The sequence below is a fragment of the Rhinolophus ferrumequinum genome, chromosome 11 (genome assembly GCF_004115265.2).
Source record: "Rhinolophus ferrumequinum isolate MPI-CBG mRhiFer1 chromosome 11, mRhiFer1_v1.p, whole genome shotgun sequence".
In the NCBI taxonomy this organism is placed as follows: Eukaryota; Metazoa; Chordata; class Mammalia; order Chiroptera; family Rhinolophidae; genus Rhinolophus; species Rhinolophus ferrumequinum.
Genome location: NC_046294.1, coordinates 6,986,325 through 7,223,956, shown reverse-complemented (window position 1 = coordinate 7,223,956; position 237,632 = coordinate 6,986,325). Strand labels below are relative to the sequence as shown.

The following is a 237,632-nucleotide window of genomic DNA, read 5'->3' as shown; positions in this document are numbered from 1 at the left end:
GAGGAGGAGTGAATCCTCCGCAGGACCACAGCAGATGAAAGAGAGAAGCAGTCGACCGCCCCGCAGCCGCGGGAGCAAACTGTGCAGCGGGTGATCGTGGCCTCGAACTCCCATAAACCCCACACTGCCCTTTGAAGGGCAGTGATTTACACCTATCAGCGCAGAGTGTTGGCAAATCTCCGCCCAATTGAAATTTTTCTTATCTGAAGGAGTTTCCGTCATAGAGTCCGCCAGCCCAATGGGAAAAGTGGAAATTTCCAGAAAGAACAGGACCAATGGGCGCAGCCAGCACGGCCACGACTGGCGGAGCAAGCAACCAATTCCTGTCTCAGATCTCCGCCCCTCCCTCCAATCGTAGAGCCTGGGATGGGCGGGGCCTGTCGGAAAGCGCCCAATCCCGAGGCGCAGCTGCCCAATGAGAGAGAAGCAAAGATGATGGACTAGACTTAAAGCCAATAGTAGAGAAGCACAGAAAGCCCCTAGAAGAGCCCGACCAGTGAGCAGGCGAGGAAGGGGCGGGATCCGGGGGTCCCGGCAGCTTCTAGTAGGTTCCAGAAGGCGGCGTGTGCAGTTGGGAACGCGTAGCGGACGGAGTCTATTCAACGGAGTACCGGGCCGGCTATGGAGCAGGTGAAGGGGGAGGGGCAGGCTGAGGACCCAGGGCCGCTCGCTGACCGGCCAAGGCCAGGCGATGGTTGGAGGGGCGGGGCGGGTGCCCGATTGGGACTGGGAGCTCGGACGGGCGGAGCAGCGACGGAGGCGAGGGTGCGAGGGCCGTGACTGGCCGGCGGGTGAGCGGTGGAGCGAGGCCCGGCCGCCGGGAACGTCGGGTTCACTCCACGCCGTTCACCTCTCGACTCGGCCCCGGGTTAGACGACAGTTGGGCGTGAGTCCGGCCCTCGGCGGGAAGAGGCGCGGTGGCTGGGTCCCGCAGGCCTCCCGGAAGGTGGCTCCGGGCTAAGTCGGGGGGAAGGAGGTAGGCGAGGGACCTCAGAAGAGGCGCGAGTGATCGGGTGCACGTCAAGGAATTCGCTTTCTGGGAGATAGATGAGACTGCCGACGTAGAAGCCACCCAGGACTTGGCCACAGTTAACTTGGAGGAATGCAGGCAGCGGGGACGGGAATACACTGGAAGTAGCTGAGGCACTTAGCCAGTTGGGGGAAATACTATTTTGCTGCTTCTGAAAACCGGCATGGAAGAGTGTTGAGTGAAGGTGTGAAGAGTAGCAGGCCGACGACTTTGCCTGATGCCGGAAAGGAGAGGGTGCAGCAAAAGTCTTTGGAATCTATTCCCTCCACCAGTGTTTCACAAATTTATTTGCAACCTTCTCCCTCTTTTTTTTCTCCTTGTGTGTGTGTGTTTCTAGAGTAACTGAGGACAGACACTTCTGAAAGGTCGGTTTCTAATTACACAAGGAGGACTTAGTCGCTGTAGAAAATTTAGACTATAGATGAACAGCAAGAAGTCAGTTATTTGCCTTTGCTCAGTATTTTAGAGGGGCCGAGTTTGAAGCTGCTGCTGCTGGTTGCTTTGAATGACTTAATTATACCTCAGTGGCTCGAAGGTTGTGAAAGGCTTAGAGTGGTTTGATTCAGTTGGAAGCTGTCATTGAACTGTAATGATCGATCTGGGGTGGGGGAGAGAAAAAGGCTCATTTTGGGGGGATAAAGCTGAACCTTTTACTGTTAGGATAGCCATTGTTCTTTTGGTCAAATTTGGAGCCTCTGCTAAATTAAAAAAACATGAGAGTGGAATGGAGAAGTTCAATTTTTTTGAGCCCTTGTAATTTAAATTGTATCTGGGATTAAATAGGCTGTAGTATAGATGAGAAAAAGATTTATGGAACAAGAAACACATCGTTAAATTTAAGAATGCTTTTTTCCTGCAGTTAACAAAATACCAGAAAAACTTTTTTTGAAAGAAGAAATCACACACCCATTATGGAAGTGTGTTTACAGGTAGACTTTAAATGAATGTCAAAACTAAACCCAGGACTGCAGCTTTACCATGGCAGTTGTACAGATGACCTGGCATTTGTACAGATGACCAGGTGTGAGAATATACTGTCTTAAACCCGTTCCTGAAAAGAAACGTGTGATTTCTTTACATTTTGTTTTCATTTTCAACTCTGAGATTCACATTTCAGCTTTAGGGAATATTCAAATTGGACAAATTAGAGTGTCCAAAACTGTATTTTTTTGTTAAACAAGTGCAGTACCTTTAAGATAAATCCCACAGTGATTCACTTCTTACATTTGACCCAGTACATATGTACAAGTGTATGACATGTTTTTAACAAAAGGATACTGTTACGTGTATTACACACTGATATTTTTCTATTCCATTTGATCTTCTGAAGTGCTGGTCATAATCTACAAACTTGATTTCCTGACTTACTGTACTCAGTTTGGAAAATGATGTTCTATAGGACAGGCAGGAACTTTACTGAGTTGTTCTCAACTGTCTCTTGTTACTAGTTGAGTTTTTACACTTCTTGCCTTCTGACTTCCATCCTGAACTCTTAAGATTTTTATCCCTTATTTGCTTGAATTTGGCAATCTCCTGCCGTTTTTGACTTCGAGGGTTCTTTTCAAGATCTCTCTGATGGAGGTTCCCGATTGGTGTGCCTCAGGGCTCCAAAATAATTTTCTCTTAAGAGTTCTTTCTTGCATCAGTATACTGGGTCATGGGTGGCTGATAAAAAAAAAAGAATGATGCAGTAACTTGAATGGCATAGCTTGATCTCTGGATGTGTTTGCATTTGAGGTGTGGCCCTCCCTCTCATAGGGCATCCCTGATTAGAAACCCCTTTAATTAGGACCCTATTCTGATGGCCAAGGCCCGCGTCACTTTTCTAAATGCTTTGGTGTGTTCCTGCTTCTTGCATTCTGAATGTTGGAAAGGATAAGGGATTAAACTGCAAATAGTATTTTTTCATTCTTCATTTCCTTTGCAATATATTAACACTTAAGCACGTCAGAACCTGATTTGGGGTGGGGGGGCCAGCTTTCCTTTACCATTAAGGAGCAGGGCACTAATCTGCTATGTTGTGACATATTACCACACCTGTAAATGAAAATACATAGATTCTTTTTTGACCGTGTAAGAACATCCTGATGGCTTTTTCCTGTAGGGAGTGATCAGGTCTGTGCTCAGTTTATCATTTGGACTCTTTGGAAACCTATGTCAAATGAATTTATTTTGCTATGACAGGAACTCATGAGTGTGCTCTAGAGGTTTCATCAACTCAAAGTGGACATTTGGAAGAGTGGCTGGGGCTCCTAGTAATCCACACGAGAGCCAGGGGAAAGGAGAGTATCAGGCTTCTTCTGCCTGGTGATTTTACTTGTTCCTTGCTGGTTCCCAAAGGTGTGGGAAATGTAAATGAATTAATCTATGATTTCTCTCTTCTGATCTGTAAAGTAACCTATTTGTCGATAACTGCAGCAAAGAATGAGCATCACCTAAAAAGCTGGGACTAAATAAGCATGTTGTGGAAGTAAACTAGATTGGCTCCTTTTTTCCTCAGGTAAATGAGCTAAAAGAGAAGGGCAATAAGGCCCTGAGCGCTGGCAACATCGACGATGCGTTACAGTGCTACTCTGAAGCAATTAAGTTAGATCCCCAGAACCATGTCCTCTACAGCAATCGCTCAGCGGCCTATGCCAAGAAAGGAGACTACCAAAAGGCTTATGAGGATGGTTGCAAAACGGTTGACTTAAAGCCTGACTGGGGCAAGGTAAGCTGGGGCTAAGTTGGGGCTCTTCAGACTTGCCAGAAATGCCTTTTGGTGTGCAGTTCTTAAGGATTAGGCCCTCCTGACCTGGCTGGTTGCCCATTCCAGTAGACTAATAGTTTATGGTCCACCAAGTCCTCTTCCCTGTTTGAGTAGATTCCTCAAAATAATAGCATATTTCATCAAATCTGAGGAGCCATCAGTTGTTAAGATGTATCTAATTTTTTTACTACTGAGAAAGAAAATGCTGCTCAAGAAACTGGCAGTAGTTGATCATAAAATGAATTGGGGTGAGGAGAGTATACCTCTTTGATAGTTAATTGGATTCTTAAAATGTCGATTTTGGCATTATATCCTGCTCCTCTTCCTGTTTTTTTCTTTGGCCTTCACATTGAGTTCATCTTCTGGATTGACCCCTAGGTACCCTAGGCCTAACGTGGCCTAACGATGGGGTACATTCTGAGAAATTCACTGTTAGGTGGTCTTGTCATCGTGCAAACATCACAGAGCGAGCGCACTTACACAAACCGAGGCGGTACCGCCTGCTACACACCTGGGCTTATGGGATAGCCTACTGCTCCTGGGCTACTAACCTGTACGGCACGTTCTTGTACTAAGGACTGTAGGCAGTTGTAACACAATGGTAAGTATTTGTGTATCGAAACATAGAAAACGCTAACAGCAGTATACGGTATAAAAGATGAAAAACAGTACCATCCGTATAGGGCACTTACTATGAATGGAGCTTGCAGGACTGGTGGTTGCTCTGGGTGCTTCAGTGGATATGAAGGCCCAGGACCTTACTGTAAACTGCTGGAGACTTTATAAACACTGTACACTTAGGCTACACTAAATTTATTTAAGAAATAGCATAGCATTGCCCTACAACGGCACCAGGTGATAGGAATTTTTCAGCTTCATTATAATTTTAATGGGACCATTGTCATATGTGCAGTTTGTTGTTGACCAAAATGTTGATGCAGTGCATGACTTCATTGTGTTTTGTGTTTTTCATTGCTGATAAAAGGGCTATTCGCGAAAAGCAGCAGCTCTTGAGTTCTTAAACCGATTTGAAGAAGCCAAGCAAACCTATGAGGAGGGTCTAAAACATGAAGCAAATAATCCTCAGCTCAAAGAGGGTTTTCAGAATATGGAGGCCCGATTGGCAGGTGGGTACCATGTGCATTGTTGTTTTTCTTTTTTTTTCTTTCTTTTTTTTTTTTTTAATTGTTATCTTTTACATGGGATTAATTTTGAGGCTTTTTTCCCCCTAGAAGTACCAGTTTGGTAGGCTCTGGGGGCATAGTAATGTGAGTGAGCCTACTTCCTAGTAATACACTTTTCTTTCTTTGGAACAGAGAGGAAATTCATGAACCCTTTCAACATGCCCAATCTGTACCAGAAGTTGGAGAGTGATCCCAGGACAAGGGCGCTGCTGAGTGATCCTACCTACCAGGAACTGATAGAGCAACTACGAAATAAGCCATCTGACCTGGGCACGTAAGTCTCGGGGCAGCACAGCTTATCTCTGGAAATGGACGTGAACATTGTGCTTTCTTCCTGGGATCCTATGGCACGGCGTTCCCTCGGTCAGACTGCAGGGTTTCTGCCTTTGCTTTTTCTCCAGAGAGTAGTAGGAGTTTGTTGATTTGTTTGTATTTCTAGAAAGGGTCCAGGAGAGTAATCGGGAAGGTTTATTCTAACCCTCACATGGCTCTTCACTGTTCTCCATTCTGATCTGGCACCAATCCTACTCTGCATACACGCACGCCCTGCTGTCTCCAGGGGTATATGGGTGTGGAAAGGTTAAAAAGAAGGTCAGGTGTAAAGAGGTGTCTCTAAATCTTGTATTGGTGTCTGTGTCTATCTGAATCCCTCTAGCTCCTGAGAGCAGATGAAATACACATATAATTCATTTTTCTGTATATCTAGTGGCTTCAAGAAATAAATCTGACCTCTGGTACCTCATTTTAGGTGGATTTTTGAAGGGTTGAGTATTCCCCAGTGGGAACTCATGAGTAAGTGCAGAATCTAGTATTGTTTTGATGGGTGAGAAGCTTTTATATACAGTGGTCTGAGCTTTAGCAATAATGGGGGTTTAAGATCGGTTGTGGGGAAAAATGATTCTATTTTTCTTTTTTTATACCAGAAAACTGCAAGATCCCCGGGTCATGACGACTCTCAGTGTCCTCCTCGGAGTCGATCTGGGCAGTATGGATGAGGAGGAGGAAGTCGCAACACCACCGCCACCTCCTCCTCCCAAAAAGGAGACCAAGCCAGAGCCAATGGAAGAGGATCTTCCAGAGAATAAGAAACAGGTATTGATTTTTTTCTGTCCTTACTATCTCATGTAGTAAAACAATCCAGTCAACTAGAAATAGGTATATCAGGTGGGAACACTTATAGTCCTTAGATGCCTGTAATTATTTTTGAGTGCTTAGTATGTGCTAAGTTTATTATTAATTGAAATGATCAATATGTTAAGAAGTCTACGTGACAAGCAATATCATAGGAATCACGTATCTCAGACACTTCTGTCAATGGGACATACCTTTCCATCGTCCCACAGCCACTGTGGTTCTGCCAGCAAGGATATTGTCCAGGCCAAGCCAGTAAAGTTGTGAGTGGGCCCTGTCCTGGCCGACCCATAAGAATGTTCTCTATCTCAGTCTTTAGGCCTCTGCTGCTGTGTTCCGCTTAGACATGGTGTGTAATTCAAAGTTAGTTGTCCACTTAGCAACACTGTCTTCCAGAGCAGAAGGCAAGTGCCTAAATGGTTTTATTTCCCTTCTTGTAAATGAGAACAGCAGATTGTTGCCAGATTTAGCACCTTTCAATGTGTAAGCGTTGGTTGGTTGGTTGGGGTGTCTCAAAACTTGAAAACGGCCCAATGGTGTGGGTGGTAATGAGCTGTGCTGAAGACTTGTGCCACCAGTACAGCCCCTTCTCCTAACCTCACACCACCCCCTTTGCTGCTGTTCCCTGACAGTTGAGACCCTGTGACCGCCATACAACAGAAACGGCTAGGTACAGCCTCTCAGAATAAAACCTAGTACAAAATTCTGCTGTCCCCTTTGAAGTTGATTCAAGTGGAAGGGCTTTCTTTTCCCCCGCAGAAACCCTCTATTTTCTGACAAAGATCCAGGAGAGTAGGTGTAAAAGGGAGTTTCAGAGGAAGCAGAAACTAACTTTTCATTCTCTAAGTTGGTACTTCCCTAGGGATGTGAAGAACCTGCTTCCATATGGTGTTAGTTGCCGGTGCTATTCGGTGTCTGTGCCAGGTCACAGGCTCTTGCTCTCTGTCATCTGGGTTAGAATTGCTCAGCACTCACTTCTTCCAAACCTCGTCTAGGCACTGAAAGAAAAAGAGTTGGGAAATGATGCCTACAAGAAGAAAGACTTTGACACAGCTTTGAAGCACTATGACAGAGCCAGGGACCTGGACCCCACTAACATGACTTACATGACCAATCAAGCAGGTGAGCACAGTACAAGGGGCAAGTGAGTTGTTGGGCGGTCCTGGGGGAGAGGCATGGGCTAACTCTTCCTTCTTAACCACCCTGCCTGGCAGCTGTGTACTTCGAAAAGGGCGACTACAGTAAATGCCGGGAGCTTTGTGAGAAGGCCATTGAAGTGGGGCGAGAAAACCGGGAAGACTATCGACAGATTGCCAAGTACGCTCTACCTTGTGGAGTACCTTAAGTGGTGTGGAGGGGTCAATGTCCTAGACTTAAATTTCCCTGCATGGGGAGGAGGGTTGCTGGCTGCAGAACCTGTTCTGTTAACAACAGGCTGGAAAGGAGGCTGCAGGAGTCGAGACAAAGGTGTGGGAAGGTTGCAGTGCCCGAGTGCTGATGGGGCCTTGTCTCTTGCTGCAGATGTTTTTCTCGGCAGGGTCTGGCCTTCATGTCTGCTCTGCCCTTAGCAAACGCTTGTTCTTCTTGTCTTTGTCAGAGCTTACGCTCGAATTGGCAACTCCTACTTCAAAGAAGAAAAGTATAAGGATGCCATCCATTTCTACAACAAATCTCTGGCAGAGCACCGAACGCCAGATGTGCTCAAGAAATGCCAACAGGTAGGGAAAGAATAAGGGATGTTTTATTACCTCTTAATTTATTATTTATCATAGTCATTATTTAATGATGAACCTTAAATTTTTTAAAGTAGTATCTTTGGTCATTTTACGTGATGCTGCCCCTGTCACTTACTTACTGATGACATGTAGGGAGTAACCCAGTTTGTTTTGTTTTGCCGTCCTTTTTTTATCAGCCAAGACTTCAACCTTAGATGTTTTAATATTGAGGGTCAATGTGCGAACAGTGTTAATGCTTCTTACTGTCACTTAAGATTTTTATTTTATCGCCAAAATGTTGTGTATTTTGCCAGTTGTCAAATTATGTAGGGGGGTGATTGTATTCACAAAAATATTGGTCAGAAAATTACTTAGTGCTGTTGACACGTATCATTTTCCTATAGGGCATATGTTTGTACCAACTGTATGTCAGTGCTATTCTGTTTCACAGTGTACCTTGAGAATGAGGAATATAAAATTCTTAAAAATGAAATCTTGCAGTATTCTTTGAAAATTAAAATCTTAATCAGGCGTTTTAAGCCTGATACTTGTGTTTCTGAGAGTTTAAATGACCATTCCAAGATAATTTTTCCTTAGGCAGAGAAAATCCTGAAGGAACAAGAGCGGCTGGCCTACATAAACCCCGACCTGGCTTTGGAGGAGAAGAACAAAGGCAATGAATGTTTTCAGAAAGGTACCTGCAGCCTGGACAGGGGCACTTTGGGATGAGAGTGGTGCAGACGTGCCGTCTGGGCTTTGGCTGACTGCAGGGTAGATACGCCCTGGTCGGAGAGGGTGGCTTTTTACTTTCTAAGAAACGATCCTCTTTCCCTTATCCAGGGGACTATCCCCAGGCCATGAAGCATTATACCGAAGCCATCAAACGGAACCCCAGAGATGCCAAACTGTACAGCAACCGAGCTGCCTGCTACACCAAACTCCTGGAGTTTCAGCTGGCACTCAAGGTGGGCGGATCCGGGAACGTGGAGCAGCCTTTATTGTAACTTGTACCTAGAGAATGTGTGTTTTCTCTTTCCACATTTCCATTAACATCAGCTTGATGTTTGTCCTTTGATTGTAGGTATAAGGTGGTGGTACCTGTGTGAGGTTTGGAAAATGCAGGGCCTATTGCTACCCGGTCCTGGCCCATGGAGTTGTTAGTGGTTGGCAGTATTGGGGAAAGTGGATCCTTTTCCAAAACCTTCCCCAAAGGCTCTGATCTTTTTTCTCCCTGTTACCCTTCCAGATGTTTTTTATTTTGTTTTGTTTTGCTTTTTTAACACTTTAAATGTACAATTCGTAGCATCAAGTATATTCACACTGTTGTACGACCATCGCCACTATCCATCTCTAGAACTTTTTACCGTCCCAGACTGAAACTGCATCTTCCCCATTTCCTCTCCCTCAGCCCCTGGCAATCAGTTCTCTACTTTCTGTCGGTATGAATTTGATCACTCAAGGTACCTCATATAACTGGAACCATACTATATTTTTTCTTTTGTGTCTGGCTTATTTCACTTAGTACAATGTCTTCAAGGTTCACGTTATAGAACGTGTCAGCATTTCCTTTTTAAGTACGTCTAAATACTATTAAGTGAAATGTACGTACCGCTTTTTGTTTATACATTTATCCATTGATACATTGGGTTTCCACCTTTTGGCTATTCTGAGTCATGCTGCTGTGAACATGAGTGTACTGTATCTGCTCAAGTCCCTAGTTTCAATTCTTTTGGGTATTAGATTCAACAGTGGAAGTGCTGGATCATAGGGTAATTCTGTGTTTAAATTTTTTTTTTAAGAACTGCCATATTTTCCACAGCAGCTTTACTGTTCTTCCTCACTTTTTGATGTTTAGCTTGGCTAGACAAGCCTGCTATTCTCAGTCACATCAAGTGTGGTTAAATATGATTGTGTTCGACATTGTGGAGATATTCCCCATTGTTCTTTTGAGCATGAGCCCTGTGTTCCTCTGTTGGCTTTGTTTAAAAAACGGTTCGTTAGGAGACAAACCTGGACCATTTTGTGGGAAGGTGACAAAATTATCTAGAGACACCAGTACCTGAGTCCATGATGGTTTTGTTTTTGATGCCATTATCTTCTGGGTCTGGTCTGGCCTAGAGACATCACTGCTGTTGGTAGGACTGTACAGTTGGTTTGCAAAGCAGAGAGTAGCATCGTCAGTCACCTGTGACAGGGAGCAATACTTTTCCCAATCATGCAAACACGAGGAAAGAATGAATGTGTTTGCTTCTGGTCTTAGGGATTCTTGGTGGAAGAGTTGAAATTAGGCTTAGCTGTGCAAAATTCACTGTTGTATTTTCCACATAATTTTATATTTTGAAGATATTTCAAAAATACACAGAATACCTGTGTATTCTCTCATCTCTATTTAGCAGTAAGTATTGACACATTTTTCTGAACCATTTGTGGAAGAAAATTGTATACATTTTGGCCCTCGACTTCTATCAATTCTTGAGCATGCATCTCTTGAAATGACTCTCCATCCGGTCACAATATTATTAGCACCTGCTAATAGCAAAACTAAGGCTGTAATGCCATCTGCTATATGTCTATATTCGGATTTCTCCATTTGTCTGAAAATATGTTTTAAAGCTGTCAGTGTCTGAGGCTCATGCATTTCGTCTGGTTGTCATGTCCTCTTTAGCTTCTCAAGCTACAAGTTTCCTCACCTTTGGTGACTTTTTCATAACATCAGCCTGTGAAGAATCCCGGCCACTTGGATGGGATGGCCCCTAATCTGGATTTGTTGTCCTTCATGGTGGTGTCTAACTTGCCCATCTGCCCTCCTTGTGTTGTACCTGCTATTAAATCACCCAGATGCTGGAATTGACAGGAGCACTAGAGCAAAAGTAGAATACTCTGCACTGGCTCTGGGTCAGGGTTCCAGTTGTCGTTCCAGGCGAGCAACCTGCCCTGAAGTAGCTCATGGACAGGAGTGAACCTAATTCTTTTTTGCCTCCTCTTTCTAGGACTGCGAGGAATGTATCCAGCTAGAGCCAACCTTCAGTAAGTGCCTTTCCACTGCTTCTCCCCACCCCTTAATTCTGGTCAAAAGATTGAGAGAAGGAGAGGACAAGCTCTGTGTCCTTGAAACCTGTAGCATTTAGCAACTGGCGTCAGCAGGCGTGAGGGTGTGGTGTTCACGCAAAGGTGGAAGCAGCAGCCCTGGGAGCAGTGTTTCGGATAGTGCCTCACCTTTCCATTTCTGTCTGCAGTCAAGGGGTATACACGGAAAGCAGCTGCTCTAGAAGCGATGAAGGACTACACAAAAGCCATGGATGTCTACCAGAAGGCACTAGAGCTGGACTCCAACTGTAAGGTGGGGCTGCTTCCGGCCTTCAGGGAGCTCTCCCCCGCCTCCACTTCTCCTTTGGGTCTTTTCAGTGTTTGTTCACTGGCCCTTCGCTGTCACCTGTTTCTCTATGTCTGTCTCAGCCCTTCTCAATTACCTCCGTTATCTTGGACCTGCTGAAACAAGGAGGCGAGTTGTGCTAATGCCCTCCTCTTTTGCCTTTGCTGGAATGCAGGAGGCAGCAGATGGTTACCAACGCTGTATGATGGCCCAGTACAACCGACACGACAGCCCCGAAGATGTGAAGCGACGGGCCATGGCTGACCCTGAGGTGCAGCAGATCATGAGCGACCCGGCTATGCGGCTCATTCTGGAGCAGATGCAGAAGGACCCCCAGGCACTGAGCGAGTGAGTGGGGCTGGGGGGATGGCCTTGAAGGAAAAGGCCATGAGAATGCACAAGGTTGGTGGGGGTGTGCTCAGTCTGGGGGAGTATGTCTTGTGGAGTATTTTTACTTAAAAGGGTGTCAGTTGGTGGTGAACAGGAAGGGCTTGCTTTATCTTAGTCAGAGGGCTCCAGTGGTCAGTTAGCAAGGCCATTCGCTGGGAGAATGGTCTCGGTTTAAAGTTGTGTCCAGGGATCTGCACAGTGGAGCTGGTTCAGGTTATGACCTCATGGCAGTGCAGGCCTTTGCGGTTCTTCCGCCAGGACTTATCCTTAACCTTAGGGGTTTGCTCTGAGAGGTTAAGTCTCATTTCAAATAACTTTGCCTCTTCTTCATTAGACACTTAAAGAATCCTGTAATAGCGCAGAAGATCCAGAAGCTGATGGATGTGGGTCTGATCGCAATTCGGTGATGACTTGCTCATCATCCGCCTTCCTTTTGCCCTCATGTGGAAAGAGGAGCTGGGACCGCGGCAAGCAGAAGGGAGAGAAGGGGGAAAGCAAACAACTTAATCCCCATATATTTATACAGACCTGTGTGGAAGATACAGAGACTCGTACCTGCATTACTCTACAGCCGCTGCCTCTGGGCCTGCCCAGCACATGCATGGTCTCTTCAGCTGCCCTTGAGTTACGTCTCCGTCCCCTGTCCCGTGCCCCCAGTTGCTGTCTCAGCTGCTCTCCCATAGTTGGTTATTTTTTATTTGGGGCAGTGGGCATGTATGGGGAGGGGAGGGTGTTCTTCCCAGCCTCATGTCCCAATTGTCTTCACATTGGTAACTCCACATCCTCTTCTCCAATAAAACAAGCCAGATGGGCGTGGTTATACGTTGTGATGTCCTCGAGTCATTTTTTTGCCAGAAGGCCTTAAAGTGGATGTCCTCCAGGGTCACAACCTGGATTGGGACAGGTATATATGTGAATCAACTAAGGACCAGGGCCTCCTGCGTTCGAGTGGGTGGGTCTGTGGGAGTTTGGTTTGGTTCCATTGGCTTCCCCGAGGTGGTCACTAGGTGGTGCTGTCACTCACACACACACACACACACACACACACAACAGCCGAAAGGGAACCTGGAGGCTCTAGAGCTTCCCAGAGTGGCCAGGTTCAAGCATTCAGGTGACTCCCATGCTGTCAGTTCTCCACACTCTAATCTCAAAACTAGAAGCCAGCCGGACCCAGAGAACACTGGGTTCCACCCAAGAACCCAGGCTTATTTTCATTGCACGAGATGCTTTGGACCTTCCTTTAGGAGAGATCAAATCTGTCAGCTACTATATGTTGTGGTTTTTAAAGAATCACTGCCCTCAACTGGGCTTAAAGTAGTAGATTTTGATTATACCTTTCACGGTCACAAACTATTTCTAAAACCCTCTTCTTGGACTGGGATGGCCTCTAGGGCAGGAGTAAAACTTCCTCTTTTGCTCCAAGAGTGTAGCTTTCTGGGCTAGCAAGCTGCTGAGGCCAGCAGCTGGCTGCACTTCCTGCTGCCTTGACTTTGCATAAACTTCCCCCCCCCAATCCCCACAGGCCCTCTCACCCGCCTGGGTGGCACAGTTCAGAAAGCCTGGCCACCACAGGGATTCTGGTACTACTGTCTCTTCAGGCTCAGTTTCCTTCAGCCCCAAACTGCGTTTCTGGAAGGCCAAGTTCCTACTGGGAACCAGGGGCGAGCGCAAGGCCTGGCTTTCCCGAAGCTTACATCCCAATGCAGGGATGGACGGGAAAAGATTGGGCTGCCAGGGGCCGTCTAAGGTCACGTTTGAGCAGGGACTTGACTTAGGGAGCCTAGCGTACTGGGGGTGGGGGTGGGGGGGAGCATGTTGCAGGTGGGACAGTGGAGGTGGCAGGTTTGAAGTACTACCTGGAGGGGTAGGGCAGGGAGGTTGTTTCATTCAGTTGTTTCCCAGGCACCTCTAAGGTTGACAACTTTGGAAGTAGAGGCCCTTATTGGGGGCAGGAAAGACAAGGAAGTATTCTCTCGGGGCCTTCTGGTTTCTACTTTGTGGTGGTAAGGGACACCTGGTCTTGAGCTTGCTTGACCTACGGAGTCCTAAATAACCTGGATCCAAGCCTTTCAACTCCATGGCTCTCCTTGGCAGCCCAGTGATATTTCATGGCCCAGAGGTGCCCACCTCATGACAGGTTGGAGATGGGAGATGGCTTCCTACCTAGCCCTGAACACAACTTGGCTTCTCTAATTTGAACCAAGCTACCCTCCAAATGAGGGGACCCTTTTTTGTTGTGTTAGGTCCACCAGCCCTGCTCCTCCCTTGCTTTCTGTGCTCACTGGGAACCAAGGCGGGGCCACCCTGGAGTCCTCAGCAGCGGCTGGCAGTGTGTTTCCTGCACCCAAAACCACCAGCCCGCCCTGGGGAGGGGCTGAACAGCCCTGCGCCCTGCTTGAGACAAGCTACAAGTGCTCCTCTCTGAAGGAAGCACCAAAGAGAAAGCAGGGAGAAGGAAGCACTCAGTGGTCTGCAGGTGTTCAGGCTGAAGCCAGGAGTGGCTGACACTCCAACCCCCCACCTGCAGCCCCAACGCCTTACAGGCAAGGTAAGCTGGGGCCCTTCTCTTCCTCACCCTCCTGCGCCTCTGGCCATGCCCTGACCCATGCAGCAGCCTGGTCTTGCCAGTGCCCTAGAGAGGTCTCAGTTGCTCTGGGATGTTTAGGTCTCAGCTTTGGGCCAGAACTGGAATTGTTATTTTCTGACCTACGTTCACAACCATTTCCAGAGTAGGAAGCTTCCAGCGTGGGCTTGGGGTGAGCTGTGGGCTGGAAAGCAGACGGGTTGTGCTCAGCTCTGCCATCAAGCTGGATGATCTTCAGCAAGCCCCTTCTCATGCTTACTGGGCGTCAGTGCTCCCCTCTGTCAGATGGGAGTGGGTTGATCAACATGGTCTCTGAGGGTCCTTTCCCCTTAATCCCCAGTGACGGTGAGAGGGGCTGAGGTTTGCCTGGAACAGCTCAGCACCCGGTGTCTTGCTCGGGCTTCTGTGGCACACTGGCCTGCTGGCTTGCTCTGCCCTCCCACCCATCAGGGCACCATGGGGCCTCTTTTACCTGACTATGGGCAGCCTAGCAGGCCCAGCACCCTCTTCACTTTGCTTCCTCCCCACCCCCGCTGTAGAGCCGCCACAGCCATGGCGGGCATGAAGACGGCCACTGGGGACTACATCGACTCGTCCTGGGAGCTGCGGGTTTTCGTGGGAGAGGAGAATCCTGAAGCTGAGTCGGTCACCCTCCGGGTCACGGGGGAGTCACACATCGGCGGGGTGCTCCTAAAGATCGTGGAGGAGATCAGTGAGTGCCCCTGGGCCCTACTGCTGATCTCAACAGCACGGGGTGGCTACAACTGGAGTCCCTTGGCACTTCCGGGCCACCCCGGCTGCACAGCGCTCGATAACAGTGTCACAGTGACTAAGGCACCAGCTTAATCATTTGGTTCCAAAAAAGACATTTCCCCAACTTCCCCTCCCTCCCACTGTCTTCCCTCCCTTCCTCCCACTCCAGCTGCTTTTGTGAAGTCCTCAAAGAGCAGGCCTGGCCACAGTCCTCCGTTTACTCACTTCTAGGGGCCGGGGGGGCCCTGCCTAGGCTGAGGAATAGGTCACGTTCCAGGGATCTGAGGGGTGATCAGAGGGGGTTCTAGGGAACTGGGGTTCTACTTCCATATCTCCTCCCCCAGGCGGAAGCCCTCAGCAGGCTGGTGACAGGCCCAGCCTGGGTGGGAAGACCCTGCCCCCACAGGAAGTTACAGCAGAGGAGCCTGTGGTATCAGCCATTGAGAGCAGTAGGGCCAGTGACATGGGGGCTTCTCATAGCCTTTCCCTGCCGGGGGTGCGGGCTGCCCCCTTCCTGGGAGGGCAGTAGGCACACCCTGATAGCCAGAGCCGGAAGGCAGGCCCATGAGAATCCCAGCCAGGAGCCTGGGTGGCCTGTGGGTGGGGGTGGGTGGACTTCCTCAGACCCAGCCAACCTACCACGTGCCTCCTGGGAAGGAGATCAGAGGCTGTGGACAGGCCGGCGCCCCACGGCAGCCTGGCCAAAAGGCTGAGGTTGTGAGGGGAGCATCCAGAAGGCAGGGCCCAAGGAGGCTGTGAAAGCAGAAGTGGGGAACAGAGGGTCCCTCAGGAGACTGCGCGTCAGACCAAGACTTTGGCAGGGCCTGGCCGAGCCGGGGCAGAGCGGGTGAAGACCTCGTTGGCCCCAGGGCACAGCAATGCAAAAGGCCTAAACAGGGAGTCATAAACTTCACTCCTCCACTTACTGCAGCGCTCTCCAGGACAAGTCCCTTCCGCACCTGTCCCCTGCGATGGGGACATTGTCCCCACCCCTCTCACCGAGCTCATTCCTTAGTGCATCAGATGTCTCCGGGGGGTCAGCTAAGTTGGGCCCACGAATCCCCTGGCCTCCTGGAGCACAGCTGGGCAGGGGAGACCAGCCTTTCTGCTGCCAGCGCAGGGCTGAGTACTGGTATAGCACAGGGGCCCCTGTGGGGGCTGGAGCCAGAAGAGGGTCACCCCTAGCCTGGGAAGGGGACACTTCCCACAACAAGCCAGTTAATGAGTCTTGAGACGGGGCCATAGCAGGAAGGAGCCAGGTATGAAGTGGGGGCAGGGTGTGTTCTGAACTGGAGCTGCTAGGCCAGATGGGGGGACGGCTGGAGCGTGACAAGAAATGAGGCTAGGAAGGCCGTCGTAAGGACTTTGGACTCCCCTGGAAGTGGAGGGCACCTCAGGGAGACTGTCAGGCAAGGGCTTACATTAGGCAGGCCCCTTGAGTGATGGTGGGCTGGAGACAGGGAGACACGGCCTCCTACAATGGGTCAGCAGTGAGGATGCACAGGACGGAGGGTTTTGGAGGTGGGATTGACATCAATTAAACATGGTGGCTAAACGTGGAAGGCATGACACCCTGACTTGAGGGGAGAATCTTTGTCACCAGCACCCAGATACGGCACAAATTTGCCAGGGGCGTCCCTGTCCATGCCGGACAGACCGAGAGTAAGATGAACGTCTTGGCTGGGAGTAGGAGTCATTGCATTTATAGTCCAAGAGCGAGGCACATGGCCTGTGAACAAGGTTTCTGGAAAGATTAAAGCCAGTGAACGTGCCCCTTGGCCAGTGGCTTGCAGGTTCAGGCCACAGGAAGATGAAGCCATAGACTAGGTGCGACCCCCCCCACACTCCCAGGAGGAAGCCATGGCAGAGGAGGAAGAAGAGGGTCCCAAACTGAACCGGGACAGGCCAGGGGCAGGCCAGGAGAGGGGCCAAGAAGAACAAAACAGGAGTAACGGGTCAAGAGGAGAGGGGTGTGGGTGCCAGAAAGCCAAAAACAGAGTGTGAGGGGTGGGGCTTAGGGCTCAAATGCCCCCAAGGTGACCGACAGATCCAGGTGGTTTTCTTCACTAGCAGCACTGGTGACATTAGGGAGGTGTCAGGAGACGGGGAATTGGTCCCCTCGCAAGGAAGAGCTTTGCACACTCTGGAGGGCTGGGCTGATTCGGGGTCTTTGTGCTCACCTTGTACCAGTGCGTGCTCCTAAAGGGAGCAGGAAAGCACACCATGCGTCACCCATCACTAGTTGCGTGACAAGTGAAGTTTTCACACTTCTAACTGAATGTTCACTTGCGTGTTACTGTGCCAGCATGAGTGTGTCACAGACCCTGTCACTTACGACGTCGTAGACATCATCAGTGCCCATGGGGCCAGAGTCATTACTAGTCACATCTCATGAATTAGAAAACTAAGGCACAGAGAGGTTAAGGGCTTGGCCAAGGTTACAAAACTAGAAACCACTAAATATTTACAGAGCGTCTGCTGCTGCCTGCCAGGCACAACCCCAGGCCCTGCCGTGGCCTTTGTCCCGAGCTCTCCAAATGCCAAGGAAAGGCCAGAAATGGTGGGAGGACACAGGAGGGGCTGTATGGGGGAGCCCGATGGGCTGGAGTGCATGAGGTGGGGACACTAAGATTGGGGCACCTGGACTCTGGGTTGGGGGCTCCCTAGGAAGTGATGTATGAACCGAGCCCAGAAGGATGATCAAGGTTAGCCAGCAAAGAGCCGTTCTGCCATGACCGTGGTCCTAGACCTCAAGCCAACCCAGCCTGTCCCTGCCCTGGGTTTGGGCAGGGGAGGGGAAGTCACCGCAGGCCTCTGAATCCTAGGCTTGTGCTCAGCGTTGGGGGCAGGGCCTTTGAAAGCTCATGTGCACCCACCCCCTTTTCCATGGCCCCGCAGAGCGCAAGCAGGACTGGTCAGACCATGCCATTTGGTGGGAACAGAAAAGACAATGGCTGTTGCAGACCCACTGGACGCTGGATAAGTACGGTATCCTGGCTGACGCCCGCCTCTTCTTCGGGCCCCAGCACCGGCCGGTCATCCTGAGGCTGCCTAATCGCCGCGCCCTGCGTCTCCGAGCCAACTTCTCCCAGCCTCTCTTCCAGGCTGTGGCTGCCATCTGCCGCCTCCTTAGTGAGTCCCCAGATATCCCTATTCTGCCCCCTGCAAGGGGCCTGCAAGGGGCCTGATCCCCTGGGTTTACAGGTCCGGCTATTGTCATGTTGTCCTTGCTACCCTCTTCCCCATCCTGCCTGCAGGGCTGTGACCTGCCCCAAAGCACTCATGGGTGGGGCAGGAGGTCACAGGGCAGGATCTGGCCCCCACTGAGGCCCAGCTCCCCTCAGGTATCCGGCACCCTGAGGAGCTGTCTCTGCTCCGGGCTCCTGAGAAGAAGGAGAAGAAGAAGAAGGAGAAGGAGCCAGAGGAGGAGGTGTATGACATGACCAAGGTCGTCCTGGCTGGCGGTGAGTACAGGCTGGCAGCCAGGGGCTGGGCACAGGGGCCGGGCCCATGAAGCTGGGGGCTGGGGGGCCAGGCATGGTTGACGCTGACCTGCACTCCAGGCGTGGCACCTGCGTTGTTCCGGGGGATGCCGGCCCACTTCTCAGACAGCGCCCAGACTGAGGCCTGCTACCACATGCTGAGCCGGCCACAGCCACCACCGGACCCCCTCCTGCTCCAGCGCCTGCCTCGGCCCAGCTCCCTCATGGACAAGACCCAGCTCCATAGCAGGTACAATGCCTGCGGGTCTGCGCCCGGGGCCATATCCCCTTGTGTGTGGGCCCCCACTCCCAGTGCTCTTGCTGTCCCGTGTCCTGCTCACCCCAATCTACGTCTCCTGTTTCCAGGCCTTTCCTATGTGTGTGTGCTTGCCCCCAAACCCCCTGCCCAGCCCCACCCCTCCCCCGCGCTAGACCTGGCTCAGCCCTGACCCCTGCCTGTGCTGTGGCCCAGGTGGCTGGACTCCTCGCGATGCCTCATGCAGCAGGGCATCAAGGCTGGCGACACGCTCTGGCTGCGCTTCAAGTACTACAGCTTCTTCGACCTGGATCCCAAGGTGGGCAGGGTCAGGGCAAGGTGGGGGTCTGGGTCAACGGGACATGGGGACCTAGGGTCAGGGATCTGGGCTCGGGGAATGTTAGGGACTTGTGGGGATCTGTGTCTCTGTCCACATCTGTTTATTAACTCCACAAACAGTGCTGGGCTCAGGCTGATGCCAAGGGCGTCAGGGAGATAATGACCACAGTTCAGTGTAGACAGTGGTGAGTGCCTGTGGGAAGCCTGCTCAGGTGGGCAATACCCAGCACCTGGGCTCAAGGAAGGCTTCCTGGAGGGGGTGGCACTGGGACCTGCAGGGAGTAGGGGTGGGCAAGGGACCAGGCTTCACAGGCAGGCACCAATGTTCATCTCTCCCTCCCAACCTACTATCCCCACTAGCAACCAACAGGTTCCATGCATCCCTCTGAAAGACTACCAGAACCCCACGCGCACTCCCTCTGGCCCCCTTCACTGCAAAACTTCTAACTGCTGCCATTGTCTACAGAACACTTGGGGTCTAGTGTCCTTTCTCCTCAAATTCCAGCCTCCTCTTTACCAGCCTTTCCTGGGTGCTCCCTAATTCCTCTCTCCTCAGCTAAATCTCTCCTGGTGTCTTCTGTCCCATCCTCATGAGGAAGTACACCTGCTCAGGTGACCGTGCCCTCCGTGCTATCTGTCCCCTGTTCACTTTCTGCTCACTTCTTACTCAGCTGCTTTTGACCCCCACACACAGTGTCTCCAGCTGCCCGGTAGGCTCCTCGGCTCTCTCTCCTGTCTCCTGGCCTCTGGGCATTGGCAAGCCCCAGGGCTCCATCCCAGCCTCCTCCTTTTCACCCTTTGTCCCAGAAATCTCGTCTGGTGGATTTAGATATCATCTCTGTGCTCTTTGTAGCTCCCATGTTTATAATCTCCAGCCCAGACATCTCTCCCCTGAGCTCTAGACTTGCATGTCCAACTGTCTCTTCTGAGGTATCTAATAAACACCTCAAGCTTCTGCCAGCAGCGGGACTCTGGGTTCCCAGGCTGCCCAGCGCCTCCTCCCATGATGGGTTCATTGCAAAGTCCCAGACTTACAGCTGTCTGGGTCCGTCCCTTTCCCGCCCACCCCATCCTCATTGTGTCCTGTTGAGCCTCCCTCGAACTAAAATCCCAAGCCACCCGCTCTTCTCTGTCCAGACTTCAACCTCTGTCGTTCGAGAAGGTTACTGCAGCCCCTCCTAATGGACCTTTCTTCTCTCTGGGACTCCCCCTCCTCCACACAGCTCTGGAATGAACATTTGCAAGCGCACATTAGGTCATGTCACTCCTGCTTAAAAGGCTTCTGTGGCTGCCTGTGGCCCCCGGTGCCATTCTCTGAGGCCCAGCCTGATCTGACTCTGAACACTTCTCTGCATCCTGCCCACTCCTTTCCACCCACACCCACCTCCTTTCCATTCCTTCCACATCCCCTTCCTCTCCTGGGGACTTTCTTGTTCCTTTCTCTTGCCTTTTCTGCCTTCTTTTGGATTGAATAGTTGTCATGATTCCATTTTATCTCCTTTGTATTAGCTTAGTAGCTATGCTGTTGTTTTTTTAAGTCGTCGTTTTGGGGGTTATAGCACACATATTCTGTTACCGTCCAGTAATGTTATACCGCTTCACATAGAGTCTAAGAACATCAGGGTACTTGCATTCCCCTCTTGTTATTGCACATTTCACTTCTCCGTATGTGAAAGGCCACAATACATTGTCATACTTCTTGTTGTTGTTATTATTATTATGACGCTGCATTGAGAAATAATTTCTATGACATATAATTTGCCCATTTGAAGTGTACAACGCAGTGGTTTTTAGTATGTTCACAGAGTTGTGCAACCATCACCCCAATCAATTTTAGAATTTTTTTTCACCCCCCCAAAAAAATCTCAGATCCATTAGCAGTCAGTCCCCATTTATCCCCCACTCCCCTCAGCCCCAGGCAACTACTAATCTCCTTTCTGTCTCTATAGCTTTGCCTATTCTGAACATTTCATGTGAATGGAATCATACAATATGTGGCTTTTTGTGATTGGCTTATTTCACGTAGCATCATGTTTTCAAGGTTTGTTCATGTTGTAGCATGGTTCACTGCTTCCTTCCTTTTTGTGGCTGACTAATATTCCATTGTATAGATATGCCGTATTTCATTTATATCAGTTAATAGACATTTGGTTTTAGACACTTGTTGACTATTATGAATAATGCTGCTATGAATATTCATGGACATATTTTTTCATTTCTCTTGGGTATATACCTAGGAGTAAAATTGTGAAGTTGTCATTGTTATTTCTGCTTTAACCAGTCAGTTATTTTCTCTTAGACTTTTTGTTTTGAGATAACTATAGATTCACAGACAGTTGTAAAAATTAACACAGAAAGAGAAAAAAAGAACAAACAAAAAACGAATTACCACACCGAGGTCCTAGAGACCTGGGTATCCTTTATGTATTTTCCCTGACCAGAATCCCAACCAGGATGTGGACACTGACAAGTCAAGATACAGAACAGTTCCATCCGTCAAGTGTCCTGTTAAGACACTGAAAACATGAAAAAAAACTCTCCTATACATTCCCACACACTCACCATTCCCTGTGCTCTTTGTTCCTGTGTATAGATCCAGAGTTCCAGCTGATATCCTTTTCTGTCTGCCTGAAGGACTTTTTTAACATTTCTGGTGATGAATTCTTTCAGCTTTTGAGTGTCTGTGTGAGTCATTATTTTGCCTGTAATTCTGAAAGGTATTTTTATTTGGTGTAGAGTTCTCTGTTGACAGGTTTTTTGTTTGTTTGGTTTTTTTCGGTACCTTAACTTCACAGTCTTGTGGCTTGCCCTGCTTCCAACTTTGAGTCTGCTGTCATTCTTCGTTCACCTGTATGTAATGTGTCTTGTTTTGTGACTGCTTTTACGATTTTCTTTTTATCACTGGTTGTAAACAATTTGATTATCATGTGCCTTGGTTCACTTCAGGTTTCTCATGCTTGGAGTTCATTGAGCTGTTTTCATTAAATTTGGAAGTTTTCTGGCTATTATTTTTTCAGTTTTTTTTTTCTGCTGCCCTCCTTTTATGGCATTTCAATTACATGAGTATTAGACTGCTATAAATCATCCCATAGCTCACTGATGTCAGTTAGCCGTTTATTTTTTTTTCAGTCTTATTTTTCTTTGTTTCATTCCAGATAGTTCTATATTTTTAAGTTTACTAATATTTTCTTCTGCCATGTCCAATCTGCTGTTAATCCCATGTCTAGAAGTTAAATTTTGATTTTTTTCAATATTTTCCATATCTCTCCTTAGTGTATACCTGCTTTTCTCTACTTTCTTGAACATACAGGATATACTTAAAATAACTTTTAGTGTTTTTATCTACTAATTCTATGATCCATGTCATTTCTGGATCTATTTCTACTGACTATTTATCTCCTCATTATGACTTGTATTTTTCTGCTTGTTTTCATGGCTGCTTATTTTTTATTTGATGCCAGACATTACAAATTGTATGTTCTTGGGTGCTGATTTTTTTTTTTTTTGTAGTCTTTCAATTATTTGTAAACCTTGTTTGGGGATGAAGTGAAGATACTTCAGAGCAGTTTGATCCTTCCAAGACTTGAACATTAATTAGACAGGATAAAAGCATCCTTTAATCTAGGGCTAATCTACTCCCTTACTAAGAGAATAGCCTTCCGAGTACTGTATCTGATGCGCCATGTATGATGAAGTTTCTCTAACCTGGTGGGGAGTGTGAACTATTTCCACCGTATGTGAGGTCTGGTACATGTTCCCCCTGCTCCTTTCCAGAGTTTTCTTCCACCTGCCTTGGGTAGTTTCGTTACACACACACACACACACACACGCACGCACGCACGCACGCACGCACACACACTGATGAGTACCCAGCTAAAGACTCGAGAGGCGCCCTCCGCTGATCTCCAGAGCTTCCTCTCTGTGCAGCCACCTTCTCTTCAGTACTTTGTGCTGTGAACTCTAGCTGCCTTGGACTCCCCAGATTCTCAACTACATCTCCACTCAAGGGATAGGCTGGGCTCTGTTTGGGGTCCTCCGCCCTGAGCCACAGACTGGAAGCTCTCTTCAGGCAGTCAGCCAGGGCAATCTTAGGAGTCACCGTGTTTCCCTTCTGTGTTCTGTGTGGCTTGTTTTCTAGTATCTAAAAGCCATTTGCTCTTTGTTCTTATTTGTTTCTTAAATTTTTTTTTTGTCAAAGTAATATACAATGGCTTAAAGAGTTAAATAGTCCTAGCAGGTTTATAACAACAACAACAAAGCAGTTCCCTGCTGCACCTCTCCTTATCCCAGATCTCGGATCCCTAGAGACTGTAGATTTTAACTCTGTAGCTTTTTATTCTAGTATTTACGTCTGTATCACATGCTTATATATTTCTGTTCCTTGTGTTTTTATTTCACTCATTATCTACTGACTTTGTATGGAAGATGTGGATTTAGCTGTCTTACACCCTCCTCCCCCACCCACACACACAATACAAACATTTCTTTGTACCTTTCCAATTGAATTGTGCAATAGTTTTGGTGAAAACAACGTCATTATGGCTGTAAATAGTAACACATATAAATAGTATTCTTAGCTAAGCCACAGAGTAGTGATAGTTCCTTTCTTGGTCAAGTTTTTCTTATAGCTCATAATTGCTATATTTTTATTAACTTCTTTTTCTATTAATTGTCTCTATACAATTAGAAGAGAGACCCCAAAAGGCTATCTGGACACTCTTGATGTGTCTGTGGCTTACCACTGGGGGTCTTCACAGTGATGAAGTGGGGTGTTCCATAGCCAAGCTCCTCCAACACAGCAACCGAGCCACAGTACTCCTTTCAAAAGGGTTGATCACTTTAGGACATCAGTCAGTGTGATTTCCTTTTTGGGACCACAGAATGGTGGCATTCTACAACCACTGCACGACTGTTGTCTTTAGACTTCCCTTCACTGCTTCCTGGGAATTCCTATATGGGACTTCTTGGTTCCTGGATCACTTGTGTTCCTCTTTCTTGACTGACTCCCTCATTTCGATGGAGCATATACTTCAACAGCTTCCCTTAAAAGGGTATGTGAGACTTCATTCCATACCTGCATGTCTGAAAAAGTCACTATTCTACCCTTACCCACATTATAGTTTGGCTAGGTATAGAATTCTAGGTTGGAATCATTTTCCTGATAATTTTTGAAGCCACCTTCCCACTGTCTTCTAGTTTCCAATGTTGCTGTTGAAAAGTCTGATGCCATTTTTATTTCCAGTCCTTCCAAATGTGACACACACTTTTATTTGTTCTTGGAGGTAGGGGGCAGGGACAAGAAACTTTAAAAATCTCCCCCTTATCTCTTGGTGTTCTAAATCTCTCAATAGTATGGATCTTTCTTCATCGATTGGCCTGCACACTTGCTGAGCCCTTTCAAATTAGAACCAGGGCCCTCCAGTTCTGGAAAAATGCCCTTTATAATTTCTTGATTAATTTCCTCCCCTCCATTTTTCTGTTGCTTTTCCTTTTTCTGGAACTTAGTAGATATTAAACCTTCTAGATTGATTCTTCAAAGAAACAAATTAGACATTCATCTTTTCTTTCTTGTTTTTAAGCTCATTCTCTTTCTGTTCTACTTTCTGGAGGGTTCCTTGATTTATCTTCCAAATGAACTATACAATTGTTAATTTCTACAGCTTCATTTCTAAGTTGTAAGAACTCTTATTTTATGAGTGTTCCTTTTTAAAGCTTATAGCACTTTACCGGCCCCCAGTAGCCCCCATAATTACCCCCTACCACACACTGTCTCCCACAGCGGCAACCACTAATGTTACCTCTAACACCATAGATGAGTTTTCCCTGCATTTGAAATCTACATAAATGAAATCACACAGTCTATACTCTTTTGTGTCTGGCTTCTTTCACTCAGCATTATGTTTGTATGATTCACCCATGTGGCATATAGTTGTAGTTTATTCTTTCTCAGTGTTGTGTAACATTCCGTTCTGTCAATACACCACAATTAATTTCCATTGATGAGCATTGTGTTATTTCCAGATTGGGGCTATTATGAACAGAGATGCTATGAACATTTCAGTATATGTCTTTTGGTGAACATAGGTACACATTTCTGTAGGGTATATACCCAGAGTGGAATTGCTGGGTTCTAGGACAGACTCTGGGGCCTGTAGTAAATAACTGTTAAACAGCTTTCCAAAGTAGTTGTTCCAATTGACACCCCATCAGCAGTGTATGAGAGTTTCGGTTGTTCCACAGCTTCACCACACTTGATATTTCCTATCTCTTCCAAGGTAGCCATTCTGGTAGGTGTGTAAATGTATCTCATATGGGTTTTTTTTTATTATTATTTGTTTTTTAAAACAACTTTACTGAGATATAATTTACATACTATATTAGGTTGGTGCAAAAGTAATTGCTGTTTAAAAGGTTAAAAATAATTGCAAAAACAGCAATAACTTTTGCACCAACCTAATATAAAAATCACCCATTGTGAGCAGTTTGGTTATTTTTAGTAAATGTATACAGTTGTGCAATCATTACCACAGTCCAGTTTTAGAACATTTCCATCACCCCAGAAAGTTCCCTAGTGCCCGTTTGCAGTCATTCCTCCTCCCACACCCAGCCCCAGACAACCACTGACATACTTTTTATGTGGCATTAATTTACATTTCCCTGATGACTAATCAAGTTGAGCCCTTTTTCATATGGCGATTAGCCATTTGGATATCCTTTTTGTCAAGTTTCTGTTCAAGTTTTTTACCAATTTTTATATTGACTTGCTTGTCTTTTTCATACTGCTTTGGAGGAGTCCTTTATTTTGGCATATGAGTACTTTGTCAGATAAATATATTGTGAATATATTTTCCCACTCTGTGCTTTGCCTTTTCATTCTCTTAGTGGTTTATTTTGATAAACAGAAGTTACTAATTTTAATACAATGCAATTTATATTTCTTCTTTTATGATTAACATCTTTTGTGTCCTGTTTAAGAAATCTTTTTTATTCCAAAATCACAAAGATGTAGTCCTATTTTTCTCAAAAATCCTTATTGTTTCCACTGTCACATTTGGATCTGCAGCCCATCTGGAATTCATATTTGTATGTGGTGTGAGGTAGGGGCACATATAATTTTTTTTGACACATGGGTATCCAATTGACCCAGTGTCATTTACTAAAAAGAGCATCGTTTCCCCAGTGACTGCAGGATCACCTTCGTCCTAAGTCAGGTGTGTGTCTACCTCTGACTCTCTTTGGTTCCATTGGCCAATTTGTTTCTTGTTGCCCATGTCACAGTCTTAATTACTATATCTTTAACTTTACAATTGTTCCTTTTAAAACTAGCATCCTGTTCGCGTTTTATGAACGCAGTATTTTGTCTTTATAAGGATTTTGACTCGAGTTGGAAGTTTTCTTCTGCTCCCTACATTGTCTTTATTTCCTCCAAGCTCTTTTTTTGGTCTTGCTCTCTGTAGTTCATGCTAATAGCATTCCTTAAATGTGGGTAATCCTTGACTAACCTTTTGTATTTACAAGTAAGGCTCTGAGAAGCCAATTGAAAACCCTGAGTGAATGAATTGGGCTTAGCATTTTGGGGGCCTCCTGGGGTGCTAGGGCAGAGATGTCACTCTCTTGAGGGGATTTCTCTTTGGTTCATCAGTTTCTCAGCAGTGAAACTTCTGATCTCCTGATTGGGCCTAGAAGGCTCACTGACAATGTCTTGGGTGGCAAGTGAATGCCCAAGTGTCTCAGAATGCCTTCTCTTAATTCATCTGTTCTCAGCATCTTGCACCCCCTCACACATCCAGCTGTGCCTAGAGTACCAAATGCGGAGGTAACTCCAGCTCAGCATCTCAGTAAATCTCTGGCTTCTGCCAGGAGCTAACTGACTGTCATTTGGTTGCAGGAGTAGGGAAGGACCTGCTTCTTTTATAGACTTTCTACAGTCCTCATTTCAGCCCACCCTCACCTCTCAGCCAAGGGATCCCAGACCGGAGCCTGTCTAGGGGTTCGCATGTGAACTGGATGCCTTTATCCAGATTTTTGTTCTTATTATTGTTTGCTTTCTGCCTATTTTCAAAACTCATTAGTGCCTTTACCAGAGAACAGAGAGAGAACAGTGTGAGATCTCAACTCTCTCTCCCTGCAACTCCATTCCCATTCACGTTTTTGCTTTCCATCTTCCAAAGTGTATCTGGCATCTCTCACTTCCCTCTTCCTTGTCCTTTCGGGTTTACCTTTTTTATGCCTTTGCGATCAATTTTAGTGGGTTTCAGAGGGAGCACAGGCTTGGTCTTCTGTGGGTAACTAGGATCCCCCTTTGAGATTTGCACTCCCTATTCAGACTCTCTGGAATGTTCTTCCTGTCACTCTTCCTTTTAGTGGTCCATTGTCATCCTTCAGGTCTCAACACAGCATGCCACCTCCTCAGGGAAGCCTTCCCTGAATCTTCCTCATGCAGAGTAGCCCCCTGCAACCCAGTTCCATTCTCTGTCATCACCATCAAACTTGTGGTATCTTTGCCTGAGGGCCTGAGTGAGTTGCCCCGCAGCAGCTATTTCCTTAATAGCTTTTATTGCACTCTTGAATCACTTTATTTATTTGTCGATTGGTTCCCTCAGTCCTCCTTTTGCCCTCAGCAGCATGCGGTGTGCACAATAGACATATAGTCAATATCTGTACACATAGGCTTAGAGAGAAAAAGGTGCCACTTCCCTGGACAGATTGGGTTAGCAGGCTGTAAGGCTGGGATTGGCGTCTTCTGCCCATGTGGGGCCACAAAACCATCTTGCCACAGTATGAAGGACAGGGCCGAGGGCTGAGGCTCGCAGGAGCTGGGCACATGGGGTGCTCAGGACAGGTGGCACCTGACCAACCCAGTCTTCCCCGCCCACCACTCCAGACAGACCCAGTGCGGCTGACGCAGCTGTACGAGCAGGCTCGGTGGGACCTGCTGCTGGAGGAGATTGACTGCACTGAGGAGGAGATGATGGTGTTTGCAGCCCTGCAGGTGCCAGACAGGCCTGGGGAGCCGGGGGGCTGGGGTGCAGGCCTGTCCCGGGGCAGGAAGGCTCTTCCAGAGTGGGGCCCATCTCTGGGGAAGCCCTGCTCAGGGCATGGCGGGGCCGTTGGACTGCCCGCTGAGCCCTCGCATGTACCCCACCCAGTACCACATCAACAAGCTGTCCCAGAGCGGGGAGGTGGGTGAACCAGCCGGCACAGACCCGGGGCTGGAGGACCTGGATGCAGCCCTAAGCAACCTGGAGGTGAAGCTGGAGGGGTCAGCACCCACGGACGTGCTGGTAAGGAGGGGCTCGTCAGGGGGGCTCCAGCACAGGGCCCGGGCCCCCCGTCTGACTCCTCTCCTCCCCAGGACAGCCTCACCGCCATCCCGGAACTCAAGGACCATCTCCGGATCTTCCGGTAAGTTTGGGCCCTGAGATAGGGGCCCGTGTGGAGAGGGAGCAGAGGAGGGAAAGGTGGCCTGTCACCACCTCCCGCCTCACCCTCAGGCCCCGGAAGCTGACCCTGAAGGGGTACCGCCAGCACTGGGTGGTGTTCAAGGAGACCACGCTGTCCTACTACAAGAGCCAGGATGAGGCCCCTGGTGACCCCATTCAGCAGCTCAACCTCAAGGGTGAGTGAGGGCGGTCCGGGCAGAACAGGGACAAGGGCAGGGCTGTGGGTTGGTCAAGTGATGGTCTCACCTCAGTTTTGTCCTGGGGGCCAGGGAAGATGCCCTGTGTCCTGAGCCAGCTGTGCAGGGCTGTCATTTACCCAGGGGCCTCTCAGGCGGCCTCCCCCTCTGCAGCCTTCTAGCCCACGCCTTCTCCCTCCAGGCTGTGAGGTGGTCCCTGATGTCAACGTCTCAGGCCAGAAATTCTGCATCAAACTCCTGGTGCCCTCCCCTGAGGGCATGAGTGAGCTCTACCTGCGGTGCCAGGATGTAAGGGCTGGGCAGGGGCCGGGGCCGGGCTGAGGCTGGAGTGGGGGCGGGGACAGGGGCAGGGGCTGAATCAGAATTTGGCTAGCCCCTCACCACCCTCACCGGTCCTCTCACCACAGGAGCAGCAGTATGCCCACTGGATGGCCGGCTGCCGGCTGGCCTCCAAGGGCCGCACCATGGCGGACAGCAGCTACGCCAGTGAGGTGCAGGCCATTCTGGCCTTCCTGAGCCTGCAGCGGACAGGCGGTGGGGGCTCGGCCAACCACGCCCAGGGCCCTGATGCCTCCCCTGAGGGCCTCAACCCCTATGGCCTTGTTGCCCCCCGCTTCCAGCGAAAATTCAAGGCCAAACAGGTACCAGAAGGAGTGGGTGGAAGGAACGACCACAGCATTTACCTGGCCAACCTTGGCCCCTGGATTTCCACAGAGCCTTCTTCTGGAAAGCCATGTGCTGACTTGTTTCTTCTCCCACCATGTCCCTGAGACTGAGGGTGCTGGTCCCCTCCCTCTGGGGACCAGCTGCCATGTCCACCTCAGGGCCTGGCTCAGCTCATAGTTGCTGACTGGTGAGAGGGTGCACTCTGGTGGCCCCACAGTGGGCACTGGCCCTGCCCCAGGCTTAGTATCCTGTCTCCCTGATGGGGACAGGCATCGGGTCCCAGGGACTTTGGCAGCCCCTCACCAGTGTGATCCCACAGCTCACCCCACGGATCCTGGAAGCCCACCAGAACGTGGCCCAACTCTCACTGTCGGAGGCCCACCTGCGTTTCATCCAGGCCTGGCAGTCTCTGCCCGACTTTGGCATCTCCTATGTCTTGGTCAGGTATGAACACCACCCCGGTCTGTTCTGCCCTCACTGCTGCCTGTGGGTGGCACCCTAAAGCCTCTCTTCCTGTTTGCTGTCAGCAGACCTTACTGAGGGCACCCCATGTGCCCCCCTCCCTACACCCCCACAGCAAACACAAAAGGGAGCGAGATCAGGCCAGGAGAGCAGGAGACCCAGCTCTCTGCCATGGACCACGTCTGGGCCTCGGTTAGCTGGTCTGTAGGACAGGGCCAACATTGGCTACTGTGACAGGGAGTGCCCCCACTTGCCCATTTTCCAAGCCTGCAAGGATATGAGTGAGGCAATGGATGAAGATGGTACCAAAAAAAAAGTTGTTATTTAAAGGCATGGACTATTTGCCTGATGCTTCTAAACACTATTATAATGATTATATCAGTTAAGCCCCATTTTCCAGATGAGGGACTTGAGGCCCAGAGAACCTAAATAACTTACTTGTACAACTTGCTCCTGAGCACCACACCAGGCTGTCTGGGTGGGCTCCAGGGCCACGCAGGGTGGGGCCCTTGCTCACACTCTGTCCCTCTGGGGACCAGGTTCAAGGGCAGCAGGAAAGACGAGATTCTGGGCATCGCCAACAACCGACTCATCCGCATTGACCTGGCCGTGGGTGACGTGGTCAAGACCTGGCGCTTCAGCAACATGCGCCAGTGGAATGTCAACTGGGACATCCGGCAGGTGGGCCCAGAGTGAGGGTGGGGGTAGGGTCAGGAGCCAGGGCCAGGGCCAGGCCCAGCCAGGACAGCGCAGGGGCTGCGCCCTTATCCCACCCCCACCAGTCCCTCTGACTGCCCGCCCTGCAGGTGGCCATCGAGTTCGACGAGCATATCAACGTGGCTTTCAGCTGCGTGTCTGCCAGTTGCCGCATTGTGCACGAGTACATCGGGGGTTACATATTCCTGTCAACACGGGAGCGGTCTCATGGGGAGGAGCTGGACGAGGACCTCTTCCTGCAGCTCACGGGAGGCCACGAGGCCTTCTGAGGCCTGTCCTACTGCCCCCGTCCCGCTCACCACCTGCCATGGCCACTCGTAAGCCCACACCCACTGGGACTCACTGCCCACACCCTCTCCAAACATGCACCGAGCTGGGCACATTCACCCACTGACACTGGCTTTGTGCAGACCAGGGACCTGGCTGGGCCCAACCCTGCCGTCCCACAAGCTGGGGAGGGTGGGTCCTGAGTTCTACAGGGCCCGCCCTTCCCTTGTCTGGTTGGCCAAGACCAACACCCCTGACCTACTTGTAGTCCCTGAGCATATGAGGAAGATCAGCTGTAGCTACAAGGTGATTCATGGTACAAACTGGAGTCCTGTTTTTGTTGTCTTTTTTTAAAATAAATATTTTATTGTTGGATCATCCTTCCTCTGGAACTGTGCTTGGGGCCACTCTGACACTCTGTCTCTTCATTACCAGACAAGGAGAGGGGTTTTCCTGAGATAGAGATGAGTTAATTAAAGAAAGGGAGACCTAAGTCAGCCTGGGATTGGGAGCTGGGAAAGAGGTGAAGGGCAGAGGGCCAGGCTTCAGGCACAAAGAATGGGGGTGGGGTGGGGTGGTGGTTCTCACGGGTAGGGCGTAACTGCAGGGCCTCCTTGAAGTACTTGGGAAGCAGGAAGCCATCAGCATTCCCTGGAGTCAGGATCACTCCATTGGCAGAGCGGAAGAATGGGATTCCATCTATAGACAGAGCCAGAGATGTGACTTGTGCCCTTTCTGCAGGCCTAGGGCAGTCCCTGCTATGTCCAGACTCACCTGCCAGGGCCAAGGGCCCATTGATGAACACGGCCACTTCACAATTTGGCCGCATGCCTGCGGAGACAACTGGAGCTGGGGCCTGGGGCATCTGGGATTGCAGATATCAAACCTGGGGAGGCTGACATCCTGAGCTCAGTGGGGAAAAGGGGGTGCTGTTGCATGCATCGTATGGGGTGGTCTTGGACAAAAGAGGCTAGGACCCTTGGAGGGGTCCCTGGGAGGACAGAGTGGGTGGGAATAGCTGGAGGGGAGAACTGACCACTGATGACACCAGGGTCCCCAGGCAGTCCTGGGGCCAGGTGGATGTGCGTCCTTCCCTGGCAAGACAGGCCTTTGAGCAGGATGGAGGGCCAGTGCTGCCAGAATGTGCCATGGACAAGCATCAAAGGCAGGGCCTGTGGGGTCTCCAGGGGTATCAGCTCTAACTCAGGTACCTAGCATGGATTGGGGAATGGGCAGTGAGACCTACCTCACAGGCAGGGGTCCCACCTGGCTCTCCCATTTGTCTCCTGAGCCCCACCTGCAGGGAGTGACCCTGATTGGCCCGGATGAGAAGGCCAGTGCTGGGGTCCCCCGGCTTCAGGGCAAACCGCTGCTTCCCACTGGTGTCCACCACACGCTGCACATCTTCAGCTGAGAAGCTGCGGAACTGGGGTAGCTGCAGGAGGGTGCCCAGGGGCACGAAGCCATCTGTGGGCAGGCAGGGTGCTGAGGAGCTTAATTTGCTCTGGCCTCGGCCAGAGTTAACAAGGTGAGCCACAGGCAACCGGAACAGAGCCTGGGCTTATGGGTCACAAGGGTTCATCTGTGTGACCTTTAAAAATTCTCCCCTTTCTGGGCCTCAGTTTCCTCAACTGACAATGAGAATAGGATCTGCTTTGTGTAGGGTCACAAAGATAAAATGACCCTTTTTAGCACAGTACTCGGCCCAAAGTGGACACTCAGTAAGCTTCATTTGCATCAACACCCACAACCCCCAGTGCCCATTCTTGGGATAAGTGTTTATTTGTCCACTGGGCTGGAAGTATCACTAAGCCTGGCTCAGACACAGGCTCCTCTCCCAGTTTGCCCCGGACATGATATTGGGTTTGGGGCCTTGGTCTTCCCTGTACATGAAGGGATGTGCCCTCTGAGTAGTCCCCATAGGGAGTGGTAGGAGCCATAGGTGAAGGCAGTCAGAAAGGCTCACACTGCTCCTTGCACTTGAGCTTCTCCTCCCCCCAACCTCCAAGAACTTCACTTACCGGCCCCCATGGGAAGCCCCAGCTTCAGGGCCCCGTGGCGCAGAGCATAGGACAGAGCCTTGGACAGTCGCACATCTCCATCCTGCAAGATCCCAGAGGTGGCCCCTGGTCCCCGCGGTGATCCTGCCCTACTACTAACCCTGAACTCGGAGGGACCTGATGCAGGGGATGACCAGTGAGAGAGGAGTCCCTGTGCTCTCTGGGAAGAGTATGACCCATCAGCCCCCACTCCCACTTCACCCGCATTTCCCAGGGAGCCAGGGCTCAGAGTCCCCTTACCCCTGCCCTCCCACCACGGGGTGGGGCATACCTGTTCCTGGGGTCTGTGAGCCCTTCTCCCCCTGGGCCGCGCGCCTGCCTGCTTCCTTCCTCCAGAGGAGTTCATAGCCAAAACTGTGGGGAGCAGTGACATATGGGGACTGTTAAGGGCCCTTCCATGTCTCCACCTAACCCAGCAAGTCACAAGCCTCAAGATGCGAGAGCTGGGATGGGAACAGCAAGCTCATTAAATTCACTTCCCAGTCCAACTCCCTAGTGCAGATAGGGAAACTGAGGCCCAGCAAGCAAGACTTGCCCAAGGTCATACTGTCAGCCACGGAGCCCAGGGAAGCCGAGCCTCCGCGCTTCAGGCTCGCGGGTCTGTCCCGCGACGTGGGCCTGAGGAGGCGGGGCCGGCGTCCAGGCTAACGGGGCGGAAGATCAGGGTCGGCGAGGACAGACCTAGCAGGAACGCGGAGGACAAACGGGTAGGCTCACCAATTCCTGCTGTTCGGCAGCTAATACCGCGGGCTCCTGAGCGCCGGGACCAATGAGAAGCCTAGGAAGGAGGGGCGGGCACTTCCGCTCTGATAAAAGGGGCGGAGTCTGAGGGCTGAATTCGCGGTAAGTGACAGCTGGAGGCTGGAGCTTCCGGACCCTGGTAGGGGTCCCTGCGCGTCCGGGGTTGGAAGCAGGACCCCTGGGTTTGGGAGACATGGGCATTAGGGGGTACCTCTGGGTGGTAGGCGTGCTCTGGAATCCCAGGGATGTCTGGCCCCAGGAGTCTACGGCTCTTGCTGGATAAGACACTTTACTGCCCACCGGGGTGCAGAAGGGCTGGGGATATCCTCAGGAGGTCTGTGGGTGGCTGTGTGTCCCCTAGCGTGACAGGCCTGGCTGTGACCTCCCCCAGAGCTGCCCTGTCCAGACCATGGACCCTGAGGTGTACCTGCTGCTGCATTGCCCTCCCGGTGGGCTGCCCAAGGAGCAGGTACGGGCTGAGCTGAGCCCAGCCCACGACCGTCGCCCACTGCCAGAAGGGGACAAGGCCATTGCTGCTGTCTGGCAGAGCCGGCTACAGGCCCAGCCCTGGCTCTTTGATGCCCCCAAGTTCCGCCTGCATTCTGCCATCCTAGTGCCCACTGGCTCACCAGGGCCGCAGCTGCTCTTGCGCCTGGGCCTTACTTCTTACCGAGACTTCCTGGGCACCAACTGGGCCAGCTCAGCTGCCTGGCTGCGACAGCAGGGAGCCACCGACTGGGGTGACAAGCAAGCTTACCTGGCAGACCCACTGGGGGTGGGCGCTGCACTGGCCACCGCCGATGACTTCCTTGTCTTCCTGCGCCGCTCTCGGCAGGTGGCTGAAGCACCTGGGTTGGTGGATGTGCCTGGTGGGCACCCGGAGCCTCAGGTGAGATGCTAGACTGGGCGCAAAGGCACAAAGACCCAGACAGCTCAGCTTTGTTTTCCTCATCCCTCAAAGGAGGAATTGGCCTGGGACTTTTCTGAAAGTCTCTGCTCTTCAGCCTTCCTACTGCCCCCTGCCCCGGGATCTGTGGGAAGCTAGGGAATGGGGGTGAGGACCTAACTGGACATCTGTTTGTCCATCTGGAAAAAGAGGGCCTGGGTCAGGGGAACACCAACACTCTTACACTGTGCCCAAACAGGCCCTCAGGGACAGCAAGTATGGAGGAAGGCAGGGCGGGAATAGGTGGGGAGCAGGGGCTGAGCCTGACCTCTCACAGGCCCTGTGCCCTGGTGACAGCCCCCTGCACAAGGACCTCCCTGGGGAGCTGGTGGTGCATGAGCTCTTCTCCAGTGTCCTCCGGGAGATCTGTGATGAGGTGAGTGAGGGGTGGCCAGGACAGTGTGGTGGGCCGGGAGGGAGGTGATAGAACATGCCAGAATTCCACAACCTCATTTTGGGCTGCTGGGAGAGTCTGCAGGCATGTGGCATTGAGGGAAGAACTTGGCTTTGCAGCTGGGCACACTTGGAGTGGAATTCTAGCTCTCATTTCTGTATACTTCAGGTTCTTCCTCTTTACAATGGGAACAATGATAAATGTCTTGCCTATTCCCCCCAGGTTTGTTGAAAAGAGGAGTCATTGGGAATCAATTTATTGACTCCCTTTGGGTGTCTCTGGGCAAATTGCTCAATCTCTCTGGTTTTGATTTTTCCATTTATAAAATGAACATGCCCAAGATCTGACATCCTGTGATTCTGGGCATTTGAGCTACAAACTGTAAAATGATGTACAAGGGTAATGCATGCTCTGTTCTCCATTGAGAGGCGCGGAGATGTGGGCAGTGGGCACTGACAAGTGGAATCTCTGGCCCCAGGTGAACCTGCCACTGCTCACCCTGAGCCAGCCGCTGTTATTGGGCATTGCTCGCAATGAGACCAGTGCCGGCCGTGCCAGTGCTGAGTTCTATGTCCAGTGAGTGAGCGCTGAGGGACAGGGTCCTGGTTCCTGCGGTAGGTGGGTGGTTGAGGGGGATGGTTGAGGAAGATGGGGCTCCACAAGGACCCTCCAGGGGCTGGGCACCCACCAGCCACTCTCATGTTGTTGTCCAGATGCAGCCTGACTTCTGAGCAGGTGAGGAAACACTACACGAGTGGGGGACCTGAGGCCCATGAGTCCACGGGAATCATCTTTGTGGAGACACAGGTGCGAGGTGGTCAAGTCTTGCTTAGAAAAGGAACTAAGGTTGGGACTTGCAGAGGCCTAGTGATACGTGTTTGTCTCTGAGGGCTGAGTCAGACAGGGCCCCCAAATCTCTGAGCTTTTCTCTGGAGCCACAAGGCCTCATTGGGGAAGCCCAGGACTTGCTCAGCCCCCTTAGCGTGTATCCCTAGGGACCATGCAGTGCAGAGGGCTCTGAGGCTCAGGAACTCTGGGCACAGCTCCTGCAAGAGACCTGAGGGCTGGATGTCTGGATCTCACTGTCTCCCCACAGAGCATACCGAGGTTGCAGGAGACCGAAATGTGGGCCGAGCTCTGCCCTTCGGCCAAAGGCGCCATCTTCCTCTACAACCAGGTCCAGGGAAGCCCTCCCTGAGTCGCTCTAGGGTCCCCAGCCCAATCACCACAGCCTCAGAGATAATAAAGGACTTTATTCTTGGATACGGCTGGCATCTGCTGTTTCTGTGAGACAGAGTGGGGCCGCTGGGGGAACCCGGGGTGAGTGAGAGACACAGGACTTGGGAAAAAAAGCCCAGCCTCAGTTTTCCCCTGTGCAAGCTGGGATGAGAGCCGTGCCCCCTTGCCAGGCTCTGGTGAGGGTCCGGGTCGACTATGGGGTGGAAGTGGTGTAACAGCGGTGTAACAGCCATGTTCGCGGGACAGAGCGACGGCAGCTGCTCCATAAACCTCACTGAAAGTCAGCCTGGGGGCCGCCCGCTTACCCGGTGGACACGCTCGCCTTACGGCGCTTGCCTTACCAAGAGACTCGGCTTCAGTGGGCGGGCCCGAGGCGTCAAAAGCCAATGAGCTACGGACAGGGCCTTCATCGCACTTTCTGGCTAGGTGGGCGTGGCCTGAGTTTCTAAGCCAATGAGAATGTGCGGGTGGACCTGAGTCGGCGTAGGAAATGGTGGCAACCGCGGAGTCCGTGAGTGCAGCGGGGGCGGGGCTTGGTGTGGCTCCTCCTTTGCCCGCCACCCTAGCTCCCAGAGTGGGGCAGGGGGTCTCCCGGCCGGGGGCTGGGTGTCCAGACACAGACGCCAGCGTGAAGAAGGGCCTGGGTCAGGGGTAGGACAGGTCCAAGATACTGGGGTCTGGTTTTGAGCAAGGAGGCCCCACCTGCCCCTCTGTCCCCTGGGCCTGCTTCAATTTTCTTTCGCAAGTAAATGGCCCCTTCGCTCTGCCCCCGGAGTGCTTGAAGTTTGGTCCCAATGCATTCTTTGTGGCCTTTCACCAGCTGCCCGCCTGCCGCCATGCTGCCCCTGCGCCTATGCCGGCTGTGGCCCCGCAGCCCTCCCACCCGGCTCTTCGCAGAGGCCACTCGGCAGCGGTGAGTTCGGTCTTTGGGGGCCCGGTGTCGGCCCTGTAGTTCAGCGGGTTTTTGTTGAGGGCGTGCTCAGCTCTAGGCCCTGCCCTAGGTACTGAGGTAGTTGTGATCTCTCTATTCTGTGTCAGGTGCCTTACAGGCTTGTCTCAGGTAAACTTCACCTTCACTGCTGAGGACAGGATCAGAGATGAAGGGACAACCACCAAGGTTATACAGTGAGTTAAGTGGCAAACCTGGAGTTTGAGCCCAAGCCAAACCCAGTGTGTTTTCCACAACTCCTGTGGTTGTCCAACATCACTGTGCATAACCCACGGGGTGGGGTGGTCCTTACAAAAATGCAGATTCCTGGGCCCTGCTCTGGAGCTTCTGAGCTGCAGCTATGAGGTTGGACTCAGGAATCTGTTTTTTTTAAACAAGCTTTTTAGGTGTTTCTGACACAAGGAGTCTGATGAGGACTACACTTTGAGATGTTCTGATCTGCACCATTCCCAAAACACTCCGAAAGGAGGGATGATTTGGAGATAGATCTCCCTTGGTACCTGCCTCAGTCCCCTCAGCTACTGGTTGCTGAGTTGAAGGGTGTAGCCCAGGGGGGCTAGGAAGGGTAGGGAAGTGGTATCCTCTGTTTCCTTAGTCCCTGCAAGTTCCAGCCTCTCTCCACAGGTCTGGCCCCAGTAACTACTATGAACTGTTGGGGGTGCATCCTGGTGCCAGCCCTGAACAAATTAAACGAGCTTTCTTCTCCAAGTCCAAAGAGGTACCAGTGGTCCTAGGAAGGGAAGTGGGAGGGGAAGTCTGAGCCAGACGGGATGCACTCCAAATTCCCAGGAATGGAGCTGAGTAGTTCACTCTAGCTGGTGCCACATTCCATCAGCACGCATGTGGAAGGGGAGCACCCCAAGAGCAGATGTCTGGCCCGGCCAGAGGAAAGCCAGGGGTGTGCTGTCTGATGGGCTGGGCTTGGTTCTCTTGACCTATCGGCTCTTGAGAAAGCATGGACCAGCGCAAACAGTGAGAGCCAAGCAGCCACCCCTTTGGAGGGGTGGCTGGCCCGAGGGTGAGGGTCGCTGCCCAGACAGGGCCTCTGGGAATGATTTGAGCCCTTGTGGGTGGACATTATCAAGATGGGTCCTGGGAAGAGACATGGGAAAGGAGATGAGGGGAGTCCTGCCCCACCCCAGCTGCACCCTGACCGGGACCCTGGGAACCCGGCCCTGCACAGCCGCTTTGTGGAGCTGAGTGAAGCGTATCAAGTGCTTAGCCGGGAGCAGAGTCGCCGCAACTATGACCACCAGCTTCGCTGCACAACTCCCCCAAAGTCTCCAGGAACCACAGCCCATCCCAGGTCTGCTCATCAAACACACAGGTACTGTATCTTGCTGCTAGCTTGCCCCCCACCAAATCTTTTAGGGAGCCTCATCCCCACACTGCCCCTTCTCCCTCCCAGCAGCTCCTGGACAGCCCCCAATGCACAATACTGGGCCCAGTTTCATGGCGTGAGGCCTCAGGGACCAGAATCGAGGCAGCAGCAGCACAGACACAACCAGCGGGTGATGGGGTACTGCCTCCTGATCATGTTGGCAGGCATGGGCCTGCACTATGTTGCTTTCAGGTGCATCCCTGCTGGGGGGAGAGGGGCAGGGGGGTAAAGCCCAGTGTGGTCAGCCAGCCATCCCACCACCCCTGTCGCTTGCACTTGTGTCTCTCCAGCTAAGAATTGCATGAAATACATCTCCGGAGCATTTGCTCATTTAGCAAAGACAGCGCTGCTCTAAGGGCTAGTGTCGTTTTCAGGGTTTTTTAAAATAATTTGAAAGTAAATCTTTGGTGCTGGCTGCCATGGAGTGGCAGAGCCAACCAAAATCATGCAAAAGAAAGAAATGCTTTGTAACAAGGCCTCACCAGCAACTGTTTTCACTTGTTTGGCAGCCAACTGTCACCCCGCCCCTCTCTCATGCATGTCATAACAGGTTCTACAGCAAAGATACTTAAAGGCAGTGCAATGCCCACTGCTAGCAGCCTGCCTAGTTCAGTGATGGAGTTGTACGCACAACTCTTTCAAATCTGTGAGGACCATCCTGATGTTCAGTGCTGAACAGCTGGGGGATTTGGGTCGCCATTGGACCCTCTATGTGTCCCTCTCCCTGCCTAGCACAGGCAGTTAGGCTGAGGTCCTTGCAGATGTAAAGCTGTGAGACCCTAGAGTAGGGTGCAGGGGGTGAGACTTGGAGGACAGCAGGGTTTGGGGGACCCAGGGTTAATTGTAACCCCCATGCAGGAAGCTGGAGCAGATGCACCGTAGCTTCATGGATGAAAAGGATCGGATCATCACAGCCATCTACAATGATACACGGGCCCGGGCCAGGTCTGTCCCTGCTCTACCCTGCCCTCTCTTCACTGTCCCAGCACCACCTTCCAGGATCCCTGTCCCAGCCACCCCGATGCTCTCTCCTGCAGGGCCAACAGAGCCAGGCTCCAGCAGGAGCAAAAGCAGAGGCAGCAGCTGCAGCCACCACCGGGGCCTCCCCCAGGCCCAGGGACAGTGCCCCCAGGCACCAGCCCGTGAGCAGCTCACCTGAATGGGGCCTGCTGTGTTTCCTCCCGGGACTCTCCACTCCCCAAAATGCATGCAATAAAGTGGTTCTCTGCGCTCGTGTCCGCTTCACTCCTTCAGCCCCAGCACCCCCCTCTCCCCCACCCCTCCATCCCCGGCCTCGCCGTGGGACAGCGCCCCGCCCTCCGGGTTCTGGCGGCAGCGACCCAGGAGCCCGGCCCCTTGGGCGGTGCGTCCCCTTTCCCCTGCTGCGGAGGGAGGGGGTGTGTGGAGGGGGCGGGCCCGCCGGCGGCCTCGCCCCCCCCTCCGGCCCCCGCCCCGCCTCTGCCCCACGGCCCGGTGGGGAGCCCGTGTCTGGGTCACATGAGCCGCCCGCCCGCCAGCCCGGGCCCGGCCCCCTGCCGCCCCCGCCGTCCCCGCTGCCTCCACCGCCCGCCGCTCGCCGCCGCCACGGGCCGCCCGGCTCCAACGGCCGCCGCCGCTGCGCTGCGCTGCCTGCGCCCAGGGCTCGGGAGGGGGCTGCGGAGAAGCCGCCCCCCGCGCCCGGCCCCCGACCGCCGCGCCCGGGCCCGCGCCATGGGGCTCTGGCTGCCACCGCCCCCGGCGCCGCCGGGCTAGGGCGATGCGGGCGCCCCCGGCGCGCGGCCCCCGCGGGCACCATGAGCCCCCTGCTCCGCCGCCTGCTGCTCGCCGCGCTCCTGCAGCTGGCCCCCGCCCAGGTACGTGCGTCCCCGACATCCCGCCCGCCTGCCGTGCCCTCTCTCAAGGTTGGCGGAAGTGGGGAGGCGCTGAGAGGCCTCCGCGGAGGGGATCTGCGGGTCGGACCGCGGACGGTGGTGTTGCAGGAGTCTGACCAGGGCATCCCCCGGGAGATGTCCCTCCCCACTGGCCCGCCAACCCAGTCCCGGGGCCACTCCCCCGCCCCACCCCATCCCCTGGGCGCAGCCAGGGGCGGAGCCTCCTGAGTGCCCGAAGGACCTAGTTCGGCTCCCACTGTGCTCCCTTCTGACCTGTGGCCACTGGAACAAGCCTGGTCCCCAGGCTTAGAGGTTCCATGACGCCGACAGAGCTCAGCTGGAGGGTCCTGGCCGGGGGCAGGTCCCTGGTGGCCAGGAGAGGACAGGTAAAGCTAGAGTGGACCCAGAAATAGAGCAATCTGGAAAAATGTCAGAGAGGAGTTGAAACCTTCTAACTGCAAGGTTAGACAGAGCCTTGGGAATAGTGACAGGGCTAGCCCTAACTAGAGTGCACCTTGGGTCCAGCTCTCTTCTCTCCTACAGGTTCCTGTCTCCCAGCCTGATGTCCCTGGCCACCAGAAGAAAGGTAATAGTAACAATAACTTCTCTAGCCAGCACTGAGAAGGTATGTTATGTGTCCATCATCTTGTGTAACCACAACTGCTCTGTAAGATGCAAACTCTTAATAATCTGCCCATTTCCCAGAAGTGGAGATTGAGGCAGTGGGGTTCCCGGGTTCTAGATGAAGAGGGTAGGGGAAGGCAGGGTGGGAGGGCAGAAGGTGGGGCTAGTGGAGGGTGGCCGTGACACAGGAACTAGGGAAAACAGCTGCTGGGCACAGGGGTAGGGGAGCCAGGGAACAGCTGCAGGACACCCAGTGGGGACTTAACCCTTATACATGTGTCCTCAGTGGTGTCATGGATAGATGTGTATGCTCGTGCCACCTGCCAGCCGCGAGAGGTGGTGGTGCCCCTGACTGTGGAGCTCATGGGCACCGTGGCCAAGCAACTGGTGCCCAGCTGTGTGACTGTGCAGCGCTGCGGTGGCTGCTGCCCTGACGACGGCCTAGAGTGCGTGCCTACTGGGCAGCACCAAGTCCGAATGCAGGTACTGGGGCAAGTCGTGCATGCCTGGCTGGGGTGGACGGATGCTGGCGCTCTGGGGGCTGCAGGGGTGATGGCCAGGGCCCTGGCTGGTGGGCGAGCTGTCCTCCCTCCAGCCCATGGAGTGTCCCCTTCTCTTCCCCCCTCTCTCTCTCTCATTGTCTTTCTCCATTTTTCTGAGTGCAGATCCTTATGATCCGGTACCCGAGCAGTCAGCTGGGGGAAATGTCCCTGGAAGAACACAGCCAGTGTGAATGCAGGTGCCAGCCAGGCCCCACGTCTGAGCTCGCAGAGACCAGGCTTCGGGGGTGCTGGGCGTGGTGGGATACCGCAGTGGGGACCAGGATTTTGAGGGTGGAGCCAGAGTAGGCCTGGGATCTGGGGCAACAGAGTAGGATGCTGGGCCTTCCTGATCCTCCTCCTCTTTGTCTCTGTCGGTCTCTCTTACTTTTCAGACCAAAAAAAAAAGAGAGTGCTGTGAAGCCGGACAGGTGAGTCTCTTGGCCTCCTGCTGAGGTGGGGTTGGAGACCAGGCCCAGTGCCCAGGATGTAACCTGTGGGTGGGGTGGGGGCTGTACGAGTGTGTCAGGTGTGGTCCCCTCCCCTTTGTCCTCCCACTTGTGCCCCCCTCTGCCTTTTTCTTTGCTCTCCAGTCTGTATGCTCTGACCTGACCTCAGCTCCTTCCGGGGAAGACTTCCTTCCCGCCCCAGACATGTTGCTTCTCCTCCTAGGGCTGCCACTCCCCACCACCGTCCCCAGCCCCGCTCTGTTCCGGGCTGGGACTCTTCCCCCGGAGCACCCTCCCCAGCTGACATCACTCATCCCACTCCAGCCCCAGGCCCCTCTGCCCACGCTGCACCCAGCGCCGCCAGCGCCCTGACCCCAGGACCTGCCGCTGCCGCTGCCGACGCCGCAGCTTCCTCCGTTGCCAAGGGCGGGGCTTAGAGCTCAACCCAGACACCTGCAGGTGAGTAGTTGTGGGATGGCAGTTGTTTGGGAAGGCAGCAAGTCCTGGAGCATGTCCAGGGTAAGTCTACCAGTGGGAGAAGAGCCAGGGTAGGGGAAACTGTTGAATGTGTTGAACAAATATTTACCAAGTGTCTGTGGGCACTGGGATTGGCATACACAAGGCACACGTTCTATCAAATGCGGAAGTCAGACACAAGGACACATGATGCTGGCAGAGGCTATTGAGGCCTATGGTACGGGGCACTTGACATCGTCTTTACGAGGTCAGAGATGTCCTGGAGGAGGTGACATGTGCCTGGAGTAGAAACAAGAGAGACAACTTTCCAATTTGCAAAGCTCTGGGCCTTCCGAGAAGCCCCTGTGGTAGACATTTGTCCTACCTTGTGGGCTCTGAGAGGCTAGGGGACATAGTGTAACCTGTCCACTCTTGTCCAAGGGCTTCTCACCACCCCTCCCTTCCACAACGAGGCCATGGGTGCATCACGTGGGCCAGGCCAGTTGGGGCTTCCCAGGAATGTTAGGAGAGAATGGGGTTCACAGGAGGTAAAGGGGTGAGTCCAGAGGAGCAGGTGCTGAGCTGTGGCAGCATAACCAGACCCCCTTCCTCCTCCCCTCCTTAGGTGCCGGAAGCTGCGAAGGTGACACATTGCTTTTCAGACTCAGCAGGGCCACTTGCCTCATAGGCCACACCCCAGAGGGGGACTAGAGGGCAGCCTGGTGAGAGCATCCCAGCCCCTCAAGACCTCAGCCCAGGCGGAAGCTGCTCCAGGACCTGGGCTTCTCAGGGCTTTCTGGCCATCCCTTGTCTCTGCAAGGCTGCCATCCAACAGGAAGGGCAGAGTTGGATGAGGAGACTTGCAGGCAGCAAGAAGGGTCGCATACCAACTTGGGAGAGAATGGGGTCCTGTCTCATTGTTTAACCACCCTGTGCAAGGGAGCATCTTACGAGTGGCCCCTCCCTCCCCTAAGAAGACCCTGATCCTCTGCAAATAATGGGAGTTGGGCCTCGGTGTGACAACTGTGACCCTCCCCCCAACCCTGATAAAAGAGATGGAAGGAGCTGTCCCTGCCTGTGTCCCTGTTTGTCATTGTCCAGGTTGGCTGATTTAGGCATGAATGTCTGCATCACACTGCCTCCTAGACCCAGAGCTTCTTACTCCATTCATTGTGCAGATGCAGGGAAATGAGGCCCAAGGTCCACGTCAGGTCAGACAGAGCCAGAATCATGTATTCTTCACATTCATGTTAATGCCAGGCCCTGGGGAGTTGCTGTCCTCCTGCTTATCACAAGGGTTTCTTTCTGGAAGGAGATGGCGTTATGGCTGGTGAGCTTGAGACCAGGACCCGGATTGCTAGACTTTGGGTGTCATTGCCCTCTCTTTCTGAGCCTCAGGTTTCCACATGTGCACATGGAGGGAACGGATGATTGCTGTGGTCTGGGCCCTTGGGCTTCAGGCAAGTTTGAGTGTGTTTTCACGTAATAGAAAAGAACCCGTCTTCCCTGCTGGGTAGCACTCTGCGTTTGCTGCTTTTCCTCCCTGTAGCTTAACTCTAAAGCCGTGCGCCTGGCCTGTCTCCACTCCCAGCTCCCTGAATGCGAAGAACCAAAGGTCTGTGGCTGGTGGGCTTGGTTTGGGAGACAGGCTTGCCTCACCCCAGCCACACAGCCTTCTCCACCTTCACCTCCCTTGTACCTTGGGTGCCCCTCACCAGCTCCTGCTTGGGACCCTCCTGACCTTTGTCTGACCCAGCCCAAGCTCAGTGCCCAGCCTTCTGCCTGCAGACTCCAGTGCCCGTAGGGCTGAGTGGTGAGGGGTGTGTTCCATAGGCCAGCTCTGGACACAATGGCTTTGCCCTGCCGAGGCAGGACATTCAGGGACAGAGGTTAACCCAAAGCAGCCAACCTCATGGAGGCCTCTGCAGTGTTAGATTAGAGGATGTGGTAGTGATCTTGCTAGGCCCAAGGCAAAAGTGGGGTTAAACCAGAAGAGAATTCCTGAGTGATTAATATTTTCATATCATGACAGCCATACTGTCAGTGAAAATGACATAGCCCAATTAGTGAGACAGATGCGGGTTAGGGACCTAGGGCTACCACCTTCCACATAGACCCACTGGAAATGCGCAATACTTCATATGCCCCTCCTTGTTCAGTCCTCAATTCTGAGGTCAGTGCTGGGACTATCTTCCTTTTTCAATTGAGGAAATAGTCTCAGAAAGGCTGATTGACCTGGGGATTTGACCAAATCAGCTGTCTCCCTAACACTCAACTCAGGTTTAGCTAACTCCCAATGGCAGGTTCATTACTTCAATTGAGATGTTTACTGGGCCCTGCTGCGGGCTGGGGCGCCTCAAAGTAAGTCTGGTTGGGGACCTGGCCCAGCCAGACCAACCATTAGTCTGACTCAGTGGTCTGTGCGGCAAGTAAAGTTAGGCCTGGATGCTGGGGGAGAGAAAAAGGAAGAGCATTCGCTGTGGGCCAGGGCCCGGCGGTGACCGCCGCAATCCTACAGGGACCCTGCAAGGAGGGTGTTATCAAGTCCGCGTTACGGGGACACCATAACCTACCATGCGAAGGAACTTGCACTAGGTCACAGAGCCAATCAATGAGAGGCAGACCCTGAATTCAAACTCGTCTCACTCTGAAGCCCTGGCTCTTTTCATAGCAACTAAGGGTTGTGGATTCTGAAGAGAGCGGGGGCAAACAGGAGCGCTGGGGGGTGACATAAAATGGCGTCTCAAGACCCCCTCCGCGCCAGCCTGACCTTAATTTTACCTCAACCGGAAGTGCCTTCGGCCCTTTCGGAAGTCACTTTCACCTAACCTTACCGACCACCGCTCTACAGGAAGTGACGGAAGTCACGTGGTGTCGTAGGGGCGGAGCTAAAGAAGAAGCTGCCCCAGCGGGCGTGTGGCCGCGGCTTTTGTACCGTCCAATAAGGGCGGGCGGCGTGGCCCGGCCTGGTAGCGACGATGACGCGCCTGCGCAGAGGCTGCAGCACGACTGGGTTGACTCCGGGGGCGCGGTGAGGAGGTGAGCGGGGGCCACAGCCCGGGCTGGGGGGAGCCGGGGTGTAAGGGGGCAGGCTGGATCAGGCCGGGGCGCCGGGTGTCAACCAGGTATAGGTTACGAGGAAATTGGGGGTTGGGGTCGGAGCTGTCTGGGGATGCCGCAGGGGGAGGGTTCTCATGCCGCACGGGGCGGAGCCCCGGGACTTGGGGCGGGACGTGGAATAGACACGGGTGGGACCTCTGAGCTGGTACCAGTTGGAGGCGGGGCTCTAGGGCTGGAGGCGGAGCTTGGACTGGTGGGGGACGGAGTCTGGTCCTTGGAGGAGGAGCTGGAACAGGCGGAAGGCGGAGCCTCGGATTTGGAGACCAAAGGGGACGGGGCGCAGGCGCTGGGGGCGGGGTTTCAGCCGGTGAGTGGCGTGGGTACAGTTCAGGAAAAGAGGTCTAGTTCTATCGAGGGTGGGGCTTCAGGGCCAGGGGCGGAATTACGCCCTCTAAAGGGTGGGGCCAAGGAACCAAGCGCAGGGGTAGGCCCAGGTAATGGCCCGGGGCGTCCACGCGGGGGCGGTCTCCGTGGTGGCCGGGCCTGGGGACGTGGTAGGCCGCGAACTCCCCCAGGAGAGGTGGTGTGGGTGGAGCGGGCTCGGCGGCCACCGGACACGGGGCCAGTCTGGGTGCCCCGCAGACCCCCGAGGGCTCAGAGCTGGGGCGGCGCCCCCGGCGGAGGCACAGGGTCAGCCTGGGGGGTATCCCCAGAGGACCGGGGCTCCCCGGAGCCACCCAGCGGCGATGTGTGGGTGCCTCGAGGCCGGCCGCCTGCAGCGGCTGCAGAGGTGTGGGTGTGCTGGGCGGGAGGCAACTGGGTGTGGCGTGAGTGGGATCGCCGGGTCGGGGCAACTGCTGTGCAGTCAGATAGGGTCTGGACTTTGCGTAAAGGGACGGGTGGGAATTGAACGAAGCTGGGGACCAGGAGAGAAGGAAGGGCTGGGGGTGAGCAAATGGGCGGGGCCCTGGCTGCTGTGGCCTCCCCTGACCCTCTCCCCTCGCTGCTGGGGTCCTCGGGCCAGCCCCCTTCTCACTGGACTGGTAAGTGTAGCCGCGGAGCCCGGGGGAGGGGGGCGGTGACCTGGGACAAGGGGATTCCCCAGGGGCAGGCAAGGTCTGGTGAGGGTGGAATCCGCCCGCTCCCTGCTGGTATTCCATGCCCTTCCCACCCTCCCGGTCGGTTGGTCGGTCGGGGTCTGTCCCCGCAGAGACATGAGGCTGAACTGGGTCCTGACAGTACTGTCCATCTGCCTGAGCGCCCTGGTCACGGCCGCGGGGGCCGAGGGCAAAAGGAAGCTGCAGATCGGGGTCAAGAAGCGAGTAGATCACTGTCCCATCAAATCGCGCAAGGGGGACGTCCTGCACATGCACTACACGGTGGGTGAGGGAGGCGGAGCTTTGGGGTGTGGGTGGGGCTTCTGGGGACCAGAAAGAACTTGGGAGCGTTTCCTCTGCCAACAAGGTGGGTGACCTTGGGCAAGTCCCCTCTTCCCTCTATGCCAGTTTCCATCATTCGACCCTGCTCTTCACCATTCCCCAGTTTGACACCAGCAAGCAGTTACAATGTACTGTGAGCTGCCTAAGGCTCTGTCCCCTTCTAGGACAATGGCCACCAATGTTGTGGGAGGCCAGCTTGATGAGGAGAGCAGCTGGGGTAGCTATCAGAGTGGACCCTCCTCCTCACTGGCCTTCCCATGGTCCCACAGGGGAAGCTGGAAGATGGGACGGAGTTTGACAGCAGCCTGCCCCAGAACCAGCCCTTTGTCTTCTCCCTGGGCACGGGCCAGGTCATCAAGGGCTGGGACCAGGGGCTGCTGGGGTGAGTCAAGGGGCCATAGCTGTGGTCCAGGAGGTGAACTGTGGGAGGCAAGCCCCAGGGATGGGGTGGGGGGCAGGGAGCCTGAGTGCTGCCATGTGCTGAACATGTGTTGTCCTGCAGGATGTGTGAGGGGGAAAAGCGGAAGCTGGTGATCCCATCAGAGCTGGGTAAGAGGTCCTTCTTGAGCCAGGATAGGGTTCGGGGTATATGTCTGGGGAAGGGTGAAGGCTGGTTCAGCCTCTGCATTTGTCTCCCCCCCTTCATTCATTACAGTTCATACCTCTTCCAAGTCTGGCAGTGTCCAGCAATGAGGAAAGGACAAGACCCTTAGGGCCTTCAGCCCTGATACCCACCCTCTGCCTGGCCTTTCACAGCCCATCCCCATTCATTCTACCTCTCAACTTCTGGCCTCATTTAAGACGGGCAGAGGCCTGGCTGTGGCCTGGATGTCTGCAGAACCTCTTCCTGGCCACAGCTCACTTTGTTTCTTTGCATCTTGACAGGGTATGGAGAGCGGGGAGCCCCCCCAAAGATTCCAGGTAATATACATTTTTGCCCCCTATCTCTTACACCCCTCCCATCTCCCTGTGGCCCTGGTTCTCATTCTGACCCCACTTCTCCCCTGCAGGTGGTGCAACCCTGGTGTTCGAGGTGGAACTGCTCAAAATCGAGCGACGTTCAGAACTGTAGCCAAGCTGGGGAGGGGCAGCGGAGAGGCCATCAGGGACCAGACTGTTTAAAAACAAAACAAAACAAAACAAAAAACTTAAAGCTCATGAAGTGAGCCTGTGTTTGTTTGTGGGCCCCGAGAGACTTAGAAACCATAGTCCCAGCCACCTCTCTCTTTTTTGGCTTTAGAGCTTTGGGTTCTAGGCTCAATAGCCTGGGGGTCAAGATGGCCAGTCCCTGGGTGGCATGGTGGCCCGTGCCCAGAGGGAAAAAAGTGTTCGTTCTTGCCTGCCAACAGCAACACTGCCCCCCCCCACCCCACAGTTCCCCAGCCACTTCCAGCTCCTGGTCTGGGGAGCCAGCATTGGGCTATCACCATGGCTACATGGCCCTCAGGAAGGCCTGTGGTCACCTGGGAAGAAGCTGAGCTGGCAGCAGTTGTAGAGCAGTGTGTCCCCCCTAAAAGACACCAGCCAAGCCTGTTAGCTGCACCAAAGGCATATCCTAGCTTTATTAAAGGGCCCGCGCCGCAGAGTCAATATAAAAACACAAAAAGTCCCATCAGTTTAATAACAATAAAAAACCCCAAAAATGGAAAACAGGGGGCAGGGAAGAGGCCCCTGGGCCAGGGGTACGGGGAGCCCTGCTCATGGCACCAGGCCTGGCAGCAGAGTCCCCTGGTATTGCTGTTGCTACGAGGTCAGGGGGCAGCGATTGTCCTGTGGGAGCCACCGTTCACCTGGGTTGAGGACCCTTACTTCTTCTGGGGTGTGCTCAGCTTCTGCATGCCCCGGATCTTGTCCAGCAGGCCAGAGATGAAGGCCTGGACAGGAGGGAGGACATTAGGGAGACCAGATCCCAAGATGACAGGAGCCTAGGCTCTTACTCCTCCCTCTGGGGAAACCACTTACTTACCTCAGTGGGTTTGTAACAGTCAACCAGCAGCTCCTAGTGGGACATGGGGGAAGTATAATTGTGAGCTCTCAGGAACGAGGGCCTTGAGTTCACCCATACCCACTTCCAAGGGACTGGGGCCACCCTGAGGCAGAGGAGATGCCATAGCTAGGCAAGTTACCATTAGCCCCATTTGATGGAGGCAGACTCTGAGGCCCAGCCTCACAAAGCTGGCTGACTCAGACCAAAGAAGGCAGGGCTCCTGTGTCTCGCTTCCCCAAAGGGCAGTGCCTCCAGGCAGCCCTCTACTCCCAGCTCCCCTGACCTGACCCTGCTGCCCTCCAACCCCTCTCTCACCTTGACCCTGGCAGCCCGGGTATCATCACTCTCCATGTCCAGGAGTTCATCCACATCGATCTCCAGCTCTGGGATCTCCTCTTCCTGGGGTGGGGATGGGGGAGGAGGGAGAGACAAGGGCCTGAGTTGGGAGAGAGGGTGTGAGAGGGGCTTGCTGGCTGAGGCCCCTGCCCTACTGCAGGACGAGCCAGCCCTCTGACCAGCAGACAGCGGCAGCTGCTCCAAGGAACAAAACAGATCAGGCTCCTGCCAAGGCAAACTGCCCGATGGTGGGGGGGAGCTTCCTGTTTCTGCCAGTTGGGCACCCTGGGTGCCAGACAGGGCCAGACAGAGCTGGGGACCCTCGGCTGGGAACCCTGCAGATGTGTCTCCCCAACTTCCGGGGCCCCCCACTTCAACTGGAGCAGGTGGGGCCAGCTGTCCCAGCTCATCACAGCCCCTTCCCCTCCCCCAAACACCTGTCACAGCTTCCTGGGAGTGAAGAGGAAATGAAGGGTGAGGGGTCAGTGGGAAGGACCCAAGCCTGGTAAAGGGGAAACAAAGAGCCCATGCTTTGCTGAGGGAGGGGTGCCCTCCATACCCCCCCAGGAAGCGCCTATCTAGTTTAGAGCCAGCTGCATTCCAGGGCAGGGTTAGGGTAGGCAGCATAGGGCAAGCCCACTCCTCCACCCTGCCCCCCGGGGACTGAGTCACCATTTGAGTAAGGAAGGAGTCATGGGGTGGAGAACCAGAACCCACAGAGCAGGCTGGCCTGTCCCCATGCCAAGATGGAGCTCCAGGGTAGCCCATTAGAATAACTCAGACACTTTATGGTCCCCCCACCAACTAGGCTAGCGTCTTTTAACCAGTCTAGGTTAGCAGGTACTAAGTAGACCTCCTTCCACGGCCAGCCCAGGCTATCCCCATGCCTCTTGCCCAAAGCCCAGGCTACCCCTTGAGGCTTCTAGAGGACCCCAGGCTTGACCAGGGTGGGGGCATGAGGGAAGCAGCGGAGAAAACTGGGGTGACTGAAGTCAGACAAGAAAGCGTATATTGGGGACGAGGAATAGATAGGAGAGGCAAGCGCAGAAGCGGAGCGCCCATTGACTCGAGGTGACAAGCAGGCTCAAGGTGGGTTTCCCAGGCGGCCCGACTCGGAACCGACTTTAGGGTTTCGGTGCAGGGCGGAGGACACACCTGACAGTCGTAGAGGCGAGTGAGCTGCTCCAGGATCCACTCCTCCAGGTTGAGGCGCTTCCGTAGCTCCTTGCGGTCGTACTTGACCGTGACCTTCCCTTGGCGCCTCACTGGGCCCTCGTCGTCCGCGCCGCCCGGGCCCTCACCTGCAGCCCCAGGGGGACTCTGAAAGTAGACGCGGGGCCCTGGGCCACCACTGCCAGGCCCGGGTGCCGGGGCTGCCAACGCCGCGCCCCCCGCGGGGCCGCTGTCCGCCATGGCGGCCGCCGGGGCCACGTGCGCGCGTCCGGCCCCTCCCTGCGCCGCCGCCTCCGGGACGCCCGCCGGCTGGCTGCGGGCCGCTGGCTCGGATTAGCTGGTGGGCTCGGCTCCGCGCGGCTCCGCGGCAAGGGCGGCGGCGGGGGCGCCCGGGGGCAGCTGCAGCATGCGGAGCCCCCGGGCCAGACTTGGCCGCGCCCCGCCCCCTACCCACCGATCCGCCCGCCCTTTGTCCCCCGCGGCCGCCGCCCGAGCCGCCGCCGCCGAAGCCGCTTTCTCTGTCTCGCTGGCTTCCCCCGCCCCCCGACCACACCCCCTTAAAGGGCCAGTCTTCTGCAGTTCCTCACCCCCACCCCGCCCCCGAGCTGGGACTAGGGGAGGATCTTCTCTTCAGGGGTTTGGGCCTGGCTGTCCTCTATCCCTATTAACTTTCCTGCCCCAAACTCAGATGTTCTAAGCGCTGGGTACCAGCATTTGCTCTTTCGCTGGAACCCTAGTGTTCTGTCATCACTGAAGCAAAAACGGGACGTCCGGAAAGGGAGGGGAGTGGGCACTGTGTGCAGGGTGGGTGTCCGGCGAGGAGATGTGGGAGCCCCTGACGTCTGGGTCCTTCGGCCCTTGGCCAGCGGGGGACGAGCAGGCTTCTCCGCACGGACCGACACGTGGACCGGGGTCCCAAGTGTGGAGGAGTGGAAAACGCGGGCAGGAGTTGCCCACGTCCCCTGACGCCCTACTCTGAGGAACCCGCACCACCCCATGGTGGAGGCCCAGAATTGGGATGAGCAGAACCGGCCGGGCGGCCTGAACGGCCAGACCCCAGGCAGCCACCACCCACCCGCCAAGGTGGCGGCGGTGAACGGAATTATGGGAAATGTAGTTCGCAGGATCCCACCCCACATGGCCGCTCCTCCCCCGCAGCAAAGCCGGGACCAGGAAGCACAGAACTTGTTTGGGGCGCCCCCTCGTAGGGCTGGCCGCCACGGGACACGGCCCTCCGCATCCCGCAACGTCTGTGTGTACAAACGAGGAGGCTCAGGCATAGGGAGCTGGGAAGTGGGGGAGCCGGAACTCACGACAATAAAGACAATAATAACTGACCCATAATAAGCGTTCCTGGAGACTGTTTTACACAGTCGGCCCCAGCTTGAAGGCACCTCACTCACTGTCCCGCAGATCCTGGCCCTGAGGCTCCTTCTGTCCTTCAGATCTGACAGGCGCTGTACCTGCCCCACCTCTCTTAAGCAGACTGTGCATCTCATGCCCCCAACCTCATTTGATTTTCTGTATCTCTGAATACGCTTTCTCATTCATTTGTTCATTGTCTGTCTCCCACTTCTATTCTGTGAGCTCCATGGTGCGGAGACCTGTCTTGCCTTTGTTTATTGCTGATGCTCTGGTTGAGTGGGCCTGCTCCTGCTTCAAACCCACATGTATCTAGCAAATTACCTGGTTCTTGCTGAACTCTCAGCCCTTATGTGAGACTCAGTAGTAGGTGCCCGATAACTATTGGTTTGAACAAATGACTGAATGAAAGAATGAATGGCTTCATTTGAGCCTCCATTTCCTCCTGAGGTTGGGGTGAAGATTAAATAGGAAAATGCTTGGAATGTTCAATGACTGTACCACAGAAGTTCATTAAGTCACACAGCTAGATAGAGATGCAGTTCAGCTTGTGAACCCAGGCCCCTGAAACAAAGTCTGTATTCATCCCCCTACCTCCCCTTAGATACCACCCAATAAAGTTGTGCTGCTCCTCTGGGATGCTTCCACAGATGGCAGGCTCACCCTCTGAAGTGACAAGCAGAGTCTCAGGGTCTGAGAGGCAGTAAGTGATTCTGTCGCAGCCCTTCACAGACACCCTCTCTTTGGATGCCAGGAAAGCCCTCTGCAGCAGGTGGGGTTCAGAGAGAGGTTGAGACTAGCCCAGGGTCACAGAGCTGGTGCTGTAGCCGAACTCAAACCCAGGACTTTAGGCTTACCCTGTAATTGGGGCAAAGAGACAACAAGAAGGCAGAGGCTGCTAGCAATGGTGAACGGAGGTGCAGAGGGGGGTCGAGGTGGGCCTCTTGCTGCGGGGCCTGAGTTGGACGCAGGCTCTCCAGGCTTAGCCTGGGGTAGGTAGAGTGAGCTAATGCCTCCTCCCTCCTCAGCCTTCTTCCTGGTCTTAGCCTCCCTTCACCCAGCCTGGGGGGCTAGGGAAGGGCTGACCTTTGCTCTTATAGATTAGAGAGGACTCACCCTTTCCACCAGAGGCCTCTGGCTCTAAGCCTGGCCTGGAGCAATTTACCCAAGTCCAAATTACCCACCACACCCCACCTCACCCCACCAGAGCTTGTCTGCTCTTTCGGAACAGTGCTGAATAGGGACTTGGAAGTGCTCATGGTTAAGAGGGGGGGATATACCATGGCTTGCTGTGGGAGTGGGGCCTACAGGCTATGAAAACCTGGGTACCAGCCCCAGCTCTGCCCCCAAGATGCTGTGACCCAGATTGTTAACCTTCCTGTCCATTATCCCTTCAGGGCTGGTGTGAAGGCCTGCTGTCATGTCAAAAGTTAAGGGGGGTACCCCCTGGGGATTCTCTGGGCAGAATAGGGAGGAACCTGGATGCTCTTTCTGTCTCTCCCTCTCTCTACCTCCTATGCTACCCCCAGAGCACTCCCAGATTCCTGGGGCTGACTCTCTGGTCCATGCAGTCCCTACCCATGGCCACCCACCTTGAGAAGAATTAGTGCAGAAGGCCATGCTGGCTTGCAGCCTCTTGGAGGCTGGGCTGCCCTGTACAGAACTTGGAGTGCAAGAACTGGGTTCACATCCTGGCTCTGCCCAGTAGGGTACGAAGCCTCAGGCAAGTCACTTACCTGCCTTTAGTCTCTTCAAGGGGCTGATTCTGTAGACCTCCAGTGGTTGGAGGTCTAGAGCTCAGTGCTCCATGCCCACATCCCAGCCCTTGACTTCCTGCCTGAACACCCCCTCTCCCTGAACACCCCCTCTCCCCCACTGGAGTGCACTGCCAGGATGGAGTGCGCCCCATCCTTCCAGCTGGGGTCCTCTCCAGCCCCACCCCTACTAGGGTCCTAGCCCCGCCTCCACCAGAGCACAGCTAAGGCTGTTTTCAGCACCTCCTTGAAACACAGACCCTGGGGAGGGTCCTGTGGGCCATGACCGCTCCCTTAATCGAGGGTAGAGGCCGGAAAGGCGGCCTTCCTTCCACCATTACTGCTTGCTGAGAAACCCTATTACCATTACCAAGCCAGGAAAAAAGTGTCCGAGGAGGAAGGAGCCCTTTAATGAGGGCTGCTCTGGCCTCCGGAGACATGAGGTGGGGGGAGAGGCTCAGGCCCAGGAAAAAGTCTCCCATCCTGTTTTTGAAGGAGCTGCGGCCCAGTGCTTTTATGAAGTATACCTGTCCAAGGCCTAGGGCCCACAGCTCAGACCCTGGCTCCCCTGCCCTTTCCTCCTTCCTCCCTGATGCCCCCACAGGCTGTTGGCCCCTCCTTAGATATCCAGCTGCCTGTAGCCAGGGTTGTCTGGTACCCAGTTGCTTATTTCATCCTCTGACAACCTCCGGCTTCTGGACAACGTGACTGAGGCACACAGAGACTAGGTTCTACGGGAGCAGAGGCCAATCTCCACTCTGCATGGCTCTACCCAATGAGACCTGGTGGTCCCTGGGTCTCAGGGGTACGGACTCTGCTGATCTGCTGGGACCAGGAAGACAAGTCCCGTTCCCTTTCTTTTTCTCCTCAAGCACAAGGAGCTGAGGCAGGACGAGGTGGCCTTCAAGTCAGAGGACTGAAATCCTCCTGTGAAGCTGTGTGACCTTGGGCAAGTCCCTTCCCCTCTCTGGGCCTCAAGTGGAGATAATAATCACACCCCACGGGGCCTCGGCCAAAGACAAAGAGATTCCTTAGGTTAGAGTTGGTGTTCAACATAGTGGGGATTTTGAGGACCGTCAGTACCAGGCTGCGCTCCCCTTGGGGGTCTGAGAGCCTGGGGCAAAGAGGCCTGCAGGGCCAGCTCCTCCTTGACTGATCTCTCCTCCCCCAGAACCAGCTCCCTCTCTTTCTGGGTTTCTAGGTGACTTGGCTGGCCCCTCTGGATGAGTTCTACTTTAAACTTGCTGCTGCTACTGCCTCTGTATTGGGGGGGGCTCCCACAGGGGCCCCCAGGCAGGAGCCCCCCCGGCCAAGCCCTGCGGGAGGGGCTGTAGCCCCCACCCAATCCAGTGCCCATGGGCCTTCCCCCTCCCATTCATGGATCGCAGATTTCAGGGCACCTGCTGTAGGCCTGGCATTGCAGAGCCCCTCCTCAACTCCCCTGTTTATGGACAACCCCAAGGCTTCTGACTCCTCTGGGCAAATGACCAGCTGTCCCTTTCCCAGTTTTCAGTCAGGAGCCCCCCCCAGGGACAGGCTGTAGGTTGGATCGTGGGGGTCTCCGGCACAAGAAAGGGCTGTTCATGGACTCGCTCTGAAAGGCCAGGATGCTTGGGTCCTCAAAGGAGGTGGCAGGCGCCCAATCTCCCCAGGCTGGAACGGAGGAGGGGCGCCTGCCAGCAGGAGGCCCATTAGCTGGCTAAGTGCTCCCAGGGAGGGGGGACCTCGCTGCTGCAGGAGGGGTGAGGGAAAGTGAGGGCAGAGAAGGGGGTGGGAGTGGCTTTTCCTGCACTCAGCTAAATGCTGCAGGAGTGAGGTGGGGGCAGGGCTCTGCGTCCCCCGGCCCAAGTCTGGCCCTCCAGTGATACTCCCACCCCCGTCCCCGCTCCTCAAAAACCTTAGCGGGCTGACCCCGGCCGGTCGTCAGCAACGCCCTCTATACCCAGTCCCTCCAGCTGCACCCACAATAGCCCCCCTGTCCCCAAGCACCCTTCCCTTACCCCGGGCTTGTCCAGCTGAGCCCCCTAGCGAAGTGCCCAGGTTCAAGTATGCCCCTGCCCCAATCCCTACTCTGGCTGCAGTCGCCACCCCGGCCACCAGGGGGAGCCGACGCGGGGCGGGCGGGCCCGACGTGGTGGGAGGGGGCGGTGCTGTTGTGGCCCCGCCCCCGCCCCGCCCCGCCCGGGCCCCGCCGCCTCTCTGGTCTGTCCGGGACAGACTGGCGGGCAGGCGGACGCTGACGCCGCGGGCCCGGAGCGGGCCGAGTGGAGGGAGCAGTGGCACCGCTGGTCCCCGTCGGGGCTCCGTGGGTCCCCGGCCCACCCCCGGCACGGCCATGGCGGGCGCCAGGCCCGGCGTCCACGCGCTGCAGCTGGAGCCGCCCACCGTGGTGGAGACCCTGCGGCGCGGGAGTAAGTTCATCAAATGGGACGAGGTAAGTGCGGGGAAGTCCTGCTCCGCGCAGATCCGGAGACTACCTCACTCAAACTCAGCCAGATGCCGGGGACCCCCATCCCAGCCTGGCTGCGCTCCGGAAACATGAGTCCCCAATCGTTCCCGTAATGAAGACTTTGTCCCCCACCCCTCACTCCAGTCCCTCAGCTGCGGAAAATTTGGCTTTCCACTCTTTGGCCCGGAGACTTCGAACCCCAATAAATCCCGGCCCCCCTTTTCACTCGTCCCTCCTACCCCTCCCTGACGGTCTAATTCCGGTTCCTCCAACCCTGGTCTAGTCCCCAGACCCTTGCCCGGTACTGGACTATTTGGCTCGAGGACCCTGGCCCCCAATCTGGCCCGGTGCACCTCCCTTCGGGGGGGGGGGGTGCCGCTGGGACCCTACTCTTCCCGGTGCCCTAGTCTGAACGTTCTTCTCCATTCATCACTTTTTCACCCTATTTTGTCTGGCACCACTTTGCCTTGCTTTGGATCCCAGCCCAGCTTCCTGCTCAGGTGGGAGCACCAAGTCACCCCCTCTTGGAGACAGCCCCCTAAGTTTCTCCACCCCTGGGGAACTTTGCGCTCCACTCCTTAGCATGGGGACTTTGAACTACAATAAATCCGGGCCCCCTTTCTACCCACCTTGCCCGGGCCCTCACCTGCGGCTGCTGGGCCCATTCCTGTGCCCCACCCTCATTTCCTACTGCCCCCTCCTCTGCCCTTTGGGCCCCTCGTTCCCCAGGGCCTCCACCCGGCCTGCCTCAGCTTCCTTTCTGCTCCTTCCCACTCAGGCCAGAGGCCTGGAAGTCTCTGGGCTCCTTTCCGGCTGGGTGGGGCTGGTAGGCGTGGGAGCTGGGGGGAGGGGCTGGGGGCGTGGCCTGAAGCAGCAGGTGTGCCTTAGAGGGTGCCTGGACGTCCCAGGGGCCCGGAGAGACCCCTTCTCCCAGACCCGCCTAAAGGGAAAAGTTTCTCCTTTTCCTCCCAGTGTGATAAACCCAAATAAGGAAGTGGGAACAGGGAGAGGGCCCTGCGGGTGGGGTAGGGGGGTGCTGACCAGGACTTGGGCCAGAGAGCAGGGGCCTGGGCTGCCTTTGAAGGCCAGACTTCTGGGGAGGGGCAGGGGGAGACCTGGGGGCATCACTACAGAACTCCCCCCTCCTCACACTGTTGGGGGTCCTGAGCACTAGGGCAGGGTTGGGAATCCCAGAGAGGGACTAAGGACGTTTGTCAGCACAGTGAGGTGGGGAGGTTCAAGTTCCATAGCCCCCTGTCCCCTCTGCCCCCAGATCAGTCAGCTTCCTGTCCCTTGTAAGCAAAGCCTGAGATGGGCGGGGCTGCTGCAGTCCCATCATCCAGAAGAGGAAACTGAGTCTGGAGAGTGGAGACTAATCCTAGGCCCCACATTAGGGTTACTGCTGAGGCTAGGAGCCTGGCAAGCGTCCTGGTTCTCTGCTCCCCAGGCCACCAGACTCTGGAGCCATCCTGCCTGCATGCAAATCCTGGCTCCTCTTTTTGACCTTCCACAAACTACATAGCCTCCCCGTGCCTCTGACTGCTCATTTGTGAAATGGGAAGAGCAATAGTGCATAGCTTGTAGGGCTGTTAGGAGGACTAAGTGAGATCCTAGATATCAAGTGCTTAGAACTGGACCTGGCACACAGTAGGGGCAGCATGAGGGGAGCTGTTGTACTGATGATCAGATTGTCTGCCAGACAGCAAGCAGCAGTTTGAGGGTGACACCAAGGTGAGGTGCGGTTATGTCCTGAGGCAGGAGAGTTCTAGCTGTGGCCCCTTGGCCCCTTGGGCCCTGGTCAAGTTTAAGCCCTGCACGAACCCCCTCTGGCTGCTGGTCCTTAGTTGCCAGGGGTAGCCCTGGGAGTGTGCCAAGGACTAGGCCCTCCTCAGCAAATGGGGCCAGCATATGCTTTCCTGCCCTCTGCGGGACTGTTTGAGGGAGAACAGAGTTCACTCTGATTCCGAGGGCAGGGGTTCCTTTTCTGGAGGGACTCAGTCTATGCTGCGTGAGATGGAGTGAGCTGGGCGGTGCAAAGTGGAGTTAATGGGCTTTGAGGCAGATGTAAGGGATGGCTGGTCGTCATGGGGCTCCTAGGGCCACAGAAAGGCTTTGGGGTCACACTTCTGAACCCTCTGCTTTCATTCCATAAATATTCCCAACGGGGCTGAGTGTGTGTGTGGGGCGGGGGGGCGGGCTCCAGGCGTCAGGGAGCTAGCTCTCCGACCTTATGGGGAAACCGAGCCTGCGGTTGGGGTTCAGGGAGTCCTCCCCAGGGAGGTGGGTCAGATTTCATGTCTAGAGAAGAAAGGAAAGGATATCTTAGCACAGGAACAATAATGTACAAACTGCAAGTGGGGAAAGGGTAGTTAATGGTCCATGTGACAGAGTCTTTAGGGTGAGAGAGAGGTGACACTGGGAGGAGTGTCGGGACCTCAGGACCTCAGCTATGTCCTGAGGACTGTAGGGGGCCACAAAGACCTTTGGGCTGGGTGAAGCTTTGTCTTTGCTCACTGTTAGAAACACTGTGCTGGATGGCCCCAGGGGGTTCAAGGACCATAGCCGTCATTCCCTGACCCCTGCCATCCCATCCCATCCCCAGGAGGCCTCCAGTCGGAACTTGGTGACTCTGCGCGTGGACTCCAATGGCTTCTTCCTGTATTGGACAGGACCCAACATGGTGAGGGTGGGCGCTGGTGCAGCTCACTCAGGTCTTGGGCCCCTGCCCCAGACCCCTACCCCCACCCGCTTCCATGGGGGTGGGGCCCAGCTGCTGGCTGACCTGTTCCACAGCTTGCTGGACAGGAAATGCTAAGAACAGGGGCTGCTGCTGGGGTGACAGCAGGGGGTGGTTATTCTTTGGCCTGGGTGGAGAGCTTGGAGGCTCCCAGCTCTCACCCTGTAGCCTCTGACCCACCTTGGTATCTGGTTTCCCCAGGAGGTGGACACTCTGGACATCAGTTCCATCAGGGACACGCGGACAGGCCGTTATGCCCGCCTGCCCAAAGTGAGTGATGGGGCCTCGGACTAAGCATGGGCGTGAGACACTGGGGACACCTCTCCTCACTCTTGGCTCTCTCGCCTACTCAGGACCCCAAGATCCGCGAGGTGCTGGGTTTTGGAGGCCCTGATGCCCGGCTGGAGGAGAAGCTGATGACAGTGGTAGCTGGGCCAGACCCGGTGAACACAACGTTCTTGAACTTCATGGCTGTGCAGGACGACACAGCCAAGGTGGGCTGGGGCCGAGGGTCATCCTGGGAAGCCACCACCTCACTTGCTGAGTCAGCCATCACTTAGTGAGAGCCTGTTGTATAGTAGGCTGTTCTCTGCCCCTAATTCTAATCATCCTCTAACAGAACAGTACTTAAGCACTTACTGTGTACCACAGGCGGTTCTGGGTGTGGGCTGTGGCTGGGCCAACTCCTCTGTCCCCCACTTACCCCCTCCCCCTGCATCTTGATCCCTCAGGTCTGGACTGAGGAGCTGTTCAAGCTGGCTATGAACATCCTGGCTCAGAACGCCTCCAGGAACACCTTCCTGCGCAAAGCGTGAGCCCCGGGCTTGCCTGGGGGACATTGTGGGTGCAGGTGGCCTTTCCCAGGGTGTGACCCTTTTGCCTATCTCCCCAGATACACAAAGCTGAAGCTGCAGGTGAACCAGGATGGACGAATCCCAGTCAAGAAGTGAGTGCCCCTTCCCCTCTGCACCTTCTCTCCTGTCCCGACCTTGGTGACCTTTGCCCCACTGACCTTGACCCCTCCCACTCATTCAGCATCCTGAAGATGTTCTCAGCAGACAAGAAACGGGTGGAGACTGCACTAGAATCATGTGGCCTCAATTTTAACCGGGTGAGGGATCTGGGGGCAGGGGACAGGCTGGATGGGTGTCATGGTGAGTACCTGCTCTTTTGGGGTTGGCTGCCCCTGGGTTCTCACCCCACACTCCTCGGCCCCCAGAGCGAGTCCATCCGGCCTGATGAGTTTTCCTTGGAAATCTTTGAGCGGTTCCTGAACAAGTTGTGTCTGCGGCCGGACATTGACAAGATCCTGCTGGAGATGTAAGCAGGGTTGGGTCTGCCTACCCGCTCCTGGTGCTCTGTGCCGGCCTAGCTCTGCTCGGGGGTTCCTTTCAGCCCAGGAGGGAAGTGGAGCGGTTGGGGGTTCCAGTGCATGGGGCTATGGCTGAGCTCAGAACCACTTTGTCTGCAGCTGTGTAGTGGACAGCTCTCTGCCACCCCTTTGCCGGGGTTACTTTCATCGGCCCATGCTGGGGATGAGAACTGAGTGGCTCAGACGGTTGTGGGACTTGCCTGAGCTTACACAGCAATTGAAGGCTGGAGCTGAGATTGGGCCCAGGGTCTAGAGGTATGGCACAGCAGGCCAAGCACTTGGTGGCTTCCACAGCCTTTGCTAGTGCCAATATCAGTGCCAAGTGGTCAGGAGAGCAGATGGGGAAACTGAGGCTCAGAGGGGCAGTGACTTGCCCAAGTCCCAGTCAGTGGGTGCTAACGCCCTCTGCTAGGGTGTGGACTTGGAGCAGGGGCTGGTGAGGCTTCAGCTTGACCTGGCTTTCCACGCCCGTCAGAGGTGCCAAGGGCAAGCCATACCTCACACTAGAACAGCTCATGGACTTCATCAACCAGAAGCAAAGGGACCCAAGACTCAATGAAGTGCTCTACCCGCCCCTGGGGCCCTCCCAGGCCCGGCTGCTCATCGAGAAGTATGAGCCCAACAAGCAGTTCCTGGAGCGAGGTGAGCTGGTGAGGGGGCGGCGGGCGGTGGAAGGGATGGCGTAGCTGCCCCTGACCCTGCTGACCCTACCTACCCCCAGACCAGATGTCCATGGAGGGCTTCAGCCGCTACCTAGGAGGCGAGGAGAACGGCATTCTGCCCCTGGAGGCCCTGGATCTGAGCGCAGACATGACCCAGCCGTTAAGCGCCTACTTCATCAACTCCTCACACAATACCTATCTCACGGGTGAGCGAGCTGCCCTTTGCCCTCGGCTGGCAGGGAGGGAGGGATGGCATCCACAGCTTCTGCCCTCTGGCCCTTATGCTGCCTCCCTCCTTTTGGGGTGGCCAGTGCGAGGGATGCAAGCATGGAATAACCCCAGGGGAGCAGGGCTTCTCTGCATGGGTGTGTGTCATGGGTGGTCCAGAAGGCTTTCCGGGGGAAGGGCTGAGGCCTCCATCAGCTGGCTTTGGGAAGGAATAGCCTGTGCAAAGGCCCAGAACAGGAGACTGCTTGGTGCTTTTAAGAAGCAGAAAGGAGGCCAGAGGGGTGGGGTGGGGGCTGGGGCAGGTAGAAGCAGAAGGCAGGCCGGCCAGCAAGAAGGAGGCAGCAGGGAAGGAATTCGGATTTATCCTAAGTGGTCAGGAAAGGCTTTTTGGAGGGTGTTAAGCAGGGGGAGGTGATGTGGGCTGGTATGTTTTTAGAAGAATGACACCAGGTGCTCTGCAGAGATTAGATGGGAGGCAGGGAGGGGCCTGCTGTCTCCAGGCAGGAGGTGATGGAAGCTGTTCCAGGGCAGTGATGGTGGAGGGAGAAAAGCAAAATGAGGGGCCATGGAGGTGTTGGAGATGACTCCCCATTCAGGCTGGTGGGATGCAAGGCAATGGTGGGTGTTTATGTGAGAGAGAGTGAGCCCTGGCGAAGGAACCAACCCGTCAGCCGCGACGGGTAGACACCAACTGCCCGGACTGGGTAGGCTCCCGGGGCTGGTGGTGGGGCCTGGGCCCTGCCCTGGAGATGTGGTACTGATTCCATCGTCAGTTAAAGAGTGATCGAGGGCTGGCCAGACAGCGTGTGCCAGAGCTGCGCCTGGCCACCGTGGGGGCTTCTGTGTCCCCAGCCTGGCCTGGTTCAGCACAGGCCTGGGGAGGAGGGGGAGGAGCCAGGTTGGCAGAGCAACTGTGGTGATGGAGCCTTGCCTCCAGCGGGACAGCTGGCTGGGACCTCGTCCGTGGAGATGTACCGGCAGGCACTGCTGTGGGGCTGCCGCTGCGTGGAGCTGGACGTGTGGAAAGGACGGCCACCCGAGGAGGAGCCCTTTATCACCCACGGCTTCACTATGACCACGGAGGTGCCACTGCGGGATGTGCTCGAGGCCATTGCTGAGACTGCCTTCAAAACTTCACCTTACCCCGTCATCCTCTCCTTCGAGAACCACGTGGACTCGTGAGTGGGCCCCTGACCCTAGATATCCCAGCAGCCTCTAATCTGGAGGTCTCTGACCTGGGGACCCCTGATAAACCCAGAGACAGCCTCCCATTGTGTCCTGTTGGTCTGCTCTTATGACCTCCGACCCTGGGGATCTCAGCTTTATCACCGGGACCTCTGACCTCTGACCTTGGCCCCACAGGGCGAAGCAGCAGGCCAAGATGGCTGAGTACTGCCGCTCCATCTTTGGGGATGCGCTGGTCATTGACCCACTGGACAAGTACCCGGTAGGTATGGGGACTTGGAGCTGCAGCAGGGCGGGGGGGGAGGGCGCCCCAGCAGGCCCTGACCTGTCTGTGCCCACCAGCTGGCCCCAGGGGTCCCCCTGCCCAGCCCCCAGGACCTGATGGGCCGCATCCTGGTGAAGAATAAGAAGCGGCACCGGCCCAGCACTGGCGTCCCTAACAGCTCCGTGCGCAAACGACCCCTGGAACAGAGCAACTCGGCCCTGAGCGAGAGCTCCGCTGCCACTGAGCCCTCCTCACCCCAGCTCGGTATGGCCCTGGCCTGACCTCTGATCCCAGTCCTGACCTTAGCTTCCCACCTCACTGAGCCCAACCCTGCCTTCTCTCAACATGACCTCCCTCGTCACCAAGCCACTCACCACCTCTTAGCTGAGGATGGGACCTCTGACCCCTGGCCCCAGGCACTCACCTCACACTGAACTGTGCCCCAGTTAGATTTGGCTCCATCCAACTTCTGACCCCTCAACCTCAACCTCCCCCCTCCCAGGGCCTTTTCTTCAACCAGGTTATGACTCTGACCTCTGACCTCCGTCACCCACATCCCCATGCTCCGGCTGTGATCCTCAGACCTCTGACTTCTGTCCTGTGACCCCCACTGAGTCTGCCCACATAGCTGGTTATAATTTCAGCTAACCCTTGACTTCTCACTTTAGCGAAGTCCTCCTGGTAGCTGACCCCTGACTGCTCACCTCACTGAGCCCTCTCATTGGGGTGTCTCTGACCCCTGACTTAGAATCCCACCGTATCATCCCTTACCCGCACTGTCAAGGCTGTTGTACCCCCATTCCTGGCTTCTCACCCTTCTAAGCCACACTACCTCCCTCCCTCCCTGATGGCTACAACTTTGGACCCTGATCTTTAACCTTTCTGCATCCTCCTGCATCCAACTCCTGACCTCTGCCCTCTCCCCGAGCCACACTGCCCTGCCATGAGAATCCCCTTGACTTCACCATTGAGTCACCTCCACACACACTGGGCACAACCCCTCCCAGCTCCTTGTGTCTATGCGTGTGCCTTGACCCCCCCTCGGTGGCCCCATCCTCTGCAGGGTCCCCCAGCTCCGACAGCTGCCCAGGCCTGAGCAATGGGGAGGAGGCAGGACTTGAGAAGCCCGGTCTAGAGCCTCAGAAGTCTCTGGGTGAGGAGGGGCCGCAGCGGGGCCCTGATCTTGGCCCTGCCGACCGTGAGGATGAGGAAGAGGATGAAGAAGAGGAGGAGCAGACGGACCTTAAAAAGCCTACCACAGATGAGGTCAGGCCTGCCGGTGGGAATGGGGGCAGGCACCATGTGTCCGTTTCCCAAGTGTTGGCTGAGCACTGATTGTGTGCTGGGCATGGCACTGGGGGCTGGCTCCAGCCATGGTTAGGCTTTCTCTGTTCTTCTGGGGTTCAAGGGGGAGGGGCATGTGGAGTGGGGGGGAGGGGTCTTACATAAACAGGCATGGAAGCAAGTGTGAAATTGTGCTCCTGACATTGGCTGGGAAGGGGTGAGTTAGGGTGCAGAATGGTGGGAGGAAGGGGAGTCTGAGCTGGGCAGGGAGGTTGGACGAACAGATGCGAGGAAGAGGGAACACCTGTGGTAGGGCTGGAGCGTGTGGGCGCAGGGCAGGGGGCAGGGGGGTGGGGGAGGCGCGGTGCTGTGTAGATGGGGCAGTACTGAGGAGTTCTGAGGAGGGAGGTGACAGAAAAGTCACTCATGAGGTCAAACTTGGGAGGGACCCAGAACAGGAAAGGGTGTGGGCAGGAGTGGCTGAGCTCAGCATCACAGGGGTTGAGTTTGAGTTTTGTGAGCCCCCTGAGAGGAGATGGCAAGGTGGTGGTTGGAAATAATGGCGAGGGTTGGAAACTGGGGGCCTCTCTGCATGTGGATAATTGAACTCCTGGGGTCGGGTGAGGAGTTCCAGCTTCCAGTATCAGGGAGGCAGGAGGCAAAGCAAAAGGGTGGGGTCCAGAGCACGTTGGCCAGGACCCAGGGAGAAGGCTGCATGACAGACGGGCCCGGGCCTGACACAGGCCATAACGGGGCTGGGACCTTGCTGAGGCTACACTGCAGGGTGCTGTGATTGCCAGGGGGGGAAAAGGGTCAGCTCCTCCTTCACGGTGTGGGGGCAGGTGAGGGAACTTCTACCTGATGGCTGGGGGGCATGGCACTGCTGACCCTGTGTTTGGGGGCCACAGGGCACCGCCAGCAGTGAGGTCAATGCCACTGAAGAAATGTCAACACTTGTTAACTACATCGAGCCTGTCAAGTTCAAGTCCTTTGAGGCTGCTCGAAGTGAGTGGGGTGGGAGATGGTGGGATTGGGAGCCAGCTTGGCCCAGGCAGGACTGACGCCCTCCCACTGCTCACCCCTCAGAGAGGAACAAGTGCTTCGAGATGTCATCCTTCGTGGAGACCAAAGCCATGGAGCAGCTGACCAAGAGCCCCATGGAGTTTGTGGAGTATCCTTTGGTGGTGCTGGGGCAAGTGGGCCTGGCCAGGGGCACAGAGGCCTGCTTATGCCGCCCAGACAGGTCCTGACCCTCCAGCACCTGTCTGGGTTTGGGGTGGGCCTGGGAGACTGCACAGGGGCTAGGCCAAGAAGCGGGGGGTCAAAGGGAAAGCTTGAGCCCAAGCTGGGAGGCAGGCTCAGAGGATTTGAGGCCGGGCCTGGAGGAAGGCGGCGGGCGAGTGCACGGCATGGCCCCTGACTGCCAACCTCAGATACAACAAGCAGCAGCTCAGCCGTATCTACCCCAAGGGCACCCGTGTGGATTCGTCCAACTACATGCCACAGCTCTTCTGGAACGTGGGCTGCCAGCTTGTGGCGCTCAACTTCCAGACCCTGGGTGAGCACTGCCCTGCTTCAACCATGATCCCTGGTCCCCAACCTCACCGACTTCTGCCCCATGATCCTGTTAATCTTGTTTGAACAGACCTCTGACTCTGCTAATGCTAGATTCGCAAACTGAACCGAGACTTGGTTAACCCCAGCTCCTGACCTCGGTGGACCCTAAACCCTTCCCCCGTCCGATCTTTCTTGAGTCGGGACCCCTGATGCCATTTGATCTGCCCCTAATGATCCCTGGTCCCCCCTCTGCATGGCACTGTCCTTCCTGACTCCTCACCCTTCCCATGTCGCCCCCAGATGTGGCGATGCAGCTCAATGCAGGCGTGTTCGAGTACAATGGGCGCAGTGGCTACCTGCTTAAGCCTGAGTTCATGCGGCGGCCCGACAAGTCCTTTGACCCGTTCACCGAGGTCATCGTGGACGGCATTGTGGCCAATGCCTTGCGGGTCAAGGTGTGGCCGAGGAGGGCTCGGGCCAGGGTGTCCTGGGGACGGGAGTGTCAGCAGCCGCCTCACCCTCTTGGCTTCCCCCAGGTGATCTCCGGGCAGTTCCTGTCCGACAGGAAGGTGAGCATCTATGTGGAGGTGGATATGTTTGGCCTCCCTGTCGACACGCGGCGCAAGTACCGCACGCGGACCTCTCAGGGGAACTCGTTCAACCCTGTGTGGGATGAGGAGCCCTTTGACTTCCCCAAGGTGAGCCTGGCGCCGCCCAGACCTACTGAGCTGTACTGTGGGGGACAGGAACCAGGTACACTAGTGGCAGTTGGGCGTGGGAAGGTGGGGGTGCCGAGGGACCTCAAGGCTGGGCCTGTCACCTCCAGGCCCCACCCCAGGTCCTGCATGTCCCAGGGTCAAGTCTCGGGCTCCCTGCCCTCTGTAAGGTGAGAGAAGAGAATAGGAAGGTAAGACTGCAGGAAGTCCCATGGTCCCCCATGAAGAGTGGGCACATCGCGCCCCATCTCCCAGGCAGGAAGAAGTGGCCTGAGGTCACAGCCACCAGCTCATACCGGCACAAATGGACTGGACCTCTGTGCCCAGCCAGGGTGGAGTGTGGCCTCAGTCTCAGACTCCTGGCTCATTCTGCAGTTTCTAAGCTGGCTATGACCAGACCTATCGCACTATAGCAGTGCCTGGAGGGGTAGGTCTGCCTGTTCTCTCGGCTTAAGGCTCTGATGGCTGCTGTCCATCCATTTTGCCATGCCATGGAGGTGTGGGTCCACCATTGACTCGGTGGTGATGGTGACCGATGGTCCCCTCTGTTGGCCTTGGTGGCTGTGGTCAGCTGTGGCTCAGTGGCCACCTTGGCTGTGGGTCTGCTCCATGGCTCAACACCGTCTGGGCCCTCAGGTGGTGCTGCCCACGCTGGCTTCGCTGCGTATCGCGGCTTTTGAGGAGGGAGGCAAGTTTGTGGGGCACCGGATCCTGCCCGTCTCTGCCATCCGCTCAGGTGAGGCCATTTGGACTCTGGGCAGCACAGGGGCAGTGTGTGAGGGGACCTAGTGGGGCCCATTCACCTTGTCCTCCCACCCTCCCAGGGTACCACTACATCTGCCTGCGAAATGAGGCCAACCAACCGCTGTGCCTGCCAGCTTTGCTCATCTACACCGAGGCCTCTGACTACATCCCCGACGACCACCAGGGTGAGCTGCAGGGGCAGGCTGGGCAGGGTGGGGGACACGGGTGCCCCCAGGGCCTGGGAACGACTGAGCCAGGTGGCCCCAATGGAGGGTGGGTTCTGCGGTCCCTCCTTGAGACTAGAGCTGGTGGGGAGGGTGTGGCTCTGGGGGTTCTGTCTCCAAGGCCCTTGCGCTCTGCCCCCACCCAGACTATGCAGAGGCCCTGATCAACCCCATCAAGCACGTCAGCCTGATGGACCAGAGGGCCAAGCAGCTGGCTGCCCTTATTGGGGAGAGGGAGGTGAGCCAGGGCAGGTTGGGGGCAGGTGGGTGGGAGGCAGCACGGCTCCGACTCATCTGAAGCCTGGGGACTGCTGGGAGTGTGGGTGGGTGGGGTGGTGAGGCTGACCTCACAGGCCCTGGTGGAGAAGCACCCTATAGCCTTCCCCCTCTCTTCCACCTGCACTAGCCCGGCCCACGCCCAGCGGGTGGTCTGGTTCCTCTCCCTGAGAGGGGCTATTCACTGCCTTACATCAAAGGCCAACAGCTGCCTTTACCCACCCCCCCCTCCTCGGCCTGGAGGGTCTGCTCCCCTTTCTGAATTCTTCTCTCACCCATACCAGAAAAGAAAGCCAAGTGAATGCTGAGCGGCAGCTCTCTGCCTGGCCCGGTGCGAGCTCTTTCACCAACTTGGCTCATATAATCCTCCCACCACCTGAGTTTGCTACCCCCAGGGTAGAGATGGGGACATTGAGGGTCTGAGTCAAAAAGATCCAACCTTCGGCCTTTCGGCCACGCTGCACGATGTGGGGCTTCTGGCCTCTTGCCTCTCTCATCTGGTAGTCTCAGTGGCCCTGGGTTACTCTCCACATTGTAAGGAGGTAGAAACCACTCCTTTTGCATGGGAGAGGCCTTCAGAACAGACCTGGGCTAGAGTTCTTGCAGCTGCACGTAGGATCAAAGCTGGGGTGCAGCATTTGCCATTTTATTAGGGCAGTTGGAAGCCACAGAAGCTTTTAAAATGGGTCCTGGGAGTCATGAGATGGCAGTGGCTTCTGTGGGGAGGGGTCAGGAGCAGAGGCTTGCCCGCACATCTAGACCCAGTCCCAGCGGGCCTGCGGCAGGCAGGGGAGAGGCGACTGCTTGAAGCTGTTAGTTAGAGAAGCTGGTGCCCACTCTGCGGTCACTTCCTTCGTTGATTTAATCAGGAGCTAAGAAACAAGGAAGATGAGCAGCTGTGGGCAAGGGTGGAGGTGGACTCAGAGAGAGGAGGAGACTTGGGGTTAGGCCAAGGCTTACCAGAACAATCTGGAAGTTCCTGAGCATTTGCAGCGGGGCCTGGCATCCTAGAGACACCATCTCACATTATCTTCACCACACCCCGTGTAGAAAAGTGGTTTAGCCATGCTTGTTTTGTACCTCTTATTTCTGATGTAGTTCTCTTAACGGCCCCATGTTACAGATGAGGAGTCCAGGGCCAGACGGGTGGACGGAGGCAGACCAGGGGCATTGGGCAGCCCTGGGAGGTTGGGAAGGACAAAAGGGCCTGTAGACATCAGCATTTCTGGAAAGAACATTCTGCTTTCTCCCCCACAGGCTCAGGCTGGCCCGGAGACATGCCAGGAGACCCAGTCTCAGCAGCTGGGGTCCCAGCCAACCCCAAACCCCACACCCAGCCCACTGGACACCTCCCCCCGCCGGCCCCCAGGTCCTGTCACCTCCCCCACCAGTCCCTCCCTCAGCAGCCCAGGTAAGCGGCAGGACTGAGGAGTGTAGCTTCGCTGTCCTCTCCTCCAGCGTTTCATAGCCCTGCCTCTGCTTTCCAGGTCAGCGGGATGATCTCATTGCCAGTATCCTCTCAGGTAGGGGCAGGGCTGTTATGGGGGTGGTACCTGTTCTGGGCTGGATCTACCCAAGGGGACGGGGCCACTCCTGGAGGGTGTGTGGTGCTCCTGCTGGGTTGCCTTGCCCCAGTCCAGCTCACCTGTGTTCTGCTGCTCTCAGAAGTGGCCGTGGCCCCACTGGATGAGTACCGAAGCCACAAGGCTCTGGTGAAGCTCAAGAGCCGGCAAGAGCGAGACCTGCGGGAGCTGCACAAGAAGCATCAACGGAAGGCAGTTGCCCTCACTCGCCGATTGCTGGACAGCCTGGCCCAGGCCCGGGCTGAGGGCAGGTGCCGGCACCAGCCAGGTGTCCTGTGAGTGTCCAGCCTGCCTGTGTGCTGCATGCATCGATATGAAATGGGGGGTAGACTGCATGTAGGTTTCTGCTTCTGCGCTATGTGGGCATGGAGGGTGGCCAAGGATTGCTCCTTGACCCCCAGGGAGGAAGGTTTAGTGCAAGGAAGAGAGAAGAGGCTTCCCACACTTGGTCGCACTCTTCCCACCTGGAGGCGATACCTCATTAGAAGACCCCTAGGAGGAGCATGTGTTTCAAGAGACTGTTGCTCAGACTGACTCCCATTATTTGGGTGGAGCGAACTGGCCTCTTCATTGGCATAACAAACCCCGCCCCCGACCTGGTGTCTGCTGTTGCCAGCCGGGATATGCCCTGCCCCCCGCCCCCCTGCCAGTCTGTCCCTGTGATGACAGAGCATCACCCCGAGGGGTTCTTCCCACAGAGGCAGGGAGGACAAGAAGGAGGAAGAGGAAGAACTGAAACGGTATCAAGAGTTCCAGAAGAGACAGGTGCAGAGTCTGTTGGAGCTGCGGGAGGCCCAGGCAGATGCAGAGGCTGAGCGGAGGCTGGAGTACCTGAGACAGGTGGGCTGTGGGGTATGGGGGCTTGGTATGTGGTGGTGAGGAAGAGCCTGCCTCCTGCACAGACCTGTCATCAACCTGTCTCACCTCTTGGCTACCTGTGTCCACAGGCTCAGCAACGGCTCAAGGAGATTGTCCTGGATGCTCACACAACTCAGTGCAAGAGGCTGAAGGAGATGAATGACAGGTGAAGGCAGAGGATCTCGTGTGGGTGGGGCAGGGAACTCCCTGGTGCCCAGATGAGGGCAGAGCCCCCGGTCCTGCCACTCACCCTTCCTCTTCTCTCACCTGCTCTTCCAGAGAGAAGAAGGAACTGCAGAAGATACTGGACAGGAAACGCCACAACAGTATCTCAGAGGCCAAGACAAGGGAGAAACATAAGAAGGAAGCGTAAGGGCATCAGGGCCAGGAGCCATTTGGGTGTTGGGCAGGCAGGGCTGGGCACATGACACTGAGCCCATCCTGCCTTGCTCCTGTGCAGGGAACTGACGGAGATTAACCGTCGGCACATCACTGAGTCGGTCAACTCCATCCGTCGGGTGAGTAAGGCTCAGGTGCCACCCTAGCCCACCCTCTTCCCTCGGGGCTGACCTGGTGTGATGTCACCGTAGAGGGGCTTCTAGAGCCTTTCCTTCCAAGCCCCAAACCCCCTCACCCACATTATCTCCAAAGCCAACTGTCTGCAACAGTGCCCATGACTTTGGAGTCAGGCTGGAGCATTACTATAAAGGTCATCTCAGAACCCTGGCCACACAACTCTGGGAGCCCGGCCCCTCCCTTCGAGACCCTTGGCTGAGCCCCTGTCCCCTCCACTGACAGCTGGAGGAGGCCCAGAAGCAGCGGCATGAACGCCTTGTGGCTAGCCAGCAGCAGGTCCAACAGCAGCTGGCAGAAGAGGAGCCCACGGTGAGGCCTTGGGTGTGGTGGCCTGGTGGGTGGCAGGCAGAGTGCTGGGTGGCCTGTGCTGTGATACGCCTCCTCCCGTAGCTGCTGGCCCAGCTGGCCCAGGAGTGTCAGGAGCAGCGGGCAAGGCTGCCCCAGGAGATCCGCCGGAGCCTGCTAGGCGAGATGCCGGAGGGGCTGGGGGACGGGCATCTGGTGGCCTGTGCCAGCAACGGTCACGCGCCTGGGAGCAGCGGGCACCTGTCTGGCGCTGACTCGGAGAGCCAAGAGGAGAATACGAAGCTCTGAACTGGCTGAGCAAGAGGTGGCCACAGGGCCAGGGTGGGCACTGGGAGGAGGGCTGGAGGCTAAGACACTAATGCTCTCTCTTTTTTTTTTTTTTTTTAACTTTTTATCTTTAGAAATTTTATTTTTTTAAACTGAGGCGAGCATCCCACACTAACTCCCTTTCTTCACCCTCCTGGGATCCCATTAGTCCCCAACCCCTCCTTCCTGCCCTCAGTCCTAGGGAAGGTGCTGGGTCACTCCTGGCCAAAGAGGCCTGGGTGGGGGCCTTATCCCCCATGACACCCACACCCCAGAGTCGGAGCAGTCTCCCTCACTTCCCCAGGGAACACTGGGTGGAGACTTCGAGCTCTGGGAAGTAGGGGTCACATTCTTTCTCTATTCTCTGGGGATTTTTTTACATGAATAAAAGTGGATTTCAGGGACCCTGTGTGCAGCGTGGTTTGGAGTGGCACAGTGCTGGAGAGGACCCAGGTCCCTAGGCTTGCTCTTCCATTTCTTCTGGGGCCTCAGTTTCCTCATCTATAAAATGGGCTTGTAGGCACTGTGGGGTTGAGGTCAGGCCCCCAGCAGAGTTACTGGGTTTGAACCTTGAGATCTCCTTGCGAGGGGCCTGCAGATCTTCTCAGTGACATGACATGAGAGACCCTCTGGCCTCCCCCTCTATGTTCTCTGCCTCTGGACCTTACTTTTCTCCCTCCTGCGCTCTTCTTGTCCTCTCTTCACAGAGACTTAGGCCTCTGCTTCAGGAAGCCTTCCCTGCCCACCCCCTTCCTGTTGCCTGATATGACCTGAGTGCCCAGCATCTTCCGCTGAGGCTGCTCTGGGCTCCTCACAGGCAGTTGACTCTGCATGGGGAGGTGGACTAGGGAGTGGAGCTGGGCAGCTCATGACCTGCCTGGCATCAGAGGAGCCGGGCTCTCAGTGATAGGTGGGAAGTGGGTGGGCCTGGCAGTGACCCTTGGGAGAAGGGAAGCTGACCGTCATAGACACGGGCTGGGAGTCCCAGCATCCTCTCATCCCTATGAGGGAGATGTTATGCCTGTTTTACAGATGAGGAAACTGAGGCCCAAAGCAGAAGTCACGTGCCAGGCCAAGTCAAGACGTCCTGACCTGGAGGCAGGGCAGGCCTGGACTCTATGGCACACAGTCTGCAGCCAGCCTGGAGGACCTGCTCCATGCCTTCCCCTCCTGCCTCAGGACAGCGTGGAGTGGCAGAGACCCCGCAGCGAGGGTGTGGCTGGGTTCTGCTGCAGGGTCAGGCTGGCGTTCCTTCAAGGCCTCTCCCAGCTTCCTGGCAGAGCTTCCCGGGCTGACTGCCTCCCTCCTCCAGAGGAAGGCAGCCTCTTATCTGGGCTTATCTCCTGCCAATTGAGTGTTTTCTTTCTTTGTTTTTGCTGCAGCCTCAGGCAAACAGATGAGGTGGGGTAGTCAGAAACTGGACTTCCAGAGTGGGGTTCTCCCAAGGAAGGCAACCTTTACCCTGGGCCCTGCTCCCTTAGGGTCAGTACCATCGCCCAGGCCTTCCCTGCTTCTGTGGTCAGGCCTTGTCCTATTCCCTAATCTGCCCACTGCATTGCGTGTCCAGGGCCCTCAGCAGCCAACTCCTATCTTCTTGGCTGGCCTCCACTTATTAAAACACTACACGTCAGTCCCCCGGTCCTCAACGACCAAACTCAACTCCTGGGTATGATATTAAAGCCCCTCAGAAGGCTGGCCTCTGCTGCTACCCCTATTTTTCCATGGATCCACTCTGCCCAGAACAGTCCCTCACCCATCTCCCCCTCAAGTCCCAGCTCTAACTCACGTCCCTGACTTTCCCCTGGCAGAGGGAGCCGCCCTCACCCTGGTTCCAGCCCCTTAGAGCTGGCAGTAACTTCACTCTGAGAAGCTGAATCTCTTGCCAGGAAGCTTCGGAAGGCAAGAGCTGTGTATTAATTCATCTCTGTATACCCAGTACAAATCACTGGCTGGTCTATAGGGGGCGCCAATAAATCTTTCTGGAATTGAGCTAGCTCTGCTCCCAGGTCCTGATGAAGCTTCTCTGGTTCCCTAGTGATCACTCTATTCACAGTCCTTGGCCGAGCCTTCCGCCGCCCCCTCCCCCGCCTGCGCGCCCTGCCAGTTCCCTGAGCAGCGCTGGCCCCAGGCCGGCCACACAGTAGCTGCTCTGAAGGACTGACCCAAATAGGAACAAATGACCCTCCCTGGAGGACGGCGGCACGGTTTGCAGAGCGCGGAATTCCGGCGGCCGGCCGGCGGTTCCCAATTACCAGATTAGAGATAAGGACCTGGAGGTCTCTGGGGCCGGGCCGCGCTCCGTTTCCCGGGAGCCAAGAAACCCTGGCTCTGCTCGCCGCCTCTTGGTCTCGGTCCCAGGATAAGTCACTCAGAGCCTGTTTTCCTTATGTGTAAAACGGGGCCATCTTCTAAAACAAAGTTCTAGCGCTCCCCCTGCCCGCAAAGCCCCTAGCGACCGACAGAAGAGACTCGGCGGCACAGACGCGGGTTTTATTAGCACATTTTGTGGCCAGCGTCGGCCCGCAGGGTCATCGCGGAGGAAAAGGTTCTGGAGAAGTTATTCTGATTCGCAACTTGGTGCAGGCGCCTGGGTCAGCCCAGAACCGGGGTCAGGGGCTATTTCCGGGGGCTACGGGCGGAAAATCTTCAAAACTTCCGATGGGGCCGAAGCCTCGGAGGTCCCCGCACACACCGGAAGGGAATCGGTTCTGGGTCAGACCACCTCCTTCCGAAAGGGACAGACCTGATCTTTTGTATAGGCCCGCGGAAACGACTTCCGCCCATACCCAAGATGGCCGCCAACGGCGGCGCGCGCTGGGGGGAAGCTTCGGGCTGTGGGACCGAAGGTCATTGGGAGGAGGCGGAGCCTCCTCTCCACAAGGACTGGAAGATGCGTGTCCAGCTGGAGTTTTGCCGCATCTGCGTCGCTGTGCCCGCGCTCTTCGGGCGAGGAAGTCCCTTCGGGGTGGGAGGAAGAAACGGATAAATGAGTTAGCTTATCCTGGCAGCCCGAGACAGGGCCCTCCACTTCCGGAATCCCATCTCTAATAGAGAACCTGGGGAAGGTACATGCTCTGTACCGAGGGGTCTTCTAACTTTCATAAACCCGAGAGATGGCTTGCTTGGGCCCTTAGGAATGGGAGGAGTTCGACCTCAGACTCTCGGTGTCGGGGGCGAGGAGGGAGGACGCCTAGGACCCTGTATGTTAGGGCCAGAGCCGGAGATCTACCACCGGACGGGTGGTACCGCAATTCAAAAATTAAAGAAGTGGTTCCGAAGTGGAAGGCAAAAACCCGGACACCCGAAATGGCTGACTGGGAGCACAGATGTCCGCAAGCTTCGCGCTCCACGGATTTAGGGACCCCAGAAGCTTTGGCCTGGAGCGGGGGGTCTGGACTACATATCCCGACACGCCGTGGGTTTCGGAACGGGACTGCCCAGTGGGAGGTGACCTGGAAGTATAGAACCCGGCAGGCTCGGAGTAGTCCTCACTTCACCGGGACCGGCGCTCACCTTAAAGGAACCCTCGAACTCATCGCTCATCCTCCGGAGCTCTCGGCCATAGCGCTGTGCAGCCCAGAGGTTGGGGGGCGCTGAGCGCGAGCGGCCCCGGAAGGGGCTGGGCTCCTCCTCCTCCATCTCTTCATCTTCCTCGGTCCCCGCGGGGTACGAGCTGTGGCGACTCCGGGGCTCCACAGACCCAGCGCCTGGAGAGAGGGGTGGGGGTGGGGAGCGACGTGAATCTCAACTCCTCTGCGCCCCCAGCGTTAGCTTCACTGGGCCGCTGATGTACTTGTGTGCTCATCAGAGTATACCTTTCAGAGCTCCAGTTCCTTCGTATGTAAATCAAGGGAAGCTCATGGGGCTTTTGTGAAGATTCGAATTAACTTCTCATTAATCCCACAAATCTTAATTGAGCCCCAATAATGGGCCAGGGCCTTAGTGTATAAAAGGACCTACCTCTGTGCCAGGCACAAAATAAGGGCATAATAAATAGTAGTTGTAGTTACTAGTGCAAGACCATGGGCCCTCGCAGCAAGCCCCTGGGTTTTCAGCTCTTTAATCATCTCCATTCTCCAGCAGGGGAGACCAGTCCCCTGGGTGAGGAGGTGCCCTGCCCCAGCCAGGCAGGGCTGAACTCCAGCTCTGCAAGTGACCTGCTGGTGCTCGTTTGTTTCACTCTTGTGGCCTAAGAGAGACCCTGGAGAGCCAGAACCTGTGAGCAGCATGTCTGCACCTCCCACAGCAGCTGCTTTGGAGAAAATGTTCGGTTGGGTGTGTTGCCTTTTTAAGGTAATATTTGTGGGGCACTTACTATGTGCTAGGCCCTGGGCATTACCTCATTATCCTCCTAACCATCCTGGGAGGTGAGCACTAACATTGCCTCCATTTTACAGATGAGAAGACAGACAGGCTTAGAGAGGTTAAGAAGCATCCAGGGTCACACAGCTGTGAAGTTCTGAAGTCCCTAGAGGTTTGTTGGTGTCCAGAGTCCAGTGGTGATTCCTTGAGCTTCACCTCTTCCCTTGTCCAAGCACCCTTCAGCTCTCTGAGCCTGTGTCTTCACCTCTGGGGATGAACCTAGCTCTTACTATCAGTGACTGTGTAAAGGTCACAAAAACAGAGCATGAAAGTGCTTTGTAAGCTGAAAGTGCACGATGGGTCATTATTCAACAAGGCGCCTCTTCTGTGTTTGGAGTTTGTCTGACTTGTGTACTGTGTGTCATCCCCTTACTCCTGCCAACCCCACCCCCATATCTAGACCATCAAGGACCTAGAACCACTCCCAGGAGCAAAATCCCAGAGCTATATAATAGAGCAGAAGACAAGCGTGGAGCAAGTGCTGAGAATGGGCTCAGTGTCCACGGCAAGGCCCACTGTCAGGGAAGACATTTTAGAGGAAGCACGATTTAGGCCAGGTTTTGAAGCCAGGGTGATAACGGTGTCTTGTCCTCCCCACAGAGGACCTTCCACAGAGCCCTGTAGGTCAGCTCCAGGGACTGCAGGGCCTCCAAGGATCCCAGCTCCAGATATAATGGCTGAGAAAGCCCAGAAGGGAAGAGGGCTGAATTCAGAAAGTCCTACGCTAAGAGGATGCGGTCAGAACACCTAAAGCCCAGGCCCGAGGTCAGGTAGGGACACCATAAAGCCTTTGAGGAGTCAGGTAGCTAATTCAGGAGTGGGGGTTGGGGATTGGGGCCGAAGGAGCCGGGGGTTAAAAAAGACCCCTGATAGGATCAGCCCATCTGCAGAGCACTTGCCAGTTCTGTGGGGTGTGGGCAGTGAGGCCGGGCTCAGTAGCTAGGTGGGCCCCACCTCATCCAGCTCATTACTGCTTTCACATCCTAAAGCCTCCCAGCTTCCCAGTGAGGTGGACGCCACGTTCTCCCTGTTTTACAGATGAGGAAATAGAGGCAGCTAGAGGTTAGGAACTTGCCTGAGGTCACACAGCTAGCCATTTAAGTGCTCAGGAAACGTCAGCTATTACTCTTTTACTAGCTCTAAGAACCCACACAACCACCACATTTGACAGAGTTGGAAGGTGAGTGATTTGCAGATGGGCACTTGGTCTGGGCACTACCCTCTCGGCAAGGAATCACAAGCAGAAGAGCACTTGCTGTGTCACCTTGAAAGTACATCATGCGTATTACTTCATTATGTCCTCCTTATACCCTAGGAGGGAGTTTACTCATTGTCCCCATGGACAGAGAAAACTAAGGCACAGGGAGGGTGAGTAACTTGCCCAAAGTCACTCAGCCACTAGGTAGCAGAGCAGGAATCCAACCCTAAATAGTCTGGCCTCAGGGCCTGCATCCTTAATTCTTATGCCTCAGGCTCCCCTTGCGGGCCCAGGTTGGGAAATGTGCCCCAGGCTTTCTGCTAGTGCAGCTCTACCTGGAGCCTCGCCTATGGGGTGTGGGTTTTCCACCAAAGCCATGGATTTAGCAATGCCAAGCCAGCTGTTGTCAAAATGGAACCCATTTGTGTCAACTGAATTTTTAAAAAGTGTCCTATTTACTGGAAAAAACCTGAGGGATTTTTGTGAACTCCCTGGGGGAAGGAGGCATGCCAACTGAACCATCTCACCCTCAATCAGCTCTCACCACTACACGCCCCTAGGCAGGGCAGAGGCGGCCTCTCCCCACTCTGGGGAAAGTAAGGGAGAGGGCTGGGCTGTGGCTCCTCTCTGGGTGTGAGAATGGGTGGGTGCCCAGGCCTGCCCACTCATGCCATCTTCCCAGAGAGCAGGCCTAGGGCTGGGGTGGGGAAGTGGGAGGGGTGGCTGCGGCTGGAGGTGCCCCACACCCCAGCAAAGCTTGTTCTTTACCCGCTGGGCTTGCGGGCACGTGGATGGGGCTGAACACGTCCATGGTCGTGCTTCCATGAGCACCCTTGCACACCTCATTAAAACGGTGGTGGTCCACACATTTCGAGGCAGTGACGCTTTGTCACCAGGCAGAACCGTTTGGCTCCTGCTCTTCCACTGGCAGATGCTCTCACACTGCCTGCCCCCAGCAGGCAGAGCAGCAGGCAGCCTGTGTGGCTTCTGGTACCTGCAGGCCCCAGCCCGGACTCCCTGTGTACCCTAAAGCCATTTGGGGTACAAAAGCCCCTTACTAGGCTGCAAAGAACATGCTCAGAGCTGAGGAAATCAGAAAGCTGGCAAGTGTTTTCTGTAAGAGTCAGAAAGTAAATATTTGGGGCATGGCAGACCACACAATCTCTGTCACAAGTACTCAGCTTTGTGGTCATGGCTTGAAAGAGCCATAAACTATGTAAATGACTGCATTGCTGTATACCATGAACATTTTATTTAGGGACACGCAAACTCGAATTTCATATGATTTTCACATGTTATGAAATATTGTTCTTGGATTGTCAACTATTTAAAAATGTAAAAACCATTCTTAGCTCACATTCTGTATAAAAAGGGGGGTGGGGAATTCAGCCTGTGGCTGTGGTTTGCCAACCCCTCCTCTAAACCCAACTGTCTGTCCTCTACCTGAAATCTACAATGGCTCCCTATTGCTTATGAGATATAGTCTGAACTCCTTGGCATGGCCGTCAAGGCCCTTACATCCTGGTCCTAACCTGTAATTCACTTGTCCGCCATCAGGCGGGTATTGGTTATTCATGTATTACTCTCCGCTGAATGAATGGCAACCCCAGGTCTGTTCAGAGCCTGCGCCAACTTGTAGTAACAATAACAATGATCACAGTAATAGTAACACCAAACGCTCCTCTGCACTAGGCTCTGGTTCTAAGCACTTTTCCTATATTAGCTCATCAGATCCTCACTATAACCCTATGAGGTGGGACTGGTTCTATTCCCATTGAACGGATAAGGAGACTGAGGCAGAGTGAGATAACTAAACCTGCTTAAACTCAACTTGCTAATGAAGTGTAAAGCTGTGTTAATCCTTGAGTCTGGCTCGGAGCCCAGTGCTGGACTGCTGCTCCCACTGGCTGTCCTTCCTTCCCTCGCCACCATCAGCTCGCACCCACAGCTTGCCACACAACTGTCCGTCCCAGCACTGGCAGTGCTGGCTTATGTGCCTGGCTGTCACAGCACACAAGGTGGCCGCAGTCCCTGCCCTGGGTACACTAACAGTCCAGCAGGGGCCAGGAGGCAAGAAGTATGAAGAGCAAAGGGACCCTGCTCATCTAGAGGAGGGCAGTGGCTCTGGCAGGTTATTGATATTTGGGGATCTTTTATAGAAAAATCACTTGTTTTTTAGACACTGAAAACTAAGTAAAAAATTTAAGAAATGCTGTGCAGTCCTCCCCAGTGGTTTCTGTCCCCACCCCACCGCCACAGCTCTTCACGGTTGGGTCTGGGGTCCCCTTGGTGCGCATTGCTGCTTCAGACCACTGTCATGCCCACCTCCCTAAATCTAGTTTCTCAGGTTGTGCCACCCTCCCCTCCATACCTCAGGCACCCCCAGCCCCAGGTCGAACCCCTAGCTTGTGCAGGAGATTACTCAAGCTCCCTACCACTGTCTCCTTTGCCATTCCTGTCTTCATTCGTTCATAGGACAGAAGTGGTCCTTTCCTACCTCCTAGCCTTTCCTTTCCTTGACATCCGTCTCCACCCCTCCCCTCACTCTCATCCCATGGCAAGAACTTAGACCCCGTCACCATCAATAATTCCATCACAAGCTTCCCACAGGCTCACCACCACCTCCTCCCTGTCCGCTCACTCCCTTGGTACCCCAACTCTAATGATGCGAGAACTCCAGGGTTGGCTCCTCTCCTCACCACCCAGCCAGCTTACACCCACACCAACTATTCCCTCCCTTGCACACAGCCTCAAGGCCCTGCCTCTCTCGCTGGGCTGAGATGAACATAGCTCTGGTGAACATCAACCCCCTGCCAGCTCCCACCGGCACCTGAGCGGCCATTGTGGCTGGAGCCATGTACCAGCTTGGTTTACATTCACGGCCATGAAACCCAGCGGCCCCCTTGACATTGCCTGGCACACCCAGCTCCACGCTCCAGGATGACTCCAAACCTGCTCCTCTCTCCCCTCAACCCCCACCCCTTGCCTACCCTCACTTTTGGGTGGCTCCCTGTGCCTCACAGAACACTATATCAGTGACTGACAACTCCCACATGCAGATATCCTGCCTGGACCCTTCCCTTCTAGAAATCGCCAGCTGGATGCTCAAAAGACACCTCTAACTGGACCTGGCCCACACTGGGCTCCTGATCTTACCTGTCCCCATCTCAGTTAAGAGCAACTCCATCCTTCTAGATGCCCCGGCCAGATTCCTCTTGCAGCCATCCTTGACTCCTCTCTTTCCCTGGAACTCTACATCCAATCTGCCAGCAAATCCTGCCAGCTCTACCTTCAAAATAAACCCGGAGTCCAGCTGCTTACCACCTGCACTGTCACCACCCTCGCACAAGCCACTGTCCTCCCTTGGGACTCTTGAGGCAGACTCCCCTGCAGTCCCAGCACTGCTTTTGCCCATTGCATACCAGTCTCAACACAAGCCCTGGTGATTCTCTTGATGCCCAAATCAGATCACTCCACTCTGCTCAAAGCCCTCCCATGTTTTCAAAGGAAGAGCCAAAGCCACTAAGGCCCTGTTCAGCTCCCCCTCCCCCTCCATTAACTCCAGCATCTCCAGCTCCCGCCGCCACCCCTGTCCCCTTGGGCCACAGTGGCCTCAGGACCTTTGCATTAGCCTTTCCCTTGTCAGGATCTCTCCCCACGGATATCTGAGTGGTTCCCGCCTCATCCCCTTCAGCCTGTGGTCAAATGTTGCTTCTCACCAAGGCTGACCCTGGCCACCTCCATTCACATTGCTCCCCTGGCCCCCAGTACATCAGATCCAGAGAAAGTAGACTTTCTCACACTGCTGCCCAGTGTGTGCCATCTTCTAGCACGTTATATCATTTACTCGTTTGTTTCTTTATGGCCCGTCTCTCCCCACCGACTGGAATATAGGCACCATAAGGGCAAGGACTTTTATCTCTTCTGTTCACTGATGTGCCCCTGGCAGCTGGGACAGCTGGGGCACAGATTAAGCACTTGATATAGAGCAGGAACAGCCAGGTGAGGGTGGAAAGCTGTTGTGAGCAGAAAAACAGCAAGTACAAAGATCTGGAAGTTAAAGTCTGGAGTTTAGTCTGACAGAGTGTGTGTGAATGGGCCAAGAGGAGGCCTTACTAAGCCTTCTTGGTCCTAAAAATAGGGAGGAAGTCATTTGGGCTTCAGCAGGCAAGGGACGTGGTTTTTGTTTTCAGAAGATCTCTGAGGTGGTTCCTGTGCCAAGGCCTGTGCTGGGCCCTGGGGAGTGGAGACTACTGAGAAATGGCCACTGTCCTCCAGTGCCCATCCGTCTGTCTGGGCGCTGGGCCCCCTTCTGTGGGTGTGGAAGACAGCCTATGCTTCCTCACCGCCACACAGACTCTTGGTAGGGCTATCTGCCTCTTGAGGTCAGCTGCCCCTGGCAACTGGCAAGGATAGCCCTGGAGTGGGCATGAGAACAGGGTGGATTGAAAACAGACCTGGGGGCTGGCAGCCTCTGGCAGGTACCTCAGAGACTTCAGCCCTGCCTCCTACCAAAGGAACCGCTAAACAAGTGTGACCTTAGGCAAGTCACTTCCCTTTTCTGGCTCATTGCCTGCCTTTCAGTGATTTGTTCTGGTCCTACACTAACAACTACATTCTTTGAGTATTTTGTAAGTGCCAACACTGTAATTAAGTACTTCTTATATGTTCTGCTAATCATCCTAACAGCCCGACAATGGTGGTGACTAATTGCTCTGTTTTACAGAAGAGGAAACTAAGGCGCAGAGAGGTTAGGGACTCACTCAAAGCTACCCAGTGAGTATGGATACAGCTGAGATGCTGAGGAGCTCCCGGGCTGGGGGCAAAAGTGGACAGGCAGGTTGTTGTGGGGCGGTGCCTACCTCCATGGTGGCTGCTGCTGGCTGGCTGTCCCTGTTGGTGACCAGCTTCCCCCAGGAGGCCCGGGGCCGTACACAGGTGCTTGCCTGGGCCTGGGGGCTGGTCTCCTGTGGGGCTGGGGCCCAGGCCCCTATCTGCAGGGCTGGAGTCTTCCTGCTCACTCTGCTCAAACTCTGGGATCTGGAACATGCTCTGGGCTGTGGGGGCAAGATGGCAGGTAGTTAGGGCACAACTGGAACAAACGGTGGCCAGCGGCGGCCGGGGAGCAGGCGTCCCTGGTTCCCTCTCCCACCTTAGAACCCCAGGTCCGCCCTGCCTCCCAGGCCCCCATCTGTACACTGAGTCTGGCTGGGCAGGGAGCTCAGCCTGTCCACCCAGGACTTAAATCTCCTTTCGGAGCCCTGGTGCTGTGGAGCCCCACGACCCGGCCCGACCCGCCGGTGGTGACCGCAAGCCAGTCTCACCCCAAGCCCGATCTCGAGGCCCCGGACCGGGGCCTGCGCCTCCCTCCACAGCACTGGGGGAGCCCTGCCCTAGTTGCCTGGGCAACGGGAACTGTCATCGACCCAGCCCAATCAGCTACTGAAATGTCACTAGGGCTGGCTAGGAGGCGGAGCCACTCTCGGCCTGGGCCCCGCCCCTGCCTGAGGACCTGCTCCCCTCCCAACGCCTTCCTCCTGAGTTCCTTCGCCTCCGGATGCTCTTCTACCGGCTTCCTCGTGCCTGGGGCGTGTGTGGGAGCAGATAAGGGATTCTCTGGGGTCGCCAGAGAATTTGGAACCTGGGGACTAGCTTCTGCTGACAAGTCCTTCAGCCCCTCTGGACCTTAGTTTCCACCCCTGTAAAGTGGAGATAATGACACCTCCCTCGGGAGCCAGTGAACTTTGTAAACCGAGTGATTACAGTTGGTGAAAGCACTCTGCAAAGCCGTAACTGAAGCTCAGCCGTTGGATGCATTGTTGTTGTTGTTGTCACTGCTCCGTCTAGACTGGGTGACTGAATCCCTCCTCCCCACTGTGGAAACCTCGCAGTGCCCGCATCAGGGGCACCACTGCCCGCGCCATCTGAGGAACACTCGAGATGAGAGAGGGAGCCTCCTCTCTGGCAGGATGACTGTCCCGGCTCAGGAGAAGGGATAGGGACCCCTGTGAAGGTGGCCGTAGGACTCGCGGGGGCTTCGCGCCTGGCAGGCGGCCCGCCAGGTGAGCGGGAACTACGGGCTTTGCGGGTTCAGGGCCAGAGGGCGGGGCCCGGGGGCCATCTTGGCTGTGGGCGGAAGTTTCCTTCAGAGACCGGGCGAGGGGAAGTCATTGCGGCCCTCCGCCTGACGGCGCGATCTCGGTTTGGGAATGGGGAAGAAACGCGTAGGAATTGGCGGCCCCGCAAATAAGCAAAGGCCGGTGGGCCCACGGGCAGCCCCGCAAACAAGCAAGGGCCGCTGGCCCCGGGAACGGCCTATCCCGGCGCCGGCCGGATCTACCGCCGCCCCGGCTCCTCGACCGCGCGCCGCCTCTTGTAACCCTTGGCGCCCGCTAGCGGCGTAGCTCGCGCCCATTCTCGAACGACTGCACGCCGGGCGCGGCGCAGGGTTCAGAGCCGGGGGTTGGATCCTGCGCAATTTGCGTAGTGAACGGTATCCGCGCAGGCGCAGGAGGGGGCGGAGCCGGGGAGCCGGAGTCCCGGGTCCCAGCGGCCGGATCCGGCTCCCCCAGGGGCGGTCTAAGGGCTTGGTGTCGACCTCCTCCCGACTCCCGCGGTTGGGGAGTGGACGCAGTGGGGGGTGGGTTGGGGGCAGCGTCCGGAGTCCCGAAGACAGAAGGCAGAGACCCCCCTATCCTATCCGGATTATTGGAGGAGAGAGAGCCCCCCCCAGTTTGAGGAAGGGGAGAGCTGGGTGTTGAACGCCCCCTGCGGCGGCCGCTGTCCTGAGCTACCGGCATCGGCCGGCTCTCCCCCTCCTGCCAGGACTACATGAGTGAGAGGCCAAGGACCTCTGTCCTTCAGCCTCTGCACCCCTCAGCTCCTGGCTCAAGACTGACCCAGGGAGGGGACACTCCCCACCTTCCCCCTCAGCCCTGGAGAAGAGACTGCCTTTCCACTCTGCTGAGTGAGGGGCCCAGGGCCAAGTGCCAGGCTGCCTCTGCCCCACCACAAGGGCGAACACTCGCAACCTCTTGCTGGTGAGAGCCTGGCCCGCCACAACTTCTTTCCTCCTGAGCTCCCCCATTGCTGTCTCTGCACCCTGCAACTCCCACCGCCACCCCCTATTTATTTTTATTTCCTGGCCTCCTGCCAGCCCTTCCATCTCTGTCTCAGGATTCAGGCCGCCCTCCCTGACATGGAGAGTAACCTGTCTGGCCTGGTGCCTGCTGCTGGGCTGGTGCCTGCGCTGCCACCGGCAGTGACCCTGGGGCTGACTGCGGCCTATACGATTCTGTATGCCCTGCTCTTCTTCTCCGTCTATGCCCAGCTCTGGCTGGTACTCCTGTATGGGCACAAGCGACTCAGCTATCAGACGGTGTTTCTGGCACTCTGTCTGCTCTGGGCTGCCTTGCGTACCACCCTCTTTTCCTTCTACTTCCGAGATACCCCTCGAGCCAATCGCCTGGGGCCCCTGCCCTTTTGGCTTCTCTACTGCTGCCCTGTCTGCCTGCAGTTCTTCACACTGACGCTTATGAATCTCTACTTTGCCCAGGTAACTGTGGTAATGAGTGGGGGTGGGCTGTAGGGTGGCAAGCCCCAAGGACCGAAAGGAATGATGGGCATCTCTGCTCCCAGGTGGTGTTCAAGGCCAAGGCGAAGCGTCGGCCAGAGATGAGCCGAGGCTTGTAAGTACTTGGGACACTGGTGGCTCAGTCTCCAGGCCAGGGGCAGGGGACAGCCTGGTGTCCATTCCTTCCCCCGTAGCAGGGCTAAAGCAAGGACAACCCAGGGAATGTTTGTGAAAGAACTTGGAAAAGTGAAGCACCTGTCACAGATGGCTCAGCAGAGACATTGCATATGTGAAGGGCAACAATAATAGAAACTGGGAGGGGAATGGGTACCAGTGTCATCCATAATGGAGGCAGAGCTGGAGGCCCTAGCCTTTGAAAGCTCCAAAGCCAAAGCAATTCTGGGTGACCTGGGATGGCAATACTCCTGTCATTTGTATAATATCTTACAGTTTATTAAGAACTTTCACAAACAGCTTTAATTTTTACAATTTATGTGTGAGGCTATTATTATCCCCATTTGAGAGATGAAGAAACCGAGGCCCATAAAGGTAAAGCAATATGTTCAAGGTCATAGACCTGGCTGGAGGCAGAGCCAGGGCTTAAACTCAGATTTCTGACTCCCATCTGCTGCTCCTTCCACTGTACCACAGGTATCAGTCCCCTTCTTACTTCCTTGGGCCTCAGTTTCCCCATCTATAAAACTGAAGGAGTAGGGTTCAGATTGGATGCCCTGAGATTCTGGTTGGCAGTGGGTCTCCTGGGGGAGGTTGGGTGGTGGGTGAGCATCAAGGGTGGTAGGCTGGCGCTGACTGTGCTGTGGGCTGCAGGCTGGCCGTTCGAGGGGCCTTCGTGGGGGCCTCGCTGCTCTTTCTGCTGGTGAATGTGCTGTGTGCTGTGCTGTCCCGCCAGCGCCGGGCACAGCCCTGGGCCCTCCTGCTGGTTCGAGTCCTAGTGAGTGACTCCCTCTTTGTTATCTGCGCGCTCTCTCTTGCCGCCTGCCTCTGCCTTGTCGCCCGGCGGGCTCCTTCCACCAGCATCTACCTGGAGGCCAAGGTAGGGTCACAAGCCCTGATGCCTGGTGTCCTTTGGGGTCTTTGGACATTGATCTTCAGGGTAGAGGGGAAGCTGGAGCCTCCCCTCCCTGAGGGTCCCCTGTTGTCATCTGTGCCAGGGGACCAGTGTGTGCCAGGCTGCTGCAATGGGTGGTGCCATGGTCCTACTCTATGCCAGTCGAGCCTGCTACAACCTGGCAGCCCTGGCCTTGGCCCCTCGGAGCCGACTGGATGCCTTCGATTATGACTGGTACAACGTCTCTGACCAGGTGGGTGTTGGGCACATCTGCTGCCTCCTTACCGTGTTTCCCCAAAAACAAGCGCTCGCATGATTTTTAAGGATGACATCCCCTGACCATAAGCCCCAATGCGTCTTTTGGAGCAAAAATTAATATAAGACCCAGTCTTATTTTCGGGGAAACACGGTAGTAGCCATGGCTCCTGGCCCCCAGCTGGCCTGGGCCCTGGCCAGGTGCCCCGCCGGCTCAGTTGCAGATTGCCACAAGCCTCTGATTTCCCACAGGCGGACCTGGTGAATGACCTGGGGAACAAAGGCTACCTGGTGTTTGGCCTGATCCTCTTTGTGTGGGAGCTGCTACCCACTACACTGCTGGTGGGCTTCTTCCGGGTGCACCGGCCTCCACAGGACCTGGTGAGGGCCAGCGGAGAGGGGTGGCACTGGGACTCCCTGGGCTGGGGCCTGGAGTTGGTGGGTTATGGGAGGTCAGTGGTGGATAGGAGAGAATATCAATGGCAGTTTCCTTCCCTAGAGCACCAGCCGCATCCTCAATGGGCAGGTCTTTGGCTCCCGTTCCTACTTCTTCGACCGGGCTGGGCACTGCGAGGACGAGGGCTGCTCCTGGGAGCATAGCCGGGGCGAGAGCACCAGGTAGGAGCCCGGACCCCATCTCAGGATCCATGGGCTCCCGGCTTGCTCCATGGAGCCATGGGGACCTAGAGCCAGGTCTTGTCACCCAGCTCCCAGCTCCGGCCGTGGTCTTTGTTTCCATCTGTCCTGGGGGGGCCTCTCTGGTTTCCACCTCTCGCCCTGAGGATGCAGTTTGTCATAGTCTGCAGGGCTAAAGCCCTGGGTCTTGGAGGTCTGGATCACTGGGCTCCGTTCTAAGCCTCTCTCCCCCAACTCTTAGGAATATGGCCCTGGTCACTGCCTTGGGACTGACCCTATTTCTCTGCCTATAGCATGTCTGGTAGCCTAGGCTCCAGCAACTGGTACGGCGCCATCGGGCGGGAGCCAGGCTGGTGCGGGGGCAGCCAGACGCGGACCACTCCTCTGCTCTTCTCCCAGGTGCTGGGACCAAGCAGCCACCACCACAGCCTCTACTCTACCCCACAGACGTGATCTTCCTCCACCTCTCCCCAGAACACCCAGACCCCAGTCCCTCCCACCCCAGGCCCCTGTGCCAAGTTCATCTGCTGCTTCTTGCCTAGGATCCCGGGGGGGAGGGGGGCAGGCTGCCTCCTCCCCTGGCCAGCTCCTTGCTACTTCTATTGTAGTGAGTTTATGCTGTCCCCTAGGATGGGGGAGCATGGCTCTGGCTGCCAGATGCCCACAGCACCCTGGCATGACCTGCCACCTCCACATCTACGGCTGGAGCCAGCTCCCCATCCTGCACCTGCCACTCAATAAAAGTGTCTGTGCCCCACGTCTCACCACTGTCTGTCAGTTGTCCTCTTTGAACCGTCATCTGTTTGGCTGAAGGCTGATCAGACACGGCCCTTGAGGGGGGCTGCTGGGCTGGCAGGGACCACTTACCTCCCCCAGGCTGGTGGGCAGGAAGAGGGAGGAGCCTTGAGTCTGGGGAAGAGCCCTGCTCCTACTCTAGTCCCGTCCCTACTTAAATAATTTCTACTCTTACCTCAAGACCTGCTTCAAATGTCACCTCCTTTATGAAGCCTTCCTTCTTCAGGTCAGGGAACCCTCCTGGGTCTCCTGGTACTGTGATTATGTGGCTATTATGCCTCTCATCCCCTAGTGGACTGGGATTTCTGGAGACCCTGCTTCCCTGTCATCACACCCAACCTGGCCGTTAGTCCAGGGCCTAGAGGAGGAGTTGGTCCATGACTGAGCAGTCCCCATCTCCCTACTAGGTGTGGATTTGGCTGGTAGGGGGTGCTGCCCCCACACAGTCTGCCTGGTAGTCCTGGGGCCCCCTTCTTTGGCCACCTCTAGTAGCACAGTCACTGCCCTTTGCTGCCCTCGATCTGTTGTGTGGCTGGGTGTTGTTTATTGGAGGGTCTGCCTCCTACACGTGGACCTGGCCTTCCCAGCTCCCTGGGGTCCCTGGGGCCTAGCACTGAGCCTGTCTTGAAACCCTTCACTTGGGACTGTGGTGGGCAGCAGGCCTTGAGGGCCTTCCAGAGAGGGCGTCTTAGACTTGGAGAATCAAATCAGCTGGAAGCTGGACAATCACTTTTCGTTGAAAGGAAAATTGCTAACATTTGTAGGGCACTTTATTGTGTGTGTGCCAGGCTCTGACGTGAACATTTACAAATACTGACCTCTTTAAGGCTCGCACAGCACCCTGAGGTGAGAATTTACCATCCCTTTTCTGTAAGTGGGGACTGGCAGGCTCCTTTAGTAACCTGTCTAGGCCCCCTACTGGTAGAAGGTGCTCAGCCTTCCAGCTCACGCTTACACCACTCACCCTGAGGGCTGAGGGACCCCAAGGAAGAGGGGGTCTTTGGAGAGATGGAGTTTGTAAAGTGGCTAAGAGCAGAGAGGTGGAGTTCCAGGACCTGCCAAGGCCCTGGCTGTTCAGGCAGTAGGGGCAGGGAGTGCTGGCACTCCATGTTGGGATGGGCACGGGATGAGGACCAAGGGATGGAGATACAGGAGCAGGGTCAGGAAGTGCCCCAGCATGACTTTCCAGAACTGGGCCCCACCCCACCTGGGCCAACTCCAGCTTGCCTCAGTGGATCCCCTACCTTTGTCTAGTGGGATCCCCTTCCTCATAAGTGTTGAGCTCAAGAGCCAGGATGTCCCCAAGAGCGGAGAGTTGAAAGCCATTCAGATCTGCCTGTGGGTCTAGGAGATGCTGGGAGATTAGTGTGGCGCCTGTCCAGAGAGGTGAGCTGGCTGATGTCCAGACCCGGGCCGTGCTGCCGGCCACACTGGCTGGCCGGAGGGGCAGTACCAGGCCTTTGGTCTGAGACTCGAGGCCGGTCCCAGCGGCAACCCCTTCTGGATTCCTCTGCCACTCACCTTTCGGGACCCGCCGGGATTAGTGCACTGAGCTGCCGCAGGTTAGGGGCTGCGGGGGGCGGCGCCTGCAGCGAGGGCGCGGCGTTGGAGGGGTTAAACGCGGGAGGAGGGGGGCTTCTGGCGGCGGGAGGGGGTCCCAGCCCCGGCGGCCGCCCGCTCCGCCTCTGCTGCCGCTGCCGCCTCCGCGGCCCAGCCGGCAGCGGCGAGGCCGCGCGGGAGCCCGGGCCGCAGTCGCAGCCTCAGCCGCAGCGGGGCCAACAGTAAGTGCGGGCGGACGGCCGCGGGAGGCAGTACGGACCGGACTCCCGGGCAGGGCGCGCAGCGGGAGACCGTCCGGGCGGGGCGCCACCTCCCCCTCTTGGGCGCCTCGGGGACTTGTACCGCCGCGTGTCCAGCCGCCCGTCACGCTCCGAGGCGTCGGCGTGAAGACGCGGGAGGCAGTGGGAGCGAGCCGCCGGAGTACAGGGTGTCTGGGCGGCGGGCGCTGCGTGGTGGCCCCGCGGTCTGGGTGTGCGTACGCGAGTGTGTGCACACGTGTGCGTGGACCTCGGGGTACCGCGGCCCCGCGCGCCTGCCCCTGAGGGTCCACGTATGCCCGTGAGTCTGGGCGGAGTGCAGGTGGAGCGTGAGCGTGCAGCCGGGTGGCTGGGCGGCTGGAGCCGCAGGGCGGAGCGTGGGCTCGCGGGGCTTTGTGCGGCATGTATGCGCGTGGGCGCCGCCGCCCGCTGTCCCCAGGGCTGACAGCTTCCCTGGGGGATGCTGCACTGGTCCGGCCTTTGTCGCCCCCACCCCGCTCCTTCCCGGAACCCGGCATCCTCCCTTTTTCCCCACCACCCCGCCCTGCCTCGCCTCTGCGCAGCGACCGGGACCCATCCCTGGGTTCCTCGAAAGCCCGGCGGGGCGCTGGGGCACCCTGGAGGCTTCCCGCCCGGCCCATCGTGGCCAGCAGCGTTGCAGGAGGAGGCAGGAGGGGAGGGCGAAGTCACTAAGATGCTGCCGCAGCAGCAGCGGCGGATGAACCGGGACCCGCCATCCTCGTCCCCACCCTGTGCGGTCCGGCCTTTCCTCCCGCTTTCCCTTCTCGAACCGCGGCGCCCGCTCTGCCTCCCCCTCCTGGGAGGCTGGTTCCGCTCGCCTCCGCCCGGTCCCCAGCTTTTTCTCGCTCGCCCTGCCTCTCCCTCAGCAGGCTCAGTCTCTCCTTCTTCCACTCTCCTTCCTTTCCCTTCCTGGTGCCCTCTTCACTTCTCATACCCTGGAGTCCCCGGACAGGGGCTGAGGGCCCGGCAGTAGAGGTAAGGGGGAGGACCCAAGTGGGGGGAGGACTGGGTGTGTCCTGGTACCAAGTGTCCAGCCAGAGGGCTGTGAGGAGAGGACATGTGTGGACAGCAGGGCTGGGGGCTCCAAGGCCCTTTGAGTGTGTAGGGGTTGGAGGAGGGTGTAGGGGTGTCAGGCTAGGTTACTGATCCAAGCATCCCTGCTTCTGTCCACAGTGACCGCAGCCCTCCAGGAGCCTCCTGCCCGGCCTCCCCAGGTGGGCAGTGGAATTGGCCAGGCCCCTGGGCGCGCCATGCGCAGCACCACACTGCTGGCACTGCTGGCGCTTGTCCTTCTCTACCTGGTGTCCGGTGCCCTGGTGTTCCAGGCCCTGGAGCAGCCCAGCGAGCAGCACGCCCAGAGGGAGCTCGGGGAGGTCCGAGAGAAGTTCCTGAGTAACCATCCCTGTGTCAGCGACTGGGACCTCAGGGTCTTCATCAAGGTGCGTGGGTGGGTGAGAGCCCCTTCAGCAGTCACCCATGACCCCCTGGCATGAGCTGCATGCCAGTAGGGCCATGTGCTGGGTGCTGCTTTCAGACCAACACCCCTGAGAGCTGGGGGCAGCTGGAGGGTGCATGGCGGAGGCTGGGATCCAGGTCTCTGTGTTCTTAATATGGAGGCCATAGGGGCACTTGTTTTCCTTGCTGTGCCTGGCATTGGCCTGTGCTCCTGGAAGGTGTCCTTCCATGTGTGAGAGTGGTTGAATGAAGGAACGAATGAAGGAAGAAATGAATAAATGGCTGTAGCACATGAGATATATTTTCGCAGGTCTAACTCACTGGTTTCGGGTTGCCAGATAAAACTCCAGGACACCAGTTTAATGTGAATTTCAGCTAAACATATTAATTTAATTTATTTCACAACGAATAGTTTTAAAATATAAGAGTATGTCCCGTGCAGTATTTGTATTTGCTAAATCTGGCAACCCTACACTGGTTCCTATACTTCTTGGGAGTCACAGATGCCTTAGAGAAGCCCAAGAATCGTGTGAATATCCCCCTCTCCCCGAAAGGTGCACATAGAAACATGTATAGACAATTTCGGAAGATTCCAGGATCCCCTAAGCCACTATGCCACCATGGATGCCAGGGTGAGCACCCCTTTGCCCCAGGACACAAGTGTATGGTGTGGAGGCTAGAGGGAGGGTAAGTCAGGGACAAGGTCAGCTTTGGCCCCTTGAGTAAAGTGCTGGGCTTCAGTCCTCTTGGGTACTGTCAGGCAAGACCTCTGTGACTTTCTCTGACTTCTGAGTCACTATCATATTCAACACCCCAAATTTAACTTTAATAAATAAATGTTTAATACTTTAGCAAAGAGTACCCCTCTTTCCCTGCCTGTGCTTTTGGAAGGAGGAGCCATTGGCATAGAAGCCTCCATCTTCCAGCTGAGTCCCAATGTGGCAGGACCCAGAGCAGAGATGAGAGTGGGGTGGGGCTAGGGCATAAAGCAGCCTGACGTTATTTCTGACCCTTCTAGAATGCTGAGCAAGGCTCAGAGAGGCCTGGGCAGGAGAATGTGTCTGGCCAGACCATAGGGCAGAGGGAGGGAATCTGACCTATTTTATCTCCACAATGGAATCGCTTTTTTCCTGGATAAAAAAAAAGAAGAAGAAACGGAAGGGCAGAACCTAGATGGGTGGGCAACAGCTGCTCTATTTCTCTTCCACAATTAGTTGTGCAGCAATTATGCACCTACTGTGTGCTAGGAACTGTGCTACACACCAGAGAGTGAGCAGGGAGATTGACATTGGGGTGGAGCAGATTCAGGCTGTACCCTAGAGGATGTCACAGCTGGATGAGGGGACAGATTCATGGATAGATCACTGGAGAATTCAGTGGAAAAGGAGCTTTGCTTACTTCCTTCTTTGTTAACCTAGTGTTGTGTGCTGGGCTTTGGGCTAGTTGCTGGAGGCAAGGAGGGAGATACCAGGGGCCTTTGGAAAGAGCTGATAATTGAAAGGAGGTAGGTGAGATGGGTGGTATTTAGAGACGTGTGCTTGGGTTGCAAAGGACTGCAGGCAGAGGAACAGCATAGACAAAGGCGTGGAAGCTGGGAAGCTCAGAGTGTTTTGCAGAACTCAGATTTAGCAGATGCCTAGTCATTTGAAGCAAAAATTAGAACACACAGGATGACAAAGGATTTTTTTCCCCCTAAGTAGTGAATTTACCGGAAAGATGTTGCAAAATAAAAATTAAATCACTTTTAATCATACATTTCACTTCTTGGCTTTATTCAAAAATAGTATAGGAAATGGGATTGTCTCATAAATCTGGGGGTAAGGTCACTGTAACTTGGGTTCCCAAATGGGAGTCTCAGGAGAGAGGACTGGGGAAGGGGAGGTTGGGACCACATTGAAAAGGGGCTTAAACACTGGACTGGGGAGGTTGGACTCCATTCTGCAGACAGCAGGGAGGTATGGAGGATTTGGGGCAGTCACATTAGGACAATTCATTTGGAAAGGGTCTCGCTAATGAGGACTGCACAGAGAGATGTGGCTTATGATCTCCCCCAGGCTCAGTGCCTTTGTGTCTTGGCATCGCTAGTTGCTCGGTGGGGAAGGGCCCCTCTGCAACCCCTCCTCATTACTCTCTGACCTCTATCACTTAGGGCAGGCACGCTCAAAACACAGACCCTGCCGCAAGCTACCTGCAGGCTGGCAAGAGGGGCAGGCACATGGCCATTTCATTAATTTAACTATATCTATTGAACACCAACTATGTAGCACAGGACTTCAGCAGGGGTTTGTGTATCTGTGAAACTCCTAAAATTGGATGTAAAATTTGATGGTATATGAACCTTCCTGGAGGGAGGGTCCCTAAATTTCATCAGATTTTCTAAGGCAAAGGACTCAAATCCAGCTTCCATAGGGCCAGCGGGAGTGGTGGGGTCTGTGGGAAGATGGAAATCACTGGGCATGATCACTGCATAGGGGTGGGGACTCATTTAACAAACACAAAGTGCTCACTTTGCTGTGAGTGCTTTAACTCTTCAGAACAACCTGTACAGTAGGTGCTAGTATCATTTCCACTTGGTAGATGCAGAAACTGAGGCACAGAGAGTTAACTTGCCCGAAGTCACATAGCACCAAGATTTGAACTCAGGAAGTCAGGTCCCAGAGTCTGTACTCCTGACCGCTGTAAAATTGGAAATCCTTTGTGTGAAATTAGGGGGCAGATAACTCAAGTGTTTCTAAAACAATGTGGAGGTCAAACCAAATTGGGCCCCCCATTTTGCAATGTCTGCTCTAAGGCACTGCCTCAGGGAGACCAGAGGAAAAGGGAGACCTGGGCGGGGTAGGAAGGGAACCACTCTGGAGACTGGAGCCAAGGGGGTTGGGCAGGACAGGAGGGAAGGACTGAGGTTCCTCCTTCTGCGCCTTGTCCTGCAGGAGGTGGCTGATGCCCTGGGAGGGGGTGCGAACCCTGACACCAACTCAACCAGCCACAGCAACTACTCAGCCTGGGACCTGGGCAGCGCCTTCTTTTTCTCGGGCACCATCATCACCACCATCGGTGGGGGAGGGGACTGAGCATGCAGAGGGGGGCAAGGGGCAGCTGGCTTTCTCATGGGGGAAGGTGCAAGGGGAGGTAGGGAGGTACTAGGCAGTCCCTAGACCTCCTGCATGGCCCCTCTACCCAGGCTACGGCAATGTGGCCCTGCGCACAGATGCTGGGCGCCTCTTCTGCATCTTTTATGCGCTGGTGGGGATTCCACTGTTCGGGATCCTACTGGCAGGGGTCGGGGACCGGCTGGGCTCCTCCCTGCGTCGCGGCATCGGTCACATCGAAGCCATCTTCCTGGTGAGCTGCTCCTCGCCCTGGTGTTGGGCTTGGGATACCCTTCCCTACGTCCCCTCCGGGCAGGGCACGGGGGCATGGGCCCTGAGATCACAGGAGCCTCCCCCCACCCCCACCCCCCGCAGGCTCCCAGAGGAGGGGGTATGGGGTGTGAGGATGGAAGTTTTGGCAGCTCCTGGGTCCTGCCTACTGCCCCTCCCTGCAGAAGTGGCACGTGGCCCCGGAGCTGGTGCGAATTCTATCGGCGGTGCTCTTCCTGCTGATCGGCTGCCTGCTCTTTGTCCTCACCCCTGCAATCGTGTTCTACTGTGTGGAGGACTGGAGCAAGCTTGAGGCCATCTACTTCGTCGTAGTGACACTCACCACGGTGGGGTTCGGGGACTATGTGGCCGGTGAGGCCACCTTTCTTGTGCTGTCCTTCCCTAGTCACTTTATCTCTGCCCAGGGGCTCTGCATTCTTGCTTCTCCCTCCAATTTCCACGTGGCATTTGTGCCCTCACATGGGATCACTCCAACCCCTACATCTGCTCACTGAACATACTGTCACATTTTTACATGGATGCAACACCTCATGCACACTTACATTCTTGCATGCCTGTGCCTCCGTGCATGTTCACACATATAAGGTGCACCTCTCACACATGCTCACCTTCTTGCACGTGAGCACCCCCACTCACATGCTCTTATCTTGCATACCTTCAAGTCGTGCACACTCATCTTCTTGCATGCATTCAGACACTCTGGCACTTACCCATTGCCCTGGGAAAGGCGGATCCTCTTAAAGAGCTGGAAAGAGGGGCAGTGAGACAGAGGCTCACAGTGCTTGTCCCACAATCAACTTCTTTCTGCCCTCCCCGGTGGTATCCCAGGCGCCAGCCTCAACCAGAAATCTGCAGCCTACCAGCCGCTGGTGTGGTTCTGGATCCTGCTGGGCCTGGCCTACTTCGCCTCAGTGCTCACCACCATCGGGAACTGGCTGCGAGTAGTGTCCCGCCGCACTCGGGCAGAGGTAGGCGCCGCGCCTGCGCCTTGGCGCTGACGCGCTGGGCCCGGGCCGGCCCGTTGTTTGGCCAGCCTGCCTCCCTTCCAGCGTGGGGGCTCCTCCAGGCAGGGACTGAGTGAGTCCCTGTGTGCACCAGCCTGGGGACAAAAGGATAAACTCAGACAGGTTTTCAATCTGGAGACAGGTGACTCCATCTCTGCTCCTATGGATAGGGTTGCCAGATATACCAAATAAAAAAGCAGGAAGCCCCGTTAAATGTGAATTTCAGATAAATAGCAAATAACACTTTAGCATAAGTTATGTACCAAATGTTGCGTGGGACATAGTTACACTGAAATTTATTTGCTGTTTATCTGAAATTCAAATTTAATTGGGCGACCTGTATTTTGTCACCCCTCTCATCGTGCCTGGTGGCGGAGGCGCAAAGGTCTCTGAGGCCGCGGGAGGGAGAACTGAAATGAAATGGGTTTTCTAGGAAAGTTCCCGGAGAAGAGGGCGCTTCAGTGCGATGGAGGGGAGAGCGTGGGACCGGTGTGATGAGCCTTTCCCTCCTTAGGAGGGTTGAGGCAGGAGGACCAGGGGAAAAGTAGGGCAATGGCTGATTTGCGAAGGGCAGGCTCCCGGGGTTGCCGAGGTGTTCGAGAACCCCCGGTCGAGGACTGCCTTTCCTCCCCGCGCAGATGGGCGGCTTCACGGCGCAGGCTGCCAGCTGGACCGGCACGATGACGGCGCGGGTGACCCAGCGAAGCGGGCCCACAGCACCACCACCGCCGGAGAAGGAGCGGCCTCTCCTGCCTCCACCGCCCTGTTCAGCGCAGCCCGCGGGCAGGCCCCCATCCCCTGCACCCCCTGAGAAGGCCGAGCCGCCCTCCCCGCCCACGGCTTCCGCGCTGGATTACCCCAGCGAGAATCTGGCCTTCATCGACGAGTCTTCGGACACGCAGAGCGAGCGCGGCTGCGCGCTGCCCCGCGCGCCACGGGGTCGCCGCCGCCCTCCCAACCCTTCCAAGAAGCCTGAGAGGCCCCGGCGCCCGGGGCGCCCCCGGGATAAAGACGTGCCGGTGTAGGGGCAAGACCCCGACCCCGGCTTCTCAAATGGCTTGGTTCTGGCTCTCTCCCCAGCATGCTTTGCTTAGTTAACCAAAGAGCCCTCTTTTGACCAGACGGGAGCCTGGGGAGCAGGCTACGGGTTGCTTGCCTGCCACCCTGGCCCCTGGCCCTCTCCTCACTTCATCCATTTCCAGACCCCCAAGCCTTTCTGTCTCGTCCCGGCTGGGCCCGTCCTTCACAAAACCTCACAACTGTGCCTCAAAGCCTGCATCAATAAACGAAAAAGTCTGTATCGCTACGGACGTGCGCACTCCGGGGACGCTAGTGAGGTGGGGGTGCTTGCGTTGGGCCACCTCCGGGCATGTCAGGCCTTCCGTGACTCCTCCTGCATACATGTCGGTCAAAGCGCGGCCCTCTTGGCTGTGACCCGGCCCACGTATCTGCTTGGAGGCTACCGGGTAGGGTCCAGGAGAGGAATCTGCCAAGATGGGCTGTGCGTCTCCAAGCCCAACACACCTATTAGGCGGGAGATGGGGGAGAAATAACGTTATCTAGTGTGGAGGGCTGTGGCTTGAACTCTTCCAGCGCGAGACCCCCATCGCCATTCCGAAACCAGACACTGCCCCTCCCCCATGCTGGAGCGTGACCCCCTCTTCCTCGCCGGAGGCCTGTGGCAACTGGGTCCGTTGGGAGAGAACCATGGAGGAAAAGCCTTTCAAAGTAAGAACTCTTCCTGGGCCTCTCATCCAGTCAGTCCCCAGACTCATCTAATCTGGGCCCCTGGCTATCCTCTCACTCACCCTTGGCTGGGGACAGCTCCCAACAGGCCCCATGCCCTCCAGAGTGGAGTGCTGGCTCTGGCGGGGCCCAGGATCCCAGCCCCAGCCTGCTCTTCCTCCCCTCCCCAACTCCCCGCGACCCTTGGCTTTCCTCCTCGTTTGTGGCCCACAGGCGTCGGCCAAGTCTTCAGTGAAGTCGAACCCGCATAAAGACATCCGGAATCTGTGGACCACAGCCACATTGTCGCAACCGAAGATGAACGTGCAGCTGTCCAATGTCTACAGGGACTCCGAACTGAAGAGCAGCAGCGTAGGCAGCAAGACTCGCGGGTGGTACAACCAGAAAAATGCCAGCCACCACTCGGACGGCGGCTGGGAAGAATGGGATGATGGAGATGACAACGTCAGCTTCAAGCAAGAGGAGCTGGACGACCACACCTTGTTGGAGCTGCACCCCGGCAGCTCCTTTGGAAGCCATTTAGAAGAGGAGGACGATTCCAGCACTGAGATGGGTCAGTGTGGACTCACCAGGTTGTGGGCGCCCCCAGGGCAAGGGGCTGGCCAGGGTCTCAGTTTCTGTTGGTGTAAAACCGGGAGAAGCTGTAGGATCCAAGTTTCCAGGATTCCCTGGGAGGGGAGGCCAGCGCTAAACTACCAAGCTTTAAATCGACCAGGCATTCTTGGAGCGCCCCCTACCGGGAAGGCGTCTTACAAAGTCCAGTGGCCCAAACACTCCAGTTCTGGGAGAGGCACGCACGAAAATGCGCAAAGGCCGCGGGGGTAGGACCGTGCTTTGAATGGAATCATCAGGATAGTTGAGAGGAGGGAGTTAATTTTTTGTCGGTGGATTTGCGCTGGTTGAGGAGGTGCCTACCTGTCATTCATTCAGTCATTGGTTACAATTTTTAAGTACCTACTTCATTCTGGACACTGTTTGGGCCTTTCCTCCCCACCCTTCCCCTTCCCCCAGCCCTTCATCAGGGAATTGGAACCGATAACAGTATAATAACTGCCACTTATTGAGCGCTTACTGTGTGCTAGGCACTGGGCTTCTCTTGCATGATCACCTTTAAACTTCACAAGCTCCATAAAGAGCTATTCTTATTACTCCATTTTACAGATGAAGAACTTGAAGGTCAGAAAGTGTCAGTCACTGGCCTTAAGTCTCACACAGTGTGGCAGTCAGAACTGGAACCTTGGGGAATGGGACAATAAAGCCCAGGGTTGTAAATCACTGTCTCATACTGTTTCCCACGAAGGCAGCACCTGGAACTGTTCTCTGAGGGCCACTCCCCCTGCCAGATGCCACCTCATACATCTTTTCTGCTCCAGGGAAGACCCCTGCCATTTGCAGATAACTGACCTCTCTTTTCTCTTCTGCCAGAAATAACTTCCTCAATGCCATCACTCAGTATCTTGAAGCACACACCCCATCAAGCCTACTGGGTGGAGCAGCAGACCAGGGTTGGAGGCATCCAGGGAGACGGGATTTTAGTGGGGTGGGGGATGGGCATGTTGGAGGTTGCAGGGGTGGGCGTGGTTTGTGGGTGGAGGGGCAGGCAGGTTGGTTGGGGTCTTGGGGCTGGAGGCAGCAGGTGGGCCATTTCAGCTGTGGGCGGAGCTGGGGTCCCTTGGACATCTGTGCCTCTTGCTGCCTCTCCAGCTGCCGCTGCCCCTGATGGAACTCATGGAAAATGAAGCTCTGGAAATCCTCACCAAAGCCCTCCGGAGTGAGCCTCTCCCCAGCTCCCATAAGAGACCTTGGGGAATTTTGCAGGGCTTGGCCCCCTGGGAGTGGGGTTTCAAGGTGTCTGCCTTGTCAGATTCCACTCACAAATATTCCAGAAGCCCCACAAAAAATAAAAAGTTGGGGGACTGGGCACAGAGACACCAAGTGGGGAGGTCATGGGGTGACTGCCAGGGGCCTGGACTTCAACCCCTCTAGCTGATGTGGCTTTTTAAAGGCTGTTTCTCCACCTTCCCAATGGGGATGACAGCCTTTGTGTGGCCTTGGCTCCTTCCCTGGGTAAGGTGTAGAGCTTTTGGACAGATTATTTGGGTAAACTTCCCCTGGTTTGCCCTGCTTATGATGTGAAGGGGGGTAGGGCTGGCTAACGGTTTAGGGTGGGAGGTCCAGGAATTCTCCGAAAAGCTGCCTGCTGCCCCTGCCCTAGTTCAGGCCTGCAACATCTTCTCTAACCTTGCCTTCATTCATCCTGCACCTCAGCACCCCATCCTACTCTGCATCCCCCATCTATTTTGAGCACAGATCTATGACTTGAAACAAAAAAGCCCGGCAGGGCCCAGCACCATGGAGATCCAAAGTTCCCCAAACTAACACAGAACAGAGCGCCCAGTGCTCCTGCCAACCCAAGTCACTCGCTGTTCATCAAATCACACATGCGGCATCTGCTGCTAACTGCCCTGAGTGGAGCTCTGCCCTCCAGGTTACCAGTCAGGGATCGGCAGGAATCACTTCCTGACCAAGCAGCTGCAGAGGTACATCGAGGGGCTCAAGAGGCGCCGGAACAAGAGGCTGAACGTCTCTGTGTATTGAGAACACCGCTTCAGGCTCAAGTGAATGCCCTACTCTAGCCCCGGTCCCTGTCCTGCCCCCAGACCCAAGCACGACCCTGTCCACGTGGAGTGTGAACCCTAGAGAAATAAAAGAGTCTGTGCACGGTCCGTGAGTCAGTGCCGTGGCTGCCCGTGGGAGGCCGACGCACATGGCCCCGCCTTTCCCCATGACCTTCACTCGGTCACCGCAGTGACCTTGAGCGTTCTCCGTTCGGGCCCTATCGACTCCGCCTTCCCGGGACTCGAAATCTAAGAGCTGTTGCATGTTTTAGGTCTGCTTCTCCCATCCAGGATTCCGCAGCTTTGTGGGAATATTGGGTCTGCGGTCTAAGAGACCCGATGGTGTTACCTTGGGAGAAGGGGGAAAAGGGAAAGGGGCAGCGCATGCCCTCCAGCTTGGGCAGGCTAGGCTCCGCCTCTCATGCATATGCAGATACACCAGCCTCTCTGCCCGTCCGGCCCTCTCATTTACATATGTATGTCGTTTCCCGGTCCCGAGCGATTTCGCCCACTCCTCTCGCGCACAGTACGCCCCGCCTCCTTCGTTACGTAAGAGCGTTCTTGGCCTCAACCCCTCCCGGAGCCTTTCCGCGTCTCCTCTGATCACGCCCCCTCGGCGGCCGCAGACGCAAGTGCGCCGCTGTGGTTCGCAGCGGCGGGGCTGGACCTTCCTGAAAGCGCGCCCGCTGGCTCCGCCGGCTCCGCCCCTACTCGTCCCGTCACGCAGGCGCTGCCAGCCCCAAGTGTCTGATTAGCATAGGGCGTCAAGCCCCGCCCCCTGCTTTGCATGCGCACCGCCGGCCCCGCCCCCGCTGTCAGCTGGAGGAAGCCGAGTAGGAAGCGGCCGCGATGTCCTTTTGTGTCCTACAAGCCGCCAGCGGCGCCGCGGAGTGAGGGGACGCGGCGCGGCAGGGCGGCACGGCCCGAGGAGGCGGCGGAGGAGGGGCTGCCAGCGGCCCCTGGCTCACCCCGGCGCTCCGGGCCGCTCGGCCCCCATGCCTGCCCGCCCGCCCAGTCGAAGCCCCAGGTCTGGGGGCGGAGGGGAGCGCCGCTTGGGGGAGTGGGCGGGCGGGGCGCGGGGGCCATGTGCGAGCGCGGCAGGGAGGCAGGCGGGGGCGGGCTCCAGGCGGGGTCCGGCTCCGGGACCCGACAGGGTCACGGTCGGGACCTGGTTGAGAGCCGGACGAGGTCAGGGTCTGGGGAGGATCCGGCGTCCAGGTTCTGGTGCGCCGGTCTGGGGCAGGGGCCGGCTCTGACTTGGGCTGCAAGTCCCGGCCAGGGTCGAGCTTGGGCCTCGGATCCAGTCCTAGGGCAAGGTTCAGTCCAGCACCTGGAGCATGCTGAAGTCCCAGGGGCGGGCCGGGGTGGAACATGGGGAGGGTCCCTGTCGGGGAAGGGGCGTTGAAGACCACGTGGGGGCGCTCGAAGGGGCCTTGGGCCACCCTCCTCTCTGGGTCAAAGGTCATCTCACCGGCAGGGGAGAACTTCCTCCTTCTTGGCACTCCCCTTTTACTTCCTGATAACCTGATAGAGGTCCCCCGCGGGCGGAGGGGGAGGGAAGGCGCGGCAACTTTAGGCAACTTCCCGTAGGTGTACGCAGGTTGTGGGGGCGGGGCGCCCCGGAGGTAGAGGACTCAGCGGCAGCGGGAGTGTAAGAGTGAATGTGCTGGTGGGTGGGGTGAGGGGGTGTGCATGGAGGTGGAGCCACGCCTGTCGGTGTGCCTGGGGTTGGGCTTGCTGGGACAGGAGGGGGCATTGTGTCAGGTGTGAAAGCTCTGAATGTGTTTCCACAAGGGTCACTGCCTGTGAGTGTGGGAGCATAGTGAGAGTGTGTATTTGTGAGTGAGTGTGATTATGAGTCTTGAGTGTGACTTTGTTTATGGGTATGCACTTGGGGAGGATTGTGGGAAGACAAATCTGAGCAAGGGTGAGAACTGGGCTTGGGAAAGGCCAAGTGTGAGAGTGAGCATGTGTGAACATGTGAGGAGGACACCTGAGAATCCAGGTGAGTGGGAATGTATGAGGGTGTGAATACATCAACTGCCCTTGGGTTTGTGTGCCTCTGTTTACACTCTTGAATGGAGGATACCCAGGTGATGGGGAGATCACTGAGGTCCCCAATATCTGGAGAAAATTGAGAGATATCCTGCTTCTGGCTGGGTATTCCAGATGGGGTTGAAGGTCGCCTGGGGCCAAGGTTACCCTGCTCCCTGGCCTGGGTGGGAGTAGGGTGTTTCCAAGCTTCCTGCAGGTTCCCAAGTGGCAGACTTGCTGTCAGTTACTGGCCCTGGGGGCTCTGGAGACTCTGTTCCCATAGCAACAGCTGGGGGCACTCTCTTCATGGGCAGCCCTTCCTTGGACTCTGCCCCCCACTTCCTCCCCCTGGCTGAGCCTGGAAGCCTGGCCCCAAGTCTGGGGTTGGACAACCAAGGTGGCAAGGTGTCTCTTCAGCCCCCATCCCAGCACCTCCCTGTGACCTGACAGGTCTCTCCCCACAGGTGACCAGCGCCATGTCCAGCCAGGTGGTGGGCATTGAGCCTCTCTACATCAAGGCAGAGCCAGCCAGCCCCGACAGCCCAAAGGGTTCCTCGGAGACTGAGACCGAGCCCCCTGTGGCCCTGGCCCCTGGCCCAGCTCCCACTCGCCACCTCCCAGGCCACAAGGAAGAGGAAGATGGGGAGGGGGCTGGGCCTGGTGAGCAGGGTGGTGGGAAGCTGGTGCTCAGCTCCCTGCCCAAACGCCTCTGTCTGGTCTGTGGGGATGTGGCCTCCGGCTACCACTATGGTGTGGCATCCTGTGAGGCCTGCAAAGCCTTCTTCAAGAGGACCATCCAGGGTGAGCCCCCAACCCACCCCTGTGCCCTTTGCCTTCTGGGCCTAGAGCTACCCAATTGGTGCAATGCTGGGTGGCACTAGACCCCCAGACTGCCGTAGTACCACTGGGGGTTGGCAGCCTGCTGTTCCTAGGCCCTCTTATCTCCCAGGAATGCTCTTTCCCTAAAAGTTAAATAAAGCCACCGGCATGTGTTGATGGTTTGGATATGGGATGTGAGAGGGGACTCGGGATGCCTTCTAGGTTTCTGGGTACAATAGGCCCAGCACTTTCCACAGTGGCTCTGAAAAATTTGAGACAGCCTCTGCCTCCTCCTAAGCTTTGCTCTTGCTTCTGGCAGCTGCTGGCCTCTCACCAGCATAGAACATGACCCCCTTTATGTTGATTTCCCCAAAGCAACACCAGCACAAGGCAGGTTTGTTTGGCTAACAGAGAAGCTGCATCCTAGTTCAGTATCTAACTTTAAAAAGACTCGTAGGCACCCCTGCTAATAGTACTCAGGGATTTTTCTCACTCAGGAGAGCATATCAAAATATGAGTGAACAAGATGGTGATGTAATAGGCATTACTTGGAATGTGCCTGTTACTTATATTTTTATGTTACTTTTGGTTACTTTGGGGTTATAACGTGTAATTTTTGAGAACAGTTCTTGAGTACTTACCAGGCACTGTGCCCCTTTATGGTCATGATCCGTTATTCTCATAGCAACCATAAGGTGCCAGCACTTGTTATCATAACTGAGGCCCAGGAAGGTTTTTAAAACTTTGTTCAAGTCCCAAAGGTAGAAAATGGCAGAACCAGGATTTGAACTTGGGTCAATTTAGGTCCAGAGCTGAACTCTTACACGCCAGACTGCTGTCTCTGCTTATTACTAATAACCGAACTTTGGACAGGTGCCTCACGAATGATTGTGACATTCCAGCGAGTTTTGACTTGGCCTAGACTCACTAGTCTAAAACTTCTGTGTTCTTCTGGCTCTGAAGCCCAGTGAGCCAGCAGGTCCACGTCCAGGTGTCTCCTATGCACCTTGGAACCGTTCATTCTCTGTTGACTCAGTTGACAAATATTTATTGAGTACTAACTATAAATAGTAATCACTCATTGAATATTTAGGTGTTGTGAACCAAGCCAAATGTGTTAACCTCAATTACCCCCTTGAATTCTCACAACCCACCTTTGTAAGTACTGTTTTTATCACTCCAGTTTCATAGATGGGAAAACTGAAGGTTTGAGGGCTTAGATAATGGCACTTGCTCAAGGTCACACATTTGGTTGGTGCAAGTGTCAGGATGGGCCCCTGCCAGCTTCCAGAGCCTTCACAAACCTGTGCTTTGTTGCCCTGGCCACTGTTCCAGGCATGGGGACATAGCTGGGACTAAGGCAGGACTGCCCTGCCTTCAAACAGTTGACATTCTAATAGAGGCGGAATAGAGAAAATGATGAATTGCACGCAATTGTTATAGTATGCATAGCTGTTATAGAATAGCTGTAGTATAGTATAGCCGTTATAGTATAGTAAATGCTGGAGGGCTAGGAGCAGGATATGTGCGAGGAACCTGGCTGGATCTGGGGCTCTGGGGGGCTTCCTTGAGGAGGCGTCTTGAACTGAGTGTGGAAGTCTGGGTAGGGTATAGGAGAAAGTGTGCTATGAGGAGAAAGGCGTCAAGGGCATGCTGGCTGGTTGTGTCATTCAGTCTTGGCGGGAGCCTTGTGCGGTTGGGAGGGCTGCCGTATATTCATTCATCCGGTTATTATGAGAGCCCACTATGTGCCAGGCCCTGTTTCTAGCGCTGGGGCCAGTCCTAGCCCTTGTGAAGCTGATAGTAAAGGGGGGAGACAGATAATATAGAAGATAAATATGTACGTATGTGGCATATTAGGTGGTGCTGAGAGCTGATGAGAAACTATAAAGCAGGGACTGGTGGCTGGAGGTGTCTACAGAGGGCATTTGGCATTCTCACAAAGTGACCAGGGAAGGCGTCCCTGAGGTGACAACAGGCAGAGATCTGAAGAAGGGAAGGGGGCTGCAGGCTCTGAGGCAGGGGCCTGGAGCCAGAGCAGAGTGCAAGAGGGGGGAGGTCAGAAAGGGGGTGAGGACCAGGGGTATAGGCCTCAGGCTGCGGGGTTTCCGTGGGCTTTTACTGGGAAGGGAGCTCAGTGGAGGGTTTTGAGCAGGGGAGGGACAGGATCTGACTTAGGTTCAGTACAATGCCTCTGGCTGCTGTGCGGAGAGTAAATGAAGGCGGCAAGGACGGCGGGAGGCCAGGGAGCAGGTGAAGTGACTGACGGGTCAAGGGTAGAAGCAGTTGCCGGGGGCAGAAGAGGTTGGCTTCTGGACGTATTAGGAGGTAAAGCCCGCCAGGATCAGCTGATGGGTTGGATTTGAGGTGTGAGAGAATCAAAGGCGTATCCTAGATTTCTGCTTGGGCACCTGGGCAGGTGGAGTTACAGGTTTTGGAGGTTAGATCGCGGGCTCCATATAGGGCAGGTTCGGTTTTTGAAGCCTTATAGACATGCAACATGTCAAGGAAGCAGTGGGATATGAGTCTAGAGTTCAGGTAGGTCTAGGCAGAGAGAAACTTGAAAGCCCACGACTAGGTAGGATCACCATGGGAGTGAGTCAGTGGAAATAAAGTCCGAGGACAGCCGGGGGTTCTTCAATGGAAGGAGCCAGGGAAATGCAAAACTACAAGGTGGCCAGTGAGGTGGGAAGAAAACCAGCAGTGTGTCCTAGAAGCAAAAGAAGTGTTTCCAGTAGGATGCGACCAACGACCAACGATGTCAGATGCTCCTTTAGGCCATTTAAGATGAGGATGAGAATTGACCATCTCGTGTAGCTATGGAGAGGTCATTGTGCCCTTGAGGAGAACAGATGAGGGTAGCAGAGCTGGGAGACATGGCTTGACAAGAGGCTTGGGACAGATGCAGCCTGATTCCCCTGGTCCCAACCTTTCTCTTGCCCAGACAGGGGCCCCCAGTGCAGCAGCCATTCCCCTCATTGCCCCGGGCTTCCCTGCCCCACTCACGGCACTCCTGCTCTCCCCAGACCTGTGCTTGCCCGGGGCGAGTCAGGGCTCTCCTGTCTGCTGGGCCCCCTCCAGGCCCTGGGAGGCCGCCACTGGAGCCCTGCCTCTTCCTGGCAGGGAGCATCGAGTACAGCTGTCCGGCCTCCAACGAGTGTGAGATCACCAAGCGGAGACGCAAGGCCTGCCAGGCCTGTCGCTTCACCAAGTGCCTGCGGGTGGGCATGCTCAAGGAGGGTGAGCACTGGGCAGGGGCCTTGGCGAGGGCTGGGCGAGTTGGGCGCAGGGGGCCCGAGAGGGCAAGGCCTGAGAAGTTCGGGTGGAATGGACTGGGCAGGAGGCTCCGCAGAGCAAGCCGCCTCCAGCTTCATGGACATAGCCCTGTCCTACAATTCAAGGGGTACGTCTGGACCGTGTACGGGGTGGGCGACAGAAGTACAAGCGGCGGCCAGAGGTGGACCCACTGCCGTTCCCAGGCGCCTTCCCTGCTGGACCCCTGGCAGTAGCTGGAGGCCCTCGGAAGACAGGTGAGTGCTGTGGGTCCTTGGAGCTCTAGGGTCGGGTGGGGCTGGGACACAAGAGACCTATCTGGTGTCATTCATCTAGGGTAGTAATCTTGGGCACTGGAACCCAAATTTTCCCTTCATTTATTCACTTATTCATTCCCTCCAAGAAATATTTTTGAAAATACCTTTTTCTGTGTCAGTCCCTGAGTAGTACCACTGGGGATGGGGACAGGTTTACTAACACTCTGAACCTGTCCACAAACAGACTGGCTTCCCCTGGGAGATAGGGAGAGCCCTTCCCCGAGGTGTCTGACCCTGCAGGCCAGTGGCTGCTGAGGAAGGCCACAGGGGGACTGACTGGGAAGATGCTTGATCCCGAAGAGCCTGCTGGTTGATGAATTCCAGTTCCTCTTCCAACTGTCACTGTAGCCCCGGTGAATGCACTGGTGTCCCATCTGCTGGTGGTGGAGCCTGAGAAGCTGTACGCCATGCCTGACCCAGCGGGCCCTGATGGACACCTCCCAGCTGTGGCTACCCTCTGTGACCTCTTTGACCGAGAGATTGTGGTTACCATCAGCTGGGCCAAAAGTATCCCAGGTAAAAGGCCAGGTGATGTGAGGCTTCCCCCAGTGGGCCAGGCCACGCCTGGCCATGGTGCACCTGCTCAGCCAGGTCTGCTCCCCACTGCCCTCCAGGCTTCTCGTCACTGTCGCTGTCTGACCAGATGTCAGTACTGCAGAGTGTATGGATGGAGGTACTGGTGTTGGGCGTGGCCCAGCGCTCACTGCCGCTGCAGGATGAACTGGCCTTCGCTGAGGACCTGGTCTTGGATGAAGAGGGGGCGCGAGCAGCTGGCCTGGGGGAACTTGGGGCCGCCCTGCTGCAGTTGGTGCGGCGACTACAGGCTCTGCGGCTGGAGCGGGAGGAGTATGTTCTGCTGAAGGCCCTGGCCCTTGCCAATTCAGGTGAATCTGGGTAGGCACTGACAGGTCTCCTTTAGGCCCTCCATAACTTTGATGGTGGCACAGCCCCACTTTGTGGACAGGGAAAACTGAGGCATAGGGAACAGTGACTTGCTGAAAGCCACAAAGCAAGGCAAAGGCAGGCCTAAGGAACTGCACATAGGATTTTGAACCCTAGTGCCACCATACTTACGTGGAAAGGTGAATGATTTAGTGGAAAGGAAGGTAGGGAGGACAAAAGGGAGCCATAGCTAAGAGAAAAGGTGGGCCCTGGCTCAGGGGTAGGAGCCATGAGTGGTGCCTCAGTCAGCCAATCAGCAAATCCGTGTCTGGCTCCTCTGTAGGCCCTTCCAGCAGTACCCAAGCAGATGGGGGCTCTGCCCTTCCTGGAGATGGCCCATGCCAACAGCGCTCTCCCTCTCCTTGCAGACTCTGTGCACATTGAAGATGCTGAAGCGGTGGAACAGCTGCGAGAAGCTCTCCACGAGGCCCTGCTGGAGTATGAAGCTGGCCGGGCAGGCCCTGGAGGGGGTGCTGAGCGGCGGCGGGCAGGCAGGCTGCTGCTCACGCTACCACTCCTTCGCCAGACAGCTGGCAAAGTGCTGGCCCATTTCTATGGGGTGAAGCTGGAAGGCAAGGTGCCCATGCACAAGCTGTTCTTGGAGATGCTCGAGGCCATGATGGACTGAGGCAAGGGGTGGGGGCGCTGGCAGGACCCGCCCAGCATGGGGTCAGCCCCAAGGGGGCAGAGCTGGGGTCTGGGCAGTGCCACAGCCTGCTGGTAGGGCCAGGGCAATACCATCAGCCCCTGGGAGCAGGCCCTACACCCTCCCCTCCCCCTTCCTCGGGGGTGTTAGAAGCTGGGAATGTGTGCGCCCAGGCTCTGGGCATAGTGCTGCCCCTTGCAAGCCATAACATGCCCCCAGAGTGTAGGGGGCCTTGCGGAAGCCATAGGGGGCTGCAGGGGATGTGGGGAGGGGGCAGAAGCCTGATCTCAGGGAGGGAAGGGAGTGGAGGCCACAGTCTCCCAGTGGGTGATGCTTTTGCTGCTGCTTAATCCAACCCCCTCTCTAGAGCAGAGGGGTATTTGGAGAGCAAAGGCCCCTGCCCCCTTCGCTCCTCTCATCATTTGCATTGGGCATTACTGCCCACCCCTTGAAGCAATAACTCCAAGCAGGCTCCAGCCCCTGGACCCCTGGGGTGGCCAGGGCCCCCCATCAGCTCCCACCCAGCCTCCTCAGGGGGTAGGGAGAGCACTGCCTCTATGCCCTGCAGAGCAATAACACTATATTTATTTTTGGGTTTGGCCAGAGAGGCGCAGGGACATGGGGCAAGCCAGGGCCCAGAGCCCTTGGCTGTACAGAGACTCTATTTTAATGTATATTTGTTGCAAAAAGAAACCGCTTTTGGTTTTGAACCTTTAATGAGAAAAAAATATATCGAGCTCAAGAACACTGTGTGTGGTGTGTCACTGGGTCAAGAATTGGGGATACACGCGACATAACTAACAGGAAATACACAAACAAAGCTACACATGGTCACAGAATGAAAAACTGGTGTCTGGCTCGATTAAGTCTCTGTTTCCTCGGAACTCAGCAGCATGTTGGGGATCCCGCGGCTGATGGGGAACATACGACCAGACTCCGGGCATTGCAGGGTGCCCTCCAACACTTCCACCTTTGGGGAAGAGGGGAACAGAGCTGAGCACCGGCAGCCTGTGGGGGTGGCTGGCTGCGTGGAAGGGGAAGCAAGTGATGGGCCAGTTCTCACCTCCAGCAGCACGTGGTGCATTTTCCTCAGGAATGTCTCATCTTGCTCATACCCCTGAATCGGCCCTTTGGGCACCTCGATCAGACGCAACTGTAGGCAAGAGGCCTAAATCATCTCTGGGGATCCCAGACCCTGGCCTGGTGCAGGGGGCTGCGGTGTGACCACCCCTACCCGCCACCCCACGCCAGAGTGTGCACGGGCAGGGGGAGGGTCCTCACGTGATCAGCCGCTTCCAGAAGCACCTCCCACTCAACCTTGGGTATCATACGCGCCACGAAGTCCGGGTTGAACTCCACATTGTTGATGCGGACCTCGGTGGCCTGCGGGGCGGAGGGGTTTAGTTAGGCAGGAACCAGAGCCTGGTTTCCCTCTCCATTCCAGAAGAGGGGCGCGACACCGTCCCCGGGCGGGTACCTGGAGGCGCAGGGGTAAGCCACGGGGTCCCACCCCTCGCACATGCGAGCTCAGCAAGTTGTGGGTAAGCAGCTTCATGTCGCCACAGCGCTCTCGCCAGGCCGGAACCGGAAGAACGTCGACACTCCTATTCGTCACTTCCGGGGCCGCTCCGCTCTCTATCCTATTAGACGGCTGGGAGGAGCGGAAGCAGCGAACTTGCTGGAACTTCTGGTGCGCGCCGGAGCCCAGATATAGCGTAAAGGCCTGGTCGGGTCGTGGGTAGCCACCGGAAGCATCCCTGCAGGAGGTTGCTAGGGCGCAGGCCCAGTAATTTTGGCGGAGGCAAACCTCCACTCGCTACAAATCATGTACAATGCAAATCATATGTAAGATAGCCGCAATGCAGGGGCTTTCGTTGAATGCAAAATAAATATGTTTTACTCTTACACAGGCGCCTGATACCGTCGTTTCCCGCCCCCGCTTTCGGTTAAGGAACGGAAACACTGCCCCAATCTGTCAATTAGGCCCATCCCCCATCCTTGCATGCAAAGAAGCTGCGCGGCTGCCGAAAGCTCCGCCCATTTATAACTGCGCCAGTGGCCCAGCCCCAAATGCGAATAAGCCCAACGTCCTGGAAGCTCCGCCCCTGACGCGCCCCCCGCCGTAGTGGAGGCGGCCGGCCCGGCCAGTTGGCTGAGGCCCCGCCCTTTGCAGGGTTCTGCTGCGGTTTGGCGCTCCAGGCCCCGCCTCCTGGCGTTGTCACTTGGTGGGGGCGGGGCAGTTGCGGCCACGGAGCTGGGCGTGTGATAGACGGGGATGTACGTCCTGGGCCACCGAACCGGCTCGCTACTCGCCCGGGCAGCCGCCGTCCAGTGTGCGGCAGCGGCGGGAGCTAGAGCGTACCTGGAAGGAGGCCTAGAGTGGACACGTGGCAGGGTCCGCTGTTTCAGAAGCGCTGCTGCAGCTATGGCCCGGATCAAGGTGACCGCGGGCCTGGCCTGACCCCCTACCCCCGCCCATCCCTCCAAGGCCCTTTGTGCCACTGAAGGCAGTGGCCCCCAGCCCCATACCCTGCTGGCCTCTCTCTTTCTTGCCTTACGCACCTTTCCCTGACGTCCTAGAGTCTCCTTCCGCCACCTGTCCCCCTTATCCCCTCAACAAGACCCCGTAGCTGCCCGACTGTTCTCGCCAATTTTAAGGGCCTCGTGCACCATCTCTTGGGACGGTCCCCGAGGCTCTCCAGGCTTCTCTTCCACATCTAGTTTGCGTTTGCGACATCCTGTGCGGGTTTCCACCATTTTCAAGCGATTGAATACCATGGCTTCCCCCACCTTCTCCTTTGCCCCAGGGTCCCTCTTCTGCCCCAATACATAACCCCCCTCCCAGCCATACTCTCCCGCATGCTTTTGTCGGGTTATTGGGCATCACTCTGATCCCATTTTCTGAAACAAGTGTCTCATAGAACCCCCACTGTATCTCTCCCGTTCCACTCCACCCACAGCTAATTCCCACCCTTCTGCTTAGTCCTTCACGCCTCATCTTGAACCATTCCCAAGCTCCTTAGAATTGCCTTCTCCACCACCTCACTCTTCTGAGACCCCCTCCTCCCTCTGTTTCATTCTACTCTCAACCTTTGGGCGTCTCAGAGACTCTCCCCAACCCCTGCCTTTCCCTTTTGTCTCCCTCCTGCCTAGAAGTCCTCACATGCTCCCAGGTAGACCGGTGCTTCCCCCTTCAAGAGATTCCTTCTTTCATTCTATACCCCCTGGATGTAGGGAACTGCACCACCATCCCTTCCCCGCCTGCTGCCGCCCCCTCCCTTTTTCTCTTCACGACGGTGGGACACTCAGACCTGGCCAGGGTCCTCTCCCTGCCTTCCCGGTCTCCTCCTCTCCTCCAAAATACCTGCCTGCCCCTCCTCCATCTGCTCAATTATCCCACTTCTTTCCAGTAACACAGCTTGTTTACTCAACTCCTTGCGACACCCTGGAGGCCTTCTTTCCCTTTTACTGTTGTCACCAATAGGTCCGCAAAAGGAATTGGGCCACCTTGAAATCTGGAGGATGTGGGGTAACCAGGCAGCCAGGGGAGAGGGGAGGGTAACAGGGAGGGGCCTCTGGAAACTCTGACAGGATTTTCCTGACTTGTGTCAACCCTGGCTCCACCAGGCACTGCTACCAGGTCCTCCTACCAGGCCCTCTGTCCCCCTGGCTCTGATTTGCTGCCCTTCCCTTGCCCTCCCTACCTGCCCCCCACTCCCTGACCCTTACCTTGGAGTCCTTCTCTCTAGGTGGGAGATGCCATCCCGTCTGTGGTGGTTTTTGAAGGACAGCCTGGGAACAAAGTGAACCTGGCAGAGCTGTTCAAGGGCAAGAAAGGGGTGCTGTTTGGAGTCCCTGGGGCCTTTACCCCTGGTTGTTCCAAGGTGAGATCCTGCCCTTCTGGGGCTCCGCAGTTGGGATCTTGTATACCTCTTTGTATTGTTCATAAGTCTTCCACTTCATCCTGAGGCAGCTTGCAACAATAGTATGTAGATGACGTGACAGTTAAAAAGCTATCAATAGTGTTCAGAAAATAAGTGAAGGCTCTGAAAAGATAGTGGTACCAGGAATACAGGAGAAAGGGACCTGCTGTGAAATCCAGCAGCTCTTATTAACCCTGCTGGGTGGCAGGCACTATAGAAGGTACTTGGGACTCGGGTAAATAAGACATAATTATGCCTATGGCAAGTTCATGGTCTTGACCACAGAACACTTAAGTGTGGATCTGAGCTTCCTACTGGCCAAGGCAAAAAGGAACTGTGGTTTCCACAGTCTCATTGTCTGATGAAAGGTATCAGAGAGGCAGTTTCCCGTTTCCTGAACCTTTGTTTCCCCTCTCCAGACCCACTTGCCAGGGTTTGTGGAACAGGCTGGGGCTCTGAAAGCCAAGGGGGCCCAGGTGGTGGCATGTCTGAGTGTGAACGACGTCTTTGTGACTGAAGAGTGGGGAAAAGCCCACAACGCAGAAGGCAAGGTGAGGTGTGGGTCCTGCTTGGCTCAGGGGCCAGGCAGGAGATTTTTCTTGTGACCTTTACTTTCTCATTAGGTTCGGCTCCTGGCTGACCCCACAGGGGCCTTTGGGAAGGTGAGTGTACCCCCAACCCCCACCCTACCAAGTAGTCCCTGTGCCAGGCCTTAGAAACAGGGACTTGGAGGGACACGGCCAATGTAGGGAGCTGGGCAGCTTGGCCTGTTCTGGGGGTTTCTGACCCTTTTCTCTGCCTCTCCTCTTAGGAGACAGATATGTTACTAGATGACTCGTTGGTGTCCCTCTTTGGGAATAGACGGCTCAAAAGGTAAAAGTGAGAGGGTTCTCTGTGGGGTTCCCCTGCCACCCCCCCATCTCCATTCCCAGCCTCAGGTTGTTGTAACTGTCCCTGCCCTTTTTCTGGCAGATTCTCCATGGTGATAGACGATGGTGTAGTGAAGTCCCTGAATGTGGAGCCTGATGGCACAGGCCTCACCTGCAGCCTGGCCCCCAACATCCTGTCACAGCTCTGAGGCCCTGGGCCAACATACTCCTGAAACGCTTTCCTATTTTCATCTGCCCAGTCAAGGGCAGAGGGCCCAAGCTCAACCTCAGCTGGGCCACCCAATTGGAACCTTGGCCAGATTTCTGCAATAAACACTTCTGGTTCACGTCTGTCTCCTTGATTTTTGAATCGATCATTTGCTAAGTCCAAGGCCTAATGACACTCATAGCTGTGGGGGTTGTGGGGTTGTGGGGGTAACGGGCAGGCAGGGGCTGAAAGGGGGATTAATATAGGAGACCTTGATTTAATTTAGGAGGTAATGAGGTAAGGCATCTTTTTTTTTGTTTGTTTAAGATTTTTATTGGGGAAGGGGAACAGGGATTTTATTGGGAAACAGTGTTTTTCCCAGGGCCCATCAGCTCCAAGTCAAGTTGTCCTTCAATCTTAGTTGTGGAGGGCGCAGCTCAGCTCCAAGTCCAGTCGCTGTTTTCAATGTTGGTTGCAGGGGGCACAGCCCATCATCCCTTGTGGGAACTGAACCAGCAACCTTGTTGTTAAGAGCTCTGTTCTAACCAACTGAGCCATCCAGCCACCCACCGGGAGCTTCAACGGCAGCTCAGCTCAAGTTGTTGTCTTCAGTCTAGTTGCGGAGGGTGCAACTCACCGGCCCAGGCGGGAACCGAACTGGCAGCCCCCCTGCTCAGGGCTCTTGCTCTAACCAACTGAGCCATCATGCCACCCCAGGAAGGCCTCTTGAAGGTAGTGTTATGAAGCATCAGTGTACAAATGGAGAAAGGACTAGTGGTCTGAAGAGCAAGGGAAGGAGCGTCCATGCAGAGGGAGCACATCGGGAAAGGCCCTAGGCAGACAAGAGCTTGGCTCAAACCCAGAACTTTTGCATTTGATCTCTGGGTACTGGTTGATCTCACTTAGACCATAAATCCTAGGGTAGGAACTTTGACTCTAAACACCACCCCCCTCTCCCCTGGCCAACCCCCAGCCCCACCATTTTTTCAGACTGTTGAACCCCTCCCCAGAGCACCCACATCCCAGGAAGGATCTTTGGTCCTTGGGACCATCTGACTGGCAGAAAGAGCTTCATTAATAGAGGCAGTGCTGGTTAAGTCCAGGAGAACTCCCTGGAAGAAGAGACAAGGTGAGCTGTGGACAGGAGAAGATGGTGAAGCCCTAAGCAGTGGTTGGTGTACCGTGAGGGGCTGGGGGACGTTGCTTTCTGCAGGCCCTGCTTTTGGGCCTTTGCCTTTTGTCCCTGGGAAGCCATGTGCTTGGCAGTAAGCAGCGATTATCAGGCCCCTGCTGTGTTTAGAGCTCACAGCCTAAGGGGGCAAGTGCATCAGGTGTAGTAAAAATCCTCACTGACTATCCTGTGGGATGTGTCAAATGGAGCGCAAATGAAATCAGGCGGCTTTGGCTAGAAATAAATGATAAAGACTTATTCAAGGGTCTTAGGGTTTATAGACCGGAACCACAACTAGGCAATACCCAGAGTGTTCCGAAGAAGAAAGAAAAGCTGAGGGTTCTGAGAGTAAAAAGTACATTCTTGAGGAGAATGGATCCTGCATTCTTAACTTCTCGTTTGTCTGAGATAGTAATCTGTGTGACTGGCGTCTGGATAATGGATGTCAGGTGGTCGGGATAGTGAACATTCTTTCCTTAGTCGTTTAGGGGGTAATCAGAGGGTTATCTGGAGGTTTGATGTGTAGGCATGCCTCGGAGAGATGGTGGGAGATATGGTGGGTTTGGTTCCAAACCAGAACCGCAACAAAGTGAGTCCTAATCTTTTTGCTGGTGGAAGGCCTTATCGTCAACTTGTAAAAAATGCAACACCTATGAAGTGCAATGAAGCGAGGTGCGATAAAGTGAGGTATGCGTGTATATCCAGGCACAGAGGCAGGTCTGGAAAGTTCATTTTCCCAGGTTAGTTAGAACAAGAATAGAATTGTTTCCTGGTACTTCAACCTACTTGATTTTAGGAATTTAGCCACTTAACTATAGTGACTTCATTTTAGTTCTTCACTCTATTCCTCAGGTGTGAACTCGTGCCATCCTGTTATAGCACAGAGAGGTTAAGGCCTGGCTCATTCAGCCACTGAAGAGGAGTTCGGATTTGAACCAGTCAGCCAGCTTCTGGGGAGCTTTATTCACTGTGGTGCTGCCCTGCTGTGGTCCTGCCAGCACCAGGCTCCCTGGCCTGCCTGGCTGTCTGCGGGGGCTCAGCACCCAGAGATGTCTAGGGCAGGCCACACTCACTGTGAGGTCAGGGAGAAGGTCAAGGAAAGGCCTTTTGGAGGCAGTGTGATTGGTGCCCCCGGCAGAGGGAACAGTGTGGCCATAGGTACAGAGGGTGGAACAGCCGCACGTTTCTGCTACACACAGAACAGCTAAGGGAGAGAGGGTGCTGGGAGGGAGGGGGACTTTTAAGACCTAGTAAGCCGCTCAGCTTTCCTCCTGTGGGCACCTCAGGCCAGGGAAGGATATCTGCAGGGCAGTGTTGGGTTAGCTTCATACCTGGGCTTCTGTGTGGAGGTAGAGCTGGAGTGGGGGCGAGTGGGAGGAAGTGAGACTCCAGGTGGGCAGTGCAGGGAAGAACTGATGACTGAGTGACGTCCCACAGGTGGGGACTGATACCTGGGTACCTGTTGGGTGTTGGGAGGTAGGGGGTCTGGGGGCCACTGGCTGGAGGTGAAAGGGCTGGGTGTTGGGCGAGTGTCCATGTGGATGGGGCACTCAGCAGGGGGGACCACCCACCCACCTTTAGTTCTCTCCCACAACCTGCCATCCCTCGGGGTCCTGGCCTGGGGCAGGACAGGGGGCTGACCACTCCTTTGGGTCACAGCACTGTCCTCGACTTGATGGTGGAAAGGCCCTCTCTTTTCTCTCTTTTGTGGACACCGTGTCTCTTTTTTTTTTTTTTTTATAGATTTTATTGGGGAAGGGGAACAGGACTTTATTGGGGAACAGTGTGTACTTCCAGGACTTTTTTCCAAGTCAAGTTGTTGTCCTTTCAGTCTTAGTTGTGGAGGGCGCAGCTCAGCTCCAGGTCCAGTTGCCATTGCTAGTTGCAGGGGGCACAGCCCACCATCCCTTGCGGGAGTCGAAACCGGCAACCTTGTGGTTGACAGGACGTGCTCCAACCAACTGAGCAATCCGGAAGGCAGCTCAGCTCAAGGTGCCGTGTTCAATCTTAGTTGCACCATCCCTTGCAGGACTTGAGGAATTGAACCGGCAACCTTGTGGTTGAGAGCCCACTGGCCCATGTGGGAATTGAACCGGCAGCCTTCGGAGTTAGGAGCATGGAGCTCTAACCGCCTGAGCCACTGGGCCGGCCGACACCGTGTCTCTTAATCCTCCCGTCACACAAATGAGGAAACTGAGGCATAGCATTTCCCACAGTCACCTGTGTGCACACCAGTGAGTGGTCTCGAGCACCTGAAAGCCCAGGGTGGAGAGAGCGTCTGAGTGGGCGGCTGCACTCCTGCCCCCTTTTTCCTCTTCACTGCGGCAGACCTCACGCCACTCGGGCAGATCTTTGCCATCAGAGCAAGTCCAGTGTCTACACTGCCACTCAGCTGCCTCTGTTTCCTCTCCTCCTGGCTTCTTACCTGGCTGGCTGAGGCCCAGCAAGGCCTCTGAGAGGCAGTGTCCCCTCCAGGGTCCTGTTGCCGCTGGCTGGGCCTTTAGGCCAGGATGAGGGGCTTCCAGGGCTCGGGTGGCCCCTTCAGCCAGCATGAGAGTTGGGTGGGTGGAGGTGGGGCTTCGGCCTCGGTGGCCCTGGCTGCTGTCCACATGGCTCAGCTTGATGGGGTGAGTGTGGGGGAGCCCTGTGAGCTGCTCCGGTGCTGGAAGGCCCCAGATCGAATGGCAAAAGAACGTGGCAGAGCTCCTGGCGGACAGGCCAGGTTTCAGGCCTATAAATAAGGGACGCCAGGCCCTGGTGGCCTGGACCAGTGGATTCTGGAGGCTGTGGCTGTGACTGGCAGAGCAGTGGGCATGACCTTCATGGGCTGCTTGGTGGCCAAAGGGCCAATGTTAAAACCAACCAAACAGCCCACCCACCCACGCACCCTGAAACAGCCTACCAACACATCCCCAAATAAAACACCTGCCTGTCCTGACCTGCCCAAGGCCACAGCAACCCTACCCGGAAGGCCAAGGGTTTTACTCAGCATCCATGGTTCTGGGCCTTTTCTGGGCCAAGAGTTCCTTTGAAGCACTAAGAGCATGCCCTCTTCCTTAGAAAATGCATGTTTGTACATGTGTGTGCACATATGCTCACATGGATACCTAATGTTCTTGAACGGTTTCAAGGAACCCCTGAAGTCCTTCAGAAGTTCTAGGGGGGCCTCCTATCCCCGCCTGAAGGCCTCATAGCAGAGCAGGGTCACTGGGCTTTGGGCTGAGACCCCCAGACTGTGAATTTGACCTGCTACTGAGAAGCTGGTGACCTTGGGCAGGCGATTTAGTTTTTCCGACCCCACTTCCCTCATCTGTAAGATGAGGATGATGTGGGGGAATAAACGAGACGATTGACACAGAGCATTTGGCACAGTGCCCAGCACACAGTAAATGCCCAATAAATGGTTATAGAAAGAAAAATAAAAAGAAGCCCTGCTCTCCACCATGCAGCCTGCATGTCCATAGGGAAAAGCTAGGAGTGTGGAGAGAGGTCCAAACCCAGTCCTGTCACTGAGGATTCCTGTGGCTGTGGCTCCCTTGGTCTCAGTCTCCTCATCAGTATCAGGGGGCTAGTGACTCTCTTATTGTCCATTGTCTCTAGGCCCCCGGGACCCGCCAGATGTTATCTGGTGCCTGAAGTCTCACCCTAAGAAGCTGGGAGGATGCCTCCAGGGGCATCTTTGCCAGGCCGTAGAGAATCAAATCTGAGCTTCCGAGAGAAAAAGAGGGTCGGAGGGGTCCCAGCCTAGACCAGGCTTGGGTACAGCCACACAGGTGCCATGATCAGGAGCCGTGGAGGCTACTGGCCCCAAGGGAACACACCCTGCTGGTGGAGGTTGGGGTTTGGCCACACAGGCACTGAGAAGTAATAGTGGAGAGAGAAAAATGTGAGTATGTGTTTATGTCACTTAGGGAAACACTGTGGGAACGCACATTCGTGGTGGTAATGAGCGTGCATATCAATCTGCCATGTTATTTATATTTATATCAACTCTCCGCTTGATCTGGCAATCATATCTTTTTACTTAACACAGGTAAGTTGCCCTGCTCAGGATGGGGAACACAGGAAATACTCAACACATGTTTTGGGAAAGAGTAAAAAAGTGATGGAAGGGAGGGAGAGAGAAAGCTGTCCTTTTCCCTGCTTCGCTCACAGATACGGAATAGGAAGGTTGATAATCTCGGGCCAGTCTGGCAGCTCCGTAATTACTAGGGACCCACGTTCCTTCCATCTTGCTGCTCTGTCATATGGCTTCTGCTTCACCGTCCGTTGTGGCTACTTGAGTTCCAGCCATTCCAGCCATAGTCCAGCCAGCAAGAAGGGGGAAATGGGGAACAGGAGATCAAAGACTGTCTTTTAAAAAGGGTTTCTGGAAGCTGCCACCTATCATTTCCACTTATATCTCATTGGCCTTATATCTCCAAGTCTCTGTCCCTGCAATCTTGGTGTCCACAGTCACTCCAGTTTCTTAATTTGGGGTCCTCCAAGCTCCTGCCTCTTCAGCATCCCCCTGACAATGTTTATCACCCGGGACGCCCCTCCCTTTCCTTCTTCTGCCCAAATCGCTCTAATCTTCAAAGCCTCAGGTCAGTCCTGTTTGCGGAGGATGACAGCCTGTTCCTGGTCCCTTCCCTGAACTGGTCCATATGACTCACACCCTCAGCTTGATTAAAGATGGAGTTTTTTGACATATGACACATGTATCATAAAACTCACCCTTTAAAAGCATACAATTCAGTGGTTTTCAGTCTTTGCACCAAGTTGTGTAACCACCACCACTATAAAGGTGGATTTATAATCTCAGGGATTTCTCCTAACATGAAGCTGCTTGTCTCTTCTGAGCGTTGCGATTATGTAGTTACGAAAGGCACATTCAGACCTTTGGGGGTTCCACTTGCCCTGTGTACCTCCACAGTCACATCAGGTGTCTGGCATCCAGGGGCTATTTGCTGAGAGTCATCAGGGGACAAAGTGGTGAGAACAGGTCAGGCATGGGCCCCACTGGCAGCACTGCAGGACCAACTCCAGGTCCCCAGCATGTGTTCTAATGGAGTTGCAGTGCCATGAAGCGCAGGTTCCCACCTCAATGTGCTCACCGTTAGTGGGGGCGCCAGCCCCTGGATGAGTGTTTGCAGTCAGCACAGTGGAGCTGTAGCCCAGGTCCGGGAGCTTGGGGCATTACAGAGAAAGGACCCTGCCCACAACTCTACCCTCCTTGGAAGTAAGGGAGGGACAAAATGACTTCTAGCTGTGTGACTGAAAAATGAAAACAGAGGTGGGGAGGGTGTTCCAGGTGGCAAGAACAGCCTGTGCTAAGTCCTAAAAGTAAAGATGATCGAAGTCTGGACTGAGCAGAGCAGGTGAAGGCGGTGATGGGATTTTGTCCACAAGCTGTGGCTCAGTTGGGTTTTCTTGGTGGACGTCTGGGTGTCTCCAGTGTTTGGCAAGGGGCAGCTTCAGACACATTTCTATTTTTGTTTCCTCTTGGGCTCCTTCCTCAGTGCATGTTCCCAAATGCCAGTGTTCTGGGTCAAAGGGCTGTGGCAGTTTTATTGGTCTCTGGAAACTCTGAGGCCATTTTGAGGGCTGTCAGCGATGAGTGCATATGCTTCTCTCTCCACCTGCAACACGAGTTTTACTGTCTGGATTTGTTTTTGCTAGCTTAATGGATGTTTAATGGTACCTTGGAGCTGTCTTTAATGTGTGTCTTTAATTACGAGGGAGGCCGGCAACCCCGGGTCTTGGAGCTGGGTCTCCCCAGGCTTGCTAACTGGGTGCTAGGTTCCAGCCTTGCTCTCCTGCCAGACAGCAACAAGGCAGTGGGAGGGAAGACGATACAGCTTTCAGAGTCTGAGGACTTCGTTTTCCCTCAGAAACCCTACTTACCCCATCCCTGTTTGAGCCTCACTTTCCTTGTCTCTGAAATCGGAATTCATTTGTTCAAAACCATTAATTTGGCTGCTTTCTGTATCTTGGCTCCACCACTTCCTGGTCGTAGGGTCTTACGTAAGTGACTTATCCTCTCTGTGTGTCAGTTTCTTCATCATAAAAGGGGGATAATAATAATAGTACCTGTATTTTACAGCTATGGAGGGGATTAAGTGATTAATACATGCACAGAACAGAGCTGGCACAGGTAAGTGGTCAGTAAATGTTGGCACTCTCATGGTTTCTGTGGCTTGTGTCCAGACGGTAGCCGTGAATGACCCGACAACGTCCCGCCCTCAGGGAGCTTCCACTCCAATGGGGAACAGGCAAAGCAAACAAGGGAAGATACAGAGTGGAATAAGGCGGCGTTGAATAAACTCAAAAAGTTGGGAGGCTTTGGCTAGAAATAAATGATAAAGATTTATTCAAGGGTCTTAGGGTTTATAAACTGGAAACACAACTAGGCAATACCTAGAGTGTTCCAAAGAAGAGAGAAGAGCTGAGTTCTTAGAGTAAAAAGTACATTCTTGAGAAGAATCAGTCCTGCCTTCTTAGCCTCTGGATTGGACCGAGATGGTTCCTCTAGATGACCGGTGGTCTGGATACTGGGTGTCAGGTGGTCTGGATAGTGAATACTCTTTCCTTAGCCCTTCGGGGGTAATCAGAGGGTTATCTGAAGGTCTGATGTACATCCAGTCATTGACTCAGGACCGAAAAGTTCAAAAGTTTAAGCTCCCAGGTTGGTTAAAGCAAAACCAGAATCGTTTCCTTGTGCCTCCACCTACTTGAGTTTAGTAATTTAGCAGCTTGACTATAGCGACCCCATTTTATTTCTTCAGTGTTTCCCTTTTGATCAAGATTTTTTCTCTCTCAGAAAACACCATAGATTAAACAAAACATTTTAAAGTTCCTCGATGCCAAGGTGGCAATGCCTTTCTTGGGTCTATCGTGTCCCCTGTAGAGAGAATATGGGCCAGAGACATGTACGGGTCTTATAACCAGCTCAATATTTGTGCCAATTTTTAGGTTGAAGTATTAGGAAAAGGACCCAGTAAGACATTAGAGTTATATATTGTTTCTGAAACCAGTCTCAATCTTGAGAATAGGTCAGTTCAGTTAGACAGTGGTCTCTCATTTCAGGTGGTGCTGTTGAAGGTGGCTGGCTCCCAAAGTTAGGCCTGTGGTACCAGCAGTCAGGTATTTAACAGGAGGAAACAAAAGAAAAACAATAGTTAATAATTATAATTAACAATGGTTAACTATAATCCTAGTGTCTGAGTTCTGAAGGCAGCTAGTCGAGAAGATTTCTAGGTATCTGGCTTGAAGTATCTTCAGATGGAGTGAAGGCAGGCAGTGACAATTTGATAGATTCTTCTGGTTTGCTGTTCGAATGTCTCTGGTGACTTTTCTGCCACAGGCGTGAAGATTGTCTGTGTGTGAGCTCTTGTGGTGATTTCCCTGAAGTTTATATCGAAGGTGAGAGGCTGGAACTTGATTCAAAGTACAGGGAGAAGCCACTGGAGGGTTTAAGGAGGGAAGGGTCATAAGCCAGTTAATATTTTTAAACGACACCTTGGGTGCTGGGTGGAGGCTGCCTGGAGGAGGACTGGTGCCAGCATCCCAGCTTTGGTAAGAGGCTTAGGGTGAGGCAGGGTGGGGACACCCTGGGGAGGGCAGGAAGGGAGAGCTGGCTGAGAGTCAGGTAGTGGGGGTTGGGCTCGTCAACTGCTGGAGCCCTGGCCTTGCAGGTTGCACCCTGTGTCCCTGGGCACCTGGCCTGGCACTGGGCAGATGGTCCTGGTCCCCACCCTCCCAGGCCCTGGCTTCGCACTACCTCCTCTTACCTGTGCAGCTCATTTGGGCCACTACCAGGAATTTTTGCTTTTTTCCAACTCTGGCTCCACTATTTCTACCCCCAAATGGTGGGTGGGACAGCCCACCCCATCTCAAACACTTGGGTGGGGAGGAGAGGGTCTCTCAGACCCAACACCAGAGGGCCAGGAGGCCAGAAGGCCTTGGAGCCTGTTTTTGTTTTCAGTTCTTGAGCTTAGGGCCCTGTACCAACTGGTTAGGGAGCTGGGCCCCAGCCAGGCTGCTGGGGTGCCAGGCAGGGTTCTGGGCCCATCACAGATGGGGAGAAAAAGCTGCTCTCTGACTCGGCCCTGGTTGGTCCCGGTCTCTGGCTGGACCTGGCCACCACCTACCCTGGATTCCCTGAGCCCCAGTGCCCTCCTGCTCTGGCCTTTGGGGTCAAACCAGGGCTTTCCAGAAGTCACAACCAGAAGGGAACTGGGAGGTGGAGTCCTTTTACCCCCGCGCTGTGCAGATGGGAAGCTGAGCCCCAGAGGGAGGACACTGCAGGGAGACAGCGGCAATTGACTACATTGTCTGTTTGTCTGCTGTCTTTCTCTGCTTCTTGCCCACCTTGTGGGTCCCCATGCCGGCCTCAGTGGGCACTGAACTCCCTTTAAAAACGGCCAGAAAAAGCCATCTGAGCAGGGCAATCGTTATGGCACTGTTAGTAATAGCAAAAGATGTAAATATTTTAAATATTTGTCAACAAGACAGTTTAAATGATGATGGGATAGCAACATGGTAGAATATACTACACAGCCATTAAAAAGGCCAAGGCCAATGGTTCCGAACAGAAATGAAACAAATTGCAAAATATATTGAGAAGCAAGGAGGTGCACGGCTGTGGGTGTGGTTGCAACCACCCATTCTAGATGGACACAGGCAGCTGAATCTCAGAGGGACACCAAATGCTAAGGGGGGATCAGGGCCTGGGGGATAAGAGTGATGACAGGGAGACTTGATTTTTTTCTCTATACCCTTATGCACTCTTTTTTTTTAATTCAAGTTTATTGGGGTGACAATTGTTAGTAAAGTTACATAGATTTCAGGTGTACAATTCTGTAATCCATTATCTATATCTCACATTGTGTGTTCACCACCCAGAGTCACTTCTCTTTCCATCACCATACATTAGATCCCGTTTACCCTCTTCTAGAGCCACCCCTCTCACCCTGAGGCACTCTTGATATTTCCTTTTTCTTTCTTCTATTTTTTAAGGAGGGAGCAGCTCACAGTGGCCCATGTGGAGATCGAACCGGCAACCTTGGTGTTATTGGCACCACACTCTAACCAACTGAGCTAACTGCCCACCCCACTCTTGACATTTTTTATCACGTATCTGAAAAATCATATGAAGGAAAAATCTATCCAAAGGAGAGGGACCACTGCCAGCCTCTGATGAACGCCCTCCACAGCTAACGGAGCATCAAAATCCCCGGATCTCTGTGTCAGTGGATGAGGGAACCCTTCTGAAGCCTCCTCCCCACCCCCATGCCCCCAACCACCCCAACTGCCCGACTCAGCTGAACCAAGTCAGAGAACCAGACTGATGTGCAGCCAGGCGTGTCTGGAGTGGCGGATGTGAGAGCAATTGGCGACACGGCCCCTGCCTCTGCGGAAGGGTGTGCAAGACTCGGAGATGTTGAGCAAGGCAGGGGCCGTCAGTGGCCAGGAGATAAGGCCCAGTCATCAGGCTCCTCCAGCAGGTGCTCTGGAGGACTTCCTGGGCTGGAATCCCCAGGGAATGCAAACAGAAGATTCACAGATGGTCAAATCAGGAGGAATCCTTGATATCATTAATACTAAACATAATAACTACCCCAGGGACCATTCAATGAATGCTCCTGGAATCCTCATAACAACGTTCTAAGAGGATAATACTCATTTCAGATGCATCTCGGGAGGGTTAAACAAGGGGGCTCCTACTATTTAGGGGTTAAAGAGTGCTTTGCTGGGGGGTGGGGGGGACGTCCGGTTAGGTCAGTTGGTTAGAGCGCGGCGCTCTTAACAAGGTTGACGGTTTGATTCCCACATGGGCCACTGTGAGCTGCACCCTCCACAACTAGATTGAAATAACTACTTGACTTGGAGCAAATGGGTCCTGGAAAAACACACTTAAATAAGTAAAAAAAGTTTTTTAAAAAAGAAAAAAAGAAAGGCCTTTGTACACCTGAAACTAATTAAAAAAAAAAAAGAGTGCTCCACTGTTGCCTCTGGGGTTTTCCTCTAGGCTGCTGACGCCCTTTCTGCAGGGTTTGATGCTTTTGAAGTGTGGGCACGTGCTGGCAATGACAACTATGTCAGCACTGCAGCCAGCCAGTAGTTACTCTACCATGTAACCTGACTTCAGAGATTTAAATGTGAGAAATGAAGTGTCTTAGAATCAACGAAGCACAAATAATTTCTGAACTTTACACTGGCCATGCTTCCAGCTGCCAAAGAGCCCTTGCACATTCTGTTCCTGCTGCCTGGAATGCCCTTCCTTCCTTCTCACTTTGCCTAATTAACCCCGTCATCCCTGATCTCAGCTCCGTCATCTAGCCCCCTCCAGATGCCTTTCCTCACCATCCCCTTAAGTCAAATCCCTGCCCCACCGATGCACGTAGTACCATTGCAACGTTAGACTTGGAGCGTGAGCGTGATTGTTTTGGGTAGCTGTCTCCCTGGTGTACTGTGCGTCTCACAGGGACAGGGACTATGTGGCTTATTATTATATCCCAGTAACCAACACTGGAGTGAGCCGGTGAATGAAAGAACGAACAGAGGACCCATAGTCAGCAGTGGAGACTGCTTTCCTCAGAGGCCGGAGTTCTACCCACTTCTTTTACAGACAAGAAACTGAGGCCAGATGTCCTGTCTCAGTCCAGTGTGCATAGAATATGGGGGAGGGTGGCATTCTGAGGTGGCTTGCTGGGGGAGGTGGCATCTGAGCCAGGCTTCACAGGTTGGGCAGCAGTTTGGGAAAGTCGGAGAAATATAAAGGAGAAAGAAAGCCGGCAAATGAGAAGATGCAGGTGTGGACCCTCAGACTTACCCTGCAAAGCTTGGAGCTTGCTCAGAGGCCCTGGAAGGTACAAAGCCAAGGTCCCTCTTTTGGGTTTCAAGTTGGGAAATGGAGGCCTCTCTCCAGAGAGACGGAGGACTCACCTGCCATTGTCCATCGAGTCCGGAGAGCTGTGGGCATTGCTCCTGGGGGGGCCCCCAGCCCCACCATCCCCTGTTAATCTCCAGCCCTGCCAGAGATGCTGGGAGAATACAGCGTGGCAAGGTGGGGGCTGAGGCAGGACTCTGGGGGTGCACAGGCCGGCACACACCCGGAAGGAGGAAGCTGCAAGAGTGTCTGTGGCTGGGCCCTGGGATCTCCCACTCGGGGACTTCCTCTTCCTTTCAGGGCAGGTATTACTGCCGCAGTGGGGCCAACACCCTGACCCAGCATGGATGGGGGCAAGGGGCCCAGACTCAGAGACTTTCTGAGTGGGAGCCTGGCCACCTGGGTGAGGTAGCAGGTGGAAAGGGGCTGGGGAGGGGAAGTGAACAGTAGTGAGGGACTGGTGTTGGGGTGGGGGGAGAGTGGGGCAGAGTTGGGGTCTGAGAGGGGTGGACTCAAATGTGACGCTAAAGTCCAGGCAGCTTTGGGGCAGGAAAAGGGGTGCAGCCCTCGAAGGCCAAAGACATTCAGGAATTTGGTGAGGGGTGCTGTGTGGGCTCAGGGGGCATGTCAAAGGGGTTTAGAATTCACTCTGTTGTTGGGGGGCTCCCTTCTGGGCCAGTTGACCTGTCTCTGCTTCCCACAGGCACTGGGACTGGCTGGGCTGGTGGGCGAGGCGGAGGAGCCAGAAGGGGAAGAGGAGGAGGAAGGAGAGGGGCCTCTTTGTCCCGAGAAGAGGTTCTTGCGTCTCAGCGATGGGGCCCTGCTCCTCCGGGTGCTGGGTATCATGTAAGGGGCCGGACTAGTGGTCTGCGGGGAGGGGGCCGGGACAAGTTGATGGGCAGAGCCTGGCGGAGGGGAGGCAGATCCTCATTACCCCTCCTACCCATCAACCCCTGTGTTCACAGTGCCCCCAGCTCCCGAGGGGGCCCTCGGGTGATCAGGGGCCATGATGGTCCTGAAGCCTGGCGGGTGCGTAACCTGAACCACCTGTGGGGCCGACTGAGGGACTTCTACCAGGTGAGGCGTCAGGAGGGGAGGCTGAACCTGCGAGCCTCCCCGCAGAAAGGCCCCTCTCATACCTTTCAACCCCTCTGCCCCCAGGAGGAGCTGCAGCTGCTGATCCTGTCACCAGCCCCAGACCTCCAGACTTTGGGGTTTGATCCCTTTTCAGGTGCTGTCTCCCACCACCCCTTCCTGCATCTACCCCCCCGCCACTCCCCGTTAACCCCTTGTGGCTTGTGCCCTGCAGAGGAGGCAGTGGAGGAGCTGGAAGTCATCCTTCGGCTGTTGCTTGGGGCATCAGTGCAGGTGAGCAGGGGCTGGAAGGACAGCGTCCAGCTTTGGCTGCAGACGTAGGAGACTCCTGCGCCAGCCTTCCCCTTCCTTGTCTCGCTGCAGTGTGAGCACCGGGAACTCTTCATCCGGCACATCCAGAGCCTCAGCCTGGAGCTCCAGAGTGAGTTGGCTGCTGCCATCCAGGAGGTACGGCTTTGGACTGGCGTCACCTCCTGGGGACACTGTGCTTCCCCAACTTCTTAGGCTGAAGTGCTCTCCCTACTCACCCAGGTGACCCAGCCCGGGGCAGGCATGGTGCTGTCATTGGCTGGGCCCGAGCCTGGGGAGCTGGCACCTCCAGAGCTGGAGATGTTGTCCCAGAACCTGATGGGGACACTATTGAGACTGGCACGGGAGCGTGATGTGGCGGCCCAGGTAGGAGCCATCAGGGGCATCGAGGCCCAGGTGGAGGAATGGAAGGACCACCCCAGATGTGTGTGGGAGATAGGGGTTGAAGCCCAGGTCTGGGGTTGGAATTGGAGGTCTTGGGCCAGCAGGGCTACAAGAACCAGATTCAGCTTGTGGTGCTTGGCGGCAGATGTGTGGGGCATAGGATCATAGGATGGGTTACTTCTGACCTCTCACCCTTGACCTCTCCCAGCGGCTGGCTGAACTGCTGCTAGAGCGAGAGCCAGTCCCCTTGTTGCCTGAGGCTCCTGCTAGAACTCCTCTGGAGGGCCCCTCGCACCACTTGGCCCTGCAGCTGGCCAACACCAAGGCCCAGCTACGGCGCCTGCGTCAGGAGCTGTGAGTATGGCAGGAGGGAGGGAGACCTGGGGGAGAGGGGCAGATTAGGCCTGGATGGGGGGCCCAGCCCCATGGAAATGGGTGGGATGAGGCCTGGGAAGGGCTGCTGTTTGCCAGTCCCCAGGCCCCTCCAGCGACTTTCTTCCAGGGAGGAGAAGGCCGAACTGCTGTTAGACTCTCAGGCGGAGATGCAGGGCTTAGAGGCTGAAATTCGAAGGATCCGCCAGGAGGTGCGCTCAGATGCTCCCCACCAGTGCCCTCTTCCCTAACCCTCTCCCCGCAACTCCAGCGTCCCATTGCCTCCCTGAACCGGCTCCTTCGCATCCCCAATCCCTGCGGCCTGCGGTTGGCCGTTCCCAGCTCCGCAACATCTGGCCCAGGCTCAAGCGCTGTCGGGACAAGCCAAGCGGGCCGAGCTGTATCGCGAGGAGGCAGAGATGCTGAGGGAGCGGGCCTGCCGCCTGCCCCGCTTGCAAGAGGAGCTGCGACGCTGCCGAGAACGGTTGCAGGCGGTGGAGGCCTGCAAGGGCCAGCTGGAGGTGAGCGGGCAGGCGGGGCTGTGAGAGGTGGGGTTTGGGGAGGGGCGGGGTCTGGTGGCGGGCGTGCAGGGGATGGGGTGGTCCCTGAGGAGCGAGAAGGGAGAGTCAGGCCTTATGGAGGGAGCAGTCATGGCTAGGAGAAATGGGTGCGGTAGTGTCCGGGGAAAGGGCCTCTGGAGGATGGGGCAGATGGAAGGGAAAGGTGGGGGTTGTAGGTTAGGTAAGTCCTGGGTAGGAGGGTGGGGCCAAGTGTAGGGGAGGTGGTGTCTGGAGAGAGCTCCTAACAGTGGGGGCTGATAAGTGGGCCTAGAAGGATGCCACCTTAGAAGGCAGTTCCTGGGGAGAAGGGGCAAGGCCCACATAGGAGAAGCGCGGGGCCAGGTTCTAGGGACGTAGTACCTGGAGAGACCCTAGAGACTGGCAGGGCATATGGAGGGGAGAGGTGGGGTCAGATGGGGGAAGGAGGCAGGGTTTGTGGCCCTGGAGTGCTGGGGTCAGCATCACACCACTGGCTCTCTGCTCCACGCCCCCCCCACACACCCCCAGGAGGAGCGGGCACTCTCAGGGACTCTGGAGGCTTCGAAGGCACTGCTGGAGGAGCAGCTGGAGGCTGCTCAAGAGCGTTGTGCTCGGCTTCATGAGACCCAGCGCGAGAACCTGCTGCTGCGGACCCGGTTGGGCGAGGCCCATGCTGTGAGCTTCCCAGACTGCCCCCTGGTGAACCCACTGGTCTTTAGGATTCCCTGGTGATCCCTGTGACCCCTACTCCTGGTTTCCACTAATGACCCTCTAGCCCACATGCTTGGTCTGGCCATGGTGGAGAGGGCTTGTCTGACCCTGCCCTCCCCCCAGGAACTGGACTCTCTGCGGCATCAGGTGGACCAGCTGACAGAGGAGAATGTGGAGCTGGAACTGGAGCTTCAGCAGAGCCTGGAGCCATCCCCGGACTCTCCTGGGGAGGGTGAGTGGGGCCCCAGTGGAGGGGCTGGGGCTGGGGGCCTGCCTGTGTTTTCCTGCAGCTGTGGTAGGGATGGCTTCTGACTTCACCCCCTTCTTCCAGGTCTCTGGGGGTGTAGGGGGATAGGTGAGGAGCCAGGGAACATGCAGGCCTAAGGGTGGGAAGGAGTCCTGACCTCATCTCACACACTCCAGCACCCCTACCAGGAGCGGCCCCCTCACTACATGATGAAGTGAGGGAGGCAGAGGCGGGGCGGCTGCGGACCCTGGAGCGGGAGAATCAGGAGCTTCGAGCCCTACTACAGATGTTGCACAGGCAGCCAGGTGGTCAGGTGAGTCCCCTCCCCCAACAATCCTAGTGGGTCTTTCCTGGTGGCTTTCTCTGGGCTTGACCATCCTTCTCGTGTGCCGTCAGCACCCCCTGCTGGAGGAGCAGAACGAGGACTCCATGGTTCCAGAGCTGGCTGTGGCTCTTCAGACTTGCCTGGTCTCAGACCATGGTCCCCAGGGCTTGGTTGGCCAAGCAGGGGATGAAGGCCCCCAGGCCTTGGACCTGGCTTCCTCGGCATCAGGCTCAGCTCTCGAGGGGTTAGCTGAGTGTTCCCAGACATCTGATTCAGACCCTCAGGTGACGGAGAGGCCCCTCCAGACAGCTGCCATGGTTCCCCACACCTCAGACTTGATGCCCCAGGAGTCAGGCCTCACTGTAGAGACACAGGAGTCCCCGGAGAAGGCTGTGCATGGAGCCCCTCTCCAGACCTCGGCCCATGTGACCCCAGTTCAGTGTCCAGAGATCAAAATTCAGGCCCAGCTGTTGCTAGGAGGAGAGACTGGGGAGTCAGAGCCCGAGGCCCAGGGGCTAAGACAGGAGGTTCCTGAGAGCAAGCCTGGACCCACGGAGCCCAGCCTCTGTGTGCAGTTGGAGGAGCAAGACACCCTAGGCCAGAGGCTGGACCTACCCAAGGGGCAAACAGAGGCCGGAGAGCATGAACAAAGGCTGGAGGGGATGGTTGGGGACCCAGCCCAGCAAAAACCACAGCAGAAGCCTGAAGGGACTCCCAAGGCCCAGGTCTTGGAGGGGACAAGCCCAGGGGAGATCCTGGCCAGTGGTGCCCCAGAGCAGGAGGCCCTCAGGGAGGAGGTAGTGCGGCTGAGGAGAGAGGCTGAGGCCTTTCGAGCTGAGCTGGAGGCCCAGGCCCGGAGGCTGGAGGTCCGAGGCCTGGAGGTTGCTCGCCTCTCCGAGGAGCTGGCTCAGGCTCAGAGGGCAGAGGCTGAGGCCCACCAGGAGGTGGAGGCCCAGGTCCAGGAGCAGGCCCGGCTACAGGAGGCAGTGGAGGCAACTGGACGGGAGCTGGAGGCTGTGTCGCGGGAGCGGGAGGCACTGGCAGAGGCACTGGCAGCCACAGGCCGAGAGCGGAGACAGTGGGAGCGTGAGGGACTCAGGCTACGAGCCCGAGCTGAGGCAGCTGAGGAGCGTCTGCAAGTGCTGGAGAGCGAGGGCCGCCAGCACCTGGAGGAGGCCGAGAGGGAGCGCCGGGAGAGGCAGGCCCTCAAGGAGGTATGTGGGTGCTCACAGCCAGGGTCAGAAAACGGGGCTCGAGGCTAGTGGCTGGAGTTTGGGGTTATTCATTCCATCAGCAGCCCCTGAGTGCCCAGCACTGAACTGGGACTGGAGATAAAAAGGCAAAGTCCATTCCTGTCTTCCAAAGGCACACCTGGTTTGGGACAGGCAGATGTCCTCTGCCTCTGATGGGGTATCTGTAGGATGGAACAAGGTGTGGGCATGGAGCCAGAGTGCTGGGGTATGAATCCTGGCTCTCTGACCACAGCAGTTCACTCACCTGCACCCCAATACTTCCTTCTGTAAAATGTGGTTATTCTTCTTAGCTGGCTCGGCAGGTCTTCCAGAAGGCCAAGTGAGATACTGGTGTAAGAGCCCAGTTCGTACTGGGCAAAGGCTCAAGCCACACTGGTTATGAAGAACAAAGTGCTGTGGGAGCCCGCAGGAGAGGGAGCTGATGCCAGGGTGGTGACAAGGAGGTTGGAGGGAGCGTTCTGAGGAATGGTCAAGATTTCACTAGATGAGGAAGGATTTTTCATCCTGAGGGAACAGTCTGTGCAAAGACTGAAGGCATTAAAGATGCTCGGGCCCAGGAGGAGTGTGGGGGTGGGGGCCAGAGAGGTGTGTTAGGCCAGCTTTTTAGTGTTAATACTCCATCCCCAGGCAGGGAGAGCCACCCAAGGGTGTGGCAGACCTTTGTGAATCTGGGTTTCAGGAAGGTTACCTTGGTGTGCAGGGGCCTGGGGCCATTAGGAGGCAGTGTCCATGGGCGAGGTGGCAGATGAAACTGGCTGGATTGGAACCAGAGATAGAGGAGAGAGAAGGCCTGGAAACCCCATTATTCATTCATATAAGCCTGTTCCTGGGCATCTCCTTGGCTCCAGGCCCTGTACCAGGCAGGGAAGCTTTCCCAGTTTGGGGTGGAGACAGGACCATGCAAAGAGCCACGGGGGTCCAGAAAGCACACTGGACTCAGGCTGGGGCATGTCAGGGAAGGTTTCCTGGAGGAAGGGAGAGAATGGCAGTGAGCCAGGAGGAGGCGCAGGCATGAGTTTTAGGGGTGGAGTGTGAGGTGGGGAGTGGAGGGAGGTGAGAATGCATTAAACAGGGTTTCTCTTGGGCAGGGCTTTGTCCTCCAAGTGAAGGAAGGAGGTGTGGCTTTTTTCATGAGGGCAGTGGGAGCCACTGGAGGGTTTAAAGTGAGCAGAGAGGTCAGGGCCACGTGTCGAGAGGCTCCTCAGGGGAAGTGGAGATGATGATGAGGCAATGGGAAGGGTTTTGGGGCCAGCGGGGCCCAGTGCTTCAGGGAACGGAGCATGTGCTACACACAGGAATCGAATCTTCCTGCTGAGCAGTTTCCAGTTTCATCCCTGTTGTACTGACCAGATTACTGAGGTTCAGAAAGGAGGAGGAATTGGCTCCAAGACTCCTACCAAGGGAGTGAAGTGGGGAGCACACTGTTGGGTTGACCCAGGGTTAGGCATTGTGCACAGCAGGCCAGGGGAATGTGGGGTTTGGGGGTGCGGGTGAGCGGGCAAGGCTGAGAGGCTGTCTCTGTAGGATGTAACTTTGATGCTGTCGGGCAGACCTGGGTTATAGCCTGGATCCCCTATTAATCAGCTGTGTGGCTTGGGGCAAGTTACTTAACCTCTCTGAGTCAGTTCACCTGTAAAACCGGAATAAAACTACCTGCCCCACAGGATGCTGTAAGATAATGAATGTGGAGAGATTGGGGCAGTATGGAGAGGCAATGCCAACAGGTGGGCAGTGAAGGTGAGGGTGGGGCTGGCCAGCTGGAAGAGCCGGCTCTGAGGACTGAGAGGGTGGAAGAGGCTGAGGACAGAGTGGGGAATTTTGTGAGATTTCCTGGTGGGAGCAGTTCCTGGTGATAATTGGGTGTGACACAGGAGGTGGTGGCCATCCAGGGGGAGGTCAGGGAACCAAGGGCTGAGGGCGTTGTCCACATGGGCCTTCTGGGTTAGGAGGGCAGGAGATGCAGTGGAGGGGGCACTGACAGTTGTGGCCAGGGCCTGGAGGAGGGCAGGGCAGGGATCTGGCCTGAGCTTCAAGTCTCCTTCATTGTACTATTCTTCATACCCCTCAGCCCATGGGCTCTAGTGGCTGCTGGCAGCAGGGCATCATGGGACTTGTAGTTTTTTCAGTGACAGGTGGTGGCCAAGAGTGTCTGGAAGTGCATTGACCCTGGGGGGAGGCCCTGGTGGGGTTGCTAAGCCAGGAAGATCAGAGAAAAGGCTGTAGACTTGGTTTCCAGAGGCAGGATTTGGCAGGGAACTGGTCAGAATTGGCCCTTCCCTGTGGTTTCATCCTGCCAGGGCCCCCACATTTCACAGTGGTTTGGCCTACCTCCCCTCAGGGCCCACAGGTCAAAGTGGGCCCCCTTTCCACATGGTGTGACCCAACTGCCAGAGGCTGCCTGGCCCCAGCATCTCTGCCTTCTCCCTCCCAGGCCCCACTGTGGTCAGGCCTGGTGTTCATCAAGTTCCTGTCTTCTGTTATCCTCCCCTGTGGACAAGGGTGCTTTCCAGACCTGCCCCCACTGAGCCTGTCTTTCCCTCACATGGCCAGTGTGGCCTCAGCACATAGGCCGCTTTCAGCTGTCACTGGGCACCTGAGGAAGCATGGGCTTAGAAAGGTGAAGACACTTGCCCAGCAAATGTCTCTCACCCCTAGCCCAGGGGCGTCCATCACACCCTGCCAGGCTTATAATCCCCAGTTCTTTCATATCCACTCTGAAAGGTGACCATTTTACAGATGGGGGAGTAGAGGCCCAAAGGGTTAAAGATGTTTGTCTAGTGTGACAGACCAAGGACTGAAAGCCAGGTTTCCTGACTCTTAGACCTCTGTATCCGGCCCTCCCCTGCCTCCGGGCGAGGGTGGTGGTTTGTTCTGGCCCTGAGCCTGCTCTGCCTGCCCTTAGGAACTAGAGAAGGCCGTGGTACGGGGCCAAGAACTGGGGGCCCGGCTGGAGCATCTGCAGAGGGAGCTGGAGCAGGCGGCTCTGGAGCGCCAAGAATTTCTTCGGGAACAAGAGTTCCAGCACCAGAGGTGGGGATGTTGCCTAAGGGTCAGAGAGGGCCAGGCAAGGGCTTAGGGAGGGGTATATGCCAAAGCTTCTTCTGGCAGGTACCAGAGCCTGGAGCAGCTGCTGGAAGCTGAGCTGCAGGCAGCAGCCACCAGCAAGGAGGAAGCTCTGATGGAGCTTAAGACGAAGGCCCTGCAGCTGGAAGAGGAGCTGTTCCAGGTGACGCTGGAGCCCTGGGAACTGGGGGCCTTGCCCCACTCCTCCCTCCAGCTTGCGTGCAGACGTCCAGGACCGCATGGGCTCCGGTTCCTCCAGTGCCTCCTCTGGTCTTGTCCCTTGATTCTTGGCCAGTTGCTCACCGTGTGCCTCCTTACGGGGCCTGTTGGAGGGAGCACCGTGCTGAGAGTTAGGCTGACTCTGCCCAGACCAGGTGGTCTTCTGGGGGCTTTGTCTCCCCATTCCTCAAATGGACAGAACCCGGCTTTGCTCTGAGGTGACTGCTGTGTCTCTTGCTTAGGCCCCACCACTTCCTACCGTGCTTACCCGAAAATAAGACCTAGCCAGACCATCAGCTCTAATGCGCCTTTTGGAGCAAAAATTAATATAAGATCCAGTCTTGTATTATATTATATTATACCTGGTATTATATTATATTATATTACACCCGGTATTATATTATATTATATTATATTATATTATATTATATTATATTAACCCAGTCTTATATTATTTTAAAATAAGACCTGGTCTTATATTAATTTTTGCTCCAAAAGACGCATTGGAGCTGATGGTCCGGCCAGGTATTATTTTTGGGGAAGCACAGTAGTGTGCCCAATTACTGTTGTTGTTTCTGACACCCCTGCAATGTGTGGGCTCAGTGCTCAGCACTGGGGTGTGGTGGGGCCCAATACCAGACCTCCACCCTCAGGGAGCTCACAGTCCACCTGGGACAGAGGCAAGAAAACAGGCAACCGTCACACGGTGCCAGGGGCCAGGGGGCACCCAGCAGACCTCCTTGCTGGCATGTGTGGTGTTGGTCAGGGAAGGTTTCCTGGAGAAAGCAGTGTGGAAACTGGGTCCCAGAGGAAGAGTAGGGTGTGCAGGAGAAGCAGCATGGGCAAGGGCTCCTGCTGCCGAATGAAGAGGAGGTAACAAGGGCAGGATGGAGAGGGACAGAACTGCGGGAGCCAGGAGTGCAAGGTTGTGGGTTAAGGGTCCGCGGGTTCAGGTCCCTGTGCCATCCCCAAGTGCTGCCACTCCCCTGCGTGACCTCCCACGGCCTCTCCTTGCAGCTGCGCCAGGGCCCTGTGGGGCTAGGGCCCAAGGAGCACGCTGAGCCTAGGATCACGGAGGCCCAGAGTGGGCGGCTCATTGAGGTGGAACGCAGTGTGAGTGGCCGACCGTGGTGGGCATGGGGTGGGGGGTGAGGGGGGCAGTGGCCTGGCCCTTCCTAAACCCCCTCCCTGCTGGGCAGAATGCGACACTGGTGGCTGAGAAGGCGGCTCTGCAGGGGCAGCTGCAGCTCCTGGAGGGGCAGCTGGGAAGCCTGCAGGGGCGTGCCCAGGAGCTGCTGCTACAGAGCCAGCGGGCACAGGAGCAGAGCAGTCGCCTGCAGGTGTGTGGCAGCCGGGTACCCTGCCCACTTACCACTGCCCCCTGACCCTAGCCACCCCATTCTGCACCCCTCTTTCCCACCCCTGCCCACTTCCACTTGCCCCTTCTTTCTTCCCTTGTTTTTACCATCTACCTGCCTCCAGCTCCCACATCTGTGCCCATGTTGCCCAATCTCCAGCCCTCTTCTCCACAGCTAGCCATTAGATCCTACTGCTTTCCCTGCCGCCCCAGCCCCATCTGTCCCATCTCGGCCTTATGTCTCCTGCCCTTGCCTCCACGGCCTGGAACCAGCACCCGTCTCCGTGACACCGCTCCCCTCTCCTTGTCTATTAACCTCTGCCTCTGCCTCTGGCTCCATCCAGGCTGCCCCCACCCAGCTGTCTGCCTCCTCCATAGTTTTCTCTCCTCCTCTGCCCTGCCCCCTCTCCCTTACCCTGTTTCTGGCCTGGGGTTCCACCCCCGTGGTCCCTGCCCCCTCCTCTGCCCTAGGCCGAAAAGTCTATACTGGAGATACAAGGCCAAGAGCTGCACAGGAAGCTGGGGGCGTTGGAGGAGGAGGTGCTGGCAGCGCGGCGGTCTCAGGAGGAGACCCGAGGGCAGCAGCAGGCCTTGCTGCGGGACCACGAGGCCCTGGCTCAGCTGCAGCGGCGGCAGGAGGCCGAGCTAGAGGGACTGCTGGCCCGGCACCGTGACCTCAAGGCCAACATGCGGGCGCTGGAGCTGGCCCACAGGGAGCTGCAGGGCCGGTGAGTTTCCCCCAAACAAGCTCCTCTCCCCCCCTGGGAAGCCACCACCTAAACCTAAAGCCCCACCTCCGTTGCTGTACCCTCGTCAAGAGTGGTGGGCCCCTGGCACAGTGTTCTGCCCTGTAGCTTTGCTGGGGACCTATGCTTAGGAGATGGCAGATCTCCAGGTCCAGACAGTACAGCCGCCTGCTTGCCCCTGCCCCAGGCCCCTGCAGCTCTCTCAGCCCCTGTTCATCCCAGGCACGATCAGCTGCAGGCCCAGAAGGCCAGTGTGGAGGCGCAGGAGCTGGCCCTGCTGGCCGAGCGCGAACGCCTGATGCAGGATGGCCATCGGCAGCGGGGCCTGGAGGAGGAGCTTCGGAGGCTGCAGAGTGAGCATGACAGGTACCATCTGTGGCGCAGCCTGTTCCCTCTTGGGCCAGTTCTCAGTGTTTCCCTCTGTGAAGTGGGTTCACTAAGGCGAGTCAGTCTCTGTCCTTGTGTGTGGGTGTCCTGCTTACCCTCCTCTCCCCAGTGTGGCTCCTCTGGCCCTCATGAGGGCCCTGGGGGGTGGTGAGCCCCCTTAGAGAGCAGCTCTCCTTGCCTCTGCAGGGCTCAGACGCTGCTGGCAGAGGTGTCCCGGGAGCGAGGTGAGCTGCAGGGTGAGCGTGGGGAGCTGCGAGGCCGGCTGGCACGGCTGGAGCTGGAGCGGGCACAGCTGGAGGTGCAGAGCCAGCGACTGCGCGAGTCCAACCAGCAGCTGGACCTGAGCGCCTGCCGGCTGACCACGCAGTGCGAGGTGTGGTGAGGGGTGGGCAGCAGCCAGGGTGGGGTTGGAGGAGGTTGGGGGTGTAAGGTGGCCACCTTGAGCCCCGCTAAACTCCCACCTGTCCTACCGCCTACCCTGATAGCTGTTAACAGAGCTGCGGAGCGCCCAGGAAGAGGAGAACCGGCAGTTGCTGGCCGAGGTGCAGGCCCTGAGCCGGGAGAACCGTGAGCTCCTGGAGCGCAGCCTGGAGAGCCGGGACCACCTGCACCGTGAACAGCGCGAGTACCTGTGAGCAGGCTGGCGGCGGGGGGTGGATGGTGGTGGTGGGGGGTGGGTGGGCACAGCATGCTGCAGGGAGCTGGAGCGGGTCCTGGAGACCCCTTTGGTGGTTCAGGGCGAGATGCCTGGGGAGGTCCTGGGTAAAAGGCTGGGGTTGACCCCAGGGGGTTGGGGCAGTGGCAGTGTATTACCCCATATAGGAGTGTGTCAGCGTGCTACCAACCAGCAGGGCTATACCTGCTAGAACCTGAGCCTTGCTCTTGCCGGGGCCTCATGCCACCTCCTCCCTCCCATCCCCCCAGCGACCAGCTTAATGCCCTGCGTCGAGAGAAACAGAAACTGGTAGAGAAGATCATGGACCAGTACCGTGTGTTGGAGCCTGGGCCCCTGCCCCGGATCAAGTGAGTGGCCCCTCCACCTCTGGGCTGGGGTCCTCCCGACCTGGCCCCTGCCTGCCCTCTGACCCTGGCCCAGCTTAGGTGCAGGATCAGTGAGGGTTTGCCTGGCCTTTGCATCCCCAACAATGGCCTTTTGTCCCTCCTTCCTCCCTGGCCTTACCCACTCTTGTGCCCTCTTGCCCCCAGGAAGGGCAGCTGGCTGGCAGACAAGGTGAAGAGGCTGATGCGGCCCCGGCGGGAGGGAGGCCTCCATGGGGGGCCACGCCTGTGGGCCGATGGGGCTGGCAGCACCGAGAGCCTGGGGGGCCCCCCAGAGATGGAGTTCTCCGAGGGCAGGGAGGCGGATGGGACAGGTGGGTCTGGGGGCCAGGTGACAAGGATGGTCCCTACCCCATGTCCTCTGTTCCCGCTCTGGCGCCTATCAATGTCTCTGGTCTCTACCTTCCTGCATGGCTTACACAAATGCCCCCTCTGGCCTTCCTTGCTGCACCCTCCCCCCCCAGATGGTTCCAGTGGCGCTTTGCTCTGCGTCCCTGCTGTGTCCCTTTCTTCTGGCACCTTCCTCCTGTCTGCGCTGCCACCTACCCAGTCCTACCCATCCACAGCAGTGCCTAGGACCTCAGAGCAGCAGGGGCCTTTAGTGAGAGGTCATTTATTCCAGTCAGCAGATGAGGAAACCGAGGCCCAGGGAGGGGAAGTGCCTTGCCCAAGGTCACACAGTGAGTTAGTGTCAGAACCAGCACAAGGTCTAGCCTCCTATTGCCACCCTCATTCACCCAGACTCTCCCCCACCTCTGCAGCCTCCTTTCCCTGCCTTTGCTTCATCCTTCTACCCCTCTACTCTGCCCTGCCCCTCCTGTACTGCTCGGGCACTCCCCAATGCCTATGCGTCTTGCAGGGTCCCCCTCACCGGCACCTATGCGCCGGGCCCAGAGCTCTCTCTGCCTACGGGATGAGACCCTGGCAGGTGGGCAGCGGCGAAAACTCAGCTCCCGATTCCCAGTGGGGCGAAGCTCTGAGTCATTCAGCCCCGGGGACACCCCCCGGCAGCGATTCCGACAGCGCCGTCCAGGCCCCATGGCAAGTTCCCATGGCAAAGGTGAGGGGTCCCTGCCTCTATGAGCCCCCAACTTCCTGTGGACCTACCAACTCCTGGGGGAGGGGGCTTCCCTCCTGTCCCCTGTGTCTCTCCACAAGCCCTGCCTGCCTCTGCCCTGGTCCCTGTGGCCCAGCAGCTGCCTTGTGGCCCCCTAGGATCTGGCATGGGATGGGATGGCTCCGTTGAGACCCTGGAGGAACATGAAGCAGATGCCAGCCGAGAGGGTGAGTGGGGTATTTGCCCTGCGTGGGGCCCTGGCAGCGCTCATCCATCCATTCATTCATTTGACAATGAGCCTTTACTAAGTGCCAGGTGATGTGCTAGCAGGGGCCACACAGCAGGGAACATTCTGGTGTGGGAGGCAGACAGTAAACAATATGCATAAAAATAACAATCATCTATAACAGCGCTTGTTCAATAGAAGTAAGATATGAGCTACGTGTATAATTTAAAATTTTCTAGTGGCCTCATCAGAAAAAGTAAAAAGAGACAGGTAAAATTAATTTTAATAACATAGTTTATATAACTCAATAGGCCTGAACTATTACCATGTCAATATGTAGTAAGTGTAAAAAATCATTAGTGAGATATTTTACGGTATTATTATTTTTTCATACTAAGTCGTTCAGGTCTAGAGGTATTTTACACTCAAGCACGTTACGGTTCAGAGCACCCACCTCTCATTCGCTCAGCCGCGTACTGGGCAGCTGGGCCCTAGAATGCTGGGAGGTGACAATGTTCTGGAAAAAGAGAGCAGGGTGAGGGGGGTCAGGAGCTCGGGGTGGGTGGGTTGTAGTTTTAATCAGGGTGCTCAAGATAGGCCTCAGAGGGGACGGGAAGTTGGAGCAGAGACTAAGAGGCGAGTGTGTCGTGTGACATATCTGGGGAACAGCAATGCAGGCAGAGGGAGCAGCTGAGGCAAAGCGTGCCATGTTGGAGGCGGCCAGGCAGCCAGTGCAGCTGGGGTGAGGCAGGAAAGCTGAGAAGAGGATAGAGGGGTGGAGGGTGGGTACAAGGTGTAGGGCCCTGCGGGCCACCACCAATGCTGGGAGTCCCCCAGGGGAGTGGGCTTGAGCTGAGCCTTTCCCTCCAGGCCTCGAGGTGCAGGAACCGGAGAAGCGTCCTCTCGCCCCTTCCCTCAGCCAGTGACACCGTGTGGATGGGGAGCGTGGAAGTGCAGGCACCTCGCCACTGGACTCTCAGTGGGGGCCCCAGACAGCCCAAGAATTCTGGGAGCCAGGGCCCCTGGGGCAAGTCCTTGGACAAGGAGGCTTGGGCCCCCAGGTCCTCCATGGCTGGCACTGGGGCCCTGAGATGGAGCTGGGACAAGCTTGTGGGCAGGGGGGATGGCCGGTCCCCAGGAGCAGCTCCTTGCCAGGGCTCTGGTTCTGCCATGTGGCCCTCGCTGAGGAGGCGGTTTCTGGGGGACCCCCAAGATGAAGAAGGCAGGCAAGAGTGGACAAGAGAGACCCCTGCCCGGTCCAGGTGGGGAGCCAAGGAGCATTCCCTGGGGGCAGTGGCCTGGGCCTATTTCTAAGCCTTAGCTGGGACATGAGGGACATGAAAATAAAGCTGGGATACAATCACCTGAATCTGCGCTCTGTGTGTACTGGCTGCATCCAGAGCCACAAGCCACCAGGGACACCTGCGGCCTGGAGTCTTTCTCTGCCAGTGGGGTCTATGGCTACTGGCTTCCTCACCTGGCACAGGGCAACGAAGGGCTTTCTTCAGGGGAGTGGCCTGTCAGGCTTCCCTGGGTGTCCCAGAGGGGTGGGGGGTTCTGGGTAGCCAGCAGTGGGTGGGGCCTTAGTCTGGGTTCAGCCTTTGCTTAAAAGGTGGGCTTTGGGCTCTGGAGTGGGGGCAGTGAACCCCAGAGGCCCTGCCCTCCCTCTCTGGCACCCTCTTCTCTCCTTTCACTTCTTTCTATCTCCTCATTTCTCCCCCACCCCTTTGGGGTTGAGCCCCTCCCCAGGGAGGTCACAGCCTGGTGGGTATCACCTAGTGCCAGGGGCTGTCATGGAGGAACACAAGAAGTGGGAGGGACAGGACGGTCTTTGACCAGGGCCTCTAGGATGACACTCAGGGAGGGGGCAATTAGGCTGGGTGGCAGGACGTGACTCAAGGCACTGGGGCCTCCCAAGATAGGGAGGGGCTGCCCCGGGCTGAGGTGAGGCAGCCTGAATCTGGGGGTAGGCAGAGCTGGGAGGGGTGGTCAGACCAGCCTCCCCAGGGTGACCTGTAGTAGCTCGACTCATGGGGCTTCCACAACCCCCTTAGAAATAACCCATTGCTCTGCCTGCTTCCTCTTAGCCCCGGCTTCAGAGGCTGATAGCCTCTGTGGGAGTGGAACCCCAGGCCTCCAGCTGGAAGCCCTCTCCCATAGGCCTCAGGGTGGGGGCTTTGATGGCTGCCCTACCCTGTTGGTGGCCCCTGTCAGTTGTCCGGGAGGGGGACGAGGCTCTGGAGGACAGACCAGTCAGGGCGCCAGGCTTGGTGGAGAGCAGGCCATCCCTGTGAGGCTCATGTTCCTTCACGTTCCTCCATGTTCCTTTTTGAGGCCTACTCTGGGCTCTGCATGGGCACTGTGCCAGGCTTGGGGATGACAGGGCAGAACCATGGGAGGGTGCGTGGCACTGGGTGGGATGTGGAGGGTGGCTGAGGCCTGAGGTGCTTTTACAGGTTGGTCTAAAGAGATTCGGTCACCCCTCCCTGTCATGGGGTGGGGCTTGGCTCCAGCACCCTCCCAGTGTCCCCTGTAGGTGCTCCCTGGGTAGGGGGAGCCCAGAGACAGGGCTTTGGTCCTCAGGGCACCTGAGTCCCCAGACCCTCCCCTGCAAAGGCAAGTCCACAGGGGAGAGGGTCTCAGCTGGCCGCTGAGGTGTGGACCGTGAGCTGAGCTGAGCTGAGTGGCTTCCAGGACCCAAACACCTCCTTAGGGCTGCCCAGCGCCAAGAGCAGTGGGCCACACTGAGTGAGAGGTGCTGGGCCAGCCCTGTGCTGGCAGCAGCTGGATAAAGGCAGCTGTGTGGCTTCCGGCTGCTCATCTGTCAAGGGGACCTACAGACCCCTTCCTATTTGCTGACTTCGAGGAGTGATCCCAAACGAGGTGGTGGGTTGTGAATTTTATGAAATTCCTCACTTTCACTGTGGCTAAGAATTAGAGATGTTGGGCTGACATTTTTACCCTGGAGGGGAAACTCTGAAGTGCCAGCGTGCACTCCTCTGCGGCACAGGCTCCAGGGTCTCAGCACCACTGGCTTCACCAGGCACCCCAGGGCAGACACCTGGCTTGGGAGTGTTTGCGCAATTGGAACTCCAGGTAATCCGCAGATCCCAGGCATGGCTCCCAAGGGGTTGTTCCGAGGTCACCAGGAGGGTCGCAAGCGGTCCGGGTGCGCGCAGCCCTGATGCCCTCCCTGTGCGCCCGCAGAAGACTGGCCGCTCCCGCCCGCCCACCCGCAGCCCAGAGCTGTCACGTTCCTGCGCCTGACTCAGGCCGCTCGGGGCGGGGAGATGGGAGGCGGTGCCGGCGCCCAACTCGGCCTGGAGGCGGCACCAGGAAGCGCCCGCCCCGGCCGGAGCCGCCATGTAACCGGCGCCGCCCGGAGCCGAGCTGTGCGGGCCCCAGTGACCGGCCCGCCATGGGGGACGAGGACGAGGAGGAGGGCTGCGCTGTGGAGCTGCGGATCACGGAAGGTGGGGCAGGGGCGGCCAGGGGCTGCGGGGCTGCGTGATGACTGCCTGGGCCACAGGGAGGGGTCATGTACTGGCTGGGCTCATTCGCCCCCTATGCCCACAGCCAACCTGACTGGGCATAAGGAGAAGGTGAGCGTGGAGAACTTCGAGCTGCTCAAGGTGCTGGGCACGGGAGGTGAGGACCCCTACCCACCAGGCAGATGTCCCAGGCACGGTGCCCTGGGCCTCCTGCCTCCTGCCGGCACACCCGCCTGGGCCTGGGCCAGGCCACCAGCAATGCCCCCCACCCTTTCTTGGAACAGCCCGCCTTGCCTGCCCTGCCCTGCCAGGGTTTGCATGCCCTTTGCAAGGTCCTCCTGGATTTGCCAACACCTTTGGGGGCTTGCAGCCTTCCCAAGTGATTTGCACAGTTCCTCTCCTTGCGCTGATATTAGAGTCCTCTCCCCCACTTTGCAAACTCCCCAGCTTGGGTTTGCACATCCCTCCCAAATCTGCACGTACCTCTGCCTCCCTTGCTTGGATTTGCATGTCCTCAAATCTGTCTGATCTTCCCCAGGTTTGCACAGGCCCCGCCCCCACCTTGCCCTGCAGGCCTCCTGGAGTTGCATAGCCCCCAGCTGGTTTGCACACCCCTCCCGGCTTTTGCTGAGCACCCTCCCAGTGCTGTGCACACCTTTCCCTTAGAAGCCTCTGCCGGCTTTTTGCACACCTGCCTCTCACCCCAGTTCCTTCCCCCAATTGCACACCCTCCTGGGTTGGCATCACTCCTACCCCCACCAGTCTGCACCACCCTCCTGCTCACCGCCTACCCTCTGCCTACTCGCTGCTCCCACAGCCTACGGGAAGGTGTTCCTGGTACGGAAGGCGGGTGGGCACGACGCAGGGAAGCTGTATGCCATGAAGGTGCTGCGCAAGGCTGCGCTGGTGCAGCGCGCCAAGACGCAGGAGCACACTCGCACTGAGCGGTCAGTGTTGGAGCTGGTGCGCCAGGCGCCCTTCCTGGTCACGCTGCACTACGCCTTCCAGACCGATGCCAAGCTGCACCTCATCCTGGGTAAAGGCAGGCACCTGCCAACTTTGGGGGCTATGGAGGCAGGTGGGGCCACCCATGGGGACTGCTTCCAACATCTAACCTATCCCCCAGACTATGTGAATGGTGGTGAGATGTTCACCCACCTCTACCAGCGCCAGCACTTCAAGGAGGCTGAGGTGCGCGTGTATGGGGGCGAGATTGTGCTGGCTCTCGAACACCTCCACAAGGTGGGTGAGGACCTGGCCACATGCCTGTTGCCATGGACACTGGGTCTGGGCCTTATTAGGGGCTTCCAAACATGGCAGCCTCCGATCTCTCTCTCTTCCTGGGGGGTGGTGGAGACCAGAGCTGCTTCCTCAGGCCTCCTGGAAGGAAGGCCTCTGCACTGCCTGGTGGGGTCTCTTCCCCTGACGTCCCCTCGAAGGTGCTTTCCTCTCACAGGGAACTCGGGACTGCCTCTTGGGGCCGTGTTTATAGAACTTCCTCAAATGGAGACCTCATGCCTTGGCTCCCAAAGCCTTCTTGCCATGGAGCTCTTCACACAGGCTTTCTTCTCTCTGGGACCTTGGGGCCTGCTTCTCTGGGCCCCTACCATGGGGCGGTCCTCCTTGCTAGCTTTTGCATCTTAAATGGCCTTTCCTCTTCAGTGGCTCAGTCCTACCCCAGGCCCACTCCTGCACTGAAGATCCCCTTCTCCAGGGGGTCCCCTTCTTCTGGGCATTGACTTGGTGCAGGGACATGAGCTGTAGGAGCTGGGGCTGTTAGGGGAAGGGTCCTCAGTATCCCTCTTGCTCCTGCCAGCTGGGCATCATCTACCGAGACCTGAAGCTGGAGAATGTGCTGCTTGACTCCGAGGGCCACATCGTCCTTACGGACTTTGGGCTAAGCAAGGAGTTCCTGACAGAGGAGGTGAGTGAAAGCAGTCTCTCCGCCTACCCCAGTGTAAGCCATCTCCTTCCTGTCTCCTGCTCCATGCTTGGCACTGCTTGTTTCTTGGAGGTACAGAGGTAAATCGCCCTAGGCCCTGCCTTCAGGAAGTTCTCACTGCTCCAACCCTCGCAAGTCCAGTGAGTTCTCCTCTGAACCTTGAGGGTTGCTGGTTGTCCAAAGTGGGTCTTCTTGCCCTTCCAGAAAGAGCGAACCTTCTCCTTTTGTGGCACTATCGAGTACATGGCCCCAGAAATCATCCGCAGCAAGTCGGGGCATGGCAAGGTGGGTTGGCAGGGGAGTGGGGGTGGTGGTGGGGTGAGGCCGGGGTGGCTGCAGGCCCTCACTTTGGCTCGGCCCTGGCAGGCTGTGGACTGGTGGAGCCTGGGCATCCTGCTCTTTGAGTTGCTGACTGGGGCCTCACCCTTCACTCTGGAGGGTGAGAGGAATACGCAGGCAGAGGTGTCTCGGTGAGTGGGGCTGGATGTGGAGGGCAGCTGAGGGGCCTGGGCAGGGAGGGGGGGCTCGCTGCCCCTGACGCCCCCCCCAATCCTCCCAGACGGATCCTGAAGTGCTCCCCTCCCTTCCCCCCTCGGATCGGGCCTGTGGCGCAGGATCTGCTTCAGCGGTTACTTTGCAAGGACCCCAAGAAGCGGCTGGGTGCGGGGCCCCAGGGGGCACAGGAAGTCAAGAATCATCCCTTTTTCCAGGTGAGGCTCCTGAGCCGCCCCCACACCTTTCTGCACATACCTAAGCTGGGCTGCTGCTCTGGGTTTGGGGACACTGGAGGGATGGTCGGAGACAGGCCAGTTTCACTTGATTTAGAAAAGTCTCCAGATAAAGAAAGCAGACTTATCTTCTCATCCATCTCTATTGAATCTCAGAAGATGCGTTCCTGGGCAAAGAATTCTAGGTTCGTCGATTGTCAGGGCTGGCAGGGACTTGAGGCTGCATTTGTCAGTCCTTTCATTGGACAGGTTCAGAGAAGGGAGGTGACCTGCTCAAGGTCACATAGTAAATGTGTAGAGCTGGGAACCCCAGGTCCTCTGTTATTCCAGATCAGTGCTAACCACCACCCTTGTGGCTCTTAGTGTCCATCTAGGCATTTTTTCTTCGTTTCTGTACAGTCCATGTGCATGCCATTCAGATGGATGGTCAACCAGCCACGTGGGTTTTGTTTGCTTGCTAAGAGCTCATATAGGTTAGAGTGCAGTGCAGAGTGAATTCTATTTCCTTGTAAGACCTCGCTGACTTGGGTGTGTCATTGCCTAGTAGGACCTGTGACAGTGAATACCTACCGTGTGTTGGCCCTTTGCTTGCATTATTTCATGTAACCCTGAGAACCATCTTGATTATCCCCATCTTTATAGAGGAGGAAACTGAGGTTCAGAGAAGTTAAGTAATTTGCCCAAGATCACCCAGCCTGGAAATGGTAGAGCTCAGATTCAAACCCTGGTCTGGGAGACTTGAAGGCTCATACTCTTCACTGCTTGTTCTGTTTACATGTGGGTATCAGATGTGCCACTTGTCTGACATTGTAGCAAAAGCACCCACTTATGGGCATTTATTGTGGGCCAGGCACTCAGTTACCCTGTTACGAGTGCCATCTCCTTGAATCTTTCCTGCAAGTACCTGCCTAGAAGGGCCCTCAGAGCTGCTTTCTCAGACAGCAACCTAAGTCTCTGTGGTGAAGATGTCCCTTTGTGGGGGAAGTGGCTGAACAGTGTCGGTTTCCTTAAGTGAAGTCCTCAAGCCCACCCTGAACACAAGCTGGGCCATGCCTGCTGGGAGTGCGTTGGCCAATAGTCAGACCGGGCAGGCCCCACGGTCTTCAAAGCCTCAGGCTCAGAAGGGGTGTTCCCCTCATTTCCCGTTCTCTGGAGACAGCCTCTTTGGTGATAGCAATTCTGAGGTCTCTGTGGCAGAAGTGGGACCTTCAAGTCTAGTCAGGCTTCTTAGCTGCAAGTGACAAAAAGTCCGACTTAAAATGGTGATATCCATGGAACAGCATTTGGCTGCTAACAGAGATTGGAATAAACAATAGTCCAAGCAAATTAGAGGGTTATTTATTTTTTACAAAAACAAAGTCCAGAGTTTGACAGGCCAGGGCTGCTATGAATCCCGGCAACTGTTTTTTTTTTTTTTTTTTAAATGCTCCTCCATTCTTAGCATTTAGCCTACATCCCCAGGGTTGCCTCATGGTCCAAGATAACTGCTGGAGCACTTGCCATCTAGGCTGATGTCCAGGCAGGAAGCAGGAGAGGAAGGGCAAAAAGGGCATTTGCTAACTGTCTACCCTCCTCTTGAGAATCTTTTCCTGGATTCCTACCTCACAATATTTGCTCACAGATTATTGCTCACCTCTAACTACAAGGAAGTTGTAAAATATTGTCTTAATTGTGCCCATTGCTTCCTGGAATAAAATTGGGGCAATAGAACTGAGGAAGACAGGGAAAGTGGATGTTGGGCAGGCAATGATCACGCCCTGGCACTAGCTTAAACATAAAGGGGCATATTTACTTCCCATCAGCGAAAAGTCCAAGGAAAAGTTTTCTGACTTCAGGCAAGCCTGCATCCAGGTGTTGAACTGATGTCATTAAGAATCTCTTTGCCACTTGGTTCTGCTTTTCTATACAGACTTCATCATTAGACACCAAGGGGGTCCCCAGCAGTCACAGGCCCACATTCTCCAAGATTTAAGTCTAGTAGGAGGAACATATTTGTTTGTTTTGCAAGTGAATTCTATTAAACGTTCCAGAATGGACTGAATGTGGGGAAGGGTGATTCTCCAAGGGAAATAGGGATTGTGTTATCCCAGGGAGGGAAGTAGAGGCTCGGGAAGCAAGAAGAACACCTTCCTCCCAAATGCAAGATAGACCCTTGCCTCCCTAAGGAGCTGCCCAGTGAGGGTGGCCTGAGTAGAGAGGGGTTTCTACATTTTGCCCTTTGACCCCCCAGTCTCTCATTCCTTTTTTCCAGGGCCTGGATTGGGCTGCTCTGGCTGCCAGGAAGATTCCAGCTCCATTCCGACCCCAGATCCGCTCAGAGCTGGATGTGGGCAACTTTGCAGAGGAGTTTACTCGGCTAGAGCCTGTCTACTCACCTCCTGGCAGCCCCCCCTCTGGGGACCCTCGTGTCTTCCAGGTGAGTGAGAGCTCGTAGAACTCCAGATGTGGGGCAGGCAGGATGCTGCTGCCAGCCTCCGCCCTGGCTGACACATGGGCACTGCGTAGGCCCTGTGCCCTGATCTGGCAGGACTCAGTGTTTCGCTCCAGACCTCTCCACTCATGGGGTACCTGGAGCTGTCAGTCAGAGACTGCCACGGCAGGGCGTGTCTTTGAACTTCATGGTTTATCTGTAAATTTCATGTTAATTTCCCTTCTATTCCATCATATCTCCTTATTGTTCTGTAAAAATACTGTTTTAAATTATTCACTTACTTATGTGGACACTTAGGAAGAGATACATCATGTTTATACTATGGCTTTGCATGCCCTTTGGCACACCATATCAGATTCCTGGGGGCACAGACCCCCTCCACTTGTTTTCGAAGCTTAAGCCTGTTGGACAAGTCCTACCCCTTTGCTCAGCATTCAAGTCCCTTGGTGTGACTTTGGTGTGGCCCTTGCTCAGCTCCGTGGCCTCAGCGCTATTATCACACTTGGTGCTCCAGCAGCAATGAACTGCTCAGAGGTTTCAGAACACATCTCTGTACTTTTGCACATGCAGTTCCCTCCACCTGGAGAGCCCTCCCCACAGTTGCCCACCTGGCAGTGTCTGTCATCTTTCAAGCCTTGTTGTCCTGGGCTGGCTGCCCCCGTGTGAAGTCTCCCCCACTCCTGTGGCCCTGGGCTGCCGTTTCCTTCACGCACTAACCCTCTGCAGACAGCATCTCCTTCTGAGCAGTTTGTCAGGTTTTTCCTGAGATCCCCACTGAGACCGCCTCCCCTGGTCCAACGCTCCCAGAGGGCAGAGACAATGTTTAATTTCTGTGTTCCTATGCCCAGTGTGGGGGCCTGACCTGTAGGATATGGTCCATAAGCATTAAATAAGAATAGACCAATATCAAGTATGAATGAATCAGTCCCTTCTGTGAAGCTCTTACAAGTGACAGCTCTGTGCTTGAACATCTCTTAATCCATTGTCTCATAGTCCTGAGAAAGTTCTTTCTTATGAATTGATGGTTATACTCATTAATTCATTTCATGATACGAAACTTTGTATTGAGTGCCCATAATGTGCCAGGCAGAGAGCTGGGCACTGGGGATGTATCAACAAACCTAACAGACAAAAATCCCACCCAGCGGAGCTTGCACGCTAGTGCACAGCGAGGCTACATTTTTAGGAGAAAACACATTGTTAAAATTACCCCTGAGAATCCCTTGAATTGACAGGACATGGATCCTTAGGAAAGGCAAAGAATCAACTTTGGTTTCTCTTTACATTTCCTCAGTAGCGCCCCCCTTGCAGAGAGGCGAAAAGTTGATTTGAAAGGAAGGAATAAGGATTTTTTTTGTCCTCAGTGGGTATAGTTGAATTCTCATAAGCGAAGCAGGTGTGATGCTAGGGTACAGTCCTTTCATGCCTTTGCCCATCACTTTTTGGGCCACTATATTGTGCCAGGTGATGCCCTTGGCACTTGGGGGGTGTCACTGTGATGAGAAAGGAGGGGTCACAGACTGGTGGGGGACAGACATGGCCCCAAGTGAGCATAGAACAAGGTGGAATAAAGTGTCTACACATTCTATGTCTACCAGAATGCAAAGGCCACATCCCCCACTACCCCCTGGTCTGGGGTCTTCCCTCTGCCTGTTCTCCTCCTCGCCAGGTCTGGGCCTTCTAGGGACTCCACTTGCACTCCAGCCCCCAGATACCCATCTGCCCCTGACCCACCACCCCTGCCCTCCGCAGGGATACTCTTTTGTGGCCCCATCCATCCTGTTTGACCACAACAACGCGGTGATGACTGATGTGCTGGAAGTGCCTGGTGCTGGAGACCGGCCCGGCCGGGCAGCTGTGGCCAGGAGTGCCATGATGCAGGTGGGTTGGGCCAGGGTTGGGAGAAGTTGACTTGGGGGTTCCAGGCCTGGACCTGGTTCCACCAGGCGCCCACAATGTGACCTTGGTGAGGTCTGGAGCCTCTCTGAGGTGGGGCATAGCATGGCCACAAGCCTCCCAGGTAGGACGTCTGATACATTCCATTTGTCCCCAGGACTCCCCGTTCTTCCAGCAGTATGAGCTGGACCTGCGGGAACCCGCATTGGGCCAGGGCAGCTTCTCTGTGTGTCGCCGCTGCCGCCAGCGCCAGGGAGGCCTGGAGTTCGCCGTCAAGATCCTCAGCCGTAGGTGGGTGGGCCCGGGGTGGGCTGGGCCTGGCAGAGGGCTCGGGAGGGCAGTGCCAGAGGTCGGCCATCCTGACCCCTGTCTGCCCGGCCCCCAGGCTGGAGGCGAATACGCAGCGCGAAGTGGCTGCCCTGCGTCTGTGCCAGTCGCACCCCAACGTGGTGAAACTGCACGAGGTGCATCATGACCAGGTGACGGGCCGAACGCTGGGCCACAAGGGCAGCTGGTGGAGGGCTGGGAGGCGGACTGGTGGCGGAGTCTGAAGGCGCCATGGGAGGGTTCTGAGGGGACCTGGGAGGCCAGGAAGGTGGGATTTGAGGGAGTAAGGCCAGAGGACTGGAAGGCGGAGCTGAAGATGTCCAAGGGAACGGAGTTTGAGGAGAGTATGGAGAGGAGTAGGATTTAAGGTGGGTAAAGGGGCGGGGCCTGTAAGGCTGGGGGGCCTAAGAGTGTTCCTTGGGTTGGGGCATAGAACATGGGCGGGGCCTGAGGCTGGAGGCAGGGCTTGTCAGTGATGGAGGGGCGGGGCCTGGCTAATGGTTGGGGCCCGGCTGGTGTCCGTCGTGGTGACCATGGCCGGCTGCGCCGCCTGCAGCTGCACACGTACGTGGTCCTGGAGCTGCTGCGGGGCGGGGAGCTGCTGGAGCACATCCGCAAGAAGCGGCATTTCAGCGAGTCTGAGGCGAGCCAGATCCTGCGCAGCCTAGTGTCGGCCGTGAGCTTCATGCACGAGGAGGCGGGCGTGGTGCATCGTGACCTCAAGCCTGAGGTGGGTTCAGGGCCTCGGCGGCGGTGGGGGAGGGTTGTGGTCCGGAGGGCCAGTCTCTGATGGCCGCCTGCCTGCCCTCACAGAACATTCTGTACGCCGATGACACGCCTGGAGCCCCGGTGAAGATCATCGACTTTGGGTTCGCGCGGCTGCGCCCGGCAGGGCCCATGCAGACGCCCTGCTTCACCCTTCAGTACGCAGCCCCTGAGCTGCTAGCGCAGCAGGGCTACGATGAGTCCTGCGATCTCTGGAGCCTCGGCGTCATTCTGGTATGGGACGCCTGAGCTTGGGGTCAGAGGTCTTCCTGATGAGGGGCAACAGGGGAACCAGAGGCAGGGGACAGGGGTCATCTTGGTGGGCATGGCAGGGTTTGGTCTGAGGCTATCGTAGGGGCATCTGGGTATTCCGGGTGGAGGTCAGGGGCATCGCGTGTGGGCCTCAGGAGTTACCCTCGCGCAGAGGTTGAATGGTCCTGAGAGTGAGCTGAGAATTCAGCCTTCTGGCCTCTCTTGGCCCGAAGCCTGAACCCGGCTCACTTTTCCTCCCACCCCCTAGTACATGATGCTGTCGGGGCAGGTCCCCTTCCAGGGGGTCTCAGGCCAGGGCGGGCAGAGCCAGGCGGCGGAGATCATGTGCAAGATCCGCGAGGGGCGCTTCTCCCTAGACGGGGAGGCCTGGCAAGGCGTTTCTGAGGAAGCGAAGGAGCTGGTCCGAGGTGCGGAGCTGGTGTCACAGATCCTGGTGGGGGATGGGAGGCCATGGGATCATGATGGGACAGGGATCGTCACTGGGTGAGGTGTCCTGGTTCAGGGACTGGTGTGGGAGGAGAGTGGGGCTGTTAGAATTTCTCTGGGGGCAGCCGCTACACACGACCCCGCCCTAATACTTTCCTGCCCTGCCTCTAGGGCTCCTAACTGTGGATCCTGCCAAGCGGCTGAAGCTTGAGGGGCTGCGAGGCAGCTCGTGGCTGCAGGACGGCAGCGCGCGCTCCTCGCCCCCGCTCCGGACGCCTGATGTGCTGGAGTCCTCAGGGCCGGCTGTGCGCTCAGGACTCAACGCCACCTTCATGGTGAGGGGCGGGGCCTGTGGGCAGGGTGTGTGTGTGTGTGTGTGTGTGTGTGTGTGTGTGTGTGTGTGTGTACACACAGAGCCTGGAGAGGCGGGGTCTCCCAGAAGGGAGGTCCTCAGAGTCTAGAAAGGTGAAGTGACCCGAGTCCTGGCCGAGTCGGGGTCTGATCTTTCGGCACCCCGGGGAGCCAAAGCTAGGGTCTGGAAGTTGAGGCCTGGCTCGTGGTGTGTGGGGAGTCACTTCTTCTTTTCTGCCAGGCGTTCAACCGGGGCAAGCGCGAAGGCTTCTTTCTGAAGAGCGTGGAGAACGCGCCACTGGCCAAGCGGCGGAAACAGAAGCTGCGGAGTGCTGCCACCTCCCGCCGAGTCTCCCCTGTGCCCGCTGCCCCAGGCCGGGCCCCTGCCCCCAAGGGAGCCCCCCGCCGAGCCAACGGTCCCCTGCCCCCCTCCTAGCCCCCTCCCTCGCCACTGTGACCCTCCCTTCCCCCTTAGAGGCTGTGTGTGACCTGGCCTCCGGCATCATCCGCTCTCTCCTTCTCCAGAGATTGCCCTCCCCTCCCCACTCCCAGACAGAGCAGAGGTATTTTTATAAGAGAATTTTTTATGTCTTACCAGATAGAGTTAGAGATGCAGGGAGGGAGAGAGCCTGCTGGGGAGTGGGGTGTGAGGGCCCCTCTGCCAAGACCTTATCTGGCAGAAGGTGCTGCTCCCCCAGGGGGCTGCCCCAGCAGGGAAGGGCTCCTCCCCCATTTCTAAGCACTGAGTTGCCAAGGGGAGAAACTGAGACCTCTCCCCTGCCCTCCCCTGAGGCCCTGCTCTTGGGAAGTAGCACCCCTCAAGCTGTCACTTTATGAACTGTCTGTGCAATTGTGTCCACCAAAGACTTGTGTTGGGGGTTCAGGGAAAGGCCCTGGGGACTCCGTGGAGCATTTCTGCTTCACTTTATGTCACCTGCTTCTCCCCTATTGGGGCTAAGGAAGGAGGTAGGCGACCCCTTAAAAGAGGAGGTCCCCTTCTCATCCACCCCTCCCCTTTGGCACAGCTGCTCCTGCCTTGGGGACGGGGCCTTGGGGGTCTGGGCTGGGCATCCCCTCACTGCCTTGGCCCATCTGGGCTGACATTAATAAAAATCCACCCAGTGCTGTCTGTGGCGTCTGCGTGTGTGTGGGTGGGGGTGGGGGTGGGGATGGGGCCAGGGTCTTGGGGCAGGCAAGCTGACAGCCAATGGGGCCTGGGGCCTCAGAGAGGAGGGATGGGCTGACGCTTCTGGGTAAAACGTTACCCTTTGTCCTTGGCTTTTGACATGAGCAGTAGGAGGGCCAATCATGTTGGGTATGTATGTGGACAGCTCTGCCATGTCTCATTTACAACTCTTTTGGTTGTAAGTAACAGAAAACCTAACCTGAACTTGCTTCAGCAGAACAGGAACTTTAGGTTCTTGTAACTGCAGAGTCCAGGTGTAGCTTCTGGAAAGGCCCGATCTAGGCGCAAACCTATGATCAGGACTCAGCTTCCCAGTCAGCTTTTTATTCCGTTTTCTTGGTGTTGCAGTCTGGAGGACTCTCCTTTTGGCCCAAAGATGGGTGCCAGGTGCTCCATGAGCTAGTGGGATGGCTTGTTTAAAACTTTATTTCTATCATAAGTGATGCAGAAACAAACAAGTTGGTACATAAATCTATGCATTTAGAAAAGCTCTATTGAGATGGAATTCATATACCATATTATTCACCCATTTAAGAACACAAGTCAATGATTTATTTTTTATTTTTTTATTTTTCAATGATTTTTAGTATATTCAGTGTTGTACAAACATCACCACGATCTAATTTTAGAACACTTTTCACCCCTAAAAGAAACTGTACTTTTGGCAGTAACTCTCCATTTCCCCTCAACCCTCCAGCCCTGGGCAACCATTCATCTAAGTTCTGTCTCTGTAGATTTGCCTAGAGACTTTGACATACACTTTAGAATATACTTTCAAATAACCCCTCATAAATATTGCACTGACATACAGTCTCGGAAGCAGGATATGAAAATGCCCCGTTTCGTCATATGCTCCCCAGCACCGAGTTTTACCATTTTAAAACCTTTGCTAATTTGATGCAGGAAAAGTGGTCTCTCATCTTTAATTTCCCCACCCTTCCTCCTATGTAAGTCACAGCCACCCGGAGAAAGGTGTTTTTGGCTTCATTTCATGGGTTAAGGAACTGGGGCTCAAAGGATGGGAGTTACCTCGAGGAGGGAGCCTGTTGGGATGGGAAGGGCCGGGGCGCAGAGGAATGAGCCAGCTCGGGGTTGAATCCCACCTCTGCCTTGTGAGTCAGGGAGCATGGAGGGAGAGACAGATGTGACTTGGGCTGATGGCTCCCAGCAGAGTGGGCAGGGGGAGGGCCACAGTCAGGGAGGTGGGGAGGCCGGAGGAAGTGATGAGGATCTGTAGTCTGGCAGCCTGTTTCTACATCTTGACTTTGGCTTCTGACCAGCCCAGCCTTACATGGGGCTGTCTTTTTCAGGGGAGCTGGGAGGACTCATCCTTCTGCACAGGGCCTCTAATTCTACTCTTAAAAAGACTTTGGTGAGCAGGCTGGGACTCTTGGCTCTGTTAAAATACCACAGCCCCTGAGAGGGCCTGATAACCCTGTCAACGTTCACCTCCCTTCAAGTCACTGTTAACTAACTTCTGTTAGAACCGAAGTCGGGGTGCTGGCTTTAGCCTTTGCCTTGTGCAACCGCTGCTCGACTCTGGGCAAGTTGCCCCTCCCTAACATTCCCTGGGGCTCTCAATGAGAATATTTCATAGTAATGCAGTAGGAATTACAAACTAGCTGCCTCTGCCTGGCCACAGAGACTTGTTTTTTGGGGGGCAGCACATATTTTAAAATGAGAAAATGTTTTTGAAATTCTGAATGTTTGACTTTTACTGATAAATCAGAAGGGCTGGCAGCCCTGGGGCAGTCTTCCTGCATGGCCTAATCAGCTGGAGCAGAATCACATTGGCACAGAGACAGGGCCTCTGCTTTCCAGTTTGCCACAGTCCCCACCACTCCCTATCGCTCACACCAGCTGTGTTCCTCATTTATTTCCCTGGCCTTTCTAGGTATTTGAGTTTGCAACTCTGATGTAAACCATTTCCTTCCACATTTACTGCTGCATAAAAATGGAGTTTGTGAAATGTCAAAGATGCTCCTTAAATCTGTTTTGTTTCAACATTTAAATTAGGTTTTATTTATAAAAAGATAGAAACTCATATGAATTCAAAATTCGAAGGATACAAAAGAGTACGTGGTGAAAAATTTCCTTCCATGTGCTCTGACCCTTAGCTACCCATCTTCTGTTAGCAGAGGCACTAGTTCTTGGGTACTCTCTCAGGCATATTTTATGCGTAGTCAACCAATATAATAAAATGTATATATAACTGAAAAAAATTCACCTTCATTGAATGTTAATTTTAGGAAAAATCAGAAAATAAAAAGGAAAAAAATGAAAAATCTCCTGTGGCATTACTCTCCATAGGTGATCTGTGTTAACATTCACTTCCAGATTTTTCTTTTTGATAGAGAATTGTAATGGAAATGGCCTCAACGTGTCAACACTAGCTTTTTATAGCCTGTCTTAAACTCAGAAATGGATTATGAATATGTATGTCATTGATGACACTAAAAATTATTTGTAGCTGCATAGTATTTCATTGTATGGATTTCATTAGGATGTATTTAGATTGTTCTCTATTTTTGGTTACTTGGGCTGTTTTCAATTCTTTGCTGTTTTAAATAGCACTGTCAGTGAACATCCTTGTACCTACACCTTTGCTCACCTGTCTAAATATTTCCTTAGGATACATTTCCTAGAAGTGGAATTAATGGACTACAGGATATGCCCATGCAGGCACATTTTAAAGGCTTGCTCTATATGATCAAATTGTCCTTCAGAACGATCTTATTATTTTATATGACTTGCAGCAGCATGGGGAAGATCCAAGACATGCTGTCTCCTTGAAAATGAAATGACGCGTCTCACCAGCCGAGTGTGTCCTTGCTCACCCTCCTCCTGCCTGCGTTTTTCTTGGCAGAACTCCTGGAGGTCACCAGCGGGCCTTCTTCCTCCTGCCTGGAGTCTGGCTGGGCGTGACGGTGGGGGGTGTGTGTGGCCAATGAACAGGGTCATGGGAAGGAAGCCTCTCTCTCTCTCCCCTCTGTGCTGGCCTGGGCTGGGGTGTCTGTGTAGAGAAAGTGGAGGGTGAACCCCATGGAGTTCCCAGGGAGTGGCGTGTGGTGAGGGCAGGCAGGGCATGGCCAGGAGCACCTGAGCCCAGTAGAACCTGGGAGCCAAGCTGCAGTGGGGTCCAAACTCTGGCACTGTCCCTCCCAGCTGGACAACTGGGACTGAGCCACTCGGTCTGGGTCTCCGCTGCCTCTTGAGTGAAAGGGGGATAGAACACTACCCACCTCGGAGAGCTGGAGAGTGAGGCAGGGCCCCTGGCACGGTACCTGGCACACTGTGAGCCCTCTACAAATGCCAGCTTAAATTAAAAAAACCCAAAAAAACAACAACTGGGGAAATCTGGATCAACTCAGGCATGCAGTGACAGCGACCCATGTCTGGACAAGAGAGAGGGGTGCTTTTCCAATTCTCCAGCCCTCTGAACCCCCTTGCTTGGAAGCCTAGCTGAGTGTCCCGCCTCCCTGGGGTGTGAGGACCAGATGGGCGCCCCTGCCCTGCCGCTCCCCATCCAGTGTGAATCTGTCTCTCAGCTTTCCAGGCCTGATGCTGTATCAGCAGCTTGGAACAAATCTCCTGGGAGTGGGTGGTGGTGGGAAGACATTCTTGTCTGTGTGAGTACACGAATGTGTGTGCATATGAGTAAATATATGTGTGAGTGTGAGGATGTGTGTGCACTGAAGTGTGTGAATATGTGCAAGTGTGTGGGCACGAATGTGTGGCTGTGTATGAGAGTGTTTTGTGAGAATGTGTTTGAGGATGAGGATGTGTGAGTTTGTGTGTGAGAGAGGGAATGTGTATGTTTGTGTGAGCAAAGCATGTGTGTTGTGTGAGTGTGTGAGTATATGTGAGTGTGCATAGATGAGTGTGTGAGCACGCTTTCACCAGCACGCTGAGGGAGGCCCAGAGCACAGGATAGAAGCTTTGCAGCAAACACTTTGTTCTTCCAGTTTATCCTCCCCCACCCCAGGACCAGCTGCGCTTTATTGACCGCAGGGATTTGTGGGACTCAGCCCTGAACCAGGAGGGATGGCCCAGGAGGGATGGCCCAGGAGGGATGGCCCGAGGCTGCACAGGTGAGCAGGAAGACAAGCGGTCAGAGCGCAGCCTCTGGGGACCCCTCTATCTGAGTGCAAAGCCCGTCTCCTGCAATTCTTAGCTGGGACAAATAATCCTTTCGGATTTCTGCAAACTTCAAGGTAAGAGCGTCTAAGCAGGGAAAACAAGGAGACCAGTTTCCACAAGGTGCATCTCCCAACAGCGCCTGTATTTGGCAGCTGCTCTGCTGGTGCCGGGGAAGGTGGGCGAGGGCTCCCAGCCAGGCTGTGCGGGTTTACTGCGGGTGATGTGCACACAGCAGCCACCAGGCCAGGGCCTTTGGGGGCCCCTGTCTCCCTCCTGTTCCCCTCTGGGATCCCCCACTCCATTTGACTTCTTGGGGCCTGGGAGACAGTCATGTTCAGAGTGAGCTGTGGGACTACGGGATGCCTGAAACCACCATAAATGCCAGCCTGGGAAGAGGCGCGGTGGGTTCCTGAGCTCTCTGTGTCCACCTGAACCCGAATTTCTGGGGTTGGGGTCTGGGAATCTGCCTTTGTAACAAGCTTCCCTGATTCACAGTTTAGAGCCACGTATCTCACCCACCCCCTGGACTTTCCTAATAGGGAGACCAAGGCCCACAGAGGAAAGGAGACTTACCCATAGTCCCAGGGCTGCAGAATGGCAAAGCCAGGTCTCCTGATGCCCCGCTCATCCTTTCCTGCTCATCGGGCCATGCTTTATGCAATGTGGAATTTTCCACAGGGACACAGATCCAATTTTCTGGTAGGAGCTCACAGAAACCAGCATCTCGGCCAGAAATTCAGGCCATCGCCACTTGACCGGAGGGGGGGTATTCTGTGGAGTAAGGGGTGTCTGCCATGCTCCTCCCCCATACCCAGCTGCTCTATGTGTAATTTTCCTGCCTAGCTAGCCAACAGGTGCCTGGCAGGGCCTGCTAACTGGCAGATGTCCTCACAAACCTGTCACGAGGAGGACTGCTGGAAGGACACTGGACACAGAGGGAGCGGGAGACGCTGCTTCCGAGCCGCTGAACCCAGATGGGCACTGACGGGTCAGCGGGGGAGGCATTTCTTTCCTGAAGGGGTCAGAGATGCCACGTAGACTCTGCAGCTCAGTGCTCTTTGAGTTTCTTTAGGGGCTTCCATGTCTTGCTTCTCTCCTGCCTGAGGCTTGGAGGCTCACATTGGAAGTCTAAGGGAGCCTGACCCAGAGGAAGTGTCTGTTGCCTACAGAAAGAGGAAACACTTTCTGGGTATTTCCTTCCCCAACAACAAGGATAATAATAACGTTGAAGTTAGTTATCGAGCCTTATTATGTGCCAGGCCCTGTGCTAACCCCCTTCTATGCCATCCAGATACAAGTCAAACCATTATTATCACTAGACAAATAATAGTAATTGCTAATATTATTGGGCACTTGCCCTGTGCCAGAAGCCAGGTACAGGGCCAAGTGCTGTCCACAGATGATTTCATTTCATGAATAGGTTCTACAGTATAATATTTGTTAGTGTTCCATTTTATGGATGGGAAATGAGCTCAGAGAGGTAAATTGTTCAAGGTCACATGATGACACCCAGGGATGTTGGTTCTGGAACCCAGGTTTCTCTATTCCGGATCATAAGCTCATAATCACAATGTTATTCTGTCCCTTAGAGTTATCTCTTACCTTTAAGACATCTCTCCCCAGCAGATGTGTGGTTATTTGATTTCCTCTGCTACGTATACGTTGTAGCTTTCTTTGCACCTAGGGTCTGGTTCTCGCCTCAGCTTGTACCGCCTGAAGCACCATAAATGCGAGCTCTAGGCTTTCTCTATTAGAGGCAGACATGCCAGCTCAAAAAGGCAAACCTGTCAGTGGCCTTTGTGGAAATAAATCATGCCAGTCATCATGTGACATTGCGGTGTCCCTCATCTGAGATCGGGTTCCATTCTGATCAACAACTTGGTGCCACAATGTGAAGGACTGTGGTCCAGAAACACTAGAAACATGGTTTTAGAGTAAATCATTTCAAGGAGAAAAGCAAACATCACAAACAAAAGATGGATGAGGAGGAACAAACTCTGAAAACTCAGGAGACAAAGACCCTGAGGTCCCAGTAGACCACCAGCTTGAACATTAGTCAGTCAGCTACTGTTTTAAATAACTACGTAGCACTGGAATATGGCAGTGGGCTTGTTAAGGTGAGCACCACAGATTAGTGTTGCATCTCAGGTGTAGAATGAGCTGAGAATATCTGGCACTCTGCCCCTTTTTCTGATGCCATAATCATTGTTTCAGCCCTTGTATCATTCTTATCTTGTGACCCCCTCCAAGAAACTAGGTGAGAAATTAATGTGAGGCTCTCTTCCCTTACTTTTGTTTAGCTCTCAAGAAAATATATCTGAGGCTGCTATTTTCTTACCCAACATCCACACCCTTATTTCCCTTAGCAACAGAAAGCCTATAGTGTTGGGTGTGTCAATGGGCTTTTTATAAGACCACATTTCTTAGCCTTTCAGAAAGAGACCTATAAGATGTAAGCAAAAGTTAGTGGGTGGGGTTCTTCGGAAAGCTCTTGGAATGAGGCTGACTCAGCAGGGAGGCATGCCATTTTGCCCTTGTCCCTTTTTGCCCCTACTGCCTGGAATGTGGATGTGATATCAGGAGCTATAGTAACTATTTTGGGATCATGAGGTGACCTCAAGCATGGAACCCTCATGTTAATGATGGCAGAAGGTGGGATAGAGGAATCTGGTCACTGATGGTTATGGAGCTGCTATATTAACCCTGGACTGGCTGCCTCTAGACTTCTTTTAACATGAGACAAAAAGTTAACCTTTATTTTATTCTAGCCACTATTATTTCAGTTTTCTGTTACTTGTAGGTGAAATTCTTCACTGATACCAAAGGTTTTGAGCACAGCTTTTTCCACCTGTATTCGTGAATAAAGAGGAATTTGATGTAGTAGGGTGTCTCTGAGGTGGCCATACCAGGAGGCAGATCTGCTGTTTGCAGGCCTGAGACCAGGTGTTGGCCTGGTCCGATTTGCAGGAGTGGATACACATGAGGAGAATGAAAGCTTTTGGTGGAGAACTGCCCATGGAGAGGAAGGGAGGCAAGAATGGTGGAATGGAGAGAGAGGGTTTGGGGCTAGAGACCTGCAGAGCTGTTTCTGTGAAAGGTGGGATCAGGCAGTGTCCCTTCCAGGCCTGGGTGACAAAGGACAGCATAGCTATGGGGTAGGCACGGAACCTTGCATTTCTGCCCCAATCCCAGCCTGACCCCGATTGTCTAGGACCAGCAGCCTGGGGACACCCGGGGCAGCCCTGATGGCCCAGGATGACGTGGGGGGAGGGGAGTGAAGGGTGGGAGTGGGGGCCTGTTTCCCTAGAGGGCGGGTCAGTAGAACATGGAGGGAACAGGGAACATGGACAGGGCGAGGCCAGGGAAGACAGGTGTAGGCTTGTCCGAACGCATGTGAAACATCCCAGAGGGTGCTGAGGTGGGCCGTGGCCCTCGGAAGTGCAGCTCGGTGCTGGGAAGCTGGGCAGTTTAGACGTGGATGTGGGCAAGACCTCATCGGTAGCGCCAGGCAGCTGAGCAGGTGATACAGGGAGTGAGAGTCTGATGAACTTAACTAACGTCATCAATGCTGCCTGGCTTCCCGTGCTGTAGCTTTTTTATTACCTGGTGCGAGTTCCCCTTTCGCAAAGCTGGTTTCAGCTACTTCTCCATAAACATCCTGGAAGTTCACAACCCTCTTTGTTGTCTTGGAGCTCACACCAAATTTTCTGTCTGTTCAGTATTTGCTTTTTGAATCAGCAATTCAGCCAAATGGATATAAAGGCACACACAACTTTTTTTTTAAAAAAACAAAAACCAAAAACTTTTAACTCCATCTAAGCAGCTCTGTCTAGCCTACCATTTGCCAAAGGACTCTGTTCCCAGAAACATCCCTTTGCCAATCGATACTCATGATAAAGATGCAAAACACGCAGGCAAGATCTGAAGTGCAACAGCCAACATCTCTGCAGTTTATAAAGCATAGTCTCTCCTGTGTGTTTGGTGGAGAGATACTTTAACCTTCATTTTACAGGCAGAGAATCTCAGGTGGGGTCTTGCTTATATTGATGTGGCCGGTAATTGGTGGAGCATCTAAGGGCTTATAAAAGATGTTGTTTCACCACCCTCCAAACGATTAGCACCAAGAAGAGGGGTTCATTATTAGCCAAAATATTTGTTTAAGTGGAATAAAAGTGCTAGCTGATATGTGAGCATCTGCTCTGAGCCTGGCCCAGTTCCAAGTGCCTTCAACTTGTGGTTTCATTTCACATGTGCAGCTTCTCAGCATCTGTCCCTCCCACTTATACCTTCTCCAAAACTCCTGGTTTTCTTGCAGGTGTCCACTCTGTCCCTCTATGACCCAAGCATGTTCTGGGTCACACTTTGGCCAAAGTCACTGGAATACGTGGACTGCACTCTCCCTTGTTTCCACCAGCTATGGACAGCCTCAAACTCACCTGCCTGTCACTCAGGACAGTGTCATGTCAATCAACTAAAAGTGCCCTCTGGGCAAATGTGTGTAGCTGGTAGAGGGAGTGGTTTCAGCGATGGCTGGGCTTCCAGGGACTTCTGGCCCGGCTGTGGGATAGACATAGGCACTGGATGGCAGACAGGCGCAGAGCTCTGGCAGAGGGGACACAGATTTAGCTGACCTGCTCAGAGGGGGCTGTATTCCTTCCACAAGCCTCACCTGTCCTCAGGTGCCATGAGAAGGTCTGGAGCAGGTGTTGGGATTTCCGAGGGGACAGAGGTTCTTCATTTACCAGCTTCAGTGGGTGCTGCCAGAGGGCCTTCCAGTATCCGGCAGGGGCAGGGCAAGGATGCGACTGTGAACTTGGCTGGGAAACGGGGCCACATCTGTGGGTGGCCAGCGAGCCTGGGGCTCTGTGCCTCACTGGCCTGGCTGGAGATAACGCAGTGTCAAGGAGCGATACCAGGAGCAGGCAGAGGCTCAGCCACTTCACAGCCCAGGTGTGCATTCTGGCTCAGAGGCCTCAGAAATTCCATGCCACGGAGAGCCACAGCATGGAACAAACAGGCTGCTCCCAACAGGAGGTGGGACCTCAGTGTCCTCAGCTGGAAAGGTGGTAGGGAACTGCCCTTAAATGAGCATTTTTCTAAAATAAGTTTCTTGGAGCGGAAGGTGTTTGTAAGCTATAATAGATGCTCTGTAAATATTTTGTAATCAGCTGTCGGCTTTGTCACCTCTTGGAAAGTCTTATAGTCCATTAGTATATTAAAGGCTCTGAGAAGTCCTGCATCATGATGCCTGATGCTCAGGAACTCTGTGAAGTACCAGGGTTCCCTGGAATGGGGTTTGGGAAACTACACCAGATGTGGCCCACTCTGAAGTTTGTCACGGGATTTATCCATTGGAGAGCCAATTCATTAATTTGCAGGGACACCAGCTCTGCCCACCTAATCGGGGATAGAAGCAATTTGCCCCAGGCGGGCCCTCCTGGTGGAGACTTGAGAGCAGAAGCCAGCAATGGCTTGGAGGTTGACTGCAGGAGCCCAAGGAGAGAAGGGGTGGATGTTCTTGGTAAAGTCCCTTTCTCCCAGGTAGGTAGAAACTAAGACTCTTCATGGCAGGATTTTCCTATATCTCTTTTTTCATGTGACACCATTCAGGAACTTCATGGTAACCTGCTGGCAAAAAGCAGTAAGAGCACCTACGGTGAGCAGCACCTTCTTTAAGCCTGTGGTGGGTCTCACGGGAGCCCCATTTACAGATGAGAAAACTGAGGACAAGGAGATTTGGTCTTGCAGCGTGAGTTAGGGCTGGGGCTCAAGCCAGGTCTGTTGGAGCCCAGGGCCCGTATGCACAACCATCCTGTGCTCCCCCAGCAAACCCAGGAGAACAGCTTTCCTTTTAAAGCAGTTGCCACAGTCCTACTTCTTAGATTTCTTTTCAGGAGAGAGACTGTTGTCCCAGAACTTTGCTTCTGTGTGGTTCTTGCAGGTCATTGGATGATAGGGAGGGGACAGAGGGTCCCAAATCTCGGGCATATCTTGGAAACTCCATCCTTGATCTGGTTCCTGATTTCCTTTCGGGGCCATTTCCCAAGCTGGCTTCTGTAGTGCTGGTGAGGGGACAAAGACATCAGCTGAGAAGGCAGGGAAGTAGGTGGTACCAGGGAGCATGAAGAGGCAACCACCTGACTTCATGCATGGCCTGGAAGGGAGTCTTCTGGGTATAAATACCCGGGAGGCTGGAGAACCAGGCTCAGAAATGGGCAGAAATGAGGGCATGGCCCCCAGGACCCCAAATCATGCACAGGACCCATCTGTCACTGCCACCACTGAACATTAGGTCCCAGGTATGGCTCTGCTGCAGCCTCTGGCTCTGTGACCCAGATGCCACTCTGATCCTCCACCCCTACTGTCCCTGAAGTTGGACACAGTGGCTATAATTGGCTCTCCACTGTCCCTGACTCTTGGTTCAGTCTGGGGTATGTGCACTGGTCAAGGCTGGGCCAGGTGTCCTCTCTTGTGTGGCAAGAAAGGCTGGGAAAGTGAGGGGCTGCCGCTTCTTTGCTTCTAGAGAAGGAGGAGGTCTCTGCCTCTTACCAAACCTTTATGGTAAGTGATGCCACAAAGATTGGAGGGGGCTGGCCAAAGTGACCAAACTGTCGTTTCGCTGCTCCCAGCGTGACTCAGCAGGAATGCCTCTTGGTGTGAACTCCAGATGTACCTCTCGAGCAGGGAGAAATCCAGGAAGCTGCATTCCCTTGCGGCCTTACAATGGAGCCTCAGACATCCTCTTGGATACAGCGTCACCTTGACACTGATGCTGCCTCAGTCTGTATCTCCAGCCCAGTCCTATAAATGGACCGCAATCTGGGTGTCCACCTTCCTACTGGCCATCTTCTCTGGGATGTCCCACAGGCGTCTCTGCCTCATCTTACCTAAAGCAGAATCAGCACCTCCACCAGCCCCTCATCTCTGTCTTCATGAATGACACCGACCTCCCCTGAGTTGTCCAGGCAGAAAGGCAAGAGTCATTCCCACCCCCTTTAAAAAGTTGCCAAGATGTGGCTACAGCTTTAACTGTGTGTGTGTTTAGGGCAAGAAGAAGAGGGAAGGGTCAACAACAGAAGAAGCAGTACCAAGGCTGAGATTCAGCAAGCACCTTCTGGATGGCCCATCTGGTTGTTACGCTATTGAAATACCTCTGACCAGTTGGTAAAGAACTGCTGCTCCCATGCTCCTTTTCTTCTCCTGTCCTCCCCTGGGACCACCCACCCATTTCCCTACTATCCAGCAATGGTAGGGTTAATGCTGGGCACAGCCGGGACCAGTGATTGATCCACGGCTGGACCCTATATATTACCCCTGGATGGCTCTTGGACAAAGAAAGCAAAGGTTTTCTCAGAAATCCCTTGTGGACCTGTACGTATCATGGTCCATTCACTTGGGCCACGTGGCCACCTTAGCTGCAAGGGAATCTGTGAAGGCCAACGTTTAGCTTTGCAGGCTCTCTAGTAGAGGAAGTTGGGAAAAGGAGGTTTGAGCAAGCCAACTACACTATCTGTCTCCTTTCCTTGACAGACTGATCTCTTGTCACTCACCCACTCATTCCTTACTCTTTCTCACTCCTCTCCACCTTCTGACCAGTGGAGACCACACAGGAGGCACCAGATGGGGATCAGAGTTTTATTAAAATAATTCCCAAGAACAGGACCTCCTGGTAAATCTCATTAGGAGATCCCACCTCAAGGCCAGAAAGAAGCTTTGTAGTTGCTTCTGCTCTTTTGTGGAGCTTTCTGTGACTCATCGTGGTGGTTCAGCTTTTGTCTTCGTAAGTATTATTTTTCAAATGAGATATAATTCGCACGCCATAAAATTCATCCTCTTAACATATACAAGTAAGTAGTTTTACTTAGCAGAATGTTTTCAAGGTTTTTCTAGGTTGTAGCATGTATCAGCACTTCATTCCTCTTTATGGCTGAATAGTATTTCATTGTATGGATGTACCGCCGTTTGTTTTATCTACTCATTAGTTGATGGACATTTTGGGTTGTTTCCACTGTTTGACTATTATGAATAATGCCGCTATGAACATTCTTGTACAAGTTTTTGTGTGTCTTATGTTCTCTTGGGATATACCTATGAGTGGAATTGCTGGGTCATATGGTAATTCTATACATAATTTTTTATAGAACTGTCAAACCGTTTTCTACAGCGGCAGAGCTTTTCCATCCCCACCAGCAATATTATGAGGTTTCCACTTTCTCCACATCCTTGCCAATACTTGCTATTGCCTGTTTTTTGTTTTCTGAACTATAGCCACAGTAGTGGGCGTGAAGTGCCATCTTACGATGGTCTTGATTAGCATTTCCTTGATGCTTGAGCATCTTTTCATGTGCTTGTTGGCCATTTGCAGAGCCAAGGTGTTTGGCAGAGAATGGAGTTGTCAGTAATTGAGAGGGGGAAGGTGGTGGGAGAGGAACTCAGTTTGACCTGTCAAGTGTGATGTACTGGTTTGACTGCCCACTGGCAGTTGGCTGTGAGTCAGGGGTGCAGAGGGAGGCTTGGGCTGAAGTGTAAACTTAGATGTCATCGGCATCTGGTGACATTTAAACCCACGAGGTGTAAGGAGTGCCGGGCACACCCCCAGCAGAGGCTGGGCCTGAGGAGGGAGGGAGGAAGAAAACCAGGTGAGCAGTGACTGGAGGTCCAGGGGAGGGAGTGTCTCAGGAAGGGAGAGTGAGCGCCTGTGGTGGCTGCTGCTGGAGGTGAAGCACACAGGGCTGACAATGGACTTGCTAATACAGAATCCAGGCGACCTTGACAAGAGCAGTTTTGTTTGCAAGCCTGTCTGGAGTGGGTTTGCAAGAGAACGGGGGTGTAAGTGGAAAGAGGGTAGAAGCCACTCTTCAGAGGGACTTTGAGGGGTTTTCCTTCAAAGGAAAGGAGAGAAATAAGATGATGTTTGAAGGGGGAGTGAGATCAAGAGTTTTTAAAATTTATGGTAGGAAAATGAGGAGCTTATGGGACTGCTTGAACAGAACGGAAAAACATCATGATGCAGGAGGAGGGGGAGACTTACCAGAAGGATGTCCTTGAGCCCCAGAGAGAGGGGAGGGGTTCCTGCAGCGGAGCTGGGGGGTGACTTGGGTAGCAGCCAGGACGTCCTGTGAGGATCAGGAGAGAAGGCTGCCGAGGGTGGTTGGGCTGGTGGGTGCTGAGGAAGTTCTCAGTGAAAGAGGAAGCAAGGACGCGGGTTGAGAGGGAGGTGGAGGAGGAAGGTAGGTAGGGCGTGTTGCAGTGGGGAAGGTATGAAGTAGCTTCTGGGGAGTAGGGGAGGGTACCCCACCAAGTGTCCGAGATCTGCTTGCGAGATAGCACTAACAGCCCACTTGAGGTTAGCCCAGGAATCCAGATTTAGAAAAGACACATTTGTCCAAAGCATAATTTACATTAACAGAAAACTCTGCCCACCGTAAAGTCAATTGTTTACATCTGTAAACTGAACCTTTGAATGCCTTCGAAAAGCCGTTGTAAACTTGCCCATTCTAGAAGGACTTTGGGCTACATCTACCTAACCCAGGGTCTCTAATCTGAGGTCCATGTACTCCCTGGGGTCCTCAGACATATTTTCAAGATTCACAAGTTCTTTATAGGAGTTCTTTAGTGGAGGTTTCATGTCAACAATAACCCAATTCTGGCCCACCTGGATGACCATGTGTGAAGGAACATTGCCGTGTGGTTTCATGCTCACTGTGTGTGTGTGTGTGTGTGTGTGTGTGTGTGTGTGAGTGTGAGCACATTGGAGTCTTAATAGTCTCAGCTAATGGGAACAGAACAGAGGCGGACTAATAAGAGACAGGTATTCAGACAGCAGTTCCAATGGAGAGCCGTGGTGGGACAACCCATGAAACTTGCTATGGTACCACTGAGCAATGGGCCATTTCATTTTAGCAAAATAACATCATTTTTTATGTTAATTTAGTGCTGTTTGAATTTTGCTGGTCATTTGTTTTGTTTGTGTTTAATTTGTATATTCATTTTGGCTTACAGTTCTGTAAGAACTATAAACAGCTTTTGTGTTTGTCCATATAAAAAATAATTTGTTCAACAAGTCATGCTGGGAAAACTGGATATTCACACGCAAAAGAATGAAGTTGGACCCTTACCTTACACCACATACAAAAATTAACTCAAAATGGACCAACATAAGAGCTGAAACGATAAAATCCTTAGAAGGAAACATAGGGGAAAAGCTTCATGTCATTGGATTTGGCAATGATTTCTTGGATGTAACATCAAAAGCATAGGCAACTACCGTGTTTCCCCCAAAATAAGACCGGGTCTTACGTTAATTTTTGCTCCATTAGGGCTTATTTTCAGGGGATGTCTTATTTTTTCATGTACAACCATCTACATTTATTCAATTACAGTCATGTCATCTTCTTCTGGAACATCGTCATGACATACTAAATGTGTCCACCTGGCTGAGATCTTAACTGGGGCTTATTTTTGGGGTAGGTCTTACTTTCGGGGAAACACGATAAGAAAAAAGTAGATGAATTGGCTACATCAGAATTGAAAACTGTCAACAGAGTGAAAAGGCAACACATAAGATGGAAGAAAACATTTGTAAACCATAGCTCTGATAAGGGGGTACTATCCAGAATACGCAAAGAATTCCTGGGTGGGCAGCCAGTTGGCTTAGGTGGTTAGAGTGCAGTGCTCATAATATGCAGGTCACTGGTTCGATTCCCATGTGGGCCAGTGAGCTGAGCCCTCCACAACTAGACTGAAAAACAACGACTTGACTTGGAGCTGAGGGGTACTGTTCCCCATTATTCCCCAATAAAAATTTTAAAAAAAGAATTCCTACAACTCAACAACAACAAAAACAAACAACCCAATTAAAAACTGGGCAAAGGACTTGGACAGACGTTTCTCTGAAGAAGATACACAAGTGGCTAAGAAGCACATGAAAAGATGCTCACCATCTCTAGTCATTAGGAAAATGCAAATGAAAACCACAATCAATTACCACTTCACACCCATTAGGATGCCGATTACTAAAAGAAGAAAAAAACAACAGAAAATACTCCTTTGGTGAGGGATGTGGAGAAATTGACTGGAACGCTTGTGCACTGCTGATGTGAATGTAAAATGATGTAGCCGCTTTTAGTACACCCAAAAGAATTGAAATCAGGGTCTCGAAGAGATATTTGTACACCCACATTTGGCTATTCACGGTAGCCAAAATGTGAAACAACCCAAATGTCCTTCAACAGATGAATGGATAAACAAACGTGGCATATACACACAATGGAATATTACTCAGCCTTACAAAAGGACATTCTGAGATGTGCTACAACGTGGATTAACTTTGAAGACATTGTACTAAGTGAAATAAGCTAGTCACAAAAAGATAAATGCTATATAATTTGACTTATAGGCAGTACCTAGAGTAGTCAATTTCATAAAGATACAGAGTAGAATGGTAGTCTCCAGGGGAGAGGAGTTTGGGAAGATGAAAAAGCTCTGGAGATAGTGGTGGTGATAGTTGGACAACAGTGTAGATATACTTAATGCCACCGAACTGTACACTTCAAAATAGTTAAAATGGTAAATTTAATGTTATATATTTTACCACAGTAAAAAATTAAATGAACCCTGGGAGGGAGGGAGTTCATCAAGGCTTCCCAAATCCCGATGGTTCTGGTCTTAGGAGTGTGCCGCATGAGCCAGTCCCCTCCTCCCGGCTCTTTTTGTGCACACCCACAGTTTGGGGGGACACTCGCTGCTCCACGTATCCCCTCTTCTGAGGGGAGACGTGCATCCACTGCCTCTGGAAGGAATGGGGTACAGGAACACCTGCGGCCTCTCTTTGTCCCTTTGGTCAGGAGGAGACAGGACTCAGGTGACTGCTGAGGCTGGAAGGAAGGTCTGGAGCAGGGGGTCACCCGCCCTCTTGTCTCTGTATCTCTTAGCCCCCACTGTGCACAGGCTGCCCTGTTCTCCTGCCCCCCATGGGCAACCGCCGGGGAACCCCTCATCAGGGGCCTGCAGGTGTCCAGGTCTCCCACCAGGGCCTTGACTGGCAAGTTCACTTCAGGGGGATGAGAATTTTCCACTTTGGCTTTCCCAACAGTAAATACAGTGCTAAATGTCCACCCTGGTTCTGTGTATGTGACCACGTTGTTTCAGGCACCTCGATCTCAGTGAGTAGTCCTGAGAGAGCCCCAGGCTTGTGGGAGCCCCGGTAAGGTGGTGCTGTGGTTCGTCATGCTGGCCAGGCAGGGGCTCGGGTCTCTGGGGGAGAACCATAAGGGGGCAACTTGTTCAAAGAAGGTCCTTGCTGAGGTGGGGTTGGTTTTCCTGGTCCCCTGGGCTCTCAGGTGCCCCTTCCTCCCCTGTGCCCTGCCTTTCAGATGACCCCTTTTCCACTTGGGACTTGGTCCCACTAAAATCTCCTGCCACACTGCTTCTTCTGGTCAGAATCAGCACCAAGAGCTACAGTTCATAGAGTATCCACTATATGCTCGTGTGACTCCTTACTGATGAGCTTGTGACTTTAGGCAGATCACTAACCTACCTGGGCCTCAGTTCCATGTCCTGTAAAATGGGCACGATTAACACCCATCCTGCCGAGTTGTTGTGAGTTGGATCCTGCCCTGGACACCGTGGAGCATTCAGCCATCCACCCTTTCTTTCCTTGATTCTGCCTCCTTGTCTGGTGTGTCAGTTTAGCTCTAGTTTACACCTGCGGATTTGCTGTGGACTTGGCAACAACAGCAAGCTCGTTAATTGCGGTTAAAAAGTTTAATTAGGCTCCGAGGAGGGTAGAAGACTGTCCTAAGGGTCAAGTTCCCAAGCCTCAGAGTGAGGACTCATGATGTCATTTTGGGTCCCCAGAGACATTCTTCTTAGTTATGTGGGAGGTTTTCTGTGTTCCAGACTGTGAGGTTGCCAGAGGGCAAAGATTCCCAAGTCTCAGGAAGCTGTGGAGGGTAGTGTGACACCCAGATCTGGGAGGCAAGAGTCCACTGTACTCTGGCTGCTCCAACTCGCAGTGAGGAGCCAGGAGGCATTCTTACATACAGAGGGTTCTACAGCCAGGATAGAATGCTCAGCAGATGGCACCCTACGAGGCTTGGATGCAGTGTGGCTGTCAGCCAGCTTTTGCTGGGTTGTGCTGCAGAAACAACGACCACCAAAACAAAGGTTTGCTCTTGTTCATGGTGCAGGTTTGCTCATGGTGGCTGCAGCCCTGTTCCACGTCCTCTTCATTCCAGGATTTCAGGCTGAAGGATCAGCTAGGAAACTGCTGTGTTTGGACAGAGGGAAAGAGTGAGAGCAGAACCAAGAAAAGTCTCTAAAGCCTCTGCTCATAAGGACACATATCACTTTGGTTCACACATTATTTGTCGTGTGACCACGTCTGTCATTAGTGGGTGACTATTTGGCTGGCACAGAGCAGATATTCAATAACTTTGTTGAATGAATGAATAAAGGAATTCTCTGGTCCTGGAAGGATTTAAGCAAAGATGGAGGTCCACTTGTATTTGTTGTCTATTACTACATGACAGATTACTCACAAACTTAGTGGCTTAAGGCAACGGCGAGCACTTACCTCACATAGTCTCAGTAGATCAGGAATTTGGGGGTGGCTCAGCTGGATGGCTTAGATTTGAGGTTTGTCCTCACATTGCAGGGCAGGGCTGCAGTTATCTACCATCTTGACTGGCTGGAGGCTCTGCTTCCAAGACACGTCACTAACATAGATGGTGAATTGGGACTGGCCGTTGGCAAGAGATCTCAGTTCCTCACCATGTGGACTTATCCATGGGGCTGCTTGCGTGTCCTTACAACACGGAGGCTGGATTCCCCCAGAGTGAGCCATCCAAGAGAGAGCAAGGCAAAGCCACAATGTCTTTTATGACCTAGACTCAGAAGTCACAACCATCATTGCTACAAGATTCTGTCAGTTATACAGGTATTCCTATGAATGTGGGAGGAAGTGTGAATCCCTCATAGGGGGACGTCTACTATCGTCTGCCCTCTGGTCCTTAGTAAATCGTTGTCCCTCCCACCTGTGAGTGCTCTTACCTCCTCCCAGTGTCCCTAAAAGTCTCATATTATAGCTCAAAGACCAGAATCTCATAATCTAAATCAGATACAGAAGAAGCTTCTTGGGTAAGATTCCTTAGGTATTGTTTCTTTGAGTACAGTTCCTCTTGATCTGAAGATGTGTGAACTTAGGAGACGGTTATCTGTCACTATCAACCCACCCACAGACATACAGTGGTGTGAGATGCATAAGATAACCAAGCTAGACACTCCTAAGTTCAAAAAGGAGGCATACAGGAGTAATTGGTCAATAGCAATGTTGAAATATATCAGAATTTCCAATGTTAGGAGTCCGTCATTCAGACTTAAGGGCTAGAAATAAATATCCACGGCTCTTGCTCTGCCCTGTGACTCTTGACTTGCTTTCGGAGTTCATCTTTCCTTTCCATGAAAGCTAGCTTATGTTAGCAGTTGATGATTTTCTCGGCCTTCTCTCTTCCTGCCTGTTGAAGTTTGGGGGTCCAAAGACTTCCTTTCATTTTGTACTGTCTCTGTCAGTTCAAGCTGGTGGTGTTTCTGCTGATATAATTTTCCTAAAATCTTTTTGGATCTCCTAACTGTTAGTTAGCTCCAACAACAGTTGAAGGTCCTGGTTAGATATCAGAGTTGCTTTGTCCCCCAATATTCCTACCTTCTTGAACATGCAAGCCCACTTCCTACTAAGGGCCATTTGAATTTGCTTTTCTATCTGTCTATCTGCTCTTCGTCCAGATATCCTCGTGGCTTGCTCTCTCCCGATTAATTCAGATTGCACTTAAATGTTAGCCCTATAGAGAGGCTGTCTGTGACGACTCTGTCTAAAACAAGCCGTCTCATCTCTCTTTATACCCTTACCCTGCTTTATTTTCTTCACAGCACTTTTCACCACTTGACATTATATGATACATCTACGTATTTGTTATTATCCGTCCCCCCATTACAGTGCAAGCTCAATTGGAAAGGGGCTTTGTCTGTTTTATTCACTGTTAAAAACCCTACTGCCTGGAACAGTGCCTGGCATGAAATAGGTATCCAATAAATACTTGTTGAATGAACGGATGAAGTGGCCTCTGCAGAGACATCTAACATATAGATAAATGAAGCCAGGTCTCGTAAAGCCAGTCTGAGGAGGAAGGTCATTAAAATAATATAGGTAACAGGGAGCCATACCAGATTTTGGAGCACGGATGTGGATGTTCTCAGACTCAAGACAGGGTCTGCTCTGCTAAACTTGGCCTTTTGTTTTCCCAGAAGAGGTGAAACTTGTGTGGGTCAGGGGATCTGAGACTTTTACCTGAGGTGGGGAGTGAAGGGATATTTTCTTTTAAAAATATCACACTGGTGCCCATTTGGTCCGGGCTCAGCCCAAACAGGGTGTGTATACATGAAGAGCTTTCTGACGTAGGTAGGAATTGGTCAGGTCAGGGATGGACATGAAGCACCAAGCTTTCTTTAGTCCCCCTGCAGCCGGGCACATAGGTTGGGGCCACATAATTTGACAAAGACATGCTTTTGTATGGAAAGATGGAAGAAGGAAATGGTTGTGGCTGAAGATTCAAGAGCATGTGTAGGGAGGAGGTGAGGGCAGAGACCTCAAAGCAGTCAGACCTGGTTAGACACTCGATGCTGCAAAACATGACCTGAGCTGATGAAAGGCTATTTATAGTTTTTATTTATTTCACTCAATGTGACTATTCATACATCTCACTGTGAAATATTAATATGTTTGATTACAGGGTGCTGCCCCAGGCCCACTGGGGCTGTTATATAATACACAGTGTATACATCACATTACCTTTCTAAAATATGAAGATCTGATGTCTGCAATACACCTGGCCTCAGGGCTTTTGGAGAAAGTGTGGATTTACAAAAACACTAACCTCCCAGGTTTACTGTTGGGTACATGAGAAAACAGATATCAGGTGCCAAGCACAGGGAAAGACTGCATAGGACGGTGGCCAGGCAGAGAGGTGACAGAGGAAAAACGAGATCAGTCTCAGGAAGAGTCAGAAGCAAGAAGTTATTTCTCAATGAATGGATATTCTCCACTGGAAGCCAAGGGGGAAAGACCTGGTGCATTATTGGAATTGCAAACTTGTTCCAGCTGCAGCTAAGTCCCACTGGATCTCTGGCCTTTGAGGGCTATGGGGTGGGGTGGCTGCAGCTCAGAATCTGGGTACCAGGTCTGAGGGAGTAGCCCCCTGAAATGAAACCTAATTAGTGTGGATATATGTTTTCATTTCTCTGGGGTATTTACCTAGGAGTGGATTAGAGGATTATACGAGTTTGGTAGGCTCCAATTTCTCCAAAGCTTTGTCAACACTTGTTATTGTCTGCTTCTTTGATTATAGCCATCCTAGAGGGTGTGAAGTGATATCTTATGGTGATTTTTATTCGCATTGCCCTTATGGCTAATGGTTTTGAGTATCCTTTCCTACGTTTATTAGCCATTTGTATATTTTCTTTGGTGAAATGTATTATACATTGAGAGCTTTTGCCCATTTTTCAATTGGGTTACTTGTCTTTTTGTTATTAAGTTGTAAGAGTTCTTTTTATATTCTGGATACCAGCCCTCTATCAGATATATGATCTGCAAACATTTTCTCCCATTATGTGGATTATCTTTTTAGTAGCTTGATGGTGTCCTTTGAAGCTCAAAAGTTTTTAATTTTGATAATGTCTATATGTGTCTATTTATTCTCCTGTCATTTGTACTTTTGTGTCATATCTAAGAAATCATGCCTAATGCAAGGTCATGAAAATTTATGCTTATGGTTTCTTCTAGCAGTTTACTAGTTTTAATTCTTACATTTAGGTCTTTGATCCATTTTGAGTAAATTTTTGTATACGGTGTGAGGTAAGGGCCCAACTTAATTCTTTTGCATGTGAATATCCAGTTTCCCCAGCACCATTTGTTGAAACAACTGTGATGGAAGGACGTCCTGTATAGAGTGGGTTCCTGCCTTGTACCCTGAGCTACTGGGAGAGACTCTGGCCACTCTCAACCATGAACAGGAATAAGCGGGTTGGAAAATAATGATCTTACTCGTTTTTATTTATCTTTCTGAAATGTATGTATACTCACATTTATCTCAATGTTTAATATTAGAAGTGTTTTGGGTCTTTATTTAGAAGTTGGTGATGTTTCTGTACCAGAAATATGCTGTAGGAACTTAACTTTTGTTTATATCAATTAATCTATGGTCAAATTGGTTTTGTTATATGTCGTTTTGCTTAAGTGTTCAAGAAACTATTGATGGATATTAACGAGGACTTACTGTATTTTGTCAATGATTTTTGTATTTGTATTCATAAGAGATATTGGTCTGTAGTTTCCTTGTGATGTTTTTGTATGGTTTTGGTATCAGGATAATACTGGCCTCATGGGATGAATTTGTAAGTCTCTCCTCTCCTATATTTTGGAAGAATTTGTGAAGAATTGGTATTAACTCTAAATGTTTGGTAGAATTAACCAACGAAGACAATCTGAGCCTGGACTTTTCTTTGAAGATAGTTTTCTGATGACGAAGTCAGTGACTTTACTTGTTGGTGGTATATTTAGATTTTCTTTTTCTGCTAGAGTTAGTTTTGATAGTTTGTGTCTCTCTAGGAATTTGTCCATTTCACCTGAGTTATCTAATTTGTTGGTGTACCATTTATATTCATTTTTTTGTTAGTTTCAGGTGTACAAAACAATATAGTGATTAGACATTCACACATCTCACAAATTGATAACCCCCATAAGTCTACTACCCGTCTGACACTGCACATAGTTATTACAATACCACTGACTATATTCCCTATACTGTGCTTTACATTCCGTGACTATATATTTTTAAAATTATAGTTGACATGCAGTATTACTTTATATTAGTTTCAGGTGTATGGCATAGTATTTAGGCATTTATATAATTTATGAAGTAATCCCCCCGATAAGTCTAGTACCCACCTGACACCATACATAGTTTTACAATATTACTGACTATATTTCCCATACTGTATTTCACATTCCATGACTATTTTGTACCATTTATATTCATTTTTAATGGCACTTTGTATCTCGGATCGCAGATGGCTCCTTTCTTCTTGAAAATCTTTCCTCTTGGTTTTCATGACATACTCTCTTAATAGCCATGGGACGGACGTGGGACAAGCCATTTAGCCTCCCTAGAATGTGGAAGATCACAGGGCCTTCTCATTAAGTTCTGGTGAGGATCAGATGAGATGACACCCGGGAAGTGTGGAGCATGGCACCTGGCACTTGGGAAGCCCTGCTAATTATTGTCCTTACTCTCGAGCCTGGTCTTCCTTCATCTCTCTGATGACCTATGCCCCATGCGCAGGCTTAGCAGGCAGACGTTAGGGCAGTGCTTCTCAACTGGGGGTGATTTTGCCTACTTGGGGACATTTGGCATTGTTTGCAGACGTTTTTGGTTGTCACAGTTGGGGGGATGCTAATGGCAACTAGTGGGTAGAGACCAGAGATGCTGTTAAACATCCTGCAATGCACAGGACAGCTCCCAGAAGCAAAGTGTTACCTGGCCCCAAATGGTAACAGTGCTGAAGTCTCTATGGAAACAGCTCTACAAGAATATTGTGAAAAGAATGAAAATACAGATAAGAAAAAAAAGAGCCCTCTATAATACTGCCACATGGAAAGAACTTCAGCTAGGAAAGAATATATTTTAAAACAAGAATGTTTCTATAATAGAATATTCTGGCTCTTTTGAATTTCCCCCCCAGCTACATTGCCTACCTGGTTATGTGACTTAATGTGTTTAGTGTCATTTCAGTGCCCAGAAGGTCTTGGTCAGTCTGTGGATGTCCCTTCCCTGCCTTCCTGAGGAGAGGGGTAGGAGAATGCCCAATATCCATGGGATGGTCCTTAGTCGCTGGGTTTAGTCAGCTGAGGATGGGGCAGGACACCTGCTTTGTCGTTCTCTGGGTGGCTTGATGTCTTCCCATTGACCTCTGTGTTTGCCTGACCGTGTGCACAGGTGTGTTCCCATGTCATCATCCAGCTGGAAGGTAGACAGGTATGCTAGAGACTCTATAACCGTGTTAATTATGGGACAGAAGAAAACTTGGGTTAATTTTAGTATATTCATTTGGGTTGAATTCTCTGATTACATAGTGGTGCTGAAGAGTTTGTCTGAGGCCAAGGGCTTTCCAGGCTGCATGTGGCCTTCCTGTGGCTGAACACACACGCCATTAGTCCCCTCTGTGCTGTCACACCTGAACCCACGTGCCTTCTTTTTTTTTTTTACAGGACTTTGTTGGGGAACAGTGTGTACTTCCAGGATTTTTTCCAAGTCAAGTTTGTTGTCCTTTTAATCTTAGTTGTGGAGGGCGCAGCTCAGCTCCAGGTCCAGTTGCCGTTGCTAGTTGTAGGGCGTGCAGCCCACCATCCCTTGCAGAGTTGAGGAGTTGAGCTGGCAGCGTTTGGCGTTAGGAGCGCGGAGCTCCAACCGCCTGAGCCACCAGGCTGGCTCCCCACGTGCCTTCTTTGTAAAGCTTCTTCTCTCATGTGCTCAGGTGAGACCCAGGGCTCAGATGACATCTCCCAGGGGATTCACTGGCCTGGCCTGGGTTCTCCTTGGAAAGGAAGTGGATATAAGATTCAGACCTGCCTATGAGAAATGGAACTGACTTGTAGTTGCTGTGCTTTGCTGCACATCAAACAAGCCATCAACCTTGGCCAGGAGAACAGGTACTCAATGTTTTTCTCCCTGCCCTTTTACAGTTTGAGGATCTCAGAAGTCTGGGTCTTGGCCCAACATCGGGCCTGCTCTCGGCTTGCTGATGAGGCTCAGAGAAGCAGGACTCTCCCAGAGGTGCTCAGCTGGGGCTGAGCCTGGGCTCCCAATCCCCAGGCCAGCCGTCTTCCCTCTGCACTCCTTACCCTCCCACGAGGTCCGAGTCAGCCTATCTAACCCCATGGGGGGGTGATATACTGATCTGAGGAACTTGACCTTGAAATCCAAAGGGAATTTCAAAGACAGGCAAGTTCCAAACCTGTGGAAGAAACATCTCTTGGGAGTGGATGGACCAGAAGGAAGGAACACACCCCTCTCTCTCTCCCTCTCTCTCTCTCTCTCATTGGGGGTGGGGACCTGGTGTACATGTGGGCTTGTACATGCCATGTAGTTGACCTTCTTCTCTTTGTCTGCTTCAAACCTTCCTTGATGCTGCATGTAGCCCACAGGTTCCACTTAATTCCGATGTCACCCTGCCCAAAGGGGACAGAATGCTGGGACAACACTTCTGAGGTGGGGGCCACTGTTCTTCAGGAGCTAAGCCCCCACCGTTCTTCAGGAGCTGAGGAGCTGAGCAGAGCCCCCACTTAACAATAGGAAGGCCGGAAGGACAGCTTGGAAACTGGGCCTCTGGCTCTGTGAAAGGTGACTTTGAAAGGCTGCATTTGTTCTTGATGAGGTCTGAGCAGCTGAGTTTACTGTGACAAATGATTCCAGTACGAGGCCATGCTGTCAGGGACAGTGAGGGATACAAGGCTCCTTCCCAATGGTGCCCCTTTGAAACTTTTTTAAAATTAGGAACTATTTCCAACACACACACACACACACACACACACACACACACACACACAGAAAGAATCGTACGATAAAGCCCGTATGTTCATCATCCACCTAGATTTGATAATTAGCAAGATTTTTACCACATTTGCTTTAACTACTCCTCTTCCTGCATCTTTTTCTTTGTCTTTCTGTTAAAATATTTAAAATAAAATCTCAATATAATGTGACTTCACTTCTATATGTTTCCCTAAACACACACACACACACACACACACACACACACACACACACACACACTCACACACACACTCTTTCTTATATAACCACAAAGCCATGATCACACCTAACAAAATAAATAATAACCCGTTGGGGTCATCTAATACCCAGACCATAATCAGATTTCTGTTTGCCTCAAAAATGTCTTTTTATACTATGGTTGGTTTGTTGGAATCTGGATCCAGAAAAGGCCGGCTTGCGGGGTTTTGTCCTCAGGTCTCTTAAGGCCTTTCCAATCCAGGACCGGTCCCCTCCCTTCTCTTTTTAATTTAGTGCCACTGACTTGTTGTAGAAGCCTCGTCATTTCTCCTGAGGATCGTTCCACGTCTGGACTCCGCCGGTTGGTTCCTCACAATATTGCTTACCTCTTTCCTCTGCACTTCCTGCAAATGGACACTAGCCTTCCAGGTGCAGTTAGCATTAGGCTTAATTTTTCTTTTTACAAGAATACTCCATGGATGGTGCCACGGCTTCCCATTGTACCATATCAGGAGGAACACACAGTCAGCTTGTCCCTCTTTTAGTGACTCTAAAAATAATCTGTGGGTGCTGATGGTGACAGCCTGCCCCCTCCATGGTAAGGTTCCTCCTTTGGTAGCTAGTCTCCACGGAGGTTCCTCCAACAAACCATGCCTCCCACTATTCATGCCCTCATGTAGTCCCGCGCCTTGAATCTGGATGTTCCCTAGAATATGATACTGAGTGACACTGATTTCTGAGGCTAGGTCATAAGAAGCCTGTAGCTTCCCCCGTAGTCTTTCCGAACTCTCATTTTGGGGGAATCCAGGTGCCATGCAAGAAGTCTGACTATCCTAAGACCACCATGCTGAGAGGAAGCCCAAGCTAGCCATGTGGAGGGATCACACGATGAGCAAGAGAGGCCCCACCCCTCCCCACTGTTCCCATCACTCAGCCCAGGCATCAGATATGAGAATGATGGATGGGGCTGATGATTAGATGACTCCGGCCCCAGCTTCCGTCTGATCCCAGCCGTCTGAGAGACCCCAAGTGAGAGCTACCCAGTGAGCCTGGTTGACTCTGACTGTGGGACAGATAGGAAATTGCTTCTGTTAGCCACTGTGCTGGGGGTGGCTTGTTACTGGCTGGAGTGCCCATCAACTTTTCCTCTAAATGTATCAACCACTGCTGACCATTGACTGAATCAATTCTTTTATTAGAAGTTACCAAATGGTGCTTTTCTAATTCTATTATTCCTCCCACACTTATTTCCCTCAGCAACTAGGGTTCCTTAGTGACCCTGAAGAATGGACCCTACAGTGGTGACCCGGCCCTTCTTGGATTCATGGCCCAGATCAGGGCAGGAGAGAAAGAAGAAGCCTGAAGAAGGTGAGCAGGGGACTTGGTTTCCAAGGAAACCACAAGGTAATCATCAGGCCCTCTGAGGATCATCCTTTCTTTGTCCTGATAAAAGCTAGATGCTGTCATCTTCTAAGCCGGCAGATGCTTAAGCAGGTACCCAAATGGGTCCCAAGGGGAGACGACAATGGGCTCAGAAAGGCTGTGGGGGTGGCTGCTTCCTGGGCGCCATCTGGCTTCCTGTCATGCAGCCTCCCCTTCCTCTCAAAGACACACCCCTGACCCCAAATTTCCTCTAGGCTCAGGAAAGCCTAGTTTTGGGAGAGGGCTATGCAGGAAATTGTCTTCCCTAGAGCTCTGAGGGACAGGACGTCTTTGCTCAGAGCCTGTCTGGGCCTTCCCTTGTGAGGATTCGAGATCGAAGTCCCTGGAGGGCCCTGAGGCAGAGAGATGGCAGGCCGGAGTCCATAATCCTCCAGAAAGAAAACGAGCAATTACCCCGTGTCTGGTGATCAGATACAGAAATCTGAGGTGGCCCAGGAGCAAGATCTGTCTGGGGCCATCAGAGCTACCATCTAATGAGTGCTTACTTCGTGCCAGGCACGACACACGGCAGGCTTAGGGCTGTGGGTACTTAACCTCTGAAATCCTCACCAGAACTCCCGAAGGGGATGCTGTCTTCTATGCATTTTACAGATGTAGGAATGGAAGCCCAGCAACGTTGGGTCCCTCCTGTGTCCAAGGTCGCCTACCTGTCTACCTGTAGAAGGTGCTGTCTACCTGTAGAAGTAGCCCCAGCCGGTCTGTGTTGCCAAGGTCCCCTTTTGCTGGGCGACTGTCTGGGGATGGACATAACCTGGTGTTTTACTATTCACCTCTAACTGGTGTGTTTGACGTTTTCAGTTGACCCATGGTATGTATAAAGGGCCTACTACTGTCCTACCTCAGGGCTCTGACTGGGGCGGGTGGGGACGAGGGCGCTGCCTTCTGGCTGCTGTAGACCTGGCCTGCACACACCTTCATGGAAGTGCAAGGCGCAGTAACTGCCGGGCCGGCCTGAGGAGGACATTTTCTTGGCGCAGGACAGACTCCATCTGTTCTAGAATGATATCCGACAGCATCCAGCTCAATGGAGCCGTAGAAGGAACGTCCCTAAACAAAATGTCACCGAAAAACGTGGCTGAACACACACGAACATGTAAGCGGTGTTGCCTGAGCAAATTGGGCTCTCGTGGATGTGGGAGGGGACATCATCCCACAGTGACTGTGCCATCCAAGCTCTCTGGTTAGAGGGCAGGGGTCCAGTGTGGCCCAGGGAGGCTCTTGTCCAGACGGTCTGGTTCACATGAGGGCAGGGTCAGCTCCGCTCTGGACGTGGGATCCTGGGCCTGCCAAGGGCTGTCTTCCCTTGGACTGTCTGTGCTGGCTCCCTGGTTGGTTCTTCCACTTCCACGAACGTCCATCCTCCACTCCCCATTACAGATGGAAGATGAAAATCTTCTGGTACTTTGAAATCTGCCACCTTATTCGTTTTTCTCTTCTGGGGAAGCACAGTCCTAAAAGAGGCCTTGCCAATGTGGGCAGGGGTGCTTTGGGGCGATTTTCGCTTGTCCTTATATCTCTGCAAATGGCGTCCTTTTGGGAAGGGCTGAGGGCTCAGGGAGCTCCATGGGTAGCTCTGGGCGCGGGGGGTGAGGAACCACCAAGGGTGGTGTGGGAGGAGCTGGGTGTGAAGTGTCACCCCAGGTGTGTCCTCCTTGACACTGGGGGTGGCACATCCTGCGGGTTATGCTCAAGCAGGGGCTTACTCTGTATGTGACCTTGGGCGAGGTACCTGCCTCTGTGTCTCAGTTTGTCACCTATAAAATGGGCGTAGTGGTTCTTCCCTCAGAAGATGAGGTGCATGTGGTAACAGGGAAGAACCATGTTTCACAATCTTAAGTTGGTGTCAACCCTGACAGGATTATTTACACCCAGTTAAGTCTGACTCCGGAGTGGGAGGGGAAAAGTTCCCAGCCATCAATGGTTTCTCTCCAAACCCTGCTACAGGGACCTTGCTCAGCTCCCAGTTTTGGGGACCCATCTCTGGTCTACACAGTCACCATGGAGATGCCCTTTGCCATGCCCTGTGGTCTCCTGGAGTCCTGTGGTTTCTGTGGCCCCTGGGGGTCAGGGTCCAGCTTCTCTATGGATGCCACGGCCATCCCTTCCTTGGGTTCAGTGAGTCAGAAGCCCTGGGAGCTCACTCCCCTGGGAACCTGGGGTGCTGCACTTTCCTGGCTCTGGGGACCTTGGCTTTCCTCTCCCTGCCCCTCCAGGACTCCCAGCACAGTCTCCTCGTGTTTGGGTTTTTCCAGAAAGAGACTATGTGGGAAACACTTCAGCTTTGGCCCATTCACAATGGCCTCCCAGAGCAAGGCACGAATGCCTGGCTTTCTTCCTGGACTCGGGAAGCAGAAATACAGTAGAAGAAAACCCAGCTGCCTCCATCTAGCAGCCATGCGCTCGTGGGGGTGGTGTGGAAACTCCCCTCCTCTTCATGGACCCTTCCTGTCACCAGCCACCTACTGTTCACACCACCTCAGGGGCAGGGAACTTACTGATCGCTTCCCCAAACCGGAAGAGCTCTGGGGGCTTGTGTCTGGGATAGTTCCTCTCTTCCCCGTAATAAACGCGAGAAAGAGGGACCATTCTCATGCCCATTTCCAAGGTGAGGAAGCTAAGCCTCGAGTGCCTCACTCGTTCAAGGTCACGGGCTTGTTTGTTAAACTGAACCGGGATTTACATTCAGGTCTTGGAACCTGTGTTCTCTTTTCTCCCTGACAAGGAAACCTTAGCATCACTGATTCATTAAGTCCTTAGATTATAGTTTGATCACAAAGGTAATACCTACTTAAATACAGAGATTTTAGAAAATACACAGAAAAAGGAAAACGTAGAAGTCACCGTTCCCCCATCCAGAGATAAAAGGTGTATTCTTAGACTAGTGGTTCTCAAACTGTAGTGTACTTTAGCGTCACCTGGAAGGTGAGCTCCTGGGCCCACGCCTGGAATGTTTGATTCAGCAGGTCTGGGTGCGGCCGAGAACTTGCACTTCTAACAAGTTCCCAGGTGGCGCTGATGCTGCTTATCTGCCGACCCCACTGTGGGACACTGCTCTGATCAGGGTGCCCCCCACTTCCGCACTGTCGGCACTGCTAATTCTCTGTGGGGGACCGCGTCCTGTGCACCGTAGGATGTTAGCAGCATCCCTGGGTTCTACCCACTAGATGCCAGTAGTACCTCCCCCGCAGTGTGAAAACAGAAAATGTCTCCAGACATTGCCAGATGTCCCCTGGGGGCAAAATCGCCCCTAGTGAGAACGCCTGCTCTATTCTTGTTCTCTGTGTCATTTATATTTGCAGAGAGAGGCCCCTTCCAACACACCACACAAAGTCTCTCTCTCTCTCTCTCTCTCTCTCTCTCACTCACACACACACACACACACACACACACACACACACACTCTTCCTTTTCATCAAGAATAATGTCAAACCATAAATACAGTTTTATAACTTGCTCTTTTTCACCTAACAACACATGCCCATTAACTCAGCAATTAGCCCTGCTGGCAGCAGAGAGAAATGGGTTTCTGCACAGATGACACGGGAAGCATTGCTTGGAGCCTACCACGTGGCTCTGGACCAGGCAGCGGGTGGTGGAGGGAGGTTTCAGGTCCTCCATCTCAGCCCGTGGCAGGTACCAGAACCACTGACCTCGGGGGCTGTGTTAGGGTCGGATGTCAATGTCTTACAAAGCTGTCTGGCTTCCCAAAGGCCTGGGTGTAGCTTATAAGAAAAATGAGCCACCAGATAACATGATCGTGAACTATGGCAGAGATAGGCAGGCATACTGGCCTCGCACCTTCATCCTGCCTCAGTGGGTTTCAGAGATGGACCAAGACCCAGAACCTGCAGACCACGAGTGAGGGGTTCTGGCTGCCCTCTTACCTGGAAGTCAGCGGCCGTGGCTGTTGCTATTGTCCGGCATGTAGGCTGGCTGCTGGCCATGCAGCTATGACGAAGGCCCGTGAGGTGGTTCTTGGGGCCTTTATGGGATATCATGGTTTTGCTGCCCTTGGTTGTCCCTGAGGTCCTTCTGCCTGCCAGCCTCATGACTTCATTGTCCCCAAGCCAGGAATCAGCCACTGCCCACCAACACACAAGGTGAGGCCTGCTCGAGGGGCTGCTGCGGGGAGCCGCAGGACACTGGCTGGGCAGGAGTGTTGGGAAGGGAATACTGGGAAGGTGAGTGGTGTCTCCGACTGCCTCTCCCAACATCTGCTCCTCCCTCCTTCCTCCTTCCTCCTGCCCTTGTTGCGAAGCTGCCAACGGTTTGACTGGAATTGACCTTGCTCCCAGGTCTTGGGGTGGGCCCTGATTAGTCTAAACCGATCTATGTTATCCCATCCTCTGATCCAGGGGATTTTCCTTGGTCTAGAGAAGAATGCTTGTCTCCCCAAGTGGTATGCTGGAGCTAGTTAGAACTGGCTTGTGAGAATCTGTTGTGTGAATCTCTTACCAACTGTGTTGTCAAGTTGGTAGCTTGAAATTAGCCACGATGGGAGTAATTACACCAGAGAAATTGGCAAATGCTACAAATCAGGGTCCCCCCACCCCCAGAAATGGCTTACCAGCACAGCACTGATCCTCTTCCATTAATTGTGATTAAGGAGCCAGGTAGCCCCAGATGCCACAGTGGACAGTCTATGACCATAAAGGGGCTGATGGCCAGATGACACTAATGCCTGGGGAGACAGGGCGGAGACATAGAAAGAGCACGGGCTTCGATGGCATTGTCTGATAATGCCTCACATCTGGACTTTCGGGTTAAATTTCCCCGTTTTCTCGAGAGCTTCCTAAATGATACAGCTCGGTAGCTGGGGCGGGAGGTTACCAGGTTAACACCTCAGCCGCCCGGCCTCTCTCTGTGGAGCAGTGAAGCCTCAGTTTTGTCAAAGAGTGAAATTCTTCAGCCAGCTTGTCCTCCCTTTCCTCCTGCCTCCTGAGGGGATTTCTGTACTGGCTGGGTCAACTTCTCTGCCCCTGGACTTTGAAATGGGCCTTGTCTCTGCCAGGTCAGTTCCTGAACTCCCTGATGCAAAATTGGGAGGATGGGAGAGTCAAGAAGAAGGCGGGAGCTGTTTTGGTGGGGGTGGGGGAATTGGAGTGTGCTGGAGTGGAGAGGGAAGAAAGAGAAAGAAGGGCAGGCAGGCCTGGGACATAAACAGACCACGAGAGAATAAGAGGAGATTTCACATGGTATAATTGGGGTTCTTTTGACATTTTTCTGAGAACTATTAGTTGAGGGTATTTTAATGGCTTCTGGAACATGGTACTGGCTCTGCACAGAGACTGGACTGGACAGGGAGTCTTGTCCTACCTTTTGCTCCACTGATGTCCCTGCTTCCCAAGGGGCTCAGATATGTAGGGCAAAGGTGGGATTGGCCGAGTCTGAGCAGCATTGTGGCTTGTTCTCCTGGGATTTGCCCAGAAAAGAAATGATGGACCCTGATAGTCAGGGAGCAATGATTCCACAACTATGGAAACTAAAATGCTTTTTTATTTTTTTCTTTCTGGGAAATCTCCCAAACCTACTTTGGTCTTTGGTCTTTTCTGTATCAAAGAATGTGGAGCAGAGCACAATGTAGTGACCTGGGGAAAAACGAGAATATTTCTGGAAGGAATGGAGAGCCCATTTTCTCTCCTGTGTCTCAGGGTGTGTATAAGTCAGATGGAAGCTCATCCAGTCAGTCTTCTTGCAGCTGGTTTTGAGTCCTCAGGAGCTGTTTCTGGTCTTAAAAAACAAACAAACAAACAAAAACACCTTTGCAGCCTATTGTGCTGTGGAAGCAGTTTCCTCAAAGGTCATGTTCCCTCTCCGGCTCTGGTGTGGGATCTTTGCTGGGTTCCTCTCCTTAGCCTCCTGGCAGTGTCTGCTGGCATCCATCCTTGTGGGGACAAGGCTTCGCTTGGCCTCAGGGACATTTCTGTCTCCCTCCTGGGGGCTGGGTCTCACTGCATCCCCTTGGGGTCCCCCCCATTCTGCCACTGGCTCTCTTGTCTTCTACACGCATTTCCTCAGCCTTTTTGTCATTTCCGTGGTTTCTGGGATCCCTTCTCTCAGGAGAGAGGGCAGAGAACCTTGGGAAATTGTGAGTTCTCAAATACTGCAACTGTCCTCCCCCCCAAAAGACAGATGGCCACTCGCTGCTGGGCTGGTAGAGATTCAGGGACCCTGCAGAGCAGGGGTCTCAAACTCCAGCTCTGGAAAGAGCCAGGCAGGTGACGTAGAGGAGTGTGAGGCAATAGGGAATGGAAGGGGTTGTGGTGACCTGGACAGAGGGTGCCCTGCGGACAGGGCAGGGGATAGCTCAGCTCTCAGGCTGTCGTCATGTGGGAACGACGAGGCTCAGCCTTGCCAGGTAACAGCGTTTACCTCTCAGGAGATTGATGAGGATACATGGGTGTCTGCGTACACAGTGCCTGCTGTATAACAGGCCACCAATACGGAGCTACCTTCTCTGGGAATCCTCCAGGCTCTCCCATACCGATCTCGCTCTCCTCTGAATGGCTGTGACAGCTGTTAATGCCCCACGTGTGGTCCTGATCACAAATTTCCTGAGTGGTGGAGGTAACGGTTAGCTGTTGCCACCATAGTGCCATGTAACAAGTCATCCCCAAACTCAATGGCTTCGAACAACAGCCATTTATTCCCTGGACTTTGTGGATTGGTTGGGGCTTGGCTGATTTTGCTCAGGCAGTTCAGCCCATGTGTCTTTCTTCCTCACTGGTCTAGTGGGTGGCTGGGGCTGAGTCTCTCTGACAGAGGCACAAGAGGGTGAGCAGACCGTATGAGACCTCTCGGGACCTGGCGTGTTGTCACTTCTGCTCATGTGCCACAGGCTACAGCACATCACATGGTCAACCTCAAACTGAAAGAGCAGGAATGTGCCCCCACCCACGACCAGGCCACAGCAAGGGTGTGGACACATAAGAGGTAGAGTCGGGCTGACATTTGTCTACTGTATGGAAGGGTACAGTTTGTTTTGGGTCAGTGCCTCTTTGCAGTGCCTGACTCACGGCGGGGGGGGGGCAGGACCCTTCCTGAGTGGCCCCGGGACCCCATTGGGAACCACCACTAAGGGAGGGGTTCAAGCAACCCAAGTGAAATGTATTAGCAAATGGTTAATTCCAGCTTTTCTGTGCAGAGGGGTGGGGAGGGGAGGAAATGACAAACACACCCGGGTGGTGTGGTGCGTGCAGTAGGTGCCTACTCAGCATTCAGTGAAGGAACTTAGATTGTCTTATGTCCAGGAGTGAGGGAAGTAGATTTTCCCTTAGTGGAGGTAGGAAGGAGCCTGAATGGGAGTCCTGGGGGGCTTTGACCTCCCTTCTTAAAGACTTGCTGATTGCTCCCCGGAGTGCGGGAGCGTTGTCCAGAAGGGCCAGCGACAAAGGGAGTCTATACCAGAGGTGCCAAAAAAATGTATAGTCATGACTTGTATTCATCTTTTGTTATTGGTATATACTGAGTATTACAATTTTAATACAGTTTTTTCCTTTCTTAAAATGTATACTTTTTTTTGGCATCCTCTGTATTTGGTCTTGAAACGTACTTCTTTAGGGTTTTTCTTTTTCTCTATCAAGTTGGTGTCTTTTTAGCATTTCTTTACATTTTGATTTAGATATATCTTCTAAATAGCATGACTGGATTAAAACACTTAGTGGGGTATAATAAACATTTAGTACAGGGTGAAAGGTACACTAATTTTAAGTGGACAACTTGGTCACATTTTATGCAGCTCTCTACCTAAGCAACCCAAATCGAGATATAGAACATTTATTTCTTACCCCACAGGCAGCTTGCTCGTGCCCGTCCCACAGGTTACCACTATTCTGACTTCTATTACTCTCACACGTTCTACTGTCTGTTCTTGAACTTCATATACAGGCACACCTCGTTTATTGCACTTTGCTTTGTTGCATTTTGCAGATATGGTGTTTTTCACAAACTGAAGGTTTGTGGCAACCCTGGGTGGAGCAAGTCTATTGGAGCCACTTTTCTAATAGCATTTATTCACTTCATGTCTCTGTGTCACATTTTGGTAATTCTCACAATATTTCAAGTTTTTTCAACTTTATGTGTTACGGTGGTCTGTGAACAGGAATTAGGTGCTTGCAAAATTGTTGGAATAGCTGGAGAAGCAGGTTTTAGGCTGAGCTTTTAGGGGGGACTGTCTGAGCAGCACCACAGAAATGGCCTGAGAGGGGGCCACCATTCGCAGCATGACCAGGAAGCTGGGGATTCAGCTTGTCACCACCCCAGATGCTAGCCCTGGGTCACACCATCTTTGCTGGTCATGGGGGTCAGGACACTGCTGCCACAACTGTGGGCTCCAGGATGGCCTGGCCCTCGCTATGATTCACCCCAACAGTGGGATCTCTACGTTGCCTCTGCTCTGGGGACCTCAGCTCCACTCTCCCACCCCACTATTGGCTTGAAAGCAGAAGCAGGTCCTGGCCTCATTTTGCCCTCAGATCTGGCCCAGGTGCAGCTGTTTGGTAGAGCAACGTCACGGGCAGAACTGAGCTGCAAGGGTGTTTGGGAAATGCATTTTGTTTTCCACCTTCCAGCAAACAGCATGGTGCCCTGCAGGGATTGAAATGATATAATTTTTCCAATCATTTGAATTGCTGTTTTCTTTTTTCCTTTCTTCACTTTTACTGGCTTGAACAACTCCATTTTTACTTCCCCCACCTACTTAACTCCCGATTTAGAAATTCCACTGGGTTCCTGAATTCTACTAGTGGTTGACTTTCTGACCTAAACAAAGGTATTTAAACCTCTAATTCCCTCTTACCATACTACCAAGTATTAACTATCCAAGGTATTCAAAACACCCTACCTCCTAATGTTGTCCTCGTCCACTCTGCCCACGGCACCCCCAAAAGAGAATTCTGGAATATTTCACTTTTCCCTCACTCACTCCCTTGCTGCTACCCCCAACTCCAGAGTTTCGCTAGTGTCAGTTAGAATTTTTAGTTCCATTCTTAGGCTATTTATTATTAAGTTTTCTCTTATAGTGTGTTTCCTGGGTTTCTTTAGAAATTATACTCCATTTCTCGGGCACATTAGCATCCACCGAAATGTAACTATAAACAAACGTTAGGGCTCACCGCTGTTTCCTGTACGCTGTCTTCTACTCTTTTAAAACTTTTGTTCTGATTTGATTTTCATCTTGTCAGAGCGATTTCTGATTTGTTTTCTCGGCTGCTCATCAAGGAGTCTTTCTTGTGTGTTGGGCTGCCTTCTCTCCCCAGTTTGTCAATGGGTTCCCTCCCCTCTCACTTCCAGGCATGTACAGGAGAAGCCCACCTCTCTGCCAGGGCCTTTCTGTCCAGAAGCTTTGGGCACTTTGTCTCTATCTGAGGAAGTCAAACGTCTTGCCAGGTTGTGACGAGGCGTGTGTTCTTCACTCATCACTCCTGGTGGCAGCCTTTTCAGATCTCAAGAATCATGTCTCTCTTTTACTCTACTATTTCTTAAATTACCATGCATCCTATGTTCATCTTTCTCCTTCTAGAAACCCAGTTACCCACAATTTGCAGATCTGATTTCACACGCAGACTCTTTTTATTTGTGCTTTCATTCCTTTGTGTTTGGCTCTATGCTGGAAAGAGCTCTCCCATTGGAACTTCTGGAATGTAGCTTTTGTTCTCAGAGGAGTTTTATTTTTTTCACTTCCTCTGTTACATTTTAATTCTGGAAATCGTGTGTGTGGCTGTGTTCTGAGTTCTCGAACACCTTCTTCTGTGTTCTGTGTGCGCCCCCTAACAGTTCACATTAAGGCCTCTTCCCTTGGTGCTTGGAGCAGAGGAAGCCCTGGTCTGCCGGGGGTTGGCACCTTTCTCGGCCTGCCCAAAGAAGCAGCTCCCTAGATCTATGCAGGCCTACCAGTGGGAGTCTGGCATGTGGAACAAGGCCTGGTGGTCACCCACTGGGTCAGAATGGGACTCTTCGCTGAGACATGCCATGGGAGGGCACAATGTCCTCTCAGGTTTCAATGGAGGGAGCAGAGAGCCAGGGGCAAAAACTGTGCAGATCCCAAGGAGAACACGACCACCAGCATCCACTTCAGATTTGGTCAAGGCGATTAATGCAAAAGGACCCTGAGGGCGTGGAAAGCAATGGAAAGGGAGCTTCGCTAAGAGAGGAAGACTAGGGCCCAATTAAGAATTGTCCTTCATGTGGGAGGAAGAGTCAAATGGATATGTGGTGACCAGAGGGGGAATTATGGGAAGGACAGTTCTGGGTATTCACTAAATTTTTAGGCTCATCTTCTTCCTGGCACAGAGCTAAACTACAGTTCCCAGCTTCCTCCTTCCCCTGCAGCTGGGTGTCCATGTGACCAGGTGACCTGTTCTGACCAATGGAATGTGAACAGAAGGCACAATGTGCAGTGATCTGGGGACCAAATCTGAGGATAGCCGAACTACATGATGGATGGATCTTAGATTTCTGATTCACTGCCTGGAGGAGAACTTTGTGGGAGGAGCACTCAACCAGGAATATCCACGTTAGATTTTGCATGAGCAAGAGGAAAACTTTTGTTGTGTTAGCTGTAGAGAGTTGAAGCATGTTTGTTACAGCAGCTAGCCTATGCTGACTGATACACACATCGTTCCTGGAAGCCCCCCAGTATATCTCTCTGTACATTCATTGATCAAAACTGGATCACCTGCTTTCCCCTGACTTGTTGGCAGGTGGGGTTCATATCTAAACACCATCAAGGTTTTGCCAGCACTGAAGAAGGTGGGAACTGATCTGGAGTAGGCACCTAACAGTGGTTGCTATATGTGAGGCTAAACAGCTTTTTATGTATTTATTGGCTAATTTCACTTGTTTTGTCAATTGCTTCTTTATGTCCTTTGCCTATTTTTCTATCAAGTTTTTCATCATTTATTTAATGAATTATAATTTCCTCTGATAAATTAGGACTTGTATTGCACATTACCTTTGTCCAGCCAGCATCTGAATCCCCTTCCTCCTTTTGGGGTATCTCTGACTTCTGCTATGGAAGCTGGAAATGCCACGGGCTTGCTTTCTAGCCTCCCTTGCAGCTAGGATGCTGGCCTGTAATTGAGGCTCTGCCATTCAGATGCTCAGAAATGCAATTGGAAGCTAATAATCAGAGATAGCAGGAACTGCGCAGACTTTATTCTGGAGAGGGAGGAAGCAATGGCAGCTGACCTATGGCAGTGCCCAGTGCCCAGCATGGGGGCGGCAGTGGGGTCTCTACCTGACCAGCTGTAACGTTGGCTGGGAGGCATTTGAGACTGGCTTTCCAGGTTTTCTGGAGTCTGTGCAGTACTCAAGTCCATTCCTTTTTGCTTAAATCAGCTAAGATCAGTTTTTGTTGTTTGGAACAAAACAATAACAACAAATCAGCTGTCATATTAACCCTTTGTCTGTATCATCTGTGACAAATCTTTTTTTCCAGTTGTCATTTGTCTTGCAACCTTGTATGTACAGTAGCTTTTCCTATTAAGAAGTTTTAGATTCTTATGCAGCCAAATACATCAACCATTTCCTTAGTTGTTTCTGATTTTCAGGTCATGTTTAGAAAGGCCTTCCATAATCCAACATTATAAAACTATTCACCCATTTATTAAATTAAAAACATTTTAAGTTATTATGCCATTCAAATATTTATATTTAAATAGTTTATGTTTAAACCTATACATAGTTTAAAAAGTCAAATCCTGTCACTAGACTTTAAAAAAATGAGTACTCTGTTCCATTTCTCTGATTCCTGAAACGTCTATCCAGAAGCAACCTCATTCATTTTTCTCATAGATGCTTCATCTTTTTAAATCTCTATTTCTAAATTAAACAATTTATATTTTAATATCTGTTTTTCAGTTTTAGATATATCTTTTCACTTGCTCCCAAGGAAAATTAAGTTTTATTTTCTTACCCAACACATTTCTATTATCTATCACTGCCCAACTCTTTTAGAATCTATAGGCCCTTCTATTTTTGTTGTTGCAAATTACATATTGAAGACCCTGGAGCTTTGTCCTATAGTTTCCCACAGTCTGGATTTTGCTGGTTGCATGCCCTTGACGTTGTTGGACATGTTCCTGTATTTCTTGTAATCTGGTAGTTGGTCCTAGAGCAGGGGTTGGCAAACTTTTTTTTGTCAAAAGCCAGATGGTAATTTTTTAGGCTTTGTGGGCCATATGGTTTCTGTCGTAATCTCTCAATTCTGCCATTGTAGTATCAAAGCAGTCACAGACAATACATGAACAAATGAGCAGGGATGTGTTCCAGCCACACTTGGAACCCTGGTTTGCAAACCCCTGATCTAAGGCTTGGTCATGTTCAGGTTTGATTTGGCATCTCATTGGTGGTGCTGCATTCTTAACATTTTCGCTGTGAAGTTCGTCTATAGTCAAATGATATTTCCATGCCGCTGGCTGTGTCATTCGACTTTACCTCACAAGCTCAGTGTTCCAGAAAGAAAGTTTAGGAAAGCAGATGTACATTTTTCTACATTTTCGTGTTTTTCAAGAATGAGTGACTATAGGAAATTTTTATACTTTAAAATAATTATTTTAATAAAATGTAGCACCTTAACTGTATTTACTTAAAAATATAAATACTGTAATTATTATCTGTAGATTTTTGACCCATTTTGGAGAACAAACTTGAAATCAATTAACGCAGTGAAAAGGCTAAGGAGGCACTTCACATCCTATTGTTCCCAATTCCTTTTTCTTCTTTTCTTTATTGTGGTAAAAGACACATAACATAAAATTTACCATCTTAACCATTTTTAGGTGTACAGTTCAGGGGTACGAAATTCAACTACACTGTCATGCAGCTATCACCACCAGCCAGCCCCATAACCCTTTTCATCTTGTGAAACAGAAACTGTTCCCATTAGACACCAACCACCCATTGTCCCCTCCCCTCAGCCTCTGTCAACCATCATGATACTTTCAGCCTTTATGATCCAATTGCTTTTTAACTTGAAAAATACAAAAAGAGGTGAAAACTGAAAGTGAAGTTCACCCATGATCCCACCACAGTTTTGGGGAAGTGTATAAATTAAGAAGTGAAAGTTCTGTCTTCTCTTCTAACACCACTCCCCTGCCCGAGAGCCTCTGCTAACAGTGGAGTATAGTTTCTTCCAGACCTTTTAATGTATTATAAGTCCACATACCTACACAGAGATAGGGATACTGGCCTTCCATCTCCATTTCTGGCTGGCAGTTGGCTCACTTTCCCTCCTTGCTGCCTGAGAGACCATGCTAAGGTAGGGGGCCAATGTCCCCCGCCTGCCCGCGTCCCCCCCCCCATGAAGAGGGAACATCCTCTCCCCTTTCTGAATTTTTCCTTAACCCTTTTCTTGGAATAAAGCAAACACCAGAACCAAAAGGATTTTAAGCGACTTTTTCTTGGAATGTTCAGGAAATTTCCCCCAAGAGTCCGGGGAGGGGGCTAGAGACTGGACATTGTGTCCTGGTTGGGTCAACTCACTCCTTTATGTGGGCAGAGCCGGGGGAAGGGGGTGGGGGGGGGAGGACGGAGATCCTGGCAACTCAACGGAAGCGCCGGGGTTCCTCCACTTTCCAAAGTTCTCTCTTTCAGTCTTTTGCGGTCCAGCCCCTTGGCCCCACCCCTCCCCTGGGGCACCGTCCTGCGGTCTAACGAGTCCCTTTCGGTCACTTGCAGTCAGCTGTCCTTGGCGTCCACTAGGTGGCGCTCTCCTCCGCTCTGTTCCTCCTGGCTTCGCTCTGAGTGGTGGTGGGGGAGGAATAGAGCTCTGGTCTCTGTTTCTGCTGATTTTGCGGGGCAAGTGTGGGGGTAAGCCCTGGTACAGAGGATAAGGGGTGGGGAGTGGAAAGCTAGAATCAGATGCAGCTCACATACTCAGATTACAGGGTATTACCATGAGGTTTTCTGCCTCCCTTTGGTGGAGGCTCTAAGCAAATAGGGGCCAACAATCCCCCATCCTTGCAGAGCTGGTGATGGAGAACTGACTTTGGCACTCCTAGATGACCACGCCCCTCCAGCCAATCAAAGAGGTCAGAAAGGCCTCGAGTGGAGTGGGAATGGCGGATTTTCTTCAGAGCCGTGGTGGCGGGTGGTGTGCCTTACCTCAAGTTGAGAGGGAGAGGCGTCCACAGAGCTGCCTGGAGAGCTCGATCTGCGTCCCCTGCAGGTTGGGAGACATGTTGGGTGGGTACCTGACTCCCACTAGAGACAATGGAATGGGATTGGCTAGTGATTGAGCATGAACTAGCAGAAGAGATGGCTATGATGGCAGAGCTGCTGGTGATGTTCAGACTAGATCTCCTTTCCAGGGCCCTGCCCCCTTCTCTGGAGTAACACCTTGGCTGATGGAGCCACAGAGCCTGGAAGGTTTAGGGGACAGCTATAACTAACTGATACAGGGTGCAAGAGGCTGCCCCCTCACCTCAAGATGGGCATACGTCAGTGGTACAGTTTGTGCATCAAGCCAAGGCTGGGCTTAGCCTGAGAACACGTCCTTGCTCATCCTTTCCTCTTGCCTATCCTACTTCCCTCACTCCCTGAGGATCTTGTCCTGATAAGTCCCTGCTTCCAAAATCCTGTCTCAGGTTCTGCTTCTAGACACCTGAAGGCTGGTAGTACTGGAAGTGGTCCTAGGAAGCCGACCCCACGGGTGGGATTCTGTAGTGGGATGCCCTGCTGGCCAATTGTGATGAGTCCTCTGTCACCGGTGGGTGGTGGAGCTGCTCAGCTTCCACCTTAGTCACCTGGGACAGGATACAGGTGGACAGGGCTGCTCTGATTTGTGTTTGAGAGACATTGAGGAAAATAATGATCATAAGGACTGATGAGGACTGCTCAGGCTGTTGCTGGGCGCCGTTGATGCTTTGAAGAAAGAAAATGGCAAGTTCAGTGTTATTGATCAACAATCTAAAGCAAAGTCAGGAGGATTCCTTGGCAGCATTTAAGGAAACCTCCCCTTCAACAGCCAGAGGCCAGACCACTGGAGACAGGCTCAGGACTTAACTGTAACAGAATTTCAGAGAAGGCTGAATTCCCAGCCTGGGGACGTCTCCCCTCTGAAGCCAGAGCCCCAAGGGGAGGGGCATAGAGTAGTGATTTCTCCAGGATTTCCCCAAAGGGACTGTATGAGTCTCCAAGGGCTGCTGTAACAAGGACCGCAAACTGGGTGGCTGAAACAGCAGAAACATATTGTTTCATGGTTCTGGAGGCAGAAGTCAGAAATCAAGGTGTGGGCATGTGGGTTCCTCTTGAAGCTGCGAGGCAGAGTCTGCTCCAGGCCGCTCCCTTGGCTTCTGGTCGTTTGCTGGCAGTCTATGGCATTGCTTGGCTTGTAGAGGCATCACCCTGATCTCTGCCTTCGTCTTCACACGGCGTTCTTACTCTGTGTGTGTCTGTCATTGTGTCCAAATGTCCCAATTTTACAAGGACACAGTCATATTGGGATAGAGCCCGCCCTAACGATCTCATCTTAGCTTGATCATCTGCACGGACCCTATTTCCAATAAGGCCACCTTCACAGGTACTGGGGGTTAGGACTTCACCCTTTTTTCTGGGGGATGCAACTCAACCCACAGCAGGAAACTTTAGCCATTCATTCTAGTACGTGTTATAAATGTACGTGGGGAAAGGCTGTGTGTCAGTTCAGGTCCTCTGGGGGGTGGACAGATGGAGCTAGAAATGCAAGAGGTTTGTGGGCATCACCTGTGAAAGGTAAAGGCGGGAGCAGGAGCAGCTGGGGAAGCTTTCAGATGCGAAGGTATTCTAATACCTGTGAAAGGAGGGGGTAGGAAAAGCCCCAGCTGCACTGTGGCTCTGAGGGAGTCAGAGCCCACAGCTTGCCTTTAGAGGAGTCCCACGTTGGGAAGAAAATGCCAGGCCCTACCACCCTGCTGTGTGTAGTCATGGATCAGGAGCTGCCAGCAGAGGGCACGGCCTTGGCTCCAACATGTGGCCCAGTGTGGAGGCTGTGAGCTCACTGCCTTGCGGCAGTTTCTCTCTTGAAGGGAGAGCTCAGTGACATGACTCCAAGGCTGCCGCAATGGGCCACCCAGATCGTTCCACGGCTGCCGGATACAGGGCTCAAGGGCCATCATGTTGCAGTAGAGGAAGAATTCATGGGGATCAGGTAATAAATGGAGTCCTGTCCTAGGTCCATCTCACAATAGGCCTATTGTATCCAGAGACCCACTTGGTGGTCACTTTCCCTGTCCCTGAATGTATACAATCCTTAGCAATTGGTCCCCTGAGCTGCAGAACTTCGGCTATTGTACTTGGAAGGGCCAAGTGGAAGCCCCTGACACAGCCTGCTTGATTCTCTTCCATACTGCCCCATCCCAGCGAAGGTAGAAAATCAAAATCGCTATTGCGTTTCTGGAGGAATGACAGAGATTAGTGCCATCTTCAGAGGCTTAGAGGGTGCAGGAGTCGGGGTCTTCAGCACAGCCCTGTTGAATTCAGCGGTCTGGACCCTGCAAAAGCCAGATTGCTCATGGCAGATGACGGTGGCCCACCAGAGACTCCATCAAGTAGTACCCCCCAGGGCAGCTTCTGGGAAGGACGTGACATCTTTCCCAGAGCTGGTTAATATCATCTTGGGTATATGGGATGTGGCTATTGATCTGGCCAACATTTGCATTCATGGCCTTACCCCAGGGCTATGTTAATTTTCCTGCTGTCTGTAACAGTATAATCCAAAGGGACCTGGTCCATCTGGACAGCCTGCAGACCGCCACATTGGTTCACTCTATCAGCAGCGGCATGTAAATCAGACCTGCTGAGTGAGAAGCAGTAGGTGTGCTGAAAGCCTTGGTAGAATATGTGTGCTCTAGAGGCCGGAGGGAGAGGAACTGAAAGAGTCAAGGCCTGACATGTTGGGGAAGTTTTAAAAGGTCCGGGGTCTGGGCATGTCGGGTCATCTCCTCCTCCAAAGTAAAGGGGGGCTCATTGCACTCCGTAGCTTCTACCATTAGGAAAGAAGCACACGCCTGCTGGGCCTGTTTGGGTTTGGAGCTAGGGTGTATGCATCTGTGCCTCCATGGTTGGCACATATGACCCGCTAGACCCTCTGATATTAGAGATATCTGTAGTGGGGAAGGTCACTACAGCAAAGCCACAGTAAAGCTTCCAAGGTGCTGGGGCAAGGTTATGCCATCTGCCGCAGAGAAGGGCTCCTGGGTGCCACCCAGCCCTGGTAGAAACTGAGCATCTGACAGTGACCAAGTGGCCATCATGAGCTGATGGATCACCCACTAGATCACGAAGCCAGGCCTCTATCATAAGACGGAAGGGGCACATCAGGAGTTGGGCTCATGAAGGTCCCAAAGCCGCATGAACAGGTGGCCCAGACTCCCAGGTTCATTGATGTAGCAGGAGTGCCAATTTCCCTTCTTTTAAAGGCTGAATAATATTCCATGGATGTATAGATTATGTTTCACCCCTTGCTTTTAATGAGCAGTATAGTTTTATTTATTTTACAATTCCTTGCCGAGAGACATTTCAGCTTCTCTTTCTACTTTCTAATGACGCAGAAAAACATACCCTTTATTATATTTTTTATATACCCATGCTAGTATTTCTGTAGGATACGTTTCTCAAAGTGGGATGGGTCATAGGGCATAATCATTTGAAATGATTTTAGATGTCCCCAAATTGTTTTCCCTACAGGTGATAGGGGTTCCTATTTGCAGCCAGAGTGTTTGAGTGTGTTCTTTCTCCCGCATTGTTTCCATTTTCTAAAATGTTGCCAAACTGATAAATAAAATATGATTATCTCATTGTTTTAATTTGCATTTCCTTAAGCATTATTGGGATAAAACATATTTTTCTGTTTCTTGGTCATTTCTATTTTTTATTTTGTGAATTTCCTATTTCTGTCCTTAGTTCATTTTCCCATTTTGTCTGATTTTTATACTTGCGAGGATGTTCATACATATTCCGGTCGTGGTCATTTAGTGTGATTTAAATATCTCTTCCTAATCTGTAGTTTGTTTTTTCACTGTCTTTATGGTTTTTTTGTTGAACAGAAAATGCTGTATTTTAACGTGGTCACATTTATCAGTCCTTTCCTTTATCATGTGCTTTTTGCCTCTTGTTTCAGAAATCCTTCCCCTACATAGAGATCATAAACAGGTTTTCCTATATTTTCTTCTTATGTTTTAAACTTTGCTTTTCCTCTTTTCATATTTGAGTCTCCTGTGTACCTTGTTTATTTTTTTGGTGTGGTGTTATCTTAGGTTTGGTTCCTCCAAGAGCCGACCTGAGACAAAGATTTGGGTGCCAACAAGGAGAGGGGAAAAGAAGGAGGGTTCAGAGGGGTGAGTGATCTGCAGGTACCAAGATGGGCAACTGAGACTCGTCCCAATTGAGGGACGAGGACGTGGCGGTATTTGTCTTTCAGCCCTGCCCATCACCATTGCCTGAACGCCCTTCCCAGGGCATTGAGTCAGCCCGCACTTCCAGCCTGCTGGGCCTGCAGCATGACTGGGAGCCCGAGGACCTCAGAGGCATTTGCAGGTGGACACCTCTGTATGTCTGTATCAGGAGTGTGAAGTGGCAGTGGGCAGGGCACCCGTGTCCACCACAGTGTGAGACTGGAACCTACATTTATTTTGTTCCCAATGAACAACCAGTTAACCCAGTACAATTTATTAAATAGTCCATCATTTTATTATTGATTTTATTATATCAAACTTCTGGGTTCAGCTTCTGGGTGTATTTGTCTATCCTGGTATTGCTATCACATTGTTTTAATTGTTGTAACTTTATAAGTCTTGATACCTGGTGGGGAAAACCCCTCCCTTTACCGTTTCTTGTTCTTCAAGATGGTTTTGGTTATCCTTGATCCTTTACTATTCCATTTGCATTTTAGGATTGTATTGTCAAGTTCCCTGAAAAAGCCATTCAGAATTTGATTGGAATTGCATTAAGTTTATTGGTTGATTTGGGAAGAATTGTTATGTTTATGATGTTGAATCTTTCTATCCATGAACATGCTATATATCTTTATTTGTTCATGTGTCTTGCATTCTGCAGTAATATTTTGTAATTTCCTCCAGAAAGGTCTTGCACATCACTCTGTTCTTTTAATCTCAATTCTTAATGGTTTTTTTCTTTTTTTCTTTTTTTATTTTAAAGATTTTTTTATTGGGGAAGGGGAACAGGACTTCACTGGGGAACAATGTGTACTTCCAGGACTTTTTTCCAAGTCAAGTTGTTGTTGTTTCAGTCTTAGTTGTGGAGGGCGCAGCTCAGCTCCAGGTCCAGTTGCCATTGCTAGTTGCAGGTGGCACAGTCCACCATTTCTTGCAGGAGTCGAACCGGCAACCTTGTGGTAGAGAGCCCACTGGCCCATATGGGAATCGAACCGGCAGCCCTCGGAGTTAGGAGCACGGAGCTCCAACCGCCTGAGCCACCGGGCCGGCCCAATTCTTAATGGTTTTTGTTGCTATTGTAAGCAATGCCTTCCTACATGGTATTTTCTAATGGGTTATTGCTGGGCATAAGGTATTATTGATCTTTTATGTTGATCTTGTATCTGGACCTTTATTACTTTCCAAAGTTTGTAGAAGCACTTGGATTTTCTATGTAGACAATCATAGTATTAGCAAGGAACCACGATGTTGTGACTCTTTCTTTTCTATTCTTGCACTTTTATTTCTTTTTCATGTCTTATTGAATCAACTAGGATCTCCAGTACAATGTTGAATAGAGGAGTGGCTGCTGTCATCTTTATTTTATTCTGAATTTTAATGGTTTTTTTGTTTTGTTTTTGTTTTTTTGAATGGTATTGTTTTTAATGTTTCCATATGAAGAATGATAATTTGCTATGAGTTCTTGGTAGATATCTTTGCTCAAACTAAGGGAGTCCCTTTCTATATTTAGTTTGTGTCATGAATAAGTTAAATTTTATTACACATTTTTCTGCATCTACTGAGATAGTGATCTTTTCTTTAATCTGTTAATGTGGCAACACTTATCTAAATATTTTTCTAAAATTAATCATTTCATGTCTAAGATAATCCCATAAGGTATGTTTTAGAAACACACCATGCCTTTGTTTGCTTGTATTTTGCTTAGGATTTATACATGTATGTTTAAAAGTGAAATTGGTTTATAATTTTCTTTCCTTGTGTAGTCTTTGTCCAACTGGTATATCAGTTATGCCATCTTCCTAAAATAAATGGGGTCGTTCTTTCATATTATTTTGAAATTGTGTACAATTTCATTTAAGGTTTAACTTTTATTGACATAATTGTGTTCATAATCTACTCTAATGGTTTTAAAGATCCCTACTGTATCAATAGTTATAATCTCTGGTTTTGTTCCTAATGTTTATGACCTCATCCTTTGAGTTGATTGGACTTGCTAGAAGTTTATTCTATTGGTCTTTTCAAGGAATCCGCTTTTGGTGCTATTAATTGGGGAGGTTGTTTAGGGAACCCAGTAAATATCATCTGTCTTTCTTATGGAATTTATAGGTCATTTGAAAAATAAGACAAAAAGAGCAGCACTAAGTTATCATCTTTATTATTGACGAGGTTGACAGAGGAGGATGAAACTTCTATGTGGGGGCAAAGGCATTTCCAGGGCTGAACCCCAGAGTGAGACAGACTCGTGTGCCCCTATGCACAGATGAGAAACTGTAACCCACCCTGAGGAAACCGGAAGAGGCAGATTCACACACGCTTAGTTTCTGGGTCCAATCAGGAAAGCTACTCTGGTCCCCCAGGAGGTGTGAGGTGGAGTAGTTAGAGGACGCCAGCCACCTTCCTCCCTATGCTTGGAAGGAAGCCTCTGAAGCAGGGATAAACAGTCTCCTCTGACACTAATTATCTCCAATATGTAAAAGTTTCCATTTCATCAGTATTTTTTTCCTACCATTTTTATTTAATTCCTTATATTTTCTTTGGTTTTCTCTTTAATGTTTTCTAGCTTTTTGAGTTGAATGCTTTATCACTGTTTCAAATCTTCATTTTAAAAAAATATAATACAGGAAAGGGTATAAATTTAGAACTCAGAAGCTATGCACTTTAGCTTCATCCCACAAGTTTACAAAAACTGTGCTTTTGTAGACGACAAATTCTCAATATTTTGTCATTTATTCGTAGGTTCCTTTATAATCTATAGTTATCTAAGGTTAACTTTTTATTTCTAAATGAGTGGGGTTAAAATTTTTTTTTTTTAAATAGTGGCTCTCCAGTTTAACTGCATTGTACTCAGAGATTGTGGTTTATAAGTCAAACTCTTCAGCATTTCCTTTTTTAAAAAATAATTAATTAATTATTATTTTACGTATTATTTATTTATTTATATATTTTTTTAAGGAGGACGCAGCTCACAGTGGCCCATGCCAGTATTGAACTAGCAACACTGGTGTTATTAGTACCATGTTCTAACCAACTGAGCTAACTGGCCACCTCTTCTTCAGCATTTCTTGAGTTCCTCTGTGACCTCATAAACAGTCAAATTTTATATACAGTGGTACCTCAGTTTTCGAACGTAATCCTTTTCCGAAGACCGTTCGGGTTCTGAAACGTTGGAAAACAGCCGACAGCGAGGCCTCAGGATCTTGCACTCAGTGGAAGCCGCGTGACACGTTCGACTTCCGAGGCGTGTTCGAAAACCGAAGCATTTACTTCTGGGTTTACTGCGCTCGTAAAACGAAATGTCCATGGAGATGTTCGAAAACCGAGGTACTAATTTATGTTCAACATGTGCTTGAAAATAATGAATATTGCTTATATGTTGGGTCCAATATATAAAGTAGATTAAGCTTGTGAATTATGTTGTTCAGACATTAGAAATAATTACAACATTTTTTTTATCTGCCTGAACGATTAGTTTCTGATAGATGAATATCAAAGTCTTCCTCCAGGCATGTGGCTTTTCAATTTCTCATTATAAATGAATCAGTTTTTGCTTTGTGCATATTGAAGTTGTATTGTTAGATGCATGCAAATTCATGGTAGTATACTTTATCATTGTATTGTATATTTATTTATGTATGCCTAATAATGCTTTTTGCCATGAATTCTATTTTAATATTGCCAGGCCAGCTTTTGTTGGTTAGTATTTGTCTAGTGTGGCAGAGGTTTCTAGTTGCCATCCCTAGTAATATTCCCGTGCTTTCTTAGTAGCAGACCCTAATTGTATTTATGATGAAAATGTACCTGGCTAAAAGACTATATTAAACAACCTCTCTTGCAAGAGGTTATGGCCCATGAGATGTTGGTAGGACAGAACGGCTGCTTGAAGAGAGTCAGTCTGGCAGGGTGGGCACCTTTTTGTTCTGTCTCCCTTTCTTCCTTCTGCTGCCTGGAATGCTGAGTGGATGGCTGGAACTGTGGCAGCCATCTTGGAACACGAGGTTGCCTTGGGGATGGCACCAAATATTGGAATAGTGGAACAGAAAGCAGGAAGAATTCTGGGTCCCAGTTGACAATGGAATTGTTGTACTATTTCTGGATGGCCTTCATCCACATCTTCTTATGTGATAGAGAAATGTACTTTTACTGTATTTAAGCCACTGCTTTTTTGACTCTTATATGCAACCAAAACCAATCCTAACATACATCAGATATATCTTTTTGTGTGTGTACCTTTCTTTTCAATTTTTGTTGTTTTATTTTTATTTATTTTTAATGTTTTATTTTAGGTATATCAGTTCACATATTTTGGAGATGAACTCTTTTCTTAGTAACACATAAATGAAAAATTTGAATAAAAATGCAAATTCGTGAATATTTTAAAAGTAAAGTTATGATCATCCAGGATTGTGCCTGGGACACAGTACGTACTCACTAAGTATCTGTTGAATAATGAATGAACAAATGTGCTACAAATATTTTCTCCCATCTGTCATTTATCTTTTAACAGTAATTATAATGTATCATGTTATACTGAATTTAAAATTTTTATGTAATCAAATACATGAGAATTTGCCTTTTGGCTTCTGGGCTTGTGTCTTATGCCTAGAGAGGCCCTACTACCCCAAACTTATAAATACACCGTCCTATGTTTCATATCACTGTTATATATATGAATATATATGTGTAAATATTGAATTGATTAGCATTCTTTGTATGTGTGTGGTAGACATCCAACTTTGTTTCCTTCCAAATGGATAGCTAATTACACCAAAATTTTCATGGAATAATGCATCCTGTTACTGGTGAATTGAAATTTTATTATAAATCGAACCATCTGGCTTCCTTGGTGTGGCTTGGGAGGATCAGTAACCGTGTTTACATAGATACATTCCTGGCTCAGCACCCCCCTGAGCGTACAGTAAAATTTACCCACATGAGAGGCAACTTATGGCTGCAAATTTAGGTCTTTGGTATGGAGTGTTTTTCCACTGGATTCCTGAGAGCGTCCACAGCAGTAACTGTCCTTGACATGTGCACGGGTGACACACAGACCCTCAGTCTCTGTGTCCATTCCAAGAGATCCATTCACGTACCTCCTCCCCAGTTGTCCTTGACACCAGTGTTCCACTGTCATTCCTTCCAATCCCAACTCTGGTATAATGAGATATGTCCCCATAATACTCATATGTCCCAGTTCCTGACACAGACCTCCTCAATGCCTTGGAATTTCCTGAGGGGTAGGAGCGTCTTTTGTTCTGTGGTGGTGGCTCTTGGTGGGCTCCGAGATAGCTTCAGGATGGGGGCTGGTCACCAGAAGGCCCAAACCTTGATTAGAAGGTTGGAACTTTCATTCCCACCCCCAACCTCTGGAAAGGGGAGAGGGGCTGGAGATTGAGCTCATAATTGCTCATGTCTATATGGTGAAGCCTCCAGTAAAACCCCTTAAATGACGGGGTTGGTGGACATGTGGAGGTATTGGGAGGGTGGCTCGCCTGGAGAGGGAGGGCATGGAAACGCTGTACCCCTCCGTCCATACCATGCTCTGTACATTTCTTCCATTTGACTTTGCTTGAGTTGTGTCCTTTGTAATAAAATGGTAATAGTAAGTACAGTGCCTTCCTGAGTTCTGTGGGCTGTTCTAGCAAATTATCAAACATGAGGAGAGTGTCATGGGAACCTTCAATTTATAGCCACTCACTCAGAAGTATGGGTGGCCCAAGACTGTAACTAGGGTCTGAAGTGGAGGCAGTCTTGTGGGACTGAGCCCTTTAACTTGTGGAACTGGACATGTAGATAATGTAAGCATTGAATTGAATTGTTGGGAGGTGTTGGTGAATTGGTTGATGTCTTAATTCGGACTGCTATAACAAAGTGCCATAAAAGGAGTAACTCATCAGCAACAGAACTCTATTTCCCACAGTTCTGGAGCCTGGAAGTCTGAGATCGTGGTGCCAGCATGGTCGGGCTCTGCTGAGACCCTCTTCCGGCTGCAGACTGCTGACTTCTCGTTGCCTCACATGGTGGAAAGAGAGAGCTGGCTCTCTGGTCTTTTTTTATAAGGACTGATCCCATCATGAGGGCTCTACCTCGTGACCCAGTCACCTCCCAAAGGTGCCACCTCCAAATACCATCACGTCGTGGGTTAGATTTAACATATGAATGTGTGGGGGGCACAGTTCAGCGCATAACAATGAGTGAACAGTGGGACTGGGGAAATACAGATTTCTTGAATCTCTACCTCTCCTGCGAGCCAGGACTCTGGCAGTGGGTAGGGAACTGAGTGTGAACACAAGGCGTCCATGCCACGAGTCACACACACAGGACAGGATCCGCTTCTCTGTTTGGGAGAAGTAACAGACGTCATCCGGGGGAGTCTCCTGCCAGAGCCCCACTCCTTTGGGAGGGTGAGGACTTCTTGAATCGGTTTACTAGACTTCCATGCAGGAATCTTCTGGTTCACAGATTCTGACCACTTTTCCAAAGTGATTCCAATAAGTGTATTACCACTACGCTTCAAGGTTCTTTTACTACAGTTTTCATTTGTTAGCTTCAGGGGGAGGCCACATAGGGGAGAAAGCATTGAATTAAAGATGAGAGCTGAGGGTTTTGGAACCTCCAGAGCACCAAACTTTTGGAAGTTTGGCTTCCCTCAGTAGCCGCACAAGTCTTCGTCTATAAGATGAGGGCGGCCCTGTTGTCCGGGAAAGCAGTTTGTCAGCTGTAGACAAAGGCATTATCAACATTAATAATAAAAATAAAACAAGAAAGAAATAGACACATAATCTGAATCATTGATATCTGTAGGAAAATAGTGTCAGTACATTTTGAAATAGAAAACCTCTGAGCTTCTAACTTAGCAGTGAAATTCAAATCCATTTCATTTGCTCTGGGCACTAATGATTTGATGGAAAGACAGACTTCTGATGTAGAATTTTACACAGTGCTGACAAGAAGCTGTGTCCGGGCCCCTGATGAGCAGGGCTGTGGTGTTTCTTCCTTGCCCTGGGTGTTACCCAGCAGTTGCTGGATTGGTGAATGCCATTAAATGTTTCTTGGGGGAAATCTGGGAACAAACGGGATTTGGAAGCATCTCCCAATGGACTGGTTACCTCAGGCAAACTAGATCTGGAATTCAAAAACAGGAGGAAAAACAGGACAAACAAGTGGGAAAGAAGAAGCCGGAGACGTATTGACCATGGAAATGTGAGGAGAATATGGGCTCAGGAGGACCTTTCCCACGAGGGGCACCAGCTCTGTTGCTCGTGAGATTTTAATTAGATTCAAGGGCTCTTGTGGAAGCCTCGGCACCTCAGATTTATACGGATCAGTGAACTGAATCTTAATGTGGGGTAGCATGGGACCCTGGAAATTGGCGTCCGGAGAGGCAGGGAGGCTGCAGTATTGTCTTGGACCCTCCACACAGGTGTGGTAGGAGAGGCTGCAAGGGACGGGGTTGTATGGAAGCGTCACACTGCGGATGCTGGCCTTGCACTCGGCAGGCCCGATTCTGTCACTGTACCACCAGCAGCTAAGAACCCACGGCAGGACAGTTCTCCCCTGTCGAGCGGCCCAGCAAGGCCTCAGTGGCTGCACAGATGAGGTGCTAGTCCATAGTTGGCTGATCTACTGAGCAAGCCAGCTGGGCAGGCGTCAGAAGGCATCTGTCTTTGTGTTCCCCACTGCCTCATTTAGTGGGTGTGATGTAAGAGAAGGGAAATTTGGACACAGACAGGCACAGAGGGAAGATATGTGAAGACACAGAGACACAGGGAAGAAGTTCACGTGGTGACAGAGGTAGAGATTGGAGCGATGTGTCTTAACCAAGGATTTCCGAGATCACCGGCAACTACCAGAGCTGGTTGAGGCTAAGAGGCCTTGCACTTTGGGGACGGCATGGCCCTTTGATACCCTAATTTCAGACTTCTAGCCTCCAGAACTATGCGAGTATAAATGCTGTTGTTTTAAGACACCCAGTGTGTGGCGCTTTGTTCCAGCAGCCCTAGGGAGCTAGTGGTGTAACCTCCCAGGCATGGGGCAGGGGTGTGTGTATTTGTGTGTGTGTGTGTGTGGCTCCCAGACACCTGTCTTCATCACAGCTCTTCTTGCCCTGTCAGCAAGTGGCTCAGGGTTCCCTCCTCAGTGTTCTCCTGTTTCCATCCAGCTCATTTACCCTCACAGATTCAACCATCTTGAGTTGTCGACGCTCCAACCCAACCTTTCCATGAGGCTTTCACCACCACCAGCTCCTCCCTTAACAAGATTTAGACAATTTATTCACAATAACTTCTGTGTAACCCTATTCCTGATGACGTGTTATACTCTTTCTATTATTTTATATTTATGAAACCTATTTGTAACTAATGTGTCTGTGTGTGTTTGACCATTTTTAAGGCCTTGTCTCGATCCCATTTCACAACCCAATCAAGTTTTTCTAATTTTTAACTTTAGAGTCGATGACGGCGAGCATCAGCGAGATACTGCGTCTGGGCTGCTTATCGAAGAACATGAAGTGTATAGGATCTAATAAAGTGAACGGTATGAGATATAGTGTGCATATGATAAAATGTACCTGTTTTAAGTGTACCGTTCAGTGGGTTCTGACAACCCAGTGCAGATTTATCCAGAGTCATTCCATCCCATTACATTCCAACAAACGTCCAGGCAGGGACCAAGGCTGAAGCAAGAGAGGCCCCTACTGCGTAAAATTTAAGGAAGCACCGCGCTCAGGGTTGAACTGGTATAGGGTGGGCCTTAAAAAGCAGTGAGAGCCTCGTTAAATATCTTGCCCTAGGTGCCCTGCTCCCAGGTCATCATTATGAAACCCAAATGCAGTTCTACGTTCTAAAAACTCCTTTTTCCATATTTATTTACTATTATTTAGAAGACCTAAGTAAATTTGCAGAAAGCAAACAAACAGAACTATTCAAGTTTAAAAGGAGTTCTTTTATTTTTTAACCTCCTGTGTGCCCAAGGGCATTGGTGGCACGTCAACATGGCAGGCGTCTGGCAACTCTGGATCCTGTCAATTCTGGGCTGGAAGCCAAGATGCGTGTCTGTGTCAGAGCCGTGCTTGCTGCCCAGACCCCAGCTCCCAGTGACAGTAGGAGAACTGGGCTCAGCTGAGGGAACGCTCCTCAACCTCACCCTGTTCCTTCACCTTCTGGACGCCCTGGTGTCCACTGCACCAAACTCCTCTTTTTGGATCCACATGCACTATCTTTGGGCCAAGGAAATACTCTCCCAGCTCCTTCTGGACCACTAAATGCTTGTGAGGGCTTTTACTACCAGGGACTCCGGGGGAGGGGACTGCTGGGATTTCATAGTTGCCACGTGTTCGGCACCAAACCAGGCCCTTTAATCTTCACAGCAACTTTGTGAGGCAGGTATTCATTCATTCATTCATTCAATATTCGTTTATGGATCTAGGCACTGGGGATCCAGCAGTGAAGGAATCAGACAAAACTCTCTGCCCACATGTTCCAGTGGTTGGGGGGTGGGGGGTGGATCAGTGTAGGACTGACAATAAATAAGGCAAGGTATAACATCAGTAGTTCCTCGCTGGTGACAAATGCTGGCAAGAAGTAGGCCAGGCTGAGGGGCAGGGAGTGCTGGGCTGGACTTGGGGTCAGGGGAGGCTGCACAGATATTTGAGGAAAGATCTAAGGAAGCGAGAGTGTGAGGTGTGAGAATATCTGGGGGAAGAAAGCTCCAGAAATAAGAACAGCTAGTGCAAAGCCTTGGGGCAGAAGCGTGCCTGGCACATTAGAGGAGCAGCAGCAGGCCCGTGTGACAGAACAGGGAACATTGAGAACTCCAGTGGGGACGTGATGGGGGCAGGTCATGTGGCCTTGAGAGCAGAGGAGGGGCGTGACCTGACTTTCTTTCTTTCTCTCTTTCTCTCTTTCTCTCTCTCTCTCTCTCTCTCTCTCTCTCTCTCTCTCTCTCTCTCCCTCCTTTTCTTTCTCTTTCTTTCTCTCTTTCTTCTGACTTAATTTTCGTAATAGTGGTCCTCACAATTTTAGACCCAGAGGTCCCCTTCCCAACAGATGTATTGTGACACCCTCTACAGTAACTGGAAAAGAAATTTAGAGATAATGTCCTCTACCTATCCTCTAACTACACATATAGTTTTTAAAAAATCCACTTAACCCCCTAACCGTGATATAAAGGAGGGAAAAGCAAATTACAATAAAACCATAATTATTGTTTAAATGTAACCACTCTGCCCTAGAAGTTGCAGCGGTTGGGTTTATTATGAGTATTTTCATGTGGTAGGAGTGCTCACTCCTCCTAGTGAATAAGTTAGAACTTCAGAGAAGAGATTGGAAGCCACCATATACATGAAGTAGGGAGCAATGGGAGAGCCGAGGTGCAGTGAACCCCAGAGTAAAACTAGAGTTTGGGAAGTAATGGCTGAGAGAGGGAGGGAAATAGCTGTAATGGCAGTGGGGATAAAATGCCGTGACAATTACCGACTCTCAGAGGGGAGAAAATGAGGAAGCTTATCATTCTCACAAGTGATCCGGGCCTTCCACTCGTGACAGGGACAGGACAAAAGAGAAACATCCCAGAGACATTACATCCCCCCTCCCACCTGCAAGGAACACCACCCCCCGGGGAGGCAGACTTTTGTGGACCACACACTAGTGCCTTGGATGGTGACATGGGAGTGATGATGGCTGGGAGAAAAGCAGTGCCCTCAGAGTTTCTGGGAGGCTGGGAGGAGCCTGGGGAGCAGGTCAGAGGATAAGGAAAAGCATCAGGCAAACTGAAGCTGATAAATAACTTCATTATGTTACTTTCCACAGCACAGATTTCTTTTCATTGTCCTATAAGATAAACATTAAAAATACATAGAACAACTTTTTATAATGAAATTCAGTGAAATCCTTGTGTTTCACATGACTCCTAATCTAATAACACTTGTCCCTAAATCTGTTACCAGGCCTGTGGCACGGGTATACTGGCAGGTGTTTGATGCGACAGCTACAGAGACCAGCTCATAGCCACCGATGTCACTAGCACTCTGAGGCTCTCCCATGGTGAACGGTTCTCGGAGAAGTCCCAACCGAACAAGGTACAACTTCCCATCGCTTTGTGTGGCAGCTGCATGCCTGGAAAAGCTGGTGTATATTAAGCATGCACAAAAGACACTTTGGCTTTATATGTAAAATAGGGTTGGGTTCTAGGCACAAATAACTGGCCAACTGGTTTTGTGCCCTCAAGAGTGTCCTGGAGAACCCTGGAGCCACTGCAGGGAGCAGGAGGCTTCTCCCCTGGGGGGCTGTTGCAGGCATCGGGGTTGCTCTGGCCCTGCCACTAAATGCCAAACACAATCATTGCAACAGCCAAAGTGGCTCCTACTATTATAACTTCCAAATGCCACCTGGGCAGCCCTGCCACTGTGGAGAAACACTGTTTTCAAAGGGTCCCAGGGTGCTGGGTGGAGACAGGGAGGCAGGTAAGATCACACTGGATAAGGGGGGGGGGGCTGCCCAGGGTGGCAACTGGGGAGGCAGGGAGGGAGGGAGATGAGGTTGGAGTCTAGATTTATTCTGGTGGTGCTGACAGGATTTGCTGGTGGGTTGGATGTGGAATGTGAGAGAATGCGAAGAACCAAGAATGACTCCAGGATTTTGTTCTGAGACACCAGACCAGGGCAATTGCCCTTTGCATGGGGGAAGCTGGGGGGACCAGATAGGATTCATTTTTGGTGTGTTAAGTTGCGACTCCTCCTAGATGTTCAAGGGGAAATGTTCAGATGAATGCTGGGCTCAGGGAGTCAAAGGTGTAAGTCAAGGTCGGAGTGTGGATCTGCGACAACCATGAGACTGGCTGCGATCCCGCAGGGCTGGGTGTGGAGAGGACGCAGCCTCAGTGCTGAGCCCTGAGCCGGCTGGGGAGGGCCAGTGAGGGCGACAGCAGGAGCCCCGCTGTCGTGCAGAGCCAAGGGGAGAGAACGTTTCAAGAAGGAATGATCAGCTGTGTCAGGGGCTACAGACAAGTCCAGTAATGAAGAGCTGAGAGTTGACCTGTGGATGTAGCGATAAGGGTGTCACTGGGGGTCTTGACAAGAGAGGGACACACTGACAGTGTGAGAGGGGAAGGGGAGGTTGCTGGAGTGACATCCTTGAGCAGGTGAGAAGGGAGATGCTGGCCTGAGATGTCCCAATGTCCCCGACCTCTCTCTTGAACATGGATGAGCACAGGTCCAGACGTGAACTTTGGCCTCTTTTTGTCGCTTTTCTCATTAGAGGGAAAAATCAGAGTGAAGACCTAGGATCGAAGATCGCTTAAATGTAGAAACATCCTTTCAGAGACAAGGCAAATCAAGTTCTTGGTGTTTCACTGTGGCTTTGCAGAGGTTGTTAGAGCCTGGGGCAGGCCTGCTCCTGAGTGAGCCCAGGAGAAGCCGTCAGCCCAGGTGTCCCCACCCGCATATCCAACAGCTGCACAATGCTCAGTGATCCAAATAGATGGCCACTGACGGAGGCACGGAGAACCCAAGCTGCAGAAACTGTCCATCTTCCCTACTCGCAGATTCTATATTTGCAGATACACCTACTTGCTAAAATGTATCTGTGACCCAAAATCAATACTTGAAGTGCTTTCGCAGTCATTTGTGGACAAGCACAGAGCAGCAAAAACCTTGAGTTGCCTGAAGTGCCGTTTCCAGCTGAAGTGGAACAAGGTAATACTCTGCTGTCTCCTTTCCACTCTCATACTGTAAACAAGGGTCCTTTTCAAAGTCTATTTGGTGCACTTTTTTTTTTTTTTTGCATTTTTTGTGCTTTTTCTTGGTGATTTTGTTGTTTAAAATGGCCCCCAAGGGTTGTACTAAAGTGCTGTCTGGTGTCCCTAAGCACCAGAGGCCCCGCCTTATGGAGAAAACATCTGTGTTAGATAAGCTTCAGGCATGAGCTGTTGGTTGTGAGTTGAATACTAACCAATCAACAATATAAGGGCTGACAATTAAGTTCGCAAACTAATCCTAGAAAAAGTGCTATATACCTCATTGCTGAATATCACTATGGTCACCTTCGACGTACTCCCCTTGGGAAACTATGCACCGACGCCAGTGCCTAGTCCACCCTTCAAAGCAATTTTGGAACTCTTTTTCTGGAATGGCCATCAGAGCTGTCATTGTATTATCCTTGATGTCCTGAATGTCATAAAAAGGCCTACCTTTCAATATTCCCTTTATCTTCAGGTAAAGAGAGAAGTCACTGGGGTCTAAATCAGGTGAGTAGGGAGAGTGTTTCAATACAGTTATTTGTTTACTGGCTAAAAACTCCCTCACAGATAGTGCTGTGTGAGCTGGTACATTGTCATGATGCAAGAGCCATGAATTTTTGGTGAAAAGTTCAGGTCGTCTAACTTTTTCACGCAGCCTTTTCAGTACTTCCAAATAGTAAAAACTTGGTTAACTGTTTGTCCAGTTGGTAGAAATTCATAATGAATAATCCCTCTGGTATCAAAAAACGGTTAGCAACATCGCTACAACAAGTTCGTGAACTTAATTGTCAGACCTACTATATATTAAATGTTCTTTTTGAACAGAAACACACATAAAAGTAGGTTATGTATTGATAAGTTGACAAAATATTGTGACCAGAGGCTGGCAGGACGCTAACCCTGTATTTCCCATAAAAGCAATTATTCAGTATTCGATAATTCAGGGTTTGCAGTGACTTTATAGAACGTAGCTACCTCGAATAATATGAATCAATTGTCATCTGAAATTCCTAGGAGGTTTATAAATGAGTTTAAGGTTCCTTTGCCTTGTGGAAAATGGATATAATCTCCATTTTATAGAAGAGGACACAAGGTCAAAGAGATTAAGCAACTCAGCCAGGGCCACACAGCTGATGACAGGCTGAGGTGAGACTCGAACCCGGGTCTTTCTGATTCTATAGCCCGCTCCACATTTTCAAATATTTCCACAGAAGCATCCTCAACACAGAAAAGTAATGTGTGCCCTGCGAATACAGAGAAGGACCTGGAAATGATCTACCCAAATGTAAAATTTTTTGAGACTCTCCTGTTTTACCTTAAAATTTTTCGTACATTGTTTATGGCCCTCCATGAGCGCTCTGCTTTTGTTTTCCTATGAAAACAAAGTTGAATTGTTTCGCCCCAGTGAACTAGACCCACTCGCTTGGATGTCATACACAATCCTAGAGGGACGGGGCTCGGTGAGTTGCTTATCCCTCGGTCCCCTGGGTCTCCTACGCCTAGGCGGAGAAGAGGGGCTCCGCGCATGTAAAGATGAACAAACAAACAAATGCATAGTATGGCAATGCCAGGATGCCAAGGTGGCCGGGAGGGGGCCTGAAGCGTGCCAAACTCATTTCTCCATGGCAACATGCTCAGAAAAAACCCGGTTTTGGACACTTTTCTAGAATCCCTGTCTTGGTCTCTGGGACACTCATGTGCTTCCGCCATAACTGACCACTTGGGGGCGCCCCACACAAGCTGGACCCACAGTTCCCTTGGTTTCACTCAGATGGGGCCTTGTTTCCAGGGAAGTCTGCATTTTCCTGGGTGGTCAGCCATGGTTGCCATGGATACTTGTGGCTTCCAGCCAGAACAGGGTCTCAGGGCTGAGGGGCTTTGGTGGTCTTAGGTCATGAGTTTAGCTTCAGCCATTTAGGAAACTTTTGTTAATGAACGCGACCCTGGAAGGAGCTACCCGGATGTGAGGTGGGAAGAATGGATGGGCTCTTTCCTGACATAAGCTCAGTGGAGTTCAGTCAGGTTAGCCACCCTTCCTCAGGGGTTTCATAGGCATACCCAAGGGTTCCCCGAAGCAAGAGGGGCCAAATCCCTGATTCACAGTGACCCAGAGTCAGCCTGTGGCCCTGCAGGTTTCAGGGTCACGAGGAGTCTCTTTTTTCCTCTGTCCCTTGACCTTTCCCATTTGCTCACCTTGGTGTCTTGATGCTGCTGGGGTCTTCCTTCATTCTCACCCTGACTGGTACTGGACATTGTGGACATCTGATAAATACATCCAGAGAGCCCTTGTGGGGATGGAGCCAGGAGGGCAGTTTCCAGGCTCTCGACCTCACGTGGAAAGGTGCTGGCTCGGTTATTAGATGGCCATCAGCTGTAATCAGATGGCCATCCGCTGTGGCTGGGTGGCCATCAGCTGTTATCGGTAGGCCATTGGTCAGTGATATAAGTGTTATGGCTACGCTAGGGAGTTGGTTGGTTGGCAGAGAAGCGGACAGTGGATTGCGGCTAGCAAGTGCAGATTGAGGCTAGCAAGTGGGGTTAGCAAGTGCGGATGGCGGATTGCAGATCATGCGGATCCTACTTCCTGTGTCTCTCCCGGCCGCCAGCGAGACTGGGGTGCAGGAAGACCTCTCGTTGGGGTACGGGCAGATGTTTGCTTTTGTGTCTCGATCAGCCGCCATCGAGAATATAGTGGTATGACTCCCCATCTATGGCGCCGTTGTTGTTCTTTTTTGGCCTCACCATATCCTGTGTTCTTGTGTGGGGAGCGGGAGCTGAGTCCCTGCATTACAGCCGTGTTTTTTCATAAGTGACTGTTACTGTTACATTTCTGCTCAACTTTTAAGACTCTTGCCAGGTGTCATGCGGGAGACCCTGCTCGCTGCACCATTTGTCATGCAGGGCGGCATGCAGAGTCTCTGGTCCCGCTCCCCACATAAGAACGCAGGACATGGTGAGGCCAAAAAGGAACACCCACGGAGCCATAGGTAGGGGAGTCATACCACTACAGTCTTGCTGGCGGCTGGGTTGGAGACACAGGAAACAGGAGCCACACGATCTGCAACCCTCACTCTGCCGCTTGCAGGATCAGCCACCATCCTCTTGCTAGCCCCCATTTGCTGCTAGCGTAGCCACAGCAGTTATATTAGTGGCCAATGGCTCACTGGTTACAGCTGACGGCCAACTAGCCACAGCTGATGGCCATCCAATCACAGTTGGTGGCCATTTACTACCTGAGCCAGCACCTTTCCACGTGAGGCTGAGAGCCTGGAAACTGCACTCCTGTCTCTGTCCCCACACCACGTATGGCCTTCCGTGATTATCTTCTGGAAATTATACACTCACACACAAGTGTGCGTACGTACACACACATACACACACACACATACAAACACTGACACATTCACATTGCTCAAACAAACCCACAGGCCTCTGTTCCTATGATACCTCGGACTGGTCTGTTCCATATTGCAGTCAGTTACAGCTGTGCCATATTCGTGGCTGTAAGGAAATCACCTGAAGGATCATATTGAAAAATACAAATTCAGGTATCATCTGAGTTCTGCTGAATCCAATTTTCTGGGAGCCATCCTCGGGAATGGCTGCGCTGTCCTTTAGCTGCCCACTGGCACCTCCTGTCTGTCATCCACAGGATCATGACTTGCTAGGGCCACTCAGCAACCTGGTGTTTCTTGGTCCCTCTCTCCAGTCCTCTCTCTACCCTGAAGCCAGAGCCATTTTTTAAGGAAATATACCCTCTCTTCTTGTTCAGTGGCTTCTCCATGCCCCAAGGACCCATGGGAATATCTGAAATATGGCCTTAAGCCCTCCCCTCCCCTCCCTTCCATCAGTGTCACCTTTCACTTTAGTTAATTTCCTCCTCTTGGTTTCTTTTGAGTAATTTTATTTTCCTTTCCTAATTTCTTATGAGGAATATAAGGTATTGATTATTTTATTTTTCATCTTTCCACTGTACTAGCAAAAGCATTTAAAGTGATAAATTTCCTCTGAGTATCATTTTTTTTTGTTGAGGATTTGCATTGATTCTGGGATGTCATGTACTCTTTTTCTTTGTTTTCAAGATAGTATGTCATTGATTTTTAAAAATTTCCTGTTTGAGCTAGGTGTAGGCTAGGAATATGTCACTTAATTTCAAAGTCATAAACATTTTTGGTCATCTCTGTATTAATGATCCCTAATTGTTTTGGATTATGTTTAGAGGATGTGGTCTGTGAGGGCTCTACTTTGAAAATATTTTCAAGGTTTTCGTTTTGGCCATTCAGGAACATGTCCCATGGATGTGAGAAATGAATTTGTATTCAGGTGATATAAAGTTCTAGATATATTTCTATTAGATGAAGCTCTTTATTTGTATTTTATTACATATATTGAAGTTTCCCCGTGTAGGGACGGAGTCCCAGAGAGCAGTTTCCAGGCTCTCGACCTCAAAGGTGCTGGCTTGGGAAGTAGATGGCCATCAGCTGTCACTAGTTGGCCATCAGCTGTTACCGGTTAGCCCTTAGCCACTGATATAACTGCCATGGCTACGCTGGCAAGGGGGTTGGCTGGTTGGCAGAGAAGTGGACTGCGGATTGCGGCTAGCAAGCAGATTAGTGAGGTTAGCAAGCAGATTACATTGCGGATTGAGTGGCTCCTGCTTCCTGTGTCTCCAGCCCAGCCGCCAGGCCAGCAGAATATCGTGGTATGACTCCTCTATCTATGGCTCTGCGGGAGTTCCTTTTTGGCTTCACCATATCCTGTGTTCTTGTGTGGGGAGTGGGAGCTGAGACCCTGCATGACACCCCGCTCTCCTTGAATATGTGTGCATGTGTTTAGATTAATATATGTGTGTATGTGTATATACCATGTTTCCCTGAAAATAAGACCTTGCCGGACAACTCCACAAGACGCATTAGAGCTAATTGTCCGGCTAGGTCTTATTTTCGGGGAAACAGGGTCTACATACATATAGATATGTGATACAGATATTTCAGGGTCTCCTACCATTTCTAGTAGTTTTTGTTTATATTTAGCTGCTGTGCTGTTTTATGGACACAGGTTTATAACTAGTCTATTTTTTTTTAATAAATAGTAACTTTTATTACACAGTGTTCTTTTCATAGTGTTCCAGTCAATCCTTTTAACCTTAAATTCCACCTTCTTTCCCATTAATGTGACCACTTGTCTTTGTTTCTTGTGTCTATCAGCCTGGCTTTCTTGTGTACATCTTATTTTGGGTTTTCTACAGTCTTACTTTCCCCCTCATTTCTTTTTCTTGCCTTCTTTTGGAGTAATTTTTTTCTTTCTCCTCATTATTTGTTCATTCTTTTTGTGGTAACCCTATATTTTTTCATATGTATTCTGAAATTAACAAAGCCTAAATTTAATAAATATCTCACTCTTCTTAACAACCAAGGGCCTTACCATGCTTTAAATCTTATCACAACCCATCCAACTTACATATTGTTGTCTAGTCTTTTAACCTGTCTTTTTTAACTGCTAAAAGTAGACATTATTATCATTGTTTCATAGTCAATATTTGGATGTACCCACATATTTACCAATTTCTTTGCTCATCATTCTTTTTTATTTTTATTTTATTTTTTAAATGTTTCTTTTTTATTTTTATTTTATTTTTTGGAGAATATTGGGGAACAGTGTGTTTCTCCAGGACCCATCAGCTCCAAGTCGTTGTCCTTCAATCTTATTTGCAGGGGGGGTCAGCCCACCATCCCCTGCGGGAATTGAACCGGCAACCTTATCGTTGAGAGCTCGTTCTCCAACCAACTGAGCCATCCCACTGCCCCATCCCTTTTTGTTTTTTGATGCAAAAGGATAATTTTAATTTTGAAATGATTTCATACTTATAGAGAATTCTAAGAATAATACAAATAGCTTTCTCCCCTCTGAACCATTATCAAGTACAATGCCAACCTGACGCCCCATTATCTTCACTACTTTAGTGTGGTTTTCCCATAAACAAGGACATTCTTCTACATAACCACAGCATGACATCAAAATTGGGACATTAATGCTCATACGTTGTCAACATCTAATCAATAGAATCCCAATTCAAATTTTGGCAATTTCCCAATAATGTCCTTTGTAGCCATAGGATCTAATTTAGGACCACAAGTTGTACTTCATTGTCAGGTCTCTTTAGTCTCCTTCAATCTGTGACAGTTTCTCAGTCTTTTCTTGACGTTCATGACCTTGACAGTTTTATAGAGTACAGGTCAGCTATTTGGTAGAATGTCCCTTTGGTAGGACTTGTCTGATGTTTCCTTTTAACTGGTTTCAGGTTATGCGTTTTTGGCAGGAATGCCAGAGAAGTTGTGTTGTGTTTTTTTCATTGCATCCTATCAGAGGGAACATAATTTGTATTTGTCCCATGACTGGTGATGTGACATTGTGACTTTGATTACTTGATTAAGGTGGAATCTGCCAGGCTTCTCCACTGCAAAATTATTTTTTCCCCCTTTGTAATGCAAAAGTGTTTGGGAGGAAGTACTTTGAGTCCATATAAAGAACCCTTCCTCTTCAAACGTCACCCACTGGTTTCAGCATCTATTGGTCTTTCTGGGGTCAATGATTAGTAACAGTGATAGTTGTCAAATGATACTTTTTCTAATTCCATCATTTCTTCTACATTTATTAGTTGGCATTTTAGTGTAAGGACAGGTTTTTTCCTCCTCATTTATATATTCATTCATTTACATCTATATGTTTTTTTTTGTTTTTTCAATAGGTCATAATCTGTTAGTATCATTATATAGTTTAGTGTTCAAATGATCTCAGAGCCAGTGGTAGCCCCTTGGAACCAGCTCCTCTGTCCTTTTGATTTGTCTCCATCAAGTTCTGCACACATTCTCACTTTCTGGCACAAAAGATGTTATAGGCTCATCTTGTGCTTTTCCTGCCTCATTCCTGAAATTGGCCACTTTCCCAAGATGCCCTGGTTCCTTTTGGGGAGAAACCAACATCTGGGTGCTAGGCACGTTCACTGTTATTGTTCCCAGGCCTTCTTGGTGGATAAAGCTAAAGGATATATGTATATATGCATACATTTATATCTATATTCGTTTCTGTATCTGTTCACAAATACTGAAAACCACCAGTTCACCTCTCCAATTATAATGTAATACACAGAGTTCATGCCAGCTTTCTCTCTTTCCGTATTTGTAACTCCTTTCTCTGACAGTGACAATCCTGGCTTCCATTATCCTCAATATTCTACTTATTTGATCAGTCTCTTCTAGGTAACCAGTCTCCCACTGTGTGGCCACATGCCCCCAGAGGCCGGCACTGTGGCTGTGGTACGCATGCTCAGTGACCCAAATGCGCTGTATCAGTGGCTCAAATACCAAAAGTGATGTCACTGCTGCTGACCTGGCCTTCCAAATGGGTCACTAACTCTCATTAAAAATCAGAACACAGCAAAGTCCAATTTTCCCTCATTTCACAAGAGAGTCCTGAAAAGTTTAGTGTTTAGTGAAAAAAAAAAAGAAAAGTAAAATGATGTCAGGTGCTGAATGATTTTAAACAGGATCTTATAAGAAAAATTAATTCAGAATTATTATAATTCTTTGACATTTTAAAACTATAGGAATTTTATAATAATATAAAATTACTTAACATCCAGTCCAATGGACGTTTGAAAACCACACAGGATTGGGGGATGGTTCTCACCCCCGCCCTCTGCAGGTGCCAGCAGTGTCCCTACACAGGCCTTGTGACACACAAACTGCCTCCGTCAGGCTCCAAGCCTTCCGTATTTCTGGTTCTGTTCCCTTGAAAACTTGGGGTTTAGAACATGAGCCGGGCCAGTGCCGTGAGTGGCTCTTCTGACTGCCTGGTGGCCTTGCCATCCCTGTAGGACTCATAAAGCTGTGGCTCTGTGCCATGGAGGGAAGTGAGTCACAGCCTTGGAAAGGACAGTCCTTGTTGGGTTTTTCTTCCAGCAGGACCCACGGGGCGGCTTTGGCAGCGGGATGAGGAATCTCAGCTCTGTCTGTGGTCCTGAGTGCTCCTGACTCACTAGAGGAAGCTGTGGAGCAGGGAAAGGCTGGGAAGGGCCTGATTAAAGGCGAAAAGAGGCACTTCCTCACCTTTCCCCAGTGAGAGAAGATGCCCTTTGATCATTTGTTCGTAAAACACATCCCTAGCGAGCGCCTGCCATGGCCCAGAGTGTGGGCAGATGTCGGAGTCCTGCCCTCCTGGAGTGGACAGCCTGGTTGTATCTGGGGTGGGAGAGACACAACAGGCAAGGAAATAAATAAACATGTGTGTGTTGTATGAGAAAGAACAGGTGCTAGGCTGTGAGAGACGAAAAGGACTCAGGGGCCACTGAAAGCTGAGGAGGGCAGGTCCCATTCTCTCATCAGGGTTACTTCTCAGGGTGGGCAGGGCCGAGGCCATTGGTACTCCCAAACGTACTCACCCCTGAAGGTGCTGGGCTCCTGCCAACGGGGACAGTGATGGAGCACTGACTTGGAGCCGAAAGGCAATGACTGTCTTTTCACAAAGAGGAAAAGGTTGGGACTTTCACGGGAGTAGGTGAAGATTGGGGCTGGAAAAGACCAAGGGACGTGTGGGTTTGTTCATTGTCAAAGATATTTTGAAATTGCAGCAAAATACAGCATTTTTGGAAGGAAACCCCCTAAGGCCTTCCTTTTAGTGACGTACCATCACAGAGACAAACTAGAGAAGACATGAAAATTTTCAAGACCTTCCCAACTTTTCAGTTAGTCCCAGATGCAGTGACCTCATTTAAACAAACACCCAATCCCACCAAATTCTGACACCCCTCACACACACCCTCCTTGTAGCAGTAAAGGGATGAATCACTCATTCAAAATGGTGCCTGGGCCCAGCTCTCTGATTAGTGGACTCTGGTCAAATGGCCCCATACAAGTCCTTAATGACGGATCCTGTAGATTGTGAGGCTCCAATGGCACCCAGAGGCTGGACCTGCTTGTGGGTGGGGGAGGGGAGAGCAGGAGCCCGTCCCACTGAGGAGGCCACACCACATTGTCATCCTGCCCCAAAGGTCCCAGATGGTAGGATGAAAGGGCTAAAGCGTTAAGATGTCTGAGGATGATGTAAGTTTTGCTTCTTCCTTCCCCACAGCTCTAGAGCTTTCCTTATTGTAAAAAGGATTTCCTTTTCCAAGCTTTAACAACGTTTGAAACATATAATTTTAAAAGCAGGTTAAAAAATGCCCATTAAATAAATGTGGAAAATATGCAAAAAGGAAAAAAGTTAATTATTTGTTTTCGTTTTATCCTGTTTATCGCGTCGGAGTGCAGATCCCATAATCTTATCTCCCATCACTCCATGATTACATCACCTCCTACCTGTCTCTGTGCTTTTCACTGACCATATCTTCTACCTCAGGACCTTTGCACTGGCTTTTCTCTCTGCCTGGAATGCATTTTCCCAGGCATCTACATGGCTGATTCCCTCACCTCTAAGTTTTTGCTCATGTGCCACCTTTTTGATGATGCCAGTCTTGACCACGCTATTTAAAATTGCATTACTGACCACTCCCTGTCCTCCTTGCTCCGCTCTGCTTCTGTAGCACTCATCAACTTCTAGCATACGAGCTGATTTCTTTATTTATTATGTTTATTGTTCGTTGTCTGTCTCCCCCTGCTCTAGACCATATGCTCCACTGGGCAGAGATCTTTACTGTTTTCTTCATGGGTACATCCCAAGCACCTATCGTATAGGAGGTGCTCAATACATTTTTGCTTGGTGAATTAGATGCAGACTGGTGATATTTATTAAGCATTTACTCTGTGTCAGGCACTGTTCTAGTACTTTACATTCTTCCAACAACTCTTTTTTTATTTTAAGATTTATTTATTTATTTATTTATTTTTTATTGGGGAAAGGGAACAGGACTTTATTGGAGAACAGAGTGTACTACTTCCAGGACTTTTTTCCAAGTCAAGTTGTTGTCCTTTCAATCTTAGTTGTGGAGGGTGCCGTTCAAGTTCAAGTTGTTGTCCTTTCAGTCTTAGTTGTGGAGGGCGCAGCTCAGCTCCAGGTCCAGTTGCCGTTGTTAGTTGCAGGGGGCACAACCCACCATCCCTTGCAGGAGTCGAACCAGCAACCTTGTGGTTGAGAGGATGCGCTCCAACCAACTGAGCCATCTGAGAGCTCAGCGGCAGCTCAGCTCAAGGTGCTGTGTTTAATTTAGTTGCAGGGGGCGCTGCCCACCATCCCTTGCGGGACTCGAGGAATCGAACCGGCAACCTTGTGGTTGAGAGCCCACTGGCCCATGTGGGAATCGAACCGGCAGCCTTCGGAGTTAGGAGCATGGAGCTCCAACCTCCTGAGCCACTGGGCCGGCCCCTCTTTTATTTTTTAATATAAGGTAGTTCTATTTTTAAATTTTTTAAAAAAATGTTATTGGGGAATATTGGGAACAGTGTGTTTCTCTAGGGCCCATCAGCTCCAAGTCGTTGTCCTTCAATCTAGTTGTGGAGGGCGCAGCTCAACTCCAAGTCCAGTCGCCGTTTTCAATCTTAGTTGCAGGGGGCACAGCCCACCATCCCATGTGGGAATTGAACCGGCAATCTTGTTGTTAAGAGCTCGTGCTCTAAACAATCGACCCATCCAGCTGCCCCTCCAGCAGCTCAGTGGCAGCTCGTTGTCTTCAGTCTAGTTGTGGAGGGCGCAGCTCATTGGCCCATGTGGGAATCGAACTGGCAACCCTGTTGTTCAGAGCTCACACTCTAACCAACTGAGCCATCTGGCCGCCCCTTCCAACAACTCTTAAAGAAAGTTTTAATAAACCCATTTTACAAATGAGCAACCCTAGGCACAGAGAGGCTTAGCAACTTGCCTAAGATCACACAGCTAGTGAAAGTCAGTGCCAGGGCAATTCATCCTTGCCAGGAGCTGAGCAGTGACCACAGCAGGCCTGTCTCAGTCCTGGTGTAGGTAAGGGTACCAGAGGTACCTGAGCAGGTCTTCCTGGCTGACCCGTGAGCAGAGGATGGTTTTCCTCAGGCAGTGACATGATTTGGGTGGAGACTGTGAAAGGGGGAGAGGAGGCCAGAGAGGAATCAGGGAGGCCAGTTGGGGGACCATTGCTCTTGTTCATTTCAGAGCTGGTGGTCCTCTTCACTAGGGGGTGGCCATGGAGATGCGGAGAAGTGTTGGAGATGGACCACAGGACTTGGCAACAGATCGGACAAGGGGTATTTAGGTCGGGTTCTCAGAGATTCAGACTGTGAGATGCGGACTCATGTGCAAAGGGTTCATTCAGGAAGTGCTGCCAGGAGAGCTGGAAGGAGCCAAACAAAGGTGCAATCCCAGGGGTATTCAGTGAAAGTGGCTCCAGGAGCTGGAGAAAGTGGCAAGTACCAGCCTAGGAAGGAAGCAGGCAGCGGCTGGAGGAGGGGCACACAGCCAGTAAAGAGGCCTGAGGGGATCTGGGTGAGCACTGAGAGTTTTCAGTACAAGGGGTAAGAGGAAAAGGAGGAATCAAGAAGGGCACCCAGGTTACCTGCCACCAGGTGGATGATGCTGCTGTTATTGAGATGGAGGAAGACCCAGGGAGGGTCAAGAATGGGACTTGTTATGTTTGAGAGGACCGTTAGGCATCTCAGTGGCCTTGTCAAGTACACAGAGGATGTGCGTTTGGGGCCTGGGCTGGAGGCACATATCTGGGCGTCATCAGGGTGTGGCTGGTGTCTGGAGCCATGGGCCCATCTAGAGGCAACTAGGCAGGTAAAAGATGGTACATCTTTAATTTAAGGGCCCTGTTCTGCTCCAGCTACACTCCTTTGATTCTCAGCATGCCCCATGCCCTGTCTTGCCATAGGGCCTTGGCATATGCTGTTCCCTCTGTGGGGCACCTCTTGCCTCTCCTCACTTAGTTCTTTTCACGTCATGCTAAAGCCCTTGACACACACATTGCTTCCTCAGGGGGCTGTCTCTGACCTCGGTGGCCACACCTCCGTATAACACTGGCTGTGAACTTGTACCTCTCCTTAGGAATGGTGGCCACAGTTGTCAGTTTACATCTGTTTGTGTGATTTTTGTGGGCTTTGTCCACCACTGGCCCCTTAACCTGTTTCCTCAGCAGTGCATGCCTGACCCAGGAAAGCACTGCTGGGACTGTGCCTTTCCTGCCGTGGGAGCTTGTTCGTGGGCTCCCATTGCTCCCCAGCAAAGCCTGGGTACCTTCGTCAAGGACTGGGTGCCCTGCCTGAACCTATTTGTCCAGCTTTATCCCTCGCTGGGATATTAGTGCCCTACACACCTAAGAGTTTACCTTCCCTGAGCCAGGCTGCCAGCGTTTCTGCCCCAACGCTGTGTGACCCAGTTAGCAGGTCTCCCTGTCCCCATCGCTGAGTGCTGACGCCAGCTTCCACATCTCAGGAGTCCTTCCAAATGCCTCCCCCTCGCAGCCTCCCCAACCCGCCTGCCTGGAAGCTAGGTTTGTCTTCTCTGTGTTCCCTCCATGCTCTGGGTACCTGCCTCTCCAGCTCTGAACCAGTCAGCGCTTCTGGAATACTTCTTGGCAAATCTACCTCGTGTCCTTTGTTCTCTGAGGGCAGCAGCCACTCCTGAGTCCACTTCACTGTTCCCTGGAACAGAGCCCAGCTCTGATGTGTGCCGGTCGGTGCGGGTGGAATGGATTCAAGCTGATGCTGTGTGCTTCTCTGTGTGTGTGTTCCCCAGAGCTTAAAAGTGACAGCACGTCCTCAGTGGTGTCCAGAAGTCCCCCTGTTCAGAACAAGGTATAAAAATCTCTGCTTCCAGGATCCAGAATCCGATGGGTTACCCTGACCTTAGGAATAAGTCTTGCAAAATACTGTTGTTTTGTTTTATCCATGTGTTTTATCTAGCATGTTCTGAAAATTTTAGTAATCTCAGAAAATATCCCAGTCACATGTGAAAGAGTCAGCTGAGAATAGCCAAAAAGAATCACATACGTTTATGTATAAGAAAGAAGTTTTTTAACATTGAGTGTTTTTTTTATTGTGGTAAAATATACATAACATTAAATTTACCATTTTAACCATTCAGGGGCATTAGATACATGCACACTGTTGTGCCACCATCACCACACCCATCTCCAGAACATTTCATCATCCTTAACAGAAATTCTATCCCCATTAAACACTCACTGCCCGTTGTCCCTCTTCCCCAGCCCCTGGCTCCCGCTTTACCTCTCTATGGATCTGAGGGTCCTCCTATAAATAGAATCAGACAGCATTGTCTTTTTGTGACTGGCTTATTTCACTTAGCATAATGTCTTTAAGGTTCATCCATGTTGTAACGTGTCAGAATTTCCTTTCATTTTAAGGCTGAGTAACAATTTATCATATGTATATACCACTGTATTGACTATATTTTCTTATTTTCTGTATTCTTGATACTCTGGAGAATCTGCCTCTCCCAGAACTAGCTAATTTCTAGAGATTGTGAATGACTCCCCTGTGAGTGCATGTTTGATATTCAAACCACCGATCCAGAGCCTACATCCCCAGCCCTCTCCTTTGTCAAACTCACATACACCATGCCATTATTCATCCTGCCCTAAATCGCCCAGGGCCAGGTGCTGGATGACTAGGGATGGCCACTACGGCCCAGAGCCCACCAGAATTATTCAAACTATCCAACCTGAATCTTACTTAGGGTACCTACTCTCCTGTCCCATTCCTTCCCCCACAAAAACCCCAGAAAAAGGCTCTGGGCCATGTTCTTCCTTTTCTTCTCTCTTCTGCCTTCTGACTGACCCTGGTGTTTCCCCACACGGCCCTGTCTGGTGTGTGAAGCCTCCTGTTTCTAGGCATCCGTGAGCATAAACTTCTTCCTTTGTGACAATCATTTGAGTCTGCGTGTCTTACCACACCTGATTCAAACCAACCTGCATGCATTTTAACAAAATCACATATTTATCCATTCATTTACCAGTGGACCTTTGGGGTGTTTCTATCTTTTGGCTTTTTTTTTTTAATGAAACATTTCAAGCATGCAAAAAGAAGTAGCAAAAATAATATAATAAATGTCCACATATGGCCACCTGACTTCTGACACCAGACCCTACGACTTCCCCCTGAAGTCCCGTGAGCCCCCTCCCTGCCATCCTGCCATCCCCCTCCTCCAAGATGATTCTCTCTTCTGTTAGTGTTATCCATCCCAGGCAGGGGTGCAACTTTTAGTCCATAGACATGTCCTCATAAACAGTATCTGGTGTCATCTTGTGTGGTTTTGAAGTTTATAGAAATAGCATATGTGCTTTTAGCAATGTGCTTTTTCCACTTGGCATTATGTCTTCGAGATTAATCCATGTCGAGGCATGCAGCTTTAGTTCATGCATTTACTTGGCTGGTTAGTATTCCACGGTTTGAATATACCATAATGTTCGTATCCATTCTCCTATTGATGGGCATTCTGGATGTTTCCGAGTTTTTCACTAACACAAACATTCGTGTGTGTGTGTGTGTGTGTGTGTGTGTGTGTGTGTGTGTGTGTATCTATCTCTAGGGCACAGACCCAGGCAGGAAATGAGGAACGAGGACATGTGCATCTTTGTTACATCAGATATGGCCAAACTGTTCTCCAAACTGAGATTCCAATTTGCACCCTGAGCAGTGGGTATAAGGATTCCTATTGACACAGAGGAGCCAACTACCAGGACTCAAATTCAGCCCATGTCCCCACAAGATACGCTCTTGGTCACACCTGTCCTCCCAGGAGTGAACGTCCCCTGTGGGTGGATTTGGCATTGGGGGAGAGTGGTGACCTGGACCTTCCTTCGGCCATAGGGGCAGCGTCTTTTGGCCAGGGGGTTCCTGGAAGGAACACCTTGTTTCTGTGGCAGGGCCTCGCGTGGTGCACAAAAGCCTGTGAGGGAGCCTGGCTGACCAGCAACCTGCTCCTGCTGGTGGAGTCCCCAGGGCCCTGAGGTCCCACAGGCTGTCTGTGCATGTGCACACCACCCCCTGGGACCTACCCCTGGGACTGAGAACCACACCCCAGCCCTGGCTCTCACCTGGACTTGTGACACCCTGCTGATCCCAGTTGAGAATTGCCCTGCCAATTTGCTGGAGGTTGGCTCGGCAGATTTATAGTCATCAAACAAACAAACAAAAATTTGCTTAATAACATGCTTGTTGTCAAGTGTTCTTGTGATCATGGGCTCTGACAATGCAAAGTGTTTCGGCAAAGAGGAGGCAAATTTCTTTGAAATTAGGACATTCAAAGTAACGACCCAACTCAGGGCTTTTGTTACTGCTTTAAGAAATCTGTTTTGCCCATAAAATCATGGCTCTGCTGTTTGTGCCATTCAGTTGACATTTATTCCAATTTTCAGATAGCAGCTTTTTCCACTTTACCTTCTGTAATTCAAAATTGGAATCTTTATGTCCTTGGGAAATAGTTTTTGTAATATTCTAGAGTGAAAATACTTGCAAATGTGTACTTTTTAAAACTAGTGTAAATTTTAAATTCAGGACTAAAGTAACCTTTTATGTGTGATCTTGTCTGGCCTGTAAATCATAAAGTGTATTTTTCTCTATTCTTTGAGCATGTCTCAATTGCCCTGTGTTTTCATGAGATTGGAATTGCTGGTTGCGCAGGTTGGGATGGGCCTGAAAGCTGTTCTCTGCGCTTTATGTATTTTGAGCATTTGCTTGTGTAGCTGGCGCTACCCCGGGCCTCCCCAGCTGTGGACATGAATGGTGCCTGGGGGTGGCTGGGATCACAGGTCCAGTAAAACCTGTGGTAGGTTGTTGTCCTATCTGTGGTAGGTTGGTGGGTCTCAGCTCCCTGCAAAGTTTTCTCAATACCCCCGCCCCAAATATTCCTGGGTGTCCCTCCATGCTCACGCCCAGGGCCCTGCCAGCAGGCATCTGCTGGGCACCAGTACCACCAATGCTTAGCACCCCAGCGCCTGCCTCTGCTGCGCCAGGCTGTTGTCCTGTTGACCCAGGCTCCTGGCTTCTGCCCTCCAAGTGATCCAGGTGGCAGGTAGGGGAGAAGGCCCGTCTTCCTGGTCTTCGGAAGGGATTAGGCCATGCCGTTGAGCCCTCCGAGTCTGGAAGATTTCAAGAACAACTCTTTCAGGTTTTCTCTCTGGGATCCAGACATGCCCAGGTTGGGCAGGGGACGGGGCTGAGCTGTAGATACCTGGCTGTGATCTTGGTGCCCCGTGGGGCACTCCCCTTGTTGATGGATCAGCCTCTCCTGCCTGCCCCTCCTCCCTGTTTCTCAGGGAACCAGACTTCTGGGGCTGCCTGCCATGTCCATCCCGGCCTGAGCTGACAGGACTCGGAATACAAAGTTTCCTCAGGGCCGGCCGTACCTATCGTCCGGTTAACTGTGTTCCCGCGAGTCGAGTCTCTCAGACCCTTCGTGGAGCATCGTTCTGACGCTACTTCCTGTTGGGTGCAGCTGAGCACAGGATGCATTGTGGGGGATCTTCGGAGGGCCCACCATGGAGGTCAGGAGAAACTGGGGACTCAGAGCCAATAGCCTCCAAACTTCTCTCGGCCTTTGTTCTCCAAGCAGGAATCGGTGGTTGTCCTAGTTGACCTCTAAGGACCTTTTAATCTCCTTAAACTATTTGGGGATAGAAGCAAAAGTTTGTTTGTTTCTTTATTATTAGTTTTTAAAACAGTGGTTAATGGATGGATAGATTTGACAAATATCTGGGACATCGCAGTCTTTGGTTCGAAATACTCATTCTGCCTTTGTTCCTTACTAACATACCATGTTTCCCCAAAAATAAGACCCAGCCAGACCATCAGGTCTAATGCATCTTTTGGAGCAAAAATTAATATAAGAACCAGTCTTATTTATTTATTTTTTTTTTAGACCTGGTCTTATTTCATATAATATAAGACCGGGTCTTATATAATACAATATATGATACGATATGATATGATATGATATGATATGATATAATACTGGGTCTTATATAATATAATATAAGACTGGGTCTTTATAATATAATATAATATAATATAATATAATATAATATAATATAATATAATATAATACAATACCGGCTCTTATATTAATTTTTACTCCTAAAGACGCATTAGAGCTGATGGTCTGGCTAGGTCTTATTTTCGGGGAAACAATGTTATGCATTTTAGGTTATGAATTTTCCTACAACTACTGCTTTATTTGCATCGCACATGCTTTGAAAGATAGCATTTTCACGACTATTCAGTTCTGTTTATTTTTAAATTCCCATTATGATTTCTCAATTAACTCAAGAATGATTTAGAGGCATAAGGTTAAAACAATTTTGGGGGTGTGGGGGCCAGGGTACAGGTAATACATTCAAAAGTTTCAAAATCCAAAATGCCTAAAAGGTTTACAGGGAAAACTAATCCTTCTACCCTGCCGCCCAGCCTGTCCCCACAGGCAATTACTATTAGTCATTAACCAGGAGTCCTTCCACATAGTTTATGCGTGTAAAGCAGAATGTGATAGCTGCATATACAAACATATGTTATACATACATGACCACACATACCTTCCTTTCCCCCTTCTTACACAAATCCCATTCCTTTAGTTCTGAGATGTGTTTCAGTTTGTCTTTATATGATTGTTCTCCTCCTTCCTGAAGTACATCCTTTAAAAGCTCCTTTGGTTGGGATCCGTTCCTGGTAAACTCTCAATTTTTCTTTGTATGTAACATCTTTATTTCACAATAATGGCACTTGGAAAACATTATGACACCACCTCCTGGCTTGCTGGTGATAAGTCTGTTTTCAGCTTAATTGTCATTCTGTTATTTGATAATCTGTTTTTTCTCTATGAAGACTTTTAAGACCTTCTTGCCTTACAGTCAGATACCTTGATATATAAGTGGAAAGACAATAAGGTATGTTCAAAAGGACATTGATTTGGAGAGAGACAAATGACAGTCAGATGCTCACCCTGTCTCTGAGACCTTAGGCTGGTTTCCTAACCTCTGAGTCCCTAGCTTCATATTAGGAAGGAATGTGTACTCTGCACGGTGGTTGTGAAAATCACAGCAGGCTGCGCAGGGCCAGGATGAATAGACACACTCCACTGACATGGTAACGGTTATTCCCACCAAGCTCAGCTCTTCTTACACTGTTATGACACTCTAATGTTAAATTCGAGATGTCAACAGTGATGCTTAGTGTTTATTTTGAAATATCAAAAGATAATCCCAACTGTGGCTCATTTTATTATTTCCTGTTATAAAGAACTTTTGAAAAAATAAATAAATAAACCTAATAAGGAAACCTACACACCTCTGCTAATTAACTTGTCAGCGGAAATGATAGCAGCTCAAACTCAGAATATGATGTCAAAATTGGACAAAAGAAGACAAGGGAGTTTGGGGTCTTCCTCTGGGCAGGGGACTGGGGACTGTTTTCTGTCCCTAGCCATATAGTACAGTGCTGGTCTTATTCACGTACACGGCTACAGAACAAGGAAACCAAATATTCTCGGGCTTGGCATCTTTTAGTACAGTTTTTTATTTTGATTTAGAAGTTTTCCTAAAGTTGCAGTTATATTTGTACGAGCAATGCACAATTTGACATTGAAAACAAGCGGTTTCCCTGTGAACTGAAAGTAGAATATATTCTTCTGGGAAATTATCTACCTTCCTAACTCGCTCACTAACATTTTCACTCAGCGGCATCTTTGCTGTTTACTCTTCTAAGCCTTTAGACAACCCAGCTATCAACGGACTCATCTGTGTTCCTCTGCTAAGCACACCCTTCTCACTCTCACCCTCGCCACTCAAAAGAGGTACGCATTTTGAAATCATACTTTTCTCATCTGTTTTAATGTATTGAAGTTGTATAAAGAAAAAAAGACCAAACATACTGAGAAATTGTAGGAGAGGATTAAGAAGTCCTAAAGTATTTAACTATGAGGATCAGTAAAGAGAATGTTTCCCTCTTCCTTGAAAGCCTAGAGGGATGCTAAGAGATTTCGTTCTTTTATTTTTTTTAAATTTAGTCTTTTTATCCCCCCACATTTTTTATTGGGGAATACTGGGGAACACTGTTTCTCCAGGGCCCATCAGCTCCAAGTCGTTGTCCTTCAATCTAGTTGTGGAGGGCACAGCTCAGCTCCAAGTCCAGTTGCCATTTTCAATCTTTAGTTGCAGGGGGCGCAGCCCACCATCCCTTGCGAGAATCGAACCGGCAACCTGGTTGTTGAGAACTTGCGCTTTAACCAACTGAGACATTTGGCCGCCTCTTCGGAAGCTCAGCAGCAGCTCATTGTCTTCAGTCTACTTGTGGAGGACGCAGCTCACTGGCCCATGTGGGAATCAAACCGGCAACTCGGTTGTTCAGAGCTCACGCTCTAACCTGCTGCGCCATCCAGCCACCCTGAGATTTCATTCTTGATTGGAAAAAAACCCATCACTTCCCACGTAGGTTTGCTACAAGATAATTCTAATCTTTGCCTGAACATTGTTCAGACAAGAGGGCACTGTGTACAGATGTTAATATTTTCTAACATCTTTTTTCGTTTTTGGGTGTCTTTGTGGATGATGTTAATACGCCTGCTTGGGAGGACTGTGGGACTCAACCTCCCACTGAGTTACTTAGTGGTGAGATCACTGCAGTTGGTTGGTATGACCTAAAAGATTGCTCTATAAGAAACTCGTGGGCATTCAAATAATACGGGCTATGGGACCTGTATTTTCCAAGTTTGTGATTATTAAGATTGAAAATCACTCTAGCTCTGTGTGAAGAGCTGGCTGGAGAAAGAAAGAGAAACCCAGTGGGACAATTTGAGTTGCAATGTTTTGCGTACATATTTTCTATGTGTATACACTGTGACTTACGGAGTGCAAAGTGGGTGGCCAGGGCCATTCTCTGATCAACCCTTCCAAATCTTTTCCTCCCACCTTCTGGGACTTTGCTCCCCATTTCCTGCCCCTGCAGCCTGAGAACCCTGAATGCCCTAACCCCCGCCCAGGCAGCTCATTTCCCATAATTTCGTTCCTTAATATTTCAGCTGTATCAAATATCCCTGCTTAAGAAGTCACCTTTCCTCTATCTCAGTCAAGTCCCATCCCAGTGGGTCTCTGCATTAATACAGACTGTTGAGAGGAATTTAAGTAGGAAATGGCCCAGAGAATTAACCCTCAAAGATCCTTTACATTTTCCAAGAGAAATTTATAAACTCAAAGGAATCTCTATGTAGGGAAAGCTTTTTAGGTGGGAGTGTCTAAAACGGCTTGATTCAACTAACCAGGCTCTTCAGCTCCTCTCTTCCTGACCTCAAGCTGGCATTCTAGTTGTAAACATGCATAATGTCTTCAGGGAGCCTCTTGGGTATTTGCTTCCTAACTCCCGACCTGTGTCTGACCTGGAACTCGGACACTGCCTCCGATTCAGCATTGCTTGCAGCACGGTCTCTGGGCACTTTGGACTTTTTTTTTCCTTAAAAAAATAAAAATACAAGGCTTGATTGCTCTGGGTCTCACACTTCAGTTCTACATTGTCTCTCCCCCACCACACAAGCCAGTCATCGCTGTCATCGGTACTCATGTGCCCACTTTTCCCGTCCCTTCAGAAAGAAAATAGGCTGAATCCATGAGGTGACAACCTGGACTTGTGATTGGTGTCTGCAGTGGGGCAGCCTCGTGGGACTGAGGCCTTAACCTGTGGGATCTGAGACTCTCTATGGGTAAATGGTGTCCAAATTGAATTGAGGGGTAAAACACCCCAATTGCTGGGATAATTGCTGGGGGTTGTGGGGGAAACTCCCCCCTACACACACACACACACACACACACACACACACACACACACACACATTGAAATTGGGTTCAGAACCTGTTTACCTTGTGATTTCTTCTTTGATCCATTGATTCTTTAAAAGTGTGTTGTTTAAATTCCACAATTTTGTGAATTTTCCAGTTTCACTTCTATTATTGTTTTCTAACTTTATCCCATTGTGCTCAGAGAAGAAATTTTAAAGATCTGTCTTTTTTAAATCTACTGAGACTTAATGTGTGGCCTCACATATGGTCTATCCCGGAAAACGTCCCACGTGCACTTGAGAAGAATCTTTATGCTGTTGATGTCGGGTGGAGTGTTCAGTGTGTGTCTGTTAGATCGAGTGGGTTTATGGTGTTGTGTGTGTCCTCCTTCTGTCTGTTTTTCTATCCATTATTGAGAATGGGGTATTGAGGTCTACAACTACTATCAAAGAACTGTCTATTTCTCCCTTTAATTGTCAGTTTCTGCTTCATATATTTTCATGGTCTGTTATGAGGTGTGTGAGTGTTCATTCTGGTAGGGGATAGGGCCATACTGCCATGGAATGAAAAACCACTGTGACGGGGGGGCACATTCCCACTGTGCCCTCCCAACCATCAAATCGTCTGCTCAATCTGTGCTTTATCTTTATTTATTGCTTCCCATTTATACATATATACTTTTGTTTTCTTCTAGATTTTTGTGGTTTATATTTACTTCTCCTTTAATGCATGTGCAATTTATTTTTGTGTGTGGGGCGAGGTATGAATCCAGCTTTCACCCCCCATATTGCTAGCCAATTGTCTTGGTCCTATTTTTAAAGACACTTGTACTCTTGCCCACTGCATACGGTGCACCCACTATTTCTGATAAGCTGTTCTGTTCCTTTGATCTACTGTTCATCCATGTACAACATCAGTATGAGTGTTTGGCTGCAAGTAGAAAACTTAACCAGCTATGGTTTGACAGATGGGGGTTTCTTTTTCCTATGTAACTGTAAGTCCAGAATGGAGGGTTTCTGGTATTGGTTTGGTAACCTATCAGGGACCAGGCTCCTCTCTCTTTGCGTCCATCATCTTAACAATGTCTGTCACTTCTTGGTCACAAGATGGCCACCACAGCACCGTGCGCTTACACTTGTGCTTCCTTTCAGAAAAGTAAGAATGGAATGGAGGAGGGATGCCAGTAGTACCTGTCTTTTTTCATCAGGAAGCACAAGTTTCCCCAGAAGCCCCCAGCAGACTTCTGCTATGTCTCATTGGCCAGCACTGAGTCACATTCTGCTTCTCTTAACTGCAAGGAAAGCAGGGAAAGCGGGTAACTGGACTGTCCTAAGTGGCTTAGAATAATCATGATTGCCTTGGGCTGGGTATAAAAGTCCCCACATAAACCAGCCTCTGGATTGACTTACTGCGGCATAATAGTCCCCTGAGAGAATACTGTTGGGGCACTCATTCAGGGGAAAAAACCGACATAAGCTCAACACATGGCCTCTCGATTTGGCTAAGTGTTCCCACACTGAGCTTATTATTCAGTCTTCAGGGGGTCCAACCCTGCTGAGCAGGACTGGATGATCTGTTTAAGCCATGCCCCCTACATGACCTCACAGAGAGAAAGTAGAGGGCACTGTTGTTGCCTTGTAGAGCCCAACTGGGTGGGACAGAAGGGGTGGGAGGAAGGACAGTCCTCAACCATTGGTGGAGACTAGCTGCTTCTTTTACTCAGGTGTACCAGTTATCTATTATTGCTCTAATAAATTACCCCATATTTAGTAGCTTAAAAGCAACACAAATTTATGATCTTACAGTTCTGGAGATCAAGAGTCTGAAATGGGTCTCACTGGGCTAAAATCCAGGTGCCAATAGGGCTGGTTCCTTCTGGAGGCTCCAGGGTGAATTTGTTCCTTACCTCTTCCAGCTTCTAGAGGCTGCCTCTCCATCTTCAAAGCCATCAGTGTAGTATCTTCAAGTGTCTCTTTGCTTTTGCCTTCACATCAACTTCTCTCTTATAAGGACCTTTGTGATTACGATCAGGCCCATCAGGATAATCTGGGAATATCTCCCCATCTCACGATCCTTAATTTAGTCCCATCTGCAAAGTCTCTTTTGCACATAAATTAACATTTACAGGTTCTGTGGATTAGGACCAAGTATTGCTCCTTGTTGTCCCAGGCAAAGGGCTGTAGCTGATTCTCCTTGTGGGAGAGGGAGGGAAGAAAAGATCTGGGGGCAGGACAGAGCTGGGAACCTTCGGGAAAGACCATGGCTCATTGGACTCAGGGCACAGCCGTCAGCTCAGCTCTGCTATGAACTGGCTCTTAAGGGTCCTCAGCCAGGGCCCCAGTCTGAGACCCATCTTCTTTCCTTCCTCACCCCTCACATCCAGTCAGCCCAATGTGGAAGTCCTCTGTGCCCCTAGTGTCAGGCTTGTCCCCTCCTTGCTACTCCACCTGGCCTCAGTCCTTCCCCGCTGCCTCTCAGCTGATCTCCTGCCTCCATCTGGCCCAAACATTGTGGCCACAGTGACCAAGTTACTTTACTTAAAATCCTGCGACAACTCTGGCTTACCTTTTAGGATGAAAACCGACATCCCAGCTCCTTAGGTTGACCCTTCAGGACCCTTCAGGACTGATTTTCATTTCATCTCCCAGAGAGTGGAGAGAATTAGATTTCCCCCTTTGTTCCAGGTCACTTCTTGCCTCTCACCTTTGCAGGTGTCTGATGCCCTTCCTTCTGCCTGATGCCCTTCCTCCATCCTTCATCTGCCAACTCCTATTCATCCTGTAGGGCCCAACTTGGCTGTCACCTCTGCTGGGAAGATTTTGGGATCTGCCAAGATCCTATAGATGCAACAGAAACTGATTCAGGCTGGTCCACATAACTGGGGGAGGGGCAGTGCCCAAAGGGCTGTTAGCACAAGGGGAAAGAATGCCAGATGCATGGGGACACTGCAGAGTGTATAGCACCCTCTCTGATACACCAGCGTGGGCCTGGTACCCCTGTGGACATCTGTTGCCCTCGGCATGCACGTCAGTCCTGGCACTGGCCACAGTACGTCCTTCATGGGCGACTGCGTGGCTGCCTCACCGCTGTGAGCTCCTGGTGAGGACCACACCTTGCTCAATCGCACGCTCTGTGTCAGCACAGTGCCTGGCACACAACCGCTCAGAGACTGTGGATGTGGCAGGGATTTGAGGGGCAGTTCCAAACTCTGAAACACAATGAACTGAGAGATCTGTGAGCTGTGGAAAGGCACTGACACAAGGCAGATGGAGGGGAAATTGAGGCTGGAAAGCTGAGTCTTTTTTGTTCGGGGCTTGCTTTTTCAAGAATGGGGAGATTGATGGTGCAACTTTGGAAAAGTGTTTGGTGATGTCTAGGAAAGTTACACAGATGCTCACCCCCTGGCCCAGCAGGTCTACCCTCAGTGGACAAGGTCTGACAATTAAGTTCGCAAACTTGCCACCGTGCGCTTACACTGGCAGCACTGTACAAACAGCTCAGTAAGGTTTCATAACCTTGGTATGAAATATTAGTAAAGCTACTGTTTTAATACTGTCAGTATTTATCAATTAATATTGATGTAGGTACACAGTCACGCGTGCCCATGTGCAACACACACACACACACACACACACACACACACACACATACCCCACACCCCACAGTAGCAGCTCTCCTCCACACCTTTCCATTTGTGAGGAAGTAATGTGAGAGAGGAAGCCTTTCCTATAATCAGATGTGTCCTTGCACATGAATGACAATCCACCAGTGTGATTCTCCTGCCTCTTGCTGACACCTCCCTCACCCCTCCCCTGGGGGCAGTGCTGGCTCTGATGGTGCACTTGGGAAAAAGAACCAAGTGTGTGTAGATCACACTTCTGGTCCTGTTTTCTCTTTGGGACTGACCTGTGTTCAACCACATGGTAGTTTATTTGTAGAGTCCCCCCTCCTGTTGGGGAGAACTTTCCAACCCTGCCTGTGTCTTTGGTGGTGACACATCAGTGTCTCACAGCTGTGTTCGTGTCGACGTGTGGCGGTGTCTCGCTGAGTAGAGTCCATTATTGTTGTGCGTGTTTTGTGTGCCTTCGCAAGAATGTCTGAGCTTGAATTAGAGCAATGAACAAACATTAAATTTCTTGTTAAACTTGGCAAGAGTGGAAGTGAAATCAGGAACATGTTAGTCCAAGTTTATGGGGATAATGCCATGAAGAAAACGGCAGTGTACAAATGGATTAAATGTTTTTCTGAGGGGAGAAAATATGTCACTGGTGAAGATAGGTCAGGGCAGCTAGTAATGAGCAGAACTGATTAAAAAATTGCAAGAATTCATCAAATTGTGCATCAAAATCATTGGCTGACTGTGAGAAACATAGCAGACCAAGTAAACATCGATAGAGAAACAGTTAGGAAAATCTGAACTGAAAATCTTGCCATGAGAAAAGTGTGTGCAAAAATGGTCCCGAAGGAACTCACCAATTAATAAAAGCAAAGGAGAATTGAAGTTTGCCAAGACCTTTAGGACAGGCAAGACGCTGTTTTGGGCTGTGTTATCACTGGTGATGAAACATGGGTGTACCAGTACGACCCTGAAACAAAGTATCAAAATGCACAATGGAAGTCAGCCAATTCTCCATGACCAAAAATGTTCCGTCAGTCTAAATCAAGAATCAAAACAATGTTACTAACCTTTTTTGATGTCAGAAGGATTATTCATTATGAATTTGTACCAACTGGACAAACAGTTAACCAGGTTTACTATTTGGAAGTGCTGAAAAGGCTGTGTGAAAAAGACGAAAATGACCTGAACTTTTTTCCAACAATTCATGGCTCTTGCATCATGACAATGCACCAGCTCACACAGCACTCTCTTTGAGGGAGTTCTTAGCAAGTAAACAAATAACTGTATTGGAACACCCTCCCTACTCACCTGATCTGGCCCCCAGTGACTTCTTTCTTTACCCGAAGATAAAGGAAATATTGAAAGGAAGACATTTTGATGACATTCAGGACATCAAGGGTACTATGACAACAGCTCTAATGGCCATTCCAGAAAGAGTTCCAAAATTGCTTTGAAGGGTGGACTAGGCGTTGGCGTCAGTGCATAACTTCCCAGGGGGAGTACTTCGCAGGTGACCATCGTGATATTCAGCAATGACGTATGTAGCACCTTTTCTAGGATGAGTTCGCGAACTTCATTGCCAGCCTCCTATGCCCAACAGAAATGATTTGCATGCCCTCCGAGACATTACATGAGTACCCAGAGTGGCTTTACTTAAGAGAGGCCCAAACTGGAACAACCCCAAATCCTTCTTCAGTGGAATGGAGAAATACTGTAGACTAGTCACAGTATTTTGAAAGAAAGTTCATGTCAGAAGTGACTCACCATACTCCAGTTTAGTGTTGAAATAGAACTAAGACCCCCTCATCCAACGGAGAAGAAAACCCCAATCTATTTGGGAAGCAGTTTTTTTTTTTTTTTTAAATATTACAGAAGTATACCTTTTTTTATTGGGAAAGGGGAACAGGACTTTATTGGGGAACAGTGTGTACTTCAGGCCTGTTTTCCAAGTCAAGTTGTTGTCCTTTCAATCTTAGTTGTGGAGGGTGCCATTCCGCTTCAAGTTGTTGTCCTATCAGTCTTAGTTGTGGAGGGCGCAGCTCAGCTCCAGGTCCAGTTGCCGTTGCTAGTTGCAGGGGGCACAGCCCACCATCCCTTACGGGACTTGAGGAATTGAACTGGCAACCTTGTGGTTGAGAGCCCACTGGCCCATGTGGGAATCGAACCGGCAGCCTTCAGAGTTAGGAGCATGGAGCTCTAACCGCCTGAGCCACCGGGCCGGACCTTGGGGAGCAGTTTTAACCCAGGGGAATTTAGAACTGAGTATAGTGATGATGAAGTAAATCAAACTATAGTATTTATCTTTTTGTGTTAAGCTCGGAAATCTACTTTACATCTTTGGCATTTTAAGAACTTACAAAATTTGAGAGAATTGGGCATATTTGAGTGCTAACATCTGACTTGTGATTCTAATTTTAAATCTGCTTGAGTCATTGATTTTGACCCATGATTGTGAGTTGAAATCTTACTACGTTGGTAAACAGTTTTTGAATATTCAAAAATTACCATAATTGTAAGTTTAGTGTTTCTGATTGATAAGATCACTTCAAGACTTAGGAAAATTTGTTAGTAGGATAATTGAAAAACTTAGAAAACGGAATATAATAAACTTTGATTGCAGCTTAAAATGTTTAAAGGAGTTTAATTAACTAAGTAGGTAAATGGTACAAACATTAATCAAAGTTCGCCTTAAAAATGATTGTTAAAATTGGCTGCATCTATTCCTAGAAAAAGATTTGTAAATTACATTTAAAAGCTCAATGAAGAATTGGGGTTTAAAAACCAAAGTATTTCCGAAACATCTTCTCTGTGCTCAAAAACTGCCCTCAAGAACACCAGAAAACTCCTTGGATTCCGACCAGAAGAAGGCTCTGAGGAGGATGACTCCGCAGCCACCTGCCCAGCCATGCCCAGGACAAATGGGGCACGAGGCATGGCAGGAGATGCCCGCCAGGGGGCGATGTGAGCCCTGGAGCCAGGCTCCCACCTTCCCCTCCCTGCCCTCAACTTGGAGGTGCTCCCCAAAGCAGCCATCCTGCTACTGCTGAGACCTGGGGTCACCGAAGGTCCCAGCCCCTGTGCCTCGCAGTGTCTGTGAGAAACAAGCATGAACCCCCCCCCCCCCCCCCGGTCCCTCTGGTCTTTGGAGCCTCTTGCTGCTGGACGTTGCCCTCTGAGGTCAGCAAAATAATGACCGCCAAGGCTATCCAAGCCTTAATCCCTGGAACTTGCGAATTTTACCTCATATGGCAAAAGAGACTTAGAGATGTGATTAAATTAAGGTTTTTGAGATGGAGGGGAGATTATCCTGGATTATCCAGGTGGGTCCTAAATGTGATCACAAGTGTGAAGAGAGAAGCTGAGGGAGATTTGATGGAAGATGGCAGCAATGTGAGCACTAAAGCAGAATGCTACTTTTCTGAGTGCAGGAACACAGTTCTAGAAACTGGAAAAGGTGAGGAGACAGATTCTTCCTAGAACCTCTGGAGGGAGCAAGTCCTTGCCGTCACCTTGATTTCAGCCCAGGGAGACTCTGGATTTCTGGACTCCAGATTGTCAGAGAAGAAATGTGTATTGTTTTAAGCCGCCATGTGGGTGTCATTGTCACAGCAGCAACAGGAAACTGACACACCTGCACAGAGCATTTCATTGCTGTTGGCTCCTGGCTGGAGCTCCAGCTGGGGAAAGGGTGGGGGAGAGTGAGGTGGGGTGGGGGTGGGAGTGGGGGGGCAGGGCCTTTGTTGACTTCTTTAGCCCAGTGGGGGGCCTGGGGAGATTTCAGGCCATCATCTTGCCTAGAAGCTGACATCTCACCGTCTCAGTCACATTCCCTCCAAGCTCATCCTCTGGGAATGTACATATACACTCATCTATGGGAAATAAATTACATCCGTCCATACAGTGGGGTACCACTTAGGCTTACAGAAGACTCAGGAAGCTGTATACTGAGACGGAATGAGTTCCAAGAAATGTTGGTCGTGGAAACGGCCAGTGGCTATTAATTTGTGTACAAAGAAAGAAAAAAAGAACATGTATACATGCGTAGACAAACCCGTGGAAGTGGGAGAGGCAGAATCAGAGCCTTCCTTGGGGAGCTGCTACCCAGAGCAGCACAGACTCCTTGACAGGTGGAGAGGTGAGCCGGAAAAGGCTCCAGGCTGGGATCCAGAGAGCCCTGCTCCAGTCTTCAGGGAGCCACGTTAAGCTCCCAGACTGTTTCCTCATTGGAAACAAACACTGCCCACCCCTTAAGCCCCTGGGTTTGCTGGATGTGAAGTTAACACAGACCCAGTAGTGTTTGCTGTCAGTCACTGGGGAATTTCCTGTGCATGCTCTGTGCTCCAGGCAGCACATATATTATTTCATGGAAATCTCGCCACAGCCTGAGAGAGGGCTACGTTTTGCATCTCAGTTTCTGGGTGCTGAAAGTGAAGCTTAAAGAGGTTAAATAATTGGCCCCATGTCACACAGTGGCAAAGTCAGATTCAACCCCGCTCTTTTTTTCCAAAGCTGAGCCATACTCCTTTATTTGTGGTCAGTAAGTCAGTAAACACGTCTGGGTTGGTATTTGTCTGAGCCACCCTTGGGGGTCCCCAAATACACCCAGTTCCTGAGAGGGCTGCTGCCTCACGTGTCCTTGTCCCTGTGGGTTGATGCCTGCTGCCCATTTGTCCTTCCCGTGTCTCCGGAACAAAGTGCATGGCTGATGGGGCTCCCTGACAATCTGTACACACGCAGTGCTGGACA

General features: G+C 52.4%; 19 protein-coding genes and 2 long non-coding RNA genes across 61 annotated transcripts; 16 read left to right on the top strand and 5 right to left on the bottom strand.

Annotated features, from left to right (window-relative positions):
- The first annotated feature begins 493 nt into the window (after positions 1-493).
- STIP1 (stress induced phosphoprotein 1) lies at positions 494-12,399 on the top strand. The gene is made up of 14 exons (XM_033121248.1): positions 494-630; positions 3,531-3,740; positions 4,765-4,906; positions 5,096-5,237; positions 5,887-6,055; positions 7,090-7,216; positions 7,309-7,411; positions 7,692-7,812; positions 8,407-8,503; positions 8,650-8,774; positions 10,800-10,836; positions 11,046-11,149; positions 11,358-11,530; positions 11,907-12,399. Exons 1-14 carry the CDS (start codon positions 622-624, stop codon positions 11,977-11,979), a joined length of 1,632 nt encoding a protein of 543 aa, XP_032977139.1. The 5' UTR covers positions 494-621; the 3' UTR covers positions 11,980-12,399.
- A 1,361-nt stretch (positions 12,400-13,760) lies between these two features.
- Positions 13,761-31,118, top strand: FERMT3 (FERM domain containing kindlin 3). Its single transcript, XM_033119814.1, has 15 exons — positions 13,761-14,120; positions 14,696-14,868; positions 17,808-18,041; positions 18,254-18,373; positions 18,473-18,641; positions 18,864-18,966; positions 27,871-27,978; positions 28,136-28,270; positions 28,342-28,391; positions 28,481-28,605; positions 28,808-28,914; positions 29,034-29,267; positions 29,612-29,736; positions 30,294-30,435; positions 30,561-31,118. The coding sequence occupies exons 2-15, from the start codon at positions 14,709-14,711 to the stop codon at positions 30,738-30,740; spliced, it is 1,992 nt and encodes a 663-aa protein (XP_032975705.1). The 5' UTR covers positions 13,761-14,120; positions 14,696-14,708; the 3' UTR covers positions 30,741-31,118.
- Positions 31,039-33,589, bottom strand: TRPT1 (tRNA phosphotransferase 1). Of its 7 annotated transcripts, none has more exons than XM_033119818.1 (8): positions 33,334-33,508; positions 33,070-33,152; positions 32,760-32,841; positions 32,036-32,205; positions 31,775-31,949; positions 31,513-31,569; positions 31,327-31,437; positions 31,039-31,191 (listed from the first exon to the last, which is right to left on the bottom strand). In XM_033119818.1, the coding sequence occupies exons 1-8, from the start codon at positions 33,341-33,343 to the stop codon at positions 31,103-31,105; spliced, it is 777 nt and encodes a 258-aa protein (XP_032975709.1). In that variant the 5' UTR covers positions 33,344-33,508; the 3' UTR covers positions 31,039-31,102. The 7 variants fall into 7 exon arrangements, with proteins under 7 accessions (XP_032975709.1, XP_032975714.1, XP_032975711.1 ...); XM_033119820.1 differs by lacking the exon at positions 33,334-33,508 and adding an exon at positions 33,516-33,589 and having other exon boundaries at positions 31,084-31,191; positions 32,036-32,223; XM_033119822.1 differs by lacking the exon at positions 33,334-33,508 and adding an exon at positions 33,516-33,530 and having other exon boundaries at positions 31,084-31,191; positions 32,036-32,223; positions 32,760-32,915.
- On the top strand, positions 33,511-36,142 carry NUDT22 (nudix hydrolase 22). Of its 2 annotated transcripts, none has more exons than XM_033119815.1 (6): positions 33,511-33,641; positions 33,931-34,428; positions 34,763-34,861; positions 35,358-35,455; positions 35,593-35,686; positions 35,976-36,142. In XM_033119815.1, the coding sequence occupies exons 2-6, from the start codon at positions 33,949-33,951 to the stop codon at positions 36,075-36,077; spliced, it is 873 nt and encodes a 290-aa protein (XP_032975706.1). In that variant the 5' UTR covers positions 33,511-33,641; positions 33,931-33,948; the 3' UTR covers positions 36,078-36,142. The 2 variants fall into 2 exon arrangements, with proteins under 2 accessions (XP_032975706.1, XP_032975707.1); XM_033119816.1 differs by lacking the exon at positions 33,511-33,641 and adding an exon at positions 33,648-33,678.
- Positions 36,143-36,269: 127 nt separating this feature from the next.
- DNAJC4 (DnaJ heat shock protein family (Hsp40) member C4) lies at positions 36,270-39,677 on the top strand. 16 transcript variants are annotated; one of them, XM_033119836.1, is made up of 9 exons: positions 36,646-36,769; positions 36,939-37,031; positions 37,157-37,178; positions 37,446-37,563; positions 37,692-37,785; positions 38,251-38,394; positions 38,476-38,640; positions 39,307-39,393; positions 39,486-39,677. In XM_033119836.1, exons 5-9 carry the CDS (start codon positions 37,712-37,714, stop codon positions 39,592-39,594), a joined length of 579 nt encoding a protein of 192 aa, XP_032975727.1. In that variant the 5' UTR covers positions 36,646-36,769; positions 36,939-37,031; positions 37,157-37,178; positions 37,446-37,563; positions 37,692-37,711; the 3' UTR covers positions 39,595-39,677. The 16 variants fall into 16 exon arrangements, with proteins under 16 accessions (XP_032975717.1, XP_032975728.1, XP_032975725.1 ...); XM_033119826.1 differs by lacking the exons at positions 36,646-36,769; positions 37,446-37,563 and adding an exon at positions 36,270-36,629; XM_033119838.1 differs by lacking the exon at positions 37,157-37,178.
- Positions 39,678-40,155: 478 nt separating this feature from the next.
- VEGFB (vascular endothelial growth factor B) lies at positions 40,156-43,457 on the top strand. Of its 4 annotated transcripts, none has more exons than XM_033121920.1 (7): positions 40,156-40,301; positions 40,863-40,905; positions 41,230-41,426; positions 41,609-41,682; positions 41,878-41,913; positions 42,256-42,390; positions 43,013-43,457. In XM_033121920.1, exons 1-7 carry the CDS (start codon positions 40,242-40,244, stop codon positions 43,032-43,034), a joined length of 567 nt encoding a protein of 188 aa, XP_032977811.1. In that variant the 5' UTR covers positions 40,156-40,241; the 3' UTR covers positions 43,035-43,457. The 4 variants fall into 4 exon arrangements, with proteins under 4 accessions (XP_032977811.1, XP_032977809.1, XP_032977810.1 ...); XM_033121918.1 differs by having other exon boundaries at positions 40,157-40,301; positions 42,155-42,390; XM_033121919.1 differs by lacking the exon at positions 40,156-40,301 and adding an exon at positions 40,503-40,705.
- Positions 43,458-45,255: 1,798 nt separating this feature from the next.
- Positions 45,256-48,044, top strand: FKBP2 (FKBP prolyl isomerase 2). Of its 5 annotated transcripts, XM_033121496.1 has the most exons (7): positions 45,317-45,426; positions 46,472-46,490; positions 46,658-46,826; positions 47,156-47,268; positions 47,389-47,435; positions 47,772-47,807; positions 47,897-48,044. In XM_033121496.1, exons 3-7 carry the CDS (start codon positions 46,662-46,664, stop codon positions 47,956-47,958), a joined length of 423 nt encoding a protein of 140 aa, XP_032977387.1. In that variant the 5' UTR covers positions 45,317-45,426; positions 46,472-46,490; positions 46,658-46,661; the 3' UTR covers positions 47,959-48,044. The 5 variants fall into 5 exon arrangements, with proteins under 5 accessions (XP_032977391.1, XP_032977387.1, XP_032977389.1 ...); XM_033121500.1 differs by lacking the exon at positions 46,472-46,490 and having other exon boundaries at positions 45,256-45,426; XM_033121498.1 differs by lacking the exons at positions 45,317-45,426; positions 46,472-46,490 and adding an exon at positions 45,488-45,512.
- Positions 45,523-46,464, top strand: LOC117031143 (collagen alpha-1(I) chain). Its single transcript, XM_033121493.1, has one exon. It carries the CDS (start codon positions 45,560-45,562, stop codon positions 46,355-46,357), a length of 798 nt encoding a protein of 265 aa, XP_032977384.1. The 5' UTR covers positions 45,523-45,559; the 3' UTR covers positions 46,358-46,464.
- Positions 48,045-48,419: 375 nt separating the features above from the next.
- On the bottom strand, positions 48,420-50,790 carry PPP1R14B (protein phosphatase 1 regulatory inhibitor subunit 14B). Its single transcript, XM_033121495.1, is given in 6 exon segments — positions 48,420-48,760; positions 48,853-48,885; positions 49,189-49,272; positions 50,365-50,646; positions 50,648-50,751; positions 50,754-50,790. Coding segments are annotated over 6 exon segments (609 nt in total). The 3' UTR covers positions 48,420-48,691.
- Positions 50,791-55,687: 4,897 nt separating this feature from the next.
- On the top strand, positions 55,688-72,815 carry PLCB3 (phospholipase C beta 3). Its single transcript, XM_033120776.1, has 32 exons — positions 55,688-55,932; positions 58,550-58,627; positions 58,886-58,954; positions 59,038-59,178; positions 59,416-59,495; positions 59,577-59,630; positions 59,720-59,795; positions 59,904-60,004; positions 60,532-60,698; positions 60,778-60,924; positions 61,884-62,124; positions 62,309-62,393; positions 62,474-62,660; positions 63,460-63,662; positions 64,589-64,685; positions 64,767-64,851; positions 65,114-65,238; positions 65,538-65,692; positions 65,774-65,935; positions 66,590-66,689; positions 66,778-66,882; positions 67,068-67,159; positions 68,455-68,608; positions 68,685-68,720; positions 68,863-69,055; positions 69,479-69,620; positions 69,728-69,804; positions 69,918-70,007; positions 70,099-70,156; positions 70,437-70,523; positions 70,605-70,824; positions 71,859-72,815. Exons 1-31 carry the CDS (start codon positions 55,834-55,836, stop codon positions 70,806-70,808), a joined length of 3,690 nt encoding a protein of 1,229 aa, XP_032976667.1. The 5' UTR covers positions 55,688-55,833; the 3' UTR covers positions 70,809-70,824; positions 71,859-72,815.
- A 475-nt stretch (positions 72,816-73,290) lies between these two features.
- Positions 73,291-81,818, bottom strand: BAD (BCL2 associated agonist of cell death). Of its 2 annotated transcripts, none has more exons than XM_033119733.1 (4): positions 81,584-81,710; positions 81,249-81,443; positions 74,340-74,533; positions 73,291-73,784 (listed from the first exon to the last, which is right to left on the bottom strand). In XM_033119733.1, exons 2-4 carry the CDS (start codon positions 81,433-81,435, stop codon positions 73,674-73,676), a joined length of 492 nt encoding a protein of 163 aa, XP_032975624.1. In that variant the 5' UTR covers positions 81,436-81,443; positions 81,584-81,710; the 3' UTR covers positions 73,291-73,673. The 2 variants fall into 2 exon arrangements, with proteins under 2 accessions (XP_032975624.1, XP_032975623.1); XM_033119732.1 differs by lacking the exon at positions 81,584-81,710 and adding an exon at positions 81,711-81,818 and having other exon boundaries at positions 73,292-73,784.
- A 103-nt stretch (positions 81,819-81,921) lies between these two features.
- KCNK4 (potassium two pore domain channel subfamily K member 4) lies at positions 81,922-95,716 on the top strand. Of its 5 annotated transcripts, none has more exons than XM_033119726.1 (7): positions 81,922-82,448; positions 89,726-89,991; positions 92,938-93,061; positions 93,189-93,349; positions 93,552-93,738; positions 94,216-94,355; positions 95,030-95,716. In XM_033119726.1, exons 2-7 carry the CDS (start codon positions 89,803-89,805, stop codon positions 95,414-95,416), a joined length of 1,188 nt encoding a protein of 395 aa, XP_032975617.1. In that variant the 5' UTR covers positions 81,922-82,448; positions 89,726-89,802; the 3' UTR covers positions 95,417-95,716. The 5 variants fall into 5 exon arrangements, with proteins under 5 accessions (XP_032975617.1, XP_032975618.1, XP_032975614.1 ...); XM_033119727.1 differs by lacking the exon at positions 81,922-82,448 and adding an exon at positions 87,989-88,276; XM_033119723.1 differs by lacking the exon at positions 81,922-82,448 and adding an exon at positions 88,417-88,495.
- GPR137 (G protein-coupled receptor 137) lies at positions 82,952-86,677 on the top strand. 2 transcript variants are annotated; one of them, XM_033119721.1, is made up of 8 exons: positions 82,952-83,426; positions 83,563-83,941; positions 84,025-84,074; positions 84,788-85,013; positions 85,132-85,281; positions 85,536-85,664; positions 85,783-85,901; positions 86,213-86,677. In XM_033119721.1, exons 1-8 carry the CDS (start codon positions 83,218-83,220, stop codon positions 86,370-86,372), a joined length of 1,422 nt encoding a protein of 473 aa, XP_032975612.1. In that variant the 5' UTR covers positions 82,952-83,217; the 3' UTR covers positions 86,373-86,677. The 2 variants fall into 2 exon arrangements, with proteins under 2 accessions (XP_032975612.1, XP_032975613.1); XM_033119722.1 differs by lacking the exon at positions 82,952-83,426 and having other exon boundaries at positions 83,485-83,941; positions 86,213-86,676.
- A 136-nt stretch (positions 95,717-95,852) lies between the features above and the next one.
- Positions 95,853-98,855, top strand: CATSPERZ (catsper channel auxiliary subunit zeta). Of its 3 annotated transcripts, XM_033119731.1 has the most exons (5): positions 95,853-96,119; positions 96,351-96,690; positions 97,563-97,642; positions 97,842-97,908; positions 98,626-98,855. In XM_033119731.1, the coding sequence occupies exons 1-5, from the start codon at positions 96,099-96,101 to the stop codon at positions 98,733-98,735; spliced, it is 618 nt and encodes a 205-aa protein (XP_032975622.1). In that variant the 5' UTR covers positions 95,853-96,098; the 3' UTR covers positions 98,736-98,855. The 3 variants fall into 3 exon arrangements, with proteins under 3 accessions (XP_032975622.1, XP_032975620.1, XP_032975621.1); XM_033119729.1 differs by having other exon boundaries at positions 97,842-98,741; XM_033119730.1 differs by having other exon boundaries at positions 97,563-97,908; positions 98,626-98,641.
- A 703-nt stretch (positions 98,856-99,558) lies between these two features.
- On the top strand, positions 99,559-107,531 carry ESRRA (estrogen related receptor alpha). Its single transcript, XM_033119740.1, has 7 exons — positions 99,559-99,782; positions 101,254-101,590; positions 104,732-104,848; positions 105,010-105,138; positions 105,547-105,714; positions 105,813-106,082; positions 106,509-107,531. The coding sequence occupies exons 2-7, from the start codon at positions 101,266-101,268 to the stop codon at positions 106,766-106,768; spliced, it is 1,269 nt and encodes a 422-aa protein (XP_032975631.1). The 5' UTR covers positions 99,559-99,782; positions 101,254-101,265; the 3' UTR covers positions 106,769-107,531.
- On the bottom strand, positions 107,484-108,485 carry TRMT112 (tRNA methyltransferase activator subunit 11-2). The gene is made up of 4 exons (XM_033119741.1): positions 108,264-108,485; positions 108,068-108,169; positions 107,850-107,939; positions 107,484-107,756 (listed from the first exon to the last, which is right to left on the bottom strand). Exons 1-4 carry the CDS (start codon positions 108,339-108,341, stop codon positions 107,649-107,651), a joined length of 378 nt encoding a protein of 125 aa, XP_032975632.1. The 5' UTR covers positions 108,342-108,485; the 3' UTR covers positions 107,484-107,648.
- A 455-nt stretch (positions 108,486-108,940) lies between these two features.
- PRDX5 (peroxiredoxin 5) lies at positions 108,941-111,925 on the top strand. Its single transcript, XM_033119742.1, has 6 exons — positions 108,941-109,226; positions 110,536-110,670; positions 111,129-111,260; positions 111,333-111,371; positions 111,521-111,582; positions 111,682-111,925. The coding sequence occupies exons 1-6, from the start codon at positions 109,062-109,064 to the stop codon at positions 111,785-111,787; spliced, it is 639 nt and encodes a 212-aa protein (XP_032975633.1). The 5' UTR covers positions 108,941-109,061; the 3' UTR covers positions 111,788-111,925.
- Positions 111,926-119,286: 7,361 nt separating this feature from the next.
- On the bottom strand, positions 119,287-124,063 carry LOC117029913 (uncharacterized). Its single transcript, XR_004424314.1, has 2 exons — positions 123,887-124,063; positions 119,287-120,063 (listed from the first exon to the last, which is right to left on the bottom strand). It is a non-coding gene; the product is annotated as an uncharacterized LOC117029913 (long non-coding RNA).
- Positions 124,064-124,135: 72 nt separating this feature from the next.
- Positions 124,136-138,542, top strand: CCDC88B (coiled-coil domain containing 88B). The gene is made up of 27 exons (XM_033121886.1): positions 124,136-124,233; positions 124,534-124,676; positions 124,796-124,907; positions 124,992-125,061; positions 125,140-125,198; positions 125,289-125,372; positions 125,457-125,600; positions 125,827-125,972; positions 126,121-126,202; positions 126,353-126,511; positions 127,058-127,204; positions 127,364-127,472; positions 127,664-127,800; positions 127,884-129,026; positions 131,968-132,095; positions 132,174-132,291; positions 133,365-133,460; positions 133,547-133,687; positions 134,176-134,432; positions 134,673-134,816; positions 135,024-135,210; positions 135,323-135,468; positions 135,762-135,860; positions 136,044-136,210; positions 136,756-136,956; positions 137,112-137,180; positions 138,050-138,542. Exons 1-27 carry the CDS (start codon positions 124,174-124,176, stop codon positions 138,103-138,105), a joined length of 4,404 nt encoding a protein of 1,467 aa, XP_032977777.1. The 5' UTR covers positions 124,136-124,173; the 3' UTR covers positions 138,106-138,542.
- A 1,951-nt stretch (positions 138,543-140,493) lies between these two features.
- On the top strand, positions 140,494-150,944 carry RPS6KA4 (ribosomal protein S6 kinase A4). 4 transcript variants are annotated; one of them, XM_033121058.1, is made up of 17 exons: positions 140,494-140,652; positions 140,756-140,827; positions 141,488-141,712; positions 141,797-141,912; positions 142,487-142,594; positions 142,817-142,897; positions 142,979-143,082; positions 143,172-143,322; positions 145,592-145,756; positions 147,524-147,652; positions 147,825-147,958; positions 148,053-148,146; positions 148,551-148,724; positions 148,808-148,993; positions 149,280-149,439; positions 149,630-149,793; positions 150,051-150,938. In XM_033121058.1, the coding sequence occupies exons 1-17, from the start codon at positions 140,598-140,600 to the stop codon at positions 150,243-150,245; spliced, it is 2,313 nt and encodes a 770-aa protein (XP_032976949.1). In that variant the 5' UTR covers positions 140,494-140,597; the 3' UTR covers positions 150,246-150,938. The 4 variants fall into 4 exon arrangements, with proteins under 4 accessions (XP_032976949.1, XP_032976950.1, XP_032976952.1 ...); XM_033121059.1 differs by having other exon boundaries at positions 140,495-140,652; positions 141,488-141,706; positions 150,051-150,944; XM_033121061.1 differs by having other exon boundaries at positions 140,525-140,652; positions 140,756-140,781; positions 141,488-141,706.
- A 3,977-nt stretch (positions 150,945-154,921) lies between these two features.
- Positions 154,922-204,319, top strand: LOC117031208 (uncharacterized). The gene is made up of 3 exons (XR_004424480.1): positions 154,922-155,209; positions 177,236-177,346; positions 204,238-204,319. It is a non-coding gene; the product is annotated as an uncharacterized LOC117031208 (long non-coding RNA).
- The last annotated feature ends 33,313 nt before the right edge of the window (positions 204,320-237,632 follow it).

What these genes read in the sequence shown, in the direction of transcription:
- ESRRA (XM_033119740.1), top strand. Translation starts at nt 101,266, where the DNA reads ATGTCCAGCCAGGTGGTGGGCATTGAGCCTCTCTACATCAAGGCAGAG. An exon ending in CTTCAAGAGGACCATCCAGG is followed by an intron (nt 101,591 to 104,731) that starts GTGAGCCCCCAA and finishes TCTTCCTGGCAG; the next exon opens with GGAGCATCGAGTACAGCTGT. An exon ending in GGTGGGCATGCTCAAGGAGG is followed by an intron (nt 104,849 to 105,009) that starts GTGAGCACTGGG and finishes CTACAATTCAAG; the next exon opens with GGGTACGTCTGGACCGTGTA.
- KCNK4 (XM_033119723.1), top strand. An exon ending in CACCATCATCACCACCATCG is followed by an intron (nt 93,062 to 93,188) that starts GTGGGGGAGGGG and finishes CCCTCTACCCAG; the next exon opens with GCTACGGCAATGTGGCCCTG. An exon ending in GTTCGGGGACTATGTGGCCG is followed by an intron (nt 93,739 to 94,215) that starts GTGAGGCCACCT and finishes GTGGTATCCCAG; the next exon opens with GCGCCAGCCTCAACCAGAAA.
- RPS6KA4 (XM_033121058.1), top strand. Translation starts at nt 140,598, where the DNA reads ATGGGGGACGAGGACGAGGAGGAGGGCTGCGCTGTGGAGCTGCGGATC. An exon ending in CAAGGTGCTGGGCACGGGAG is followed by an intron (nt 140,828 to 141,487) that starts GTGAGGACCCCT and finishes CTGCTCCCACAG; the next exon opens with CCTACGGGAAGGTGTTCCTG. An exon ending in AGCGAAGGAGCTGGTCCGAG is followed by an intron (nt 149,440 to 149,629) that starts GTGCGGAGCTGG and finishes CCCTGCCTCTAG; the next exon opens with GGCTCCTAACTGTGGATCCT.
- FKBP2 (XM_033121500.1), top strand. Translation starts at nt 46,662, where the DNA reads ATGAGGCTGAACTGGGTCCTGACAGTACTGTCCATCTGCCTGAGCGCC. An exon ending in GGTGATCCCATCAGAGCTGG is followed by an intron (nt 47,436 to 47,771) that starts GTAAGAGGTCCT and finishes GCATCTTGACAG; the next exon opens with GGTATGGAGAGCGGGGAGCC. An exon ending in AGCCCCCCCAAAGATTCCAG is followed by an intron (nt 47,808 to 47,896) that starts GTAATATACATT and finishes TCTCCCCTGCAG; the next exon opens with GTGGTGCAACCCTGGTGTTC.
- STIP1 (XM_033121248.1), top strand. An exon ending in TTACATGACCAATCAAGCAG is followed by an intron (nt 7,217 to 7,308) that starts GTGAGCACAGTA and finishes CCTGCCTGGCAG; the next exon opens with CTGTGTACTTCGAAAAGGGC. An exon ending in AGTTTCAGCTGGCACTCAAG is followed by an intron (nt 8,775 to 10,799) that starts GTGGGCGGATCC and finishes TCCTCTTTCTAG; the next exon opens with GACTGCGAGGAATGTATCCA.
- PLCB3 (XM_033120776.1), top strand. Translation starts at nt 55,834, where the DNA reads ATGGCGGGCGCCAGGCCCGGCGTCCACGCGCTGCAGCTGGAGCCGCCC. An exon ending in GACAAGATCCTGCTGGAGAT is followed by an intron (nt 60,005 to 60,531) that starts GTAAGCAGGGTT and finishes CACGCCCGTCAG; the next exon opens with AGGTGCCAAGGGCAAGCCAT. An exon ending in GCCCTCCTCACCCCAGCTCG is followed by an intron (nt 62,661 to 63,459) that starts GTATGGCCCTGG and finishes CATCCTCTGCAG; the next exon opens with GGTCCCCCAGCTCCGACAGC.
- CATSPERZ (XM_033119729.1), top strand. Translation starts at nt 96,099, where the DNA reads ATGGAGGAAAAGCCTTTCAAA. An exon ending in TGGAGGAAAAGCCTTTCAAA is followed by an intron (nt 96,120 to 96,350) that starts GTAAGAACTCTT and finishes TGTGGCCCACAG; the next exon opens with GCGTCGGCCAAGTCTTCAGT. An exon ending in GGGTGGAGCAGCAGACCAGG is followed by an intron (nt 97,643 to 97,841) that starts GTTGGAGGCATC and finishes CTGCCTCTCCAG; the next exon opens with CTGCCGCTGCCCCTGATGGA.
- PRDX5 (XM_033119742.1), top strand. Translation starts at nt 109,062, where the DNA reads ATGTACGTCCTGGGCCACCGAACCGGCTCGCTACTCGCCCGGGCAGCC. An exon ending in TTACCCCTGGTTGTTCCAAG is followed by an intron (nt 110,671 to 111,128) that starts GTGAGATCCTGC and finishes TCCCCTCTCCAG; the next exon opens with ACCCACTTGCCAGGGTTTGT. An exon ending in CCACAGGGGCCTTTGGGAAG is followed by an intron (nt 111,372 to 111,520) that starts GTGAGTGTACCC and finishes CTCTCCTCTTAG; the next exon opens with GAGACAGATATGTTACTAGA.
- TRPT1 (XM_033119817.1), bottom strand. An exon ending in GGGGCTTCCCATGGGGGCCG is followed by an intron (nt 32,224 to 32,759) that starts GTAAGTGAAGTT and finishes TAAGCTCCTCAG; the next exon opens with CACCCTGCCTGCCCACAGAT. An exon ending in GGACCCTGGTGTCATCAGTG is followed by an intron (nt 31,570 to 31,774) that starts GTCAGTTCTCCC and finishes TTGTCTCCGCAG; the next exon opens with GCATGCGGCCAAATTGTGAA.
- NUDT22 (XM_033119815.1), top strand. Translation starts at nt 33,949, where the DNA reads ATGGACCCTGAGGTGTACCTGCTGCTGCATTGCCCTCCCGGTGGGCTG. An exon ending in GTGGGCACCCGGAGCCTCAG is followed by an intron (nt 34,429 to 34,762) that starts GTGAGATGCTAG and finishes GACCTCTCACAG; the next exon opens with GCCCTGTGCCCTGGTGACAG. An exon ending in AGTGCTGAGTTCTATGTCCA is followed by an intron (nt 35,456 to 35,592) that starts GTGAGTGAGCGC and finishes GTTGTTGTCCAG; the next exon opens with ATGCAGCCTGACTTCTGAGC.
- CCDC88B (XM_033121886.1), top strand. Translation starts at nt 124,174, where the DNA reads ATGGATGGGGGCAAGGGGCCCAGACTCAGAGACTTTCTGAGTGGGAGC. An exon ending in TGGAAGAGGAGCTGTTCCAG is followed by an intron (nt 132,292 to 133,364) that starts GTGACGCTGGAG and finishes CTCTCCTTGCAG; the next exon opens with CTGCGCCAGGGCCCTGTGGG. An exon ending in CTGCAGAGTGAGCATGACAG is followed by an intron (nt 134,817 to 135,023) that starts GTACCATCTGTG and finishes TTGCCTCTGCAG; the next exon opens with GGCTCAGACGCTGCTGGCAG.
- DNAJC4 (XM_033119824.1), top strand. Translation starts at nt 36,913, where the DNA reads ATGCATTCTTTGTGGCCTTTCACCAGCTGCCCGCCTGCCGCCATGCTG. An exon ending in TCTTCTCCAAGTCCAAAGAG is followed by an intron (nt 37,786 to 38,209) that starts GTACCAGTGGTC and finishes GCCCCACCCCAG; the next exon opens with CTGCACCCTGACCGGGACCC. An exon ending in TCTGCTCATCAAACACACAG is followed by an intron (nt 38,395 to 38,475) that starts GTACTGTATCTT and finishes TCTCCCTCCCAG; the next exon opens with CAGCTCCTGGACAGCCCCCA.
- LOC117031143 (XM_033121493.1), top strand. Translation starts at nt 45,560, where the DNA reads ATGCCGCAGGGGGAGGGTTCTCATGCCGCACGGGGCGGAGCCCCGGGA.
- GPR137 (XM_033119721.1), top strand. Translation starts at nt 83,218, where the DNA reads ATGAGTGAGAGGCCAAGGACCTCTGTCCTTCAGCCTCTGCACCCCTCA. An exon ending in CCAGAGATGAGCCGAGGCTT is followed by an intron (nt 84,075 to 84,787) that starts GTAAGTACTTGG and finishes TGTGGGCTGCAG; the next exon opens with GCTGGCCGTTCGAGGGGCCT. An exon ending in ACCGGCCTCCACAGGACCTG is followed by an intron (nt 85,665 to 85,782) that starts GTGAGGGCCAGC and finishes TTCCTTCCCTAG; the next exon opens with AGCACCAGCCGCATCCTCAA.
- FERMT3 (XM_033119814.1), top strand. Translation starts at nt 14,709, where the DNA reads ATGGCGGGCATGAAGACGGCCACTGGGGACTACATCGACTCGTCCTGG. An exon ending in TCTTCGACCTGGATCCCAAG is followed by an intron (nt 18,967 to 27,870) that starts GTGGGCAGGGTC and finishes CCACCACTCCAG; the next exon opens with ACAGACCCAGTGCGGCTGAC. An exon ending in GACCATCTCCGGATCTTCCG is followed by an intron (nt 28,392 to 28,480) that starts GTAAGTTTGGGC and finishes CCTCACCCTCAG; the next exon opens with GCCCCGGAAGCTGACCCTGA.
- BAD (XM_033119732.1), bottom strand. Translation starts at nt 81,435, where the DNA reads ATGTTCCAGATCCCAGAGTTTGAGCAGAGTGAGCAGGAAGACTCCAGC. An exon ending in CAGCAGCAGCCACCATGGAG is followed by an intron (nt 74,534 to 81,248) that starts GTAGGCACCGCC and finishes CCCTCTCTCCAG; the next exon opens with GCGCTGGGTCTGTGGAGCCC. An exon ending in AGTTCGAGGGTTCCTTTAAG is followed by an intron (nt 73,785 to 74,339) that starts GTGAGCGCCGGT and finishes CCCACCCCGAAG; the next exon opens with GGACTTCCTCGCCCGAAGAG.
- TRMT112 (XM_033119741.1), bottom strand. Translation starts at nt 108,341, where the DNA reads ATGAAGCTGCTTACCCACAACTTGCTGAGCTCGCATGTGCGAGGGGTG. An exon ending in GCTTACCCCTGCGCCTCCAG is followed by an intron (nt 108,170 to 108,263) that starts GTACCCGCCCGG and finishes TCCGCCCCGCAG; the next exon opens with GCCACCGAGGTCCGCATCAA. An exon ending in TGCACCACGTGCTGCTGGAG is followed by an intron (nt 107,757 to 107,849) that starts GTGAGAACTGGC and finishes TCTTCCCCAAAG; the next exon opens with GTGGAAGTGTTGGAGGGCAC.
- VEGFB (XM_033121917.1), top strand. Translation starts at nt 40,637, where the DNA reads ATGACGCCGACAGAGCTCAGCTGGAGGGTCCTGGCCGGGGGCAGGTCC. An exon ending in CCCTGGCCACCAGAAGAAAG is followed by an intron (nt 40,906 to 41,229) that starts GTAATAGTAACA and finishes ATGTGTCCTCAG; the next exon opens with TGGTGTCATGGATAGATGTG. An exon ending in AGCACCAAGTCCGAATGCAG is followed by an intron (nt 41,427 to 41,608) that starts GTACTGGGGCAA and finishes TTCTGAGTGCAG; the next exon opens with ATCCTTATGATCCGGTACCC.